Source organism: Dermacentor albipictus, chromosome 1 (assembly GCF_038994185.2).
Source record: "Dermacentor albipictus isolate Rhodes 1998 colony chromosome 1, USDA_Dalb.pri_finalv2, whole genome shotgun sequence".
Classification (NCBI taxonomy): Eukaryota; Metazoa; Arthropoda; class Arachnida; order Ixodida; family Ixodidae; genus Dermacentor; species Dermacentor albipictus.
Window position 1 is genome coordinate 400,595,896 of NC_091821.1, and position 287,137 is coordinate 400,883,032.

General features: G+C 45.8%; 3 protein-coding genes, 3 long non-coding RNA genes and 1 other non-coding gene across 14 annotated transcripts; 4 read left to right on the top strand and 3 right to left on the bottom strand.

Moving 5' to 3' along the window:
- The first annotated feature begins 1,476 nt into the window (after window positions 1-1,476).
- On the top strand, window positions 1,477-7,972 carry LOC139054686 (uncharacterized). The gene is made up of 2 exons (XR_011511431.1): window positions 1,477-4,528; window positions 7,753-7,972. It is a non-coding gene; the product is annotated as an uncharacterized lncRNA (long non-coding RNA).
- Window positions 7,973-10,842: 2,870 nt separating this feature from the next.
- On the bottom strand, window positions 10,843-185,830 carry ATP8B (ATPase phospholipid transporting 8B). Of its 7 annotated transcripts, none has more exons than XM_065452444.2 (23): window positions 185,528-185,830; window positions 96,286-96,388; window positions 59,726-59,784; window positions 59,256-59,369; window positions 58,980-59,078; window positions 57,324-57,458; window positions 55,111-55,181; window positions 54,083-54,165; window positions 52,624-52,871; window positions 45,945-46,159; window positions 36,533-36,788; window positions 35,228-35,390; window positions 34,710-34,789; window positions 34,517-34,618; window positions 34,197-34,316; window positions 33,539-33,636; window positions 30,760-30,938; window positions 29,680-29,945; window positions 28,949-29,132; window positions 25,833-26,056; window positions 21,193-21,276; window positions 19,957-20,202; window positions 10,843-14,762 (listed from the first exon to the last, which is right to left on the bottom strand). In XM_065452444.2, the coding sequence occupies exons 2-23, from the start codon at window positions 96,320-96,322 to the stop codon at window positions 14,238-14,240; spliced, it is 3,588 nt and encodes a 1,195-aa protein (XP_065308516.1). In that variant the 5' UTR covers window positions 96,323-96,388; window positions 185,528-185,830; the 3' UTR covers window positions 10,843-14,237. The 7 variants fall into 7 exon arrangements, with proteins under 7 accessions (XP_065308516.1, XP_065308517.1, XP_065308519.1 ...); XM_065452445.2 differs by lacking the exon at window positions 185,528-185,830 and adding an exon at window positions 184,849-185,428; XM_065452447.2 differs by lacking the exon at window positions 185,528-185,830 and adding an exon at window positions 179,893-179,965.
- LOC135918768 (uncharacterized) lies at window positions 111,224-177,827 on the top strand. The gene is made up of 2 exons (XR_010569766.1): window positions 111,224-111,577; window positions 177,409-177,827. It is a non-coding gene; the product is annotated as an uncharacterized lncRNA (long non-coding RNA).
- Window positions 141,360-144,676, top strand: LOC135918743 (uncharacterized). Of its 2 annotated transcripts, XR_010569758.2 has the most exons (4): window positions 141,360-141,691; window positions 142,745-142,892; window positions 142,995-143,210; window positions 143,722-144,676. It is a non-coding gene; the product is annotated as an uncharacterized lncRNA (long non-coding RNA). The 2 variants fall into 2 exon arrangements; XR_010569757.2 differs by having other exon boundaries at window positions 141,362-141,691; window positions 142,995-144,676.
- Window positions 185,831-186,082: 252 nt separating the features above from the next.
- On the top strand, window positions 186,083-199,913 carry LOC135918766 (proline-rich protein PRCC). The gene is made up of 5 exons (XM_065452452.2): window positions 186,083-186,686; window positions 192,752-192,808; window positions 192,921-193,412; window positions 196,445-196,642; window positions 199,785-199,913. The coding sequence occupies exons 1-5, from the start codon at window positions 186,291-186,293 to the stop codon at window positions 199,869-199,871; spliced, it is 1,230 nt and encodes a 409-aa protein (XP_065308524.1). The 5' UTR covers window positions 186,083-186,290; the 3' UTR covers window positions 199,872-199,913.
- Window positions 188,318-188,392, bottom strand: TRNAT-CGU (transfer RNA threonine (anticodon CGU)). The gene has a single exon. It is a non-coding gene; the product is annotated as a tRNA-Thr (tRNA).
- Window positions 199,914-208,607: 8,694 nt separating the features above from the next.
- cert (ceramide transfer protein) lies at window positions 208,608-274,345 on the bottom strand. The gene is made up of 12 exons (XM_065452470.2): window positions 273,951-274,345; window positions 268,502-268,618; window positions 266,006-266,195; window positions 264,838-264,939; window positions 253,913-254,094; window positions 250,269-250,367; window positions 245,967-246,056; window positions 243,996-244,070; window positions 233,710-233,935; window positions 217,499-217,701; window positions 216,605-216,731; window positions 208,608-211,400 (listed from the first exon to the last, which is right to left on the bottom strand). Exons 1-12 carry the CDS (start codon window positions 274,176-274,178, stop codon window positions 211,273-211,275), a joined length of 1,767 nt encoding a protein of 588 aa, XP_065308542.1. The 5' UTR covers window positions 274,179-274,345; the 3' UTR covers window positions 208,608-211,272.
- Window positions 274,346-287,137: the final 12,792 nt, after the last annotated feature.

A 287,137-nucleotide genomic window follows, 5' to 3' on the forward strand; every position in this document is an offset into this window, starting at 1 on the left:
TCATATTTGGTATACAATGTACAGATCGTACAGAGATATGAAGAGAACACTGCTCTTGGAGTAGCTTACACCAGGATAAAATATGCACACTTTCTCGAGGAAGTGTTCTATCTCTGTGTGTCCTTGCAGCTGTTGAAGGATTGAATGCCTTAAATGGAAAAGTGCCTGCTAATTTCTTGTGAAACCAAACATCGGGCTCATCCTTGTCAGATAATGGAGAGCTTTAGATTATGGTACTCAAGTGTGCAGCATTGGAGTCCCCTCGCTCTTGAATATGTCTGCAGTGATGTACTACCTAAGCAGAACAGCTTTATAGGTTTGCGATTCCATATGCAAATTGATGAGCTTGCAGTGCTATCAACATGTAGTCACAGTTGTGTTTGCATTTCGTAAAATATAAATCTAACCATGAAATAACAAATAAAAGTAATACATTTTCATGAAAGACAGGTAATTTACATGCCAAACATCTCTGTAGACGCGAAGCAAACAATGTATTGGTGTGTAGGTTGTGGTTAAAGGAGAGTCAAAGCAATCCAAAAGGCTAGAAAATTTGAGTCTGGTATAGCATGCTTGCTGCGCAGGTGCATCGTGACCGACTTCATTGTGATCTGCATTTCATTGCCTTCACTTTCTGGAGGAGGATGACATGCATTATGAAATGCTTCCGCGAGATGGGAGAGTGTGATGGCACGACCAGGTTCAACATCTATTGTTGTTTTGTGAAAGTATACCTTGGCTAGCCTTGTCTCGGCCACTTTCCTGTAGTTCTTGTTTATGGCCTGAGTAACAAGACTTCTTGGGTACAGCACGTGTGCGCTGCCATACATGCAAGCCACTTGTGTCCCCCAGTTTAAGGCTCTGGTGACTTGCACTAATTGAATATGGGTCACTGTTGCATTTCTTGCAATAAAAATTTTATTTTCATGAATTATTGCAATAACTGACTGCATCTTTTTTCCTCCTTAACAAAAGATTGTTTCCTGGGCAGCCTAGTCTGCCAGATTTAGGCATCACTCTGCTAGACTGAAATTACAAAGCAGTGGGCTAGATTGAGACAACTTACTTTGTGTGGTCACTTTCAATTTACCTAGTTTAGGTATGCAATGATTGCTGAATTGAAGTATTTTGTAAAGCCTTGGCAGCATATAAGACAATGACAGAGAAAGATACAAAAATGCCACGGTGTGTCTTCTGCGCACTCATCTTAGTATGTACTGAAATGTCTTCTATGTTGCGGTATCAAGTCCAACAATCGGCATCGTTGCAGGAAATTTTTCATGCATTACGAGGGTTGTTCAATAAAGGTTTTCCTTGATCCACTTCACCTAGGCATGCAACTTGATAGGCCAGATAGACTTTCAGCTTTTTCCTAATAGCTTTTTTTTTTATGTGCATACTGAGGAATGTCAGATAGTGGAACCAGTGGAGTACAGGGCAGTTGATAACTTTCTCAAAGGTAACAGACTGCAGCAATTTATTCAAGAAATAACGACAGTGTATGGGACAGATGCCTCGTAATGTGATGTCATCAAGTAGTGGCATCAATAGATTAAATTTTGGCAGAATTTGGTCGAAATGGCATTGACTCTGGTCGACTTCATTCAGCCATTGATTGGGACACTGTCTGAAAAGTTGAGGCCGTCATTTGAAAGATTGCTTCCTAACCATTCAAGAACTACCTTGTTGAAAATATCAAGGTCAGTGGAGGGTCCATAGAAAATATAATTCAGGAACATCTGCTCATGAAAGAGGTGGCAGCACGTTGGGTTCCTTGCTTGTCTTCAACAAGGAGGACCGTGTGACCTGCTGCCCTGAACTTTTGGCCACGTGCCTTAAAAACCAAGTTGACTTTTTTTTTAATATAGATCACACTGGATGAAACACAGGTTCGCCATAGTGACCAAGAAACTAAATATCAATTTAAGCAATAGAAGCACTGCGATTTGCTGCCCCCATGAAAAGGCAAGTGTGCAGCCCTCGGCTAGGAAGGTGACGCTGACAGTATTTTGGAACCAGCAAGAAGTGGCAGATTTGTCGAAAGGTGTCGCCGTGATGGAGACCTGCTGTGCTAACGTGCTGACAAAGTTGGGGGAAGCCATGAAAACAGGCAGCCATGACATGCTATCAAAAAAAGGCGTCCTGCTCTTGCAAGACAATGCTCCTGCTCATAACTCACACGTTGTGCAAATGGAAGCACACTCTAGGGGTGTGTGAATACTTGAAACTTCCAAATAACTAATTGAATAGTGTCTTATTCAATTCTGCCTTCGAATCGAATCATTGCTATTCGTAAATGCAAATGTTTTTCGAATACATTCAGAATATTCCTAAACATCAACTGCTCCCAATTGAACATAATATTGGAGAAAAAGTACAGTAAGTTTTCACTGTGTCACTAAGGTAGCCATACTTTACAGGCTGCAGCACGATTATTTGCACTCTGAAGAGCCCTGTGCATACAAAGGAACACGGTTGACTTTAATGCTCCATTTGTGCTTTTAATAAACAGTGCTTCATAACCTACTATGTAACAACAGAAACATGCTTTAACAATACTGGGATATGAGCATTGTTTTATAATAATTGTTATTATTTAAAAAGTATTCGATATTTGATTTGCTTCTGGCACTATTAAATTCATATTCGATTCACTCTCAACAGTCACTATTTGAAACAATGCTTCATAACGTACCATGTAATGACAGAAACTTGCTAAATTTAAGAATACTGGGATGTGACCATCATTTTTTATCAATTGTCGTAATGGCTGTTCATTATTCGAAAACTATTCAACTCATATTCAATTCAATCTCAACGATCACTATTTGCACACCCCTAGCATGCTCCCGCGAATATTAAGTTCTTCGTCATTCCTTGTACTTGCTGATCTTGCGCCCTCAGATTTTCACCTCTTTCCATCTATGAAGTTATTTTCGAAAGCAGGCAGTTCCCTAATGATGACATGCTCATCGCCCAAGTTAAACCATGGATCCTAGGCCAACGTGAGGAATTCAAGAGTGGTATTTGCATCTGCGTAAAATGATGGCACAATGGTGTCGCTCTCTGTGGCAGCTATTTCTGTTTTGTGGGAATCTGTTCTGTGGGAATTTGGAGACCAGCTATGGTATAGGACATGTCTTCAGAATATAGCGTGATTCCATTTAATAATGCACTTAACTGTGCATAATTTTCCCACTAAGTTTTCAGCTGTCAATGTTGTATTATTGCACTTTTTGGGCATATTTGGCCCAAAAAACTCTAAAATCGTCGCCATAAATGTTATATGAATGTTTGCAAGCCATCGGTGTATGTTGTGGTACTAGAGGCAAATATACTAAGCCGACTTGGAGTCCCAGCACTTGTTTCGTGCTAAAAAAGACTTAACAAGGAAATTGCGTCGGAAAGGTCCACATGCATTTGGTGCAATTCAAATCGCCTGCTTCCGAGCGAGAGTGGTGACGTTACACATGCCATCACCGCCCTTTACTATCATCGGTGAGTAAAAGGTGCCCGACAGACGGTGCTATGGTTTTCTGTGCAAAACGCAAACGCCCGGCCATGGGGAAACCGAGCTAAGACAGAGCGTTGGATTTGCCACTGCAGCTGCTCTTGGTCAAGTGACATCGACCGATCAGGAATTATGCGGCATCACATGGATGTCGTATTCTCTACCACTTGCAGTTTGTGTGAGTTTCGCGAGCCAGCAAAACCAGCGCAGCACTATGAGATAACGAATCTACTGAAGCGTGAAAGCGCAGGCGACGCAGAGTGGAGAAAATGAAACCTTTCAACCGCCCGCATTGTTGTCAAGAGTAATGTCAGTGAGTTCTTTGTATCTAAGAATCAAATAGAACTGAACAAGCAGCATTTTATTTTGTCTCATAATTTAATAAAGTTGTATTTTTATTACGACTGGGCGAGTTCTAGCGACAGAATTATAATGAGTGCTTTCGTCACTAGGCTAGTACTTGAAAGTCCCGAGGGTGTCTCTAATTGTGTCCTGCATTTACCTCAATTTCTCGATTACTAAAGCTCTGTTCATGATAATACTGACGCCTTAGACATTCTCGAGCATTAATCTATCACTTTAGTTTGACTTAATATTTGCATTTAGTGTCCCTTGAAGGATGCATATTGTGAAACTGGCGCCATTCACAAGATTCCTTCCGACTAGAGAGTCCTTGGGCACTCATTGGCTTCCAACTACATGTTCATGTTGTATGTGCCGAGTATTGATCAGAAAGTTAACATTATTATTTTTAATCACCACAAAATACTTGACATCGGCTGTGACAGTTAAGTAGGTAATGTGTTGCTAAATAAACAACCTAGCTTTGGGAAGTACTCAGAGCTTTTGCTTATAAACCTGGTCCATTTACTATCTTGCAGAGTGCCTAGTTTTTAAGCCAGTGCAAAACACTTTCCTCTTTCCTGCTGCAGGGAGACCTTGGAGCGAATGAAAGCAGACATTAAGCAACGCCTGTGTGAGACCACCAAGAGCTTGCCCGCAGAAGTGGTTGGAAAGGTGAGTGCACCTGACTGATTATTTGCAGAGCTTTCAGCAATTTTTCACCCTTGGTAGTGGGGGGTGCGAGCGTTTAATTGGAAAGTATGTTGGCAAGATCATGCAGTAGCGTTGGTGTGCTACTGGAAAATTTTTGGCTCTTATATGCCTTGCACCATTTCACTGGAAGTCTCTGCAGATGCCTGCAATAGCATCATAGTTATTCAAATGGTAAAATAATTTCTTTCACTTTGTTCGAAAACAAAGCTGCCCCCCCCTTTTTTTTCTTCTTTAACTGCTCCTTGACATTGCCACTGAGGGTGGAGCTGTCTTAAAGTGGGGACGGCAGTGAGATAGAACTGTGCCTGTGTAGGTGAAGATGGGATGAAAAAAATGTTTGGTTTTGTAAGTTGTGACCAACAGTCCTGCTCTGTCGTCCAAAGTGAAAGTAGTGGTGGTTGAGATCTTGAAAGCCTAGTATTCATCAACTAGGAAACATTCTTCTGGGTAAACTGCTGAATTGGCAACACTGCTGACGAGCTTGAGGTTGCTGATTTAATTCCTGGCCACGGTGTCTGTGTTACAGTGGGGTGGAATGCAAAAACATTGGTGTACTTCGATTTTCGTCTACATAAAAAAACCTCATGTGGGCAAATTTAATTTTGTGTGCCCTCGCTACGATGCGTCTCTCACAGCTTACGTGTTTCTTAGGGACATTTCCAATTCCAAAAATTTCCAATTTCTCTTTCCCTGCAGGCACCTGAAAATACCTCCACACATTCTTTTTTTTTTTGCCACTAGTTTACTTTAAGTTTTTACAGTCAGCACCACACTGTGCATATCTGCACAAGAGCGTCTGGTGCTTTGGATATTTTGTTGCATTTGTGTTTTGTTAACAGGCAGGTTTAGCACCATAGTTGCATTCTGTTGCCCATCTTTTTAAAAAGGCGATTAGCATCACCACTTGCCTGGTTAATCTAACAATAGCAATGAACCACTGTTGTGTTACCCGCACAAACCATTGGTAGTAAGAATTCTTCATCAGTGGATTGGTGTCACAGTGTGCCAGTAGAGCACACTGCAGCTGCTGTTTGTGCTGTTTGTATTTTTTTACCACGTGTGGCAAGTTACAGCACAGCTTACATTTACATTTACCACGAGTTCTTTACTGGGTCCCATAGGTAAATGTACAGTTAGGGGCTCGTTAATTTGCTGACAGTGCCAACAGGGTTTCCTTATCTTCCATTTAAGGCCATAAAGAGCCTAAATAGACTGCAATTTTTAGTTGTCCTCACTAGAGGTGATTTCTCTCGTTGTCACTACAATTTCTGAAAATTCTCTCTTGGTAAAATTTCAGCTCAATATTCCCACCTGTGAGAGGGGAATTCTCTGCTTGGAACCCCAGTGAAGAAGAGCTGCTGTGCTAAGAGTCTTGTGGTCGCTTTGTCACATTACTAGCCAGACTTGAGAATGACTAAAAGCAACTAAAAAAAACCTAAACTGAAATTTGTAAACGTTGGCTGAGCTGATGGTCTTATACAGTAGTAGCTTATTGTCTTGAGGTGTTGAGCAGCAACGCTGCTGGTAAATTGAGGAGCTTTGCTGGCTACAATAAAATGCCAAGTGGGGGATAAAAAAAAATTTTTTTAAAGGTGCCCTGTATCGTTCTTTTGAGAACCTTAATGAATGTGCGCTGCACCTAGTGCACACAGCCGTAATATATTTTTGAAGCCTGGCAGTGCACTGGTGCGTTGTGAGAATCCCACAAAGTTTGATACAGTAGACTTCCAATTAACTTCATTTCACTTCATTCAATTTGATTTGGGTTAACTAGATTTTTTCGGTTCGTTCAATCTCGGCTGGCGCCCATGCGTTTCTATGGGCCCAAACTTTTCTTATTTTGATCCTAAAATTGGCTTTTGCCAGATAATTTGCACTTGATTAGTCAGTGCGCACATGGCTGACCGGTATTGTGACTCCAATATTGACCTCTTTAGTGGTAGCATCTGACTCGGCGGAGTTAGGGGACAGCGAATGCATTGGACACGAGTCATCTCCCATCGAAAACGCCTATTTTCGTCCTGTCCTAGGAATATTTTCAAGTAATAACCGTATTTCACAGAGTCTGATTACAGTATTTACATAATTCTAACACGCGCATTCTTTTTCATGTAACATTGTGCTGAAGATTGCTTGCGCTATGCAATCGGACACGATACCAAAACCGCCTTTGCGGCGTTCACGTGCTCAACACTTATGTATTGCCGCAAAGCTGACTTAAGCAAACCAGGCACCATTATGCAACACACCTCACCCATTTTTCTTGCCAAGAAATCGTGTGTGCATTAGATTTCTACTTTGTTTAGAAGCTTTGATGTCATTTCTACTTTAGTACTTTGGGCACGTTGAAAGGAGGCGCGTGTTTGACTCGGGGGCGTGTCAGAATCTGGAAAATACTGCCAAATGAATAAGCATGTTCCAGCGTTTTTTGTGCATTTCGTTTAATTCGACCAGCCGGAGGATTCGATCAGTCTAGTTGGTATCGTCGATATAGTTAACAGAAGTCAACTGTACTGCATTCTCCCATCAACGCCCATTAACTAGCGACTGTTGCTGTTAAATTCATGACATCATGATGCAGTCAATTTTTTTTAAAACTCTAGCAAGGTTGACTATTTCTTAAACAAGGCTTGTTTTTAATCTTGCTGCTTTCACTTGCTACAGGAATGTGCCTGCAAGTTATTTGAAGGTCGCGATCATATCAAACAACAGAATATAAAGCCACAGAAAACATATAATTTAATTGATGTGTTTAATTGAAATGAAAGAGAATCAGGCAAAGGGAATTTAAAGCGAACGAAAGATAACTTGTCACAAGTGGGGACCAAAGCCACTTTATGCATGTAGTGCTTTGTCAGTTAAGCTACTCTGGTGCCATCTCTCCAATACTTTGTCATTTGATATGGTTGCGACTAAAAAGAAAAAAGTCAAGCCCTTCAGAGCCCTTGTTCTCGCTCATTAATTGTCACTGTTATTCAGGAGCATGTAATGTATAACGGGCAGCATGCAGTAGCGTGGCGTGCCTTTGTAAACAAGCATTATTTAGCTAATTTTTTAGCAGGACTAAAAAAAATGCTTATAATCATTTGAGAGATGTATCAGGATTACGTGGACTTATTATTATCGGGTTACTGCTGACTTTTGTTTTGTTTTTCAAAGCTGCTGCTATGGTGCATCCTTTTCAGGGTTTGAAGATAACCGGTTTCACGAAGCCGCGAGTCAACGAGGAAGACTTCGACAAACTTTGAGCTACTGACAGAAACTGCAGCAGCACGCATTACTAATCACATCTTTTGTTATTCTTACGAGTGGAGTATTTTTCTATGCCAAATGTCTAAGAAGTCCTGCACACTCAAGTGTTCGTGGCCGACGCAAAGAAAATAACAATACAGAAACTTGCTTTTCCTTGTGTTGTTTACTTGCAGAAATACCATGATGTGTTGTGCACAAGCCCAACAAAGCCATCAGTACAGATACATGTTTCACTTGACATGCCGCTTCTCAGTAGTCTGCACCGGGCAATGTGGTCACACAAGCGCAAGCCTTGGTACAATGAACATTTCCCACTAGCAGCACTCACTAAGGCACTCCATTGTTGCGAGACAGTACACAGGATGGAACTGTTAGTGGTAAAGAAGAAAATTCACTTCCAGTAATATATTGCAAAGCTTAGCCATCAACACGGCACATAACAAAGGCAAACTGCACCGCCCGGCACTGCACTCCTGAAGACAAGGGTCGATGCTTGAGTTGCCCATTGAAAGCAGGAAGAAAAGGTGTCTGCATATTTATCAACCTTGCTTGTAGTAATGTTTAAGCAAGCTGCAGCATAGATTAGTCTTACCCGGTATGTATGTTTTATCAGCATACCAGGACAACTCTGTTAATTCTGACCTTTAGCAGCTCTCTTCTAATCACGATGTCCTGGAAGGTTCTCAGTCTCTTGATTTTCCGTTCACAGTAATGCTAAAACATATGCATACTAGTTAAAACTCGGCCTTCTTCCAGTTTCTGTACTCTTTTACCCAACTTATCTATATTTCAGAGGACCACTATTTTTGGACAATCCTTGACAATGCAGACTTTGCAAACATGCTTAACAAACCAGCTGACTGTTACCTGTTTTAGAGAATGGCCAGGCTGAGGTTCTAAAATCTGTTACTATTGTACTGCATTCACTCTGTAGAGGGGCCTGCATCTACTGTCTGATATGTGGCCTTGAATCCATTATACCTCTCCTCCTGTCATACAATTGACCAAACTACAAAGTCCTTTGAAAGCAGTAGCCTTTGAGAAGCACAGGTTGGATGGAGAGGGTAGTTTATTTGCAAACAATGCTTCCACTGCTCATACAAGAACTGCTCGCATGATATGGTCAGTTAAGCCATGCAAAGCTCATTGAGGCAGCAAATGTAGGCATCCCTCTGGACTTCAATTGCATTGCATGTCGTTTGCAATGTTCTTACCACCCGAGACCAAAAATGTGCCTTCCTGGCGCTTTGTAAAAATGCTCCGTTTTTGTCTGGCCTTTCGTCTTGCAGAGTTATACATACAAACAGCAGACATTCTCCTCAGGAACTTGCTCGCTAATCGCCGACAAAACGAGGGCCTTGCTAGCTAGCTGCATGCAAATGGCAATTTGAAAAATTACTCCAAGAAAAATAGACTAATATCCCAGGGTTGAATGCAACAAGGTGCACCATTCAATGTTAAAAGGTGCCCTTGCTGGGTCTTATGTGCTATGCAACAGGATGCAAATTTTGAACAAGTTATGACAACAGTGTTTACGATCCTGGCTATATTGTCACCGCGAATAGCACTGGGTCAGTCGGGGCCATGACAACCACTAAATGGGCAACCACAATGGAAGAGACCAGATTAGAGCTGTGTGCGTTTCTTGTTAAAGAAGTACAGACACAACTTTTAATGCCCAAATCCACATCTCTTGGCCTGCAATGATTGGGATCAAAATAAGTGCCCCAAACTATTGTACTGTATATAGACTCTAGTGCCACTTCCAACATCATATAAAAATAACAGTGGTACCTGATGGCACTATGAAATGTTAGAAAACTTGTCCACATCCCACATTCAATTCCGAGAGACTGCATTTACAGACTTTGCAAACCATGCAAGTCTTCTAAACAATCCATACATGCATCCTGTCCATAATTATTCTTTTTGAACATACACAGAAGGCAGCAATTGCGATAACAAAATATTGCATTATTCACATTGAAAGCATATGACCTGAACTTACAACGTGATGTGTAAGAATGTTGCAAATACTATTGAATATTGCTTGTGAATGAGCAAACTTGTAAATGTTTCAGAGCAAAATGGAAAAAAAACAGTGTCTGTACTTCTTTAATGCACGGTCTGCATTCAACACAAGGCATTTAGTCTAACCTTGACAAAACATACATGGATATAACAAAGGAAGCCTACAACGTTTCGCACCTACATATATCTTCATGCAGTGAAGGTAGTTTCATCTTAGATGTGACTTCATTTGATAATTAAGATTCGACTATTTCATCACACACCATCAAGCTTGCTGCACTTAGAGTTAAGGGGAAAAGAATGTTGGCTTCATGTTGAAGCCATGGGGCAGTGTGACCTAGCGTGAGGTAAGCAAAATTTTCAGACAACTTTTCAGAAGAGCTTGCAGTCATTGCTGATATCTTAATGCAACACCAACACTACCAAAGATGACAATGGCATGTAATAAAAACGGGCGCAGCATAGAATGCTCGAGGGGCACCAAGCATGTGGTCATAATTCATTAGAGGCGTCCTGAAATTAACTGAAGCAAACAGAATGGATAAATCATACTTTCTTATTATTGCTCGACAAGTGGAATTTCTGCTACTACTGCTCATAAAGTCAGAATTGACCCTCAAGTCCTGGCATAACCACATTCCTGCACTATATTGAACAAGTAAAAAAAAAAAATAAAAGCTAACAAACCAACCCGTCATGTAAAACTGCCAAGAGCACATTTTGGCATGCTTGGGAAGGTGTGTATGGATGGTTTGCAAAACTTCCAAGACACTATCTCAGCACAGCGAAGATTCTTTCAAGGCAGCACGCCCCATTCTTGGATGACAGTCAGTTGCAGTACGCTATGTTTGAGTATGTCATTGCTTACTGCTAATAGCTATATTGTGCTAAAAGTCAAGCATGCAATTTCATCAGCACCCTTGAAACAGCATCCCTGTATCCCTAAATGAGCCTTGATTCTAAGCACTTCCATGATTTGACAAAGTGTAGGACACTAGGCCCAATGTCTGACGTAGACATTGCATTTCAACAGTGCTCCTTGGCAATTTTAGCGATAAGTTGCTTGAAAAATGTGTTCCCAGCCCACCGCCTTCAAGTAGAGTAGATGCTGAGAAAGCTTGGTAGTGAAAGTGTTTTAGTAACAAAATGTTTATGCAAGAATTGCCAAGGGGTATTATTGAAGCACAGTGGCCACTTCAGATGAATACAGCATTGTGTTCCACTTTCTCAAACTGGAGGAATGTATGAGAATACGTCATAAGTGCATTGGGACAATGCATGCATCCTCTGCACGTCAAAAGCAGCCAGTGCTGCATCAGAATTTTGGCTGAATTTCCTCGCTGTTGCTGCCACAGGTAGAATTTTTCACTGCTCAAGAAAGTTGACCAACATTTGCAAAGAGTTCACTGCCATGTTTGCACGATTTGGAGGCTGCATTCAGCAGTTTCCGGATCTTGCCAACAAACTAGTGTGCGGTTTTCAAGCCTCTGGGAAGTTCAAATCGGCGGGTCACAGTTGGCGTTTGTCAACGACACAGGCATGCGAAAAGCACAAGCTGTGCATCTTCCAGTTTATCGTGCTCATGTTTTCAAATTTTTCAGTGTGTAAACTAGCGTGGTAGTTACAAAGCGCTCAAGTGTAGTGGTAGAGACGCACAACTTCCAGGTTATCCATTCGGATAGATCAAACAATCTGCGTGACCAGTGCATGAGGAAGGCCCAATGACAAAATGTGACCCTCATTTTGTAATCTGTCAAGTGCTTCATGAAATGTCTCTTTCTATAACGCATGAAATCAGCATGTAGAATTAAGGCTGTGATGTGATAGCACATGCTGCTCTCTGCTGACTATACTGACTCACTGTGTGCCCTTACGTAAATGGACAGTCCCATCTGCAGCCCTAATTTGAGACACTAGTAGACCTTCAAACTGAGTAAATGCGCTCTAGTATTCACTGTCTGTGCAGCCATAACAATGTGCCCTTTTATTTCATCTCTTTCTTCTTTAAACAATTTCATCGCTCCACTTGCAATCTTTGATTTGCAATATTTCCCTACTTTCAATGTAATTTGCGGAACACACATTGGCATCACACTTTTGTACTTTGCTAACAATGTTCTTTGCAACATGAATATTCTTTAAATTTTTCCACGGTAGAGTTAATAAAAATTGTGGTGTTTTCCTCTAGTCTTTAAAGAGACCAGTAAATGCATTGCTGGTTTCCCCCGACTTATATCCTAAAAGGAGTCGCTTGGGACAGAATACAAAAATTACTGCGGATTTGTAATGTCATTCCTCAAACATAATTATCGTTGTCACTAGTACTGATGTCTATTGTCCTCCTAACGATTATGTTTCACACCAGAAGTGTTGGCAGGTACGATGCAGTTTCATTGGCCTGCTTTGCATCAGCTACCTATGCCAGCAGCTCTACAAGGACGTGCCAAGCCATTTTACAAAAGGCTGCATTGAAAAAAGAAGAAATAAAATCTAATTTCCAGCAGCGGTCACACTGGAAGCCTCACTCTTCTGTAACAACACAAGCCATACAAAGCTCTTTTCACCAGCACTCATTCAAAGTTAGCCGTTCAAAGTCACTTGGCCAAGTAAGCGCAGTCAGTCTCACAAACACTCCACACACATTTTCTAATGCTCATGTTGATTACACAATGTTGTTGTTACAAGAAGAAAATGGGAACAAAATTTGCACTATCAACACATCTTGACAGCACCAACCACCTGATCAGCCTAGACTTGCAAGTTGGTGTGACGTCACGGGTATAGTGGCATGGCAACATCGGCAAATGAATGTAAATGACGTATGTCACGACTCTGCGTCGTGTCCTCCTCATTCACATGTCACTTGTCACCATGAGTAATTGGTGATACACTGAGAAGACATACTTAACTGGTAATCTTGGAAACAAGAAATAGTTCCTTATCAGGTTTTAATATGATAACGAGTTCACTTTCTTTACACTCTTTCATACGAAATAATGGATGCAGCTCTTGACATTCACGATTAGGCAAATTCTTTGATCCTTCAAGCACAGTCATCATCATCATTCAGTACATTCATCACATGAGGTACCTTCAGAAGGCTTGCACCTGCAACCTGGCTGCTGGAATAATTAACATTATCACTCAAGACATTACAGCACAAAACAGAACTTTTCAGATGCGTGCACACAATCTGGTTGTTACAGTGACTGATAAGCAAGTGTAAAATCATCGGGGCAGGAAATAAGAAAAAACAACCTGTATATAACAGCTTAAAAAAAGAAATCCACATGGTATAATGTATAACAAAGAAATAAATAACATGGTAAGCTTTCCTTCCCACCTTTTTCAATGATGCATAGAAAAAAAAAGAAGACAGTCATTGCCAAGTGCAAAAATGCACAGAGTAAAAATCATCAAAGCATTGTGGCAGTAAAGCGTCACACATCAGTGCACATTACTAGTAGTAGTCTGCAGGATAACCCCATTAATCCCCAAGTTCCCTTATAAAAATGCTGGCAAGTTTGCTCTCTTCAAAAATATCCTCTTGATATTGCCATCTGAACCTGTACAAAATGATGCCTGAAAATGGAGAGCCAACATGTCAAGAAAAAAAGAAAAAGGGGTACAAACTAGAGCAAGAAACAAAAACATTTGATCAACCTCTGCAGTGGCAAAATATAACTTCAAATCAAAATTCCCATTTTCAAAACACTCGCGAGTATTTGATTTTCTGCATGCATTGCAACAGTACGCAACAAGCTCTATAGGCACAGAAAGGAAACAAAAGCACTTCTGTCAAATGTAGCTTACCGCTCACCTTGTAGTGGCCTGGTGCATTACATGACAAATTCAAGCTGTCTTGCTGGTTACAGTGAGTTAAGACTTAACAGCGATAGGCATATAACAGGCAGGGAGGTAGGTTTTTCTTACATTACAGCAATGGAAACAACAGTGACAAAGCAAGAAGACTCGTCACTTGCGCTAAAGCGGTACTGGTATGCAGTTGCGCAATATTTGAATGCGGAGTGGGCCAACACTGCCCACGTGTACCAAAGACGGCACCACCATCACCACGAGCTAGCAGAGTGCATGCTGCGGTAATTTCATCACAGTCACAACGGCAGCGAAGCCATCGCAATCACGACCGTACAACTGCAGCACCTGTGCCATGCAATGCCAGGAAGCACCACACACAGGGGGGCTTTCTGGGGCAATCGTATTAAGGCCCTGACCAGCACATATGCACTGATGTGCAAGGACAGATCAGGTTGCACCATGTCGACACCGTGTCAATGCGATGGCACGAGAAGTGCTTGCCGGTGCACTCCACTGTTCTTGCAAAGCACAAATGCAAGGGGGAAAACCACACCGCATCAGTCACTCCTCACACCAATGGTGGGGACCTTGTGTCGTCTGGCTGGTTGGGCAATGTGGGAGGGACATGGAGAGAGTTGCTCCAGTTGCCACCAGAGCGCGCACGCCGCATTATCTTGCCACTCATGATGAGTCTGCCAAAGCCTTCCTGGTGCGCGAAGGCGTAGCCCGAACGCACTGAACGACGCCGGCTTCCCTGCCGCACACTTGTGGCGCGACCCAGTCCGCTCTCTGGTGCACCTTCGCGGCGCAGTCGGCGCGCCCGCCGCTGCTTGAGCCGCACGCGGTCCGAGAGCGTGGGGAAGACGTCCGTGTAGAAGAAGCGGAATGCGATCACAGGCAGCAGCAGTACGGCAACCGTGAGGAATGCCACAAACCAGAACTGTGCCGAGCCAAGCGTCATGCGCAGAGAGCCGAGGAACTGGTTACCCACAAAGTCAGAGTTGATGAGCAATGTCATAGCCAGGTAGAATGCCACAGACCCCCAGATGACAATGTGGTTGAATACAGTCCAGTACGACGTGTCCAGAGCAATCTGCATGGGAAAAGACAGGTGAGGACAGTTAATATTTTTCGGCTGCACTTGACTTCCTGCTAAATATTTATTAAGGTACATGCATGTACACCCAAAATATTTCAATGTGACCTTGAAGCAAGTCAAATAGACATGCAGAGATGACAGGGTGCTTTTTGCTGTGCAGGAAACTCAAATTCCCACTGACTCTTGAAACACATTTAAGACTTGTGAACCAGAATCCTCACCTAACTTATGGCCTGCAGCCAACTGTCACGTTCAGTGTCACGTCTGCTTTTCAAATGTCATATCAAGATTCAATGTCATTTTATGAAACAAAACACAAAAGATAATTACTTGTACTTAAGGATTTGTATGACCCTGTGGTGCCTGAAATCAAATCGTAAACGAGAGTCTGTAATGTAGTCGATAGTTGGCAAAGAATGGCAGGATGAACACTAAATGCAGCATTGACACTGTCTATAATTAATAGCACAGTTAGGGCAACAAAAATGCTGCTACTAGTTGGTTTCATGCCTGCTTGCCTAATGCTAAAAAACTAAAGTGCAGCACAGTTTGGAAGCCATTTTAAGCCTGAGGATAAACCTGCAAAGGCGGCGCATCATTTTGTAGTGCGAAGGTTGCACCGCTTGGTGCATTGGTTTTACATCGTGCCAAGTGCACTGAAATTTGTCAGTGAGGAGGTTCAGGTGAAAAGCTGTGGAAAGCTTATTCACCTTACTGCGAGTGGTTACAGTGAGGGCATCCTGTGGAAAGCTATTAGGAACTGAGGAAAAGTTATTTCAAATCTGATGAAAATCCCATACCATGAAGTAACAGAAAAAATAAGAACAAAAGAGAACTCTGCTCCTTGGCACCAACGTGTTCGAAGCACGAGCCAAAATGCCCAGGTGGCTGGCTGTGCCAACGATGGGGCTATCACGCGAAGCAGCTATGTTGGTAGTTTGTTTCAGATATGGTACTACATGCATCATGGAGGCACTGAAGTAAATGTTGAATCAAATCAAATTCAAATTATGCCAAATGTGCCAAAGCAACACCTGAGCCTGTGAGGGGGACAGCATTGTAAGGGGCAGTGAATTAATATTGACCATGTGGGCCACTCTAAAGGAAGAATAAAGAAAAAGAAATGGGTTTAGCTGTATTAGCAACTTACATTTGTGCAATATCATAACTTTTGCCATGAGAGAGGAGGCTTTGTAAACGAGAAAGGACACAAACACGAAAGATGGGTGGCAACACCACCTAGAAGGTCACGTGCCAGCTCGCCGTGGCCATCATGGATTTTGACCGCGTCTACTCGGGCCTAGTTAATTTATCAGTGAAGATGGACTGCATTCTATACTAAAGGGGCAAAGGGAGAACTTGGCAAGTTTCTTTTTCTATCATTTTCACTGCGGCGCAATGATAAAAAAACAAGAAAATACTTTGAAATCTGTGATATTGCACCAATGTACTATGCTGTAGTTTTGGCACTAAAATTGAAAGTTGTAAGTTTGGCGTACCTTTTATTTTTTCTGAGTATTTATTGTTCTGAGCATTACTAGCTTTTACTTACATGAGGCAGGCTTATAGTAGCTACTCAAGGAAGCCTAGAATTGCACTCAGACTACTATGCAATATAACACAACTACATCTACAGTCACTGACCGATTTTTCGGTCACAGACAATGCTGCGAAAATGTGAATAATCGGGCAGCTTGAAAAAGCAAATAGAGACGGTAAAACCAATTTCGTTTCTAAGAGTGCCTACACATTAGAAAATTCGTTTATGGACTTTCACACAGTGTTGTGCTCCATTAAAATAAAGTACACTTTAAATTTTGTGATGGCCTGAGGCTGCAGGTGTGCTTTGTGTGCACCCATCATGCAGCCAAATGTGCGTTGCAGGTTGTCGCGAACTGCAGATACTACCGCACATGTGTGACCTTGATTCTTGCCACTGTCAGTATAGGCTATACTGCACAAAATCAGTGTGGAGCTTTATTCACTTTCTGCTCATATGACAAACCGATGTCATTCCGTCCAGTAAATGCATGCACAAACTTGGTTGATGTTCACAGAAGTGGGTAGCTGATTGCCCATGAGTCCAAACTCTGCTTTCCGCACATGGATATCGGTGCAGCCAATGCACGTGACCTCACACTCTATCGCCTAAGTGGTAATAATTTTTTTAAAGGCGAACATCTCGCAACGGCTTGCTGCCCGCCACACCTGCTGGCTGGGCCTAACCAGCGCCACCACGCCACTTCATAACAGTGAGCATCCAAAGTTGCAATTTGGTGCCGAGTGTAGAATATGGTGACCACACTGTCATTGCTGGCAGGACAGCTACTGCCATCTAATAGTGGCTTGGGGAAATTAAGCAGCACGCAGGCATATGCGTGATGCTTAGTGAAATGTTTCTTTCAAATTGTTGCACTTTGAAGTAGGAATGGGGGCCTAACATGAGTAAATATGGTAATCAACTTCTTACCGTGAAATTAACAAAGATAAGGTTTTGAAATCATACTTTATCAGTATAGAATAGACAAGGGCAAATATCAACTTTCTTGAGTACGGATTGAATATGAATAGTAACTATCGAATACTGAATTGAATTTCAGATAATCAAATGCAGATGCCTATATTTACAGCAGAAGTATTATGGAACTGCTAAGTGCGAGAAGGAAAGCTAAATATCAGATGAAAGGAGATCAGTCTTAAGCACAAGATCACTAACTGCCATTGCAAAAAACTGCATGAATAGCTTTTAAACATATTAGAGCCTGGCTTCAAACAAGGTTTCCAGGAATGAATGGCTACTGTATGACTAGCTATCTGAGAATGCTAAATAAGTGCTTAGCAAAAAACGATCAGAAGTTGTGGGGAAAAAAAAAGCTGCTAAAGGACTTGTATGCCATAGACACATGTAAAAAGGTGCAAAGGAAGATGTCTGGTTGTAGTGTAAAAGACAAGTCTCATGTATGACTATAGAGTACCAAAAAACACTAAATGACAGACTACAAGCAAAAATAACAGGTTGTAATATTGAGTACCACTACGAAACCAAAAATAAAGCTTGCATTACCCGTTGTGTTCCTGCAATGCTTCGAAACGTTTTGTCGTTGTTTCAATTCTGATAATTTCTGATACTTTGTTTAGCAGAGGGAGAACAGCAACCAGGCTATAATAGTTGGTTGCTGTGAAATATTTGGTATGTTTTGATTATTTGAAAATACCAAATAATTATTTTTCAAAAACGAATACAAATAGAGAGTCTAATACAGTCCACGCTCATCACAACGGACCTGTGTACAACAGACTTTCGGATACAACGGACCATACTTCAGCTTTAGTATGTTCTACCTCTTTCATTAATGCAACGAAGTTTACTTTCAATGGACCGCGCTACAACAAACTATTGGCTACAGTGAAAGAAATTGGCAACAATTTTTTTCAAAATTGGCCTTATAAAACATACTTTTGCCATATCGACACGGGCTGACAACTGAGTTGCGAGGGTCAGCTGACATTTGCAGCTCCACATCGCGCATGCGAGGGACGAAGGAGGGGTGGAAAAGCACCATCTTCTTTCGTGCATGCAAGGCACAGGAAGGGGGTAAAGGTGAGGTGAGAGAGAGGGAGTTCTCCAGTGGCTGCTGCTTACATTGCGGCCGCCTTATCTTGAGAGCAATCAGCGATGCGGACAAAGTAGCTTCGTATGCACTGTGCTTTCAAGGTTAAGTTCGCGTTGAAGCGAGAGAGAGCGCATGAAGGTCCGTTTGCTTGCCTCTGCTGCCGCGCTTATCTTGTTTCATTTGCTATCACAACTGATGCTTCCGCCTTTCGGGTGAAACTGCGCCATTTTTTGTTTGTTATTTTACTTTGGACGTTTGTCACTCGCTCTTTGCAATAAAGTTGTTGGACATCGCAACAAAAGTTTAGGAAGTGAAGCATTTCGCATATTATGGACTTGGATAAAACAGACATTTTTTGGCGGTTTATCAGGGTCTGCTGTAACGAGAGTCGACTGTACATTCGATTTGTATTCGGAACTTCGAATATTCACCCACCTCCAGTATAAAAATAATTTGGTGTTTCTCTTTAGTGTCCCTTTAACAATCTAAGTGCACAAGTGTTTCTGCATTCCACCAGCATCGGAATGTAGCTGCCAAAGCTGGGAATCCAATAATCGACCTTGTTCTCAGCAGCAAAATTCCACACTGAGCCACTGTGGCATGCAAAGTCAATGCCACGTGTGCGTGCGATTTGGAGGGAGGCAACAGCAAGGCCACTGAGAACATGACTGCAGTTCTTTGTGCTGTGCTCTAGGGGTACAGCAGATAAGACCTAAAGCTCTGGACCATGAGCATGACAAGAATCAGCTTAGTTTTAAGCACTCACTAGCCTAGCGCATCTGGAAAAAGACAACAATAGGTGTCGATGAAATCTGATGTCAGAAAGCCTCACTGTGGTCTACAACGGAAACCACAGAAACATGCATTAATTATTACCACTTGGGATTTCTTAAAACACACCTAAACCTAAAACAGCTATGTTTTTATTGCAACAGTAATAGTACGAACACTTGAGCTGCATATGCGCTGTCGGCGTTGTCGTGCTGTCCTGCTGTCCGCAGTGCATGCGTGGTCGACGCGTGGAGGATTATAAGGCCTCCAGAGACGCGAACTGTATTTGACTCCAAAAAGCGATAAAGCCAAGTGAACACACCTTCGCGCTCCACTCGATGGCTCTGCCGAACCCAGGGCAGCGTTCTGGCTTGTGCTGCTGGCACGAGCACAGTGTGCACACGCATTAGCGTCCCCGCTGAGATGCTGTGTGCATATAAAGCCATGGTGAATGCAAAGCTAAATTTGTGTTGTCCTTTCTGTGGATGCTGACCAACTGCGACTGCTTTCCTTCGATCTCACCTCGTGCGCCACCAAGGCGCAATACCTTAAACACTGTTGGCACACTCCTTGTCACACCAGTGTTCTGAAACATTTTCAGTGCAACGCTAAACTTGCCGATTGCTTTGCCTTCAAGCCAAACTTGCAATAATTTTTCAAAAATTTTTTCAAATAATTTTCTTCGGCTGGAATGTGGCAATGACGGTAACCAGGCTGGAATCGAATCAATGACCTCTGTTTTGTAAACAGGTGCCCGTGGATGGTTATGAGAAAAATGTAGTGGGTGCAGAGTGTGCTGTTACCTGGGCGTTCACAACAATGACAAGGATGGTGGAAACTGTGGTGCCTAGTAGCTGGTGCCCATCCAAGTTGACTCCGTCGGGTGCAATGCTGTTGCTGAAGGCACCGTATGGGATGAAGAAAAGCACGAAGGAGGAGATCACTCCATGTGCAACACTCTTCAAGAACTCCACCTTGTTGAAGAGTAGGTTCAGGTGGCCCGGCGTGAACAGCTTGGGATAGCGCATGGAGTTTACGTCATTGACATCCTGAGAGAAAAAAAATATGTACATATATTAATGATAAATAAAAAAATAAAGATAAGGCAAGCCATCTTGGAATTAGTGAAAGTTTGTAAAACGTTTCATCATTCCCTAGTCTTAGCAAATGAGCCTTTGCATTCACTGGCCACACCGAGCAGTTTCTTCAATTGCCGGTCATCTAGCCAAGCTCAGGAACATCTGACAATTCCAGACTTCTCCCACCAACTCCATGACGCACTGCTTTCCTTGTGTCCAAATGTTATGGCCAGTTCACTATCCACGACTTTGGCACACTTCATATTTCAAGGCCTACGGTATTTTCTGGGCTGCATGGATAATAATTTTATTCGCCGAATTTCATATTACAAACAGGAACATCGGAGAGTTTTGCACAGTGAAACATGGCAGTTAAATTCCGATAAACTTACTTTGTTCATCCAGGCATATATTACCATATTCATTGAGAGCATCGACAGCTGGCAGTTAGTACTGGGAAAGATGCATCTTTAAACTCAACGAAATTGATATACCACGAAAATTCAAACAGAATAATATTGAAAGCTCCTTTCCCAAGTTGGTAACCACACAAAGAAGGTTGCATTATATTAATATGAATCTATGCTTTCAAATTTACTACGACTAATACAGCGCCTGAAGTAAGCATCTCGTAAAAGGTGAGCACTGGAGCCTTAGCCATTCATTGGTCAGTCATGACAAGCTGCAACAAGTAAAAAGCGTGTCCGCCTGTTCATTTCAGCTGTGAGCTGTGCCATCAAGTACACATGTGTGCACTTGAATGCTTTTTCAAACAGCACGCTGACATGGTGAAGCTGCAACTAAAACTAGTGTGTACACCTTTATTCCTGCACTCTTAATTTATGCAAAGCGCCACAAGCATTTATTACAGCCTTATTGGTGCACAAATACCTTGCCCACAGCTGCACAAAATTTAACCACATATTTATTCTTCGAAAACAATTAAAACCTTCAATATACCTGGTCGAAGACACCCAGTGCTAGTACAGGCAGAGATGTATAGAAGACATTGTAGAAAGAGATGAACACTGGGTCATACAAGGTCTGCAAGAGAAAAAGCAAAAAGTTGGGCCTCATTTAGAACATAGCAAACTGCAGTGCTTATAAACACAAGAACAAACATAGAAAAGGTTAAATGAAGAATGACACCGCTTTGTGCAGAGTAATGCGAAGTGCTTGCTTGTTCGGCATTACAATTGCCGTAGAGAACACAAATGAATTAAAATTAAGTGATACTCACACATGCAAATGTTCCGGTTATGGGAGAGAGAGACATGCTATATCTAAAGGGTCAATGTTTTGGTGCCCACCTTCGGAGTAAATTTATTGGGCACTTACCAACACCTATTTCACGTAATAAAATTGTTTCTTTATAAAATTTTTGGTACATTGCATGCCTTTCAAGCATACTTAGTGTTCTTTGTCTTCAAGTCTTCAAATGTAACCATTTGTTGATATCGAGGTAAGAATTAACTTATTGGAAAATGAAAGCAATCATGGATTGTTACCGATGCACACCAGTGGGCTAAAGTATACAAACTAAAGGCTTGCCAAAAAAAAAATGGAGTAGACTAATAATTCATGCACACAAACAGAGGTTGATTGACACATGGGAAAAGTTTGAAATGGCAAGTCTGCACTGCAGTCCTCAATTCCAAGTTACGTTCATGGGCGAAGAAGAAAATCGGCTTTATTGCAAAGTCTCTGGTCTTTGCACTTCTTCTCATGGGAGCACACGCAGATATACTACTGGCGTGAAAAGTTATTAGCGTGCCAGATTTGCAAGAAGGCTGCACGTGGAATGTATGTGTGCCCAGGCTGCATGGAAATTCAGTCACTTTTACAACACTGGCATCCTGTAAACTTTTCGTGCCGGCAGCACACATCAAAGCTTGCCTGCTCAGCAAAAGTATATATCTTTTTTTTTTTTTCATATGTTACTGAACTGCTGGGAAAAGCAAAAACTATGCATCACTGTTTGCCACAAGGTGAAGCACCAGCTTTTGTGCCACATCAGAAATGCGTTATCAGCCGCGGCTTGTTGAGCTACTGACATGCAATATGACCAGGCGTGCGTATTCAACAAATCTATTTTAAAGGGACAGACAACCGCTTAGAACATGAATCGAGATAACCCCGGCGGTGATGGAATGATTCCCTATCGTACTGGCTAAAATGAGCCATGTTGTTCTCATTAAACGTAGATTTATATTTTTAATGAATCCCTAAAAGTCATGAAAAATGACCCTTTGGTGCCCCCACGGCAAAAACATGAAGCTGCATAAGAGGTCCACCACGTGACTTTCTACTAGTGTACGCGGTTCCTGGTCTTTTTATTAGTATTGAAATGCAGTATACCTTTTATTATCATAAGTTTTTCCTGACTTACAATGTGCAGATAAGCCTTTGTTTGTAGTGTGCAGAAAAGTGGCACTGCTTTCACCTTCATTTTCGAAGCGTTTGCTTGGCTCATCTATTGACAAAACGACGACGGGGGCCAGCTAGCCATGATGTAGGCATGTACTTAGGGAAAAACACGATGCAAATATAAGAAATGTCTGTACAACAACACAAACTTATTGCACCAGCTTTTTATTTCCAAAGTGGTTGGAAAGGTCAAAACGTAGGTGGTTAATTACAGTTACACTCACTCCTGTGAAAGCAGAATGATGGACGGCTTTCACAATTTGTGAGGCGGGCTATTGGCATTGCTCTCACTTCTCAGCGTTGCTGGAGGAGGGACTTTTACATTTTTAGACTGCCCAGAGTGAAAAATTCTGCTTACTAAATATCCACACACTTTCGGAAGTAACCGCTGCAGATGTCTATGCGCATTACGTTCAGCTCCACTTAGCACACGACTCCTCACTTATAAAACACTGGTTCGCCCAGTACTGGAGTATGTCTCTGTCGTATGGAACCCACACAAAATATCTAACATCAACAAAATTGAATCTGTCCAGAAGAAAGCTGTACGCTTCATTTATTGTCACTTTGACAGGTATTTTTCACTCAGTTCCCATCTGAGTCTTCAACTCACCAGTCTCACTTCATGTCGTCATATTGAATCTTTGAAGTTTCTTTATACTCTAATAAACTCGCCACGATTTTCCCTACCTAGCAATTACATCACACCCGCTAGCCCCACAACTACCAGACATCACCATGAGTTGAATATGTCAACTTTTCATTATCACGCCAATGTGTTTAAATAGTTTTTTTGTCTGTTCTATAGAATTGTGGATACGCACAGTCTTTACCACTCAATTAATTTCTGCTGTATATTACTAATCATTGATGTTCAGTGCTCCTTTTATGCTTTTCCATGTATTGTATTTCCCCACTCCTGCGATAGCCCTTCGAGGTTGCAGTATGTTGAAATAAATAAATAAGTGAATGTAAACACTCCCGAGGATGAGCTTTGCGTTGCGCCATAAAAAACTAGGTCCTTAATCAGTTTTCAGTTCCTTTAAACACAGTCAAATCTTGTTTAATCAGGGTTCTGTGTATTCAGTTCTTGTCTCCACAAAATTCAGCATATTTTTTTCTATTCTCATTTCTACCCTAGAACTTGGTGTTTACTGGTAAATATATTTTTCTAGCCAAACTTTCACTGTCCATTTTTCAGTGGCTATTTTCCATCAAGCTTATCTTCTCTTTCTTTCTTTTTTTAGTCAATAAACAGTTAATTAATTTTGTTACTGCTGAAATGAGCTGTATTATTGCAGATCCTGCTCTTCAACACTGTAGTTGTATCCGGCACAGATGAAAAGAAGAAAATTTTTGAGAAGCAGTCCAGTAAGGACATATCACCAAGCGGCGGTATGACTAGGAAAGAATTAGAAGTGAGTGCATTTGGCATTCGAACACAAATAGAACGAAACTTTATTTGTAACATTATGCAAATACAATGCTCCAACGAATAACATAGAAAAAACAAAATCACTAAGTAGGTATGACCCCGTGTTACCAGTGAACCTTGTTAAAAACAAATTACCGTAAAATATCGTGAAAGTGCCCAGTTTCACACAGGTGCCCAGTATTAACATTTCCAAAAAACTTTAGAACTCTGAAAACTATATGTTAAGCACCCACACCCTCCAAAGTGCCAGCATCAGCCAAAATATTCATCCCACTGCAGTCGCGACGAGACGGCTAGGAGCAATGATTGAGACATTTGTTTCCTTGCGGTGGAAAGGGAAAGACCAATGAGGATGCAGATAATGCAGAGTGATAGTGAACAGTGCTTGAAAGAAAACCCAGTGGTTGCAGGATCGCAGTATGTAAAAAAATTTTTCGTACTTTTTTTCTCTTTTGTTTGTGTGTGTGTTTAAAATGAAGATGTTGATTTGACCCCTAGTTATAATGATGTTGCTCTGACATAAAAATACCTTTGTCATATCCAATATTTATTATAAGCATATGCACTTGTATTCATTACATGTATATAATAGCGAGAAACATTTTATGTTTACTTCTTTATATTCTATAAATCGCTATATCTATGTTCATTATATCGAAGTTTGATTGTACTTAGCAACCCCTTATTAACCTAACAGAACAGTGAGCTGTAGTGCATAGTATAAAATTGTAAGACTTTGTGACGCTCTGCTGCCGAAATAGAAATCAACGGGAAAATGTGCCACCTTTGAGCAAATATTTTCTTTTAAAATATTTAGATGAGAATGAGCTTCATCATCATACTCCTAGTCAATGTGTATGCTTTGTGGAGTTATAATGTTCAGTGTGTGGCGCTATAGAGACTATAGAACATGTGCTCGTGGTGTGCCCTGAGTATGCGCGAGAAAGACTGACATTGGCAGATACATTGAGACATTTCCACAATGGACCACTGTCGGAGGACCTCTTGCTAGGCGCGTGGCCACAGAGTTGGCAGACGACAGAGACAATGCGTGCACTTTCACGTTTCCTAGGTGACACTGGCCTGGACTCACGCCTGTGATACCAGTTGTGTAATGTGTCATTCACCTCGTTCCTCCCATTATCATCCATCATTGTGACCCCTTTTCTTCCCCTCTTCCCCCTCCCTTACGTAGAGTAGCAGGCCAGATGCTCCATTATCCGGCCGACCTCTCTACATTTTCCAATCATTAAAATACTTCCTTGTGGAGTTATAATAGATACTTCAGCACCAAATTAAAAGCTGCCACCATACTACATATTCACCATCATTACATCTGGTGCACAGTCCGCTCAAAATATTGCTAAGTAATCTCATAATGGTGCAGTAATGATAAAGCATTTGGTGAGCAATGTGCAGTATATTGCTAGCATCACCTTGGTCTCAATGAAGCTCTACACCTCCGAGGAATAAACCGGAAACATGCGCATGCATGCAGGTTTGCATACAACTGACAGAATGATACTACTTTACCGCTGCGCAATCATTTTTGGCTACAGCATGCTACCACTCATACCACACTCTCTCATATAGCATGTTGAACTAACTCAAATCGATAACAGTGCAACGCAGATGAGAATGCATAAAGGATGCACAAGAAAACAGCAATGCATCCTGTCATTTGTCACACGTCAACCATGTGAAGCACAAGGGTTTGACTGTCACACCACACACTCACCTGTGCCGAGAATCCGCAGAAGAAGGCAAACCAGAAGTGGCAGAGAGTGAAGGCGAAGTTCTTGTAGAAGAAGTACCGGAGGAAGCGGCACATGCGCAGGTAGGACCAACGACCGTGCACCAGCAGTAGCCGCTCGAGGAAGCGGAACTGGGCAATGGAAAAGTCCGAGGCCAACACCGCCTGCATGCCCTCCTGGCCACTGATGCCCACTCCTATGTGCGCCACTGCGTGATTGTGCAGCATGGCAAATAAAAACGTAAGTGTTCTATTCGCTGTCATAAGAATGTCTTCCAACTACTAACAGCCCTCTGTTAAACAATAATGGTTATGTCATAGTTTTGTTTGTCCATTACATGTAGTCACCTAGTGGCATTGAAAGAAAAAAAAGGCATTGAGATGCTGTCCTTGTTTCTGGAGTGACACTGAATAATAAAAAGTGTACACACTTGCATCATGGGCTTCATGCAGTCAGAGCCATATTGCCTTTTCTTTATGCCAAACATGGGGGGCATCTGTCATAGCCATGCACACCTTGACACCCCTCTAATGTGCTCATTGAGATAAAGAGTAAAATAAAACAGAAGGAAAATATGAAACAAAATAAAAGACCCTTCCTCTACTTTTACTCATAACAGTGGAGATGAGGACAAAATGGCCTGAATTAGGTTTGCTCTCATTTTGAGTTTCCTTAGCTGTAAAAGGAGCCTTGAGTTTGTACTATTCATTCAAGCTCATCAGACATGAATTTCGCAACAGCAAAGCATTTGATTGGAGTCATGATGACTGGTGAAGTCATGATTATGTGAAGTTTCGATGCCTTCATCATGAATGCTGCCTCAGAAGAAAAGAAAGCTATCTTCCTTGGGTGTCACGGACGGAAGGCATATGCACTGCAGTGAGACACATTTGTTCAACCAGAAGGTCGACTCAAGAGAATTGAAATGCGTCTACAAAAAACTTCAAGTCCTCACATTTATCAACTTTTCAAAAAAATTAAAACCAGACCTAAAAGAAAACACCTTAAGGAGCACCACAGTATTTGACAGTACTGCTGGACTACACACAGTCCAACCCACTTATATTCGTAAGTCACAGCTACAAAAGCCAACATAGAATGACAACAAGAAAACCATAGGGGGAATTACAGTTAAGCCTCGATATAACGAAGTCGGTAAAAGGTAAAATCGGCAATTTGCTTCGTTATATTGAAATTTTATTTTATTGAACTTCAACCTTTTATGTAAAATAAGTACAGTCGCCGATCGATTTTTCTTACATGGAAAGGGGCCACAGAATTTTCCGAATTATAGGACAACTGAAAAAAGCAAATTTGAAGGAGAAAACAGCTCATTTTGATAAATTTGGGAGTCTGCGACGAATCATATGGTTTCATGTCAGGCACGTCGACAATATCTTCACATTGGCAGTACGAGTTTAGCGAAGCCAGCCGAGCTTTCGCATGCACTCCGCCCCCGCAGCTGGTAGCGCCGCACTGAGACAACGCTATCAGGAAGAGCCTGTCGCTCCAACGGGTCATTGAAACTCGAGATCACGCAACTTCCAATACTAAACGCGCAGCGCGGGAAAACATCTTGCATGGTGCCATGAAGTTTCCGCACGCCCACTCTTTGCACACCCCCTCGCGCGCTGGATCACGTTACCGCAAGCTCGCTCCCCTCCCCCTCTTTCCCTTTGCTTGCGCAGAAAGGCAGCACTCATGAAGCCACCATCTTTCTTGTCTCATTCTCGCACACTTTCACTCGCACCTAAAGAACACAGTGCACGGGGAGCCATAGGATCTTATCGCACTTCAACTTTATAAGGAATTTGATGCGGCTCCACTGCGTTTGCAAGCAGCCGCAGATGGTCAAATTCAATCATTTGACTATCTGCGATTGCGGAAGTTTCCATTTATTGTCCGGCATTCCCTTGCGGCGGCAGTGAAATTTCGTTATACTGAAATCGCATACAAACACACTTTGTTATATTGATGTTCGAAATACATGGTGTTGTATGGACAAGGGGTTATGAAAAGTTAAATACTTCGTTATATCGAGAATTGTGTAATACTGAAGTTCGTTATATAGAGGTTTAACTGCACTTGTTTATTTAATTGAGATGTAAAAGCTATAAATACTAAAGGGAAATGAAAATAGATAAAGAAACAACAGGCCGCAGGTGGGATATGAATCCATGTCTTGACATTACGCATGCGATGTTCTTACCAATTAAGCCACTTTCCCATCCACTATGTTGGGTATTATGCTCATATGATGAGCTTGTCATTCCATCCAGTAAGCGCATACACAAACTTGGTAGGCATTCACGGTAGTTGTTGACTGAGTACGCCTGTGGATCCAAACTTCGCTTCCCACTTGTGGACATTAGTCCAGTGTGTAACATGATCTCATGCTCGACTGCTATGAGGTACAAACATCTTAAAGGTGAACTTTCCGCAACGGCTTGTTGCCTGCCACACCCGCTGGCTAGGCCTAGCCAAAGCCGCCACGCCGCTTCGTCGGAGTAGGCGACCAAAGTTGCAGTTTGGTGCCGAGTGTGGGATATGGTGATGATACTACCATAAATGGCAGGACAGCTAGTTTCATCTAATACCGGCTTGCAGAAATAAACCAGCATGCATGTATGTATGTGATGCTTAGTGAAAATTTTTTAAATATTTTTGCACTCCGGAGTGAGGATGGGGGCTTTAAACGAGTAAATATGGTAACCAACTTCTTACGTGAAATTTACAAACATAAAGTTTTGAAGTGATACTTTATCAGTATAAAATAGAGGTGGGCAAATATCAACATTTTTGAATACGAACCGAATATATATAGTAAGCATAGAATATAGAATCTAATTTAGAATATTCAAATGCAGACGAATATATTTACAGCAGGGATATTACGTCTATATTGATTAGTGCGAAACGGACAGCTAAATATCAGGGACAAGGGATCAGTTTTCAACACTAGGTTGGAATTAATGTACACCACTGTCTATCAAGCCATTCTGGTAAACTGCAAATAGTATACAGTATTCAAATGACAACTGCAGGAACATACCACACAAGTTCAAAAAAAGAAAAACCTCTACAGAAAAAGATCACTCACTTTTGATCATACTGACATCATTGGCACCATCGCCAATGGCAAGAGTGACAGCACGTTTATGTTTCTTGACGAGGTCCACAACAAGGGCCTTCTGTAGAGGAGTGACACGGCAGCAGATGACTGCTTTGCACCGGCTGGCTACCTCCAGAAACAGCAGCTCCATATCCTCTTCCAGGGCATGCACCTACAGTGCACACACAGACACACCAGAAAACAATGTATTTGGAAAATACTATGTCACACACAATGGAAAAATTATATCGGTTGCAGCTTTTCATTTATACTTTAACATGTAGAGAAGAAACTAAAGGACGTACAGTGAGAAATCTTTAAAGCTTCTTGCAATGTACACCAGTTATGAAACATGCGTGGAAAGTTTTGAATCCCTATCTTATCCAGCTGTCCACAGAACTGTTAGATAGCTGTACATTCATTTAAAATGTTGAAACCTACTGTAAAATCTTCACTATTCAACTGCACCTCACAGCATTCTTGCAGTTTGCTGACAAGTCTTTTTTTTGTTTTTGTTTTCTGCAGGCATATCTTGAGTTACGAAGTTAGCTGAGCAAGAAGGTACAATGAAAAATTACTTTGGGCAAAAGTGCCCACAATGTATACGTTTAATACTTCAGACCGCTTTTTATGCAGCTGGTCACGTTTATGCAACAGGGTTACCAGGTTCGCTGTGCTCAAACCATAAGCAGGAATGTGTTGCAGTTGAAGCATCTCACCAAGCTGTGTCCATTGACGATGAGAGCGAAGCCGCCCAAGCTCTCTCCACCTGAGAGCTCCCAGGCATGGCCATCGTCATTGTCACTGAAGCGCACGACCGAGCAGTCTCCGGCACCTCGGCCGTGTGAAACAACGCCTGCAATGCTCTCACGGAATGTGCTCAGCTGCTTGTACACTTCGTCTCGTTCCATTCCATCCACAATGAAGATGTCCACCATGTCGTCTGTCAGCAGCTGACATGAGTAGCCAATGTTGATGGCCGTTTCTGTAGGTCCCCCACCAAAAAAAAAAAGCCAAGTGAGGAGATGGCCTGAAGCTAAGGCAAGCAGGAAAACATGTGTATTATATTATTGATAACTAAGAATACACCGTCCCAAATGTAAAGCTTACGAGGTGATAGAACAGGGGTGTTGCAAATGCAATTGCATAAAAGTAAGGTGAACCACTTGGCATCGAAACAGGTAGCTAGAAAATGCACTTAACATGGAAAGCCTCCCTCCCATGCAATTGTGGCATATTAAGCATTGTGTGAACTAGACAAGCACTTCCTGTACGTCAATAAAAAGTAACCGTTTAACTTTTTCATAAAAATCAAATGTCTTCAAATAATTTATTGCAGCTGTTATCAATGTGCCCATTCTACTTAAATTTATTGTTAACTGTCATGCATTAAAAGAATAACTGATGAATTACCTCGGAAGCACTGGTTTGTCACATTGCAGCGTGTATCAGGAGTACTGTTTTTTTTTCTTTTGCTTTTATAGTCATATACAAACCTTGAAAAAGGTTAACTACCACCGCTTTGGGCCAGCCAATTAGTTTGTAGATGTTGTTCAATAGGGTTAGACGAAACATGCAGTCAATGGCAGGCAATCTGATAGTCATTGACAAACAATTTTATCTTAGCATGTTTACTGTCTTAGCAATACAGTTTACACATTTCTAAAGCTAGACAAAATCGAAATGTAAACAGTAATCGGTCGACTGGTCCTTGGCTCAATGAGCATCCGAACTTCTACTCTGGTGGCAGCAGCACAATTTTTTTTTGCACTAGAAACAGACTTGTACGTCAAACTGACCCTGTTTGTCGCCTGTGAGGACCCAGATCTTGATGCCAGCCATGGCCAGGTTTGCAATGGCCTGTGGCACGCCGTCCTGTAGCTTGTCTTCAATGGCTGTGGCCCCCAGCAGTGTCAGGCCCTGTTCAATCTCGTCGTATACAGCATCCACCAGCTCCTCTCGGTCATGTAGAGAAGTCCTGAGCAAAGGTGCATGTCCGCTTTGCTCAACTTCCGTCTGACAAGTGGCACTCAAAGGTATACTCAAGCAGTTCTTGAAATTCGCAATGTCAGAAAAACTATTACTGCAACTTCTGCTCTGTGCCTATATCATTTGTAGCTGATTACTATACAGCCTTGTGGCATTTTGTCTCTAGACAAATAAATTCCAGAATTCTGTGCCAGATGCACACATACTGTGTCACGAATGCTCTCCAGAAGGGTTGAAATCTGGGCCAGTTGGTACATACTTGAACGAAAAAACCAGTCAAAAACACAAAGGACAACAGAAGAAGTTCACGACACAACGACTGGACTATCAACTGTGGTTTATTAGAATCCGTGTAGTCCCAGCAAGGGCAGCAGAGCATGCGCAACCGCATCATCACTTATCACAAAGCATGAAAAGACAGCACCGTTTCTATCGGGACCGACTTAGAAATCCAAATTCTTTTTCTTGTAAGCGCACCGAGGTTGCGCACCGAGGTTTCTAGAGCTCCTATCCTTTTATCTGTCATCCACTGTTGTTGAATTCAAAGGTTCCTTGTTCCTTCAGAAAAAAGGAATATGTATTGGCTCTAGTGTTGCCCCAGTGCTTTCCCAGATATTTTTAGCAAAATTTGACAGGAAACTTCAAGGCTTCCTTCTAAACAAGCGTGTGTGCAAAGTTTTTAGGTATGTGGACGATCTTTTAGTACTTTTAGAGCTTTTACCAAATGACACTCTGCCCGCAGCAGTAGACGATGTATTGACTGCTTTTAAAGCTTCTTCACGCACTCTTAATTTCACTCATGAACTTCCTAGCAATCATTCCATCAGGTTCCTAGAACTGCAACTAACTTTCTTTGACGACGGGCATTTGTGCTGGATGTTTTCACCTAGGGGCAAGAAAGCTCTTTTACCATTTGGATCTGCACATTCAAAGCTTGTAAAAAGAGGGATTACAATGAATTGTTTCCGCAATGCACTTGAAAGAAGCTGTCACCACGCCATTAAAAGTAGCTTTGACGCACAATCCCAACGTCTAGAAGCCGCAGGGTTCCCTCCGCCTCTTTTGAAAGCGGTGGCTGAATCGCTGCTTCAGAGGCTAAAGAAGGAACGTACGGAGCTGGTAGATGGTGGGGCTGTTGAACGTAAGAAACTTGAAGTTATGCCGTACGTACATAAAGTGAGCCACAGTATTAAGAAAGTTGCCGCCAAACAGGGAGTAAGTGTTGTTTTTTCTGCCCCTTGTAAGCTTTCGGGTCTGTGCTCGCGCATTTCTCGAGGCAGGGCAAGGAACCATGTTTGCACAACGCAGCATGAAAATCGTTTCACGGCATGTGCTGCAGGGGTTGTTTATAGGTTCCCTCTCACGTGCGAAAGATTTTACATAGGCCAAACCGGTCGATGTATTAATGACCGCCTGCGTGAGCACCACTCCTCCCTGGGGTCAGATAACGGTGCAAACTTGCCTCGCCATTGCAATGAGTGTCGTTGTTATCCATTGTTTAGCAATGTGATGATTCTTGGTAGGGGCAAGGGCAAAGAAGAGCGTGAAATCTTGGAAGCGTACTTCATCAGTTTATTAGGTGATGACTGCGTTAGCACAACCTCGGTGCGCTTACAAGAAAAAGAATTTGAATTTCTAAGTCGGTCCCGATAGAAACGGTGCTGTCTTTTCATGCTTTGTGATAAGTGATGATGCGGTTGCGCATGCTCTGCTGCCCTTGCTGGGACTACACGGATTCTAATAAACCACAGTTGATAGTCCAGTCGTTGTGTCGTGAACTTCTTCTCTTGTCCTTTGTGTTTTTGACTGGTTTTTTCGTTCACGAATGCTCTCCATCCACTTGTTTCTCCTCAGTCAATCGATGGTCTCAGATTTCGAGACATTGCTCTAATTTTTGCCAGTTAAAGACATAATTTAAAAAATACACAGTGCACTAGTTGACATACATCTGAAAACTGCTGTTAGCGTTCGGGATGTAATCTCTACATCACCTAGAAGGGCGCCGCACAGTGCAGTTTCGATTACCTTCTGTTGTTCTTAAAAATTTTAAGCCTATCATAACTTTAAAAATGAATGAGCATACTAAAGTGAAAAAGTTGCAAGAAATACAATAGTACAGCCAGTACCTAAAATACTATTGCACATAATGTGAGAACGAGACTAAAATTAGGGGAACACATGACACAGGTGCTGTGTTCCCTTGATCTTAGTCTCGTTCTCGCAGTGTTTGCAACAGTACATCAGCGTGCCAATAAGACCGGCTTACCACCATTTTGAATTACCTGACAATGTTTGGCAACCATCCAGAGTGGCACTTTAATGCACACAATGTTGTATTTTCAGCTACCCTGCAGAAGGTGTGGAAGGTTTCAAGTGACATTCCTTAGTGACATTCCTTAGTGACAGCTAGCTTAATCCATTTCGTTTCCAAAACCATCGATGCTTTCTGTTTGCTGCCCCTGGCGTCAGCATACCGTTTTCATGTATGTTCAGGCATAGTTTATTGGTGGCTGTAGATCTTTCACTAGAGTAACGCTGTACACAAGCACAATCATGAGGGTCCTAAATACTAGAAAAGAAAAATCTTACGCAGCCTCATGATGTCTTTCACTCCACTCCTGAAAATATGCTTCATCCAGGTCCTTATAGGCCAGGCACAGTGTCCGCAACCCTTCACCAGCATATTTCTGAAACCACACAGTGTTGTATCATATCAGCAGAAGTCATCAGATTACAATTACAGTTGTTACAGTTATCCTGAAACAATATTAAACTACACTGTTACACCAGTACACGAGAGATTTCACTATCATATGTAGAAGCTACAGGCAATGTGAGATGATCTTTACTGCAGAATTGCAATATGCGAAAACTAGTTCCATCTATGACGGCATAAACAGCTGTAAAGGTAAAAAATCTCACCACCAGATTAGTTTTGCTACCAGGATGTCTACACATATATATATGTATGCATGTATATGTATACAATACTTATGCATTTCATTTAGTTTATATTATTTTGCTCTCTCTTACTTTATTATAGCTTCTTTTCCATTGCATCTTATAATCCACATAATTTGTGTACATCCTCACTTTTCATACACTATCGACAGGGTGTCCTGGCAGTTTATAATGTGCAATAAAAACTATTCTTCAATATTTAGAACATGCTATGTATGATGTCACAGAGTGCAACAAAATTTAACATGAAACTGGAAAGCTTGTGACAAACATGAATGGTACTTACATTCAGATGCTCAGTAGTTTTGATTTTGAGAGGCTCACTGCTTGGATGAAGGCGCTCAAAAATGACTGAGTCAGCACCCTTGCAGTATAGCTTCAGAACACCATTTCTCTTAACTATCACCTGAAAGTTAAGGACAAAGTGTTCATGACTACGAAGGGCAGCATGGCACAAAATGCAATTAAAGAAAAAAGAATTGCCAGATATCCTTGACATGCCACACTGTGCTGTCTTTAAACTGTTGCAGCGGTGTGTGCCAATCAATGTTATTTCTTAACACTATAGCAGAGTGCATCTACATTGTATGGGAAAGTGGTACTTACCGACATTCTTTTTCTAACATTGTTGAAATCCAAGATACCAAAGAGCTCATAGACTTCTTCCTGACCCCAAACCTCAATGGTAATGCTTTTCGGTGTTCGATTCTGGACATGCACAAAAAGTTACGTAGTCAACTTGATGGAGGCTTTGAAGTACTTTTGGCCTTGCCCAACGTGTCAATATTTCAGTGCTTACCTTGAAGACAAATCCGAAGTTTCTAGCTGCTGATGTGAGTGCAGCCTCATCTGGAGACTGCGCCTGATATTCAAGGCGGCCTGCAAGACAGATGAAATTTGAGCTGCATTAAAATTACTGCAACGTGATCAAATCATGTTTACTTTTCCTTAAAGGGGCCCTGAAATGATTTTGATGATTTTCTACAAATGTACTGAGTCATTAGAGAAGGTCCTTCTGATCATTAATTGACGCATCTAAGTGTTCCGCGATTGACATAAAACGTTTACAGACACTGGGATTTTAGAAAAAGCTCAATACCTCTGCAGCCTGCACCCCAATGTGGCCTCATAAGTGGATTTTCAGTCTGTATTACTATATTCGAACAACATAATGTTGTCTGGTTTTCGTTTAGAACTGCTTGGAATTTCAACATTTTCTCAGGCCCCATGGTGTTTAGACCTTTGACGCTAACTGCACATGTAACACATTCCGAACTCAAGCACTGTTTCACAAAATCGGTTCCAAAGTCTGCTCACCATCCTTCTCCTCAGACATAACCGTGTGGCACAAAGCCAACAAGCGAAAATATTCCCGAGCATCAGTGTCTCCAGCCATCACATCCTTCAGCAGTGATGGGTCGTAAAACCGAAAGCCTGGCTCATGCTCTGCATTCTCTGAGAAATCCACAGTCTTCAGGTTCTATAATGGCAGCAACAGGGAATAATGACAATTATATGCTGGACAGTTGAAGGTGGACAAAGCAATGCGAACAATATCAGTTGAACAGCACAGAAACAGCACAGTCCCCCCCCCAAATCAATAATAGCAGCACAGTTTTGGTACTTAATTCCCCATTGGCTATTAGAAAATGTTTTTTTTTTTTTTGGTTTGAGAGTGTTTGAAAACCCCAAAAGGCACCTGTGCTTTACAAACACCACCTTTAATGCACATATATGAGGTAATTTAACTAATTTTGTACATACAATTGAGGGCTAAATTAAATAAAGTTGACTGTATGATATTTCAAGTAATTAACAATGTAGATATGTTTGTGAAAATAACCTCTAGCTCATATATCAACAGTGTTACATTCTGTAATGCAACATTTGCCATTTGTTTTCTCGGACAAGTTTCGTTGACAACTACAAATTCAACAGTACACAATCCTCAGCATAGAACAGTGTATAACCGGTGTCAATTTTTATTCTGGCATATTAAGGTGTAGACAACTAAGAAACATTAAATATCACAAGTGCAACAATGTTCAATGTTTACAGCAAATTGCTAAATGCTATGTGTAAGTGCACTGATCAGATCGGTGCTAACATGGTACAAGTGACCATCTGTGAGATTTTCCTTTAACAATATAGTTGATTAACTTTTTAAGCATTCATAGTAATCCAGTTAATCCAGTTATTTTTCTCTGCAATTGGTTAATAGCTTCCACAATGTCACAGTGCTTCCAACCATATTACTATAAAAGCTGTGCAACCTACCAGCAGGATAGGATGTGTTAAGAGTAAATGTGCAGCAAAAAAATCTGCCAATTCGAGACAATTTTAGAACATGTGATTGCTGCTAAACAACAAATCTAATCCACAAAGTTATTGCCAGCTTCATTTGCGTGTAGATGATAGTTAACTAGGGTGTCTACAAAGAAAGCAGAAGTGTTTGTTTTGTGTGTGCATCGGTTCTGATAATTATTTTGAAGTGGATCACCTTTATGAAATTTTCTATTAGTTCGACTAGTAATAATCCAAAATAAAGTGCACAGTCCGCTGAAGCTTGAATCAGTGTGTGTCAAACTATTGCACATACATAGTGCACAGGTACGCAGTTACCTCATTGATTTCCACAGCTTCTCCTGTAGCTGGGTCAAGGACGTCTCCATAGTGACGGCCATTGATGGATGCCTTTATGAATGCCATGATGTTTTGTGTCAGGGTGCCTGTCTTGTCTGAGAAAATGTACTCAATCTGTCCCAACTCCTCATTCAACGTTGTGGTGCGTGCTCGTGCTGGAGCATCCTTTGGTGCATAGTACATCTTTTCATCCCAGTTTATCCAGAGGCTGTGGCAGAAGCGAATCACTTCCACACTAGAATATAAACGTGAATAAATATTATAAGCAAATATAGCAACATTTCAGTATTTGAGAACAGCTAACACTGTAGGTTCAGCACTGCACAGATGAATTTCTTTTCTTAGAAAGTGGCCTGCAAACATTAGTCACAAGAGAGGCCAGTTGCCACCAGGGGCGTAGCCAGGGGGGGGGCTTATGGGGCTTCAGCCCCCCCCGAAATGTTTTCGTGCTGTCCATGCACCGCCGACCAAAGCGACCCCCGGCACCGAAAATCACTCTGGATTTTGTCTAGAATGTATTTTTGACGCTCGAAAAGACATTTAACCGCGACGATTGCAAACTCGGGCTGGATTTCGGGGCAACGCCTATACACCGGGAGTCACATAACGCCAAGCAGTCCCATCCGAGCACAAAGTTTCAAGGGTGCTTTGATGGTGAGCGGGCTCGCCGCGGCATCTCACTGAGGCCACGGAATCTATGGAGCGCATGGATATCAATTGCGAAACTTTATGGGTATAAATCTCATAAGCTCTTGATGTGAAAGTTGTATTGACATTTCCAAAGTTGTGCTTTAGATTTTCAATTGCCGAACTTTGTGGGTGTAATGTTGTTATAAACATTTGACGCCAAAGGTCTATTGACTTTTCTAAAATATTACATCGGAACATACAACGAGACAAACCAAATCAACACACTAGCAGACGAGTTGACAAAGCAGGCAGCGAGGTCCAATGAGACGAAGCGTTGGGGTGGTTCATTTGTGTCATCATGTCACATAAAAAAATATCAACATTTTTTTTAACCTACGCCAGAACATCCATGTCAAGACACTAAAGCCAGCCATAGTAACTACGTTCTTATTTATTTTTTCTACTTTGACTTTTATTCGCGAGGACACATTGAGCCTCTTCAATTTTTTTTTGTTCTCGCTACCCTACCCGCGGGCTGCCAGAGCCAGCCAGAGCGCATACGTTTTTCTCGTACGGCCCCGACCACCGTGCGGTGCACTTCGGTGCGCGTTCGGTTTGTTCTGGCCGAGTGGATTTTCACCGGACAGAGTTTTGGACGCTTTCTGGCTAGCAGACGAGAAAAAAAAAAAAACAATGGTCGTTCGCCACCATCACTGGGGACTCGAAGGATTGCGCCGCATTCCTTGAGTGGAACCTTTCCGGAAAGTCTTGTTTCGCCGCTGTAGGATACTGAGCAGTATGCGTATGGTTCTCAGTGGACCAAGCGTCTCATGTTTTCTTCGGTATTCCTTACGTAGCCCCATTAGGTGCCCGAAGTAGGCATTAGATTCTGGCCAACATACTTTCCTATGCGTTTTTTTTTTTTCATTTCGGTGTCTCCGCCTCACAGAAAAAAAAAAAATACATTAATGCGGCGCAGCGAATTGTCGCATGGTGAAAGTTCGATTTTGATACTTCTTTTGTGGAAAGTAATGGGCGACGGGATGCTTCAGTTGCCGGATACGTTTATCATATTATTGCGAAAGCAATTATATGGACACTCCAGGCGCATTCCTGCCATCGCCCTCATGTTTCGTGTAAAGTCCAAGGGTGATAACATCGTGACTACGCGCTGCATGCTGTATGTGCGAGTGAAAGCGTAGGAGGGGAGGTGGAATGGGTGAGCCGACGATGGTGGCTCAGTCTTGTGTGCGCAAAGGAGAAAAGCGGGGAGCAAGCGCGCCGCCTTCCGTCGCGCGCAATACATCGGGGGGAGTGGATGGAATGGGGGCGGAATCTAGGATTCTGTGAATCTATGATTGTGCAACATGTTTATTTGCCTTGTTTGACGCATTATATACAGTTACTTCTTCTTACATACATAGACTCATTGGAGACTTATACGTATACTTAAATATCTTGTTGCGAGGTTTTGTGTATACATGCAGTGAACTTTGTTTCCAGTGACACTTTTGTTTCCAGTGACACAAGCCGTATTTTCGCATTTGCATATCCCATTGTATCTTTGCATTTCTAATGTACGAGGGCGAGTCAAATGAAAGTGAGCCTACCTTAACCACGCAATAATGGTTCGGTTCATTATCTGCGAGGCATGCGCGTAGGAGAACGGCATGTCTCATTTACAAAAGTGACGCGCAGGTGTGAAGATAAATGTTCTTTAATGCTCTCATACACTGGGTTGAATATGGTTGCGTCACATAATGGACACTACAAAAGTTGAACAGCTCGGTGTCGCGAAGTTTTTGACAGCTGAAGGTGTTTCCAAAACAGAAATTAATCGCCATATGACTGCCGTGTACGTTGAACACTGCATTTCATTGACCACTGTGAAGCGTTGGAGCAAACTGTTCAAAGGACGTTGCAAAGACATTCCAAGACCGGGCCAAAACCATTGTGTAATCACCCCCCACACAATTTCAAATGTTCATGAGCTGCTGAAAGAAGAACGGAGGATAAGCATCGATGAACTGGCAGACCGTCTGAACATCAGTCACGGTTCGGTTCACGCCATATTTCATGAGCTTCTCGGTTATCGACTCTTTGGTGCGCAATGGATCCCCAAGATTTTTATCCATCGCGAGAAAACGGAGAAGTTTCGCGCTGCCTTGACTCATCTGATCGGGTATCACAATGAGCATGACGACTTCTTGTTTGCAACTGTGATCGGGGACGAACCTCGGTGCCACTACTACGAGCTTGAAACACGACGGCAAAGCTTACGGTAGAAACATTCGAATTTACCACGCCCAAAGAACGTAAAGGCCATCATTTCCGCTGGAGAGGTGTTGTTGACTTATTTTTTCGATCGACAGGGTCCATTACTGATAGATTTGCTAAATCTTGAGAGGCTATCAATTGTTGAGAGGCTATCAACGCCAGAACGGCAGCGTGTCGCAATCAAGAACGAAAAACGTGGAAAATTGACGAATGGGGTCATCTTGTTCCACGACAATGCCTGTCCCCACGTCGCTTATGTGGTTAATACAAAACTGGCAAAGTTCAAGTGGGAAACGCTGCAACATCCGCCATACAGCTCAGACCTGTCACCTTGCAACTGCTACATTTTGGGGCAACCGAAAAAACAGCTCAAGGGAACCAGATACAGACTTTTTGAAGCAGCAACCCAAGGAACGTTCTATAAGACGGGAATCACGCATCTCGTTAGTAAATAGGACAAATGTCTAAATTCTCATGAAGACTACTTTTAAATAAAGTACCCCGTTGTTGGCTCATTCATTTGACTTGCCCTCATATATCTTGCAGAACTCCTGCTTTTTATACGTGCTCTCTGTCGCGACTATAACTTCGTTGCAATTACTCACGATACACGACAAGGGACAGCTACTCCTGCGTAATACATTGGAACAAACGACAGCGTCATTGAGATTTTTCACTGGCCATTGCATATATACAAGAACGTAAGCACGGTTCTTGAATGACAAAGTTTCATTAACATATTTGTCCTCAACTTGTTCAGTTCATTGCCTTTTAATTTTTCATATCAGCGGCATGCACTGCTTTCCGGGTTTCGAACTGATATAGTTCTAAAGTTCGTGTGATATTTTCTTTACTTAATAAATAGACAAAACACATGGAAGCATTGACGTCAGTTATGTTGGGCACAATTTTTGGCACATACGAGTATAATATTTTATGAAAAAATACATATTTTACTTGTATTTACAGAGCGTAGCTTTCAAGAATTCGTTTGCAGCATCTTTGGCAATGACAATGCAGTTATTATTCATGTATTTGATCCCTCGATAAATTGTTTAAGAGGAAGCTTTAGGTCGGGCCCAATCCGACGCGGCCTATTCGAGTACTTGTAAAACGCAGAAACGCTTTTCTGATATTATCCTGCTAATCGCTTTTATTGAAATTGGTTGCATTTGAGAGATAAAGTTAAATCCTAGTGTCTGTTGGAAACAGAACTTGGATTTAGGGCCTAAATTTTGTTTAAAATATCTTGGAAAATTCGAAAGTTTGAAAAAATAGAAGCACGACGTTTACAAACTAATAGCTATGCATGAAGAACATATATTGTGGTTCTGTAAACGGCATTTATTATAACAGTCAAAGCGGACGAGTTTGCTGTGTCAATTTGTATTTTACGTGAATTGGTTACGTTGTGTAGAAGGGTTCTGCAAAAGCCGTATTTACACAATAGTAAATTTTTTTGAGATTCATGTGTAACATATCTATTTTGTCCGCTGTAGATGTAGTATTAGATGCAATTCACAGAATTGTGATATCATCTTTCATTGTTGAGTCACGGAGTTTTATACTTGATAGTTTCGTTTTCTGAAAATTTTCAATTTTGGCCAATTTTGATAAATAATAGACCACCTAAATGAAAAATTCGAAGCCAGTAGTCACTAGAATTAAACTTTTTCTTTTAAATGCAACAAACCTCCTCAAATTTGGTGAAGTGGTTGCATGGAAAAACGAATTCCCCTTCTACATGTACTTAAATAGGAGCACCCGAGCTAAAGCTTCCTTTTAAAGAGTAGGCTGAGCTGGAACGTGCAGCTATATATATATATATATATATATATATATATATATATATATATATATATATATATATATTGGGCCAGTGGCGTAGCCCCCCCCGAACAAAATTTCTGGCTACGCCACTGGTTGCCACAGATGAAGTTGATTGTGCTTGATCCAGCCCTTGCACCACTAAACACCACACATTCATTCATTTCATTGATAAAAGCCATGAGGCACGGTTCTTTCTTCAATAAATGCATATGCTAGGCCTCTTTTTCTTGTCTATGCCCAGCCAGGAAAGTGCAGTACACATTGGAAATGCTAAAAGGTGCTCGAATTGAAAAGTAGAGGCAAGTTCATGAATTCCATCTCTTTAGCGCTGCATTCAAATAATTCTTGACGATGTGACTGTAACCCACTGCCCAAATGAGTAAGTGACCTGCGGTGTGTGATCATAATAACAAGGCTATTATAACACTGCGTAACCCAGCTCTCGAAGAAAACAACAGTTGCTCCTACCAAGGAATGCTTTGTTCCATGATTGGGCAAAGAACCTACAAAAGTGCTATCTATTTTACTAAGAGCAACGTTTTTCCTGCTGTGATTGAAAACAAGAGTGTGGGTGACCTAGGCTACTATACACAGCTATTTATTTTATAATTTGTGGCTCGACTTGTAAACTGGGGTCATCTGAACATTGCCACATGAACACTAAAACACAAAAAAGGATAACGATTTAAAAGTGTTTCTCATGGAGAGACGGGGCTGTCAGGTGGCAACACTGTTTATAGGCATTTTAAATCTAGTGTTCAAACACAATTTCTGTGAAAGTGGCATCACTACATGCTAAACAAAGTCTTGCGCATGTGCTCTTCATCTGCACAAGGGTCATCTTCGCAACACCCAGCTGCTTATTGCAATTGCATCAAAAAAGTTCTGCATCAATTAACAAAAATGCAAGCTTCAATATGCATTTTCCACTCTTATGTACAATTGAATTTCTTGACTAACCTTTGCGTTTTTGTTATGTAGTATTTGAGTTATAGTCACACTGAAGCCCTAGAACCACAAAACAGACAATGACGAATCACATAGTGTAGGCTTCTACATTCCTGCACCGCCTCTTTTGTAGAACTGTAGGTGCACCATAATTTAATACTGCATTACTGACAAGTTCTAGCAACATTATGGCTTTATTTGGAGCATCAATTACTTTGTTTTATAACTTTTAACTGCCAAAAGCACATCCAGATGTAATAACCTTGAAGTCTAGCAAGCTCCTTTAACAATCAAGATATAAAAAATTTGGGAATCTGTTCATCGTAAATAAAGTGTAGTGCATCAAGTTTCTAAAACTTTTCTTTACAGGGAAATGCATTGCTAAAGTCCATCCAGATTTCTTCAGAAGTGCTTCAACTAGTAGATAAATAATGAAAAACATAAGCAGCCACTCTGTTTAACTCATGGTTTTGTGTATGATGCAACTACAGCTGCATAAGCGCTCCTTCGTAGGCAACAAAATGGTACAAAACATTGCTGAAACATTTTGTGTTGTTAGTTTCAGACGAATAGCATCAGTGTAATTGTGACACACACCATAAACCACCATGAACTTGCAAGACTGCAGGTTTTTCCTTGTACACTCTGATTGATTTTCTGCCTATTTAAAAATGCTGACTATTAATGGCAGTGGTACAACACCTGTACAAGGTTGTTGCATGGAAGAGCAGATAAAATTGCAAAAAATAAATAAAATAAAATGCAAAGCAGATAAAATGCAAAGCAACGCCAGCAGAAGAAAACAAACCCCGGAGTGTTGGGGAACTGAATGCATATTACAGCAAACAAGTCAATATCCCAATGCAAAGCTTACAATTGTAACGATTCCCATGCGAGTCTCAATAACTGCAAAATCAATTTTCCCCATTGTGTAATTTTGTGTGAACTATACAGTGAACTGCATCAGAGGGAAATTGAGTGAGATTCCCAGAGTGCTGGATATAAAGGAAATTCGTCTAAGGAAACACTAAAGGAAATATTAAGTTGAGCTAGATTGAAAGATTAGGCTTCTGTAATAACTAATTCATCATTTGTAGCGAGAATAAAGCTCTTGTAAGGGAGAAAATTATGACAACAGTCACGTCGAGACTACGTCTATTTGTCTGTTGTAGCACAGCTGATTAAATTAAGAAGAAGCAGCGGGAACTTCAGCAGCAATTTTCGACACAACGGAGGAACATATTGGTACACAGAAAACGATGATGGACATTTAGAAAAATGCAGTCAACATCCAATTTCTCAGACTCCCTAGGGACCGCAAAAACATCCAGAAAAATGAATAAAGGGCTAAAATCACCACAACCACATACAATATTGCTGTGAAGGCCTGCCAGTACACTTATTAGGCATCTTGGTGTTCTTAGTGCGACAGGGAACGGCGGGTATGCTCCACCGCAATACATTTTGTATGCTAGACTGTGGAACATTAGTGTATTGCAGCGAAGATGACTTTTAGCAACCAGCATTAAGCAACACTTTTTCGACTTCGAGGACTGTAGCAGCAGAAAATTGTGTAACACGGACACAGAAAGGAACAGACATACATACTGTAGTTACAAGATTGTAAGTCAACCACTCTTTTAAAATTTGAAAATCTGAAGTGGGGGGTCGACTTACAATCGAAACCGAAACATGGCACGGTCGAAAAAGCGAGACCAATGAGAGCTACAACGTAGTTACAATTTTATGTTTGCTCTATGGCCCCACCCGTAGCTTTTTGCTATCCCGCGTGTTTGTTCACTTTTCGGAAGAGTTTTTCAACATTTTTGAGAATGTTACAGTGCACACAACACTCATGAGAGGATGTCGATAGTTGATGGAAGCGCCGCTGCTCCATTCGTGGCACCCTTAGAACGGCGGCGCTTGCGGGGAGCATCGGTAGTTCATGGAAGAGCAGACACCGCTCACAGGTTTCTCTTTGCCTGTTGCGCTTAGCTTTTTTGATGAAAGGCATTGGTTTGACGCATTCTACTTGACTGCCGGCTACGTGCTACTTCGATGCTTCCTCAGTCGTCATGAGTGCTCCAGGCCCACTAATTATTTGGCACTCGTTCACAGCAGCGTTCAAGAGGGTTGCCATCCTTTATGCCGAAGAAACAAATTGCTGCGCAGCGGGCCGCAAGTTCCATGTTTCTGAACAAGTGGTGCGAGAGTGGCGACTGCAGCGAAGCGAAATTTTCACCTGTGACGGCAAGTGAGGAATTTCCGACGTGCCGAAGTCTGGATGCTTTCCGGAGCTGTAGGCTAAGCTTGCGGCGTACGTCGCTGAAATGCGCGATCGGTCCCTGCCAGTGAAGTGCGACATGGTCCTGAAACAAGCCCGGATCTTCGCCTTTTAAGGACCTGCTACGCCGTGAGTCAGGTGGCTGGTGGCAGAAGACCGCGAAATTACGCCAATCGGACCTGTCAAAAGAGCCTCCCTGACGGCTGCGTGTGGTTGGGTGCATTCGGCGTGGGCTGCTGTGCCACAAGATGTCGCGGTGCAGTCGTTTGCCAAATGTGAAATTTCGCGGGACGACGACGCGCTGTGGGACTGTAGCAACGATGACGATGGCAGCACTAGTGAAGATGAGTAGTTCAGTGACCATGTCAGCTATTAACAAATTTTCATTATCAAATGCTCCCTCGGGTATGCTCTCCTTTCTTTTTTTTTTCCTGTCACACGATATGGGGGGGTCGACTTGTATTCAAGTCGACTTACAATCGTGTAAATATGGTAGATGCAGCACCTACGTCCGCATATGTTTGTTCCTTTCTGTGTCCGTGTTCTACAGTTTTCCGCGGCTACAATCCTGAAAGAATAAACCAACTAGTTCAGTTAAAACCCTTTTGACTTTTTAAACCTTGCCGGACTGTCTGCTCTTTGAAGCCATTGACTAGAATGACAAAGGCGCAGTCAGGGCCATTGCTGACAGCAGTAAATCCTATAATTAAATAACATGGCACTGAACAGCAGGAAGTTTGGTAGCTAACGGCGAAGCAACTAGGCCTGATGACCAAGCACCTTCAGCATGCCACAGAAGGTGGCAAGCAAGCATGCTGTGTATGTGTGCCTACAACAACAAGATCAATGTGTGGGCGAATCTATATGGCTATGGTGACCGTTGTGGCTACAGCTGTCAATGGATACGCTGGTTCGAGGCTGCGAGGTAATCAAAATGGTGGCGCTGGCGGCTTTGATTAATGCCATTTCGGGTCTGTGATCACTGCAAAACAACTGAAAAATTGGACGGCGAAGGGTTCCAGCATTCGAAATTTCAGACGCCCTAATACATTGGCTCTATGAGGTATGTGGTGCCGCCATGAAGGTGCCTGAATCAACAGGAATGTGAAAAAAATTGGCTGTTGACTGCAATTTATTGTTCTAGCTTGACTTTATTCCTGAGTTAACAGGAATGTAAAAAAATTGGTTGACTGTAATCTACTGGTCTAGCTTGACTTTATTCCTTTTAAGTGAGCCAGTCTTAAAAAGAGAGCCTGTTAAAACTATGAAGCATGGTTGATGAGTGCAAAAGTAACCAACTTCAGATGCTGGCAGACCTTTGGAATAATGCACTTAGGCCACAAACTGAGCGGATAAAGTGTACCTCTCTGTGCACACATCTCGCAATCTGTTCTGGAATGCTCACGAGATTTCCAAGCTCACCTGACGTAGAGGGAGATGGGCACGACGGTGTTGAGTACAATGGCATAGGAGAAGAAAACAAGCACAGCAATGGCAGTGGCGCCGCCCACAGTGTTGTCGGAGCGGATGACCTTGTCCCAAGGAAGGTAGACGCGGAAGAACTGGCCCGTCACTGTCTCCCACACGCCACATGCTATGGTGCAGAACAGGCAGATGCTGAACAGGAAGAACACAATCTGGAAGAAAGAACAGACAGAAACTCTCTTGAGAATCGTTGTTCTTAGAATGATCTTTCAGCACAACCTCTGAACATTTCTTGCATGTTTTACAAATAAAGAGCTCGGCCTTTCACAATGCTTTCTATCTCTGACTGGCATAGAAATATCGCCTCAACTATGTGCCTTCTTTTTCAAAAAGCTAATAATTAAATGATATACAGTACACCTCGATATAACGAACTTCAATATAACAAAGTATTTAACATTTCATAACCTCTTGTCCATGGAACACCGTGTATTTAGAACCTCCATTTAACGAAGTGCGTTTCTATGATACTTCAATATTGTCACGTGGTAGTGACGGTGAAGAGAGAACACAGTAGCAGTACTGTGAAAGACAAAAGTAGCTTTTATTGGGCGAACCTGTGCCCACAAAACAGGCTACACTTAAAGCACAACGATAGCGGCGAACACAGTCGGCGATCGTCGAAAATCTGATCAGCGGCTAAAGCGCGTCGGCTTTTATAGATCAGTCGTCGAATGTTCCAGATTAACTGATGGGACCCGCGTGTCCCACAAAGTTCTACACCTTTCGTGTCACGCGATGAAATCTGATAACACAAGGTTCGGCGACAACAGACACGCGGATAGAAGCGTCGATAACTTTCCAGAAACGTCGGATACATGCAGGCGCGTCCCTCGCTGTGCGATTACAGTTGTTAAGCGGCGAAACGTGGTTGCGCGATAAAGATAAGTACACGTGTCATTACCCCCCTCTTAAAAAGCATCGACCCGATGCTGCAAACAAATGAAAGTAACAAAGAAAACAACAAACTAAGGTAGTTCATCAGCGTCCGTAAAATGGTTTCAGGCGCACCACGTGGACCACTTCAGATCGTGTGCGGCGCCGCTGTGAATGCGAAATGCCGTCTGGCACGACCTCATAGTCCAGAGCGCCAATACGTCGGATGACCTTGTAGGGTCCGAAATAGCGTCGGAGTAGTTTCTCACTGAGTCCTCGTCGGCGTATCGGTGTCCAAACCCAAACACGGTCGCCGGGCTGGTAATCAACAAAGCGTCGTCGGAGGTTGTAGTGTCGGCTGTCGGTCCTCTGTTGGTTCTTGATCCGTAGGCGGGCGAGCTGTCGGGCTTCTTCGGCGCGCTGGAGGTAGCTAGCGACGTCAACATTCTCTTCGTCAGTGACGTGGGGCAGCATGGCGTCGAGCGTCGTTGTCGGGTTCCTGCCGTAAACCAGCTTAAACGGCGTGATCTGTGTTGTTTCTTGCACCGCCGTGTTGTAAGCAAATGTCACGTACGGCAGGACGGCATCCCAGGTCTTGTGTTCGACGTCGACGTACATCGCTAGCATGTCAGCGAGGGTCTTATTCAGCCGCTCCGTAAGACCATTCGTCTGCGGGTGGTAGGCCGTGGTCCTCCTGTGCCTTGTCTGACTGTATTTCAGAATGGCTTGGGTGAGCTCCGCTGTAAAGGCCGTTCCTCTGTCGGTGATGAGGACTTCTGGGGCGCCATGTCGAAGCAGGATGTTTTCGACAAAAAATTTCGCCACTTCGGCTGCGCTACCTTTCGGCAGTGCTTTAGTTTCAGCGAAGCGGGTGAGGTAGTCTGTCGCCACGACGATCCACTTATTTCCGGTTGTTGACGTCGGAAAGGGTCCCAGCAAGTCCATCCCGATCTGCTGGAATGGTCGGCAAGGAGGCTCGATTGGCTGCAGTAATCCGGCTGGCCTTGTCGGCGGTGTCTTACGTCGCTGACAGTCTCGGCATGTTCTGACATAATGGGCGACGTCGGCGGTCAGGCGCGGCCAATAATACTTTTGTTGTATCCTCGAGAGTGTCCGGGAAAAACCGAGGTGTCCAGCGGTCGGATCGTCATGTAGGGCGTGCAATACTTCTGGACGAAGTCCTGACGGGACAACAAGAAGGTAGTTGGCGCGGACTGGTGAAAAGTTCTTCTTCACGAGGAGACTGTTTTGAAGCGTGAAGGAAGATAGTCCGCGCTTAAATGCCCTGGGGACAACGTCGGTGTGCCCTTCCAAATATTCCACCAGGCCTTTTAGCTCCGGGTCTGCCCGTTGCTGTTCAGCGAAGTCTTCCGCGCTTATCATGCCAAGGAAGGCATCGTCATCTTCGTCATCTTGCGGCGGCGGGTCAATGGGGGCGCGCGATAGGCAATCGGCATCGGAGTGTTTTCGTCCGGACTTGTAGGTTACAGTGATGTCGTATTCTTGTAGTCTGAGGCTCCACCGCGCCAGTCGTCCTGAAGGATCCTTTATACTCGCTAGCCAACACAAAGCGTGATGGTCACTGACGACTTTGAATGGCCTGCCATAAAGATAAGGGCGAAATTTAGCTGTAGCCCAAACGATGGCGAGGCATTCCTTTTCGGTCGTAGAATAGTTGCCTTCCGCTTTTGACAGCGACCGGCTAGCGTAAGATATCACCTGTTCGACTCCGTTTTTCCTCTGGACTAGAACGGCACCGAGGCCTAGGCTACTGGCGTCAGTATGGATTTCTGTATCGGCGTACTCGTCGAAGTGCGCAAGTACCGGCGGCGACTGCATGCGTCGTTTGAGTCCTTCAAATGCGTCGGCCTGCGGCGTTTCCCACTTGAACTCAACATCACATTTAGTTAGACGTGTCAACGGCTCGGCGATGCGTGAAAAGTCCTTGACAAAGCGCCTGTAGTAGGCACACATGCCAAGGAATCTACGCACTGCCTTCTTGTCGGTGGGCTGCGGGAACTTTGCGATGGCAGCTGTTTTCTGCGGGTCGGGGCGTACTCCGGATTTACTGATGACGTGGCCTAGGAACAGAAGCTCGTCGTAAGCGAAGCGGCATTTTTCTGGCTTCAGAGTGAGCCCTGATGCCTTGATGGCCTCTAGTACTGTGGCAAGCCGCCTAAGGTGATCGTCAAAATTTCCGGCGAAGACGACGACGTCATCCAAGTAAACGAGACAGGTCTGCCACTTCAGTCCTGCTAATACTGTGTCCATGACGCGCTGGAACGTTGCAGGCGCCGAACACAGTCCGAATGGCATAACCTTGAACTCGTAGAGGCCGTCTGGCGTGATGAAGGCGGTCTTTTCGCGATCCCTTTCGTCGACTTCTATTTGCCAGTAGCCAGACTTGAGGTCCATCGACGAGAAGTATTTAGCATTGCAGAGCCGATCCAATGCGTCGTCTATCCGTGGGAGGGGGTATACGTCTTTCTTCGTGATTTTGTTCAATCGACGATAATCGACGCAGAAACGCAGGGTTCCGTCCTTTTTCTTCACTAAAACAACTGGAGACGCCCACGGGCTTTTCGACGGCTGGATGATGTCGTCGCGCAGCATTTCGTCGACTTGGTGTCTTATAGCTTCGCGTTCTCGCGTCGAAACTCGGTAAGGGCTCTGGCGGAGTGGTCGAGCGCACTCTTCGGTTATTATGCGATGCTTTGCGACTGGGGTTTGTCGAATCCTCGATGACGTCGAAAAGCAGTCTTTGTAGCGTCGAAGCAGACTTCTGAGCTGCTGTTGCTTAATCACTGGGAGACTTGGATTAATGTCGTAGTCTGGTTCGGGAACCATGGTCGTCGGGGTAGATGCGACGGAATCCGAGAGGACAAACGCATTACCGGTTTCCAGAATTTCCTCGATGTACGCGATCTTCGTGCCCTTGTTGATGTGCTTGAACTCCGGGCTGAAGTTTGTTAGCAACACTTCAGTTTTCCCTCCATGCAGTCGAGCGATCCCTCTTGCGATGCAAATTTCACGGTCTAGCAGGAGACGTTGGTTGCCTTCGATGACACCTTCTACGTCAGCGGGTATTTCGGTGCCGACCGAAATAACAATGCTGGAGCGGGGCGGGATGCTCACTTGGTCTTCGAGCACACTCAAGGCGTGGTGACTACGAGGGCTCTCTGGCGGTATCGCTTTATCTTCCGACAGCGTTATTGACTTCGACTTCAGGTCGATGACTGCGCCGTGTTGGTTCAGGAAGTCCATACCGAGAATGACGTCTCGAGAACACTGTTGGAGGATAACGAAGGTGGCAGGGTAAGTCCGGTCATGAATGGTAATTCTTGCAGTGCAGACTCCAGACGGCGTGATGAGGTGCCCTCCAGCGGTTCGAATTTGAGGGCCTTCCCAAGTAGTCCTAACTTTCTTCAACTGGGCGGCGATGTGTCCACTCATGACGGAGTAATCAGCCCCTGTGTCGACTAAGGCAGTGACTGCGTGGCCGTCGAGAAGCACGTCGAGGTCGGTGGTTCTTTGTCTGGCGTTGCTGTTAGGTCGTGGCGTCGGATCACGGCTGCGTCGTGTTGAACTGAAGTTGGAACGTCGCGTCGTCAAGTCGTCGTTCGTCGGTGTAGTCTTGCCTTCCTGACTTCGTCGGGACGGCGGCGTGTCGTTGTTATGTCGTCGAGATCGTTTCGTCGTCGTCTTCGTCGGCGGCGGAGGATCTTCGTCAGTTCGACGAACAGCAACCGCACCTCCATCGGTTGCTGCTTTCAGTTTTCCGGATATGGGCTCGCTGACCGGCCCCGGGCTGGGCCAGTGTATGGTCGGCGCTGCGGCGACAGGTAGCAGCCTGGTGATGGCGAACGGGACGGCCGTCGAGGGCTCCACTGAGTAGCGGCGAGGTAATCGGCGATGTCACGTGGGCGCTCGCCAAGCTGTGGACGCGGCGCGTTGACGGCGAAACCTCGCAGTCCAGTCTCCCGGTACGGACATCGTCGGTAGACGTGACCCGCTTCTCCGCAGTGGTAGCAGAGCGGGCGGTGGTCAGGAGCACGCCAGATGTCCGTCTTCCTCGCGTAGGTGCGCTGGGCGACGGGTGGTCGTGCTGGCGGCGGCGGCGGCGGACGACGAAACTGTGGCGTGACAGGGCCCTGGCGCGGTCGCGGAGGGGGTCCTTGACGGCGTGCGACGGCGGCATAGGTCATCGCTTGCGGCTCACGCTGCGACGATTCAGGGGCTACTCCAAGTTGTTGTTGGAGTTCCTCACGCACGGCGTCGGCAATCGAAGCCACTTGAGGCTGTGATGATGGGAACAGCTTTTGTAGCTCCTCCCGCACGACAGCTCGGATAGTCTCGCGTAGGTCGTCGGCGGCCAGTGATTGAATTCCTCCATAGTGGGTAGAGCTTGTACGGCGGTTGAATTGCCGGTTCCGCATTTCGAGTGTCTTCTCGATGCTGGCGGCCTCGCGAAGGAACTCTTCTACGGTCTTCGGTGGGCTTCGTATCATTGCGCCGAAAAGTTCTTCCTTCACACCACGCATGAGAAGGCGGACTTTCTTCTCCTCGGGCATATCCGGGTCGGCATGGCGGAACAGACGTTTCATTTCTTCCGTGAAGATGGCAACATTCTCGTTAGGTAGCTGCACTCGGGCGTCGAGCATGGCTTCGGCCCTTTCCTTGCGCACGACGCTCGTAAAGGTGCGCAGGAAGCCGGTACGGAAGAGGTCCCATGTCGTCAAGGTCGACTCCCGGTTCTCAAACCACGTTCTGGCGGCATCTTCTAAGGCAAAGTACACATGCCGCAGCTTGTCGTCGGAGTCCCAGTTGTTAAAAGTCGCGATTCGTTCGTAGGTCTCCAGCCAGGATTCTGGGTCTTCAGTCGCTGTTCCATGGAAGGTCGGTGGGTCCCGAGGTTGTTGTAGGATAACGGGGGACGCTGGGGCAGCCATTGGAGTTGTTTTGACCACGATCTTCTTTGTCGACTCAGGTAGAAGTCCGTGCTCTGGGGGCAGTCCTTGCAGTCTGCGGCTAGCACGCTGGTCTTCGGCGATGTTAGTTTGGTCCTCGGGCTTCGGGCTTGGATCGCGGCTTTGCGGGGGCGTTCGGTACATGAACGCACTAGCACCTCCACCAGATGTCACGTGGTAGTGACGGTGAAGAGAGAACACAGTAGCAGTACTGTGAAAGACAAAAGTAGCTTTTATTGGGCGAACCTGTGCCCACAAAACAGGCTACACTCAAAGCACAGCACAACGATAGCGGCGAACACAGTCGGCGATCGTCGAAAATCTGATCAGCGGCTAAAGCGCGTCGGCTTTTATAGATCAGTCGTCGAATGTTCCAGATTAACTGATGGGACCCGCGTGTCTTCCACAAAGTTCTACACCTTTCGTGTCACGCGATGAAATCTGATAACACAAGGTTCGGCGACAACAGACACGCGGATAGAAGCGTCGATAACTTTCCAGAAACGTCGGATACATGCAGGCGCGTCCCTCGCTGTGCGATTACAGTTGTTAAGCGGCGAAACGTGGTTGCGCGATAAAGATAAGTACACGTGTCATTATAACGAAAGTTCGCTTCAGCCGTAAGGAAATGCCGAGGCAATAAGTGGAAACTTCTGTGGATGCAAATGGTCAAATAGTTGAATTACAAGTCGCTGCTTGCAAACGAGAAGAGAGGCGACATGTACGAACCAAGTTAAAATCTGCCTGAGAACAAGCAAAAAAGCATAGCTTACACCGAGGATGAGAACATTAAGGAGCCTGTCGAGGGAGGTGCGCTTGAAGATGGTCTTGCCACTGTTCTGCATGAGTTTGGTGTCCCGGCCTGCAAACACCACAACCCCGTAGCACCAGTGGGTGTTCCGCAGCACACACCCCCTCAGTAGCAGCTTGTCATTGTCCAGCGGGTACGTCTGACCCTGCCAGAACAGGGTGCCCTCAAAGCGGCTCAGGTTGTTGTTTGGTGCCTCACAGATAATCTCCCCTAGGAGAAAGAAAAAAAAAAGAAATATGGCACCCTTGTATAGCACTCAATAGAATAACTTTCATAGGAACAAAACCTAATGATCCTTGTAACGTTGCATTCAGGTTATTGCTTCTGTAGCCGCAATCTGACACAGTACGCTCAAGATACTCATGGGCAAGGGGCAATAGTGAACAGATGATGTAGGATAATTACGTGTGCAGTAATCTAACCTAACAACTATAAATTTTTACAAGAAACATGTGGATTACTTTCCTGCAGGCAGCAAATGTTATTTAAAGACAACAAGCTCTTTTGCTCAAGAGATTTCTCGAATGGCCAGTGAATGTGGCTTTAATATACCAGGTGTCCCACGTAACTTGAGCCAAACATTAAAAATATGAAAATGCCATGTAGCTGGACAGAACCAAGGTAATGCTATTTGCCGTCACTTGGAGATACTCAGATTATATTTTGCATTCCACCGAATTACATAATTAGTCTTAATTATTCAGCTTCTCAAATATTATATTTAGATGAAAAGTGTCCATGAGAAAATTGTAGAGCAACATGAAAAACTTCCGATACAGATTTCTGTTACTCAATATGTGCTACATAAAGGTGTTTTTCCAAGCATAAGGGAAGCCTGTAAATACACGCAAAGTGCCTCGAGCGCCCAGTTGCACGGCAATTTTTCACACATTCGTGGGCTGCTTTCATTTTTGAAAAAAAAAAACATCTTTATGTAGCACGTATTGAGCAACAGCAAGCTGTATCAGGAGTCCAACTACATGCCATTTGCATATTTTTAAAGCTTGGCTCAAGTTAACTTGGGACACATATATACCAACCAGGAAAATGGGGGTCAAAGTTATGCTTGGTAAATATTGTTAAAAAAATTTATGCTGACCTGTTTATAGTAAGGCATTATCTATGGGTACAACATGCCACAACAACACCTCGGCTATGAGAGATGCTATAATGGAAGGCTATGGATTACCTTGACCAGCCGGAATTCTCAAAAGAGAAACTAAATCTGACTGTGCAGGGTGTTCTTGATGTGCCTCGAATGGAATGCAGAATATATACAAATGCCGATCCATGACAGGCAAACAAATGCGACTCTGTATGCAAGGAGGCCCTGAAAAGTCCTTCTAATCTCTAAGCAAGGATTCTCTCAATGTTATTTTACTGCATGCTGACTCTAAGCAACAGCCATGAAAATTTCTCACCATCAAACCTCCCCAAGAGCTGGTTGTCATTGCTCATCTCAGCTGTGTCTGGAGTGGCCTGGCGACACTTGAGGTTAGTTTCACTGGACAAAAAGAAGGGGCACAAAAGAACACTGGTGTAAGGAGCACAAGTGAACAATCAGATTATGGCAGGGGGAAAACTTTTGCTTCTGCATGCAGCCTTAAATACTGTCACACCAGAATGAAGAGAAGCACCGTATGGGAAGAATTAAAAGTAGAGCATCTCTTTCGACACTGTTTTGAAATTGTGACAGGCAATCATGGCACAAACCAGGTGCTAATTTTGCCTGCGCACCACAGCTGTGTCATACAAACACAAGTGGAAAGAGAAATGTGCCTTCTAGCTCTGTCATGTTTATGGTTCATTATGACATGATACCTCATGCGTGCATGATAAAAGCATCTACAGATGACAAGTTATGCTGTAGTGACACAGATTTAAGCTACAGCACACAAATCATTAAAACATTTTCCCAATCCTACTCATTTTTATCATCTGTCATGTGGAGTAGCTGACCTGAGACAACAAATGGTATCTAGTACATTAGCAGATCTCGCGTTTTATATATTCAGCCACTTTTTACAGTGCTATGAGGCTAAAACCAGAAATAAAGTCTTTATTTATGACTTTCCTTTGTTTAATTTAGGATGTCTTACAATGCCAGATGCTTGTCTTTCTTTAATTGCAATTGGCTTTCCCACATTTGGTAGTGAACTGCTAAATATTTGAAACATTTCATTTCACCTATCATGATCTTTCATTAATTTCACAGTACGATGGTGTGGAGAAGCCAGCAACAAGCTGCACTTGTTGCCAACGTTTCCTATTCACAATCAATGAATTAACACACAAGAAATTCAATATTCTTTGCTGCTAAGTTGCAACTGTGCCGAGGAAGTACCATAATTGGCTTCCTCGTTTTCCTCGAAGCACTGCATTGTTTAGTTGAAATGCAGTGCATAAACACTGCATCTGACGGCAAATGGAAGGTGAGCAGCACTCTTACCCATCAAGTTCCGCCGTTTCGATGTAGCATAGGCCGTTTGGCTCACTGGTAGACAGCAGCAGCAAGTCGGCCTGGAAAGCAACCAGTGAGATGCCATGAGAACAAAGAGAGCCACTATTATATCCCAGTCTATTATTTTCAGAGGTCCTCACACGAGCTTTTAGACAGAATTCCTTGAGGCAATAATGTCCACCTTTGCGGAGGTTACTAAAGTGTAAAATGGCGTCCTTGAACCTTAGCATACGCCTAAAGCTTATGACGAACTAAGATTGAGCTGAGATGAATATTTGTAATGCTGCTGTGAACAGCCATACGATGTGGTCCAAAGTAGAATCTTGTTCACATCACCAGGTTTGCGTTTTATTATGATAGCAATTGTATGGACACTCCAAGCGCATTTATGCCGCCGGCATCACTATCGCCGCGAGGTTCCATATAGTCCAAGGGTGATAACCGTTGTGGCGTGCCCTGCGCTGTATGTGTGAGTGAAAGCATGCGAGGGGAGTCGACGATCACTGCTCAATCTCGCCTGTGCAAAAAAGACGAAAGCGGAAGAGGAAGCACACAGTCTTTCACCGCGCGCGAGGCACTCAACATTGCGAGGCACCGGGCGGAGGAGACGGAGGGGGGGTTCTGCTCCAGCTGCAACTGCGCATGTGGCGGCTGCGTGCGGCCGTGCGGCCATATTTTGAGAGCGATCTGCATTGGGGGCAGAGTCTAGGTGCATCGGTGGCTCGTAGCTTCATGCATGCTGTGTGTTCTCGGCGCTCACTTTGCGTTGAAGCGATAGACAGCATGAATGTCACTTCGCTCACTGCTGCTGCCGTGTTTCCTCACGCCAGCATTATGACAGCCAGTTTCCGTGGTGATCGAATGAGACGTGTCCATGTTTGCTTGTGCGTGCGTGACACCATGCTTGTTAATTTAGTTAGTATGCCTATGTTTGCAAGTTTATATGTCCAATGGATCTACTATCCTTACTTCGTATAGCTGTCCACTAATTTGCTATCGCAATCGATGTTTTGCTTTTCGGATGAAACTGCAACTTTTCTTATTTATATTATTTATGCATTTATTTATTTTTTTATTTTTGCTACTACACTACATATATTGAGGCACATGCAAACAAAGATTTTCTTCGCTATATAACCGATACCGTGTCGTATAAAGTTTTTACGAATATTATGGCAAACAAGAGAATAGTCCATTGAAGTAAAGCATGGTCAACTAAATCTTATATTTACTTCGTTATAGTAGACAATTCATTATATCTATGTTCATAATATTGATGTTTGACTCAATATTACTACCATCATGGGCAATGCACGTAACACAGAAGAAAAGTTGCAATTGTTTAAAATATGTTTACCCAATCAGCACAGCTTTTACACACACACAGCGGTCACACAACACAACGGTAAGTTGTTAAAGATTAAGTAAATTCTGCAGCTTTGCAAGCCAAAACCACTATCTGATTATGAGGCACGCCTTAGTGGGGACACTGGAATAATCTTGGCCACCTGTGCTTCTGTGACGTGCAGCCATTGCACGGTACACGAGCGTCCTTGCATTTTGCCCCCCTAGAAATGCGGCCACTGCTGCCGGGTGTCACACCCGTGACCTCTAAATAGCAGCGAAATGCCATATGGCCACACTAAGCCACCATGGTGGGCAGCAGCAACTTCCGACTTGCCAAAATGTTCACGAGAGAAAAAAAGAAAAAGAAGGAAAGAAACCATTTGAGTCATCAAGTGGACAGGTTTACAATAAATGCAAACAGAGGTGCCTCCAACTTGCAAGTAATTTGTGTGTGAACGGCAGACTGAATCGGCCATGAGAAGCAATGTACTATATAACGGCATAATCTTCTCGTATGGTGAAGCTCAATTCATAATAATTATACTACTTATAATACTTATAAAACTTTAGCTATACGATAATTTCACCGTAATTGTGGACAAAATAAGTTCCACACGCTCATCCATAAAAGCAGATATCTAATGGCGTGCATTTTGGCTTAAGGGTGCAGATATTGTGTGGTGTAAAATGGATGCATTGCTATAGGATAAGGTCACACACAAAATGTGTTGTAAACACATTTCATGTGGCCGCTGCTTAACTTACACACCGGTGCGCCGGTAGATATCTCATCATGAAATAGGCTTGTTACAAACTGAATCGGGTGTCGCACTATGCCGCAATGGGCAACTCACAGCCACGAAGTGGTCGTTCTCCATAAAAATGATGTCGCCCACTTGGACTTTGTGCCAACGTTCCTCCACGAGCTGGCCATTGCGAAGCACCTTTGACAGTCTGTTGTTGACCTGGTTGTCACTCTGGTGGCGTTGCTGCAAGTGTGCAGGCACGGAAGAGGACGTTAAATGTCAAGTTGGAGACGCAGGCACAGAGTGCTGGACAGGTGAAATGGAGCGGAAGCCAGCCATAGAACTATACTTAACAACAAATAATGAAATCAGTAAGAAAAGTTTTATGATCATTCAAAGGGCAGTGCCCTACTACTCAAAGTCAGAACAGTGTGTCCGAGAATGTGAAGTTATATAATAAAAGAAAATTTTAAGACGACGATTCATGCACATATAGTGCGTGGAAACTGTGCAGAAACTATACTGATAAATGTGGGTTTAGTTCGCCTGCCATGAGTTTTGAATTCAGCAGGGGAATGTGAATGAATCTGCAGTGAAGACTAGTAAGAGACAATGGAATACTGGCAGTGAAAAGTAAGAAAAACATGCAATGAAGCAAACTTTAAATCTTTAATAATGTTCCTTAATGTTGTGGGACCTGTTGTCTCCATACGACAATGCTAGCTGGCGTTGCTGTGTAGAAGTAGTAAAGTCTGGGTTTCCACTACGCTGCGTGCTGTGTCAGTTGTTAAAGCACTTAAGATGCAATGTGTGTAAACGTATTCAAGTATTTAGATAGACCAGAAAGACTATAAGAAGTGAGCTTGGTCGCATGTGCCACCAACCTGTTTCAAAAAGATCATATCATCAATAGCACAAAACGAATTTGAAAGGTTATTTGCCCTGTTGCTAACCAAGGAGTCTATGACTCCTGCCCACTACGGGGGATCGACTAAGAATCGAGTGGATTATTCAAAACGACAACGGTAATTCATATCCCAGCACTGATAAACAGTAAGCCATGTTTGTCAGCTAGATTATCAGTCTAATTATCTAATTATCATTTTTGTTTTAGAAAGTATGAACAACGCTTTGTTTAACTGTACCACATTGAATTTTTACTAAACGGTTTTGAAATGATACTTGGACATTCCATGTTTGAAATCTGTTTGGTTCCTGAAAAGAATAAATCATTGCCCAGTTTCAACAGGCTTTACTACTTTGGACTGCTTTAAGTTGCTTGCATTCATTTTCCTGTCGTTTCTTTTTGCTAGGTTTGAGGTGTATAAATAATAATAATAATATTAATAATACACTTTCTTGAGCTGACAGTGTTTCTGTCTTGAGCCATCGTGCACAGCCCTCACAACTGCTGTTACTTAGACCTTGAATCTACCATCCAAAGGACATCTCCAATGTCTGAAGTGTGCTGCTTTTGCGTTTGTGGCACATGAACGTGCCACAAACACAAAACACACATTATAACAGATCAATCTGAAAACCATGGGCAATTGCTAATGCACAACACATTTCATGGGTCACTCTTGCACAATCTGCATGAAACGACCAAGCATAATTTTATTAAATTTTCATCTGTTATAATGCCATGTAGCAAGTCATGTGAAATAAAGAAAAAAAAAGCAATGCCAAGACAGTAATGGTTCTAGAGCGATAAAGAACTTCCATCACTGGTACAAAACGCGACTACAAAGCAGCTTTGCTTACAATGTCATCGATGGCATCTTTCAGAGCTGTTAGTGACAGCACCACAACTAAAGGCACGGCGGTGGTCCATGGAGTTAGGGAAGAGATCTGCGGGATCATCTGTGCATGAGAAACAAGAAAAAAAGAAACCATGTGAGTTTTCCAAGTCTGCGGTGGAACTGCCACGATATTAACAAAAAAGCATAGTTTGTTGTCATTTATTAAACACAAACATTAGCAATGTGCAGCGTATACTGTATAAAGGGCAGAGCGCACTTGGGAGGGTGCGGCACTTACTTGCAAGACAAGGAGACATAGGAAATAGAAGTTGGCGAGCCGCTGAAACTGCTCAAACAGGTTTCGTGGCAGGAACGTCAGGAGGGAGTACTTGGATGTCTTGATGTAGTTGTTCTACAAAACAAAAAGACAAGTGTTTGATGGCCACACGAAAGAGCGAGGGGTTAGCTTCCTATTATGCCATGAAAAAATTGCGTTCCTGGTGAATTTACAGAAATTGCTCCAACTGAAAATGAATTTAGTGCTGTAGCATAGGAGATAGATGCTCATGTAAGGTGCATATAAGAAAGATGACACAAAGCAGAAGTACATTAATTCCCAAGCATCTTGCATTGGTTATATGCACTTCTCATGACCTCATCAGGCCAACATGTATATTTAGGTTTTTGTACATATGAAACATCCATAATCGTATGGTTGGGTATGGTACGGTATGGTAATCGTATAGTTGGGTAGGGTATGGTACTCACAGCATAATTAAACTGGCTGTTGTATTCGGGGTTGTTAGCCCGAATGCGCCTCTCCGTCTCTGAAAAATATGCACGCATGCAAGGTTAATGAGGATCAAGTGCACCGAACTGTTGATCAGGCTTGCCTGACAACTTCAAAACAGAAATAAAAATACAAAAAGTGCAACTTAGTATGTTGTAAAGTGTGTGGACAGAGTGTATAAATGCTGACTACAATCACCTCAGGCTTTTGTGCATCAACAGATCACAGGAAAATGTGGGTCAAGATGCTAAATCTCATTAGTGGTGTGATTTTATTATACTGAAGTGTCAACAGTGCTGTGTCGTAGCTTTGATAGCACTAGATATTCATTATTGATGTAACATAATAAACATCACTTGGTTTTCTTTTTGGAGGTACAAACAACTAACAAGTAAGAAAGGTGATTCACTAACTGCAGATATCAATTGGAACTGTGCAACAGTCATAAATATATTTGCAGTATTGGTGCCATTGAAACACAAACTTACTTTAAACTGGCATATAACAAGTTGCAGCGAGGTAAATGTTGCTGCTTTGTTTTGAAGCATCAAAACTAAAGATGAAGTACTAGTGTCATGCTTGATGCACCATCGCAAGCCCGTAAAGTACACGTTTTTCAGTTTATTTGCTCATGAAGACACAGCTGATCGCTAACATTTTAGCAGTGACTTTTGAAATATTGCAAGGTGCGAAAAAACAGTAAAAGGCAACATCGTGCACAACTTTAATGTCATAATAAGATGCACTGAAATTTTAGATTCAAGGTAGACACCTCAAAATAACTTCTAAACGGAATGTGAAGTCCCTTGATTAAAAACGAAAAGAAGCAGTCAAAAAGAAGGGCTTTAAAGCAATGATCGATGAATTTCATCAAACCTATCTCTAGTGAACAAAGTTTTTATACACTACATGCAAGCAGTTAGTTCACTGCACCAAGGGTCAGATGACACAAACAGGGGGTACTTGTTATGAGCAGTGAATTCATCTGTGGCATTGATTCTGAGCACATTTATTTGCTCTCAGTAATGTGACTGCAATTAAGCTTTCTGGAATGTACTAAAAAAATAACTACAATCTTTGTCACACTGGTTTCAAGACTAGGCACACCTATTTTAGCAGTTTCAAATTTAAGTTCAGAAATGCACAGTAAGCAACAACATCCAGCTCCGATGTGTTGAACATGGCAATCTATTTTTGCAAGCAAAAGGAATGAATGTAAAGTGTACTGGCATGTGTATTGGGCAGCATGAGCCTAGTAGGCAATAAATAAAACCAGGTGAGAATGACACAGGAAACAACATGCATACTATGCATACCAGGCACGTACCCAGGATTTTTTTTCGGGGGGGGCCCTCCATCATCATCATCATCATCATCATGTTTTATGTCCCCTGCAGGACGAAGGCCTCGCCCTGCGATCTCCAATTACCCCTGTGCTGCCGCCAACCGATTCCAACTAGCACCCGCGAATTTCCTAATTTCATCGCACCATCTATAGTTTTCTGCCGTCTTCTACTGCGCTTCCCTTCTCTTGGTACCCATTCTGTAACCCTAATGGTCCAACGGTTATCTAACCAGCGCATTACATGACCTGCCCAGCTACATTTTTTTCTCTTGATGTCAATTAGAATATCGTCTATACCCGTTCGCTCTCTGATCCAAACCGCTCTCTTTCTCTTAACGTTATGCCTGGCAATCTTTGTTCGATCGTTCTTTTCGCGGTTCTTAACTTGATCTCAAGCCTCTGCCCCATATGTCAGCACTGGCAAAATGCACTGAGTGCACACCTTACTTTCCAATAGTAATGGTAAGCTTCCAGTCAGGAGCTGGCAATGTCTGCCGTATGCGATCCAACCTATTTTTATTCCTCTGTGAATTTCCTTCGCATGATCAGGGTTCCCTGTGATTAATTGACCTAGGTAAACGAACTCCTTCACAGTCTCTAGTGGCCGATTGGCGATCCTAATGTCTTGTTCCTTTGCCCCACTATTTATCATTATCTTCACCTTCTGCATATTAATATTGAACCCCACTCTGACACTCTCTCAGTTAAGGTCTCCAATCATTTGTTGTAACTCGTCTGCACTGTTGTTGAATAGAACAATGTCATCGGCAAACCGAAAGTTGCTGAGATATTTGCCGTCGATCTTTACTCCTAAGCCTTTCCAGTTTAATAGCTTGAATTCTTCTAAGCACGCAGTGAACAGCTTTGGAGAAATTGTGTCTCCCTGTATGACCCCTTTCTCTATAGGTATCTCCCTGCTTTTCTTATGTAGAATTAAGGTAGCTGTAGAACCTCTGTAGATATTCTTACGCGAAGGAAAAGTCAGTAAGACAAGAAACTATTTGCAGATTATATTTACAACAACGGTTGCAGCGCGCTGACCGGTTAGATTCACAGCGCGAGCCCAGTTCGTTCCTCCTCTTTTCTGGAGTGATGGTGCCCACGCGCCTCATTAAAACAAACAAACACCACATGCGTAGCAATATTTTCCAAGCTTTTTACGTGAGCGTTCTGTACTCCTTCACTACGTAGTGCCTCTATGACTGCTGGTATCTCTACTGAATCAAATGCCTCTTCGTAATCTATATAAGCCACCTAGAGAGGCTTATTGTACTCTGCGGATTTCGCGATAACCTGAGTGATGATATGGATGTGATCCATTGTAAGGTATCTCTTCCTGAAGCCAGCCTGTTCCCTTGGTTGACAAATCCAGCCCTTGTTCTATTGGAGTTTATTTTGGTAAATATTTTATATAATACTGGGAGCAAGCTAATGGTCCTATAATTTTTCACTTCTTTAACGTCTCCTTTTTTGGATTAGTATAATGTCTGCATTCTTCCAGTTTTCTGGGACCCTTGCAGTCGATTGACACTTCGTATAAAAGCCGCCAGTTTTCCAAGCATTATGTCTCCTCCATCTTTGATTAAATCGACTGTTATTCCACCTTCTCCTCCCGCTCTTCATCGTTTCATTTCTTGCAGGGCCCTTGTGACCTCATCGCTAGTTATAGGACAGGTTCTGTATCCCGTTCATTACTGTTTCTAAGTGAGGTATCGTGACTCCTCTTAGTACTGTATACAGGTCAGCTTAGAATTCTTCCGCTGCTTTTACTATATCTTCGAGATTGCTGATGATATTATCTTTTAGTGTATACATCATGGTTTGTCCCAAGACAGGTTTCTTTTTTACTGATTTCAGGCTGCGTTCATTTTTTACGGCTTCTTCAGTGTTTCTCATGTTATAGTTTCGAATATCAGTTATTTTGGCCTTGTTGATCAGTTTTGACAGTTCCGCGAATTGTGTAACGCTGTTCGGCCGCCAGTCCCATACAACCGCGTAGAGCGCAAGACTCTGCGCTTCCAGATGTACTGCGCTCACCGCGAAAGGTTAGAAAAACACCCACATAAGCACAGCAGAGAAGTGGCTACGTGAGGTGGTTCGACCGATAACTGTAGAAGCGTCATTCAAAGCAAGTAATCGTTCTCCACTTCCGGCAGCATTTTCTCTACTTCCTTTTTAAATAAATAGACGTTGATCCATAAATATTCTCATAAACAACGGTTAACGTTTTTTATTATTCGCTTTTCCTTGCAGTTTGGTTGTTGCCTTGGCTCTCTCCCTTAGTAGATCGATTCATTTCTCAACTCCTTGCGATTTTTGTTTCCAGTTGCCAATTTTGCACGAAAAGTGTTATACAATTAGGGAAAAACAGACGAGGTGACGGGCGACATTCATCTTGCTTATGGTTTTAAGGGTTATTGCAGGGTATCATGATGGACGCACTTTCACATATTTTATTTCCCACCTTATCTAACCCATATCACGTGTATATAGTTGCGGGCATCTGACAGCCTCGCGGCGAGCCATAACTCAAGGATATAATGAAGCAAAGGAAAAAGTTAAACGAATTGGCGTTTTCTCCGGCCGCAACTCGTTCCACGAGAGTACAGACCAGCTCAGTAACAGCCGCATCCCTTTCCTGGTCCCACGATCAGCCTAAACAAAGAAGGTTGAACTAACAAAAGCAACAGCTATGCGCGTGACGGTTGAATAGATGGTGACAACTGAACGCATCTCGAGGTAATCGCACGGGTGCGGAATCTATGAGAAAACTTCCCTTCACATTACAAGAGATGCCGATAACTACGGCCATCTAAAAGGAGTGAAAAAGGCAGCATAATGCTGACCGATTAATAGCTGCCAAGTCTCAACATTGATCTGGCGGCGCTTTAGGAATGTGTGAGGAGTGGTGGCGTAGGTGGGGAGGGGGGGGGGGTATGCCACTTGATTTCGGGGGGGGCCCGGGCCCCCCCGGGCCCCCCCCTGGGTACGTGCCTGATGCATACATACATGCACAGATTCACTATGCCTATACGACTATGCATACAGACAAGCTCGTGAAACGGGCAAGGCATCCTTGCTCAAAGATAAGACAATCAAAGCTTATAGAATTACATAACTTTATTGTGAAGCATGTGCACGTCAAACACATCGTTGAGCAAAAGTGCTATGTATAGTTGTTAAACTGAAACGAAACAGAACGCAGCTCAGCAAACCACGCTTCGCGCAGCGCGTGCACGCACCCGATTCGCACAAAATTGCGAGATTGAAAAGTTAAAAAGAGCGCGGAAATTCCAATCAAGGGCGTGCATGATGAAGCCTTCGACCCAGCCATCGTGTGCGCTTTTAAGCCGCCTCGCGCGGACCGCACAACCCATTCAAATCGAGGCCAACGGAAGAACGAAAGAAAGCCGGGGGAATAATAGGGAAGGAAAAAAAATATAGGGAGGCCACGCAGTCAGCGTTGGGTCTACAGCGCTCTTCCCTCCTACGCGCTCATTCCCGCGTGGCCGCGTGGAACGCCCCCGTCCGATCGGCGGCACCATCACCACCACCACCGTTGGCTTTGCGTTGAAAGGAATTGGGGAGAGAAAGGGTGGTGGTTCGAAGTGGGCAGCGGTGTGCATTAGTCCAGTTTCCGCACTTGCAAGGCAAGGGGAGGAGAACAGGAAGGAAGGGGGTTGTCCCCACGGTCCGGAAGCAGCGGGAGACCGCGCTGGCTGGCAGGTGCGGTCCAAGGCCGCCGGCGGCGCCCGAGCAAGCCGTGCCTTACGGTGTCTCGTTCTTTTCTTTCTCCCGCCGCGTACACCTACACCTGCTCTTTTATTCACGCCCTCGCGGACACGAGGCCCGAAGGCTGTTCCCCCTCCCCCTTTCACCTCGCCGCCGGCGGCGACAACGACGCGGGGTCGCGTGAGGCGCCCAAATCTGGGTCAGGAAGCGACGTTCCTGTCGTGCTCGGACGCCATCAGCTCGGCGGCCGCGCGCTCCCTCCCTTCCTCCCGGAGACGCCAACGCGAGGAGGAGCAGCAGCAGTGGAGAGGGGAGCGGCAGGCACGCGTGCACACACAGCTGACGGCAAACACGGCCCGGCACGGCGATCGTGAAAACACGTTGGCGGGCGCGCGAGCGCATGCATACTGACGCCGACTTTTGCCGCTTGCCGCGGGGGCTCTCCCTATTCCTCCCCCTGGCAACGCGGCCCGGAGGATCGAAACGAGCAATAGACCAGCAGCCGCCCCCCGAGCAGGAGGTGGGCGTGGATCGCCGTCGTCCACGAGCGGTGTTTTTTTTTTCTTTCTTTCTTTCAATCGCCCGCGTCGCGTCACGGTTGCGCACGCGAGAGGTCGCAACTGTCAACAACCACGCGCGAACACCGCTGTTTGTTACCGGCCGCGAGCTCCGCACAGCGCGAGTATCACACGAGGGAAAAAAAAAGTAAGAACTGTTGTTCGTAGGCAGCTCCGATTTTGCAGACAGCGAAGGCGGGCGGTTTGTGGACTTGCAACTAATGGACCTGCATCTGTGAAACCGTCACGTCGGGCATGTCTATTTACTAGCCGAAAAGCGAAAAGTCAAATTTACTTGAGCAGTCTAATAAGGTGCTCCTCTTCCAATGGCGCATTCCATTGACAGAACAAGAGCAGAGGCAAAGAGCAGAGAGAGTGCCACCGCTTATTTCCCTAACACCCCCCATCCCCCCCCCCCCCCACATCCCATTTAAACGTTCATACGTTCCATGCGCATGACGCGTTTGCGTCACGTGACTTCCTTCCCATTCCGGTTTTCGTGCAGGAGCAGCTGGAGCTGCTCTGGACTGCTCTCGGCGTCGCCAAACTGCTCCTGTTCACTCATTGGGACACAGCTATACTGGTGAAGGAGCCCTTTGGGGACGCTTTTGAGTGCTCCTGTTCGCCCGATGGAATGCGCCAGTGTGACATACGCTTCTAGCACGCCTTCCAGAACCACAGTGAACGTCTAGTTGTCAACAAGAGCCGCGGTACAGTCTTTTCGTTGTACTTCGTATACATAGCTATGAGGCTTATTCTTCAATAAAAATATATATATATATATATATATATATATATATATATATATATATATATATATATATATACACATATATATATATATATATATATATACATATATATATATTTAGGAGACGTCTGCTGGTATACAGCTAAAACAAGCACCAACTCTGCAAGAAACACTGGCCGAATATGCTATAGCCGTACAGGCGTTCGCTGTCGCACTAACGGTGCGTGTTTTTAGGCGTTCCGTTCCGTGATATAATGCGGGGATCGCGCGGGAAAGGCACACGAAGTGCGCTACACTTGCCCAAGCAGATCTACCGCTTTTTTGTTTCTTTGCATCTGCAGCGCGCCCTCTGACACAGACGGATTGCCTAGCGCAATATGCATGGCCGCTGACACCGTGGCTAGTTTTCGAGAGTCACGCGCCAAGCGTGCACCTATTTTAAGTGGCTGAACACCTACTCCATCTAAAAGAGCGAGTGGGGCGTGTCCGACGCATCACAAAGGATCGGCCGGCGTTTGGCGGCAATTAAGGGAACCAGCCGGCTTTGCGGACCCATCCACTGAACTCTGAAGTCAGCAGCTATAGAGCTGCGCCTGCGACGCCCCCTTCGTGGAAAAATTAAACTTTCATTATCGAACACACCTTCCTTGTAAATAAATCCTCGCTGTCTCCACTCGCTGCAGTGGAGAAGGTCGCCGCATCGCAGGATGCAGAGTCGAACTTGCGAGGCGCGCCGAGGTGCACGATGCCAAACTGTGCCACTTCTACGGTTCCCGTCAACACGCAGTCACTAACATATTTAAGGGTATGCCTTTCTAGAACTACAGGCAGGTGTCAACGGAGCATGCCGGGTCCACACCTGATATTTCTGCCACCGGTGCGTTGTTGTGCCGTGATCGTTACTACAATAAATGTGAGTGAGGCTTCGTCAAAGCGATCGTCTATGCGCAGTATACACACCGTGTGCCGGAGCGCGTCGGTGGTGTGCGTGTGCTGTGTGCTTCTGCTGTTACCTGTGGGTCCACGGAAGAAACGCGTGACATTGCTCTTGATCCTGGAAGCCGTCGAAGACCGGCGCCGGTCGGCGTCCGGCAGCATTTCGGACAGGCTGCCGTCGACGGAGACGACGCCATCGCGCAGCTTGTCGTACTCGGACTTCAAACGAGGCGTGAAAAGAACAAACGAGGAATGGCTAGACACTCTGGAAAGCATCGCCGTTGCGTGAGCCCCCGCAGTTCGCGTCAGCAAACGAGGGTGTCACTCGCACCGGCGCTTACAAACAAAGCTGCGCTGTGGTGCTGTGCGCTATAGCCTCGGCGACGATTATCTTTCGAGTGATATTTTTTGCAGAAGGAATCGACTCACTGTCTTCCGTGCTGCGGGTGTTTTTTTGCAAGCATGCATCGCGAGGTACAGGCACGTGGCTGGACTCGAAGACGGCTTGGCAGGCAACAAACTGCGTATAAGCCACCGGTACTTGGTCGCAGCCTGCGCAACAAGCCGGCGGGGTGCAGCGGTGAACTCGACTTCTCGTGGAGCGGCGGCACCGTCTTCTTAGGTTGCACGTGGGACATGCACACACGACTGGTGACGCGAATTGCGCTGTGCAGCTGATTGCTCTTTCTTTCTTTCTTTTTCGCCTTCAGACGAGTGCGGACGCGTCAGGCCTTAAGTAGGTCTTCAGGAGCTTGGCATGCTTTAGTGCAACGTGACGGTCGCCGAATGGTTCACTGTTTCCTTCTACAATTTCTTTATTTTTCTCTCTCTCTCTCTTTCTCTCTTCGCGATGCATTCCAAGATAGCACAGTACGCGGAGATGACAAGTGATTCGCCGAGGCTGCGGTGCTTTCCGTGAAGGTGCCGTTGTGCACTACTTTGGTTGAAGCAAATAAACGACTATCACAAAAGTGCCGAAATCTGTCGTTCGAACTGGAGTTCCACCACGAAAACATCGGGCAGTTGCGTGCGATGCTAGCGGACCGCGTTTTCGGACATGCCCCGTCAAATGGCACTTTGCCGCCGAAATGGTAAGCTGTGCGAGAAAGCCAGCCCTCTGCAAAGAAAACCCGTGCTGCAAACGTACGCGGGCGAGTCGAGTATGCGTGCATTACGTTGCTATCCTCTAGTATGCTCGCAAGTAGTAATTATAATTTAGTTAGGGTTTCGTAAAATAATTTACAGGCTGAATAACAAGGACAGTGAGCATAGCATGAGTGCAAAGTAAAAAAAAAAGAAATCCCATGTTACGTCACAGCAAACCTTATTCAAACATGCATCAAAAAGGACCACCTTGTATATATAGTCTAGTGATGGCTACCCCCACTGGCGACCCAGTACACGAGAAGGCCCGACGACCCACTTTATTGCTCACGAAATTATTTTGCTTTGTCATATCGCTATTTCGCATAAAGAACCAGTACAAGAGATAACACCCACCACCTTGACGCTTAAACTTATTTCTTGAACGTCTGAGGTGGCAATAACGCACGCTCCGAAAACTCTTGAGGCGGGCGTTCTTGCGATACGCTCCGCCGAAAACGTGACGACACGACCGTGATACCGCAGCATTTATATTTTTCGTGAATTGTGAAGGCATGCAGGCTGAAATCAAGTAGTACAACCTACGCGCGCCCGTTCGATCAATGTAATGAATTCGGGCAAATCAACGCTGCACGGCTGCGCTAGAAGAAATTTCTTTCTTCTTCTTCTTTATTAATACTATTAACCCTCGCTTGAGGGTTGTTACAGGGAGGGAAAATAGTACAACACAAGCAAATTTGACATTTCATAGCATCAGGTTGGGTGTTCACGATACAAAATTCTTTATATTCAATTCAATATTCAATTTATATTCAATATTAAATTCTTTCGCCGATGGCGTACGTCTCTAGGCTTTTGCTTCCGACTGTATACAGGCGGCCATGAAAGGTAACAGGTACAGGGCGTTTTGCGATACTTAACACTTTTTGTTATGTGCATCAACGCTTCATTGTGAGCGGTGGTCGTTCCATCACGCTTAATTTCGTTGCCCGAAACATGCCGTCAGAATCAAACAAACAGATATCGACAGACTGTCATGCCTGCAAATGTATGATACCCTGTGCGCACCCGAAGTCACGCAAGAAGGTGAAGTAAGTCGGGGGAGCTTATATAAAAACAAGACAGCGCCAACACATGTATACAGCTGGATACAAACGACTAAAGCCCACGGGTTCCACGACAAAACTCGAATTACTGCTTTGCTGAGGCGTACATGGCGCCTGTAGATTAATGAAACGCTGTGTCCGAATCTATATGTCCACAGGCTTCGCGGAACACTGCGGATACCCTTTTTGTCTAAGCACACCCACCTAACGCTCTCTCTCTCTCTCTCTCTCTCTCACACACACACACACACACACACACACACACACACACACACACACACACACACACACGCACACACACACACACACGCACGCACACAAAAATTAGGATTGAGTATTGAGGCTAGTTAGAATTGAGCTCAAAAGATCAGACTGATGAGTTAGTTGGTATGTTGCATTTACGCGAAGTGTAGCGCAGACGGAGCACGGACGACGACAGGGAAGAGGACACGGCGCTTCGCGTCTTCGTCAGCGCCGTGTATACTGGTTCGATCACTGTCGTCTCGAGTGTCCCGTTTGCGCTACACGTCACGCAGCCAGTACCGAGCATAATGCCACAAGTTTTGAGCGGTCGATCTCAGCCACAAAGCATTACAAGAAAGGCTTTTCACTCGCGATGCGATACATAATCTTGCCAAGGCACACACGCGTCCGGCGAGAGAACATTGCGGATCAGGAGCGCAAAGAGAGGAGCACGGAGTAACCAGAAATGCGGGTCGATGAAATCACAATGTATCAGCAGTCCAGATATCCGTTACGAAGAAATATATATCCGTATAGTCGTAAACCGACCAGGGGCGTTTCGCGGAAAAGTCGTTTTGCTCTATCGAGCTTCCTTTTCCGCGGAAACACTCATCCCACTTCTCAGTCAGATGTCTCAACCGCACGTCGGCTGGGGGGGAACGCGAAAGGAGGAGGAGGAGGAGGAGGAGGAGGATGAGGAGGAGGAGGAGGCGACGACGGCGATTCGGTCGGCGCGACGGCGGGAACTGGAAATCAATCGGTCTCCCGCGCGCTGGAGACAGAAGATTGATGTCCCGCCAGCGACGGCAAAGCGAGAGTTTTGTACACACCACATGGGGTGAGGACATTTCCGCAACGGTTACCGCGCAACGGTAAACAAACCTGCGTCCATGCATGACAACGTGCATCGGAGGAGAAGAAGAAAAAAAAAAGAAATCGACTGTCAATATAAAATGTTTAAGCATACCGCCACAACTCTATATACCATTACCGCAAGCACCCTCGCCACCCGCCAGCTCTTCAAATGTTAGCTTAGCCGCGCCACACATATAACAACTTAACTATTCCGGAGCACACAGTATGAAAATGCGTGCCAAGGCAAAGTTTAAGCGATTGACGAGGTGATGAGGTAGTATTCACAACAAATCGTCATTAACAAGGAACAAAAAGAAATGCAAAACGAATGCAGACAGTATAAAAGATAACAAAGTAGTGCCAAGAATTGCGTTAATCGTACAACTGTGACGATATGCAATTATTCTCTTAACTCCATGCATGGAGACTAGCTAAAACTGCCAGATATGGAAGAACAAACTCGGAATCATCAAAATGAACATCAGCAATTGAAACGCATCAAAAATGGATTACGATAATCGTGAATGGAGAACCGCTGTCGTAATTTACTTAACGTGTAATGATCTGGGTCGGCTTGCTCATTAATATTAAAGGCAAATTGCGTTCTAACGTCTGCATGCAATTTATGGCTTGCACTGGATGCATCTGGCGCCCTCCGCAGCTTCTGCAAAGATCGAAGCCTCCCAGGTTCCGTTCCGTTTCGCTTTCTTCCTTTCTTTTTCATTCGTGTGTCGTCCGCAAAGTGGTCGCAAAATCCGCAAATATGTATGGCGGCTTTGCATAGGGCGCTGCGTATATCGCACTTCCTGCTGCGTACTTTATTCGGTCGCCTTTGTGAGAAGTGCTCCTGTTTTAGACAGCAGGACGGTTTCGCCACGAATGCACAGTCCTGGATACAGATGCTTCGAAAACTGCGCAGAAATGTTCCCATTCGACCCGCTCTGTCTAACCGAGCAAGATTTAAATGTTGCATATAAATGAACAGTTTTAATTCTGACGGTTGCTGCAAGTACATATTTGTTTCAAGGACTCATCCTCCTTAAAGAAAGTACGAATAATAATAAAATGAAGAAACGCATCACATTCATAATTCCGTAAGTCGGGACGTCCAAAGAGGACAATATCGGTATGTCATACATAGTTCTGAAATTTATCGCTTATTGTGAACAGAACTTATCAGAAACTCATATCAACACGAAGCAACCATTTTACACAAACTATATAAACTAACAGACTAAATTTGCCCGCGTTATACGCTCCAAAAGGTGCACGTTGTAGGTCGCTGCAATACCTGCTATTGGTGCGGATTTACATATTTGCAAACGTCGTGCTTCAAGGTATGTATGTATTTTTTTCCTTTTTCAATTTCATCAATTTATACAAACATTTACGACAAAAACAGAAAAAGAAATGCGGCCTTGTATCAAAATTCTGCATCTAACAATACGTGGAACTTAGCCGCCTCTCTTCTAAATGCAAGAAACTTAATCCAGATCGGTTTAGATATTTCCCAGAGAAAACTTTCCGGCGTTTTCCCTGTATCTGAGCAGGGAAATCGTCGCCAGCCTCAAGCTGACAGTCTTTTTAAGAAAGCACTACCTCTTCAACTTGGTCAAGAAATTTAGCGCTAAAACACAGCACGTAATGGAAGATACATATAAACAAGCGCTTACTTCAAAGGAGTGCTATAACACGTATAAGTTCGAGGTTCTACAAATTCTATAGACTATATATATATATATATATACGCGCTCCTCACACGAAAAAGCATCATACTTAACAAGTATGAGGGTTGGTAAACATAAGATATTTTAATTTGATGCTATAGTTATGACCTGTACGCTTCTACCTGACATGTAATTGATGCATTGTTGTGTTTTTATGGATATGGCAGCTTTCTTTGATCTTTTCCTGTATGCTTGCAACAACCAAATCCTACCGTGGTCCTGAATATATAGTTCTAATAGTATGTTAAATAAATAAATAAATAAATAAATAAATAAATAAATAAATAAATAAATAAATAATATGGTTGATCTAGGAAAGCCACACCTCGCGTCATCCATACGGTATATGTACTCGTTATCATGACGTCACGAAATGAGCAAATTTGCTAACGTTGCGTTACGGCAAGGCTGGGTACGATGTCGTTTGTCATTAAAATATGTGTCAGTTTTTTCTAAGGTTCGAACATATAAAAAATAATTTAAGATAGGAAGTGTAAGTAGGATATGTGTTGTGTGTAAAGCTTCAGTATTTCTTTTTTCTTTTTGCCTTCTGTTGGGTCCCGCGTTTTAGCACTACATTTTCACCATGTTCTCCACGCCAAGAGGCTGGCCATAGCAATCAACAATTCCATTCTACTCTTCAACGTGCATCGCAGATCAGGGGTCTGGACACTGCCAAATCCCGCCATGTTGGCGTTTTAAACCAATCGGAGAAGCCGTAGGAGCCTCGTAAACCAATCAGAGAGAGAGAGAGATTGTCGAGGAAGAGGTGCTATTTTCTGCAGCTCCTTTGGAAAACGCAGCTCAGATATCCTCCAATAAGAGCTGGCAACGTCCCGAATTCGACAAGGGAGAGAGAGAGAGAGAGAGAGAAATGAAAGGCAGCGAGCTTAGAACAGCTTGCAGTTGGTTTGCTACCCTACATATTAGCAGGAAGAATAGGCCACGAAAAGGGAGAACAAACAAGTTATGCGCGCGCGCACACACACACACACAACAGCGCTCAAAGCGCAATCAAATGCGGTTGCAGAGCTCGACAAGCGTGGCAGAACTTGACAATATCGAGAACATAGCCGCCCATGCAGGCAGGACATCCTCGCGCACGCGGGCACTCAGTCTACGGCGAGCAAGCCTCCCCCGCCTGTATATCTGTCCCCGGCAGCCGCAAAGTACGCTGTGCAAGAAAGGCCCGCCGCGCAAACACAGTTGCGGAGCACATCGCCGTCTTCGCGATGGCGGCAGGAACAGCTGCTTCCTTCCGCGGCGAAAGCATATATGGCAAAAGCCTGAGTCACGCGCGCGCTTCTCGATATCGCTGAAGCACGACCGGCAACGATGAAACGACGACGACGTGACGCACCCGGCGTCCTCTGCCTATGAATACGAGCATATGCGTACACTATATACTACTCAGCGAACGGAATGCTCGCTCAGGGGACACCTGCGCTTGGGACTGTCACACATACGAGAGGCCCCTCGCGTCCTCATCTTTATCTGCGAGACGATCACGACGCGCCGACGACGCACTATATAACCATGGTGACTAAGAAGTTAAGCATCTCAAAGCAGCAGCCATACCTGTAAGAAACGAGCATAATAATAATAATATTTGGGGTTTTACGTGCCAAAACCACTTTCTGATTATGAGGCACGCCGTAGTGGAGGACTCCGGAAATTTTGACCACCTGGGGTTCTTTAACGTGCACCTAAATTTAAGCACACGGGTGTTTTCGCATTTCGCCCCCATCGAAATGCGGCCGCCGTGGCCGGGATTCGATCCCGCGACCTCGTGCTCAGCAGCCCAACACCATAGCCACTGAGCAACCACGGCGGGTGAAACGAGCATCGGTTACAGGACATATATGAGAGAGACGTTGCGATCCTTATTACACATAAGCATGCGTAAGTCAACTGCCCCCGCTCGTCCTGCTTTTACGTGTCCCTCATCTGTCCGTGATACTGTTGCGCGCTGTTCTGAATAACTTATGAAATGAACCAACTAGTACAAAAAAAAAAGTTTTATTGTATGTTAACACTCCATCACAACATAACGCAAACACAAAGAAGAACCCCGGCGATCGAGCTAGACAAAGTGTTTCCAATCAGAAGAGGATTAGAACAGAGAAGTGTCATGATAACATTTGCCGACCAAGCTTCGCAGCAGTGGCAGTCACCAGTCATCATCATCATCATCATCATTATCATCATCATCAGCAGCAGCAGCAGCAGCACACACCAGTATTTACGTAATAACGGGTAACATGATGACTCACTATATTATTTCACTAATCGATTTTCATTAACGACACATGCGAGCATGTTAATGCAGGTTTGAAGTTAGCCACTGGGCCCGCTACACAAAGCGTAACTATGTATTCGCTAGATACTCAGCGGCTAGCGCTAGGTTCAAGTGAAATGCGGACTCAAAGTCTGACTCTCGATATTGTAACTGATGTACACTGTATAGTGTTACAAGTTGGCTTGATCAATATTTATTGCAATTTGCAATACCGCATTGCTTAGTGTTTTAAAACATCTTACACTGATAAACGCGTGTATGCCCTCACCTGCTAAGACCTAACTGTTGAATGAATGAATGAATGAATGAATGAATGAATGAATGAATGAATGAATGAATGAATGAATGAATGAATGAATGAATGAATGAATGAATTGTTCTTCCCGTTGACATACTTTCGTAATGTATTAACTATACACAAAAAGGCCCTACCTGTCCATGTTCGTGTGTGCGTCGGTGTGTACCGGCGAGCATGGTAAACGACTCGCAGCACTGTAACATCCCCTTTCCCACGACCGAGGAGGAAGCAGAATGACGCCGAGAGAGCAAACGACAACGCTATTATTCTGCTCTGGCGACACGAAGTTACAGACAGGAAGTGGGGGTGAGGCATCAAACAGGCAACGCTGATCATTTCGGCACTTGAGTACTGCCTGCTAAAAAATAGAAACGCATCACCCTTAGGCCTCAAGACTGCGAATTATTATGTTGGTTTTCAGACCTCAAGGCAACATCGGTTATGTGTAGGAGCTCCATTCGTGTTGTGCGTGATGTAACTCGAATACTGCACCACGTGTGTTCGGTCGAGTTCGATACCAAGTGCAGCCTTGTGCGTCGCGGATTAGAATGAATGAATGAATGAATGAATGAATGAATGAATGAATGAATGAATGAATGAATGAATGAATGAATGACTTGCACACCAGCCGATCAAATGAGCAGATCGGCAAAAACCTTCCCAGAGGCGCGCCACTTTCGTCCAAATGACCTCCTACTAAGCTGTGTACACCACTCGCGGGTCTCTTCTTTCTTTTTTTCACTTCTGTGGAACACGAGCTACGCAAACGTTAGCACAAACAGAACCCGTTTAGATGACGCTGGCGTACGCCGGTCCCTACCTCTGGACAATCCTCTGCGGCGCCCGTTGCGTTAGAAGAGGGCGCACACACGCACTTGACCGCCGGACAGAACACGATATCGGCCGTCCCGGATCGGTCGTCTCGCGCGAACCGACACGATAATGACTTCATCGCGTGCGTGCGCGCAGGCTCCCGTAACACGTTGACGGCCACGCAGCAGCACCGGGGCGCGGCCCCTACGGTCGTACTACGACCCCCCCCCCCCCCCCCCTTCAGGCGGCGACCGTCCACCCGTTGGCCTTGCCCGTGGGGAGTGGCGCGCGATCATATACATGCCATACGACAGGCGAGGCCCCTCGGCGAGTTTTGAGGCTCGATGCGTTCGGGGTCATCCTTGCAATACCGTTTTCTCAGGGACGTTCCGGAAGTGTGCATGTGCAATTACGATGACGCACCACTCGCTATTTTAGCCCAACTTTGTTAAGCACGCCGAGTGCGCCAAGATCGGTAGGTCTAAAAACTGTCGCGTGCAAACAAGCGCATCAAGGGGCACACCGGCAAGACGCTCTGTTTTACAGCGAAGCTGTTAGCCTCTAAGCAGTTGGTCAGGATTTTTCATGTACTTGTTGACGACATTTGCTTACACAAAAATGTGCGCCAATCCACGAGACCGTGCAAAGGAGTGGGAAGCGCACAGTGCGCTGCTTCTCCAAGAGGCATCACATGACGTCATCAGGTGATATAGTCACATGACACTGGCGTCATCACACGACGTCGCAGCAGATATCGTGACGTGATGATTCCGTTATCACGTAAGGAAACGTTTGGCGTGATGATGTCATCAAGCGACCTTTGGTGTGACGACGTCGTCGCACGACGTTTGAGGTGATGACCTAATCACGTTTCATCATCATGTCAAACGTGAGGTCACTACTTTGTCACACGGGTTTTGGTACCATCGGATGTTAACGCCAGATTCTTTAGCTTCGTGGGCAATATATTGATTTCGTATTTAGAAAGAATATACCCCCCTCAGCAGTTGTAGTGGTGGTTTTCCACAGCTTAGCTGGCCATTCACTTTTGCAGGGCCGGGATGGCGAGTCATTTTTTCTCTCCGTGGGCTTGGCGAATAATCCTGCTTACTGGCTGGCCGTGTTTAAAACGCAGACGAGCATTTCAATTTGTTCGGGCTCAAAGAGGGACGCCTGTGAGATTCTCTCACAGCAAACCACCATTTATGTAGACGTCGCGGAGATGAGTAGGATGCCGGTCGCGGAAACCGAGCCGACGCAGAGAATGACCGCCGCACCTGCTTTCGTCAACGCTTGAGCACTTCGTGCGTTCTCGCGAGCTGAAATTTAGAAGCCGCGGTTCAACGAGGAGGTATAGATAGCTGAGGGAATCGTCCAACTCGGAGCGTTTAAGAAACAAATGAACCGTTCTTCCTGGGCAGGAGACGCCTACGAAAGCAAGCTCATGAAAGCAAAATGACAAAACGAACAAACGCGGCCGCTCGTCTTCCACGTCCTTTTTCTGTGCAGGTTAGTCAGTTTGCACCTGTGTTCTGGTAACTATGTTGGAACAACCAGCCCGTGAAGATATAATTGTATGCTTGATAATGTTTTGTCTAAAGAAAAAGAAGGTATCGCATCTCGCCTTGTCACGAAGAGCGGGACTACCGCGTAATTTCGACGACAGTTCGAGCCGCATGAATAAGAAAAGACGAGCACTAAGTCCATAATACGAATACAAGGAAGCCTTAGTCCTTGTTCTTCCTGTCATCTTCCTTGTCTTCGTATCATTTCGCGCTCATCCTTTCATATTCATGCAGCAATATAGCAAATCCTATGTACAGGTTTAGATCGCCTTCATTTTGAATGTAACGCGTTGAGCTTCGTTTCACATGCAACTATAAGTTCCTTCCTTCTAGCATAACTGCTATTACACCTTTCCTCACATCGCCCCCCCCCCGGCCCGCCCCGCGTTTTCCCCTTTCTCCCCCATCTCTCTCTCTCTCTACTAGGGCATTTCAATCCCTCATCCCGTTCTCCGCGCAGAGTAGCACGCAGGCGACTATTTTTGTGAAAGAGCTTTCTTCCTCTCGTTTCGTATGCGCAAACTTGCTCCAAGACTTACGGACGTACGCGGACAGGCGCTTCTTCGAACGCGGGGCCCCCGCCATTGTGCCGGATCGTGCCGGGCTCGCCGGAGAGGAGACAGCCAGCGCGAATGATATATGTGTGGCCTCGGGCATCCGCGACGGCTGCAGGGCTGCCGCGAGCACTGGCTGCAGCATGCAGCAGCAGCAGCACGCCAGACACGCAACGACGCTAACATTTCGCAGAACGCCCGTGCCTCCTCTGAGCGACCGTGCGCGCACGCCTATTTGATTCGCAACGCGCGATCGCAGCTGGTATTGGGCAGAGCGCGCTTTTACGAGCCGGTATGTAGAGTAAACAAGTTCACGCGGGCTGACGTCACATTCGCGCGGCGGCGCGGTCGAAATTCGGGAGCGCGTGGTGTGTGCGTCTGCGCGCCACCGACCACATCGCACCCGATCGGCACGTTACGCACACCGCTCCTCACTTTGTCACGTGACAGCGTTTATTTTTAGCGCTACGGGAACACCGACGAGAGAGGCCGGTGCAGGGATTAGGGAGTATAGGAACATACCTCCCGCAGATTTATTTTTATTTATGTCTTGCTCGCTAAAGCAATGCCCGCGCTAGGAATTTTTAGGTGATATTTCAGTACATGTTTGCCAATAAGTATGCCTGCTTAACTACAACTCACATACGGATTTGTCGGCGCTCTCGATAGTTCATGAGTAGCAATAAAATGAATAGAGAGGTACATATTAGTGGAATCTGAATCTCTCCAATACAACACGAGTTTACAGACTGACCGAGATATCTTCTTAGCCACGACCCTGCCGAAAAACAAAGCAAACGTATACAAGGGACACGAGTATGTCTTCAACGATAACGCCCAACGCAGTTTCATAATAAATATAATTGGGTGAGAAAGATATGAAGAAGTGGTTTGGTGCTTGACAATATTGTTCACTGACATGCTGCATGGCTTCTACAAGATTCAACAGATGTTTCAACCGATAGTTCTTTCCTTTACAATAAACCATCTCGTTGCTGTTACGTGAACTCATTATAAACTTCAATAGGGTTATCCCTCTTTTGCGTAACAGACGACTTCCTTTCTACCTCTCAGCATACTTTTTAAACAGGCGCTCTTCCTCCGAGTCGTTGCTTTATAAGTTTGCAGCAAGCGCTCTCCTTTGCCTTCTCTTCGTAGACGTTCTATTTACAGTCGTCTCGAGTTTCTCTTAAAAGGATCTGTCAAGCCGCTCGACAGTGCACCGCATGCGCCAAGAAGCAGCAGCAGCAGAAGAAAAAGAAAGACCGAACAAAAAAAGAAAGAAGAGCGCGTCGAGGGGTTGCCGCTCCCGGCGCAATGCGCAGCCCTCGCGTCAATTAGCGAGCGGGAAGCACTTTGATTGACAATGGCGGCAGCTTGAGGCGCGATCTCGCGCAGCGACACAATGGAGAGGAGAGAACGACGACAACCTATTATTCCTCCTCGGAAGCGTGTGTGTATATATACGCTATCCTCCACCTTCCATACCCCCTCCGCCCCTCTTCCCCCATAGCAACCAACGCGGAACAATGGCGGGAACCGGACGGCAGCACACTTTTCCGCCTCCCGCGCCAAGCGCAAGCCAAGGTATACAAAGAGGAACAACAAGCGGCCGCGCAATCAATGCGGAGCCCCGGAAGTGTTGTTCCCTGCGGGGAAAACAAACGGCGCCGACACAACAGGCGCCTCCGTCTTATCGCGGCGATCTGGATGCGTCCCACCAACTCGGTATAAGCTACGTTTACATATGAACCACGGAAAGGCGGGTTCAGTCGACTCGACGGGACGAAAGCCTGTCGTCGAGTTCGTGTAAACGCTAGCAGGTCGGGCCGAGCGAGTGTCGATGCACTTTGGGCCAACCTGCAACAGGCGTTGACTCTCCCAACCCGCTTGGCAAGGCACGGGAACATGTAGCTTCGCATGCAAACGGTGTCGAGTCGGGCTGGGTCAGCTCGACTTCCGAGTCGACCTGCTCGAGTTGAGTAAAGGAGAGTTGCAACTGCGCGGTTTGCAGTCCCGCCAAACGAAGCTGCAAAAATCGCCGAATGAGAGAGAGAGAGAGAGAGAGAGAGAGAGAGAGATGTTATCGCACGCTGCAGAAACGGACTCTGCATCGTGCGGGCACATGAGTGACTCTTCCTGTATACAGGACGCTCCTCATCTACACCAGATAATCGCGGACACCACTCAAAATGGGAGGTCGTTGCACCTCTCATGCACCGTCGCGAGCCCCGACATCAAAGTACCACTGCTTCGACGGTTCATATTTGTCAGACAGGAGGGCACGAAAAAAAAAAAAAGGTCCTTTATGCAGCTACGACCGCGCGGGATCGTGTTCATGCTCGACAGCAGAATGTCAAAGCGTTTTGGCGGGAACGGCAAAACTACGCTCTCGAAGTCGTTGAATGTAACACAGAAAATGTCAATCGGTAATCACGTACATTTCGTTCGCGTGGCCGCCTCGGTGTATAACCAACGGATTTTCTCTCTTTTCTGAGCATGCGATGCGTTTATTTTGAGCAGCCCACACTGACACGACTTTTTCCAATATATGAAATTACTTGAAGAAAGCGCCGCCAAAGTGATATGTGCGCGTTTATAGCAGAATGCGTTAAAAAATAAAATATGCTTGCACGAATAAATGTTCCCGTTACGTCAACAGTCTGTGTTGTAAAACCGATACACCTGAGCTTTAAAAATAAAATCGCGGCAGATCATCGTTTTTTTTTCCCGTTTTTTTTTCCATGATGACAGCTCCCGCAATGCTTACAGCAGGCGTCTGTTTAGGACGGATGGAATAATTACTGTATCAGCAACGTGATATGGGATACTAAAATCGTCTGACAGGCAGAGGGCAATGCAGTTTGCAGCGTCTATCACTTTAAATGCAAATGGGCGAAGGCAATCGGAACAACGTAGTATATATACTGCAACTCAGGAGAACGAAGAGAACTAACTGCCAATAACGGTCAAAATTTCGCCTCCAGAGAAGCACTATTATACTGAGCTGTATTAATTCTTCAGACAGGAAATAAACAGGAAGCTTTTGGAATGGAGACAGCCAAGCCAGGTTATGCACACTCTAATGCTGCGCAATGAGTGTACGTCTCTGTAGCATCGAAATGAAACGGAAAGCCTCTCAAACAGCCAGTCTGCTGTCGTGAACGCGGTCAAAGCATCTTTCTCGTTCCATAGGGATAGCCGAGCGTTCCAAGCGAGCGCAGTGGCGCAGTCGACCAACCAGTGTATACGTGCGACGCTTCGACACGTGTTTAAGTGAAAGGCCCGCGAGCTGGAGAAACGAAACATGTGCAGCCGCCTTTCTCGCGGATGCATTGCACAACGCCTCCGAGACTCGCGCGCTGGCTGCACGAGAAGAACGAAGCCTGCGAAAGGCGGTGCACGCGTGCTCAAGCTATAGTGGAAAGCAAAACAAGCGCGAATGAATCGGCACGTAACTTTATGTCCCATTAATTTCTGGCGTTTCCCAGGCACCGCCTTTATTTCAATGACGATCGCACTTCACTGGACACGCCTAGCGGAAAAGAAAGATGTCAGTTATCGTTCTAACGAATTCACGCGGGTTTCGCGTTTATTAATGCGGCGGGGACGCGAGCCGTCACGATAAACATGCAGTAGGCTTGCTTTCGCCACTTCCTATAGACTCACGCTCTTTGTTCTTCCCGTTCGCGCGGCATCCGGCTACGATTTCAAACCAGCTTTAGCCCCACCGAATTATGCTAGCCCGTGGGAGAGGCTGGTCGCCACCGCAACAACAAAACCACGCGCTCTCGCAGCGACAGAGCCGCGAGAGAGACACACACAGAGAGAGAGAGAGGGCGGATGCATTCGGCGCAAACCAACTCACGCTTGGCGCTGCCACCGCCGGCGCGGTAATCCTGCGCCCGGTGTCCGCCGGCGGGCGACGCGAAGAAGTCCTCGGGCTGGTCCGACGGCGGCGCGTCCACGAACGACGCCCGGCGTCGCGCGGCCGCGCTCGACCGCCGGCGTTCGCTGAGCGTCGGCAGCGGAGGAGGCGGCGACTCGCGCTTCAGCGGCATCAGCATCGCGCCACGCGATGCCCGGCCGCGGCGGCACGGCGACGGCAACGACGCCGGCGCGCGCGCGCGCGCACCCCACACGCACGGCGAGAGCGCGACACGCACGCACGACCCCACACAACACGCGCGGCTGCTGCTCTCTCGGCGACCACGGCGGCGCGGCGGCCGTCGGCGGCGACCGCGACCCGTCTCCGACGCCGGGGCCACGGGGCTACGGGGCCGAGGAGCGGGCCTGGCCCCGCCCTGGGGCAAGGCAACGCCTTTCCGGACACGGAGCCAAGGGCGCGTCGCTCGCTGTCGGCGCGCACGCACGCAGCACCCTGATGGATGGCGCCGGTGCGGGGGCGAACGCACGCGCGTGTGATCAGCTGTGTGCGTGCAGCCGCCTCGCCCCCCACGAATATATATATACACAGTGTAGGCTGCATACTTTTCGGAGCTCCGGCCGCGAGTCGCCGGAGGCCCCCTATAGATTCCCCACGAGACCGCCGCTGCAAATATGCAACAACAGTACAGGAACGACGAGACTGACGAAGTGTTTGTTATATATGTTTGACAGTTCTCAGTCGCTTCAATATACTTTCCCGGAATTCAGCTTCTCCTTCCTTATCGTTGCTTGAGTAGTGAATGTGAGATTTTGGGATAGCCGGCTATACCGTAGCCTACCTTCACACGTTTCCGCATCGAAACAGAAGAGAGAGAGAAAGAGAGAGAGAGAGAGCTATTCTGACAATACTGAAGAAGACACATTGCTGACGTCAGCAATGGAAGCAATGAGTCGTCTTCGCAGAATAAAAGTCCGCTGAAATTCGGGAAAATGTTACATGTTATCGAGGCGATGTGTCCGATTATTATATTTAACGATCTGAGGATGGCAGCCGTAGAAAAACTTGAAGGACGCTTAATCTTCAAAGAGTGGAACGTGATAACGTTCAAAGATCCCAGCCTGCATCTCACGCTTCCTGGCAACTGCAGCGTATGTAACCGTATAATGTTTGCCCGGAAACGCTGGCGGCGAGCGCTTTGCACGAAGACGAGCTTTCTGTATAAACGCGGCCTCTTGCGTGTGCCGATGCCGGAGCTCACAGCCGCGCCAAAAACATTACGTCATTTTCAGGCTTATGTTATTGTTTCGCACTTTTAATATTTCAGTCTGAAAAAATTTAACATAAAAAGCATGCGCTGTCGGTGTTTTGTTTCGATGGCATTTGCTTGTTGGCTGTCATTCTCAAAATTCCGAGGAATAACTTTGTCAAGAACGTAAGGCACGGTGTGGGCAACTTGAGTGCCCACACCGAATATACCGCATGTCATACAGGAAGGCGTGACATATACATATACCTAACATATACGGGAATTTTCACTCACAGGACGCTTCTGCGACACGGACGCTTTTGTGACCTTGCGACACGGGGCCCTTAACGCTGTCGCGTTAAAATATTGACAATGAGATGAGAAGGCAAAAAAGAAAACGTTGCGCTTATGTTTCACTCTGATTACGTTATTCCGCTTATTATTAATAGATACCTTTAGCATGTCTGCTATTCCGGCAAACGGGGATGGTTTGGGCGGATTGCCGGATGGTCGAGGGCGTAAATGTGAGCGGCCGGAGCAGTGTAAGCGCCCGGTAGCGTAGAGCTCAACCAGACAAAAGAGACTTTTAGCGTGTCCGCTATTCCGGCAAACCGGGGCGGTTCGGGCGGATTACCGGATGGTTGGGGCCGTAATCGCGAGCGGTCAGATTGGTGGCGCCAGCTGGCGGTGCAAAACTCAACCACCTAAACACATAGCCAACTACTATATTCTTCTTAGCTGGGGTGTAAGTTTTCGACAGCGGCGTAATTGTGAACACAATTACGCCGCTGCCCTAAAATTTGCGCCAGCAGCGAAGCAGAATAAAGTAGGTTACTGCAATTTCAGTTCTGTATTTTTCTAATTGAGCTCTACAACACCAGGCGGCTGCACCGCTCCGGCCGCTCACGTCCCCGACCATCCGGTAATCCGCCCAAACCGCCCCGGTTTGCCGGAATAGCGGACACGCTAAAAGTATCTAAAAAACAGAGCTAAAATTGCAGTAACTTAATATATTCTGCTTCGCTACTGGTGCAAATTTTCGGCAGCAACGCAAATGTGAACACGATTACGCCGCTGTTGGAAATTTACACCAGCAGCTAGGAAGAATACAGTAATTGGATCCATGCTTATGCAACACAAGCTGAGCTTTGCCAATTTAGCTTTGCAACACCAGCTGGCGCCACGAAACTGGCCGCTCACGTTTACGCTCCCGCTCAACCGGCAAACCGCCCGCGCTTGCCGGAATACCGGACACGCTAAAGGTCTCTATTCTCTACTGTTGTTGTTTACGGTGCTGGGAGGGCGTATCGGTACTATACCGTCACTCTGGCCCTTCCTAAACAGCACGCTTCGAACGCAACGAGAACTGCGAGCTCTGTCACCCACCCCATGCTGACCTCGTAAATAGCTATAATTATAGTAACTCTCTTCAACATACCTCTCCCCCGAACCTTTAGTGCTGCATACAGAAGCAATGAGTGGCCTCGGACGATACGACACTAAATAGTTTTCTCGTCAATGGCCCGCCGGGCGTATCCTCGTATTTATGTACTCTATATGCATGGGGCGGGCCACGCCCACGCGGGTCTCCGAAACCGCCACAATGACCTCGTATACGGGTTTAAACAGTCCGGAACCGTTTGAGGAAGTTTCGCGCCCTTCGCGCGAGGCTATGACGTGTCATCAACGCGCCTGACCTATGACAAATGGTGCGCCTTCTAAATAGAAGGTGACGACCACGCGACAAGACGGGAATGTCGCTTTTCTATTTATCCGACGTCGGAGCGGTATGAGGGTCGTTTTAATAGCAGCGGAAACGTCTTGAAGCTTGCTCCTTCCTATTTTTCCCGTTATTTTCCCCCTTTTGAGTGGAGGCACAGTAAGACGCAACGGTCAATGGTTGCTTCCACGACAGTGAACAGACCGACATAGATAGATAGATAGATAGATAGATAGATAGATAGATAGATAGATAGATAGATAGATAGATAGATAGATAGATAGATAGATAGATAGATAGATAGATAGATAGATAGATAGATAGATAGATAGATAGATAGATAGATAAAAGGCGTATTGCATCAGTTGAAGTGCAACGTGTTCACAATGTGTCACTTTAGCTCTCAGCTACAGGCAACATTAACGGCAAACGCCCAAAAGTGGAAGAACACGTCGCCAAGAAAATTCATTGCGCGGCGCGAGGACATCGCGCGAGATAAACGCCACGACCAAGTACGGTGCGAAGGAGTGAGTATGTTACACACCTGGATGCAGTCGCAGCCGGAGATTTAAGATGCTTGCTGTGGGCACTTATCGTATGCGGCGCCGAGATATCGCGACACGTTGAGTGCGGCGCGGAGTGCGGATAACGTCGAAGCGGTGTGAGACTGTATAGTGCGTCCTATAGAGGACGGATCTCGACCCCTGCCGGGCACAACGGCTCACGAGTGTTCAGCGCCGGAAAAAAAAAATTCGCGCACGCAGGGTCAGGGAAAGCCGTGGGAGCTGCCGTTGCGGCACTCCATAGCCTCCGAGATCGGACCACGCGCTGCACTATATCTCAGAGTCAACGTGCGCTATAGCACCGAGGTGGCTAGCACGTAATGAAGACGTTGATTCAACGCCCGTCCCTTTAAGCGCAGTCTGAAACAGAGGAAATCAAAGACCTGCCCACGCGGACGTGTAGCCTCGCAGGCAACTTCCAGGTGACTGCAACGTCTGAGTGCTGCTTAATAGTTGCGTCAGTGAACTGCACTTATGAAAGTACAAAGCGGACATTCTCGACGTAAAAAAAATGGGATTCGTAATCTAGGCAAGGCGCCAAGACGAACGGAACGGCCTCCTACCAAGCTTCATAAGTGACACGACTCGTTCACAGACACGACGCGGAGTTCAAGAGTCCACGTAGCTTTCTACAGCGCAATAACCGAAACTGCAGTAATCTCAGACGATGCCTTAAGTTACCCTAGACACTTCAAACTTTAGCCACACATTACACTGCTGAAACGTTCAACATCCTCTCCAATACTGATTGCGCTATCTTTACACTTGGTCCTCTCGACAGTTTGAGAGAAATGAAATTTTCGCCACGTTATTTTTTTATTTTTTCATATACGCCTGAAGCGGAAGACTCGCAGAGCGTTTAGCCGCCAATGAACGCTTGGTCGTAAAAGTATAAGCTGAATAAACATTTGCTACAAAGGGAACGCATGAAAGCCATTTTGCGAAGACGGAAGGGTTATCTACGCTTTCCTACGTCCTCAGCAGACTTCTTTAAGCACTACATAACGCGTAATGCTAGGCTAGTCAGAACTTGGACATTTGAGATATTTTTATGGCTGTTGAGGGGGGACGGGTACGTTTTAAGAACAGAGAGAAGAAGAGAAATAGAAGAGAGGACAGACAGGGAGGTTAAGCAGACACGCGTCCAGTTCGCCACCCTGTACTGGGAGAAGGGGGTTCACAGGGATGAAAAGAAGAGGAGATAGAGCACAGTTTCGCGCACTTTGAAGGTTCGTACCGAGTCTACAAACGGTCGCCAAGACCTCTCAACTTGAGCTACTGCAATAACGTTTTCGCGGCTGCTTTCTGTGCCGTCGATGAGTGCGGCCACGGTCCAAGGACCTCCATTTCTGAATATGGTCTAGAGTCCAGCCTATTCAATGCTGTCCAGAGAACTGACAACAGGTAAGGAATTAGGGCGCCGGCAAGCACTTACTGCAGTACGATAAATGAGCTTCTATATATATACACACACACCTTGTCTTGGTGATTCCCACGCAGCTCGCATATCCTGCGTCGGAGTTCGTAATTCCGAGCGACGTATACGTGAACGTCCGCGCCACAACACGAAGTCCTTCCGAACGGTCTGCGGTTGTGGCTGAACCGAGTGCGTGGACTCGCGCGACACGCTCAGTTCAGCTCCAATTTTCACACTTCTGCATCACCTGTTCTAGTATGTCCTTTAGAGCGCCAATCCAGCATTGCACATTGCAGTCGAAAGTGAACCTTCCTCGCCAGTTACTGATGATATGCAGCTTTTAATGGCGCAAGGGCCAAGTGGTTCCTTGCCAGTTGCCGTCGTTCATAATCCATACGTCAAATCTCGAAAGGTGCACTCACTCTGCTGACCGCCCATCTCCAAGTTTCGTTATCGCTATGCAGGTAAATGTAGGCATTCCCCGCATTTGTCGATGATATCTAAAGAAGGCGGAGTTCCCTACTAGAGCGGCATGATTACGACCGAGATATGCACCAGAATACGACAAGCAGTGCGCTATGTTGAACAATGTGTTCGCAGCTATTGATAAGCAATTGATAAGGACAGAACTGATACGCAGCTTACCACGAGTACGCCCAGCCGCCGTGTCAACCGCTATTCTTCCACTGTTGCATATTATGCGACCAATTTTAGAAATTATAGTGGTTTGGCGAAATATATTTCCTTGTTTTACATTTTCCTACACGTGTGAATGTCAATCGTGACGAAAAAAAAAATTTTTGAAGAGGTCCGCACGCCAAAATCGTCAGCGTTGTCGTTAGCTGGAAGACCTACATGATTTTCTTGTGGTAAGTGACCTGACTAGTTAGGTGTGGACACACACACAAACACACACACACACACACACACACACACACACACGCACGCACGCACGCACGCACACACACTTACACACACACACGCACACACACGCACGCGCACACGCACGCACACACGCACGCACACGCGCACACGCACACACACACACACACACACACACACACACGCGCGCGCGCGCGCGCGCGCGGTACGTGAGTGTAGCACAGAAAAGTGCGCTAACGATTACGCAGAAAAAAAATATTATGGACGAATCTTTCTCCTAAGTATTTATTAACACCGGACTTTCCCAATGTGTACTGGTGACTCACGCACCAGACGTCTCAGGGTTTGCTAAAAGGCGACTGGCGCAATCATGAGCAATCGAGGCCCACCTCAGTGACGCTTGCTCAACTCCTCTGACGTGGCGGAAGCTTTTTAGCCAACGCCTAAGCACTTTTCACACTCCACATATATTTTTATCCCCATCTATATACCTTCTCTGGATTGTTCTTTCTTTTTTGTCAAACTTTTCACAAGCGATCGGTTTTTCGTGTTTGCCGCCCTGTCAAGAGGTCGGAAGGCATAACTACGCAAGTGATACGGATTAAAAGAAAAATAACGAAGTATAAAAGAAAAAGGTCAGCATAGCCAACACCGGCAAACCTTCGGAAAACCTGAGCGCAGGCGTTCGACCTCTCAGCAGAGTTCTTTCGGAAGAAGAAGTCGCGGACTGGGCGCCCTTCCGACCGGGACGCGGGCTTGACGCGCTGAAAACAACTAAATATGAAGAGAGAGGGGGGGGGGGCACATAAACGCGGCGAGCGCTGGACGCCTCCCGACACTCGCTATCACTCACTCACTCACTTACTGGAGCCCCCCCGGGGTCCCAGAAAACGGGTCGATATTACAAATAAGAAAAAAAAAGTGTACTCGGACAACAAAACGGTATCCGGACTCCAGGCCCATTGACAGGGAGAAATTCGGAGCGCATCTATCTATAAGATGCCCTCAAGAATATACCAAGAAAAAAGAAGAGTAAGCACCGAGAGAAATAAAACGAAAGACGAGAAAAGAAGCGAGTGGATGCGTTCTCTATTTTAGTGGAGGAGGCGACGGAGGTATAGGAGAAGAAGGAGAGGACACGGAGATGAGAAAGCACCGATCGAAGCGTTGCGGACAGGCGGACTTCCTCCTCTCAGGAAAAGGGGGGGGAAGGGGGGGAGGACGCGTTTCCGGCCGTCTAGGGAGCGACTCGGAGGAGGACGACAGTTTGATGGAAATGCGCCTCGCTATTGTCAGAAAAAAGGAAAAGAAAAGGAAGGAAGGAATGAAGGAAAAAATAAAGAAAGACCACAACAAATCCACTCGCGTGCCGAGAAGAGAGTTTTGCAGTAACGACCCACGTCAACGCTAACTGCGCTCGCAGACGTCCACGTTATCGGTTTGAGGAATACATAAACGGATATACACTACTACCACACTACATATAAGCAACTAGCCCGCAGGTATCTTTATCAAAAGTACTAATTCAACCCATAGCAATGTGGCGTTATTGTCATTTGATTCGACGCTGTCGAAGCGAGGCAACAATCACCGCGGTGAGCAGAACCGCGGATAACCGAAGAACGAATAATGGGAGGCAAGCGGCCGGAACGGTTCTGACGCCGAGTCTGAAACCCCATTAAGCCTTTCCCTGCGCGTGAAACCTCACCCTCCAAAACCCGGATAGCCGGTCGCGCATTCCCAGAGTGCCCGAGCGCCCAACAGAAGTGCCTGGGCACCGTCCAATAAAACTCCTGCGATGCTCGGCTCGTGAACGCGACGCTTTTTCTCCGTTCGGCGTCGGCCAGGGCCGGAGGATGTATTAACACACCATTTAGGGTAAAGTGCCAAGCTGGCTTTCCTGCAATGCACAACAAACGGTTTTCCCAATTCGAAAGTTGGCTTTTCCGCATTGCACACGTGCCCAACTATATAATGGCAGCACGAATCGTGGGTTCGAATGAACGCGAAGTGCTAGCTGCACGCGCCGAGGACTTGTCTCATGCGCGTAGTTTTCATCGCGAGAGCCACGTGTACGTTTTACGTCACCCAAGGCAAGCAAACTGTGCCCGCATGCGCCGAGTGCAAAAAATAACTACACCGCCATTTGAAAGTTTGAAAGTTTATTTAACATAATGAATGTATACAATTGCAAAGTACACACTTTTGGGACCCAACAAATTTGTTAAAGGGTCCCTACCGATTGTTATCAGAGAAAAAACACTTCTATGGCAGCTGTTTTTTTTTTATACTGCAAAATCACACAAAACCTAAAAGATGAATAAGTAAAACAAGAAAATACAGTAGTAGGGAACATTTCACAAATGAGATACATTTTTCTAACAATTTTCTTTGTTGCATCATCGAAAACATCGGCACAGGAAAATAAAGAAAAAAAAATAAAAGTGAGGGCATGTGCAAGCATCCGCAGTGTTACGCATTGTTAATAAGTGAGAGTTTTAATCGTTTAAGAAATGTATGCAATGTTCTTAGAGTGGTTAGCTCACTATCAAGCTTATTCCAAACTGAGGTACCTGTAAACTGTAGTGTAGAGCGACCGTAATTAGTATTTACCTTAGGCAATAAAAAACGACAGCGAGGTGTGTTTCCAACATTGCGAAGTGAGCGATGGAGCGAGACTGTTGTCAAGGCCAGTTTTTCATGAACTATTTGATGCATGACGGAGGCGATGTTGTATGTTGTCAAATCGTAAATGTTGAGAATGTTAAGCGTTTTAAATAAATCTTCACTCTTAATATGCATACTGTTGGGTGCTATAATGCGAAGAGCTCTTTTTTGAAGTGTAAACACTGGTGACAGATGAGTTTTGTATGTGCAACCCCAGCTCGCTAAGCAGTAAATAATGTGAGAGTGAACAAATGCGTAGTAAAGATTGATAAGTATGTGGGGAGGGAAATAGTTTCGACATTTCGACAGCACATGCAAGCCATATGAAGCCTTTTGAACTACGGAACGCACATGAAGGCGGAATTTTAAATGGTTATCAATAATAACACCGAGAAATTTTGTCTCATTAGATTGTTTTATCGGATGGTTATTGTAAACGACATCTAAATGAATAGCCGTTTTCCTTTTTTCAGAGTGAAATAAGATAAAAACTGTCTTAGTTGGGTTAAGGTGAAGGGCATTCATTGTACACCAACGGTGCAAAATTTGTAATTCAGAGTTAAGTTTATTAATTAGGTTGCATTCTTCATAATCTGCTATAATAAGGTTAGTATCGTCTGCATAGAGTACAGGGGTAGCACACACAAGCTGCGAAGGCAGGTCATTTATATAGAGTAAAAAAAATAAAGGTCCAAGTACGGATCCCTGGGGAACGCCAAGGTTAATAACGCTGCTGTTGGACTGAAAATCACCTAGTTGAACAATTTGTTGACGATTTTCTAAGTAACTGCGAATTAACGTCAAAGGTATTCCATTAATTCCGTAACGAAGCAATTTATCGCTGAATATAAAATGATAAAATATATAAATTTGCTTGGTAAACTGCCTCACGCGAAAGCTTGCTTTACAACTGCGAAAAAGGGAACACGGAAGTAATAAGCTTGTTGTTGAAATGATTAGCGGACAGCTGGCGAACCGTTACTACTTTGCTGCGTTAAATATTACGGGAAATACTACACGAAAGCAAGAATAACCACGCACTAAAGCTGCGCATCAACTCTTTCCGCACCATGGGGAAAATAGGTGCTTTTCTTGCAGATTACCCCAGATATTTTTTCTGAAGGAACTATTACACTGAATATGTTATGTAATATATAAACAAAATGAAGAATGAATGTACTTTTCACGCATAAAAGCTTTATTAACAAGATGTATGTCATAAAAGAGATATAAATTGCCAAAATCAAGATTTGTAAAAATTTGTAAAGGTACGCTTGCATCCACTAAGAAAAATAAACGTAACAAGAATTATGAAATATACAAAATGTATTGGCAGCCAGCAAAAACACAGAATGGGAGCAAAAACGCAGACATTTGCCGGTTGTTTCTGTTTAACAAAGTTCGGTGCTTTATTGCCGAACCGCGCAAGTGATATGTACGTTGTCTTCGAATGCGCAATATTCCGCTTGATCTGACATGCATTCATTGCTGTAACAATGCACGCAAGGTGTCTGCAACATTTGTTGCCGTCGACAAGTATCCGACCGCACCGGTTTGCGTCACAGAAAACCAACGCTTTAGTCACAATTTAACGGCTGTGCTATTCGTCGTGCTTGAGTCCTCGCCGGTTGTCCTCGGCAATTTCTCCAGCGCAGTTTCTGCGTTTATCTACTTTATTTCACGGACCAAACATTAAGTTTTTATTTATCGTTTGTTGGCATTTGTCTCGCTGACCTGTCTCTGTGCCTTTGAAACAAGAAAAAAAAAACATGAAAGGACAAGAGTGAGTGAAATACTGTTACCTGACTCAAGAAAGAAATAAAGGAAAGGAAAGAAAAGAAAGAAAGGAAAGAAAGAAAGAGAGAAAAAGAAAGAAAAGAAAGCAAGAAAGAAAGAATGAAGGGAAGGAAGGAAGGAAGGAAGGAAGGAAGGAAGGAATAAATAAAGTAAGTAAGAAAGGAAAACAAAAGAAAAGAAAGTAAGAAAGGAAAGAAAACTTTGATGGATCCATACTTCGTTCCCGCGTAGGGGTGTTCCAACGTCGGTGGAGACGGCCGATAACCGCGAACTTCAAGCTGCACGGCAGCTCGAACTTTTCAGACCTTGCGACCGTTATGGTGAAAGAAACAAAAAGCGCTGGAAATGCTAGACACGCGACAGCGGCGAAGGAGGCGTGGCTTTCCCGGCGGTCAGACGGCCACGAGAATTCGATACCTGCGTACGCGACTCCCGGCCGATCGAACCGGTGTCCGCTCCAGCGGACAACACGTGCTGCTCAGTGGTTTAACAGACACTAAAGAGAAACAATAAGCCGCCGATCATTTTAGAGTGCTCATGTTCTCATAATTCGACGTGATTATGCCTGGATCGTTCGCGCACGTCTAGCTAATGTATCTGTATAACTTATGTACCAACCCCTCATGTAATACCTCATGTATTAAAGGTCTTCCAGGTAATATAATGAAATGAAAATATCGCGTAAATAAAGGTTTAAGCAGAACGGGGCCGCTGCTTAGAATTATTTCGTTTAAAAAGAGAGAGCTTGTGAACTTCTATAAAATACGTTAAAATACGCTATCCATTCAGGCTATATAACGGTCGAAATTTTTCTGTAAGTATATCTCCTGTTTTTAACAATAAACGCCCGTTTGATTTATTGATTGATCGATCGATTGATTGATTGATTGACTGATTGATTGATTTATAGTAACCATGCATTCATTATTCATAAGCTCGAATCATCCACAAGCGCGTACCTCAGTGAGAAACGAAGAAGGAAAGCGCGAATTAAATGTCGCGAACAACACCGCGATTGGGCACGAATACGACAACGACGAGGCAGAAAGACGCAAAAGTGCAAATTGCCTCGAGAAGCGATAATATCAAACGACGCCAGTAATCCCTTGTGTTACTTGCTAATTTCCGTCCAGTCTATAATTATAGACTCTACGCACATTTAAAGGAATATGAAAGCGAAAATCGAGCTGTATCAATAAATTACTCTTCAAGATGGGCTATACGCTGTATTTCTACAATGGAGACAAAGAAAGAATTTCGCAAGTTCCGAGAACGTTTGCTGCACAATAAAAGCCAAAATAAAAAAAATAAAAAAACGGGAAAATAAATCACCGCTCAAGCACTCCGTAAAGATCGTTAACCAGCGAAGCAGAAACGTGCGGCCCCGGTGTTTATCACTGGGCTGATCCCTATAGTTCATTAAACGACGGCTTGGTAGGCTGCCGGATCTTCGGTACGCAGATGCTGCTTGCGCTCGGCTGCGCGAGCCAGTTCTTGTGCCCGGTCTGCAGCATCGGCACGGCGTAGACGAGCTCGTTCCCGGTTCTGCTCGCGGCGTTGCTAATCGAAAGCTGCCTGCTCCTCAGGAGCACGTATGACGCGTGGCCTATGCCTTTTGGAGCTAGAGAAAAACTGCTACACGCACGTTCGGCTGCTAGGGAGAGCAACATCAGTCGCGGGCCGGTAGGGATGGTGGGGGGTTCCGGAGCTTAGCGCACTTTGTCAATCTGGGCCGAGGACGAGCCAGTGCTACCGCACCCCGTGACAAGTTACGAAGACATCACCCAAATGTAAAGAAGCGGCAGATGTAGGCTTCCCCGTCCGCATCCGCAACTCAGTCGAAGGCAGCAAACGATCGTGCGACGCACGCAAGCGGGGTCGCTAGCGCATCCCGTGCTCTTGCACAACATGTTCCCAACAGTGCATGACACTTCATGCCCGTTTTGCAGACGATCAGAAGGCACTCTAGCACACATCCTAGAAGTACCCTAAGAACGATAACGCATTAAAGGACCTCGAAAAGAGTAAATGAAACGTTGCAGCAGGGCGTGTACTAATGAACGCGCTTTCATTGGAAGCGCCCCTTCAAAGAAACTGCACCAAGAAAGTGGGGAAGCGTCTCGTTCTACATGGGTCGCGGAAAGAACGGCAGCGTCTGTCCAACGAGTACAGTAACGACCGCGTCGTCAGTCTCCTGGCTAAGCAGCGTGCAATTGAAAGGGAAACCACATAAAAAAGACAACTCTTGATAGACGGCCAGCTTTAACAGCTCGGCCCAGGACGCAAGAAAGAACCGCAAGTGCAGAGAGCAACTCTGTCCAAGTTGTGGCAACCATGTGCTTAACTGGGCCACACTGAAAGAACCCGGGAAGCACGTATCTCAAGTAAATCGGTATAAAAGGGAACAGGTCTGATGGAAAACTTTCCTGTATCTGTAAAGGGGCCAGCTCCGAGGGCACAACATCTCGAAAGTGGACAGGGATCCAAAGGGAACAGCGTTAGAAGCTTGCCACGACAACCTCTACAAATGTGCATCCCCCATTTTCACGTTTCCTTAACGCCAACCCTTATAAACGGAAGTTGAAAATGGCACACTATACGGTTTTCATCACTTTCTCCTTCCTTTTGTTATTGCAGTCTTGAGCGAAGCGGGTTTCGAGCACGACATCGTAGGTAGGCAAATGCGCGAGGAGTGTGGACCTTAACTTAAGCAACACGATGTAGAGCATCTCATTATAAAGATATAGGTGTTTTAAACGTTACGTAAAAGGAAGAACCCTAAGAGGGAGGAAGACTCTAGAGGCGCCAGAGCAACAGCTCCTTTGATGTGAACCATTAGGAAGAACGGCGAATAGAGTGTCATTGAAACAAACAGGTCTAAAGGGGAGAGTGCGTTCCGGGAAACAAATACAAGTACCAAAAGACGTGTCTCGAAGTACAGTGGTCATTGTCCAGAATCAAATAGAGAATCCAGAACCATTCGTCCAGAACCATTCGAGAATAAAAAATAGCACCTTGAGTCACGAGTTACGACCGCCTTTCATTGGACTTTAATATCGGTGTCTCTTCCTGAAACGTTCTTCTTCATTTTTGTCTCGTAGCATGAACATTCAGGCCAGTTCTGGCCGCTCGTCATAATTATAAATACTACTACTACTACTACTACTACTACTACTACTACTAATATTAATACTAATACTAATAACAACAAATTTGCGACAGTGAGCTCTCAAATGATTCGGTGTTTAGTAAATCAAAATGAAATATTCGTTAGAAGAAGATGCGCTAGTTATTGTTAAAGAGCTTTGGAAACACCCACCCACCCACCCACCCACCCACCCACCCACACACACACACACACACACACCCACACACACACACACACACACACACACACACACACACACACACACACACACACACACACACACACACACACACACACACACACACACGCTCGCACACACACACACACACGCTTTCGCGTTTTCCTCCTCGATATCATTGCCGAAGAAAGAGGTTGCGTCTAGACTCACGCGGTGAATATCGTGACTGAAGGAGATAAGGCGTATTTGCGCACTTTTTCGAACCAAACACACGTAAGTGTAGATACGCTTCGCATCGCCAATTCCGTGCAGTGAGCCGAAAACTACCGCTCCTGTAAGCCAATCATTAAACGCAAAACGCCGGCTGCGCGTTCCAAGAAGGAAGGAGAAGGAGGACGTGCCCGTTGTGCGCTACTAATCCTTCCGCGAAGCTTCCGTTCAGCCGGGCGTCGCACGGAGGGATGGACAACGGAGGAGCCCCATCTGGTTCCCTTGGCACATGTATTATATGTGTTCTATCCAATGGCGGTATAGCACCTGTTTCCTCTTCACACTCGCTCTCTGTCACTCTGTTTTACTAAGGTTCACCGGAGTACAGATGTATATTGCGGTGGGGTTATTTAGCCTGCCAAAATAATATCGGCAAACGGGACCGTCAAGAGAAACTGAGATTATATTAAACCGGCCGGCGCAGGATCTCCAGAGAACCCAAAGAACTGCGGAGATATCTAAGCTGGAACCAGGGGGGTGTGTGGCTTCGGGCCGATCAGAGCGTGCCGAGGGGGTGTTCGCATACAAGATCAGCTGCCCGCTGTCGCGGACAGGCCGGCGAGCCTCCTACCTATGTACAGACCAGGTTCCAGCTTTAGCGCCACCATTGACCCTTTGGTGTCCTGAAGGCGCCGAAGAAAGTATACTAAACAATGACGCGTTGGTTACACTTAGCGCTAGCGCACATTCTCGCCTCCCATCACCGCCAACACACTACTTATGTTTCACCGCATTACACAAATGTACTGTGGTAAAGTCATTACGAAACGCAGGAAAGACGTTTGTTTTGGTCGGTGTTCTTGCTGCAGTACACGGAGTTAGTGAGGTGAAGCATAGATAACGGGGAACGAGAGAGAGAGTGGACACGGTGCTCACCTTGGCGGACCTCCCGAGCCCAGCACGCAAAGCCCATGACTGGCCGCTGTCCTCAGCCATGCAAGGGCACACCGGCGGCTGCTCGCATGCGCCGCCGCTCAACCTGCGACAAGAAACGACAACACAAGGCTTCGTTTACAGGGGCTTGACGAATGGGGGTCGAGTCAGAGGTCGAGCTGACTTCATGCCTCCTTGACCGCGTTTATATGCATCTCACCAAGCAACTACCCAAACCTTGCAGGTGGATTAGCCGAACTAGCCTCCCTGCTTACCCGAGCTGACCCGTTAGCGTTTACATGAACTCGAGGACCATATTTCGGACCGACAAGCAGACTCAACCAAACTTTATCGAGTTAATGTAACGTAGCTAGATAGGGCTTGTGAGCGGGCGGGGCTGGACGCGTTTATGCTAAAAGGCGTCACTAACACTAAATTATCTTGAAGCGGTATACTTTCAAAACCGCTTCATAACATACTTGGCGAGGTAAAAATAGTTGATTACTGCTACAGAAATTAAGGGTCAAACTTTACATTACATTACACACATTACACACATTACACAAATAACAAATGTTGCTTTGAATAATTCTCGAAGTCACGTGTCAGCACGAGCGACGTCACAGTGCAAACACGTGTACGTACACACTAGCACACGTAGTACGTCATCCTCTGGATTGGGAGAGAGTGAGAGTAAACGTTTATTGTAATAGAGACTGTTGGGTTATGGTGGATGGAGCCCCTCCTCCAGGGCCCCACTGGTTACAGCGGCTCGCCGGGCCTGGTCAAGGGTCGCCAGTTGGCTTCCCAATTCCACTTCCGCGAGTCGCGCCTCCCACGACCAGTTATGTAGGACCACGGCGGCCGCGAGAAGAAGGAAAATGGATTGATTAATTGATACTTTTATTAGAAGGGGTGGCCCGTGGCCTAAGACAGGGGTAAGGGATCAAGCGAAATGAAGGATGCCTGCCTCCTTAGCAAATCACAGCAAAGCGTTAATTCTTCTGGTGGCATCTGCTTGCGGTGCCACCCAGTCTTCGTACGATGCCACCTTTAGAGGCCGGGCGTGCTTGTCCCTGAGACTGGCTGTGGCAGGACAGTACCAGGTCAGATGTTTGAGATCGACGTTAATCGCAGGGCAGTTGGAGCATTCCACTTGTGTTCCTTTCCACTTGCTCAGAGCATCGATCCGGTGTAATAGATGCCTTAGCTTTTGCTTTGTGGATGAGAACCTCGGCTGTTCTGGGAAGGCGGCTGGGAATGAGAGGAAGGATGCTAGGAATGGACTCCCGTATAGAACCTTCCCCTCATGTCTCAGCCAGGCAATCTGGTGATCTGGTACAACGACGGATGACAGGGAGCTATAGGTGTGGTCCAGCAGTGACGGGCTCACTTCACAGCTGCGATGGCCAGTCTTCTCTCATTTTCTCGCCTGCAGCCTCATGGGTCACCCTGTTCCCCGCTCCCCTCATGTTGTGGCCTGGTGTCCAGTGTACTAAAATACGTGCATGTCTATTGTCCTGCAGGTGGCGGCAGGCTCGTTTTATGCGGTGCGCTACGTTAGCCGTGTAGGATCGGGAGTTCAGTTGCTTGAGGGCCTCTTGACTGTCAGTGTAGATGTGAACCGTGTCTTCTGAGCGCGCATCACAGAGTTGAATGGCTTCTTCGATGGCCAGTAGTTCAAGATCGGTGGCTGTCCAGTAAGCACAGGAAAACGGCGTTCGGTTTGAAATTTCAGGTCTTTCCGCGACGCGCAGCGATGTAATACTTTTCAGACACAATCGCTATCACGCAATGTATGCTCTGCGCTTGTAAGCTCAATATGGCCAGACCTGGTGAGGGGCCCTTTAAATGAACGCTCGTCGCGCCTTCGACGAGCGTGGGATGACGCAAGGCGTGCGTTTCAGTGGCGCTCGAAGGCTTTCACTTTAACCGCTTGCTTCTACAGTTTAAGCAGCGAGCACTGTTGTTCTTTTAATGAGAAAGTAATATTGCTTTCATGAAGCGGAAAATCCAGCGGCGTCTTCGGAGATGGTATAAAAAGTCACGTGGCCGCAGCCGATAAACGGGAGGCGGGCGCCGCGTGCGCGCTGGGTTCCTTGAAGCACCACCAGATAGCGCCCACTTCCGCGCATCCGTCACCAAGTAAAGAGTGGGAATATAGCGAGCTTCTAAGCGTAATAACGAAAAAAAAAACGGAAAGAGAAGCAACATGTTCATTGGAAAGAAAAAGAAACCGAAAATCTGGTGGAACAGGGAGATACGAGAAGCGATCGCCAAACGACAGAAAGCATCCCAAGAGCACAGGCAGGCAAAGAAGGCGCAGTTTCCGCAGGATGAAGTGGCAAGCAAACGGGAAATATACCGGGAAAAAAAGTCTATGGTTCAAATACTGGTGCAGGCAAAGATAAAAGGTGAAATTTAAGTGAACGTTAGTTGTCAGTAATACGTGAGAAAAAGAAGGCCACACTTAGAATATTTCGGAACCACATAAAATTATTAGGCAGGAAGTCAACAACAATGCAACAACATATCCTTGACGAAGATGGAAACAAACTGGAAGGGGAAGCGGCATTAAATTACATCCGAAAAATAACAGCCGAATCTTTCCAAGGCAACGGCGAGGTTGTATTTGAAGAAATAAAGAGCACAAAAGAGAACCAGATGGAAAAGGAGCTGGCGCTGACAAATTTCAACTGGAAGAAAGCCGAAGAGAAAATTCCTAAGCGTACAGCCACAGGGCTAGACGAGGTTCCGTTAGGCTGATTAATGAACTAGGACCAAAAAGTAAGGAAGCTGTGGTGAAAGCAGTGGAAAAAACGTTAAAGGATAGAAGAATGCCATACAGTTGGCGACAAAATAGAATGAATTTAATTTATAAAGGTAACGGGGAGAAGGAATTCACTCGCAAAGGCCGTTGACCATTGCATCGGTAATATACAAGTTAGCAATGCAGGCAATCAAAGCTGCAAGCATGTGCAGAGAATAAAGGCATTTTGGGAGAACTTCATAATGGCTTCAGAATAGGTAGGCGCTTGGATGATAACTTATTTGTTCTTACTCAATGTATTGGAATATCAAGAGTAGAAAGAAGACCGTTAAATGTGTCCTTTTTAGACATATAACAGGAGCGTATGACAACGTAAACTGCAGCATTTTGAGGGATATTCTAGAAGGGGAAGGCTTAGGCGACGATTGTCTACTTTTGAGAGAGATTTACCGAGAAAATACCGTTTGCATTGAATGGGAAGGGATGAGGAGCGAGGAGAAAGTTGATAACAAGGAACTGAGGCAGGGGTGCCCTTTATCCCCACTGCTGTTTATGATGTACATGTACATGGTGAGGACGGAGAGGGCGCTAGAAGGAAGTAATACCGGGTTTAATCTCTCATACAAACAGGCGGGTACAGTAGTAGAGCAGCATCTTCCAGGTTTATTCTATGCGGACGACATTGTGTTGCTAGCTAACAAGCAAAGTGATTTGCAACGTCTGGCTAATATCGGTGGACAGGAACCTAGGTAGGACATTGGGCAGTATAACAGCAAGAGCTTGGTGGTGCAACCCACCGCCCCTTTCCGAAGAGGACGCTCATAACATCCACCCATCCATCCGCGGCAGCGACGGCGCCGGCCGTGCGGGGGAGAGAAAAAAAGAACCAGAAAGCTCGCTTTCGCGCATAACGTTCGCCGCAAAAGTTTCCCGCCAATGATTACAGTTGCATAAGCTGCGTTGCCGGGAAGCGGCAAATGTGTGGCCGGTCTATATATATATATATACAGCGCCTCGCGTCGCGGTGATTGCGTCGAGTTCTTCGACTTCCAGTCAGTAGCTGCGCCCGGTTCACGCAAATATGCGAACGAGGCCGAGGAGTTATCGGAGAGACGTCGCAATGGTTTTGCATTCATCCATGTAGGCGGTAGTGCCCTTTAAGCTTTTTTTTTTTCAGGCGGTGCTGTCTATCAAGAGCCACACGTGTGCAGCGTACCCGCTCACAAACCGCACGGAGCTCGCTTCGTACATGTACATATATATATAAAAAGGAGAAACGCTTCGCGAAAGAAAAGCTTCACCTTTTTTCTTTCACGCGACGGGAATTTTCACGGTCGTAAAGATACACCAGTTAAAGACAAAACTGCCTTCGGGATCGAAGTTCGGGTGCAAAGAGCTATAAGTGCGAACCACTTTCTCGAAACGTGCGCAGCTCAAGTTTTCGACCGAGTAGATCGTGATCCGCTGCCATAAGCAAGTATTTTTTTTTTCTCCGACCGCTCGCTCCCCCCCCCCCTCCTCCCCCGCTCTTCCATTTCATCGCTCCCTCCTTGAGGCGGCTTTGCGAAGGAACCAGTGTGGCGGCCGCTAACGTAGGCCGTGCCTGACGGCTCGGCTCTTCTTGGGACGGGCTCCGTGCGATTCCGCAACGGATAGACGTTCTCGGCACAGACCGCGCCCGGCGAGCGGTGATACGCGCGCGCAGCGCCGTGCCGTGTACGTAATCTTGGCAGCTCACATGGGTCGACGCGTTGCTGACAACAGTGCAGTGAGCCGCGAACAGCGTGCGTCAGCACGTGTATCACAAAATGGCAGATGACGTCCCTCGAGAAAAAAAAAAAAAAAAGCGGTCTCGAGTCGCGAAGCAGGCGGCGCGTGTTCCTCGTCTCGTGCCGGCGATCTCGTCTGCAGATGCTGCGCGGAAACTATATCCATCCGTCCGTCCGTCCGTCCGTCCGTCCGTCCGTCCGTCCGTCCGTCCGTCCGTCCGTCCATCCATCCATCCATCCATCCATGAAGCAATGAATTTTCTTGGCGACGTGTTCTTCCGCTTTTGGGCGTTTGCCGTTAATGTTGCCTGTAGTTGAGAGCTAAAGTGGCACATTGTGAACACGTTGCACTTCAACTGATGCAATACGCCTCTTTATCTATCTATCTATCTATCTATCTATCTATCTATCTATCTATCTATCTATCTATCTATCTATCTATCTATCTATCTATCTATCTATCTATCTATCTATCTATCTATCTATCTATCTATCTATCTATCTATCTATCTATCTATCTATCTATCTATCTATCTATCTATCTAATCATATTTAATAGTCATATTATAGTAAAGTTGTTGTAGTATGCTGACTTAATTTTAATATGGGTTTATATTATATTTTGTTGATAGAGTGATAAGATTTAACGTTACAAAGCAACGCCTGGTCCACTAATCGCAGCGAAGGGCGCCGGATAAACGTTTTAGCCTCATGGAGTTCATTAACATACCCCGGCGGAATCTTAGTTGGCATAGAGTTTCTGACATTTGCCCCTCTCCCCAATGACGAGGAGGAGACTTGGGAGTCGTGCTAGAGACGCACGTGTGCTGTGTTGGTTCTTCTATGTTGGTTCCTTATTCAATGACGAGAACTTCGTGGACGGTGCTGTGGACGGTGGTGGTAGCATGTCGCGTTTCTCCGCCGCTTGGGTTGCGGCCGGAGCACGTTTACATGCTGCAGGAGTATGCTGCGTGTCTCTTGTCGAGGGGCGCCGTTTCGTGCTGCATGGCTTTAGAGCGAATGAATGGTAAGCGGAGGCCTCCTCCGTGGAGTAAACGAGCGGAGGAGGAAGCGCAGGCGCGCAGCCGTTGTCATGACGTTAGAGCTTTAGATTATAGAGTGCCCAAACGCTGGGAGACGCAAACCGCCAGGCCTACCTAAGAAAACCAAAGAGAGCGCGAAGGAGCGCGATAGGCCGCCAATGGAGTTTGCGTCCCTCCAACGCTTGGAGATGGCTTGGGTACCCTATTCTAGAGATATATATTGTCGTCACGCCACAGTCATCGTCACGGTGTCATGCCGTCTATCAAAACATGACAACAACAATGTTTGCCGCCATCATCCAACACCGTCATCGAGGTCAGCAGTCTATAGACTTGGGAAGTAATGCTACGGAGTCCGTATAGACTCGTGTAAGGGCCCCAACATTTTTTCACAATTTTGACAATGTGCGGCCTTTACACGGGACCGAACTTTTCGGTCAAAATGGTGCCGGCGACTACTGCACACCCCGGATCCCAGGATGTACCATTGCGTCAGAGGCCGACGCGCAGCCTTGACGTAGCGGCAAGCGGAAGGCGCGCCAAAATTTGCGTATGAGGGCGCACGGCATCGAACGCGATTGCTTCTCCGCCGGAAATCTTTTTTTTTTTATTTCAACTTTTGGGCTGCCAAGTTGGGGTGCGGCCCTTACACGAGTCTACACGGTAATTTCTGCGGCACGCAGAAGCTATTCGCTTACTTTAGCAATTATCTTCGGTGGTTTCACACCCGGCCGTGGTGGTGCAGCTGCTATGGCGTTGCGCTACTAAGCCCGTGGGCGCGGGATAGAATCGCAGCGGCGGCGGCGGCCGCATTTCAGTGAAGGTGAAATGCTAAAAACACCCGTGTACGGCGCATCGTGGTTTTGGCACGTAAGACTCCAGAATTTAATTTCATGTTTTGATGGTTTCCGCACCAATTTATTTCTTCGCTTTATGGCGAGGGTGATGCCGAGGATACAGGAGACGGCCTGACGACACGACAAACGATCGGCGGCCGCGTCCTAAGCGTAACGGAGAGGATGAACACAGCAACACCAGTCACGAGTTCTTAAAGGGGTGGGCAAGAAAGGGGTGGGCAAGAAAGGGGTGGGCAAGAAAGGGGTGGGCAAGTAAAGGAGTGGGCAAGAAAGGGGTGGGCAAGTAAAGGGGTGGGCAAAGAGGTAACTCGATCGCGCAATGGGGTTGACAAAACTGCTGCTTGCAATGGAGAAGACGGCAGGCGCTGCGAGCCAGCCCGAGCTCCATATAAAAGGGCGCGGACATGTAGCGCCCTGCAGATATATTGTTGTCGCTCAACGATTCGCGTCGCCCTCTTTGCACGACGGCCTCCTTTTGACGAACCGGGTCGCGCGTGCTTCGTGTCCCACGTGCTCCCTCAACATGCAGCGAGAGACAGTGTTACCCATCGACAGCTCCAGGGCGCGCTGCCGTTGTGTGTTGACACGCAGACAACAGGCGGTCGGAGTTCCGTCAACGCGGCGGGCTTCATTAGGGCGGACAGCGCACCGTTCGCGGCCGTCAATACAGCAATCGATACTAATGAGAGACGGCCGCGACAGTTGGCCGCATATACCACGGCGTCGATATATCTGCTGCGGCCAACTGCAGTGTCTCATCGTGCGCGGTGCAAACGGACGGCGCCCGCGGTTCGGTTGTCGCGGGCCGTGCGCAAAGACGGTGGAGAAAAACACGCGTGCGTCACGCATGTCGACGGGCGCCAAGGCGACTCGTACGACGCCAGCGGGGCTTCACTAATTTCACGGCATTTTTTTCTTTCGGCGTTCGATGGAACGACATTTTCAGTGTAGACATAGCTTCGCATCAATTCCACGCTCAAGTCAATTTCGCTGAAAGCACAGTAATAAGTGAACAGCAACCAAACTAAAAAGAAAGAAAGAAAACAGGAAAGCCCTTTGCCGGTGTCCGACTGCGGACAATACACTTCAGTAATCAGCCAAACATTATGCTGCTCGCAAACGCGATCTAAGATTTTTTTTTTAATAAGTGTGTGATGACGTTATGACGTGCTGTAAAGTGATACTGTCAAAACATCCAGCGACATATATATATATATATATATATATATATATATATATATATATATATATATATATATATATATACATATATATATATATATATATATATATATATATATATATATGCAGCTAAGCAGAGAGAGAGAGAGAGAGAGTAAACGTTTATTGTAACAGAGACTGTTTGGTTATGGTGGGTGGAGCCCCTCCTCCAGGGCCCCACTGGTTACAGCGGCTCGCCGGGCCTGGTCAAGGGTCGCCAGTTGGCTTCCCAATTCCACTTCCGCGAGTCGCGCCTCCCACGACCAGTTATGTAGAGTGTTGTCTAGCAGCGGCGAGGTGGCAGCCGCCGGACGTGACGCGCACTGGAATGTTATGTGTTCCAATGTCGGTGTTCCTTCGCACCACGGGCAAGTGTTGCTGTATTTGTCTGGGTACATTTTGTGTAGCCTGTATAAATGTGGGAAAGTGTTTGTTTGCAGGCGGCGCCAGTCCCGTGCTTGCCTCCTGTCTAGGCCTGGTTGATGCAGCTAAGCAAGAAAGTAGTAGTCGGTATCTTGATTGACATATGAATGCTACGCAGTAGTTTGAAGTGACAATTAAGATAGATTGGTAAATTAGTCCCTAAACTCAAATAGGCCAGTCCTACTCGCTAGTGGACGCTTAGTACTCCCCCACAGACACACACAAGAAAAAGAAAGGAGAAAAGAACACAAGATCAAAATACTAGTGGTGTCATACGTTACATTCGGAAGTAAGCGGAGAGTCAATTTTGATAGATTTAGCAACTCTCGCGGTTCAGAAATAAATGGCTGTAGGAGTACGCGCTGCGAATCCCGCGACTTCATTTCGACGTCATCGACGCGGCTGTTCGCGCGCGAAGTTCAATAATCAGCACGGCTTTCATTTTTTTTTTTTCTGCGGCAGAGAAATTCGGATAAGGCTTTCAGAGAAGAGTACACAAACTGATTCAGTGTTTCCAGTTACCGGCGGCCCTTCAAAGGAAAAGAAATCGGAACAAGTGGGCACTAAGCGCAGCGCAAGCCGCAACCGCAAGTCCGCCGGCCCAGCACCGCTGGCGCCCCACAGCGGTACCATCGCAACTTGAAGCGCGATGGTTTGTGGCCTCGGTGATCGAACACGCGGGCGCGCAAACTCGGAGGCCACGGCCGGGTGCCAGGCTCCGAGGGGGGGGGGGGGGGGATCGCACAATGCTCGGCGCAGCCGTTAGTAGGAGACGCACGCGTGCGTTCTTTCCCGCCACTGAAAAAGAGATAAGAAAAACAAGGCGGCGGCGGCGGCGGCGGCGCTCTCAAAACAAACAGCGCGCACGCTCTTCCACTCCACGCGATGGGAGCCGCCCCGACGCCGTGCACTCAAGTGGCCCACGCTACGGTACCCACGCATGTCCGCGCCACGCGCGCAAGCAGCGAGTGAGGGAGAGAGAAAGAGAGAGAGAAAGGGAGAGAGAGAGACCTCTTAGCGATTGAACGGCCGGGTGCGCAAAACACCGCGGGCGCCCGTTTCGCAGAAGTGGGTGGGAGGAGGGGGTGAACCCTTTCGCTCCTTTCCAACGGCGAAGCCAAGAAGGCATGGCTGGCACTGCGACTCTAGTGTCTCCGCCGCACGAAACCTTTATATCGAGCCGCAGGGGGAGTATCGAAAGCACGCCTGGCGGCGGCACCGTCTTCGGCAGCCTGTCGTTCTGGGCTCCGCAGTCCGCGCCCGTTGGCATTCGAATGCGACACAGATGACTGCGTGAGCAATACTATTGCTTAACAATGGGTGAAAAGTCCTGCACATTTCGTGTGTCGTCTTCCGATCGCGTTCTATATTACGAACGCGGTTTACGAACATGAACTTTTTATATGCTGTGCCAGTCACCAACGGCATAGTTCCGGTTTACAACTCTTGAATGATGTCGCAAACTGTTAAACTAACTTTGTTTCTTCGCCATTAGGAAAGAAAGAAAGAAGAAGAAGCCCGGAGTTAAGGGTATTTCATCCAGTTTTAGCGTCGTGAGTAACAGACATCTATATCATGGTTTCTCGGCAGAGGAAGCCGTCACAATGGAAAGCTTTGTTAGTCCCCGGCCAGCATTCGATCACGTTTTCGAAATGGCTCGGGCGAAGTGCCGTTGTCGTTAGCGCATCGTACAGCAGTCGAATATCGCCGTCGTTTACTTTTCGTACAACAGTACGACCAACATGAACGCCACAGGTCGGCCACTGCATAATTAGGGATCCATGCGCGATACTGGTAACGCCCATTATCGCACCCCTCAAAGCCAACAGCACAGCACTGGGGCATATCCCTCATAAAGAGAAATGACGTCACCTCCACTATTTCGTGGTCTCGCTGCGCTTGAATTCTTTCGCAACACGGCGCCGCCTTCCAGTTTCAACTTATGCAGAAAAATTATAACCGGTAGCCTGGCCCGGGGAGTTAAAATTCTTGCACGCAATGGCGGAGCAGCGTCTCACCACGGAAACGTATAATTTTACGCATCGCATCGTGCGTGAACCACGAGCATGTGCGGCACGCAAGTCCTGCTTTAGAAATGCGCTGCCTTGTCCTTCCACGTAGTGCGACACTCGTATCTAATGCTCATACTCAGTCCCACTTTACGTATTAGAGACAACTAAACAAAGATAAGTCCTTGCTCGAGTCTGTATCAAAATTCAAGGTGGCGAAGGTAAAAACCCCAAGATCTCACAGAAAGAAAGAAAGAAAGAAATGTCAGATAGTGCTTGTTAGTGATTTGACAATAAGTAGTTAAGCACTGCTCGGGAGGCAAACCACCAGTTATACGACTCGCGCTGTCTTATATTATACCCTATAGACTGCTAAAATTGCAAATATCAGTATACGCGAGTCTCCCGATGCAAAAAAAAAAAAAAGAAGCTTGTGAGCAAAGGCTCAATGGACGAATTGTTCGTTTCGCACAGCGGAGGACAGTCTCTCGCCTCTGCTGATATTGCGAAATCGTCGGAACCGTATTGCGGAACCCCCTCCCCATTCCCTCTTTTCTTTTTTCCGGCGAGTTATACCACGGTAGACTTGCATGCTCATTAGCGCCCAAATCTCGCGCACAGAGATTTACTACTGCCCTTCTTGTTTTCCGTCCTCTTTATGACTAACGTGATGTACGTTTAACTGTACGATCCATTCTACCCTGCTTCCCACGGAGGCAACGATTTAACGACCCGCTCTATCGAAGAAATGCAGCAGCTGGCGCACCGCAATGGGCCTATAACGCAATTCTACCGGCCGGGCCGACCCGCCCCGCCGAGCGCAACACTGCGAGCGCGCGTGCGTGCGTGCGTGCGTGCGTGTGCGTGTGCGTGCGTGTGCGTGCGTGTGTGTGTGTGTGTGTGTGTGTGTGTGTGTGTGTGTGTGTGTGTGTGTGTGTGTGTGTGTGTGTGTGTGTGTGTGTGTGTGTGTGTGTGTGTGTGTGGTCCATAGGCGGGGATGGAGATACTGCTGCTCCTTCGGGACGAGCGAAAGCAATAGAAGCGCGTAGAACGAGATAATACCGATGTCGAATGACGCAAGCCGCACTAAAACGCCTAGGGGAAGGCGGGATGGAGGTCACGGGGCTCGATTTCAATTTGTTAGCCCCCAGCCAGTGACATGTACGAACTAAACGTAGTATGGGTAAAATCGCTGAAGCCTAACTGAAGCGATTTTTCACTTGTCCAAGAGCGAAATGAAGAGCTCTTTCGAATGGGTCATGTGAAATGCTGCAGAACGTGTGGAATGTAAACAAGGAAAAAAAAAAAGGGAAAAGAAAGCCGTGAACACAAAGCATAGAAGCGTTGGAAAAAAGAAAGAACCCTCTTACACTTCTCTGTCTCTCTCTCTCCTTTTTAGTGATGCTTACACGAGGCACGCGTGAAGGATAAACCGATGCCACTGGCCATCACCCTGTAAAGCCGTGTATAGGAACACTTGAAGCTTAAAGAGATGGACATCTGCTTCCATTCGCTCAACCAACCACTGCTGCATAAACCAAAGCTGTGAGCCATCGCGGATATATATAGAAACGAAGAGAACCGATTACAAAGAACGTCACGTATTTCCGCAGTGTCGCCGCTGTTACGATCGGCCTGCCTGGGGTACTGAACTGCAAACCCTTCCGAGCCCGCTGCAGTTGTTTCAATCGACCTGCAGGGGTGGCGATCTTCGGAGAAGCGACCTTCGAACCCTTTCCGGCCCGCTGCGACGAGTCTCTTTGTAAAGCCGACAATACGCCTCCTCAGACAGCCCAACGGCGCCGGCAAGTCTAGCCACGTACGGCGGACCAAGTATTGTTAGTTGGTTCGCTGTCACCTTCACGGTCTACTTGGAGCAAGAGAACTCCTGAAAAAGGGTGTTTTGCGGTGCTTTCTCAAAGTACCCCGAAATCGTCGCAGTCAATGGACAGACGCGGCGTGTAACTGCGGGGTCAGCTCTGAAATTAAGAGGCGCCTGCTTGGGTCAAGCGTATCAACCCCTGTCTAAGAGAACTCTCTCACCTCGGCGTGTTCAGTGAAACCAAAGTGCGGAAGTGAGTGCGCGAAACCTGCCCCTCAAAGGCGGGTCGACTACGATGGCTTTGGACGCTCCCATTGGACGAAGGTTGAACAGCAGTTTCCCCTCACCTAGGGATCTAGGGAGGACAGAGTGTTTTTAAGCAGCCGTTTCCGGCTGTTCGGGGTGCTTTCTCTTTCAGTCATGCTAGACTGATGAACTGGAACGTTCTCCACCCTTCATGTAGATATTGTAAACAAATCACATCTTCCTCGTTCTCGATGAGAACAAGTCCGTCCCTTCTACAACGTCCCTAGCGTGGATGAGTCGGACGACGGCATGGGCCAGCTCCTACTTATTTCATGCCCGACCCCAACTATTACCCTGTCTATGAAATCAGGAGGTGCACGCATTTCGACAAAGTTAGAAAACGGAAAGATACCGGTACTCACAGCTCTTGACCAAGCAAGAAAAAAAATTAATAAACAACATAGAAGGAATTCACTGAGTGTGAAATCCATCCATCCATCCATCCATCCATCCATCCATCCATCCATCCATCCATCCATCCATCCATCCATCCATCCATCCATCCATCCATCCTATCATCAGATCCATCCATCCCTATCTATCTATCTATCTATCTATCTATCTATCTATCTATCTATCTATCTATCTATCTATCTATCTATCTATCTATCTATCTATCTATCTATCTATCTATCTATCTATCTATCTACCTATCTATCTATCTATCTATCTATCTATCTATCTATCTATCTATCTATCTATCTATCTATCTGAAACACACCTCTCGCGCCTTGAAACGAGATTTATAGCGGGCTTACGAGTTCACAATCCACTCATCAACACCTTGGCTGGCAGCTAATCCGCTCTCGCACGCACCGTTTGGTTTCGACCCCCACGAACCGCAGCGGCAAATCCCTGCGCGAACGCGCAACACATCGCGCTGAGAGCGCGCTATTTACCCGCGCGTTGTTGCGCCGCGCGCCGTCTAAAAGCGCGCGCCAGATAAACCACTGGAAACCGTCAACACTGCCTGCCACAACAAACACACACACGTATAGCGAGAGATACACCCGAGCACCATACAAGACAGCTCGCTGACCAAGAGCGCGCACGCACACACATATAGCACTCACGCACGCAGGCACGGGAGCGTGGCGGCTGGACCCGCACAGGGGACCGCAGAGCTGACCCGAATGAAAGATTAAAACCCCCGGGGTTTCACTCGTCTCGTCCTCTCCGCTACTGCGGTGAGCGCGTGCGTGTGTATGTGCTTCGGACGCGCTCGGGCGCGCGGTCATTAGCGCGGCGACTGCGGGCACTGGACGAAGATACGCACGCACGCACGCGCTTCGGCCACTCGCGGCTCCGACCCTACGCACAGGTCCTACAGACCATATACACCCGGCTGTCGGAGTGCGCCGAGAGGTGTTTGTGGTATTACATATAGATTGCTCTCCCTTCACGCTGGCAGCGCGTGAAACGGGGGCATGACCCGTCCGAGACCTCGTATACCGAGAATGAAGAGAAGCAAGCGCTCCCTCGGTGGGCGGACGAAACTGAGTGCGTCGTCGACGTTGCAACAGTAGCCTGTCCCTGGGCGAGCATGGTTGCGAGCTCTCTCCTTTTGTCTCTCTCTCTCTCTCTCTCTCCACTTGTCTCTCTCTCTATCTCTCCTTTTGTTTCGCGGCGTCCGCAAGCGGCGCATTTTAGCGCAACGGCGTGTTAGAGAACAATTACCATGGCGGTCCGTCGCTTGCACGAAAGTGCGTGGCGATGAGAGAGAGAGAGAGAGAGAGAGAGAGAGAGAGACGGTTTCCCGAACCGGCACGCTATTTTAGGAGCCGCTCTCGCCGAGCCGCGCGGCAATGTGAAATGGAACGCGTTCTTTTTCCGGCGCACACGGTGGCGGTGAATGAAACGGCGGCTCTGTACACTTTCCGTTGCGAGGAAGCTGCCGAAGCGATCCATTAAGCTCGAATCGCGGCCACCCGAAACTTCGTTAACCTTTCGTCGATGGCTGGCACGCGATGCCGGGGCCACATTGCCGAAGCGACGCGAAAGCTGGGAGCGCAGAGAAAGGGACAAGCGTGCGTGTCGGGGCTCAAAGGGACCCTCGGTATCAGTGGCGTAGCAACAGGGGGGACCGGGGGGCCGTGAACCCCGGGTGCAAGGGGCCAGTGGGGGGAGGGGGGGGGGGTGTCATATACGTCTGAAGACACCCGGAACTTGTTGATATCCTCGCCTTCCTCGACTACAGCCTAGTGGGGGGGGGGGGGGTGATAGAAGACCTATGGGACCTGGGTGCCAGACGACCTAGCTACGCCACTGCTCGGTATATCTCGCGCTTTAAACCGAATCGGTTATTGTGCTGTGTGATGTGCTCCGTTTAACGTTTCCCGATTTCCCCATTAACTGTGTACCCTAACTAACTACCTTAACTGAAGCTGTTCTGTAGGGGCGGGTGACCGAAGAATATATCAACGGCCGTCTTATCGTTCCTGTGCCTAGGAACGCCCAAGACATATGCTTTAACACTTTTTTTTTATTTACTCTCTGTAGTCGCACCCGTGAAACAGTTACAAGCTTCACCACATAACAGCAATGCGTAGAGGCAAAGCACCGAATTTTCCGAGAGACTCGAAGGACACATTCTGCTCGTCTTCGGCTAGGCGTATCATAAATATGACACTGGGCGAATAACCTGCCGTCAGGCACCGTCGCATGGGCACCAAGGAATAAAGAAAAGAAACGAAATTGCAGACGCCTCGAACGCGTGCAACCTGGTTAGTCACGCGACATCGTGACAGTTCTATATATGTGCGCGCACGCTCTGCACGTCACGGCAATACCGCGACGCCCTGTATCGCAGTATGCGAAGCGCTCCATCGCGTGGTTCGTCGGCCCTGCCAGCCTGGCGATGTGGGCCGGCCACCCCCCACCGCCGAGACGGCGCAGGAAGACTTCCGCCGGCGAACGCGTCTCCGGACCGGAAGTAAGGAAGCGGCGCACGAACGAACGCGTGCCTGGGGCGGTGAGACCCGCAGCCGACGTGGAGTCACTGTCGGTCTCGACAGAGAGACCCCCGAAAAAAAGCTCGGACAAACTTGGGCCGGCAACGCCCTCTACATTTATCAGGCAAGTTCCGCGGCCTGCCTGCCGCTTCTGCGCCTTTCCACCGTCGCGATAAGCGGCGTTTCGCTCCGGGCTGTAGAAAGGAAGAGACACGAAGACACTGACGTTCCTGAGCACGACATGCCCGAAGTAGCAGCAGCTAAGGCGTGAAATTCGCATTGTTCAAAATAACGGTCCTACACGGGCGCGTCACGGTTGACGCTAAAAACCCGTCTTCAAAGCAGGTAAGGTGGCTTTCCTGCGTTGCCTCGTAGTAAGGCCTATACGTGCCTCGTAGATATGCTAACCCAGATGGGTATAGTATATCCCGGATACCTTGATATGGTCGTACGGTGTCGTACTGGATGGAGAGCTGCGATAACGTCGCTGAACTCGCTAGCAAGTTCGGGAGATAGGGCCGAGAGTGCGTGCAGGTACTTGGCGTGCTACCGGGCGGTGATGCTTCGCATGCGTATATAGTATTAGCCCCGAGAAAGAGGAATGGCGCCCTCTCGCGAGTGACGTCACGGCCAGGACGCCGCTCGCTCCGGCTCGCTCGGCTGCCGCGCGCGCTCGTTCCCTTCGTGTATGCTTGGGGTATAGGTGGCTCGAGCCGTACGTATTGAAGAATAAGTCGGCTTCTTTCAGCTGCCACACCTTAACCACAGTTTCTTCTTCAAAAGCGTGTGAGTCAAGAAACTTTGCGGCTTGGATATCGCAAGCTAAGTAGCGTTAAAGGGGTCTACTAGGTCTTGCAATGCATATATGCGCCGTGTCTATCGGTAAATTTTGACAAAAAAAGAATATCTGCAAATTCAACGCGCGAAGTTGTGTATGATGCTTCGCTAAACACTTAACATTCCTTTAGCATTTAGCTATGAGAGGTATTGCATTTTACGTGGAAGAAAAATTTGGTAATTGGCGTCAACATGTTATCCGATGTTAGAAAGACACTGCCCAGCGAAGCTGTCATCATGATTCCTATTACTCTGGTGTGTTGTTCTATTCAAATATGGCCATTCATTAATGCGTAAAAAAATAGTTAGGCGCGCATTTCTTATGAAAATGTTTGCTGCTACTTTCATCCCCCTCTGAAACAGGCCTCCAAAAAACGAATTGCTCATGGCTGCTAACACGACGGCGTGTCATGTAGAGTAATTACATAGTTAATTCACAAACACCATAGTAGCAATCACCTGAGAGAAAAGTTTCGTTGTTTAGATCGACAGCCACTCAATTGAAAGTGATGAAATGTATCATAGTAGCCCTCAGTAGCCTTTATCGACAATATGGCACACCCCTGATCACGTAACGGTAGCAATCGACTGTCCGTATGGCGAGGCACGCTATGTTCGCGAAACCCATCAGTTCACTTCAACTTCGAATTAAAACCATAAAGCATTTTTTTACAGTGCCAACTGGAATGGCTAAAGTATTCTCGAGCTACTACTACGCAGCTTAGATTGCCTACAAAAGGAAAATTCAAGCACCTTTTGTCTCACCATGTCTCGATCCAGCGTTATTTAATTATACAAACGGATAACTATTCGCTTCGTCGGTACTTAAAAGAGAACCTTGCAGGCTAATTTAAGTTTGCTCCAATCCAATCGCAAACATTCATAAAGAAAGCACCACAAGCCTTGCATATACTTTCACTTGATTTCTGACCCTCCACAGGGGGAATTTCGATATCTTCAATATGTCGCATACTACTAGTCATTGACGCTTCGACTGCTTTCTGGCTGCAGCTATGTGGTCCAGCAGGCATACTTCACTAAAAAAATGGGGCCGAGCAGCCTGTGTCAGTTTGCCAAACAGATTCGTCATGTATATTCCTCAAGCAACAAGCACCAGTAAATTTCTCAAGTGAGTTTGATTTGATTTGATTTATTAATTTCCATTTACACACACACATGTACAGAGGAGTGGTAAATAGAGGTGGATGAGGGAAAAAAGCCGCACAGACGCGGCTTGAGGTAATCTCACACTCTTAGGTACAATATGGCTGCATGGGGTAACACATCAAGCGCCATATAAATTACATCTATATAGTGGCCATAAAACATTGCAGTTATACAATATATGAAAGCACAGTGAAATATTTCCACGATAACAATGCAAAACACACTGCGGCATTGAAATAAATAAATGATATACACTTGGTAACATAGACAAAAAAAGAGGAACATAATATGCATTATTAATCATTAAGAAACGCGCTCTAAAGAGGTGAGTTGAACGTGTAGCACGGAAAAGGGAATATATATTGGTACATTCCTATTTGTACTCTGTAAATAGCTGTAAGCCTTCATTAACTTTACTTCAAATTTCCGCCGCTTAAAAAAATAAACACGTGAAGAACCGCCTAATGTTGACAAGCAGTTAAAGAAGCAAGTGAGGCGTGTAGAATCTAAGCTCCAGTATTAGTTAAGTCACCGTGCTACTGCCGAGCGTTTCTGTGAGGAAATGCAAAAATTCGATATTTTACCATGAAGTACTCGTCGTGAGCAAACCTGTTTTAGCGGAATAAAATCAACGTAACTGCTGTAGAAGTCATATATAGCCAGCTTTGTGACATACTTGTTGCACCGTGGCAGGTATGGTATCATAACTGGATTCCTATATGCTATGCTTTTGCGATTGTCTATCCGCGTATGAAAAACCCGCAATGGGCTGGTCTGAGACTCACCCTGTCCCCACTGGCCTGAACCCGCCGTGGTCGCAACTCACTGCGAACCGCGGGTTAGGGGTCACAGCTCTGACTGCTAGGGCTGCTGCGAAAGTGCTAGGGAGCGACTGCCGCTCCGCCGGCGCTGTGCGATCCAGAGAAGGGTCAGGTGCGCACGCGCGAGCCTGCGTAATACCCCTATAATATATATATATATATATATATATATATATATATATATATATATATATATATAGTCATATAATGAGAAGCCAACAAACACTGACACCAAGTACAATATAGGGGAAATTGCATGTGCCTAATAAATGAAATAAAGTAATGATAAATTAATGGAAATTAAAGTGGATGAAAAAACAACTTGCCGCAGGTGGGAACCGAACCCACAACCTTCGCATGTCGCGTGCGATGCTCTACCAATTGAGCTACCGCGGCGGCGTTTCCCCATCCACTTTCTTGGGTATTTATGTGTACTAGTAGAACCCTGGGAGTGTTAGCCAGCGCCCCCACTCACAGACCTTGGCGGCGGACGTGGAACGTCTTTTTTGCCGCAGGCGTCACGAGAACGTGATCTTTTCGGGTGAAGGCAACTGGTCAATAAACCCACATATGCTAACTGAAGGCATCAATGTTGCCGGATTCGAGACCCTCGTTAAGTATAAACGAGAAGTTTATACTTAACCGGATTCGAGACTGGATTCGAGACCCTCGTTAAGTATAAACGAGAAGTTGGTAGAGAATTGGTAGAGCATCGCACGCGACATGCGAAGGTTGTGGGTTCGGTTCCCACCTGCGGCAAGTTGTTTTTTCATCCACTTTAATTTCCATTAATTTATCATTACTTTATTTCATTTATTAGGCACATGCAATTTCCCCTATGTTGTACTTGGTGTCAGTGTTTGTTGGCTTCTCATTATATGACTAATAATTATCGGGTCCCTCGGTTAACCCCCTTTCTTCTCGTTTATATATATATATATATATATATATATATATATATATATATATATATATATATATATATATATATATATATATATGGTGTTTCTTTAGCTGCACCATATTTTGAATTTAGAAAAGTATAAATCACGGTAACATTATGTTTACCATTCGAGTGTACGGATTGGGAGCTTCTAGATACAGAGAAACTTCCGCAGTTACGTGCGTAATTAGCGAAGTTACGGTAATTACCTTTCTAATTATCAACTATAGGTGGCCACAGCAAATGAGCACTTTGAAGCCCGTCCTCGACACAGATATATATAGAAACGAAGAGAACCGATTACAAAGAACGTCACGTATTTCCGCAGTGTCGCCGTTGTTACGATCGACCTGCAGGGGTACTGAATGGTCCTATTCCAACGATAACATATTGAGTAACACATTTCATGTGGGAGCTACGCGAACAATTAGTTATCCGTGGCAAGCTCCTTGAAAGCGAAACTGGCTGGATAAAGAGCGTCTATGTCGTCGATGTCGCCGCCCCCACCAACTTTCGTCACGTCTGCGAGGTCACCACCGGTCCCTCCCACGGGCAGCTTGTGTTATCTCATTGCTGTGTACGGCACTGGCCTAGCGCTTCAATGCCGGCGGTCCGCCAAATTTACTTCGCGATTCCCTTGGGCCCCTGAAACGGTATTTCGTCGGTGGAAGTGGACACGAGGCGCCGGATGGAATAGGAACGCCTCTAGGAAGCGTTCTGCCGCAAAAATTTTTCAAATCGGCTCATTAATAGCCGAGATAGAAATATTTCAGTGCCGCGAACCCATGATTTCAGGAGGCGAGCTTCACCGCAAACATAGACGCTCTCTCCACATGTCCCGCCTAGCCTCCGCAAGCGACATTTCTTCCCTGCGTTCTCCCATACCGGACCTCGAAGATCGCGTGACGCATGCGTCACGGGGCCCTCCATTTTTTTTTTTACTCCTTGCTTTCTTGCGGCGCGGCGCACTTCCGCTGACGGCGTCGCGCGCGAGCTGTTGTGATTGTCTCGTTGCACGAAGCGCAGGATTTTGCGCGCTGTGCACGAGGACACCTGACTGGCGGTATATTTCAGTGCTACACGAATACTGAGGCAGACACAAGCGGATCACAGAGCATGATCCCGCGCTGGAACACGGGAGAAAATGGCATAGTTGCGGTGTCTGCGCGCGCGACTGTACGACGTAGGAACAAGCAGACGAAACGGAAGTACATCTCTCTTGCTGCGCCGCAAAGTAAAAGAAAAACATGCAGACAATTGTTTTTATTGTTTTTCTAAGCTGAAATTCATCTATTCAAGCAACATATTACACAAATAATAAAATAATAGATGTTGCCTAGAATAATTTTCGTAGTCACGTGTCACCACGAGCGACGTCACAGTTCGAACACGTGTACGTAGGCGCACTAGCACGTGTACGTCATCTTCTGGCTTGGAGTGCGGCGGCCGCGAGAAGGGAAAACGGCGTTCGGTTTGAAATGTCAGGTCTTTTCGCGGCGCGTAGCGATGTAATACTTCGCAGACACGATGGTTATCGCTCACTGTAGGCTCTGCGCTTGTCAGCTCAATATCGTAAGACCTGGTGGAGGGCCCTTAAAGAACCCCGGGTTATCAAAATTAATTCAGGATCCCCCTTCGCCCCTTCCCTCACTACGGCATGCCTCACACTCAGATCGTATAGTATTGGCACGTAAAACGTTAGAATTAATTCTTTTGTTAAATAACTATATGTCGTTTCCTAATTGCGCACTCATTCTCTCTAATTTTTTTTTTCAAAACGCTTAACCGAACTGTATATCAAATACGCAAGTGTGGCTTTCCCCTTCTCCACTTACAATTTCACATTTGTTTGCCAAAGAAATTAATGAATGCGGTTTCGCGAGTAATCCACAGGCCCAACTGGCACACTGTTTCTTTTTTCAATGTTCCTTTAACAACGTCTAAAATTTTCGGCCACCAAAGCTACGACCCCTACTTGAGTGCTTGTACGTTGTTTCTCCAAACATGTATAAACGAACGCTCGATAGTACAAACCTGATGAAAAAGTGCGAGCGAATCGATTAGTTCAACACTCACAAACAGCAGACAAAAAAAAAAGGAAAAGGAGAGGAACGCAACAACTAAGCAAACGCATTCGACCATACGCACAAGGCCAGATCGCTTTCTTTTTTTTTTCCCGAACCATAAAAGCCGGTTTCCGTCCGATCGCCGGCAGTTATTTGCACAGGGACAGTGTTTGCCGAGGCGTGTAACTAGAAACGCAAGGGCGGCACCGCCACGTGCCCATGAAAAAAACAAAAAAACAAAAGGGCCTCAGGGCGATCTGCAAAACAAAGAGCGCCGTTCGTTTTCTAATCCCGCCCTCGTCAATACAACCATGCGCGCCCTTCTTTTACCCCAATAATCAAAGGAAAGCGTTTTTCTTTTCACGCCCTTTCATAACCGCTCCACGCGTTACGCAGACCTCGGCTCTGGTAAACAAGATCGTCGACGCGATTCGGGGGAAAAAAAAAAAGGGTGGGGGCAGGTAAATGCGGCTGGAAGTTCCAGCATTTCTTTCTTTTTCTTTCTTTCCCGGGTTATACGATATGTTCGATGCACCAATACGCGTGGGTGTGTACAACCACCCGCCCACCTGCTCATTCTATAACACACGCAGACACACACATACGACTTTACTATAGCGCGGACGTTCGCGACTCGATCGCCAACACACAAATTTCCGAGCGCAGACACAAAGGGAAGGAGAACGCATGAGTATGTGTGTGTTGTGTGCGCGTGAGTTTACGGGGCGGGACCGAGGGGGAGGGGAGGGGTCGCGAGTAAAATAGGGGCTGGGCGGTGTCGCGCGTGGCTTTCCCGTCGGAAGAGAACAACAGGTGCTTCACACGCGCTGCTGCTGTGTTGCATTTGTCGAGCTGCTGTGTTGCGTTTGTCGAGCGAATTCCCGCGCGATTTCAGCGGTCGGTCGGGTTTTCCCGACTACTCTGCCTAAGTAGATGGCAAAACATTCGAAGCGAGAGAGGCCAAGAAAACAACTGAGGCGGTACGTTACAGGGCGACGCCAGCCAGTAATGAGGATAAGAGAAAAAAAGAACGTATATGGGGGGACGGGGTGGGGGGGATGAAAGCGGGGCAAAAGTAGCATATAGCAGGCGCCGCGCACCCGAAACACCGGTTCTATAAGCGATCGTAATCGCGTGGTTTGCCGACGGACCATCAATGGTTGAATCTGCGGTCTAGAGTGGCGTTGTGATACGTATAGTGTGCTATTACTTCAACTGACTTTCTCAACTGCAGAAGCAATGCGCATGGAACTAGGAGGAACTAGGCAGCGGGCACCCCGCATCAATGAGGGACGCAACGGTAGAATAGCGGAGTTCACTGTCGTACCTAGCAACTGAAGTGCTACAGCGCTTTCTCGTGCACTGTTCTCGACCAATACAGTCTAGCTCCATATTTGAAAGCACGACGGTAAACTAATAAAGTCATCGGTTCATCGTTAGCGTTCAGTGTTCGCGATGCACTGTCTTCTTGTGCACGGGGACCCATAATTGACGTCACGATCTGCTGAGCGCCCGTGTCGAAATCGAGAAAGGACAAATTCGACTCCGTATGATGCGCCTTCATTCAGCAACAACGACGCTTACCACTGTCGCGGTAACATTGTAATTCAAGTGTGCGTATATATACACCCACACGCACGCTGTCGTCTGTAAAGAAAGAAAGGCAATCACAGAAAGCAGGCTTCACCCCACAGAGCCACTCATTGCAGAGCAGCCAGCTTTGACAAGCTGCTTTTATAGATGTACGCGCGTATTTGTGGAGACACGGGTGCACAGCAGGCTCATATGTCGACATGCGCCGCAAGTACCACAGAAACGCCATCCGATTGTGAAAAAAAAAGTAATTAGAAAGAATGGGGCAAACGACGGTCACTGCACGCGAAATAAGACACGCGATCCATTGCGCAAACCACCCGATTCCGAAGTTGTATCGCTCGATCGAAGAACAATAAGATGAGGAGGACGAGGATAACCTGCACTAGTATACCGAAGCCAACTCAGGAGATTACGGACGCCGTGCCGAGTTTCTGCATTTCCCTAGCACGTAAGTCGTGTTAGGCGCGCTGCAAGTTAAGGCGCGACTCGACTGACTGGCTTCAACGCCCAAAATATCGGAGGCAGGAAAAAAAAGCCACACTTGCGCGGACGTCTTCGCATTGACACTGGCTACCCAGAATCCTTTACGAAGCCCGCCAAAGCCTTGTTGCGCAGACAACTATTGCGGTCCGCACAGCAACACAACTCCGTCCAAAGCCGTTCGACCGCAGCAACGGGCGAACGTCACGGCTACTCGATAGCGGAGCATATATATATACACAGGCACGCGCTGAAACCGCATTTTACACACGCAGGCGCACCTAACGCATCGATACTCAATCCATACTTCGAGCTGCGAAGGCTTTGGAAAGCAAAACGTGCATTGCGAAAGGTCGGCAACACGACACTTCTCGCTCAAAGGCAGCGGCGCGCACGCAGCTGGCCGCGACCTCGCCCGCCCGCCGAATAAAAGAGACCGCGCGGCGCAGCTGCTGCGGCGACAAGCGCCAAAACGGTCCTCTTTCCGACGGTCATATATTAAAGGCTGCTTGGCCCTTACTGAGACTGAAAGGCTCCTCTACTCTCCTTAAGCGCAAAGCTATATAGTGTCGCCCCCCCCCCCCCTCCCAGTGGCGTAGCCAGAAATTTTGTTCGGGGGGGGCTACGCCAGTGGCCCCATATATATATATGTATATATACATATACATATATATATATACATATATATATATATATATATATATATATATATATATATATATATATATATATATATATATGGGGCCAGTGGCGTAGCCGGAAATTTTGTTCGGGAGGGGGGGGGGGGGCACGTTGCAGCTCGGCCTCTCCCGTAAGAGGAAGCTTTAGCTCGGGTGCTCCTATTTAAATACATGTAGAAGGGGAATTCGTTTTTCCCTGCAACCACTTCACCAAATTTGAGGAGGTTTGCTGCATTTAAAAGAAAAAGTTCAATTCTAGTGACTGCTGGTTTCGAATTTTTCATTTAGGTGGTCAACTATTTATTAAATATTGGCCAAAATCGAAAATTTTTCAGAAAACGAAACTATCAAGTCTAAAACTCCGTGACTCAACAATGAAAAATGATATCACAATTCTGTGAATTGCATCTAATAATACATCTACAGCGGACAAAATAGATATGTTACACATGAATCTCAATAAAATTTAGTATTGTGGAAATACGGCTTTTGCAGAACCCTTGTACACAGCGTAACCAATTCACGTAAGATACAAATTGACATAGCAAACTTGTCCGCTTTGACTGTTATAATAGATGCCGTTTACAGAACCACAATATCTCTTCTTCATGCACAGCTATTAGTTTGTAAACGTCATGCTTCTATTTTTTCAAACTTTCAAATTTTTCAAAATATTTTAAACAAAATTCAGGCCTTAAATCGAAGTTCTGTTTCCAACAGACACTAGGATTTAACTTTCTCTCTCAAATGCAACCAATTTCAATAAAAGCGATTAGAAGGATTATCTCAGAAAAACGTTTCTGCGTTTTACAAGTATTTGAATAGGCCGCGTCAAATTGGGCCCGAGCTAAACCTTCCTCTTAAACAATTTGTCGAGAGATCAAATACATGAATACTAACTGCATTGTTATTGCCAAAGATGCTGCAAACCAATTCTTGAACGCTACGCACTGTCAAAATAATAAAATATGTATTTTTTCATAAAAGAATATACTTGTATGTGCCAAAAATTTGGCCCAAAATAACTGATATCAATGCTTCCATATTTCTGTCTATTTATTAAGTAAAGAAAATATCACACGAACTTTAGAACTATATCAGTTCGAAACCAGGAAAGCAGTGCATGCCGCTGATATGAAAAATTTAAAAGCAATGAACTGAACAAGTTGAGGACAAATATGTTAATGAAACTTTGTCATTCAAGAACCGTGCTTACATTCTTGTACATATGCAATGGCCAGTGAAAAATATCAAGGACGCTGTCAAAGAGTACGCATTTGGGCTGGTTGGTTCATGATTCCGAGCAATAAAAACAGCGCTAAACGACAGGACGAGTGAAGGGACACAGACAACGGCGCTGTTGTCTGTGTCCCTTCACTCGTCCTGTCGTTTAGCGCTGTTTTTATTGCTCGGAAGGACGCTGTCGTTTGTTCCAATGTATTACGCAGGAGTAGCTGTCCCCTGTCGTGTATCGTGAGTAATGGCACCGAAGTTATAGTCGCGACAGAGAGCGCGTATAAAAAGCAGGAGTTCTGCAAGATATACGAGGGCAAGTCAAATAAATGTGAGCCAACAACGGGGTACTTTATTTAAAAGTAGTCTTCATTAGAATTTAGACATTTGTCTCATTGACTAACGAGTCGCGTGATTCCCGTCTTATAAAACTCCTTGGGTTGCTGCTTCAAAAAGTCTGTATCTGGTTCCATTGAGCTATTTTTTCGGTTGCCCCAAAATGTAGAAGTCGCAAGGTGACAGGTCTGAGCTGTATGGTGGATGTTGCAGCGTTTCCTACTTGAACTTTGCCAGTTTTGTATTAACCACATAAGCGACATGGGGACAGGCATTGTCGTGGAACAAGATGACCCCATTCGTCAATTTCCCGCGTTGTTCGTTCTTGATTGCGACACGCTGCCGTTCTGGCCTTTCACAATACCGGAAACAATTGATAGCCTCTCAAGATTTAGCAAATTCTATCAGTAAGGTAATTCTACCTTGACGACCGAAAGAAAAGTCAACAACGCCTTTCCAGCGGAAATGATGGCCTTTGCGTTCTTTGGGCGTGGTATATTCGAATGTTTCCACTGTAAGATTTGCCGTCGTGTTTCAGGCTCGTAGTAGTGGCACCAAGATTCGTCCTCGATCACAATTGCATTCAAGAAGTCGTCATCCTCATTGTGATACCCGATCAGATGAGTCAAGGCAGCGCGAAACTTCTCCGTCTTCTCGCGATGGATCAAAATCTTAAGGATCCATTGCGCACCAAAGAGCCGATAACCGAGAACTCATGAATTATGGCGTGAACTGAACCGTGACATGTTCAGACTGTCTGCCAGTTCATCGATGCTTATCCTCCGTTCTTGTTTCATCAGCTCATGAACCTTTGAAATTGTGTGGGGGGTGATTGCACGATGGTTTTGGCCCGGTCTTGGAATGTCTTTGCAACGTCCTTTGAACCGTTTGCTCCAACGCTTCACAGTGGTCAATGAAATGCAGTGTTCAACGTACACGGCAGCCATACGGCGATTAATTTCTGTTTTGGAAACACTTTCAGCTGTCAAAAACTTCGCGACACCGAGCTGTTCAACTTTTGAAGTGTCCATTATGTGACGCAACTATATTCAACCCAGTGTATGAGAGCATTAAAGAACATTTATCTTCACACCTGCGTGTCACTTTTGTAAATTAGACATGCCGTTCTTCTACGCGCATGCCTCGCAGATAATGAACCGAACCATTATTGCTCGGTTAGGGTAGGCTCACTTTCATTTGACTCGCCCTCGTACATTAGAAATGCAAAGATACAATGGGATATACAAATGCGAAAATACGGCTTGAGAAAGGACAAAAAAGTATCACTGGAAACAAAGTTCACTGCATGTATACACAAAACCTCGCAACAAGATATTTAAGTATACGTATAAGTATCCAATGAGTCTATGTATGTAAGAAAAAGTAACTGTATATAATGCATCAAACAAGGCAAATAAACATGTTGCACACTCATAGATTCACAGAATCCTAGATTCCGCCCCAATTCCATCCACTTCCCCCGATGTATTGCGCGCGACGGAAGGCGGCGCGCTTGCTCCCCGCTTTTCTCCTTTGCGCACACAAGACTGAGCCACCATCGCCGGCTCACCCATTCCACCTCCCCTCCTACGCTTTCACTCGCACATACAGCATGCAGCGCGTGGTCACGATGTTATCACCCTTGGACTTTATACGAAAAATGAGGGCGACGGCGACGGCAGGAATGCGCCTGCAGTGTCCATATAATTGCTTTCGGAATAATATAATAAGCGTATCCGGCATCTTAAGCGTCCCGTCGCCCATTACTTTCCGCAAAAGAAGTATGAAAATCGAACGTTCACCACGCGACAATTCACTGCGCCGCAACAATGTATTTGTATTCTGTGGGGCGGAAGCACCGAAATGAAAAAAAAAGAAACGCATAGGAAAGTATGTTGGCCAGAATCGAATGCCTACTTCGAGCACCTTATGGGGCTACGGAAGGAATACCGAAGAAAACATGAGACGCTTGGTCCACTGAGAACCATACGCATACTGCTCAGTATCCTGCACGGGCGAAATAAGACTTTCCGGAAAGGTTCCGCTCAAGGAACGCGGTGCAATACTTCGAGTCCCAACAGTGATGGCGGCGAGTGACCATTGTTTTTTTTTCTCGTCTGCTAGCCAGAAAGCGTCCAAAACTCTGCCAGGCGAAATTCCACTCGGCCAGAGCAAACCGAACGCGCACCGAAGTGCACCGCGCAGTGGTCGGGGCCATACGAGAAAAACGTATGCGCTCTGGCTGGCTCTGGCAGCTCGCGGGTAGGGTAGCGAGAACAAAAAAAAAATTGAAGAGGCTCAATGTGTCCTCGCGAATAAAAGTCAAAGTAGAACAAATAAATAAGAACGTAGTTACTTTGGCTGGCTTTAGTGTCTTGACATGGATGTTCTGGCGTAGGTTAAAGAAAATGTTGATATTTTTTTATGAGACATGACGGCACAAATGAACCACCCCAACGCTTCGTCTCATTGGACCTCGCTGCGTGCTTTGTCAACTCGTCTGCTAGTGTGTTGATTTGGCTTGTCTCGTTGTATGTTCCGTTCTAAGACTTTAGAAAAGTCAATGGAACTTTGGCGTCAAATGTTTATAACAACATTAAACCCACAAAGTTCCGCAATTGAAAATCTTAAGCCCAACTTTGGAAATGTCAATGCAGCTTTCACATCAAGAGCTTATGACATTTATACCCATAAAGTTTCGCGATTGATATCCATGCGCTCCATACATTCCGTGGCCTTATTGAGATGCCGCGGCGAGCCCGCTCACCATCAAAGCGCCCTTGAAACTTTGTGCTCGAATGGGACTGCTTGGCGTTATGTGACTCCCGGTGTATGAGCGTTGCCACGAAATCCAGCCCGAGTTCGCAATCTTCGCGGTTAAATGTCTTTTGGAGCGTGAAAAAGACATTCTAGACAAAATCCAGAGTGATTTCCTGCGCCGGGGGTCGCTTTGGTCGGTGGTGCATGGACAGCACGAAAAAATTTCGGGGGGGGCTGAAGCCCCATAAGCCCCCCCCCCCCTGGCTACGCCCCTGCCCCCTCCCGAAAGCAACACACGACAGCCGTGTATTGGAGGGTGCGCGGCTCCGGACTGATGTAAACCATGGGGTCCATTAAGGTATACGCCGAAATCATGCGGTGTATGGGTGTTTATTGTCTTACTATGCCCCAATCGAAACGCGGCCGCCGTGGCCCGGAGTCGTACCCTCAACCTTGTGCTTAGCAGCAGAACGTCACAGGCAGAAATGAAGCGCAGACTCAGCTTTTCTTTTTCTCGTACATTTCTTTTTCCTGTGCGCTGTGCGGACTTGAGATTCATAAGCATATACTCATAGTGCTAGTTTTTTTTTTTCTCCCCTTTCTTTTGCGTACTGGAGTTTAGTGGTCAATCCTTGACCACTGACAATTACACTGTAAAATGTCGTCACACTGCCCATTAACTGCTATGTTCACGTCGCCTCGATGTTGCTCATAAGACACGGGGCGGTCGCTGCTTTCGCAACCTTCGCGCAACCTTCCTCGTGCGGCTAAAAGCGCGCGCAGCGGAGAGGCAGGCAATCGGGCGGGGGTTTGCCGACATCCGGGGCTCCTGTTTACGGCTGGCGCCACGGTGACCATTACCGGCATAGGAAAAAAAAAACAAAAAAAAACGACTGACTAACCGTGGTGGCTCCACGTCGATCGATTAACAGTGCGTTCGATATATAAACATGCGCGCACAAAGCGCGAACGCGAGCTCTTTCTACGTACTGCCTGTTCGCCGCGACGGCGACGACTCTTAACGAAGCGTCCCATCCCCACGGTCACGTGGATGGGACGTTTCGAAACGTCCCACGGTCACGGAGCGTGTAGTCGTGCTGGAATTCAGTAAAAGCGGTGTAACTTCAAGATCGCCTTAGTGTAAGCGCAATGGCTTCCTCTAAATGCGTAGCTCACTGTCGTTTCCATGATGGCTACTGAAAAGCAAGAAAAAGGAAAAAGAAAACTGGATAAAAGAAAAAGCGGTGCGCGAGAACGGTAACTAAATGCACAGCACATTTGGAAAAGTGACTAAGAGGCGTTTTTTTCGTTATTTTTTTTTCTTTCGTAATGTGCGCACGTCAACCGGAAGATACCCCCCCCCGCCCCAGCGAGTAGCTGCAAATTAATATACCTTATTGACACACCATGCTTTACTGTATATATACTACCCTATAGACTTATAAACTCCTACACTAAACATGCACTACACTATACAGAGTGTCCCAACTATCATTCATTCATTCACAAAACTTTATTAGTGTCCTGAAGCCCGGTCTTTTCAGACCGAGGCGGGCCGCGTCCACGTCGGCACCGCCAGGCCGAGCCTTATGGCGTCATCGTGGACCCTCTGGACAGCCCGTAGCTGATCTTGATATGAAGAGCTTGTTATCAACTTGCGCCAGTAAAGCCATTTTTCTTCGGGGTCGGCGAGAGTCGCGGGACAGCCCGCCAGCATGTGTCTGATGTCAATGATGCCATCGCACACGTTACAATCTTTCCTAATTTCTCTTTCGGGGTGAATTTTATTTATGAAGTACGGAGTGGGGTACGTCCCGGTTTGCAGTAAACGTAGCGTCACTGCCTGAGCCCTGTTCAACTTTACGTGTGGCAGTGGAAATTGCCTACGCCCCAAGTAGTAATATTTAGTGATGTCGCTGTAAGTTAGTAACTGATCTTTATGCTCCCCGGAATGGTAGTGGGCGTCGGTTCGGTTCTGACCGGCACGGCAAGCAAGTCCTCGTGCCAGGTCGTTCGTCACCTCGTTGAGGTTGGGCCGAGTCTCGTCCACTTGTCCCATATGCGCAGGAAACCATCGGATTTCAGTTTTGATAGTTTCGACCTTGTCGATAATTTTAGCCGCAGTCCCAGCTACATAGCCTTTGTCAAAGCTCTTAATTGCTGCTTTGGAATCGCTATAGATGAAAGACCATTTGCGGTTCCTGATGGCTAGAGCAATCGCGGCTTGCTCCGCCACCGTGGAATCCTTAGTGAAGATGGTGATGGCGTCCCGTACCTCGCCCCGGCTGTCGACCACCACGGCGGTGTAGGCCTCTTTGCCTTTGACCCAGGCAGCGTCTACAAGGGCCGTCTGTTGTCCTAGCTGTTCAATTTCTTTCAACAAAGCTTTCGCTCTCGCTTTTCTCCTGCTAACATTGTGTTCCGGGTGCATATTTCTCGGGAGGGGGGTGGTTCTGATCGCGTCTCTAAGTTTCGCGCTCAATTCTACCTCGGATTCCTTCGGGTTCATTGATCTATTTGGGTCTGTCCCTATCGCTTTGAGTATAAGCCTGCCCGCTCGCGTTTTCGTCAGTCTATCCTGCTGCGCCATCTGTTGCGCTTCCGCCATCTCCTCTATCGTATTGTGCACGCCTAGGTTCATGAGCTTCACGTTCGAGGTGCTGATGGGTACACCTAGGGTAGCCTTCACTAACTTTCTGATCAGAGTGTTTAGCTTGTTCAGCTCGGCCTGCGACCATTTAAATAGACCTGCCACGTAGGTGAAGTGACATAGAGCGAAGGCGTGCACTAGCCTTAGAGCGCTGTCCTCACCCAGGCCTCTGTGTCTGTTGCTGATTCTCCTTAGTAATCTGATGACTTGGTCCGTCTTGTTTGAAATGTGCTGAATGGTATTCAGGTTGGTACCTCCCGCTGCTATGTGGAAGCCTAAAACTTTAATATTTTCCACCTGCCTGATCGCGGATCCGTCGTGACAGCGTAACATAATCTTGGGTTCCTCCCCGGGGACGTAGCCCCTGGGTCTTCGACCCCTGCGTCGATGTTTTAGGACCAAAAGCTCCGACTTTGCCGCCGAACAGTTGAGTCCCATCTCGCCTAGCGTGCTTTCCACGGCGTATATGCTCTCTTGCAGTCTGGTCTCCGTTTGGCCTACGTTACCGTTGGCGCTCCATATGGTTATATCATCGGCGTATATTGCAAAGTGTATACCTTCTATACTCTCCAGTTTCCTCGCGACTCTGGTCATTGCTAGATTAAATAGCATGGGCGAAAGTACGGCCCCTTGCGGGGTGCCCCTGTTTCCCAGGTTCATCACCTTCGATTTTAGTTCACCTAGCGTGAGGCTCGCTTGCCTACCGCCCAGAAATGCCTTGACTACACTGTATAGCCTCTCGCCCAACCCCAGCTCGGACAGGACCTCGAGGATGGCCTTGTGCTCTATGCGATCAAAAGCTTTTTCGACATCTAGTCCCAGAATCGCTCTCGCGTGCACCGGGCTAACGTGTATGAGCTGGTGTTTGATCAGGAGCATGGCGTCCTGAGTCGATAGTCCGGGGCGGAAACCGATCATGTTATACCGGACTATGTCATTTTGCTCGACGTATCTAGTGAGTCTGTTAAGAATAACGTGTTCCATAGCTTTACCTATGCACGATGTAAGCGATATTGGACGTAGGTTATCCAGATGGAGTGGTTTGCCCGGTTTTGGTATGAGGATGGTGTTAGCTATCTTCCATTCCTCCGGATAGTCTCCCTTTCTCCACAACTCGGTGAAATGATCCGTCAGGAAAGTGATCGACTCATCGTCTAGATTCATTAAGAGTTTATTGGTAATACCGTCGGGTCCGGCTGCCGATCTACTAGAGAGACCATGGAGGGCGGCCCGTACCTCACCCTCGGTGAAATCGCGGTCCATTTCCTCGCATGGTCCTCCCATGTACTCCACGCGTTCGTCGCGATCGCCCGGTTGTTCGAGCGGGAGATATTTGTCCGCGAGCTGTCTCATGACTACCTCCTGAGTCGTGCACTGGCTGACTTGATGTACCAGTTTTGTAATTGCTGTTCTCTTGTTTGACTTTGTGTCGCTCTCGTTCAATAGATGTTTGAGGATGTTCCAACTATCATGCACCAAGATTTTTTTAAAAATGTTCAAATGCCACGTAGCTGGACAGAGCCCAAGGTAATGTTGTTTGCCGTCCGTTGGAGATACTCAGACTATCTTTTTCATGCCGAAAAATTAGATCATTAGTCTCAAATAATTAACCAACTTCTCAAATATTATAATTAGACGAGAAGTGTCAATGAGAGAATTGTAGAGTGAGATGAAAAAGTCCCGACACAGCTTTTTGTTGCTCAATACATGCAACATAAATGTGTTTTTCCGAGCTTGAAAGAAGCACGCGAATACACGCAAAGTGCCTCAAGCGGCCAGTCGCGCGACAACGTTGCTCTACGTGGCGGTGCACCCAACGGTGCATGGCTTAAATTATTTTTGTAGTTGCCTAAACATAGCACGTGGTGTTAGGATCGGCCAGCGGGGGGGAAGTGACTTTCCAGCCTCTCCGGCGCAATTGTGACGAATCGTTTCCTGTAGCAGACCCGCGGCGGTACCAAGGCGAGACACGTTTGGCGAATAGAAGAGCGTTGATAGGGCGTTCTACGCCTTTGCTTCGACGATTTCTCTTGTGAGCTGATTACGACTGCGGCCTAGAATGACGCATTCCTCTAAGACAGGTTCGCAAGGATAATGCCCCAGCTGTAATACAAGAATTTGTATTAGAGCTGGGGGGTTTCTTGCGCAGCACTGCAAAACGTGTGGTTGCGAACCTGTCTTAAATGCGTCATTCTAGGACGTTCTACGCTGTTTCCTCACGGCCACTATACTAGCCGCCAAGGCCGTTTGACAGAAGCTCCAGATAACTGCTGGGTCGCCCCAGGAACCAAGACGCGCCAGTTCGAGTCAAGCGTAACAATCCCTGTCTACGAAACTACCCTCTTTTCTGTGTGTTCAGTGAACGAATGTGTCGGGGTGATTGTGCGCAGCCTCGCCCTCGACGCGGATCCTTCGGCGACTTTGGACGCTCCGATTGGACTAAGGTGTGGCGGCAGATTTCCCTAGCCCAGGGACCTAGGGAGTATACAGAGGGAGTTTACGCATACTTTTTTCGGCTCCTCAGTCATGATAAACTGTTGAGACGTAACGTTCCTCTAGTTCTCATGTAGATCTTGTACATAAACCCAGTAGTCTTCGCTCTCGATGAGAGCCTGTTCCTCCCTTCAACAACGTCCTTAGTGCGAATGAGTCGAACGACGGCATGGGTCAGCTGCCCCTTTCGACATGCCCGACCACAACTACCACAGCGTGCATTTGCACATGAGGTGCAGAATCGAAGGCGTCGTCGATTCATTGCGAAGCAACAAAAACGACATTGTTATTATTTATTTTTTATTTATTTTCTTTTTAATTTTTGCACTGCAAGGTTGCATGGTCTGATAAGACAACCGTGCTTATATTATATGCACAAAGCGAGCGCGTGGCTGAAACGTTTTAACTGTAGGCGGCAGCGGTACGCTAAAGCTGCATGCCTAATAACCGCAGACAGCAGTACATATAGCCACGCTGCGAAACCGAAGCCGTGTATTATTACGAACGCGATACCTCGACTTTCGCAGATGCTGTGGTACTGCCCTTTTGATGTGCAGCAAAACGATCGAGCACTCTAGACAAAAGTGCGCGCGCCTGGGCTTTGCCGGTGCTAAGCTCCTACATAACGGATTACTGAACCACGATCGGTTACGTCAACGCTTAACTGGATTTACAAGCGCAGTTCTCGTCGTTTTCCTGCAATAATGCATAACTGCGTCCGGTCATGATTTCAGCATGACTGTGATTATGGGAGAGAGAGAGAGAGAATAAGTGATAACATTGACACGGAGACATAATGCGAACAAATACATAACGTATATGTGCAACGTGCGTACCCACTACTTATGTAACACCCTTCGTATCGGGGATGCTTAAAGCAATGAAATAAAACAGAGGTCGGTCTTATGTATCTACAGATACATTCCTATAGCCAGCTGTATACTTTGCGTTGGGATAAGAAGAGGCAACAAGATGGATCACGATGGCGACAAAGGGAAGGTGCAATTAAAGCACGTGACATACGGATCATTTGTAGCCTAGAAATGATGAACCGTACCTAAAAAAAAAAAAACTCTAGTAAGGCCCTCGACGGCTCGTAAAGCGCGTGTAATCGAGTGTAAGATAGGCTATACGCGTTGCTCAGCTTAGCCGCGATCGCGCAAGAACCGTATGACACGCTGCTGTAATCTTTGTTCCACGCCCTCAAAACAGTCCACCGTCGCACATTCCCACCTCGCCCCTATGGCATTGCGAGGCCATTGCGAGAACGCGTTCCGACGCCCGTGCAACGCAAGCGCGATAGGAGCTGACAAATGCGTTCTCCCTCGGTGTACGCGTACTGGCCGGATAAACGCGCGGTCTCGCGTCACGTATGCAGATGTATGTAGAACTGTGTGTATAAAAAAAAACAACGCTTATGAATCAATGCAACGTTTTAAAGGCACGTAACAAAGCAAGGGCAAGTAAGTTTAGACTGTGCAGTAAAATTGCTTCATAACTCTTGCACTTGCGTTCACTTGACGACAAAACGTTGGTTATCATCGAAGAAAATGAAGACCAAAGTATTATTTTTTTTTAGACGTCGCGCGGAAACCAGGGCGCCGGCATCGACAGTGTGGGACGTCGTGGATTTCAAGTACATTCTCTCGTATTTCGGGGGCAAGAAAAGGCGATGGAAATTTTCCAGGCAGATGGTCTCATTCTTTTACACCGCAGTATAGTCCTTGTTCGACAATAAACAATTAACTTCGTAATGTCCAACGTATCATATGACGCTACGCTAAGTTTGATGCCTCAAGGCGAGAAACTTCACGGAAAGGTCACAGTTAAATTTTTGTTATGCTGAAGTTTTAGCTCTGAGTACTTCGGCAAACCAACTACTAATTAATTCCTCTACTAATTAAGTTTCACCTCTCACAATTGACGCTGTTTTTAATTATTCTACAAATGTAATCTCTATTGTCAGAAATAAATTCGAGCAATTAATGCCGATTCCGTGCTCTTTGACTTTTGATCCAGAGGCATACATGGGGACCTTGGTTCTTGTGCGTAATAGTGGTGCTTGAAAAAATGAAAAATCAGATTTGTAGCACAAAAAAAGATATATATTCTGGTGTTTTATGCGCCAAATACCAAGATCCAGTGGCGTATAGTCAGAAATTTTGCTCAGTAAGGGGAGGGGGCTCACGTTGCAGCTCGGCGCCCTCCTCATAGAATTTGTCGAGGGATCAAATGCATGAATAATAACTGCATTGCCATTGCCAAAGATACTGCAAACAAATTTTTGAACGTTACGCATTGTCACGACAAGTCGTATATATATTTTTTGATAAAAGAATACACTCGTTGTCTCAAAAGTTGTGCCAGAAATAACTGATATCAAGGCTTCCATGTTTTTGTCTATTTAATAAGTAAAGAAAATATCACACGAACTTTAGAACTATATCAGTTCGAAACCAGCAAAGTAGTGCATGCCGTTGATATGAAAAATATAAGACCGTGAAATGAACAAGTTGAGGCCAAATATTTTAATGAAACTTTCTCATTCAAGAACCTTGTTTACATTTTTTGTACATATGCAACGGCCAGGGAAGAACCTCAATGACGCTGTCCTTTGTTCCAATGTATGGCGCCGGAGCAGCTGTCAGTGGTCGTGTATTCTGAGTAATTGCACCGAAATTATAGTATCAACAGAGAGCACATACAAAAAGCAGGAGTTCGGCAAAATATACGAGGGCGAGTCAAATGAAAGTGAGCCAATGCGAATATATGACAAACGGGGTATTTTATTTTAAAATCTCCATGAGCATTTAGACATTTGTCCCGCTGACTAACGAGTCGCGTGATTCGTCTCATAAAACTCCTTGGGTTGCTGCTTCAAGAAATCGGTAACTGACTCTTTCATGGCGTCGTCCGACCCCCGAGTCTGGTTCACTTGAGCTGTTTTTTCAGTTGTCCCAAAATGTGGAAATCGCAAGGCGACAGGTCTGGCCTGTATGGCGGATGGTGCAGCGTTTCTCACTTCAATATTGCTAGTTTTGTTTTAACCACGTCAGCGACGTCGGGACGGGCAAGATGAGCAAGATGACTCCATTCGTCAATTTTTCACATCGTTTGTTCTTGCTTGCGACACGCAGCCGATCCGGCGTTTCACAATATCGGAAACGATTGATAGTCTCTCCTGGTTTAACAAATTCGATCATTAATGGCCCCGGACGATCGAAATAAAAAAAAAGGGTCAACACCTTTCTAGGCAAATGACGGCCTTTGCTTTCTTTGGGGGTGGTGAATTCGAACGTTTCAACTGTAAGCATTACCGTCAAGTTTCAGGCTCGTAATAGTGGCACCATGATACGTCCCTGGTGAGAACTGCAGACAAGAAGTCGTCAATCTCATTGTGATACCGGATCAGATGAGTCAAGGCAGCACCGAACCTCTCTCTGGCGGTGGTTCAAAACCTTGGGCATCCATTGCGCACACAAAAGCCGATAACCGAGATGTTCATAAATTACGGTGTGACCCGCCGTGGTTGCTCAGTGGCTATGGTGTTGGGCTGCTGAGCACGAGGTCGCGAGATCGAATCCGATGGGGGCGAATGCGAAAACACCCGTGTACTTAGATTTAGGTGCACGTTAAAGAATCCCAGGTGGTCGAAATTTCCGGAGTCCTCCACTACGGCGTGCCTCATAATCAGAAAGAGGTTTTGGCACGTAAAACCCCATAATTTAATTTTTTAAATTATGGGGTGTACCGAACCGTGACTGATGTTCACACGCTCTGCCAGTTCATCGATGCGTATTCTCCGTTCTTGTCTAATCAGCTCAACAACCTTTGCAATTGTGTTGGGGGTGATTGCACGGTGGCTTTGGCCCGGTCTCGGATCGTCTTAGCAACTTTAACGTCCTTCTTTGAAGCGTGTGAGCAGACGGTTTGACGTCCTTCTTTGAACCGTCTGCTCACACGCTTCACAGTGGCCAATGAAATTCAATGTTCAACGTACACGGCAGTCATACGGCGACTAATTCCTTCTTGGGAGACACCTTCAGCTGTCAAAAACCTCAGGGCACCACACTGTTAAACTTTTGGAGCGCCCATTATGTCACGCAACCATGTTCAACCCAGTGTATGAGAGCATTAAAGAACATTTATCCTCGCACCTTCATGTCACTTTTGTAAATGAGCGATGCCTCTGTGTTACTCGCATATAATGAACCGAAATATTATAGCGCGGGGTGGGTTGGCTCACTGCCATTTGATTCGCCCTCGTGCATTATAAATGCGGAGATACAATGAAATATACAAATACACAGATAGAGCTTGATAAACGGCAAAAAAGTGTCACCGGAAACAAAGTTGTATGCATGTATACACGAAACTTCGCAACAAGATATTTAAATACACGTATAAGTATGCAATCAATAAATCAGCACATCTAAGAAAGGCCACTGTATATTATTGCGTCAAAGAAGGCAAATAAACATGTTCGGCAATCACAGATTCACAAGCCACAGAATCCTATATACCAGTATATATATATATATATATATATATATATATATATATATATATATATATAAGGCCCGCCGCCCCTTCCTCCCCTCCCCCCGATGTATCGCGCGCGACGGAAGGCGGCGCGCTTCCTCCCCGCTTTTCTCCCTTGCGCACACAAGACTGAGCCACCAGCGTCGGCTCACCCATGTCATCCCCGCCCCCCCCCCCCCCACCTTTACATTTTCACTCGCACATGCAGGATGCGGCGCGCGGTGGAATTTATACGGAATTTATACGGAACATGAGGGCGACGGCGACAACATGAATGCGCCTCGAGTGTCTATATAATTGCTATCGCAACAATATAGTAAGAGTATCCGGCAAGAGAAGCATTCCGTGGCCCACTACTTTCCGCAAAAGAAGAAGTAACCAAGTCGAACTTTCGGCATGCGGTAATTCGCTGCGCCGCAACAGCGTCCTTTTTTTTTTCTTTTGTGGGGCTGGAGCACTGAAATAATAATAATAAAAAAAAACAGAGGAAAACACGTTGGCCACAATCGAATGCCCACTGTGGGCACCTAATGTGGCTAGCGAACGAATATCGAAGAAAACGTGACACTCTTGGTCCACGGAGAGCCACACGCATACTGCTAGGCATTCTACACCGGCGAGACAAAGCTTTCCGCGGAGAATGTTGCGCTCAAGCGAACGCGTTGAAATCCGTCGAGTCCCCACAGTGATGGCGGCGAGCGACCATTGTTTATCTTACTCGTCTGCTTCCCAGAAAGCGACGAAAACTCCGCCAGGCGAAAATCCGCTCGGCCAGACAAAAACAAACGGACACCGAAGGGCGCCGCGCGGTGGTCGGGGCAACACAAGACAAACGCGTGCGCTGTGGCTGGCTCTGGTAGCCCGCGGGTGTATCGAGAACAAGGAAATTGAAGAGGCTCAATGTGTCCTCGCGAATAATGGCCAAATTAGAAGATAAATAAGAACGTCGTTACCCTCGCTGGCTTCAATGTCTTGACAAGGATGCTTTGGTGGCGGTGAAATGTTGATGTTCTTTTCTGTGACATGACGGCACAAACGAACCACCATAACGCTTCGTCTCATCGAACTTGGCTGCATGCTTTGTCAATTTTTCTGATAGTGTGTTGATTTGGCTTGTCCCTTTGTGTGGTCCGATGTAATACCTTAGAAAAGTTGACGCAGCCTTTGGCGTCAAATGTTTAAACAACATTAAACCCACAAAGTTCCGGAATTAAAAATTTAAAGCACGACTGTGGGAATATCAAGGCACCTTTCACATCAGAAGCTTATGAGAAGTTTATACCCATAAAGTTTCGGGATTCAAATCCACGCGCTCCGTAGATGCCGCGGCCTCCGCGAGATGCGGCGACGAGCTCGCTCGCCATCAAAACGCCGTTGAAACTGTGCTCCTTGCGTTGTGCGACTCCCGGTGCATGGGCGTTGCCGCGAAATCCAGCCTGTGTTTGCCATGTTCGCGCTGAAATGTCTTTTCGAGCGTGAAAAACACATTCCAGAGAAAATCCAGAATGATTTCCAGCGCCGGGGGTTGTTTTGGTCGGCTGTGCATGACAGCACGAACAAATTTCTGGGAAGGGGGGGGGGGCTGAAGCCCCATAACACCCCCCACCCCCCCACCCCCACTGACTACGCCCCTGCCAACGTTTGGTTATGAAGTAGGCCATACTCCGCGTTATTTTGACTGTACCTGGGGTTCTCTGATGTGCACCTAATGCACAGTAAACGAGCGTTTAATTATTTCTTTCTTTTTTTAATTCTGCCCCCGTCGCAATGCGGCTGCAGCCGGGACCGGGATCGAACTCTCGACCTAGTGCTCAGGAGCGCAAGTATTTGTAACCCATCAGTCGGCAATAACAACTGACTTGAAGACTTGAAAAGCCACTGTACACCGCTATGTGGGCTTTCTTTAGGTCCAGACAGGGTGCAATTTGACCTTTCTTTCTGCATTATTCTATAACGTTTTGAGCATAAGCTATTTGTTCTTCATAATCGAGATGTACATCGACGTGTGAGGCAGCGCGAAAGGCACTTGTCAGCAAGATATATGGACACCAGGAGGTGCACTATAGGCGCTATAGGAGCGTACTATATATACCGCACTATCGGCGCTATCAACGCTATCGGCGTAAGAGGCGATAGGAATATTGGTTGAAGGAAAGTAGGAAAACGACAAAAAACGGAGAGGTACAAAAGCAAAGTTCGCAATAGGGGGTCGGAACATTTGGTTGTGGGAGTTCATAGTCGTTTTTTTTTTCTTCTTTTCTTGTCTTTTAATCTAGGCACAATAGGCAGTACAACAGCAAGAGCTTGGTGGCGTAACCCACCGCCCTGTTCCAAAGGGGACGCTCATAACATCCATCCATCCCATTCAGCCAGGACGATTGGAAGATTGGTGGAAGAAAAGTAGGGAAACGACAAACAACGGAGGCGTACAAAAACAAATTTCACAGTAAGGGTTCAGAAACATTGGTTATGGGTATTCATCGTGGGTTTCCTTCCTTTTCCTTTTTTTTATAATGTAGGTAGGTCATTAGGCAATATAATAACCCGAGCTTGGTGGCACAACCCACCGCCCCGTTCCAAAGGGGACGCTTCTAATATTGATCCATCCCTCCAGGACGAACGCCGAGTCACTTCAAAGACTTCATCAGACATGGCTTGATCCCGCGCGAAGGCCGACCTTCATCGAGGTCAGCCGTATGTTGAATTGAATAAGCCGGACCTATGTAATTTCTCCAAGTGAACGATCTTCTTCCAGGGCCTTAGAAAGGACAAAAGGACGAATCAAAGGTTTCACTAGTGTTTTTTTTTATTTCACACACACACACACACACACACACACACACACACACACACACACACACACACACACACACACACACACACACACACACACACACACACACACACACACACACACACACACACACACACACACACACACACACACACACACACACACACACACACACACACACACACACACACACACACACACACACACACACACACACACACACACACACACACACACACACACACACACACACACACACACACACACACACACACACACACACACACACACACGCACACAGTTTGAAGCAGCTCGCATAAAGCGCACTGAGGGAACACTTTCCGAGCAATATTTCACTTCACCTTTCTTGAAAAGAAAGAGTCGCTCCTAACGTTTAAGAAAAACTAAACAAATAAGTTATTTCCAGTGGGCATTCAGAATGAGTTTGTAAACTGTTTCGACAAAGAAAACAAAAGGTTGATGCAAAAAGCAAGAACGAAGAAACCTTGCCTGGCGGGATTCGTTCTTGCCAGCGAAATTTTACTGACTGCATCGTAAGGCGAGGAAACAAACAAACAAACAAACAAACAAACAAACAAACAAACAAACAAACCGAACAAATGAAGAAATTTGACTCGCAGGCAAAGCATGCGTGCAGCGAAGCGGTGAGTGAAGCGCTCGCTCCAACTGGTATATACGGGCGATATTTGCGCGAGAACCCGCTAACCTTTCAATTTCAGACATGCCGGCGTATACGCGGGGGAGCCAGAAAATTTAGTTTTCTTTCCGCGGCCCGAAAGCTTCCTCGTCGTCTATATATATACAATATACGAAGGCTCGACACCTACCGTGAGCAGCGGGTTAATTCCCTCGGGGCAGTGCAAAATTTCACGCCTCTTCTCGAAAAGTCACACCTCCTATAGGCAAGGTACACCCCACACGTCAGCGACGACACAATCCACGAGCGGTGCGAGCAGCACAGTACGTATCACCGAAAGGAGCTATTTCAAGCATTGGTCGCCACCGCGCGCAACAAAATACAAGACAGGAAATGAAAGACACAAAAAGGAAAAAGAAAGCTAACCGCGGGTCGGAACAATAGCACGGTGCGACGTTATCATTGTGGCCCGCTTTGCTGTGGCAGAGTGACGATTATCTCTTATTACAGAGAACTACTCGAAGCACTGCGTAAGCTTTTGCACAGCAGCATGTAAGTCAGTGAAAACCGTTCCCGTCCGTTCCAGTCCCAAGGGGCAAAAGCGTGCGGTGCTTGCGCCGCGCGGGTTCGTCATGCCGGTCTCACGTTGGCGAACAATTGAAGGGCACGCCACGGGTGGGCGTGCGTTATACAGGCTATACAGTTGGTTCTTCGTCGTGTATACGAAGCTGCACTGCATTGTTCTACAACAGGAAACGAACTGTTATGACTGGTGAGGGAGGGGTATACACACTTCTGCAGTGCAGAAATAGTTTGTTCGGTGCAATACACGGGTTTACGTACGGTATACAGTGCCGTTGCTTGTGAGCACTGCTTATATTAAGAGTGACGAACGGGTATCGACACACTATTAGAAAAGCAGTATCGCGCTTGGATTTAATCGGGCCCCGGAGCTCGGGGAGTGAAGAATTTCTTCTCCAGGGTGCGTTCCTGTAAGACATCGATCTTTCTCGCTCGTCTTCTGTGCACGAGGATGGGCTCCTCTAACGTGCATGTTTTTTGGTGAGCAGATGTGTGCCTGCGTTGATAGCTATCCCGCAAGGCTGCTAACATGGTGGCCTAGCTTACGTTTGAGCGAGTCGAACAAATGTTTCTCCAAGCTTTTCGTAAAGTTTTAAATACGCAGAACGCGATACTTAACTGAGCCCAGAAATTAGTAACGCGTCGCGTACTCACAGCACTCGTGACAGATTTCTTAAATCGAGTATAGCTGCGTATACGGCTCGTCACGCAGTCGACATTCCACGTACAAAAAAAAAAAGGGGGGGAGGGGGAGTTTCGGGATGGGACAATCGCACTGGTGAGGGCGTGTGTGTGAGTTAAGCGTTATAGGTGTGTGTGTAAGTAAACGTACCATGTTCGCGAGTCATGCGCTGTGCGACCCACGATTAACCATCGAAGATGGACTGGTCCGTTTTCTTTTCTTTTCAGACGTTCTTATCCCGCGCCTTCTCTTCGCCGTTACGACTGTTATGACTTACGGCAGCTGCGCATTGTTTCGTTGCGCCCCTAGTTGAGCGACTTTTATTTCTTGCTCTCACTCTTTGCACGTGTCGAACATGCCGGCCGTGAGGCCTGTGAATAGTACGCGAACGTATAGGCCAATAATTAACGTTTCAACCGGTTCAGCTGCGTTGTGTGCGCCCGTAGCGAGATGCACACAACGGCCTGCGAAATGATCATGGGAGGTAAAATAAAAAAAGAAGAAAGTAGAAGGAGAAGAGAGAGAGAGAAAGAAACGTTTATTGTACGAAACAGTGTCCCGAGCGAGGACGGGTATCACCCTAAGGTGGGAAGGCTCCTTAGTCCAGGAACCCTCTGGCTTCGACTGCCCTCTTGGCCCTGGCGACGAGTTGTCGTTGGTCTTCCAGGTCCCCGAGGGTTAGCTTGGCCTCCCACGTTTCGAATAGGTCGTTTGCTTCTATTGCTCGTTTTGCGTGCGTCTCTGGTGGCATTTCGCTGCCTTCCTGCCACGGGCATTCCAGGAGCAAGTGTGCCAGAGTGTCGGGTACGTTGCAGAGTGGGCAGAGGTATCCGTAGAGCGTCGGGTAGAGGCGATGCATTATCATTCCGTGCGTGTACGTACTACTTTGCAGGCGTCTGAGGATCAGGCTTTCTTCTCTGTCGAGTTTAGGGTGCGGTGGAGGGTACACTCGGCGCTCGAGCCTGTAATGTTGCAATATGGCCGAATAGTGGGTGGGTACGGCCTCCGTCTCTTCTGTGGACAAAAAATAAAGCGTCCAAGCGTGTCGCCGTAATTTGTCACAAGCGCATATATCGTATGTGTACGGGATAGACCTTTCGAAGAGTCCAGTTATCGACAAGGATTGCCGCACTGCAGCATATATCTCAATATAAAGCCGAGCAGCGGTGTAGAACCGGAGGCGAGTGCAGCGCATAGCGACTGAAACTCGATGCTCGGAGCGCGTGGCGGTCGGAGCTTCTTGCGAATCGCACACGACTAATACACACGCGGCTGGTCAGAAGAGCCGACAGGCTTACGGAAGCCAGCGGAGCTCTGAAATAGGGGCCTCGACCATCGATAAGCCTCGCATGAGGCCAGCTCAGTAAGCAATTACTCAATAAAGTTTATTCACTCATTCACTCCAAGTGGATACGCCTCGCAGACTCACTGGGTACAATTAATTAAGCGGCTAATTAGTGAATCTGTGTTAATTAGTTTAATATGCGTTTCAATTTCTAAAAAAATAATGTCAACGTCTTCGAATAATCGAGCCCAAATACTTATGTTGTCTGCAACGAGCGATTCTTGAATAGTCTAAAAATTAAAAATGAACACCCCGTAGAGCGTTAGAGCAGTATACGCTTCTGAGAGTGTTTAAGAAGCACAATTTAATCTTCTACCACTTAAAGAAAAGAAGAAAAATGATTTATTTTATAATTTTAAAATGCGCGTATTTAACAAGAATTGGCCGAATTCTGGTTACATAACTTTTTTAAAAGTCGATGGGCTCGTTCGATGTCCACAGATTGAATTAATTGTTGTGCTTAGTTCCTTATAGGGCAATGTTATCTTTTAAATGTTTTGACACTGCCCAAGGTATACGTTCGCGATCTGTGAAGCCTACTTGGCGCTACTTGCCGCAGACGTATATATCCATTCCTCTGATCGCTATGACCCCCCTACGACCTCCGAAATCCTTAACCGCGCGCGTTGAAGGCCTCGGAGGCCATGCTCCCACAAAAAGGAGCTGCCGTGGAGCACTGCGATTGTGGCTGCAAGCGGTTGCCGCCATTTGTCTTCAGGCTGGAGCGAACAATTTCGAAACCGGCCCGGTGCATGGTGGCGCACATAAAGTGGCTTTGGCGTTTGCGCTGCTAAGCGCGAGTACGCGGGATCGAATCCCTGTCGCTGCGCGGCCGCATTTCAATGGGGGAAGAAATACAAGAACGCCCGCCTGTATACCGTGTATTGGATGGGCGTTAACCTTGCAATGGCCAAGAACAGTTCCCCCTCAAGGAAAATTAGAACTTGCTTAGAACCCACAAGTCCGAGATAGCAGAACAGGTTGCCATCGCACTCGCGCTCACAGACCCGACCACCACCCACGTCTACAGCGATTCACGCTCAGCCGTCAAAGCCTTTCAGAAAGGAACAGTTGCAAGACAAGCCCTACAAATAATCAATCGATCCGCACCGCTGCAGCATCACACCATCTGCTGGTTCCCGGCACACCTCGGAGAGATCGAGGACGCCCCTTGCAATCTCAATGAGATGGCTCACAGGAGCGCGCGAGACCTAACCTTCCGCGACGCCACCTATTCGCAACTCCAGCAATTCATGCGACACCTAGCGGCAGTAGGGAGAAACGAAATACAGAGGTCCAGTCGCCGTGTGTGCCGTGGAGGCTGCTGTCGCGGACGGAAGAATGAAGCTGCTAGCAAAGAAAAAGCGAACGGCCAAGCAGTTCTGCTGTGTTCCTCGGTGCGTGCCAGCGAGATGGAAGGACCGCGATATTTCCGTTCACGCACTTCCCTCCGAGTGGAAAGGCTGAAGCCGCAGAACCAGGTGGATCGCTAACCTCCGCATCGGCAAGGCTGTGACGCTTACAGTGACTGTTTGCTCACGGCATTTTGCACGGGATAATTTCTCCTTACCAGGTGAGACACTATTGTGAACTCGACCCTAATGCATGACCATTGTGCGTGGCCATTATACATGTCACTGTGTCACCTTATGTAAACACGTTTCGCATTGCGGGCACTGGCGATTGGGATATGCATTATTTGCTGCATATGTTAGCCGCAACGCGAAATTCGAGCACAGGTTCGAGACCTGTCACAGCGGTTTCTCCGAGGAACGTCTCTTCTGCACTCGTTAACCACATTGGCTGTAATTAGAGCTCATGTTCGACGCTTCACAGCGGTTTCTGCGAGCAACGTCACCTCTGCGCTCGTTGGCTACACCCGGCTGTAACTCTGGAGGCTTTTGATGCCCAGCACGTCTCGCGCAACTTATACGGGCGTCGGAGATTCAAATGTTTACGAATGATGTACTAGCAAGTTCGGGAAGTGTTGAGTGTAAACGTGCCACGTATGTGGCATGCTAAAGCGGAATAAATATCATGCGTGGTGCGGATGAACTTGCAGCACAGGCGCACTGCACGCGGGCACTTCCCAGCGCGACTGATTACGAATTTGCCACTTGCACTTGAGAATCTCTGACGTGCTCAAGAGTGGCCATATGACACTGGTATTTCGCACCGACGGCGAGCCTATCGCGTTCATTGCAGAAGTTTGCCACTTACGCGACAGCCACATGTCAATTTTACACGCGTTTGCTAGTTTCGAGGAAAATTTACGGCGTCCGCCGTCTACTGACGTGTCGCATATGTATGTGCAGTATTAGTACCTAAGCTAACTTTATCTGTGTTATTAAATCATCCCCAACTCAGTGGCATAACTACTCCGGTCATGTGGTGGTGTTTGCACCTGTGTACTTTGTGTTATGAGCAGCTTTCAACTACGTTTTGCAGATGCTACATTCGGTGTACATCGTTGCATAGCCTTGCACACTCAAACCGTGCTTCATTTCCTTGCAAATGCTTTTTTATAAATATTGTGGCTTTGTTTCTGAGGTAAAAAGAAAAAAAATTCTGGGTGCAGCCCATATTGAGGCACAACAAAGCATAAACAATTCATTTATTTTTTCAGATGTAGCATGTCAAAGACAGCGGCTGAAAAAAATGCAATACCAACTGAAAACCTGCCAAGGACGTCATGTTATGATGAGAACAAGGATGCTCATATGAAAGAGCTTTCACTGGCAAGACTTCGCCGACGTGTGTATCGGTCAGCCAGAGTAAGTTAATTTGACTACATGGTGCAGCACTTATATGCTTATGGTACATACACCATGTCTACAAGCATGCAATAGATGTCAACACCTTTTAATGCATTACAGAATGAATCAAGCAAAGAAACTGTTGCCTCCCCATTAGAAGCAAAGGTGTTGCCCCATGCACCTGTCAGCACGACCACCATGGTAAATTGGCTGCCTGCAACTTGTGCACACATTGCTTCACCACTAATTCCTTGGGATTAAACTCTGACATTGCAGGACGATCTCCCATCCCCTGACCGCAACAGCATGGACCAAATAAGTGACAAAGGAAATATGGTAATTTCTTTTTGTATATGTATGTGTTGTGGTAGCTGTCTTTACCTAGACGGTGGCATGCTTTCTGGATTTACATCGTAAAAGCATTGTAGCACGTGGTGTGTGATGGGTGCACATTAATTGCAACTTGTGCACACATTGCTTAACCACTGGTTTCTTGAACTGAACTCTATCTGACATTGCAGGACGATTTCCCATCCCCTAACAGCATTGACCAAAGCCTTGCAAACACCATAAGGGACAAGGACATAGCAAATATGGCAATTTATTTTTTCTATATATTTGTGATGTGGTAGCTGTCTTTACCTAGCCGGCAGCATGTTTTCTGGATTAATTCGTGAAAGGATTGTGGTGTGTGATGGGTGCAAATTAACTGATGCAAAAAGCTTGGCTTTCCTACTTCCAACATTGAATTTAATACACTGACGTGCATTATTGGAATGACAAAAAGAAGCTGCATTTCGCGTCAGATATGTCAGACATTACAACTCTTGCTTTTGTTTTGTGACAGGAATGTGCTTGCCAACCTGGCCTCCAGACATTAATGGCAGAGTACTCAAGAGAAGAAAAAGACGTGGCAAATTTCCTACTAGAAATGGCTTCACGGACAAGGCTTACAGAAAGCAAGGCTGCCCAAGTGACATCGGGTACTTTTCCACAGAAGTTTGTGAACACGATAAATAGTAGCGACGTAAATACATTCACAGGCCTGCCATCATTCGATGTTCTGAATGCTCGTGTGACGTGCTACACAAAAATTCATCCACTTTCAGGACGGCACCAGTTATGTGTAAAAACAGTTGCATTGACATTGGTGAAATTGAAGCATATTTCCACTGCATTCTTGAGTCACCTTTTTAACTGTTCTCTAACTACATGTAGCAACATAATTGCAGAGACTGCTCAGTTGATGTGTGAAATTTTAAAAGTAACTGTGGCTGTGCCACCAAAAGATGAATTCCAGTGGCGCGTTTGCATATTCGGCATTAGGTGATTCACCTGAAGTCGTGCCATGGCTGGCGATATTGCAAGTAGCCTGTATTGCATAGAGGCATTTGTGCGTGTGACCTTGGCTCCATCAAAGCGTGGCGGCCTTGAGAGTAAGTGCAGTCTTCTGTTTGGAAATCCAGCATTTTTTATGCCACTCAGCCACTTCATACTTTTCAGACACGGTCGTTGCCATGTGATCTACATGCTGCACTTGTTTGCATTGGCCAAACCTGCAGACTTCAACTTCAACACACTTTTTGTAAATTAGCAATGCACATTCTTTTGCAACTTGTATTCTTCATTGAAGTGCTGATTTACACTACGCATTCTGATGCAAGTTTTCATCTTATGGTATTCCGAGATATTTGCAGTTCACTTATGATCTGTGTGCATAGAGTTGTGGTTATTCTTCAATGGCGGTTTGTTGTCCCTTTCCTTACTTGTATTTTTTCACAAAATAAACCACATGCACTCAATATTTTGTTCACTGTACTTGCCTCATACGTTTTACTCAAGCCCATTTTTGTTGCACTTTTTAGCATATGAGGGTATATCTGGCCAAACAGAACATGAGAAGTAACATGGAACAGTGTCAAACCTGCATACGATGAGTATTTAAAAAGTTTGGCCACCAGAGTTGAGTACTCTGAAAGAATGGTTTGATTCAAATGACCCCAGCTGGTATATGTACCATAATTTATGCTTCTTCCCAGTTTGTTGAATACAGTGCAAATGGCTGTCCTGGGAAGCATAACTAAACCACTGGTAATACAACATGGGGAGACACTTGTGCAGACTTAACATCAGTGAATGATAATTATTGACCTCCAGAGAGCATATAGAGCTGTCCTTACTATCAACATATCAATAAATGGAAAGTAAGTGACATAAAAGTTTAACATGCACTTAAAGCACTTAACAAACACTTAAAGGGGCACTGAAACGCTTCCGACTGATCATAGTTACCTCACTACAAAAGGACACCGCCTGCTGCAAAAATTTTTCGAATCATTGAACTGTAAGCGGAATTAGTAGTTATTGCACTGATGCATTGCTTTCTCCTTTCGCCTCAGCTAGTGTGCTGGAAGCTACACGGTGCATGGCAAGGTAGCAAGGTCCTGGTCAAGTTTTTTTTTTACACATTGCTACTTGTGGTTCAGGCATGTGTGGCACTCTCTAAACGCGAGATGGACGCCTGGAGCTACATCACTTACAGAGACCAATAAATACACACGGCTGTCTGATCGTCCTGCGAACAGAGCTTGTGGTGGTCGTGGTATGTATATCATGCGGCATGCCAGTTTCAGGGCCCCTTTAAGAAGGGCACTAACAAAGACAACAAAAGTTGGTTTCATGAGTTCTGCCTGAGTCGCCACTGATATCACGCAGTTGCTCGAGCACAAATTGTGAAACAATAGCGTATGAGCCATAGGAAACGAACAGTCATGTCGGCAAAAAAAAAGAAAAAAAGCAGGATATGTATTGTGATAGGTAACCCCAAGCGCCACAGCACAAGGTGAAGCTAAGTTGCAGTTCGGCACATAATAGGATCTCTTCTGCTTACAACGGTGCACGCACATGAACATTCCGCTTTACTACGATCTTTGCACTATGAACAGCATTGAAACGCAATGTAGAGACGAAACGTTAAAGGGACTGACAACTACACCAAATGTTCCAGGATAAGGTGCCAGGAGAAACAGCCGAGATGTGCTTGCACTTTTGCGACAATCCAGCAGTGCACGAACACTTTGCCTCCACGATCGATGGGTCCCGGAATGCGTCGGCGATTCTCACCACAATCTCGTGCGGGTCCGCTGTCACGCCGGAGGTTTGCACACACGCGCGACCACTTCTACTTAATTACTCTTTGTACCACTGGTGCCGACTAAAATGAGGTGCTCGACGTCCACTACCCGTTCTCCCCCCACAAAACAGCGCGAATTAAAATCGCAGTGCAACAAACTTAATGTTTTCACCAAGGAAAGCGTACGCGGGGACCTCCGTAAAGCCGCCATACTGCACAGTGTAGCCAGACCGGGTCAGGCTCCGCAGCGCCCCCTAATGTTGATTTGAGTTGCCAATTCTGGTCGTGACCATCCCAGCGAGAATCGGGACCCTCCCTCCACATATAACGAGATCATAAAGCACTTTTATCTAGACCGCAGAATATACAGCACACCTCACAATAAGCTCACCAGGCCTCAAGCCCTGACGTTCAGAATGCTTCAAACAAACACGTACCCCACGCAGAACAGACTACATCACTACATGCCTGACTTATACAAAACATCACATTGCGAAAATTGCCATAGCACACTAGGCGTACATCACTTGCTCTGGCCGTGTGGTCGGACCCACGCAAACAAGGATCAAGACTCCGCCAGGCTACAAGACGCATTACGCAGCACGGACCTGGCGGAGCAGCTCTGGGCCGTCCAGCGAGCCCACGATGCGGCCAGGGAGTTACAACTCCCGGTCCCAACGTGGGAGTAGCCCGCTCTATGGGACCTTGCGCCCCGTAGCTCGCAGGACCTTTCTATAAAGTTACTCCATCCATCCATCCATATTTATTTCTGGCCGTGGAGAGTGCATTTGTATAGAGAAACAACGACGTGTTGCTGGAGTTGAAACTTAATTAGTACAGCAATTAATTTATTAATAATTCGTTTGCTGAACTATCTACAGCTGAGAAGTCGATCCAGCCATGTTAAACACGCCACTATAGGTTAAGCGTTAGCTTGCCGTGCTTACATCAAAATTTTGAGGTACCAAAAGCAGTGTAGCGCATATGATACATTGGGTGATTATAGGGTTAAAATAACTCTAGGTGGTCAGAATCAATCCGGACACCACACGGCACGGCCCATAATCATATCGTGGGCAAGTAAAACCCCATAATAAAAATTTCTTAACAATCGTGCGTAATCTAATATGCATCGTAAGTCGCATTTGCTCCTCGGCAGATTTCCAGCGGCGAAGAATTCAGTTGGTCCAGAGGGAACTTGCGAAATTCCGTTGCTATCGTATTACGCCAAGGGGCGACGATGCGCTCGCAAGCGGGTGCCAGAAACAGCCTGGAAACTACTGGTGACGAAATGTCCGGTGCACATTACACACACCGCCCCTCTGGCCGGCGGTCGACAGCTGTGCAGAATTTCCACACACCTGCGTAGCTTCGCAGAGTCCCAGTATAGCGTGGAAAACGACCATGCCGCTCGCGTCGACCGCCATTAAAGGGCCCACAGGGTCTGGCCATTTTGGGCTGACAAGCGCCGCGCGTACAATGTGCGCTAAGGAGTGTGCCTGCAAAGTATTACACCCCTAAGCGCCGTGGAAAGCGCTTAAGTTCCAAACAGAACGCCGCTTGCCCTTCTCCTCGCGCGCGCCGCGCTCCTAGTCGAGGAGCCCTGGCCCTCGCCGAAGGCGTCGACCTCGCTGAACGCATCGAACGCCACCCCTATACCTACGCCTGCGGCGTTTCGGCTGCTGCTTCTCCCCTTTTCTTTCACTGCCCTTTCCAATCCTCGCCCCCCTTGTGCAGCGCGGTTGAGGTAGAGAGGCTAGAAAAGCATTTCCAGCCTCTATGGTTGAGGTGTCCTGGTCGCGCGGGGACCCTGGGACCTACGTGCCCGAACCCCTTGGTCAAATAAAAGTTGTTTCTCTCTCTCTCTCTCTCTCTACCGAGAGACTGTGCTGCGCCTACACCCAACCTTTCAGTACCTTCAAACGAAGAATCCCTCTCCGATGTCGTTCGCGCAAGTGCGCCTACGTATACACGGCCCTGCTGTGACGTCGCTCATCGTGAATTTGAGAATTATTCGAGGCAACGTCAGTTATTTGTTTAATCGGTTGCTTCAGTAGACGAATTAAAGTTTACAGAAAAAAAAATAACATTAACCATTCAACTCCGTGAAGGTGGTTGACCAGCGAAGCTGTTTAGCACACGACGCGGAGGTGACACATAATTTTGAACAAATTTTCAACAAAGGTTCAAACTCATTTATTGTCCTGATGGGTGGCCATCGTGTCGAAAGGTACGCACACTCGTTTATTGTCTTGATCAGTGGTCATTATTTCACTCGCAACTGCAATCACACTCTTTGATAATGTCTAATCGATGCTCCTACGACGCTGGCCGGGTGGTCGGTTGGGCCAGATCGGTGTGGCATCGCAAGCGATATGTCTGCAACACGAAACACGAAAACCGCCCCCTTTCCGGTACCGACACATCCACATTGAAATCATCGACAACGATAACAAGGGTAGTGTCATCGAAGCTAATTCACGTAAAGTAAGTAGTCATGAACCTTACGCGACTATGAGTCATTGCATTTTTTGCTTGCTTAGGGGGGTATGAGCCATTCATGATGACAGTTTTCGACATGCTGTTCTGTATGTTGTATGCGTCATTAAAAAGAATTTAAGCACTATTCTCTTCACTTTGCTGAGTGATTGTAGCCTCTGCCTTACGAGGCTATGAGCCATGGCATATTTTGCTTGCTTAGGGGAGCATAAATGCTTACGGGGGTATGAGCCATTGATGATGATAGTTTTTGTTCACGGAGAACAAAAATGCATGGAACCCTAGCCATACACAGCTTCGCTGTAAAAATCTGGAGGACGCTTAAGCTTCGCCTTTGAGAGTTATGTTTGAGAGTTGTAACAGAATTACGTTTTCTGGTACATTAAAATTAAACTCCGACGCTAACATTTCTGTAGGTTGTGTTTAGGTCGTACTTAACGATTTTTCTGACGTATTTTACTTTGAGGAATTCAATTATTTCAGTAACGCATCTGCGCCACGCGGAGGGCCTGCGTGGTTGTGGTTCGGAATTATTTTTCCCGAAGCGACCAGGGGTGCCACATTGGGCTATTGATAGCCAAATTGAGCTACTATTTATGCGGGTTGGCTTCGAAAGTTCGGGTTGTCTATTTTAGTCTTAAGGAGTCCCGAGGACCACGTCAACAGTGACAAAATTCAGGAACGCCAGTTTATGAAAAGATATGATACTACAAAGATATGTAGGCAACCTCGAAGGCTGTGTTATTAGGCAATACCAGCGCTTGGAGGATGGCGTTATGTCATAACTGCCATGTTTATACGTCATCCCAGCACTAAGCACTCGTCTTCTTGCTTTGGTTTCGGCGTCCACTGCTGCCGGTTCACGCGTGGTTCGGTAAGAAAAACAGTGGGGCTGACAGCTGTCGAGTACAATTTCCACGTCGGCTGCCACAACAAACTAATACGTGGACTTGCACTACAGCTCAAGCATACGTACGCACGTAGTGGCGCGAATTGTCGCCCGTGGTCCTTCAATGTTTATCATGGATTCCTCGAAGCCTATTGCTTGGTTTTCCAGCAAATCACCGCGTTATTTAATTACCGAGTAACTTCACGGAAAATTCCCCAAGTCGCTTCAAACGAGAAATGTTTCCCCTTCTGTCTGAGCTTGATTTGTCCCTACACTTGTGCTGTCTCTTTCGAACGAAGCCGCCGAACGCGTGTTCAGACAGGTTTCGTTGACAAAGAATGATTTGTGAAACCTCATGTTGAATGAGACACTACAAGTTCTCCTTCATGTTAAGTTTGGTCTGGTAGAGAGTGGTGACTGCTGCAAACATTTTGAGAAAGATGAACAGTTCCTGTCACGTTTGAACTCTGCAGTTCTATATGGTCCAAGTGGCAGTGGAAGTTAATTCAAATGGCACTAGATTGTAGATTTAATCAATTTACGTAAATCCCTGGAGTGAAAGGTATCAATTGGGACTCTACGCAATGTCTTTTTGTGGTTATTTGTTTTAGTGGAAGCTGCGATTGTTTCATGCAACTTCTTGAACGTTGCATATTATTACAATGATAGGCTCTGTAAATATATGAAAAACGATGTTTGTCCACAGTGGAGATGGCAAGACAATTGCTCACCAAAGGTCGCTGAGTGATTGGCTTGCTAATGTTTGGATGATAACTCGACGGTTGTCATACCGTACTCCTGCGACAATTTTTTTTCCTTTTAAACTACGTGCGTGCGAGTAATTGCGATTATGGATTACTTTTTATATGCACGTACTTTATGATCATTGTAATTCCTCTTTGTTCCTCTTAGCAGTCATCACATTTATTTGCTCACACGTATTTTCCAGCTGTGAAGAGAAAAAAAAAAGAACTGCGTTCGATATAGACATTAGGTGCTTGCGGTACTGTTAATACGTCCATATCTTATTATCTTTGCACACTGCAAGTCACACTGAAAGTGAGGTACGCATCCCCCCTCTGAAATTTGACGACACACGCATTCCTGTCTGCCTCCGCAGAAACTCGCGTACATGGTTTCATATTGCGCAGTTCAACTCTTTACGATACTAATATCACCTGTATTATTGCCAGAGCCGTAATACAGGTGTCAATTAAAACCATAAACGTTAATTCACCTCTTCTGTTATGGACCAGCAAGTCGTTCTGTTCGTTCCCACTCAAAGGCTAATTGCAGCCACAACTGCAGCTTTTTCGAACGAGCAAAATGCGAGAACGTTTCAAGTTTTCTCCAGAGTCCGGTGTGCCTCCAAGCGGCAGCATTTGCCAACTCAGCGTCGCGCTGCTTTCGAGTAAAGAATACGAAATTGACAAAAAAAGAGAGAAAGCGGGAGAAAAAGAACCTGTTTATTTTATGAATCCAGCTTAGGAAAGCCGTCCCTATTCCAAGATACATTGAGCTCGGGCCGCCTCTTGGGCACTCGCGATCGATCCTGACCAGGAGAAGCTGATCCTCGAGGTTGGAGCTGGCAATATTTGCCCGACTCTTATAGAAAAATGCCTCGGGTAAAGCGAGGCGTGAACTGAAGTTAGCTCAGAGCGTGGCTCAGCAAAAACCAATAACGTCGCGAGTAAATCGGAAAAGAAATCTTTCGGCTCACAGTAACAATAGTGGTGTCCAAATCTACGTCTGAGTAGCAGCTCTCACTAGAATTGTTTACGCAGATCTTGAGGCCAGTGTTGTGCCGGTTGCATGCAACGGAAGTAATTTTAGAGCCGAAAATACGCGGCTGAGATTTGGACACCATTTACAAAACACCCCGGGAACATCATCAAACGTTTTGGCAATTTTTTTAGTTTCTTTAGTGAATACCTTGTATTTGGACCTTTCACTAGCCGATCTGGCTATGGGTCCGATCATGTTTTGTTGCACTGGTTTCATCAAATAAAATGATGATGATGATGATGATGATGATGATGATGATGAGAAAAATGTTATTGCCTACTTTTCGCTCACAAAAAGTTTCGGTCTGGCTATTTTTGGGCTACATTTTGAGATGATTTGGCTATTTTTTGTTGTGGTCATCTGGCAACTCTGCAAGTGACGTCCGACGCCGACATCGGATTTTTTTTGCGACACGGAGGCGTTAACGCTATCGCGTTAACATATACACCCCGAACGTCTGCGTGTTTAATTGCTACAACAATCATATGGATATTCCAAGCGCACTTTTGCCGTCGCCGTCGCCGTGATGTTCTTGACAAAGTCCAAAGGCGATAACACGTACCGTCACCGCGCGTCGTATATGCTGTATGTGCGAGTGAAAGAATGCGAGGGATGACGACGATCACGGCTCAAGCTCGCGCGCCATATATGGAGGAAAGCGGGGAGGCAGCGCGGGAGGGAGATGGGGGCGGCTTCGACTTTGTCAAGTGTGTCATTTGTATTGTCGCGCGCGCCGTATCATGAAAATGATCTACAGACGGATCATATACGTTTGTGAGCGCTGTGTGCTCGTCGCGTTGAAGCAGTAGACTGCACCAAGGTCACTTCGCTCGTCGCTGCTGCCGCATTGCTCACACCAGCGTTTTGACAGCGAGTTTCCGTGCTCATCGAGTGTGATGTGCTCATGTTCGCTCGTGCGAGCTGACACCATATGCTTGTTAATTCAGTTAGCAAGCGAATGTTTCCAAGCGTACGCGGCCGATAAAACTACTACCTTTACTTCGTATGCTGTGCACTAATTTGCTAGCGCAATCGATGCTTCGCCTTGCGGCGCAACTGCGCCTTTGTTTGCTTTACTTCGTACCGTAGCAAGAGAGATGTACCTCCGTTTCGTCTGCTTGCACCCACGTCGCGCACGCTGAGAGCAACACTATGTCATTTTCTACCGCGTTCCTGCGCCGCGATCATGCTTTTTCATCCTCTCGTGCCTGCCACATTGCTCGTGGGTGCGGCACTGATCAGGTGCTGTCGTGCTGACGCACAACATCGTATACGCTGCGCGAAACGCGAGACAAATGCAATAACAGCTCGCGCGCGATAACGTCACCGGAAATGAGCCATCCAGAAAAAAAAAGAAGAAAAAGAAAAAGAAAACAAGACAGAAAGAAGGAATAAAAACAAAAAGGCGAAGCCCATGATGCAATCGTCACGCGATCCTCCGGCTCCTGTATTAGAGAACGCAGGGAAGAAATTTCGCTAGCACAGGCTAAAAGAGGCGAGGGCAGAGATTGTCTCGTGTGCATGGGCGGTGACGGTCGCCTCCTGAAATCATGGGTTCGCACCACTTAAATATTTCTATCTCTGCTGTTAATGAAGTAATCTGAAAAAAAAAAAACGAACGTTGCCTAGCACACTCCTTAGAGGACACGTAACAACTTCCAGCGTATAACCAAGATTTGCTATGTGGCCTGGTGAGGGGCCCTTTGAGTGATCGGTGCGGTTAGCGGACAGGGATACTACAGCTGTATAAGGGTCGGATCGTTCTATACATGACAGCGTCAGACGCAAGCACGAGCGCGTCCTGTACACTTATTGTGACGGCTGCCGCAGCGTTCTGTCTTGCGTGCTTCTTGCTGTCGTCCGTTGTCATTTTCACGCTAGTTAATGACGTCTCAAGTCTGTAATAAGCACCAACTAGCCCAACTGTCTTCTCTAACCACGCGACAAGAACGCGTTGGTGACGGGAAAAGATCCGCACCCGCTTTGAGGTGGCCTTGAGAGGCGTCCTATAAAAATGAACCGAGGCACAAGGCGCAAGGTAGAGTGGGAGCCGTGGCAGCTAAAGGCTTACATGGACCTGTTTCAACACACCCAAGGACTTCCGTCTCGACCACTTCCCCCAATGCCCACCCCCGTTATCTTTATTTCTTTCTGATATGCAATATGACACTACACGGACACTGAGGCGCACTCAATGCATCCGTCATAGGGTCCCTCGATGCCCTCCGCCCATGTACTCCTTCCCCGCGGGGGAGGAGGACATCGAGGCACCCTTAAACCCCTTAAACTTCGTACCGTATCGACACTCTACTCATCCGCCTTCACTTCTCCTCGTTTCTCCTCTCTTTCACGCTCCCTCCTCGACCGTGGCGCCGCCTACACTGCTCGAGCGTAGCAACGGCGCCGACATGCGCTCCTCGCCCAAGGAGGTTATATATAAATGTATTTATAACCTCCTTGTCTTCGCCATTCGGTAGACGCTTCTCGAACAAAAATGGCGCTGATGCACGGCGCGAGGGCTCACGTGATGCTATTAGGCCAATAGCGACGCGGCGTCGGCCAGAGCGCGCGAGGAAGAGGCGGTATTCTTCAAAGCGTGCCGCTACCTTACGAAGTTTTTAAGGCACCCTAGTCAGTCACCGCAACAGTGCCATCTACGGTGCGACGGCGCATGCGCGGCTCGTGCACCTAACGTGGGTGACGTCATCTGCTGCGAGTACAAGAGGGCGAGCGCGACATCGAACGGTTGGTCTCTTTAGGCGCGCTGCGTTTCGGAGACCTGCACAATGGAATGACAAAAGAGAGCGGCAGCATGGAACGTGCGCTCTGAGACAAGCACTCGCGCTACCCGCAACGTAACCGGAAGTGCTTCCAGTCATGTCAAGCGAACTCTGCTCAGTGTGTCTTAGGGCCTGTGACACAACGCGTGTTTAGTTAGTATGAGCGGATGTTTAGTGCAACTATATACTGCCCATAAAACTACGAGCGTTACTTCGTTCAATAATTATGCTTAATGTCTTGCTACCGCTGTGAACAGGGAAGGACGTCGGCGACAGACTTAGATATATAAACACATCTTGAACGTAGCGCAGTGAAGGCGACACTGCTGCACCAGTTCGCGGCTTCAACAACACAGAGATAAATACACTGGAGATGCGATCTGCATTAGCGCGGCACTTGTCGCCGTGCTGCATATTAAAATATCGCTCCAGCACAGTAACCGAGACGACGTCGGCGCAGCCTATTTACATAACCGAATGAACACAGGTTTGTTAGCACTGGCCTAGGGGTGTAAACAGCAGACCTGCCTATGTCAACATAGCTGCAGGTCCCGCGACAACAGTGGGAACAACTTCGTTTCTCGAATGGAAAGCAGGTCCGACACACATACACCGACCACTCGAGTTCTGCGCGTGTCACTCTTCGACTTTTTGAATGTGTTGGATTAATTGCCTTCTTCCTTATTTTCTTTTATAGTATATTATTCATTAATTATTCTTCATTTACTCGTCGTATAACGTCGATCACTTTTGTCCGAAGCAGCAAGCCCAGCTGCATGTAGCAGGGCTGACATCTTTATCTTTGCTTAATTTCTCTCTCTGTCTTCTAAACGAACAAGTGAAGCAGGTAGGATTAATCAACCAATATAAACTGCCCTCTTAATTGTGAGCGAGCTTTGAAATCAATGTGCACTTCTCTTTATCGGGAGATACCAGCGCTGCCTCACATATATAGGCGAGGTTTAGTCGAATCACGGACAGTATTTCCCGCGAAGTTACCGCATGAAAATTACCAGACAGCGCAGCAGTTTCGTTTGGCAACAATGAGCGCGAACTTCATGCAAAAAATAAACGCTAAATACGCTGAAAAATAAATATACAGCTTCAATAAATATAAAGTGCCTTCTCCTGCTCTTCCTCCGTTGTTTGCGTAGGAAAGACAGAGAATGCTCCGCAGTGAAAAGTTCTCGACGTCGACTCGTTTTACGAAACGTAATATGTTCTGTTTTCCAGTTGCCTTGCATCATTTCTCGCATCACATGACTCGGCTTCATTGGCGTACTTGCGTGGACGTCCAAAGGATCTGGGCGCAGCTATTGACTGAGAAGTCGGAGTCGAAGGTTCGTCCATCGGAGCGCACGACAGAACTCGCGGAAATTACTGCACCGACCCGCAGTGGGCCAGTGCCGTCAGCGCCTTCGCAGAGGGAGGGGCAGTATGGGAACGCTGACATGATGAGCGGCGTCGGAGCCAGCCGTGGAAGACGACGACCACCAACGTGCGAGCAGTAAGCGAGTGGTGAATTCTAGAAGAGTCGACTGTTGGGCTAGTTGGTCGTCCGTATTTGAAGTAGTAGCTTAGCGCGAATAAAACCACGGACACAAGTCCTTGTCCGCTTTTCTTGTGTTCGTGGTTTTATTCGCGCTAAGCTACTACTTCAAATAGTGAGAGAGTGGCACGAGCGCGTCTCTGTGGGCTCGTGACTTTTTTTTTACCACCTCCGGCCACGCCGCCGCATTTTCCGTTTCGTGAGCCACAAAATGCTTTCGCATTAATAAAGTCGAAGCCCTGCGTTCGGGATCTCGCTAGCGCTTATTATCCGGTGCCTCTCCCACGAATTCCGCCAGGTATAAACAAACCTGCTTCATACAGGCAGCTGCCAGAGTCAGCCTCTCAGCCGCGGATGTAAGAGAAGTGAACGAAGAGGGAAGCGGGTGCACGTGAAAGAGCAACGTATACGGTTGAATGCGCGTCCGACGCATCGGTCACGTTGCGGCAGAACTGAGCTGTCGCAGCCAGAACCGACGTGCCCGCTTCGGGGCTATCGAGTGGTGCAAACGTCTTGTCCAATCGCGCGACAAAGTGACAGTCTCGATATACCCGTGTCTGGAACTGTATATATACATCGCATGCCGTGGTTTTACCTTTACTTCTCGTAATATTCTGTTTTCTTCTAGATTGGTTTCGCTCTCCCACATAATGAAGACTACATAAGTGTGGATACATTTGCCATGTATATTGTATGTACCCGCTGACTAGAAAATGTGTTATTAGGCGACGGTATCGTTTGTACTTTTGAGACTTTCGACTACATAGGTGTGGAGACATTTGCCATGTATATTGTATGTACCATGTGTTCCTTACGTCATAGTCTTCATGTGGAAACGTTGCTTTATAAGTCCTGGTGCTTGTGTGGAAAGATTATTTGATATGTAACTGTGAACCCTGAATGATGTATGACGGAACCACCCAAGAGATGAGGAGTAGCCGGCGCCCTAAATTGCGCGCCAACATCTCCTTATATGATATATAAAAAAAAACAATTAAACAAACATACAAAAAAAAAACACACCACGGTGACGCTACGGCTACGCCTATATTACGTCATTGTGCTGCGTAGCCGGAGGTCGCAGGTTTAATTTCCGGCCGCTACGTGATGTACGTTTTTAAAATGCTTTCAAGACGGTATTTCTTTTCCCCTTCCTTGCACACGCTGAACAAAGGCCGGGCGAACGCATTCCTCTGCGTGTTAATGCCCAATCCTGCATGAATTATAAGGAAGGTCTACAAATACCTTATCGAAATCGCTTGCCTTCGCACACATTTTCCTACAGGAGCCCGGGAATAAGGGTCCCACCCCTCGCAGGAAATTGCTTCAATAAAGTTTATTCTGCCGACACAGTCTACACAGACAGCGTAAAGAGAAAAAATAGCTGCAAGTCCAAGACAGCAAAGTCACGAACTACACAAATACGCATGAATTCCTTAGGCGCTCCACGGTCGATAGACAGTATAGTACAGGCGTTCTGCCTAAAATGTTAATAGGGATTGCGCGTCAACGTCGTTAGACTATACACGCTAGTGAAATGTATGTTATTTCAACGCGCATTATTAGAAACACCCGTCAATACGCACAAGCGTCTCTTCCAATACAAACAAGTACCCTTGCAGCCATGTCTACAAATAATGCACCACGTGAGGGGGAAAAAATGTTATTCAGGGTATAACCTAACTGGATTCATTAAACGTATCCATTATTGTGACATTCCAGTAATCTTGTGCTAAAGTAACTTTTCAGTTCCTCCCCCTCCCCCGCCCTTTCTTTTCTTAAGTGACGCTTCATCTACTGCATTCTCAGCCAGCAACGTTCTATGGCACATAGAAATCTTGTGATCACTCATGCGAATTAATGTTAAGCAGAATCGAATCTCTTCTTCATCTCTTTGTCGTTTTCTTGATCAGTGTATTTGTTTTTTCTTTTTAATGGCAATTGAGTGGCGACAGAAAATCAAAACAACCGCTTCTTTCGACGACCTTCCTTCACATCGTCTTCGTATTTTCCTTTCCTCTTTTTTTTCCCTGTTCCCGCGTGACTTTGGAGCCGTCCAACGAAGCGGACGCAAACGCGACTTCGAATCCAAAAAACAAAACATCGTCGGTGAAGTAAATGTTCTCTCTTACTGCGCGAGACACGAAGTCTCGTAAACAGCTGGAATAACAACAAATAAAACAAAAAAGGGGGGGAGGGGGGAGGGACTGGCCGTTTTATGCTTCTATGCTGCAAGTAAACAGCGGCGTCGCGCAATACGCCCGCTGTCTCGCTATAGCGAACGCGATTTCGCGTCCTCTCGACGCCATCGCTCTCTTCGGCCAGTTTTTCCCAAATACACCCCTGCCGAGTTCCTTTCCTCGTTCTTGTTTATACTTCCTTTCGACTACTACTTCAGTGAGTCTACCGTATCGCGCAGGCACAACGAAAGCAACGACGTTTAAAACGTTGTCCGCACATCTTATGAACACATTCCTGCTTAGACTTATAATTGCGTTGGAAAAAAAAAAACTGCAGGCAATGTGCACGCGATAGGCCGCAGCTGAGACTCTATGTTATGGCGTTCTCCTGCCGAGCACGAGGTCGCGAGGGTTTGGTCACTAGCCGTGGCGACCACACGCTCCTATGAAGGGGGAATGCAAAAAGAGAAAAGAAAAGAAACGCCGCTGAAGCTTGGGTGCATGCACGTTAAAGAAATCAAACCCATTGAGGCGGTCAAAATTAAGGCGCAGCCCACCACTACGGCGTCTGTCGAGACTACTTTAGGTTGCCTTTGTACGTAAAAAAACCGACTGATCAGCTGAATACGTTGACCAGCTGAACGTACGCAGATAAACCGACGGTCTCGGACATGGGCCATGCACTCGACTCGTCGTTATAGAGCGCTGTGCAAGCGCTACTAACGTCGTGAAAGGTTGCTGCATTATCGAAACAATCTGGTCAAACAGCGTTAAAGTAGCGTTTCTCATAACCATTCGAGCTCCATGAGGCCCGTTCTAAAGGTTGCTGCTGACAGGTCTATTGCCGGAGTGTTCAGAAATGATCGGGAGAATACACATGACACTATGAATACACCATGACAGTCTCCTACTTCCAGCTTGCAAACGCCTGCGAACTGCTCGTGCGTATGGCGACAAACGTTGGAAGTGAAGTTCCGCAAATGCGAGGCGAAAACAACTGGTTTGATAAAAGCGGTGGTCGCAGTCTTACGATAGATGATGAGAATTTCGCCTGACGGAGGGTTCGGTGACAATAAACTGGAGTTGTTGTCTGCCACGGAATTACATGTCATCTCCAAATTCGTAGAAAATGCGTATGCCGCAGTGCTTCTATTAGAGACCGCAAGTATTGTGCGCGTGCGCGCACGCACGCACACGCACACACACACACACACACACACACACACACACACACACACACACACACACACACACACACACACACACACACACACACACACACACGCTACACGCTACACGCGCTTTCTCAGTTCCCTCTACTCCCTCAACTCCTTGCACACACACACACACAGCGCGCGCAAGCAGCACCTCCCTCTTCGATCGGGTCAGGCAAAGAAAGTACATCAGCCATGGCTCCGGGGTCCGCGATCCAGCCGGCGGCGGCGAGAAAAGCCGTCTTTCTTTCTCCTCTCCCTCGCTACGCGTCGTCCACTTCCCTCCCCCGTGGCCGTCCGTTCCTTTTCTTTTATTTCCCCCCCGCTCGCTCTTCCTCCTCCTCCTCCTTCGATCCCTCAAAGCGGCGGGCCCTGACTCCTCGTATCCCCAATAGATTCCACCCCCCCCCCCTCCCACTCTCTCAATGTTTTCGCTGTCCCCTGTCATTCTGTCTCGCTCCTCCTGCGCAGCAGCGCGGGTCTTCGGAGAGCCCCGGCTGTCACCGCTCTGCCCAACTTGTTCTCTCTCTCTCTTTCTTTTCTTTCTTTCATGCGCTCGCAGCATGCCGAAGGACGACGAAGATTAAGATGACGACGACGCGTGCGCGGGGTCGGGGGGCCGCTGTCGGTCGGTCGGTCGGTCGTCCGGTCGCTCGGGCCCGCGTGCATGATGATGGGCGCGGCGGTGGCACGCTCTCGCAATCAAGCCCCGGGTGTCCCTCTCACTTCCTTTCATCTTCGTGCGCTTTCCCGCATTTTCCTTTTCTTCCCCCTTCTTTTTTAACGATCAGCGAGAACAACTCGGGAGAACCGCGAGGAAGCAGAACAAAACATCGAAGAACAGAAACTTCGGGACGTCGGGTCAGCCTCCTTAACTATCCAACTCCAGAAGCAAAGCATACACACAGCGTGGTGAAAGACGTTGGCGGTGAACGAGGCGAGGTGGGGGAGGGGGGTTGGAGAGGAGGGGTAGAAAGGCCGCGTAATACAAGCGGCGGCGACCGCGTGGCGCAACCAATTAAGGTCAAGTGCGTGCAGGCACCGCGCAGAGGACGGGCGGCCGTCGTGCTAGAGCTATATAGGAGCACGCTCAGCGTGTCGAGACTGAACGCTCCGCTTTCGTCTTGCGCGCCATCCTACGGAATGCCGTTGTAGGGGATATATATATATATATATATATATATATATATATATATATATATATATATATATATATATATATATATATATATATATATATATATACGCGCATGTTCGGGAGACGTTTAAGCTTAATGACAGCTTAATGACAACGCCGCGGTTCTCGGCCGAGACTGCACGACCGCCTGTCGTTTCGTATGTGTGTGTGTGTGCGGGCGGAGCTAGACTTAACTGGCCCACGGCGGCTGCGTTGATTACGCGGAGCCGCGATCGTCGTATATAAGTCCGCGAGAAAAAAAAATTAATGAAAATCGTGCGGTCGTGGATCGAGATTCCACGATTTGGGTAATTAGCAGCGGCTAATTCTCCGATGCCATGCTCGGCTTCGCGACGAATCAATCACGGTTATTGATGAGCGTTTCGTGGCATGCAAAATGCTCATTATACAATGGGTATAGAGCGCCAACACTGTAAAATAATGTGAGCCCTTGAAAGCGAATGAGGGTGCAAATCGGTCTACGACTCACGCCCACACTAGGGGTGGCAATGGCCAAAGTAATTTTTGTAGCACTCTTTGGAGCAGACGAAGTTTCATTCTGGAGCAGATTGGAGCACGCAAATTTTTATTTAGAGCGATATTATAAAAAGTGGATAACAGTCAGAACCCCTTGCATTGTGCAGCACTAAAGAAGTGCTGAAGAGCAACCTAAAGGCATTTTTTTTTACTACCGCTGTGTTAAGTGCTGGTGAAGTGATTGATGGTATTTTCTAACAGATGTTGTGCGCTTAGTGAACACTACAGTGGTTCGTTCAAAAAAACATTCCTATGTAACCTGACAGCGCCACTTAGCTCAAACCAAGATTCTGCAAGTGAAACCTACGCTTTGCCACTCATTAGAAATCACTAGACACCTGGAGTTTACACTGAGTGATTGGTTGTATAAGACCCCTCACATAAGCTAAAGGGAGCGACATTCACCCTCTCTTGCCCTTTCCTTTTCCGAGTCGGCCTCTCCACGCGCGCCTTCCCTCGCCGTTTCATTTTTCACATTTAGATCACGGCGATCGCACTGCGAAGTAACGCGACCTACGCGATATCAGGACTGGCGATCGTGCTGCTACTCACGGCGAACGAGAGAAACTGTCATGGCGCCGGTGCGAGAGAGAAGAAAAAAAGAAAGAGAAGACTCCGTTCCACAAACAGTGAGGCGCGGATAAGTCCCAGACCTCCTCGATTATTGCCAGCTCGGGCAGCAAGATCAGAGAATGTCGCTACTTTTATTTATTTGTTTATATTTTTATTTAGAGGCTTAATTTAATTGCTGTTCGCGCATACTGACGGCCAAAATACGAAATTCGTATTCGTATTTTCGAGACTAACGACACAACGTCCAGCACCGCGCCGGCGATCTTTTGCTGATCCCTGCCAAAGCTGCCAAAGCTGTTCTGGCGCAATGTGGGGCGCAGCAATTTGCTTGAGTATCAAAATGGTGCAATTGGCGCGGCGTTTGCACTCCTGCCTCTCACACACACAAAAACATAATGGTGTAAGGGTGTTAGTTACAGACAGATTTCCACCCTTATTCACGCTTAAGGGTGCAAATTCTTTTACAGTGGAGGCAAGGCAATAGACTCATTTTCTTAGGGGATTTGAAAACCTCTTACACGTTGTATATTCAAATTTTTATGGTTTAAAATGGGAACCAGCTGAAGCCTGTCAAACGGTGAGCACGGCAGAAACTTCCTATACAGGGTACAGCTATGTGCAGAACTCGAGAAGCGTCGTCTAGCTAAAGCGCCCTGCGCTACATGGAGGATCGAGCTTGATGCACCAAACTATAAAGCACGTGAAAAATCCCTCAACAAACTGCTGGGCACCGCGACATACTGCGAAACAGCGCCCAGTTTCCTACGTCCGCGTCCATGACGTACTTATAAAAACATACAGTACTCGCGGGCACAAACGTACACAGAAACGCAGCACCCAGCGCAAAATCACTCTCTAGAAACCGACATGCAACCACCAAAATGAAAGCTCCGCAGACGTTGCGCGCTATTAATTCTAGCCTATCATCTAACTAAGCCAGTAACACGCAGAGTCTTCTTTCCATCAGCCATGCGCTTCAACGAGATGGCCTGCGTTCATCTCCTCAACCTTCCATTCCCGATTGGGAAGAATGCGAGGAACGCGCACCTAGAGCCAAGGAATAATCGTACATACTGCAGCAACAACGGGCTGTGGACAACGTCAGCGCAAGTGTTTCCACAACAACAACAACATGTTTTAATGTTTAAAAGACCGCGATGCGCAATGTTACAAGCTCACGTTTAAACTGCGCCGGTTTTTCGCGCGTTCAGACATCTCCCTCCCTCTGTCTCTACAGTCTCACTCTTGCGACAGTAACCCTTCTCACTACAACCGCATTTCCCACAACGTTCAAGACCTCAAACTCGTGCTGAAACTCAAACTTCCTTTTAGTCTATAGCTTTCTCACGAAGAAGCATGAGAAGGAAGAAAAATGCACAAGGATGAGGGGAGGCCCATACGGAGGTGCCCAGCAGTCCCTGCTGCAGCTTATACAGCCTCCAAACGCACACGTCAAGCCACACGACCGCCGTGGACGGAAACGTCGTCCGCTTCATACGCCAATGGTTCCTCTGCCCTCGGCCGTATTCTGATGCGCGCCACCTATATAAGCGATCCTTCCCTTCCTCCTTCTTCGTCTGCAACAATAACTCCGGAGTCAGGCGAGCGCCATGAAGTTGTCCTTCCGAGCACCAGCCCCATAGTCCCTCACTTATTAACCTCCCTCCCGAGCTCTCCATGTACAGGCGTCCACGGGCGAAACAGCGCGCCGCTTGACACCAACAGTGTCGCCTCTTGAGCGCAGCAGGAATGAAGGCAGACATGAAGCGGCGACATAATGAACGATCGCGGCACACAACCCGATGACAGCTGCGAGAACAGAAGGCGCAAACGACGCCGCAACGCATCTCGGGAGCGCTAGAAATCAAACATTAGGAAGAAGCGAAAAAAAAAAAAGCAAGGGCAACAGCCGACACCCTTCGCCAGACAGTTAGGCAACGGGACTTATATATAAGCAGGTGGACCAGATTCCGCAGAGTGTTCGTTTCTTCTACCTTTCTATTTCACATCTTTTGCCTTGTCGCAGACCTGCAGTATAGCATATACGCTATTCTAAGGCATCGCCCCGGGACCGTTGCACGCGCCGTCACCGTGCACGTTCCAGAAATTCGCTCAGCATGCGTACCGCACGGTGACGACGCCGGGTGTGCTCGCTTGCGCGAGCGGGCCGATGTTGTCTGCAGACAAAACCTTCAAGCCCGATGATATGGAAAGCTATCTTTTACGAAATTAGACCACAGCTCGACAGGAAGGGCGCACGCTTTTCCACGTAACAATGGGAAAAAGGAAAATAAAGAAAGACCTCGCGTACTTCGATCTACCTGCGCATGTAGAAACCGAGGTGCCTTGAAAACCGGTCCGGTACCCTGCCCTGTGACGACCCTCACAGCCAAGCTATTTCACCAGAACGCAAACTATTTGATTGATTGTTGTTGTCAAGCGAATCTGGATTTCTATGGCGCAGCAACCGATACGACTATGATGCACCGTTGTTATTAATGGCGATTCTATGCAGCCGGATTCATTGTCAAAGCACACTGCTCCCATGGTCTGCCGGTTCCGGTGCAGTGCAAGAGCCGGCGTCGAACGGAAGCCCTCCTTCCCTTAGCTTCGGCGCATGCGCATAGAGCTTCTGAGTGACACCGACGGAAGGTCGTACCATAGCTAAAGATACGCATCGTATAACGCAGCAGACCTGGCTCAACTGCGTCGAATTCGTCAGTGTGTGATGGCATTCGTTTCTTCCCTCTCGCAAGCCGAGCTGAACGCGTATACGAAAGGCCACCGCTGCAGATTACACGCCCTTGGGAACGTCGTATGCATTCGCAGCGTCTCCTGGCTTACGTGCTGCATCTCGTATCGGACCGCCACGTAACTGAACCACCCACGATAGCTTCTTTAGGATGAGATGCAATACGCAGCAGCGGCCCTGAAAGCCATTCACGCACGCTGCGTATATAAGGCGGATCAACGCTATACACAGGAACGGAGTCGGAAGCGAAGCTGCTGTCCGCGAAAGGTAAACAAACGCGCGTAAACAAACACACCTTCGGCCTGAAGCCGCGCGCGCGCACCGCGGTCATAGGGAAATTCGAGGCCGCCCGGAGCGCTGTACATATACCTCCCAAGCATGTACGCGCATACATACATAACGAGAGTTAAACGTGTGTGTATATATACATGCGCGATGCCGGCTGCTTAATAATGTAGGAAACTACCGCAAGGGGCCGCGCGACGCGGGAATCACTGGTTTGCCCGGTCCAGCCGCTGTCTTTTTTTTTTTCTTTTTCTTGCTTCAAGCACGGCGAACCGCGCCGAGGTATGATCAAAAAGGGGCCCGACAGACAACGGTGACACATGACGTCGACGTACCGGTACTGGACCTCATTTTCCTTAAAATCGCGGTTCTCATCTCGCTTGCTCAACCCTCCTCCCCTTTCGTTCTTGTTATTTTCATCAAGCTTGGTTTCCACACATCACCGAAATAGAGACCCCCGGCCGAGTTCACTTTATCATTGCATAACGCCGTAATTTCGAAAGACGGCTTGCGAATACGTGCCTGCGTTCACGGGCATGCGCGGGCCTACGACCTAGATGCTTGAATATAATACTGAACAAAAAGGGAGAGAAAAGGGAGGAGGGGAAGTTAGGATGAAGAGGGTGAAGACGACGAGAGTTATGAAGAAAATCGAGCACAATACCGATTAGCTGTGCGTTGGCAAGACGGCTGCGTTTCTCTTCCTTTCCGAAATCACAGGGATAATGCACGACTGGAGCGCCTTGTCGTTAACAGTTGAAGAACTCGCACATTTATCGGATGGGTCTGCTGGAAATCTCGAAGGAGTGATGCCATTTCAACACCTCCCCGCACCGCACACACACACACAGGTTGGCAGGCACGCGCTGATGAAAATAAAAAGTAAAAAAAAAAGTGTTCCATTAGTTCTGATCTGTTCAAGTTTCAATGTAAGCCCACAACACCCGCATGCGATTAATCGCCAGGGTGACAAGTTAAAAGGGGGACAATGAAAAACGAGACACGTCAAGACGACATCGTCGCTACGGAGGAAGAACTTCCGATAAAAAACGCGGTGCGCTCTACGATACGACGCTGCGCAAATGCTCTAACACTTAACACGCAAGTACTACGAACTTTCAAAAAAAAAAAAAGCTTCGTTATGGCGAAGATGTTTCGCGCTGAGTCCACTTCCGACTGCCGCGGACGTATTCCGAGGCACATAAAAAAAAAAGAAAAAGAAAGAGCAGCCAAGGAACACCGCGGTCTAACAAACAATATAAAAGCGAGAAGCTGCCTACTATAGGGCGAGGAACGACAGCGTTTCCGACGTGTGTCACGCTGGCCTCGCCTGACCGGCGGCGTGTCCTCTGCAGCCATCGCGACCCGAAAAGGGCACGGGGCGACGCGGCACAGGTATCGAGCGGTCAAGCAAGAATGAAAGAGGAAACGACGGCAGTGCGCAAACAGCACGTGCGGGTGTTTCGAACGCACGCACCCTGCTTATTCCGTCCAGGGTCAGCGAGGGGCCAACACGTGCGATTCCGGAGCTAGACAACGAACGAGCTTCCCTGCGAGGCAAAGTCGCAATACTTGAACAGCGCGCGGGGCACAGGCCGTACACGGTATGACTGCAACATGCCTCAAAATGTGTTTCTACATGCGTCTACATTTGCACGGCGCGTCAAGGGGAAAAAGAACCAAAATAAAATAAAACAAAATAAAGAAAGACGCGTTCGGTAAAGCTGTCTTCTTCGCAATAGCAGTCATTGTGAGGAGAAGCCCACTTTGCCCATTTTCTGCCTCTACTGGCGGTAGTCTGTGTATGAGAAGCACTCAAGCGCGTGACCCCCAGAAAGCTCCAACGACGATGGTCCTTTCTTGCGGTATTTTTTGGTCTCACTGGAGTTATTGACTGCGGCTTATCTGTACCACTTGAGGTTCCTTTAACGACTGCCAAAATACCACTACATGGGCGTTCTTGCATGCCGCTGCGCGATCGGATTCAGTAACGATGTGGTGGTTTTGCTACTAACACAGTGAAATGGCAGCGGTTAAAGCACAGTTTCGTACTGTCCTTACGTGCAAGAAATATGGCACTGTGGTCGTGGGAAGCGGTGGGTCGCGCGTGGACCGTTCTATTCGGAGCAGCTCCGTCGTGCGCAATGCGGCTTTATTTATTACTATTTCTGGTTCCGCTGCGGCGCGTGCAAGCCTCGCAGAAGTTTAGGTAATTTAATTTCACGGCTTGATCGAGCAATTTCCAACGCGTAAATAAACTGTTTGGTAACAACTTTATTTATACTCCAGCAGATCTCGACAATTTTTACAATGCGCGTCGCGAAATCTGGATGACGTGCAGGCAGTTATATACCCACAGTAACTACTGTTGAAATTCTAAACATTTTAACGCGAAAGTGTTAAGAAGCCTGTGTCGCAGAAAACCCGGCGTCCCGCATCGGACGTCGCATAGGCCAACATATTTTCGAACCACGTATACCTAGGCCTTCCATATGATGCAAGCAATTAACTGAACTAATTGCATTTCTCAAGCTAAAATACATAGAATAATCGTAAACTACGACTTGCACACAACCTACAGACATGATAGCTCTCGGATTGTAATTTGAATCTACGAGAAAACATAATTCTGTTAAGCGAAAATTCGATGAAACCCCTTCACACTCATAGACCGGCCGCTGCGTCCGCCATTTTGCGCGCGCCGGCGCGACGGGTGTCTTGGGGGCCACGGAGCCCGGTTCCTTGCATTGACTCCAGCTGGCACTCGGCTACGCCGCATCGCGGCCCACGCAAGAGGCCGTGGCTTCACCACAAAGCTCGCCTTCGTGCATAGCGTTCGCGGCAAGCGTTTCCAGGTAAACATTACGGTTACATACGCTCAAGTTGCCGGGAAGCGTAAGAAGCAGTCAGAGATCTTTGAATGCTATCGGGTTCCACTCTTAAAGGCGAAGCTTAAGCGTCCTCCAAATTTTTTACTTGTCGCGACTCCTCGACCAAAGGTTTGACCCTGGCACAAACGCTATATACTCGCGGACAACTTACTGTCGAATTGAAGGGAAGGCTATACGGGGCCAAGCCGCACACAAGCGAGAGCGCTTCTGAAAAGAGTCCCACATTTTCTATACGCGTTATAGTTTAAGCTGGGGAAGAAAGAAAAACCTAAGCACTCTATTTACAACAGCTGAACGAAACAAAACACACAAGTGAGTGTTGAGGTCGATTTATCTTGCGGGTTCTCTTTTTTTTTTTTTTCGTCCGAGTCCGAGCCAACGAGAAACCGTCCCATGTGGGAACTGCGTCCGTTCAGCGTCTGTTCTGAGAAAGGAAAAGCGCGGCAAAAAAAAAAAAAAAAGGAAGAAAGAAACGATGCCGGACTACTTGGCGCACTAACACCCGTGCAGAAGTTCCGCCCCCGGAGCTTTCCATTCAAAGTGCCACAGAAAACTGCGCGCGAATATAGTTACGGACGCACCGCTGAAAAGCTAAGAGACTTCGATAATCCTTTTGACTCCCTGCCATGGGCGTACTTCGAGCAAAAAATAGGCACCCCGCCTTGCAACTAAGAGTTCCTTTCTTCATACAGGCGGGACTGACTGACAACTGATGGCGTTCAGCATTTCACATCAGATAAGCGATTTGACAGACGCCGTGCGTATGGGGGGGTCCCGGGTTAATTTTGGCCACCACGGGGTTCTTGAACGTGGACCTAACTAAATACAAGTACCAGAGCTTTTTTTATTTTATTACTGCTGTATCGTCCTATTTTTATTTTTTATTTACTGGTCTTTCTTTCCTCCTGGCGCTGTTGGAAGCAAACAGGGTGCAGTCCTGTTTATATTTTCCCCCTCACTCAACTCTCATTTTAAGGTTTGACATTGTTATGCCAGCTGCCGGGGCGAGGAATCGATCTCACGACCTCGAGCCCGACAACCGTATATACGTAGGCGCCCAAGAAAATCGGCGTCTTTGTTTCACAAAAACATAAGGGGCTATCAACATGCACCTGTAGAGGCCTCGGACGACGACGCAGAGGTCTTTTCGATCAACCTTATACAGTGCGCAGTTCCAGACGCGCAGCTGCCGCAATTGGCATTCCTCGCGCAGCTGTTATCAAAGGATACATGCGCAGCCCGCTTCGCCCGCTCTCTCACCTGTTTTCGTCGAACGCACACGAAGGTCTCCTAGCTGAACGGACAATGTGCTAGCATCTCGCGAAGTCACGCGGTCTCTTTCCGCGAACTCGACCGTCCTCCTGCGAAACCTCCTATGTTGTAACTCTGGCACGGATGCGTGCAGGCCCCTTCTAGTTTTTTACCGCGACGACAGTCCCAAGTTCTTCACGTGACAGGAAGACTTTGGCGTCGCGACCGCAGCTTATCCAGTTGAGTCGCCATATAACAAATTTTCGTTTATAACAAAGTATGGCTAAAATGTGTCTTCCCAATATCAGCGAGTGACAAATATATGTCTATATACATATAAAGAACCGCCTGATATAACAAAAGTGTTTTAGCGTCTGATGAATGCGACTTTGTTATAATTAAATTCGACAGTAATATCGCCGACTCCCGAAGGCAATACTTGGTTCCGAAAACACATACAGAAAAGCCGCATGACCTACGCACCAATCTGAAGGATTCACATAGCGCTGTACAACCTGGTCTTTCGACTATCTTCAGCCATCGCCAAGTCATGGCAGGGCCAAGAACTTCAGTTTTCTCTCTGTCTCTTCCTTTCACGCGTGAAATTTTTAGGCGTCTTCCCATTTCTCGCAGAGGTCTTGCACTTTTTGCATAATGTGCGAACGTCGATTCTTCACGTGTCGGTAAAGCTGAGCACGCGCAGAAAAGTATCGGCCCGGATGTGGTCGAACCGGGAGTCAAACGTTTATTCGCCACCAGTCGTCCGATGATAGAATAAAAAAAGAAGAAAAGAAAATGAAACTATCCAGCGTCAAACAACAGTAACATTGACCTACGCAACCTGGTTGACGCGTTATAGTTTAAGCTGGTGAAGAAAAAACCTAAACACACTATTTACAACAGCTGAACGAAACAAAACACCGTTAAAAGTTGTCACTGTAAAAGATAACGCCCTGTACGCCTGGAAATCGCATCTGACACACACACACACACACACACACACACACACACACACACACACACACACACACACACACACAAACACACACACACACAAAGGGAACTGCGACACAGGTGGCGTCATGGGCCTCAGCAAAGCTACCGATTTGCGGGTAGCACGCAGTACACTTAGGAGGGTACTCCGAAGAAGAGGAAGAGGACGACTAGAGAATGAACGGCAGAAAAGTGGCCTCGACAGACGTAGCGAAAAATATGGTGGGCGATGACAACTTAGTACATACCGCATTCTTCTGTAATCGCGCGGTCTTCCCTTTTCCCCGTACTTTCAGAACAGAAAAGTCCGAAAGAAAAGAAACAAATAAACATAAGATCTGGTACTAAATTTGCAGCCGCACTAACGTGGGGTACGGAATGTAAAAGTCCCCGAGCAAACAGATTTAGACAACCGGTTATAGACAGACTCGCGTGATCGAGATTAATTCGAAGCTATTCACAGTACGCCGTCCCTCGCGGAGGTCAAATGCTTTCCCAGTACGTTAAGCATTCGTCTATCCTATCCGTATCCGCTCCTATCCTTACATCTTGAGAAAACAACTACATAACCTTATGTTGCAGCAGGGAACGCAACTGTCATGTGAAACCAGGTCCAGCGCCGTATTAGAGCCTGAGAAAAAGGACAGACAGATTTTTCTAATACCTACGAGTAGACGGTGCAGTTACACTACGCCACCAATAATAATAATAAATACATAATAAAATAAAATTTGAAATAAAGTAAAGCTACATCACACGATAAACATTTTTACACACTACATCACAAAGCAAATGCTCACGTTTTAGGGTTGCTAAGAACTGTACGAACAATCAAAATTACAAAACTATTGTGTTTTAAAAGTGCAGAAAACCGTTGGCGGGACGCTAAAAGTGACTATACAGAGGCACACCTCTATACTATAGGCCAGGGGAGCCTCAGCGTAGTGGCACGCAGAAAGGTCTCTCATTACACGCGGTGCAACCGCAGCGACTGTCAATCCCCGGCCGGGCTCATTAGTCAAAGAGCATGGGGCTCTCGACACAAGCGTCCGGGCCACCGACAAGGGCCCGACAGAGACGCTTGACGGGCGCTGTGACGAAGAGAGACTACGGACACCGCATCTCGCTGAACCCGTGCACTGTTTTGGAAGCTAAGCTATAAAAGCAACGCCATAAAATCAGCGAACGAGAGAGAGAGGATGGGAAGGGGGAAATAAAACAAAACAAGGTATAGATGTGACGCGCGCGTGCACACAGCAGCATTCAATGCGCGTTCAAAGACAGTAGCAGGGCCCAGTCGTACTTTGAGCAGAACGGTCGAGTTCAGGGTCCCACTGTTTTAGCTTTATGCGAGCACTCTGTCGTCCAATCTTATAGGCTAGCGCGCAGTACATTTTTGTTCTTAAAGATAAGCGCGGACGGCGAGTTCAGAAGAAAGGAAAGCGATGTGTGCCTGAGTTCCTATAAGCGTGCTACTTAGCACTATAGGGAAATGAAACAAAGAAAAAAATACGAAATGCAATTTGACCGAAAGCGCGAAGCAGTGACGACGTTCTGAGACGTCACCTTCATAAGCGTCCGTTGATCCAAGCTGTACTGGAATTAGATCGTGACCGGGACGAACGCCTTACATGTGACCAGCGTTATTTTCACGCTGCACGTTATTTTCACCGCAGTAAAAGGAACCTTCGCTCCAGTGAGGCACGGCCGTGGGCATTATGAGTCACGCAGAAGCAAAAGCGGAACTAGGTCGGCATATCTCCTCTATAGCGATCCGCCTAGAATGTATACACTACCGTCCAAGGCACTAAGCGCAGTATGAACTTGCAGCGTTTGGCGCAATGCATGCTATCAGTTGCAGCAAACACGGGAAGCGGCGAGGGTACAGCGCAATGAGCGCAACACTACCCGTCTGAACGTTGCAGACGACGGTCCTTTGTTCCAGTACCGACCAGAACCAGAAAGGGGGTTTCGGGTATATGTGCGTTTCGGAATCACAGTCAAGAGTCCGTGAAGAGGTGCGCAATATACAGAGGACACAAAACTATAGAATCGCACCGTGTTTTTAAAAAAGCAAATATCTTCCTTCGGCTCTTTCGCCCGTTTTCGTGGTTGATTGGCGGTGCTCGGTCGTCGGACTTGCGATACAAAGGCGCCGAGGAAAAAGGCGCTTGCCTTCCCGCAACCGAATTTCGGAGAGGAGGAGGGGGTCGTGCTTTGCTTGCGCAGGGTGCTGGATGTTTCGGGTCGCGGTGCCTAGAATGAACGAATAAATTAATTTTGTCACTTCTGAAAGAGAAACAGTGGGTTGCGGAGTATAAAAAGCTGCACGTCGCAGATTTTGACAAATGGAGGCAAGTGCGAGCAACCTCGCATCCCGACGTCATAGCCTGAAGCGTCTCCCTTGGAGAGCATTCGATGTTCGCTCCTTATACGACACGCGTTTGTTAAATGTTATGACGTCACAGACGGGTCTTCGTCGTTATCGTCAAGCCCGAAAGCGGCTCTACGTTTCACCGTCGTTTCCGGACGCTCTGTTCTGCAGGCCTCAAAGATATATCCTCGATCAGTTTCGCAAAACGGTACTCCCGAGGCCCAGAGGACAAGCGCAGGCAACTCCTCTCTCAACATTATTTCCGTGCCGACATCGGCAACCCACGGCCTTTCCAATGGGTTTGTCGCTGCAGCTATGGCGTCCACCATGCTGCACACTATTAGAGCACTCGCGCCGCTGCTGTTCTGCTAGAGACAGCGCACGCTTGTAACATTCCGCAATAGTATATGCAGGGTGTTTCAGCAAACACTTTCAATGTTTTCTTAAAGGCTGCCTCTGGCAGATAACGCAATTCTAGTTCCTGAGCTGGTCTACTCGAAGAGGCGGACATTACTTGAATAAAAAATTGAAATGCATAATCGAGAAATAAAAAAATGACTAATTATATTTTTAACTAATTACCTTATGGACCATATTGCAATTCATAAATTATAGCCGTGCAGTTCGCAAGGCGGATACACGTGTAACTAATTCAATGGATGACACCAGTTTCGAGATATTCATTCCCGTACTTTGCGGAGAAATGCGCTGGCGCTCCAGCCACTTGCTTAAAAAAGCGTCGTTTTATGCATTGAAGCACAAAAGTAACTGGAACGCCAATGCATTTCTCCGCAAAGTTCTGGAATTAGTATATCGAAACTGGTGTCATGCTGAGAATTACTTCCAAGTGGATCCACCATGCGAACTCCATGGCTAGAATTTGTAAGCTGCAATAAATGTCACAATGTAATTAGTTATAACCTTAATTAGTTAAATTTTGTTAATTAGTCGATTGTGCTTTTCAGTTTTTAGTGCAAGTATAATGTCCGCCTCTTCGAGTAGACCAGCTCATGAACATAAAATTGTGCTGTCTGCCACAGGCAACCTTTAATTTTTTTGAAAGTGTTCGCTGAAACACCCGATATAAAAAAGGCGCCGACTGCGGCCGCTTTGCGTGTGTGTGTTTGCGCAAAGCTCCCCAATCTGTCGGCCACCTTGTCACGACGAGGATATACATACGTACATCTCGCTGCATCGACGTGTCGCCCTGCAATGTGGAAGCATCACAGCACGCCGTAAAATAGAAGTTGGCTACAGTCTCGCGCAGTGTCGTCGCCGAGTTGGGGTCACGTGTCACTTTACATACAGGGATCTAATTATCCACACCGACACCGGACCATTATACAGAGAACGTAAAGATCGCCTCGGGCCACAAAGAGACATGTCTGAGGGCGGCATCATAGAGTTGTGAACAGTATGCGTTATTGAAAGATGAGGGTGGATCCCTAAAGACACATAATGGAGCGTCGGAGGCCACAACGTGGCCCATGCGTTTTAAAGGGCTCGGACAAATATCGTAGGGCACCATCGCGATACGAGAGAGAGAGAGAGAGAGAGAGATTCATTTGACCAAGGAGTTCGGGCACGTAGATCATCGTTCGCGTGTATTCCGCTGTTCAAATGATGCGCACCGAACTGTATACGCGGAACCTCACGGATCGATTATGCGAACGCGTGTCGTCCGTGCTTTCAATTTTCTCTCCGTATAGCTTTCAAGAAACGGGCCCGAATGCAACTTCTATTTATTCCTCCTTCTGAGACTGTGCTTCCAACTCGCATTATTCTCGACTGACTCCGTGAGAATTCGCTTTTTTTTTTATTTGCACAGTAACCAATGACTGGTAAATGCCGCCTGATGCCGGGCCACGGGTTCCTTGAAATGTCCTCACGCCGAGCACCAACCAACCGCGCGGGAATTTCCCCGAGCGGGGCCGAGAGGGAAGAAGAGAAATTTCCCGCAACTTCTACACGCTGCAATCTTGTATGCTCATTTGAAAATCTCGAACAGGTTTTCATAAAACCGTATAGTATTTCCCTATACACGTATATATACTTTCTGGCACGCGGCACCACTTCGTAAACCAGCACAAAACCCGGATAAACGAGTATGCGGGTCTATTTATAAACCCGCGTAAAGAACCGTGTATACCTTCGAGCAAATATATACCGGAAACCACTGCGCAGCAGAGTTCTTGGCATACTGCTAATCCTCAGGGAATCCGCCACCACGTATAAATATAGCTCGGCGTTGTTCACACCTGCTTGCGCGGCGAGAAGCGACTACCGAGTGGCGCGAACCTGACCCGCCTGCAATCTGCACCAGCAGACGTCTAATCCTGCGGCCCTTCGCGAGAACTTATATGCGTACACACATTCTCGAACAACGTATAACGACCGTTACTCTTCAAAGCCCTCCACTTACAATTAGGCTGCTACACTGTTGCCTCATTAGTACCGTGCAGTAAGTGCAGCGAAGGGCCCGTGACAGCCAAGCAAGTTGCGCACTACTATAAACCTTCCGCGAAGCTTTCTTCCGTTCAGTCGTCGTCATCCCCGCGCGGAGGGCGATTGGCAGCGGCGTTTACACGAACGGCGACAAGTTGCAAGTCGCATCGCGTTTCTATAGCGCATCGCAGTCGTGTAAACGGCCGTAAAGCGCTATAGGAAGACGAATCGCAATATAGTGCGGCAGGAGGGGGTATAGTGATTCGAGACGGGGTAAAAAGAAAGTCGTTTCGCGCGGTGCGCAAGTATAAACGCTGGCGTATCGCACTATAACAGAGAGCTTTAGTTTAGGGAACGCAAGCGGCTTGCGCACGCAAGAACTAGGGGCGACGGTACTGCGCATGCGCATACCCTTTCGTCGGCGTCTGCGCATGCGCAGTACCATCGCCCCTAGTTCTTGCGTGCGCAAGCCGCTTGCGTCCCCTATACTAAAACTCTCTTTAATATCGCACTGTGCCCCCGCCGTGTGCTCCCTCGGTCTGCACTCGCCGGCGGAGTGCAAGTCGCCGGAAACAGGCTACGCAGCTCGTCTCGGACGAGGGCGGACGTGGAGCACGTAAACGCCGTCGCATAGTACTTACCGTGTTGAGCTAAAAAAAAAAAATTACGAAATGCTACTGTTGCATTCGCGTAAACGCGGTCGGACAAACGCAGGAGCTCTTTTTCTTTAGTGCTCTTTTCTGGCTGGCCGAACACGCGCCCCACAGCGTTCGACGCACAGTGCGCGGAGTCGGTGAAGACGGCCGACCTTATACGCGAACGAAAGCGAAAGTCGTGCGGCTACACGTATACGCGCGCACCACGGGACGAAAGACGACGCAGCAGCGAACTCACTCGCACAGAGAACACGGCCGCTTTCGGCGCTCCGACCTGTCTGACCACTCAGCGGCGCGGTCTCTCGAGCACCTTGCGCGGGGCCCGAGTGGTACAAGCACGCACGCAGAGTACTCCCGCCTTATCGCCCCGGCTCACGCGGCGCCGACTCGGAGGGGAGCAGGATTCCGGGGATCCCTCTCTTCCTAAGTGCGCGCGCACGCAGCACTTGTTCGGCAGAGTGTGCTGACCCCGCGCGAGGTGGAGAAAGCGGAGCCGCTGCAGGCGCGTATATATCATGTACCCTTTAAATGTTTTTTTTTTTGGTGGGGTGGGTGTGTGGGTGGGGGGTTTAGACAAACGTAAACAAACAAACGTAAACATACATACATACATACATACATACATACATGCATGCATACATACATACATACATACATACATACATACATACATACATACATACATACATACATGCAAACAAACAAACAAACAAACCTTACAGATGGGTAATAATACGATAAACTCGCACATCAAAGACACCGCAGCTGTATAAGGAAGTTCTCGCACCATTTGGAAATCCGAGGATATTCGGATTAGGAAATTTCGGACATTCGGATTAGGATATATGCGCATTAGAATGAGGAAATCCTCGTCATTTCTCTCCCTCTCTCTCATATACTCTCGGTGTGCGTGTGCCTCAGCACCAGTTACACGGAGGAAATAGTTCCTCGTACCTTGTGGCGAAATGCGCTGACGGTCGAGTGAGAATGGCGTCCCAAAAGCCGCCCTCTATAGCAGTTTGCGGCAATATGAACTGTAACGCAAGCGCTATTTTTTATTCCGATTCTTTTCTTTAGTTGGGCTTTACGCGCGCAAACCACGATATGATCACGAGGCACGCGGTATAGTATAGGTAACTCCGGCTTAATATTTACCACCCTGACGTTCTTCGCCGTGAACTTAAATTCAATTACACGAGGTTATTTTTATTATTTTATTTATTTATTTCATTTTGCCGCCCATCGGAATGTGGCCTCCGCGTCCGTGATCCAACTCGCGGCCTCGAGCTCACTATGGCGCAATGAATTGTAGCCACTATAAGCTACCGGCGGCGCATGCATACTTTTTTTAGAAGGAAATTATCAGCAAGGATATTCTGTGAAAGCATTTCGTATATTGCCGTGATGTCTGCCCAGTAGATGAGACTTGATTATCACGTGACTTCATTTCCGCAGTTTCGAAAGGTGCCCTAAAAAGTGGATGTCTAAAAAACCTTTTTATAGCGAATATCTTTAGTTAACTACCTGAGCATCCAGATTCATCGTGCCGGTAATTCCTGTGGAACGGCGCTACCAGTTGCAGACGATTTTTTAGAAAGCTGTAAGGAAAGAAGGGGGCGGGTAAAAGAAGAGAAAAATAAGATAGGTGGTATGTCGTAAGAGTGCGCTTAACTTTGTAGCCTGCTGTCACGTCGTGGAGTCATACAGAGAGATAGAAATAAAAGGAAAAGGCATTAGCTACAAATTTATAACTTCAGCAGTTTAGAAAAGCAGCCAACCAGGGGTCGCATGTACAAGTCAACTACAGGGGCGTGTACTCGATAGATGGGACTCGGATGTGGGGATGCACGTATTACTAAACACCGAGCACTCCAACAATAATTGCAGCACCGTATTTTAACAGCACCGGTTACTGTAACACGCAACGCAGCTGAGCGAGCGTGATTTCCATGGCAAAAAAAAGCTTTTTTTTTTCTTTTTAATTCGATATTACTGACAGTTATGTGGCGTTATACGTACGCTGCTATTTGCTGCAAAAACTAGCCAAAGGCTTACAGCGTTTCTGGCAATGCGAAAAGGCCGCTATCATCGCACAGTGCCAGGTACGTTGTCCGTCGTGTATATCGACGCGTCAGGGGCCGAGTCATGCGAAATATCGCCGAAGTGATCGTGGATGCTACTGTGGACACGGTCAGACTCCGAGCCAATCAGACAGGCGGCCCTAGAAGCCACGTGGGCCAATCAGAGCTGACAACATGGCGCATCTAATAATGAACACGATGCAAAAAGAAAAAGAAAAAAAATCAATTTTTACAATTTTTGAGAACACGGCGTTATTCCTGACCCCAACACGCAGCGCAGCGAAATATTTGACGCAAGAGAGTTTGATCGGTGGTAGGAAATTTTCATTTCGTGCACTCTTCGAGTCGTCTGTTTTCGTGTTGTCTTGTTTACTTACCCCAAAAGGTCGTCCCCATCAACGATTCGATGTTACGTTTCTTGTTACGATTCTTGTTACGTCTCAACACGAGAAAGGCGTTAATTGGACGTTTGCCAACCCCTCCTACGCAGACGTCAACGCAGCGCGGACACCGACTGTTGAAGTGTCCCACGAAAGGCGCTCACCCCACCATTGCATGGAAGCCTGAGCAACGGATGAAAAGGAGGGGGACAACGCCGACGAACCGGGTGTCGCAGATTGCTTTCTTGCCACAGACTCCAAACCAGTCTCTTCGGAGGCGTAGTTACGGCGGGTTATTGTGAGCACGGATGTGGTACCGCCACGAAGTCGAGGGGTGTGATTTTCTGATGGACAGTCTTCAGATTGCCTAGTCGCCTCGCCTGGGGAAAACGACAGGATTTTTCGAGAGTGAGGACAGAGGGTCCTGATATGAACTTAGACGTTTAACTTGCTCCTGCATGGAGTGGGCTCCCGTAACTGGAGCCGTGTAACTAAGCTAAATAAACCCATTTTCCTTCATTTTATACAACCTGCCGTAGTAGTCGATGGGCTAAGTGGATTCCATGCCCTGAACGCCACCCCAGCAGCAACACTCTTAAGGGTGGCGGTTTCAGCCATTGGGTATATCAACACTTCTAAGGGTGCTCCTTTTTTGTTTTTTTGCTGTGTTGGTAGCGCACGTGGTTTGGATTTTGGAAGCGCACCAGCTTCACGGTTGACGGTGGAACCAACGCCGATGCAGGAGCAAACGCGCTCACTGCAAAGCATGCCCCCACGTCGACTGCTGCATGTACGGTACACTGGGAACTTCGACAGTTGCCATGGAGAGGGAGGACACGACGGAGCTTGCGAGTACAAATACGGATGTCAACACAGAGCACGAAATACCCTAGTGATACCTCGAAAGAGAAAGTAAGAAGCTCCGGAACACTAAATAGAGATGAAAATATATGAGTTGAGCCGTGTTAGTAAATTATTCGTGTTAGTAAATTAAACACACACACACTCTATAGCCACGAGAGAACGCTTGACGAGCGAGAAAAGACGCAACAACGAAAGGCGGATGGCTATGGCGGCTTCAGTTTCTTGCTCGCTATGACGGCTTGGATTTTGAGGGCGTCAGATCGGGCCTGATAATTCTCGACCGGTAAAAAAAAAGAAAAAGAAAAAGAATTATACGTGGTGACAGGCATACAGGCTTCGTATACAATATGGTACGTGCGGAACTCAAATCATCGAATTCAGCGCAGAGTTTTTTTTGCACACAATCTCAACGCAGAGTAGTTGGAATAAACGAGCTAAATAATGAAATTGTCAAGCTTCAAGAACTGCGCCGCAACGGTAAAAAAACATGAGCAAGTTGAAAGCCACGTACGACGTACCGCTGGCGCACGGGGGCAGGGGTTTCAGCACGAAATTCGAATAGTTTTGTAAGTTTGGCCTTCATTTGCACTTAACAGTATAATCAACCTCTGAACGCGAAATTAACGAAAGAGTTTTGAAAAAGTAATTTATCGATGTAAAGTGATTTAATAGACTTCGTGTTTATATTTAGTGTCCCTTTACAGGTCTACATAACCAGATAAATAATATTTTAAATAGATCCTAATTCCAAGGGAGGCGCTTTAATATTTGAGGTTACACGCCTGAGGTGCTTAAAGACCGAACTCTACAAGCAAAAGTTGACAGCGTAGATGACATTTGCCGACACTGTATGCGTGCAAGCCAGAGACACGACGGAAGATGTTTTAATAAAGTGCAGTTTCCTTCCGTCCCAAGTGGTCGAGCCAAGCGTAGAACAAGCGTAGCGATAAGCAAGGACTTGTGGAGAAGGGTTGAGAAACATATCTCTCAGGACGCGAATGTATAGCTCAAGTGAACTTACATTACCGGCAAAGTGACCGACGCTTGTCACAAGACCGCTGCAAAGCGGAAGATAAATTTGCTGGTGTCGCGGATTTGCGTGATCCCCTCTAACAATCGACCGCCAGTGTAAGCATACGTCTTGACCGTGATACACGCCCACACAGTGCGGTACGAGAGGTGTGTAGAGTATAGGCTGTAGAGGTTGGGCTACAAGTGCAGCGCGACTCCTTAATCACAGAAACATTTGGAAGCTCCCGCCTCATCTCTGCTGTGCACGACGCCTGGCGCGATGCCTGTGTGTCCGTGTTCCCTTCTGTGCCTTCGTATCCCTCGCCCTGCGCTTAGTGCTCCACGACCTCTGAATTACAGTAGCGATGTGGTCGACCATCAGGCCAACGGAGGACAGTAAGGCCTAATGTTTGGCAGGAAAGTCCAGACTGTACAACGAGCGGGGGCAGCGACTTGCACAACACTCGACTACATGCACAAAACACTGGAACGTGCAGGCGCGCAACTGCATACTAACACAGTGCGCGCGTGTGTGTGTGTGTGCACATGGGACAATAAAGTGTCAAGCGAAGCCTGAACAAACGATCGCGATGTTGCGAAATGTAGTACATATGTACCAGCTATAGGACGAATACAATATGGTGCGGAACTCAGGTCGTTGAATTCAGCGCAGAGATTGCTACACACAATGTCAACGCAGAGTAGTTGGAATAACCTACCTGACATGTGGGCGAAGAAGTCAGCTGCTATAGATGTGATTCCTACTTTGCAAAGAGGGCGGAGGTCCGGCTCTGCATGCCGTTTAACGAAGACGCTAACGCTAAATCGAAAAAAAGAAGAAAAAGATTAACTTTTTTTTCTTTCGTATATGAAAGGCGCGTGTTGCACTAAATAAGAAGGTGGAGCTGTTCGTCGTTATGCTGCTGTCTGCCCGAAGGGCGAGTATGGGAAACAAAGAAAACGCGACGCCGACGCAAGAATCAAGTTTGTCGACCGGATGCGCCTGGCCTGATACATCCTGCGGCGAAGCACGCGATGTGGTCGTCTGCATTACATTACAGTCCGGTACGCGCTGCTATGGCGGTTGCGCTAACGAGGGCGGCGATGTAGCAATATCGGGCCAGCGGTGTATGACGCATAGGAATTTTCAATCAACAGCTGGAAGGAATATCGATGCAGCAAAAGGGGAAGCGTTAATTGGTTGACACCCATGTATTATGCATGTATACCATATTGAGGATAACAAATAAGCTTGAAGAGCAACGAAGGACTACGCAGCGAGCGATGGAATGGAAATTGACATGCGTTACATTAGAGGGTGACAAGCCGAGGAGCGTCACCTCAGTCGAGTGCGACTTCCTCGTAATCTCATCTAGAATATCAGCTGATATTGTGAGGAAGTCGCACTAGGAGGACATTCAATGTATATAGTATCGATAAGCACCGGTCCATCAACAGGGTGAGTGCAAAGGGATGGTAAACGACGGCGGTAGAAAGTTAGATGGAGTCACTGCTGCGATGAGGGGAATTTGCAGGCGGCTGACGAGGAACAGGTGGCAATTGAGGATCGCTGGAAGAGGCGCCTTCGCTCTACACCAGATTCAAGATAAGATAATAAACTTCATATTCGTACGCGTTAGAGCTGCGCTGATTAACTCGCCTGACACTTTGGGGACAAATATAGGAAAGTGACGGTTATACCCCGATGGTGTGACAAATGAAACCTCCTAGCACGGTGATCTTGACAAGAGCATTTGAAGGAAAGAAAAAGAAGTATTAAGAAGTGACTTTCTCATCGAAAATCACCACCCGGAGAAAAAAAAGAATATTCCGGCAGAACCCATCTCGCGATGAACGTCTATACGGTAATGCGATGAGCACTGGAGCAGTGTAGCGAAGCACCGTATGACCATCGCCGAAAAGCGTCACGCATGAGGCGTGCACTACAGCCAGGCTCCTCACTCGCGCTTCCCTCTGGACACGCTGCGCCGCCTAGCGGCGCCGCCGCGAAGTCCGCGCGTATATGAATATACATTCAGACAAGATTGCCCGAATATGCATTACACGGGATCGACTCCGCCCATCACCGGATAAAATTTAAAGGATTTTTTGCCGTCGATGAGCGGCACATACCTGCAGTGACCCAAGCTGGCGTGAAGGACGTTCGTTGAAGATTTCACCTTATTCGATTGTACATACTATATCGCACATTTACTCGTGCATTAGCTGGCTAGCATGATTGACTGCACATGTAAACGCAAACCACCCAAGGAAACACGGACAGGACGAGCCCTCGTACATGTTGACTTGAGTGGCGTGTGCTTATGCGCAGTGAATCAATGCTAACGGGAAAACGCACCAACTACCTCACCAAGATGTCCTAGTCGGCTGGCTAAATTATGACCAGCGTTCAATATCTATGCAGGACCCGTAGATTTCGTGTGCAACATCAAACCGCATAACACACGTTTAAATGACGCCAGGAAAAGAAATACAGCTTGTGCGTTCCCTGAAATCGCTTTACTCCGGTTTTACTCCTATGGTTTTACTCCTATGGTCACATGCGGCAGAGCATACGAAAAAATATACGTTACGGTCATACAGTAGCTCTGATACAGAAAGAAAACAACGAATCGGTACTCAAACGATTAGTGCATATGTACGAGTAGGAAACGTAATTCTTGAGCTAAACAAAAATAATTTCACGTCGGAACCTTCATTGGAACACAAGAGTTCTTGCCGGGATGCACATGCCCGCTGACATGCTTTACAGTGAAAGCCCGTTAATTCGAACTTCAATAATTCGAATTTATGGATAATTCGAACTGTACGATTTGGTCCGGCCAAGCTCCACAGAAGTCTATGTATAAAAAAGTCCGTTAATTCGAACGCGAGAAGGTTCCCTCACGGATAATTCGAACTACGCTCGCCTGGCACACGGCCAGAGAAACGCGCTTACTGCCTACACACAAGGCTGTATTGCCTCCGAAACGGAGAGAATGGCGAGAGAAGGCAAAATCGGAAAAAAATCTAACCGACGCGGGGTCAGCCAGAAGGCAGCGGCGGCTGCCGCCTCTCCGTTCTACGTAACCTACGAGACTTCTTGCCCGTTTCGAATCTCGGAGGCTTTGGAAATCTTGTACAGCTGCTAATGATGTGTGGAGATGGCACGGCAAGCGCCAAAACACAGCTACTCAAGTACGTCGCAGCTGCGCTTGCAATCAAGAACCAACGAATCAGGGCCTTCGCCACCTTCACATGTTCAGCGTCTTTGCCTCGGCAGTCTTCATCAGTTGTGCACCTCTGTTTTCAGCTTAGGAGGTATCGGCCTTCGTGATTCATTGTGATGGTGTTAGGCCTCGGCTAACGTTCGTTTCGGTGGAGATCGGTGGTGTGTCACAGTCGGAACCAGAGTTTCGACTTGAAGGTGGCGTGTGCCCGCGGCACACGCCATCACTTTCTGACACGCCAAGTTTCTGACATGCCCTACTGCTTCCAAATCGCAGTCTACTGTTGCTCTGCTTCACTTTCGTTAGTTCGAACTTTCGTTAATTCGAACTGAAGCGGCTTCCCCTCGCGGTTCGAATTAACGAGCTTTTACTGTATATACTCTGCTGGTATTCTCTTAATACTGGTTTAATGTGTACAAAATTCCAGCGAGGGCCACTGCTTTCAACAGCCACAACTTGTCCTGCGGCGGGGCCACGAGGTCACGGTTTCGATTCCCGTGAACCGAGATCTCAGTCCCAGACATCCACCACGGCTATGTACCGAAGCAGCTTTACTGAGACGCCTATTCGACATCTACAACAGGCATAAATTAAGAAGCTTTGAGACATCTCTATGACATTCACCACAAATATATACCGAATTAGCACGTAAACATATCGATCCACAAAAGCAAGTGCCCGTGTGCTCCTCGAATTCGTGACGGTAAATTCACTGCCGAGGATAGTTTGCATACGCAGTGCCTGACAAATCGACTCTTATCCAACGCTCATTGAGAATACAGTATTGTGCCACTTGTGTAAGCCACATACGTTCCAGTGATAACGCAAGCTCGAACCATCCTAGCTTTTGCGATAGGCGCACACGTCATTTCTGAAAAGAACGTATCGACCAAGACGCTGCTCGATTCCTAGTCACTCGATAGAGCCAACGGTCGGTGCCTGACGAAGCCATCGGTCAGTGGACGTGTTGCTTGCTTCGCTCACTCCCGGCTCTGTCGCAAAAGCGATCGACTGTTTGCCAGCCGCGATGGTTTCGCAAAACCTTTTCGCTACCCTGCAGACGCCCGCAGCTAACCGCTCGAATTCGCGCATTCGATTGATCGCCGCTGTCGAGCCCGATTTCGGCACCCGTTCCCGGAAATCTGTTCGCTCGTTAATCATGTTTAAAAGAGAAACTGACTGTGAGGCATGACCCCTTCACGACGGTGTTTCCATTTTGCGCAGTTACTATAGATAAATAACATATACGTCGGATTGTATTAGCCAGCGTTTCATCTAGCCAGCGTGTCTAGAATTCAAGAAGCTTTAGAAATGTAAACGTAGACGTCTCAAGAACAGGGTGGAAGTATCCTACTGACAACAGAACCCCGAAGGCAGCATATCGCGACTGGTGGACGGTTTTGCATGCCCTGATGGCGCCGGATACTTGAATTAGCAACGTCCACCCCGGCTACTTTCGACCGAGATCAAATTTGTCGATCGCGATCGAGATCTTCTGCAGTTGGCGCAAAGAAGCGAATTGTGATCGTGACTTTCGATTCCGATAGAATTCGACCGCGATCGAAAGTGCCCAAGTGACTGACGTATTTTATGTCATCGTCTTTGGCCATCAGGCTGAAGACACGAAATTACTCATGTCTCATAACCTAAAATTCGAAGCAAATAGCACGCTTGTAAACCTAATCTGTGGATATAACCTATCTAAAGGCACAAAACAAATGGCGCGGTAAAGGACGCACGCGTGTTGAACACGTAAGCGGCCGGTGATATAGCTGCGAGTGACTCCGTGCTCTTGCTCGGGAGATGACGCCGAGAAAAACCGCGTTGCGCAACTCAAAACCGCGACGGTTTGTAGTCGAGGCATAGGGATGCTGGTGTCACGGCAATTACAAAATCTCGCACACAGATACATCCTAACGACAAGAAGACACGTAATTATCTAAGTAGTGTTACTCCTCGCCGACAATCAAGTAGTTGTGACGCGTCGCAGTCGAGAAGTGCTAGTACGCCACGAGTCGATAGTTCCTGGTGCACACATTTTACTACGGCACAGCGTCGCTTCCTTGAGCCGAACACGCCCATTTATATCTCGGCCGCACGAGGTGCGGATAGCGGTGCAAGACGCACTCTCGGGCACGCGCCGGAAAGTGCAAGGTGCAGCAAACAAACAAGCGGACATCTGCCTCAGCGTGGGAGAGCGTGGGATATAAAAGTCAAGAGGAAAAAAAACAGCCACTGCGTCGAAGGCGAGCCCATGAGCGGCTGCCGGCGCCTCACGGCCACGGCGGAAGTTTTCGTCGAGCACCCTTTCATTAACGGCACAGTATGAAACTATCGAGTACAATGCGTGCAGGGTGTGTTTCTTGAGGCCATGCACGTTATCTGTTGAGAGAACCAGGGGCGCTCGCGCAACGGGTGTTTGAAAACGCAGTGTCTGCTACTCACGAAGGTGTATCCGGATAGGAGAGATCCGCTTAGTCCCACGCACGGTCGACGACAGCAGCAGCGGCCCGCGAATGGGGACTGCTGCTGCAGCACTGCTCGGGAAGCGCGGTTCTTCTGATTTGGGTCACGTCGGACATTTCATTAAACAATGCGACCGCCTAAAAATCAATTCATTCGTTCATACGAATGGGCGGGGCGGGCTCGTATTATACATCCGAGCAAATGCCGGTGCGATCTGGCGCGCTTCCAGGGCACGCATTGCTTTCTGCCGCCCGGATGGTCGCGCAGAATACACACATATATGCGTATACGTCAGGCCGCGGTTTTTCCTGCGTAGGGCGAGCTTCGATGCGATCGATGTGAAGGGAGACCCGTGTCTGTTTACATGGCCATAGAACACGGGCCCGTTCGACCCGTCCGTGAGTTGCGTGTGGGAGGAGGAGGCCCCAACAAGTGTCAGCACCGCTCTAGGAATCGCCCGTACCCACCCCGGCAGCTACACGAATGCCGGCACGCCGATCGCTGCCGCCACTTGATGTGGCCGGAGCGGCACGCGCCAGCGCAGCTCAGTGCCGGCACCCAGCTCAGCGATCCGTGACAGTGCTTGCGGGCGGCTAACCCCGTGGCCCGTAAAGATTTACCACGCGCCGAACGAGCTGCGGTAGCAGTGCAATCCTACCTGTTGTGAGCGTAGCGAGTGCTGGCGGAGAGTTGCCAAGGAAACACGGTGCGGTCGCTTTGATGAGAATAATCAGGCGAAAGGGAAAACGCCAGCCGTCGCCGAACCTGATGAACGTCGCCTTCAGGTGACACCACTCGCCGCTGCGGGTCGTGGATCCAGCTCGCGCACACGTCGCTATAAAAACGGCCAGCGCGAGTAAATCAACCACTCGGCAAGAGAAAAGCCCACACAGTTCGACATGGCGGTTAGTGCGGCACGGGCCGAGGCAACTGTTTTGCCCGAATTTTCATCCGATTTTGGCTACTTTTCCTAGAGACCGGCAGGTGGCAGCACACGTTGCAAGAAAAAAATAAGAAAAGAAAAATGAAACCGAAACGAGGTCGTAAAATCTACTTCACAAAAAAACTTGAATTATTGCTTTGCCTGAATTACCATTCAAAAACCTTACAGTAGCAAAATTGTGTCAGTCCCTACAAGAACTTTCAAGACAATTTCGCAAACTTGTTCTATGCATGAAACGTGGACAGATGAAGTGAGTCATACGAATAGTTTCTCCATGGTAACTAGCAACATTTATTATGGCGCCGTTCACAGGTAGCCATCGGTGGCGGTCTGTTTTTTTCGTGTGACACGTCAAGCGACTGTTTTTCTTATCGCTTAAGCACCAGTACTTGTTAACGACGTATGTGAACGCCATGCCTTGACAGAGTTACTTTCATTGTTTGGTAGTAAAACACGCTAGAGACGAAAAGTCGTAGCAATGTCTCTTGTTGCGTATGCTGACAGCGATGACTCTGAAGACGATAGCAGTCAGGACGCCGTCTCCGACAAAATCATTGAGAACGTGCCCGATCCCGTTAGAGAAGTGAGCAGGGAGCTCGATGAAAGGATCGCCGAGAACGTGCGCGATCCTGTGACAGAAGCAGATGAAGAACTTGGTGAATATGGTGAAACCGCAGCACCTCAACAGCAACTTCCTGCTGTCACAAACGTTGAAGAACCTACAGCTTCACAGAAGCTGTTTTCTAGGTTACCGCCTCCTAAACAGAGCGCGTCAACACTGCACGATCCGTCGTTGCAAGACGTAGTCGTGAAACAAGCAAATAAGGCCACAAAATCGAAGCGAGCACAGATCCTCATACCTTCCTTGAACCAGGTACTTTCACCGTTTACGTTGTATAGAGTAGGAGTGTGCACTTTTCCGGCGCCCAAAGATGCAGACACCTCCTAAAAATTGAATTTGGAAGTGCTCCCTATGTGTGTCACCTTCGGCAAAGTTCTTACTGGTTTTTTTAGAAGTCGCGGGGCGCTGTTTTCGTTGCTGGGTGTACGTCGGACAGACTTTCTCGCGCCTGCAGCGCTCGTGCTGAGTCAGTCATGCCTGATTATACCGTTCTCGCGCCTTACGGCGCTCTACCTTCAAAATAACATCGCTGATTTTCCCGGGGGAGCAGTAGGGGCCGTCGTAAAGACTGGGCTTGCTCTCCTGGAGCGGCATGTTCGCTCCTACCAAGCTTTTCATATGTGCTCTTCGTGATTATTCAAAAGCATTTTTTAATAGTCCCATTTGAGTTACATAGGTGCCCTTCTGCAAAAACATGCGCAAACATCGGTACGCGGGAGCCGCGGAGCTAGCGAAACGGAAGCAAAGCAGGTACGTCCGACGTTTGGACACAAGGTTATTGTAACCTCAAGTGCTCTCCTGAGGCTTCACTACCTGCCCTCCTGGAGCATGTACTCGTAAAAACTTTATCTACGCGACGCGAAAAGCACCCAGCAACGAAAAAAGCACCCTGCGACATCTACAGCACTGGTCAGAACCTTGCCGCACCTCCTGTGTAACTTAGGTACATCTGTTATTTAACTACTACTCCATGGCTGTGCTTTTTTGAGGTTCTGTGGCAGTCGCAGAAGACACGACACTCTAGGCCTGTTAGACCTAGAAATGTGAGAATAGCTGTTGGTAGTTTCCAGTGGCGTAGCCAGAAATTTATTTCAGGGGTGTTCCTACACTGATAATTAACATTATATATATATATATATATATATATATATATATATATATATAATGTTAATTATCAGTGTACCAACGTAGCTGGTAATCCACCTTCTTGTGGCAAAAGCTTGTGGTAACGACTTTATTGGATCACTAATTGTCACTTAATAATGACAATCACAATGGCTTTGTTGTAGCTTTGGTATACACTGATCGGCATGCTTGCTAGTGCAGACACATTCTCTGCAAACACAGATAATTGCTAATTGCAGTGGTTCAGCCTGCCTGTTGAGGTGGCCAAATCAAGATGTGCCAAGCATCTCAACGTGTTGACTTGCCCGTGAGAAATTCATAAGGGTGTTCTGTGCCGCTTGTCGATGCGTGCATCTGTAGTGTAATAGTTTCAGTATTGGGCTTCTACACTTAGAGGTCCTGCGTTTGAATGCTGCCATCTGACAGTTTTCATAATGTTTATTTAATTATTTATTACACAGTACTTCACTGAAAATGGTGAGTTTACAAAGTCACAAAGCTGTTTGAAGCCAGAAGGACAAAGTTTAGGAAAATCCATGTACTTCCCATAATTCCCATGCTGGCTCAAGTGCCCTGATTGCAGCTCCTGTAGACACTAGCACCAGCGTTTCCTCTAGTAATTATTGTATGAAACTCTTTGGTATTGGTGATATAAGGAGCCAACAAACACTGACACCAAGGACAACATAGGGGAAATTACTTGTGCTTAATATATGAAATAAATGATAAATTAAGGGAAAGTGGATGAAAAAACAACTTGCTGCAGGTGGGGAACGATCCCACAACCTTCACATTACGCGTGTGATGCTCTACCAATTGAGCTACCACGCAGCCGTTTCCCCATCCGCTTTCTTGGGTATTTACGTTTCCTAGTAGAATCCTGGCAGTGTTAGCCAGCGCCACCACTCGCAAACCTTGGTGGGAGATGTGGAACATCCTTTCTTCCACAGGCGTCACAAGAACAGGATCTTTTTGGGTAGCGACAACCGGTCAATAAACCCACACATGCTACCTGATTGGGCCTTGGGTCATTTCTTAGCTTTCCCCTTGATACATCAGGCGTCAACACATGCCTTACTGGTTTGCTTTGCCTTCTCATAGAGGGCGTTGGAGTTTCGAGGAACAGACATTGAAAAATTTACGGGAGGGTAGACATATACAGCTTCGCTGTAAAGAACTAAAATTTCGATTATGAATTGATGCGTTGATATATGTTGATCACCTATTTCGTACTTGGGAAAACGAACAGCAGTAAAAGCTGGGTCAAACAAAAACAAGACAGCATACTTCATGCATCTTCTTGTTTTGCAGCCCAAACTTGTTGCACCCTAGGTAACAGTGGAGATGAGTGTTGTTTTCCAGCCGGATCTTCCAGTGAGTGGTTCAGCCACGGCTACATATGGAGACGGGCGGGCACTATTTTACAAGTCGCCTATCACTCAATCATGCTTTTGGCATTGTGGGCATGCTATTTTATTCTACATTTAAAAATATAGGAACGAATCTTCGCGCTAGAACTTCAATAGTATCATATGATGCAAACTTCACTCACTTTCGGTGACCTGCTGTCTGTCTCGTTTGAAGAGATGTTTGGAAGTAACTTGTAATCATGGTATTGTAGTCATCATGGGATGCGTATTGCTGTTTTATCACCCTCAAGAATTGATGAGGCAGACAGTCCAAAGCAGGGCTGCTTCCTGTTTAGAAGCCTTTGTGAAAATTATGGCATCTGTAGTTCACAGTAAAATAAAGGCTAGTAGCTCTGAGAAATTCGAAAGTGTCGTGTCTTCTGATACCCGGTTATTCTGAAAATTGCCGAGATGTTTACTTGGGATGGGCTCTTCGCAGCAAGCAGCATGTGTCGCGACAGGGTAGATGAGCGTCAGCTAGGTAGTTGACCATGGCAGTCTGGTGTAAAGCGATCAGGCAGTGCCGACATGCTCTCCCTATGTCCATAATTATCTACGAACTTCGTTCTTGATACCTTTTATGCACGTCCCCCACCCTTCCTCGTATTCATCACCCCAGTTCCCTTGTTAAAACTCTTTTCTGTCAGTCTTTGTCACACTCTTTAACGTTCACCACATTGGTAAATGGCACGGCGGCTCCTAACACTCCTATATTTCTGTTTCTATGTGTACTTTGAGGCCATTTACCTACCTGCCCTCCCACCTGTTTGTTGTGGACGTTTCTTTGCTTCCCTGGCCCAGCACCCCCATCCTTGATATACTTTGCTGTGAGCAGGTCAGCTTTCTGTAGGTCTTTATTTCTTGTCCCATTTTTTGCACTGTTTTCATTCTTATCAGCATGTACAAACTAGCCAAACAGCAAGATCTTCTTAAGTTTATTAACGCAATGTAAGTCAGAGACATGGAAAAGAAAAAAAATAAGGAAAGAAAAGGGTGGGGGAGGCTTGTTACGTGTTTCCCAGATAAGTAAGTCACAATATTTTCAGAATGCTTTCTTCTTCGCAGCGTTGTCAATGATTTGGTCATTTAGCAGAAATGAGAAGCTCTTTCACGACACAAGAGCCTGGTGAGGAGCAACAGTGCCCCCAAGTGTTATGCATGCGCTCGTCCCACCATTCTCTGTGCATGGCATTTTAGTGCTGATCCCTCCTTGACAGCAATAGCTAACACTATCCGGAATCAGGTATAGGTGTGCCATGAGTTGGGCTGCAATGTTCTGCTCTCTACAGGTGCTGAGTTGTGAGGATTGGTAGGTCAATCCCACCATTCGTAACCAGTTGTCAAGATTGGAGTCGGGCATGAATTAGATGGTAGCTGGCCCATGCCGTCGTCCAACTTATCCAAGCTGAGGACGTTGTTGAAGGGAAGGACTGCTTCTCGTCGAGAACGAGGAATATGGGTTTATTTACAGTATCTACATAAGGACGTTGCAGTTCATCAGTCTAGCATGACTGCGTAAGAAAGTACATCGAGCAGCTGCACAACAGCCGTTTATAAACACTCGGTCCTCCCTCGATCCCAAGGTGAGGGAAACGTTTGACCAGGCACCGTAGACAAGCTGCCTCTCTGCGGGAGGGACACACACACACTTCTGCACAGGTTCACGGTCCCCACCGACGTCAAACGGTCTTCGGAGAATTGTTAGCTTACGTCACAGTAGACACAGTAGACTTAGTGACGCCGTGTGGCTAGAGAGTTGTGGTGCTGTTCCAGGAAAAGTTGATGCCGCTGTCGCAACTGGCTGGCAAAACTTGTACGTCAGCGGGCCGTTCTTAACAGCAACACCTTTCTCCTACTTTTCTCTCCAAAAATGGCCCACTCCTTGTGCCTATTGGCACAGTGAGTGTGTTCCTAAACATAGCAGCCTTAAACATTGGATTCAAGGGAGGGGGATTCTACTGCTGAATCTTTTTTCATCGCCTTTATTTTCATGCCTCAAATATGCTTGCAAGCAGCAAGGCCACGATGCACATCTCCATCTATGGAGGATCGCATCACTGGTGTACTCTGTGTGCGCAACCGGTAACAGACATAATGCAGGGGCTGCTCGTTCTCCAGAGAATGGCAAGGTCATCATTCTTTCAACAAAGAAAAATGTGCAGCTTGAGACAGCGTTTTGCACGCTTGTTGATTTTCCCATCAATAGTGTTCCTCACTCTCCACTCCCGTAATTGCTGTGTGCCTGTCAAAGGCAGAAATGCCTGGGGAGAGCAGCGATGTGGATGAACTTGTGTATTTACTTCAAAAATGCCTCGACACCGTCCATGAATGGAGCTAGTGCCCCCGAAAATTTCTGGAAAGATACAATACTTGTCAGCTTGCACCTCTTTTTTTCCTCTTTGCCTGGGCTGCATCAGTGTGAATGCAACTGTTAGCAAACAAACCTGTTTCAGATACTGCAATAGTGATCAACTTATAAAAATAGTTGTACATAATCTATTGTTCATAGTCTTCAGCTAGATCACTGCTCAATTTCACACCTTTAAATGCTTTTGTGACTCACGAAATGGGCTCCCTTAACTGCCTCCTAGCCAGTCTGTCCCCTGCATGGGAGGCAAAATATCTGAATTCCCCTAATATTCACTATTGTAGATGCTGTAATTATTGTAAACAGGCCCTCTGTACTTTTTGTTTCCCCTCTGTGCTTTCTCTAATTCTGTTTCCTCATCATTGCACTATCTTGCCCCCTCCCATCCCAATTCTCGCCAATGTTCAGGTCTTGGCCATTGCCAGTGCAGCCAGGAAAATTCTTTCTTCCAATAAGTACAAATGTAGTCGCTTTTTCTCCATTCGGATGTGAGTTGATGTAGACACACCTTTCGGCAATTTGTTCATGGCACGACGGCGAAGTCGTTATTTTCATGTGAATGGGAGGGGGAATCACCCCCATGATGGCCCCTCACCATTTGGACTGCCACGAGCCCTCAACTTTCTTTCACATTCAAGCGTGCCCTTTTATACATGTAGCTCTTTCTGAGCCCACCTCCTGAAACTTTCTGTCCCCTGGGAAAGAAGGGGAAGGGTTCGTCAGAAAACTCGGGAGGGGGGATCATCAGGATCAGGAGGGTGTCATCTTCCTGTCTTGACGTTCTTTTACTCCTCTCAAGGAACACTAGGGAGTGTGTGCATAGGCATTTCTAAGTGATAAAAAAAATAATTCTGACATTAGCGAGCAGCTGTGCAAATTGTGGGTTATTGCACAATGCGGTCTAAGCTACAAAAGGTTGCCACCAAGTGGTTGAGTGGCCTTACCAGAGCTACTTGCCTCATAAAACTGATGTGAAAAAGAGCACATGGTCGCATCTGTGCTTCGCCAAGTGGTTTGATGTTGATTTCTCATTTTGCATGTTGTACTCTGTAGAACCCAATACCATTCTGCTTTGAATAATCTGGTTGAAATGTTGTGCAGTGTAGTTGGAACCATGAGAAGCTTTAAATAAAGTAATTTTGTTATACTGAGGGTTTTTGTGTAGACTATTTATGGTAGCATGCACCATGATCTTTCTTTTATTTTCCACGGCAGTGCGCAAAATTCAAAATATAGCAACTTCATTGCAACCAAAATTTACTGTGTGCACTGCTTCCATTTCTTTTTCTAACTGCTTTAGAGTTGACAAAATTTGCCATTAGTAACGTTTAAATGTGAGCTCGTAAACTTCCTTTCTTTACTTGTACTTTTTTGCAATGTGGGCTTGGTATATCAGTCACTGTATGTGTTTACAGTTTGACGATGAAGAAGAAGAAGAGGAAAACAAGAAAAAGAAGTTCCGACCTGCTCAGGTGATCCCTCATTTACTGCTGCATGCTTATTTTGCTGAAATGTGCATGGCAAGAAAACTTTGCATGGAAGTCTTGTGATGGAGTATGCCGGCTAATTTTACTGTTTTCACAGATTGGTTCTGGCCTCATAGGCATGCTGCCAGCACCAAAGCACGGTTCCATAACAACGAAGCAGCTTACGCCACAGGTGCTGGCAAGGCCACCTCCTCCGAAACCAGCGCCAAAACAGCCACTACCAAAGCCTCGGGCACCAGCAGTACCGCAGCCAACTACGTTATACCCGTGGGAGCAAGATGATGGCGATGACATAGATACCACTGAAGAAGCACCAAACTTCTTCACGTTCAGTGAACCGCCATTGCTGAAAGTGAACCTTGACTCTGATCTGCATGCCGCTGCCAGCGTGCCACCTGCTGCCTCGGCTGGGCCCGTGACTGCTTCTCCACAAAGCAAATCGTCTGAGCCAGAGCCACAGCCAAGCTTCAATGTTGAGCCTGGCCCTGAAGTGCAGCCACCTTTACCAAGCCGCAAGGGAAAGATTGTCTACGCAGAACCTGAAGAGCCAGGGACATCTGTCTATGACGTTGAGCTCGACGATGGAGCTGTGAGTTTTAGGCTTTCCTTTTTTCTTAATGAGTTGGAATGCATGTGCACAGTAATTTGCACTGTACTCCTGTGATAGTGGCTCAGTGGCTATGGCGTTCTGCTGCTGAGCTTGAGGTTGCAGTTTCGAATTCTGGCTGCAGCGGCTGCATTACCAAAGTGAGCGGAATGCAGTGCTTATGTACCATGTGCTGAGCACCTTTATGTTGAATTCCAATGGCGGAGTCGAAGCAGCCGACGAACTCCGCGAGCGAGCACTTGACTCTGGCGCAGAGCAACACCTCCAGATCCACAAGTGGAACACAACCTGCGCCGCTGGAGCAAGGTGAAAGCGGAAGTTCTATCATCGAGCTACCCAGGATACCTTGCGTGTTGTCATTTCCTTCTGCTGTTTGCTCCCAGCACCGCCGCACCGGTCACTTGTCTCTTCAGCACTGTTCACGTGTTGTTTTTTTAAAAGTGCGTAATGGATATCTTGCCAAGCATGCAGCAGCTTTTGCTTCCTCGCGAGTCGTGACCGGTGGCGCCTCCCAGCAGACAGATGTGGTAAAGAAAATACGTCACGCAGAGTTCCGGTCCACTCCGCCGATTTTGGCGGAGCACCTTTTTCTGCTCCACGGAATGATTCCCGCTCTGAATCCACTCCGACTCTCTCATTGGAACACCTTACTCCCGCCCTCACTCTGCCATTGGAACAAACTTGCTCCGAAACGAGCAGAACAACTTGTTCCGACTCCGCCATTGGAATTCAACATTAAATAAGCTCCATGTCTTCAAACTGGCTCCAGAGCGCTCCACTAAAGCATCTCTCACTACCCAGTGTGCAGTTTTAGTAATAATGATAATAATTATTATTAAATAGCGAGTCTGTGCAGGAAGGTGATAGCCCGCACACAAGGGAGCCTGCCAGCTCGCCTCCACAGTAAGAGATGAAAATGTGTACAAAGATGAATGCACAAACACGTGGCACAGATAAATCAAGGAAGCACGAGTGACCACCCTGAAGAAGGGGGGTCCACCTATTAGGGAGGGGCTGTAGGTTTAAGCCCATAATTTAATTAATTTGTGCCAGAGTGTCAAAATGAAAAATACACTAGTTCGGGTTTGGGTTCAGCTCACAATTTCATCCTGGATCAGTTCCAGTTGGGAGAATTACAATTTTACAATGGCTCGTGAACCGGTTTTCAACGTTGAGCCGGTTCACAAACCAGTTCAGCACACGAAACCGTGTCTTGTCTTATGGCAACAAATGCACAGCGCTATCGACTTGTCCGCATGGTGCATGCACAAGAGTTGTCAGGAGGTGGAAGAAATGAGCTCTGTGGCATATGGGATACAGAAATTAATGCTTTTACATATATATCAATGGAGTTTAATGTTGTTCCGTTACAGCAGCCATACACATAAAAACGGTCATCCTATGCAGTGTCGTCGCACGAGTATATGGCGCGTCAACGTGTCCATCCCTGCGCTTCCTCTATTTCACGATTCCTTTTATTGTCATCCATATTTAGTACAGGCAAAACAGTAGAAATTTACTGGGATGTTTGAACCGTAAAATTTATAGATGCAGTAGCTTAGATCTAGGCATTGAGATACCAACAATGCGAATAGCAGTTGCGCAGTTCAGTGCTGGGTCCTTTTTCCACTTGTTCAGAGCACGATGCGCACGGTTTAAATAAACTTTTGGTGTTACTGCCATCGCTGTGATTTCAGTGATGGCTTTTTTGCAACACATGTTGATGATTGTATTGTTAGGATACGGAGAAATTTTAATGTAACTTATCAAACACAGCTAAATAGTGAGCTTGCCCATGTCTGCATATGGTAGGGCTTAGCTTCCATGTCTTGGCAGCAGCAAAGTCATTAATTTTTGTTTTGCTTCAAGTAATTACTACTGGACTGCAGTTAAGCAAACTGTGGCATATGATACAGTGGCAGGATCACATTGGTTTACATAAATTTCAACTCCAAACTTTTAGTCTGTAAGCAAGGGAAGGAGTCAGCAAGTGTTACTTTGCTCAATTTTCTACTCTTACATTAAAAGATAAACGCAGGGGAGAAAATTGATGCTTCTGAATCATGAGCAAGAACAGTTTGTACTAACAAACACTGCAACAATATTTCTTGCACAATTGCATATGACACCGTGTGTGTGTTGCACTGACTATGCTGCTAAAGTTGTCCAAATCAAGCACATTGTGCCTCTGGATTGATTTATAAAAATTGAAGAGTGCTGTACTCTGCTTGGAGGGGCTAAATGTGAATTGAACCACAAAACACAAGAAAATCACATTTCCTGTTGCATTTGCAGCTGACACCGAGAAGGTGACGGCATTGATTAGCGACTTATTGTTACAAGAAGCCATGCTGATTAACGTGTTTGTTTCCCTATTTTCCCTTCTTGAGGACACCATCTTTCTTGCTTTCCATGTGCCCTGGCGTGTGCATTTTATGGTTTACTTAGTATAGTAGCGAGCTGGTTTAATGACCGAATTAAGAGTTTCAACAGAAACAGTGATTCTGTGGTACCCTTGAAAGAATGTTTCGGCAGTGAAACTTAACTGGCATGGCCAAGCTCAGAAGTGCAAGCGTCTCTGCCTAGGTGGCTGTGCAGCTACCGGCAAGCACCTTTACACACACACCTTACTGGCGCAAACACCCATTCTCACACATAATGCAACTTGTGAGTCATAATGACTTGCTCATAGGGTGCGCTGAATGAAAAAGTCATCATTTCGAATAATTACTTATCTATTGAGCACCAGCTTGCACACTATATGCTTCAATCATCTCATGTCGAACCATTTACCATTAATATCTTTTTCGGTTCAGGTTCAGTTTGGGTTCAGGCATGTTCTAAGAATATTGGTTTGGATTTGGGTCAGGCTAAAATTATGGAAAAAGGCGTAGGGTATATGAGCTAACAGTTTTTAAGCAGGATTCCTAATTCTTGTGCCTGATGGCACAATGGCAAGCGTTTGTCGTTTTCTTAACTGATTGAGTGCCAACACTCTCCTTACCCTGCTGCAGTTGGTGAGACTGCGTGGCAAGCGTCAAGAGGAGATCAACATCATTGACGTGTGTGCGGACAGCCAAGTTGACAAGACCCAGATCCTCCTTCGTGGCCTCACCGAACAGTCCACATACTCGAGTCATAGCAACACTAGCGACTTCAACACAAGCCAACAGCATCGTCGCAAGCACCAGATCACCTACTTGGCACAGCAAGTGAGTACTCCTCTTGCAGGAAGCTGTCAGCAACTCAAGTCTGTGATGCAATGCGATAGCTAAGCACGTGCGGTGCTCAAAAAGTATATGCAGTGGAAACTTCAAGCAAGCAGTTGATGTATGCAGTGTAGCTCCCATTACTGCCAATTTCAGGTGGACGTGCACCATTGTTTATAAACGAAGTAAGCTGTGGGCTTCTGACAGTGTGTTAGGTTGTATGCTAAAGCTATTTTTTTTGTGTGTGTGTCATTGAGAGCAGTGGTCATGGCTCAGGCTATGCTTTGTGCAATTGTGGCCATAGCACGCAGTGAAATTGTCCACATGCCGATTGTTGGATCGGAAGCCTATCCACGATTCCTCTACACAAAATTCTAATTGTTCAGGCTCATGTTTCACAGTGGTAGCATCTGGCAGTGTGTTTTGTCTTTTATACAGTGACTGAGCCTTGTTTCATCCATGATTAATCCAGTTGAGTGCCATCTGTGGTAGTGGCAAAGCAAAGGATGTATATTTACTAGCTGGAAGGAATGGCGGCATCATCTGCCAGAATGAGAAACGGTTAAGCTCTCTATGGGAAGGTAGTGTCACCATTTTTTTTTCTGAGACAATTATGTTTTTCTTTAATTTGTTGTTGCTGCTGCAGAAGAATTATGCTTTTAATTCAATCTGGATGAAACAAGGAATTGTGACTACCAACAATGGTATTAGGCTATTAACCCCCTTCCCTGTCTTACTTCTTCTACAATTCTGACAAAAAACAAATGTTTTCTTTTGGAATTTTAAACGGCCATAAAGCAGTAGAAATATAATTTACTGAGGAGTATTGTAGCCAAACTCTGATGCGTGCATGTCGTCCATACATGTATGTTTTACCAATACAAACAGCTTCTACCATGATGCTTGCTGCAGTATGGCGAAACTGCATGTCATTACCACTGGAACTGTAATGGAACAAACCCATAGCTTTATGTTTTTCCATTCTTCCACAATGTATGTGCTTCACACCCATTCGCTTCATCAGCGAGGAGCAACGCAACACAGCCACGCTTAACATTTCTCGGCTGTGTTCAGATAAGGACAGGGGTCCCGAATATTTTTAGTTTTCAGCGAAAGTTTTATATGATGTGGAAAAATGTCTTTGTATAAAGGAATCGACATTTGTTTTGTGAAAAATAGCACAGATTTCCTGAAAAAAATTCGTATTTTACTAAAGGTGGAAAAGAGCGTTTTAATGACGCATATTTTACAAATTCGATGCCTATCACCCAATTATCAATTATCACCCTATTAACACAATGTACCCTGGCAAATTTTTTTACGTACATCTACACCACTAGTACTATTGACCCATGGTAAATAAAATTTGACACGCACAGTATGTTATTGAAAAATTTCAAAACTTTGGTTTTTCAACGACTGCCTCTGACTGACCCCAAACAATGTTTTTTTTTTGGCCACTATAGCTAAGGTGATGAAGCTGAAAATATTTATTACAGACTTTCACAAAGTTTCTCGCAAGCTAATAAAGAAAGTATGCCACTACAACACGTATTTATTTCGTTATAAAATCTGAAAATGCCCAAATTGCAAAAATAACAAAAATTGCTACGTTTTAGAGATGTATTAAATGAAGTAATAATCATCGCTGATTTTTATGAAAGTTTTATAGAATACCCACCTAGGACTGGTAAATCTAGTACTGCAAAAACATGTTGCATTATTTTGTTCTAGATGAGAAAATTGAGCCTATTTTAAGACCCATGTATGGTCATCCCAAGGATGTGTATCGTTCTAATAACAAAATGAAAATCACACTCATATTGAATTCTGAATTCATTCTTTTTGTTGTAGTAAAAAAAAAAGTGGCTCAGATTGTGTCCTTCTTGCCTCATTTTAGCTATGAAATGAGTTGAGCTTGAGTTTTCAGGGCTCCCACATTCGTATTCCTACTAAGGTATGTTGAGGTAGCAAGCATGCAAGAGCGCATACGGCAAGTTTTTAAAGACTAGTCGGGAGAACCTACTTCTGGTATTGACCTCTAATTATATCTGCTATCAGAAATGCTCCCCGTGTACATGAACGACCCACCAGCATAGTGGGAGAGCGAGATGACGCCACTGCAGCAGATGAGCCAGCTGGGTATGTTCAGATGAGGACAGTCACAAGACGAGTCCCAAATGTATTTCATTCTCACTTAAATTTTTATATTAGGCATAGCAATCCTTTCACGCTGCGGAACTGCGACTACATTTCCAGCATACCTTTTTTTTTTTCACGCAGAGGAAATTGCAACTGAGACAAGGTTCAGTAATATTGTTATCGAATTGCAAAATGTTGCAAGCTTTAAAAGGATGTGGTATAGAGAACACAGTTTCCTACCCTGCGCCTCAGAAATGCTGTGGCCAGCATCTTGTGAAACCTAGCTTGGGCTGAATTATGCATTATCTTTATCCTTTGTTCATGTGCCATTGTTTCAGCATAGCACATTGTGTTTGACAGAGGGGAGAGAGATAGGAATGTAGGAAGGCAGGGATGTTAACCAGTCAAGGGTCTGGTTGGCTACCCTATGCAGAGGGAAGGGAGAAGGGGAAGAGAGAGAAGGTGTAGAGACGTGTACGGAGAGTACTTGAGTTAAAGCCACTTGCGCAAACCAGAAGTTCTGAGAAAGCACAAAAGTGCCTTCACTGCCTTCTGAGCTGATGATTGTTGCGGACGGTGCTCTAGTACTGTCTGTTCACTCAGAGAAAATTGACAGAGGAACACTGTGTATGGTAAATGATAACCTCTATTCTGCATTCTCTTTCACTGTGAAAATCAGGCAGCAGGTGGCTGGGACACCATATTTATATACTTAATATCTATCTGTATATGTGTATACATGCATACACATAGACACACACACGCCCGGGACAAGCTGCCAATGCTGCAAGCGTGACTGGATTGTACGTATAATGGCTGTTACAGTAAGATTAGTCCATGTGGGAATGTGGGGTCTATCGAGTTGAAGTGCAGTACTCTCACCTACCCACACTCATCTGCGTGAGTGACCAAACAGCAGTACCACCTGTAACAATAATTTCGTGTACCATGTATCATGATGGATGTTTCATGAAGCTCATTTTCTTCTTTCATATTCCCTCAGGCCAAGGCACGAGAACAGGAGTTGAAAAACACTTGGGCACAAAACCGTATGACTAAGCGCCAGACTCAAGCAAAGTACGGATTTTGATGTTTCGCATCTGTGCTTTAATAAATGCTGTGTTGCATTTTCTTCGGTCTTGTTTTTAAGTGCTTATGCTCGTAGTTTCCACGTTTCAGTTTCAGAGATTTTCGTCTGGATGTTGTACTACGTCAACACTGAATTGAGTGCCATCTGAAATTCCACCGCGCACTGAAATGTACAAAAAGGCCCTTGACATGACTTTCATCAGAGTTGAAGTAACTTCCTTCGAGGCCTTCTGTTTCGTCGTTGAATTCTGAGCATGGAGGAATAGGGGCAGGCGTAGGGGCAAACAAAATGGCTTAGGGGCAGGCCTGGGATGACACATGGATTGGCCACTATACACAGCCGATCATTTTTGTTGCTTCCTTGCATAACTATGCTACCTTATTCATCTTCTTTGTAAACATGCTCTTTGGCATGCCTTGATTTTTCAGTACTAGAAGAATGGCCAATGACAGCATTTCATCTCCCTTGATTCACCAAAACATACCCTGACGAGTGTTAGGCGACAAAAAATGCCCCAAAAGACGAAAAAACAAGAACTGAAGCATATGAAAAGGTGGGCAATAGCTCCAGACTGTTTACAGAGGAACCTTGTTGATACGATCCCGTTATGCGAAATTTCCCAGAGAATCCAAAAAACAACCTAATACAGATATGCTTCTTCTTTACTGATGCATACTTTCCTGAAAAACACAATCTTTTGGCACCAAAATTCAGTACATCACCAAAATGCAATCGTATGATATGCTTTCTGGTCGCTAGATACTGTGTAAACAAGAAATGGCACGAAGCACGGATGATTGAGAACAGTAGCCACCTGCCAAAGCAGCTTCCCCACAATACTCACCTGCCCACCTCACGTGATAATTCTGGCGGGCACTCAGTTTCCTATTCTGGTATCAGCAAATCTCCTCCCGAGTTGTCACACACCGCATCTACAGCTAACGTCTGTCAATTTTTTTCACTTCAGATCGTATGTTTTCCGGTTAGTAGGTTTTTTTCTCACACTTTTTTACAATACGTACGAACAAGGTTGAACAATGCTTATTCATTATGCGTTTTAGCGTGAAATAATTGCTATTACATTAGAATGCCCGGAAATTGAAACAGTGGCATGGATGTATGTTTTCCAATAAATCAAATAATACAAATTTGATTCGTGAATCAAATTATTTGAAGGTTCACTATTTGATACAATTCACTGATATACGAGTATTGGCACACCCCTAGTGAAGATACATCATTTACGCGGTGCAGAAGCTCTGAACTGCGCCGACAATCTCGGAAATCATGCTCACTTGGGTGATATTGCCCTTGGGGAGTCAGAAGGCAACTTCCTTCAAGTACTACCAAGAGAGCAATAAGACAACTTGAAGTACTGCCTAGAGAGCAATGAGAAAAGGCTGCAGCGTCCGAGAGCTGTGAGGTGGGAAAATCTAATTGGCCTAACTGCATCTTCTCAGTACATCCAAATGCAATGCAATCCACCTTTTTCATGTTCCTGCGCTGCCCTCTGCCGCACACCACTGGAAACGTTTTGGAAGGGTGCCGGGGCTTTCACCAGTTGATATGTGTACATGTGCCTATGTTGAGTGTGTGTGAGTAATGGCTTCTCAGGGCTGCATGTCATTTCTGGAAGTCAAGTAGCACTCACTGACTACTGGGTAAGCAGGCCTCAGTGCGCTCTTGTGCTAGCGGTGCGGCCAATAAAGGCACGTCCACCTATGTGGCTGCTCACAGTCTGCTCTTGCATCTCACTTTTTGTCAGATTTGCCAAAGCGGTGCATTTGTTTACATCGACATCTACAGCCACAAGTTGTTGTTAGCTTCGGATATTGTGGAAACGATGCATTGCTGATATAAAATAATGTCAAAATGTAGCAAAACATACATATCTGTGCATATGAGCTGCATTGTTCCACCCTGAAATGAGTCAATATGAGCAGCCGAGCCACTTAAACAATGGCAGCTGTGATTCAGACACATATGTTACAGGCTGTTATTACCGATTCTTGCTTTTATTTAACTTATCACACAGTTTGCACGTGCCGTAAGGTCTTATTAGAGAAATCTGTGCTCAGCATGAGCGCTTGAGAAATGCGAATGCCATCGCCGGCGCTATTGGCAGCTGAGCAAGGCGGTTGTTTATGCTGCTGTACTGAATGCACCGTCTTTTGTTTCCAGTTTGACACAGAGGTAAACAATGCTTCTATGGAATTAAAACATGTCAGCATAACAACACGTACAGACCCACCCACCTACGTAGCGAATGCGAGTGGCAACCTTTGGGAACTGTGACATAGAGATGTTGCCATAGCGCTGTGTCGCCGCTTGCTGCTTATTGTGTACACACTGTGCGAAGCGACGAGTAGCTGATAGTAAATCGCTATAGGGCCACAACTTAACTATAAGAGCAGTTTCCTTCATCGTAAATTAAGTTCAGGTTCACCAGTAGTGGGTGCACGAATTCAACAGGGCTAGGCCTAACCCAACCATCGCTAGACAGGATCAACATTAGAGAGTTTTAGCTTGCCCGGTATTCGAGTAAATGCAGGCAGACTGGGCGTTTTACCAGAGGGGCAGAGGCGTAAACGGGAGTGGCCTGCACAGTGCAGCCACGTGGGGGAGGAGAGCTCAACCAGACGAGCACAGGTAATATTGCAATGACCTAGTGTATTTTACTTTGCGGCTGGTGCAAATTTCAACAGCAACATTATTACGCCGCTGCAGAAATTTACACCAGCACCAAAGTAAAATACACTAGGTTACTGCAATATTAGCTCTGCTTTTCTGTATGAGCTCTGCTCCCCCAGGTGGCTGCACTGTGCAAGCCACTCACGTTTACGTCTCCGCCCCTCCAATAAAACGCCCAGTTCGCCTGTGTTTACCCGAATACCGGACACATTAAAACTCTCTATTGGCTCAAACATCATGTATGTGGCTTGAGAGGAGTGAAGCTCGTTTGTTTCAACTTCGAAGGCATGTTTCTATGCGTTTTGAGCGCAATTAATTATATATACAAGTGAGAACCTCGTGGCTACTGCATTGTTGGTTCAACAGCCGATCGCGTAGGGTTCAGTCGAGCGATCATAGGTGGCATGCTGATTTTGCTGGTGCTGTCAGTAAGAAAGCCCATTGCACTACAAATCATGCCCGTAGGTAGCGTCTTCGTTGGCCTGTTATGATAAAATGGTCTCGGCAACACACTGTGCTGAAATGTCAGCATCTTGTCAGCCTTGTATCAAGCTAGTGTTACCATGCCTTAAGTGAGTGTGTGTAGCCAGGCACACGCCGCACCACCAGCAAGAGAAGGCTGACACTGCAAGAAGACTTCATCGGCAAAGTGATGCTCTAACGCCATAGCGATAAGGGCCCCCATGTCGCAGAAAATTTAGTGTCGGTGTCGGCGGAGTTGTCTGCGAGTGAAAATTGCCGGATAATATTAGGTAATATATGTATATGCGATGCCTTTTTATGACATACGGTATATGCGGGTTATATAGAAACACCATTCTATCACTAAAGTTGCTCATACCTTGTCTTACATTGTTAACAATGTTATTCCTTGGAATTTCTAGAATGACAGCCCATAAATGTGGGCTGTGACTCACACTTAATACTAAGTGATTTTAATATTAAATTCTCACACTTAAATATTAAGTGTGAGAATTCTAAGCACTTCTAAGCACTGCATGCTTAGAAGTATTCAATTTATTAAACTGGTAAGGCTTAGGAGTAAAGATCAACGGTGAATACCTCAACAACCTTCGGTTTGCTGATGACATTGTTCTATTCAGCGACAATGCAGACGAGTTGCAATAAATGATTGAGGACCTTAACAGGGAGAGTGTAAGAGTGGGACTGAAGGTTAATATGCAGAAGACAAAGATAATGATAAATAACCTGGCAAGGGAACAAGAGTTCAAGATCGCAAGTCAGCCCCTAGAGTCTGTGGAGGAGTATGTTTACCTAGGTCAACTAATCAGAGGGAACCTAGACCGCGAGAAGGAAATTCATGGAAGAATAAAAATGAGTTGGATTGCATACGGCAGACATCGGGAGCTCCTGAATGGGAGCTTACCATTATCATTGAAAAGGAAAGTATACAATCAGTGCATTTTACCGGTGCTGACATACAGTGCAGAGACTTGGAGGCTGACAAAGAAGCGTGAGAACAAGTTAAGGACTGCGCAAAGCACGATGGAACGAAGAATGCTAGGCATAACTTTAAGAGACAGAAAGAGAGCAGTTTGGATCAGAGAGCAAACGGGCATAAACAATACTCTAATAGACATTAAGAGAAAAAAATTGTGCTGGGCAGGTCATGTAATGCGCAGACTAGATAACCGTTGGACCATTAGGGTAACAGAATGGGTACCAAGAGAAGGGAAGCGCAGTAGAGGACGGCAGAAGACTAGATGGAGTGGCGAAATTAGGAAATTTGCGGGTGCTATTTGGAATCAGTTGGCGCAGGACAGCGGTAATTGGAGATCGCAGGGAGAGGCCTTCGTCCTGCAGTGGGCATGAGTAGGCTGCTGCTGCGGCTGATGATGATGATGAAATATTAAAAGTGCGAAACAATAACAGAAACCTGGAAATTATGTAGCAATTTTTTTTGGTGCAGCTGTGCATACCACTTAGGACAGGCCCAAGCAAGAGGCTGCGTTTCCACCAGAACGCTCGCCTTAAGGCCCATATAGCAATTGCCGCCAGCGTTTTCCAGTAAACATTATGGTTACGTAAGCTTCAGTTGCAGGGAACCGTGGGAAGCGGTTGGGAATCTTTTAATGCTATCGCATTCCACTCTTAAAGGCGAAGCCTAAGCGTCCTCAAGTTTTTCAAGTGTCGCCCAAGCATAATGCAGGGGTTTACCAATAAATTAGCTAGCCTTCAATGCAAGGTGACAACTACGTGGCTCACAGTGCAGTCCGGACGAAGCACTGGCCACTTTCTGTTCAGAAGTGGAGTTGCAGTCTTACGCTAAGCACGTTTTCGGCACCACACCGACATAGAACTAAATACCAGTGGAGTTCCAATGCAGCACATGGCATGAGTCAGTGCATGTCCATGTGCTTTTGTTTGACCATTTTGTACAAACATACTGAGTCGTTAGAGTAGGTCCTTATGATCATTAATTGATGCACCTAAGTGCTTTGCATAAAGCGTGTAAGTTATTATAAAGTTTTAAATACGTACATCGCTGCCGACCACAGCACACCGCTCAACTGAATTTTCAGCCACCCCTAACCATTTGACATAAATTGCCCTAATGATGCTAGAAGGTGAGCTGATTGGCTGCCCAGGGCATGTCATCAGTAATTTTTCCAACTTTATGGTGAACAAATGTTGTTCATAATAGTTGAAATGTTAGTTCATTTGTTTCCATAAAAAGAAAGTAACAGAAAGACAGTGCACAAGGACAATTTCTCACCACGCTTAAGCACTTTTGGCACAAAGCAAGTGTCTCCTTCTGCAGAGCGATCAGGTCGCTCACATATGCCTAGCTTGAGTTTATGCCTCCACCTATCCGTTGAAAGGCTCATTTTGTCTGTGGTTACTGGAATACCAGACACGCTCGACGCTGTGACAGAATGCTCGCAACGCTTCGCTGCTTCAATAGCTCTCGCTGGGGGTCGACTGCCAAAGTGCTGGCAAAGAGCTTTGAGAGGCTTCGCACATTTGCTTCTAGACAACCGGAAGTAGACGACACAATGTGCCATCATGAAGCAGAGGCAGCAAAGAGCTTAGCCCTGATCACTTGGCGAACGAGTTGAGGAGAAAATGGAGGAGGGTGAAATGGAGGAGGGTAACTTGTAATCGTCCGTAGCTATCTTAATATGAGACGCTTCACACAAATTGTGGTGCAAATGATTAACTGTAGCTGTACCCTACGCGTACACAAAATTTGTTCAAACCGTTTCAGGGGTCCTTTAAGGGGGACTTTCCCCCGACATCAGGCCGCACGGTCGCACGCGCGTCCATCACAAAACGTTTTGCGACTAATCCACTAGGGCAGGGTGCATGCGCCGTTGCACTGTGAAAGAGGTGGGTTGTCTTTTTATTACCAGTTGTTGATTGTTGTTTATAAACCTTAGACAGTAACTAAAACATATTTACGCAATGGTGGCAGCATTCCTATTTCACATTTTTCACAGCTGGAGTTTTTGTTTGCCATATCTCCTTTCAAAAGAAGGTAGCCTTTTTAGAAACACACTGTGGCTGCTGAAGTTATAATCGTACCTAGTGTTGCTTGTGTTCACGTTCGCTTCCAGCTGCACTACATGCAGCAGTCTCGTTATGGATAAAGTAATTGGGACAGGAAACGGACTTGGTGTTAAAAGCAGAAGTGCCCTAAAAAAAACCACAACACAGAAGGCGCACTCAAGCAGTGTTGGAATTTGCATAAAATGCATATTTATGCGAAGCCACGCCTAATAGTGGTGACATGACTATGACAAAAGAGCAAGAAATCTCCATCTATGCTGCACGAAGCAGTGGTGCAAGAATTTATCACTTTTTGCTTTGTGCTAAATGAAGCTCGGTGCCACTGCGATTTGAATGATTTGTTCCAAAATACACGCAGTGCAGTCAGTACCACAAGAAACTCCGAATAAAGGGATTTCACTGCAGCAAAGTTTATCATATGTGCACCATGTGAAAATCAAGTATTGAAATTGAGCAGTGTCATATGCACATCTTAAGTCAGCTGATCATATTTTGTGCAACAATCAGTGAAGCAGTGTGAAAGACATTGGTCAAAAGTGGATGTTTTGCGAGACACTGCCTTAGGAATTCAAGACAAAGCTAGCACAAGTGTTGCGCATCTTCACACAGAAATTGCAGAGGTGTATTGTTTGCACACTTGCATGCACGTACATATGGAGTTTTAGTAGCATCTCAGGGGATAGTGGGACAAGTAGCAAAACAAGTCATTTTTAATTTTCTGTATAAGTTTTATAACCCTACCAAGAAGCTGAAGATTTTATCACAATGTACAATTTTCATTAGGTAATAGGGCTGAATGTAATGGAATGGCATATTGGCAAGTGTTCTTATATTTTCTCTGCTTTTACATGAAATAAATATGTGAAGAGCAGCGAGAGGCTTAGAGCAACACACATCAACAAGGAGGGGGGCGGGGTCCTTTCTCTAAAACATGTTTGTTGCTGATGAGTGTCCAATCGTTAGACTACATAACCTTACTTTAACCAATTCCTGATACCTTTTAGATTACAGGTGTCCAAGAAACAATTCTCAAAATGGAGAAAAAGTTTTTCATCTCTCTCTGCATTTCCACTGGAAAAGATGTATATAGAAAAACACACTATGCACAAATAAAGCATGCAAGCCTGTAAAGGATGTTGACAAACGGCATGGAGGCTGAGAGGTAATTTCGCCCCAGAAATGTGGGAGATCGCCGTTTTCGGGCTTCGCTAAGAGTGAAACCAGCCGGGCACTAGGGTAGCGAGTCAGGAGGCGCTCTTTGGCGGCAGATAGCCCGCGTCGCCACCTTGGGACATCTTAAGCTGTTGCACGTGCGGTCTGGAAACGTAGGAAAGGGTGTGACGTTGGGGGCTCTTTGGCCCGGAAGCGCCCTGCCTGGGACGGACCACAGGCAAAGTGTCATTAGGGCATGCCTGGGGTACAAAGGGGCAACTTAAAGCCAGAGGGATTGGTGACCCGATGCGCGGTCTCTTGAAAGACAGGCTGGCACCCAAGACACAATCCATCTCTGCACTTAGCTTTATGGGCCCGCCGGAGGAGACGAACTATGCACAAGACGGCACGGTGAACCGGTGGGTGCGCTTCGGCAGGGGTGCCCTTTGCGGCACGCAGTGCGCGATGGTTTTAATTAAGGTGCAAGGACAGGGCGACGCAGGTAGTCGTTCGCAGTAAGTGTTCTTCAAAGTGTCGGGAGACTTTCCCATACATGTCGCAGAGCAGGACGGTTGGGATATTCTTTGTTTATTTGTTGTTTGGTGGTTCCTTTCTCTCCCTCTATCTCAGTGAATGTTCGGAGGAACACAAGGAGAGGGTGAGAGAGAGTGTCCAGTGAGTGACAGCCCAGTTGACCTAATCAGGTCACTGGGGTGTCATGATTTGCCGTGAGGGGATTCAGGAGGAGCAACTGAAGTGTTAAAACCTGGCTCCCGGCCTCTCACGGGGGTTCCGGGCGCAGGAAAGGTGCACTGCACTTTCAGCTCTGCCGAGTGAAGGCGCCGGTTCCAGTGTAACCGAGGGGTCTTGACGTATGAACGATGTTATGCACTATCGGCTATGTCGAGTTGATACGCCAGACTCACTGTAAATAGCTGTCGATGTAAATATTGTGTACATAAAGTCTTTTCTCTAAGTGCAAACGTCTATGGCGTCCCATATCTGATGGAAGAGGAGAAGCGACGACGACGGCAGCTGAAGGAAAGCTTCTCTACCAAGTAAGCTGGTTACACCAGCTTGGAGCACTCTGTGCTACGAGAGTAGGAAGCAAGAAAATTTAGTAGGCCCTTATGTGCTAAATCCAGCAGAAGCATCGATCTTTTTTTTGTTCAGGTTCCACTCAATGTACCTGCCATTTTATCTGATGGCAACTACAGCAGCTTCATTTCCTCTTGAGCAATACTGCAGTTTTTCCTGCAACTGACTGAAGCGAACTCTATGGCTCTATGACCCCATCCCTGGGACAGTAATGTAAGGGTGGCAGCAGACCAAAAGAAAAGAGAAAGGAGACCACACGTTGGCGAAAGTGACATCAAAACACATTTTAATGGCTGTGCATGTAATACAAACCCGCATACATATATATATATATTTATTTATATATATTTATATATATTATGTACAAAAAAGCGTTGCACTCTCATGCACAAGCAAGACAACAGGAAGAGACGCAGTGGCAGGAGAACCAATAGGCAGGCAGGCAGCGGACACTGGCACATACGCGACGGCCCTCTCGGAAAGCGGCAACAAGGAGAGCCACACGCTGTGTCCCGTCAAAAGTTTCACCAGTGGCGACAATATACAACCGCTCAAACTGCCAACAAAGCACAACACACTGTGCCGACCGTGGCACGGCAAACACTTCGAAGCACAGTTTCTCCTCGCTCCAATTACAAAAATTACGTTAAACTCTGCAGACGAAGAAAGATGTATAAAAAGGACTCCCATATTCCCCCTTGCATTTTTGTGCATTGCGGTTTCCATCAAGTACAATCTTTTCGACGTGCCTTGTAAAGGAGACGTCACATGTATGCAACAAACTCGGTAGCCGAGCTTTTCGATATAAAAAGGAAGGCTGTGCATTACTGCAACACAGACTGAACAGAACAGTTCATGCGAAAATGCATGCAATTAGCTTGTTTTCCAGACGTAAGCAGCAGCTTGGAAAAGAAGGAAGGGAAGGAAAGAAAGAAGGCATTGGCGCACTGCTTGTGCAACGAGGTAAAAAAAGGTCCAAGCAAGAACAGAGAGCCAGCGGCTGCTGCGAGGCCATGACTGGAAAAAGACTAACTGGATTAGAAAAAAAGCTACAATAAAACGTGTAGACCACTTTGATTGGTTTTGAGTACATTACCTAAAATCAAGCTCGGGATGAAATAGTGGTGACTAGATGCTGCAGTTTAAAAACGGGCCATAAAAATTGAAAACCACGAAAGCGAAAGGAACACCGCTTCTGTGCCAGCACACATGCAATACAAAAAGGTGTAAATGACATACGAGAAAATAACACAGACTTGGTTTAGAAAAAAAAAATGAAGGCGAGGCATTACATAAGTTAACTATCTTTCACTGCACCACAGACCGGCTGCAAGTGTGCTGTCTAGCACCAATCGTTATCTTAAAAAATCTATGCAGAAGAAAAAAAGAATGGGCCACTGCACCAAGCGCCTCCAAGCTTAGTTGCAATGCCTGCAGTTCTTGTGGCTAAGTTTAAATAACTGGTTTGGAATACTTCAGGTAAGATAGTCCCACGAACAGCATATGACGGAAGGCCAAAGTGATCTCCCATTTCATCATTTATAACTCTAAATCTCTTGGCTCTGATGACAGTTGTCGCGTAAGTGTGCATCTAAATGTTGCATTCTTTTGCGCAGCTGTCGCATCCTTGTGCGAGGAAAAGACTTGCTATGCTCTTTCCTTAGGAAAGACAGCATGACGAATCTGCTCCATACAGGAATATGCTATACATTTAAGCAAAAGCCAAAGAGTGACAACACTCTCTTGCTTAACCTGGTCGTCTGCCAAAAAGTGGTGCAAAGATATACAAAGATGGACATTACACGTGCCGATGTGAAAGTTGGCACCATTGAACTTTGCATGAGCCATTTATTCTTTGCTTGATTTGCACACTAACAATTCTGCTTATGCACGAGCCTTGCTTAGAGGCATATGAAAGCCTTTCACAACTAATAATCGTCTGCTCTCTCTCTCATTCATATTTACTAACAAGGGAACGGCAGTGTTATCATAATGCAGCTGTAAACGACCATGCTTTGAAATGCCTTCTCCTGTTTATAGTACAATAACTGCTGACCTCATGAATCTCATTAGGAGGGGACAAACGCAGCAAAAACGAAATAAAGTGCCTAGCACTTTGCGTGGTATAGAACAAGTGCACACTTCAATGTGGGTCGTTGTAAAACTTCAGAGGGACACTCCCTCAATTCTCTCATTTTTCGTTTGCCCCACTTGGTGTTCTTTAACAACACGGTACTACATACATAGTGCCACGACACGCTGGATTTTTTCAAATAAAATCTGCATAGGGGAAGAAACGAAGTGGAGGAGGAGGAAGCTAAATCTTTATGCACTGTGCTTTCACGGCGCTCTTATATAAAATGGAGTCGTATAGCTTTGCCACTATAGATTGAAACCCTGCTTTCTTTAAAATACAGTTTTTGCCCTTCTCATCGTACCCAAATCTAGCTTAGCCACAGAATAAAGTCTGCCTAAGCACGACCACGAGCACCCGTAACAAATGCAGTTTGTCACTTCCGACGCGTTTTACAACGCCCGCCACGCTGCTCTGCAGCGTTCGTGATCGTTACTTGCAACTTTTAAGAGAGGTGTGGCTGACATCACACCGTGTCCTGAATATTTAACACTTCAGAGGTTGTCTTTTCTTTTTTTTTCTTTAGTTCTTTCTTAGGTTTTTCTATCTTTTTGTCCATTCCATTTTCTTTTATAAAGGTTCACCTTGCTTGTGTATTTTCCACATGTTCTTGAGTCTGCTGTTGTGGACACATCTATGTACTGTCACTGTATGCTTGTTGTGTCTTTCTGTCCACCACCCAGTGTCTCACATTTGTGAACACAGACAGCTTTGGTCGTCTGCACTCCCTTCGAAGAACCTTGCTTTGTGCAGACCGAGGGATGCATGCTCTGGCCAAAGGCGAGAAAGGCAGTCTCAGAACATGATCTCCTTGGGCTCTGTCTGGTCCTTGACGTACTGTGTGAACCGCTTGAGGAACTTGGGGTACTCCCGCTTGTAAACAGCACGCAGCACTGATGCGGGGGCCCAGCCACCAGGATTGACTGTGCAGAAAACATAGAGAGTGCTCTCATTTAAGTATCACTGCAATGCTGTCAAAGTTAAAAAAAGAATTGCAATTTTTTTTACTATGTGAAACCGTTATGGAGCTACCACGTCATGTGCACTAGCAGTGCTTCACACAGTACACTACAGGTTGCAGAAAATGCCCACAGCAGCATGTGAACCATCTGCATTGCAGAGTTGTGGATTTTCCTGTCCTGTGTCTTTCAGTGTATGTTGCTGGCTTTGCTTCGTTACTTTCAGAGCATGTCTATTATTGTCTCGTGTACAGTAGCATGCACTGCTATTGCTGTAATGCAAGGTACTGTGTGTGTTACTGTGCATGTTAACAAGGCAATGCTACCTTTAGCGCCCACACTTTATTGGTGCCTTGTTGTCGCAGTTGGTTGGAGTGTCACTTTTTTATAATGGAGAGTGCTAATATGAGATCGAAATAGATTACTTTTTTTTTTAAAGGGTCCTCCTGAACCACCTCTCGACTCGGTAAAAAAACATAGTCCATGGATAGCATACACTGCAGTGAACATCTCGGCTAGGTTTTGCAGTTGTGCATGATGCGTACAGCTCACTCGTGCGTGATGCATACAGCCCACAAGGAGAGCATGAAGTCCCCTTTTTCTTAAACCCTCTCTTTACAACAGAAGCCTACTCCTCACTCTTTTCCGGACGCTTCATTTCATAATATAGCAGATTCCCATACGCGACTGCTGTTGGCAAATAGCCGATATCAATCAAGATGGGTGTTTGGACAGTGAGCTTCTTTCTACTGTTACTGTGTATACTTATTGACGCAGTTTAACAAAAGAAAACTGAACTCAAAATCTGCTTTCGAAGGTGGGTAAAAAACATGCACAGCTTGCACTATTTGCGCAAGGCTGGAGTCAACAGTGGAACTTGTAGTCACCTGCTTTTACATGGCTTGTCTAAGTTGTTTGCAGGTTTTGCGAGGTTATGCTAGGCTTTGCTAAGTTGTTGGTAGGCTTAGCCAAGTCGTTTCTAGGTTTTGTGAGGTTATGGTAGGTTTTGCTAAGTTGTTGTCTCGGCGTGCTTGATGCTGGAAGTTTTCGAGCAGTCACAGGCCGGGATCGCCTTCTCGGCGTCGTCGAGCATTCAGGCGCCAACTCTCGCCAAGACTTAAGCGTTCCCTCGACTCGGTGTTGCCTCTTCTCAGCCGCAGCTTTGGCGCTGTGTTCCGGATCACCTCCACGGTGATGCATCGCTTTTTGCTTGGCAGTATGGCACGCTTCCCTGTAAGCCGCCGCTTCTTCAGGTGTCCGAACTTTCTTCAGTCTTCCCATGGCAGCAGCACTTACACACGGAGTAGAGGCAAGAGGTGTGTTGCCGCACCGGCTGTTCCGAGCTTTTACTCACCTGTGACATCACGACTCCGCCCTAAGCGTTTGGGGTGCGAAGAGGTTACCTGATTAGGTGCTCTCGCAGGTGGTTGCTAGGAAATGCAAGGCGGCACACAGCTGGGCTGAGTTTTCTAGTAATGCTCCATGGCGAAACTAAAGCTTAAACAGCTCTGCTGTTAATAATGAGATACTTCCAGAAAAAGCTGAGTATCGTATGCTCACGCTTAGCTGCGGCCGCCTGCATAGGAAATAAATTTTGGCCACTCTGCTTATCAGTGGCGTAGCCGTCAGGTCTCGCTAATTTCAACTATTTTGAATGCTTAACCAGCCTTGAACTATGCAAAACTTAAGGTCAGACCACACACATACACGCACACACTTGCCAGCAGACTCTCACTCCTGGCCGCTCCTGGTTAAATGCCTTGGCAGACTTCGCTCCATATTAAGCTTAAAATGCGCAAGTTGGATGTGGCTACTATATGTCAGTCAAACCGGCTCAGGACAAAGCCAGTCTACACCACACAGCATGATCAGACTGGAGCATGCGAGTACGAACATGTACTCAAGCCCTGTCATGCACAAAGCAAACATTGCACATACACACTATAGTTACATGTAGCTGCTGTCTGCTACATAGCGTAGATAGTATGGCTGCCATGGGGTGCCACAACAAGTACCCTGGGTGAGTGCACAGCAGCTCACTGAGGAAAACCTTGTTCGGCATGTTGTAGGTGCCAAAAATGGTAGTGGCACCTAGAAAGTGAACATCTAGAATCAAATTTGAAATGCACACCACAGTGACGTTCAGTAGGCGGAGTGCTGGTGGCACGTCCTGCTTTGCCATAGCCTTTGCAGTGCAAGGCATTGGAGAAGGAGTGGAAGCACTGTGAATGGGATGTTTGAATGCCAATAAACTCCGCTTCTACTGAATGCAATGAGTACTCTTTGTGGGAAGGTATTTCTGAAATAGCCTATTTTAACTTCAAATGCATTTCTCGACCTCTATAAAAAGTGGTTCAGGGCCCTTTAACTCCAATGTGTATGCGTTTTCTTCACAACATGTTTGCAATTATTATCAAGGAACTACAAGCACAATATCATATATGGAGCTCTGCAGGTCTCTACAACACCTAGAGCTGCCTGAGACCAGCAGGCCCATATACAAGAGAAAAAAACATCCATGCTGATACACTAAAATAATGGTATGTGTTCTTCACACTGTAAACAATTAAAATCTGTTCCTTCATCCGATTTCACTAAGGCAGACATATACATACCCCTGTCAAGTAGCCAAGTGCACTTAGGGGGGCGCACTTTAGGACCTTGAGTGACACTTTAGGCTGCGCGGTTCTAAATGGGAAAACACAGCGCACTCACAGCAAAAAAAAAAAAATATGGCGACAAACTAAGAGCGCATTTTTTGAATATGTAGATTCAAAAGAAAAAACTTCTAAAAAGTGATTGTTTTACACTATATCATAAATAAGATAAGCTTAGCCTATTTTTTACCAACAAAAGTACAAAAAGATTCTTTATTATAAGAGTGCTGCAAGTCAATGCCGGTAAAGACGAATGCCTAGCCAATCCAGAACAACATGGTGTTTTGCGACGAGACGGCATTTGACTCTGATAAGACAGAGTATGAGCAAGTTCTGTTCTGAATATTTTGTTAAAAGCTGTTCAACAACTAAAATGAACTTCTGTGTCCTCTTTTAATGCATTACATTTTGTACCATTGAAATCGCTGGCAGCGAGGCTACGCCCTCAGCCAGCAAAGTGCGTTCCGTGAATGCACTCTAACTGGAGTGCACTCTTCTGCAAGTACACTCTACTTGCGATGTTTCGATTTGGGGAAGTGCACTTAAACCGAGTGACAATCTCTGTAAGTGCACTTAATTTGCCCACTTGACAGGGGTAATAATCAGTTCTTTGATGCCATGAGTTACATCAGGTTAACCATTGTGCTGCTTCCTGTCAACATGTTATCAAGAATCATTATTTTGTAATCTTACTACCATTAAGCTCATCTGCAGCAGCAAGACATTAATGCCCTGACAGTTCACTGTACGGTGAAGCCCAAGTGGTGTTAACAGAAGAGAGAAAAGAACTGTGGTAATAAGAACAAACAAAAACACGCAGTTCATTGCAACACGACAAACAAAGTCATACGAGCTCATCTGCAGCAGCAAGACATTGATGCCCTGACAGTTCACTGTACAGTGAAGCCCAAGTGGTGTAAACAGAAGAGAGAAAATAACTGTGGTAATAAGAACAAACAAAAGCCTGGAGTTCATTGCAACACGCCAAACTAAGTCATAGGAGTCAGGTTACACGTTTCGCTTGCATTATTCTCACTATTCAAGTCTGGTTTCTAAATGTTTACATACATGAGCCTTAACGTGCACTTAATAAGCTTTCAGACATTAAATAAAACTCGTCTGGATACTGCAAGTCATCTTAAATTATGCCTCAATGTAAACCTGCCAAAGTGCTATAAGGGCAATTAAACCACTATTTGTATATAATTATCATTTTTTTAGTATGTGAGCAATAATTAAAGTATAGTATAGTTTAAAACACTACCATTTAGCTTCATTAATGGCCGTCTGATGTATCAATTAACTAAGTGCACCCCTTCCCAGCCTCCAACTTTTGCCAGTGTACCTTTGCACCTTGCATACGGCAAGATGCAAAGATTTCCTGCGAGTAAGGAGGTCCACAAATGAGATTTTCCATAAGGCCTGAGGATGAGTTTGTTTCATTGCTCCAATGCTTAAGAGGAAGCTTTAGCTCGGGTGCTCCTATCTAAATACATGTAAAAGGAGAATTCGTTTTTCTTGGCAACCATTGCACCAAATTTGATGAGGTTTGTTGCATTTAAAAGAACAACTTAAAGTCTAGTGACTGTTCATTTCGAATTTTTGAGTTAGGCCATGAATTTCTTGTAAAAAATTGGCAAAAATCGAAAATCTTCAATATACGTAACTATCAAGTTTACAACTCTGTAACTCAACAACGAACAATGATAATACAATTCTGTGAAACGCATCTAATAGTACATCTAAAGCAGACAACATTGATATGTTACATAAGAATATAAAAAAATTTAGTAATAGGGAAATACAACTTTTGCAAAACCTTTGTAACCAACGTAACAAATTCAGGTAATATGCAAAATGACATAATGAATTTGTCCGCTTTGAATGATCTAATGGATGCCGTTTACAGAATCGCTATATCAGTTCTCGATGCAGAGCTATGAATTTGTAAACTTCGTGCTTCTATTTTTTTCAAATGGTCAAATATTTGAAAATCGTTTAAAGAAAATTCAAGCCCTAAATCGAAATTTCGCTTCCAACAGTCAATAAAATTTAATAATCTCTTTCAAATGCAACAAATTTCATTAAAATCGGTCCAGGGGTTATCACAGAAAAACGTTTTTGCATTTTACATGTATTTGAATAGGCCGCGTCGGAGTTGGGCCCGAGCTAAAGCTTCCTCAATGCTCAATGCATAGGGTAGAACACCTTTCAAATAAATTTGTAGCAATGTTACAAGTATAGCCTAAAAGTATTTTTAGAATAGAAATTACAGGAAAATATTTGCATTACATTTGTGAACATATGGCAACTAGCTCAAATCAAGCATCTTACGATAGCTCACCTGGTCGAAGTGAATACTTTTCATTGACGTGATACTCACTAAAACAGTCTCACCTCTTCTTTTTTTTTAACCTTTTGACAATGCTAACTTGTTACACCATTGTCTTATAACTTGGTTAAATGGAACCTGAAAGCCATTACTCACAGGCACCACAAATGCATACTTACTGGTTGAGCAATATGTGATTTTGCATGAGAGGTTGTCCCGAGTGATGTTGCTGTTTGGCTGTGGTGGGTCCACAAAGGTCTGGCACATCAGGCACACAGTCAACCGCACACGTACACACTTGCCAAGCTGCAAAAGAAATGACGTGCCAAAGTACTCATTAGGAGAAATCTAGTCAGGCACCATGGCTTCATGAATTGTCAGAACTTCCAATTAGCATAATGTGGACACAGTTTGTGTAATCATGGGCACTAAGAAGATTGTATTTTAACATTTACCGGCTCAGCAGTGCAGTCAACAAGTGCAATTGTGAGCGCTAAGCACTGAGCTTTATAAAAAACTAGTGGACAATACAAATGACAATGCACATTCTCCGAGCAAGTCAGAAAAAATTTAATTCTGGGGTTTTACGTGCCAAAACCACTTTCTGATATGAGGCACGCCGTAGTGGAGGACTCCGGAAATTTCGACCACCTCGGGTTCTTTAACGTGCACCTAAATCTAAGTACACGGGTGTTTTCACATTTCGCCCCCATCGAAATGCGGCTGCCGTGGCCGGGATTCGATCCCGCGACCTCGTGCTCAGCAGCCTAACACCATAGCCACTGAGCAACCACGGCGGGTTCCGAGCAAGTCAGTTCGGTCAACTTGAGGCGTTGTGCAATTCAATAACACACGCTTATTCATTAGGTCCAACATGATCGAATCAAATTTATGAACGAGTGTATCATCGCTGCTGGTGCTACTGTGTTGCACTATATGAAGCATTGTTATAAGCAATTTTTTTCATCGCTTTTTAATCTCATGGCGAACAAGGCTCCTAGACGGGAGCCCGAACGTTAGCCTTACTAAATCTTTTCAGGTTGGGATGTGTCTTTATCTTTCATCAAACTTACAGGTACGTGAGGTGTGTCGCAAGAGTTGTTGCAGACGATCCAGACATCGTGAGCATCGGGGTCCTCCTCGTTGGGTGCCCGTGCCATGTGCGACCAGAAGAGGGCATCCCGCTGGGTGGCTGGCCACACCCTTTTGTGTATCTGGTGCACTATCACTGTCATGGGCTCCAGCACCTCAAGCACTTCCATGTTCTCTAAGGTTGCTGCAGGTAGAAAAGAGTAAAACAAGATTAAAAGCCAAATATATGAGCAACTACAGAATGCAAAGATTAAAAATGTGCAGAAAACTAAGGTAATGTTCGATAGCCTAGCAAGAGAATGAGTATTCGTAATTGGTAGTCAGCATATGGAATCTGTGCAAGGGTATGTTTATCTTCATGACCCATGTAAAGGTTAGTATGCAAGAACAATTCATAAGTGGCAGTTAGTTGCCAGAATCTGCAAGTACCGTAGTTGACCGCATATAACCCGCCCTCTCCCACTTAAGAAAAGAAGAAAAAGAAGAAAACAATCCATACATATAATATGCAAAGGTACCTGCACACAACAATGCTCAAATCAGCGTAAAAAGTAGTCTCACGAATGCATGACTCTACAACATCGTATCTTCGATCAGCAGCTCTGTTCCCCACTTCTTCTGCAACACTGAACCTTTTGCTGCGCTGTAAAAGCCTGCCATCCAGCGCAGCTTTCATAATCTGTGCTTTGGTTCACCGAAACCATGTGCACTCTTTGTAAACTGCTTACACAACCCAAAAACCTGCCAACACAGCCACATTTCAAGGCAAAATTTGCATCTAATTCACACCGTAACTTTACTCTTAAATTTAAATAATCTTTGGTGCGGGCTACATGTGCAAGAATACCATATGCTTCTCCAGGCCAACTGCTTGCAGGGAACCTGCATGGCTGGAAGCACACTGCCACCTTGGCTTGGCCGTCAAGTGGTGCTTAGATTAACAAGCCAAGAAGAAGCTGAAATACTAGACATACACATAGGCGTGTGCCCACTTATGAACACAGCAGCATATGTGGCAGTCATTCTCCCAAATTTTTTGCGTAGATTACTTGGCTTGTTGACCCCAGCATCACCTGACATCTGAGCCAAGGTGCACACTACAGTGTCTTTGCCAATGAAGCAAGCACAACCACACGAAGTTTTTGCAAAGATTTTTAACGAATTACATGTACACCAAATCACCCGTAGCAATATTTTAAACTTCAAACCAATGCACTAACTCATCCTGGCAGTTACACCTGTTTCTTTCAGTGGCCTATGTAACTCTGGTTGTGACTGTAGCTTCATTTGTCACCCCTGTTCTTTTGTCTGTGTTACGCTCAAGACATATAAATGTATGCTGAGGACACAGGCAGAGACTGGAAAATTAGATATACACTAGTAGTACTAGTAATGAATCAATGCAAACAAACACACACACTAAAAAAAAGAAAGAGAAAGCCTGAAGAGAAAAACTGCAAGTAGGTTGAATTTAAGACGAAAAAAAAAAAACTGCACAGCTGGAACACAAGACAACATGAAAATGCTTAAACACTGTAAATTGCAGCACAGAACAAGACAGTAGAGCAATGAAAACAATGTTACAATGAGGCCATCAGGATCTAGTTCACATGATGGAAGGAAAGCACTGGCTTATGCATATCAGCATGGATTGCTGCACACATTGGATGCATAGTTATGAAAAGCAACCCAATAAAGTTGATTTCCTTTAGAGGGCACCTCACTAGGACTTTTAATTTGGTTATACACTGGAAGTCGCTGTGTGTCCTCTAGGGAGTGTTCTGCGGCGCAAGCCGTCTCTGCTTCCTATGGCAAGAACGAAGAGGTGGTTATCCCAAGGTTAAGACGAGCCATTAAGATCGTGTCAGAGATAAGTCACTGTGTCGTGCAATCTTGTACTGCACTGGCAGTAATGCAGCAGCGAGGCTAACCATTGCCCTTTGTCCCCACGTGTAGGTTTACTTCGGAGACCGCAGACGATGCGCTGATGCCTATTCCCGTGCCTCTGATGCATATGTAGATTCGTGTTGGTGCATTCCAGATTGTGTTACGAGCATATGTGTGCCTAATGTTGTGGGGATCGCACGCGCATCCCGATATCTCCGGAGCGGCCACGCGGTTATCACGCGATAATCACGTGCTCGCTCGCGGAGGGTAGCGGGGAGAGGGCACCTTCGCCACTCCCGCTGCTCTTCGCGCCTGGCCGCGACGCTGCAGCCAAGGCACCCCGTTCCCTCCTTTCCCTCTCTTGGAACCGGGGAGACTTCCCTCTCCGCCGCTCGGGGAGCAGCGCTGTTCCCCCGAAGCATCTTTGTCTCACAGTGGAAGAGCTTGCGAAAGGCCGCATCTCAAATCCGCCGCTGAGACCGCCGCACGCCGTCCCCCTGTGGCGCCCGGCCGTTGTGTGCGACTCACCGCCCCAGGGCCCGAGCGCGGATCCACTTGGGTGAGCTGAACTCTTATCAGCCTCTTTTGTGGTTCCCACATTGTGCGGTTTGTTTCACCCCAGACGTGCGGAATTCTCCGCCGCTGTGGTTGTGTTTTGTGTTGTGTTTGTGTGTGTTGTGGCTGTTGTTGTCTGTTGGAATCATTGTACACCAAGGTGAATAAACACCTTAGGTCGAGACTCACCCTGTCCCCACTGGCCTGAACCCGCCGTGGTCGCAACTCACTGCGAACCGCAGGTTAGGGGTCACAGCTCTGACTGCTAGGGCTGCTGCGAAAGTGCTAGGGAGCGACTGCCGCTCCGTCGGCGCTGTGCGACCCAGAGAAGGGTCAGGTGCGCACGCGCGAGCCTGAGTAATACCCCTATATTTGGCGCCCAACGTGGGGCCAGAGGCGTGACAGGTTGAGTCTGTTTGTGTGAGTGACTGCCACTGCACGAACGAACCATGGCAGCATACGGGGCTGATTTACAGCCGTTGTATACGCTGTCGCAGGTTGCTACCAACAGGCAACAATTCGAAGCGGCGGTAACTGCTACCGCTCAGTCATGCCCTGCGGCGAACACTAGCCCTGGGAATTTGATAAGCTTCGAAGAGGGTAGCGCGACACATGAGGCGCTCTCTCCGGCAGGATGTACCCTTGAAGGCGTGAGGCACATTACGCCGAACCCTTCGCAAGTGTTGGCGGAGAGCATGGAGCCACTGCGGCATACTTGCTCGACGCGTTCTGCTCCTGTGCCAGGCATTACTGGCCAGAGCGAGCCTCAACAGGCGCTGTTGCAGGATGCGATGCGCTTGATTGAGAGGTTGACAGGTGCCGTGCAGGACACTCTGCTGACATCTGCCGCCGCTGCTAGACCGAGAGGGAGGGTGGACTTACCCACCTACAGCGGGTATCATGATTCAGTTAGCGTCAACGAATACCTCGATCGCGTGCTGACTTACCAGCGCGCAACGGGGCTGTCCGATGACGAGATGCTGGAACGCGTCGTACCAGTGTCGTTAACTGATCACGCTGCCCGCTGGTTCCGGCTTACTGGCTACCGGTCTAGCACGCTGGCTGAGTTCCGAGCGGGATTACGCGAGGAATTCCTGCCCGCAGATTACGAGCGTCGTCTGCGGCGCGAGTTGGAGCTACGTACTCAGCATCCGGACGAATCCTTGCTCGAGTACGTCAGGGCGATGGACGAACTTTATCGTACCGCTGACCCTAACGCTCCGAACTGCGATAAGGTGGAGAGAGTCACACGACAAGCTCATCCCACCTTCGCAGCGTACCTAAGAGGCAGCAAGTTCAGGGATTTGGATGAGCTGGCCTCGGAGGCAAAGCGCATACAGGCGGACATACTCGCCTTGCGCTCATACCGACCTCCACCCCCAGCGTCGAGGGCACTTGAGCCGCGATGCGCGTGGAACGGGGACACTTTTCGCACTCGTTCCGGTGGAGATGGTGTGGGGGAACTGCTCCCCTACCGCAAAGCCCATAACCCCCGCTGCGGTGGCAGACTGTGCCGCAGTGAGGGGCGAACGATACCACCCGCTGCTGGACGACTCAAGCAGTTTGTCGGGGGAAGAAAAGGCTCGCCTCTCAGCGCTTCTGACTGAATATGATGCCGTATTCACAGAGCGGCCTGGTTGCACTACGCTATACAGGCACAAAATTGAGACTGGCGACGCCTCTCCGTGGAAGTGTAATCCTCGGCCGGTGAGTTTGGCTAAGAGGAAAGCACTAGACAGCGCTCTGGACGAACTGCTCGATACAGGCGTTGTTGAAAGATCGGACAGCCCATGGGGTTTTCCTGTGGTGTTGGTTCCTAAAAAGGATGGGACGCCCCGCCTTTGTGTTGACTATCGCCGCCTGAACGAGGTGACACGCAAGGACGCATATCCGCTTCCTAGCATTCCCTCGATCGTATCCAACGTTGGCGGAGCGAAGTACTTCACTACGCTCGATGCAAGCAGAGGATACTTTCAGGTGGAGGTAGATCCCAGTGACCGAGAGAAGACTGCCTTCACGTGTCACAGGGGACTTTTCCAGTTTACCCGTATGCCATTCGGACTTGTCGGTGCGCCTGCGACTTACCAGCGCCTGATGGACCGTGTCTTGGGTGACGCAAGGTGGCACCACGCTCTTGCTTACCTGGACGATGTTGTGGTATACTCGCGTACCTTTGATGGGCACTTACGCCATCTCAGGGACGTGTTGGAGCGTCTGAGGTCTGCGGGGATAACGCTAAACCCGACCAAGACCCAGATTGCAGCAACCCGAGTAATGCTACTGGGGTTTAAACTGGATAACGGACGCCTTCTACCGTGTGATGACAAGGTTCAGGCATTATTGAACTACCCGTCACCGGAAGACATAGGCGGACTGAGACGCTTTTTGGGGCTGGCGAATTTCTATCGACAGTTCATCCCAAACTGCGCTGCACTGCAAGCCCCCTTGACAATGCTGTTGAGGAAAGGTGAGCAGTGGAGGTGGGGTCCCGAGCAAGAGGAGGCACTGCGCAACCTCGTAAACGCGCTCGTGGAAACCACCGAGTTAAGGCTACCAGATTTGAACAAAGAATTTGTCATTCATACGGACGCCAGCGACCTTGGCCTAGGAGCGGTTTTGCTCCAACAGCACGAAGGTAGCTTGCGCCCGGTAGCTTTTGCCAGCCGCTCTTTGACTCCCGCAGAGAAAAATTACTCTGTGACCGAAAAGGAATGTCTAGCGATCATTTTCGCTCTCAAAAAGTTTGACTACTATATTGATGGAGTCCCATTCATAATTGAGACCGATCATATGGCATTAACTTGGCTTAGGCGCTTAGGAGAGCCGAGCGGCCGGCTCGCGCGATGGGCACTTCTCCTGCAGCGATACGATTTTACCGTTCGCTACAGGAGAGGAAAGAACAACGTTGTGGCGGACGCACTTTCGCGCGCGCCCGTTGACTGTGAGAAGAGTGATATTACTACTCAACTCACCTCGCCCGAAACTGAGCTTGAGAGCGGACTAACCGCTGCGACGATTGAGGTTGTCAGGAGGGGTAATATTAATACCCATCGTGACCCCTCAGTGACTCAGCCGAAGAGCAGAGTAACTGCTACAATGCTCGACGGCCACGGTCCCGAAGGAAGGGCGGATGAACCCCCTTCTCAGGACGAAAGCGTGAACCACTTGGACTGCGTCAGTTCAGTGGGGAGCGTGTTCGGCAGAAAGGAGCTGTTAGAGGCACAGCGGGAGGATCCATTTTGTAAGAAAGTGTTTGAGGGGCTCCGGGAGCCCGGCGGCGCGGCCGCGGCGCACACGGACGCAGCTGGTATTGCTGTGGGTGCGCGGCGCTCCGAAACAGCTGGTAATGCTGTGAGCGCGTTGGATTCCTACCTGCTAGACTCTGATGGCGTCCTGCTGAGATACATTCCCGCGGAGAAGGATACACACGAGTCCTTCAAAGCGGTGATTCCACGCACGCTGAGAGGAGCACTTTTACGCTACTTTCACGATACGTGCATCGCCGGGCATGCGAGTGGCCCTAAGACTTATCTAAAGTTGTGCCGCTTTGCTACCTGGCCTGGAATGAAGCAGGAGGTGATGCGCTACGCCCGCTCTTGCAACGTGTGCCAACGCGTGAAGCCGCGTGGTGGACGCCCACCCGGGCTCATGCAGCCGATCAATAGCCGAACACCATGGCAAATTGCGGCATGTGACGTCATGGGGCCTTACCCCAGGACACCGAGCGGGAACCGATTCCTTCTCGTAGTCACAGACCATTTCAGAAAGTGGGTGGAACTGTTCCCCCTACGGAAGCTGACGGCAGGCGTAATCATGGGAAAGCTGATCGAGGTGTTTACACGATTCGGCTATCCTGAGCAGCTGATAACGGACAAGCGTCCCACTCATTGTGCGTCCCCGCAAATGCAACTAGCATGTGCTTGATGTTGCGGTTCACACGCTCAGTGGGATTCGCCTGGGCATGGTACGTGGTTGTTCTCCTGTGCTTAATGCCGAGAGCTGCACAAGAGTCCACGAAGAGTTTGGCAGTGAAGTAGGACGCATTGTCCGTTATCAGCTGCTCAGGATAGCCGAATCGTGTAAACACCTCGATCAGCTTTCCCATGATTACGCGTGCCGTCAGCTTCCGTAGGGGGAACAGTTCCACGCCGCCGAGACGCAAGGTGACCTGGACCCAGCGCCCTTCTTGCCTCCCACTGCATCCCGCTGCTGTCAAGCTGCTCCGTACCATCCTTCAACGTTCCGGCCTGGCTCGCGACCACCTACACGGCGACAACGACGGTCTGCAGCTAGAGCTGCTCCCTCACCAACATGGACTCAAACCGTGTTGCTGTCGGAGTAGCATGTCCCTCTCGCAGGAAAGCCTCAGGTGACGGCGGCCTCTTAGCGGCTAAAGGGTTATTTTAAGGAGGGGGGGATGTGGGGATCGCACGCGCATCCCGATATCTCCGGAGCGGCCACGCGGTTATCACGCGATAATCACGTGCTCGCTCGCGGAGGGTAGCGGGGAGAGGGCACCTTCGCCACTCCCGCTGCTCTTCGCGCCTGGCCGCGACGCTGCAGCCAAGGCACCCCGTTCCCTCCTTTCCCTCTCTTGGAACCGGGGAGACTTCCCTCTCCGCCGCTCGGGGAGCAGCGCTGTTCCCCCGAAGCATCTTTGTCTCACAGTGGAAGAGCTTGCGAAAGGCCGCATCTCAAATCCGCCGCACGCCGTCCCCCTGTGGCGCCCGGCCGTTGTGTGCGACTCACCGCCCCAGGGCCCGAGCGCGGATCCACTTGGGTGAGCTGAACTCTTATCAGCCTCTTTTGTGGTTCCCACATTGTGCGGTTTGTTTCACCCCAGACGTGCGGAATTCTCCGCCGCTGTGGTTGTGTTTTGTGTTGTGTTTGTGTGTGTTGTGGCTGTTGTTGTCTGTTGGAATCATTGTACACCAAGGTGAATAAACACCTTAGGTCGAGACTCACCCTGTCCCCACTGGCCTGAACCCGCCGTGGTCGCAACTCACTGCGAACCGCGGGTTAGGGGTCACAGCTCTGACTGCTAGGGCTGCTGCGAAAGTGCTAGGGAGCGACTGCCGCTCCGTCGGCGCTGTGCGACCCAGAGAAGGGTCAGGTGCGCACGCGCGAGCCTGAGTAATACCCCTATAATGTCTACATCAGCAGAATAATTTTGCTTTTTTAATTATATTGTAATTACTATTTCCCAGTTTTGAAGCTTGAAATTTATATTTTCCCAGTTATTTTTGGTTGTGTCTTAGTGTCTTACAGTGTCTTAGGACACAGAAATCTTTTGAAATCCTAAAATCCAATGAGAATTCACATTTGTAAAGCTGCAACTTTAGAATTTCATAACTTTCGCTGAAGTATAGATACAAACATCCAAGCGCTAACTTGCAGTATTTGAACAACCAGGAACGTACCTGCTTAATTTTACCTATGCTGTTGCAGCACATTTTTTGCAAATCACTTCCCAAATGTTTAACAGAAGAATTGTAACGACTTTTTTTTTCTATTGACCTCACAAAAAATATAATTGCATATTTATGAGCAGCACACAAGATTGGATGTGTCCTGAAAGTTTCATGTCTAGAGCGAGTATCTGCTTTATTTATTGAAATGAAAATAAAAGAAAGAGACGTAGTCATCTTATAATGGTGACGGCTACTCCTTTTTGCATAACGGAAACAATATAAAAAAATATATGTAAGGAAATTAAAAGAAACCACGTCATACAGCGAGTATCAAAAATGGTTCTTCTGAATGCCATGTCCCCTCATATTTAATGCTGTTTCTTTTTTGTACTTTCCTCAAAACACAAACTTTAGGCTCCATGTAATATTCAGGCCTTGATATCTCAAAACCAAGAGAAGATAGAACTAAAATTTTTGCAGGACAGAGTCTAATGTATACTCTATGAAGTATAACAAGCAAAATTTTTGTTTTCACTTTAGAAATTATTTATTTTGCTACAATTTCTGCCACATGGTTGCCATATTTGGGGGCTTATATTCAATGGGCTGTAAAATATCTATTAAGGGTAAAATAAAAAATGTGCCTGCTATCTTTCATTCCTTACTCTTTATGCTATCTAAACATGCTTTATAAATAATGTTTTATTGTGCCATTTATTTTCCATTGTGGCCTTAAACAATGGAAGTGAAATGTTAATTATTGTAGAAACTAATTGACCAACAACAAAACTAGTTACATATTTGAAATCACCACAAAAATTTTAAGACTGGAAAGTTTCATTAATATTGATGAAAAAGATGATGAACAACATTTAAATAGCAGTGTCCCCCCTTAAGTCATGCACACTGATAGGCTACACATTTACAAGATAACTGCATGATTCAGTGATCTATTTGGCTGAATTGTAAGAGACCACCAAGCTTCCTTGATGCTTGTCCTGCACGTTTGCTTCAAACCATCACAATGGCCAAGAGTGCACAAGAATGAAGTGCAGAATTACACAAGCAAGAAAAAATGCTATGTAGACATCCTCTACATAGCACAGCCCACAGGCCTTTTCTTTTTATAAACATGCATCAATATGGGTGCCTATCCTTGTCTTTCATCTTCAGCTAAACAGAAGATCACTGAATCATGGGAAACTAAGCAAAGGTCTCATTAACTATCTTGTCTGTCCTCCATTATGAGTTCCTACTTTAAACATTTTTCTTCCTTATATTTTCTGTTAGTTACTCATTCTTTCTTCAACAATCATCCTAGGCTGTGTACACAGGCTCATGTGAGAACAAATAAGACAAAGCAAAAGTATGAGCTGCAAAACAGTCTTTTTAAACAAATGCTAATTCAATGAAAGCCGTAAGTGCACCAACATATACATATAGTGTAACTAGCCGTCTACACATCATCTGCAGAACATATGGAAGTTTGAGGACCGATATATTCCTGTAATAATATGCAATATCCATACAGCTTGCTTTGCTGAATTGCTTGACCGCATTTTTTGGGGAGAAGAGCTGGGAATGCATTGCATTCTATTCATTCTTTGCAATCTACCAATGACAAGGGAGTGTAAATGTGGAATGCCCACTGCTCTATTTTACGCCACTTGTTATTGACTGTTCACGGCCAGCTGGTCCTACTGATAGTGTAGGTGGAGCATTGCTCTGACCACTGACAAATTGTGACAAGTGTGAAAAATAATAGCACTGGAAAAGGCATCACTATAGTATCACAGCCCTGGACAGGCAACATTAAGCACTTTTGCAAAATGAGGAAACATCAGTTTCAGCAACTGGACTTCACCTAATTAAATGTCAGCTAAGTGAAGGGCTGATGCTTTGAATGCAATGAAAAGTGTCATTGTTAATTTATGATGATGGTGGCTAATAAAGAAAAAAGGCAGGAGGAGTCATGAACACAATTTTGAAATTTTGCCAGAGGAATTACTCTGCTGTAATTAAACATATTTATATGAAGGCCCCTTGTGGAAACTGCATTGCAACCTAACTGGCATGATCAGACACCTTGACTGACGATTACTTGAAGGTGCTCAACACCCTAAAACAACATACTTTCATAAATATTAGTGGAATAATTAAATGTCAGCTAAGTGAGGGGCTGATGCTTTGAATGCAATGAAAAGTGTCATTGTTAATTTATGATGATGGTGGCTAATAAAGAAAAAAGGCAGGAGGAGTCATGAACACAATTTTGAAATTTTGCCAGAGGAATTACTCTGCCGTAGTTAAACATATTTATAGGAAGGACCCTTGTGAAAACTGCATTGCAACCTAACTGGCATGATCAGACACCTTGACTGACGATTACTTGAAGGTGCTTAACACCCTAAAACAACACACTTTTATAAATCTGAGTGGAAAGTCCTGAACTAATGTTTAGTGCTGTGTGAATATTCTAAACTTATAATATTCTATGCGAATAGGTTAGTATTCGATTGTATTCTAAGGACACTTTTCTATTCGAAATTTCAAACCCTTAAATATTGTTAGTTTGTTAAGTCAGTTTCGCTGCAGCACAGTTGCGTTATGCGGTTAAGCATACAGCTGGATTGCGGTGAAGCATATTTGCCGTGCAGTGAAGCACATCAAAGGTAAGAAGCGGGCACTGCTACGCGGCCCCTTGTTGGTACTAAATTTACCCAACACCATCAGCTCAAGTACCCATACTGTGCTGCTGCCTCATGCATCGGGACAACACCAGACTCCAGGTGGAAACCCCTGCATCTGCTGCTAATCTAGCTAAGTGCCTAAAAAGTTTCCCAACTACGTATTTGACCAAGTAGAAAGCTTGGCAATGTTTTTGTAGCAACGCCCTTTGCTCTATTTTATGCCACTCTTGTTATCCACCGTTCATAGCCAGGCGATACCAATGATAGTATGGCCGCTCTAGACTGCTAACCCTCATTCTATTCTCAAGTAGTTGAGTACCACCACCAGGACGCTTCAATAGCAAAGATGATTGAAAACCTGGCTTTAGAAGAATCAAGGAAAATTTCAACACCAAAGAACCCTGATATGTCCTCTAAAACGGAAGCTTCTGAAGCTCCTTCCACATCAGCACCATGAAAAGACTTTGATAAGCTCAGCAACTAGCAGAAATTTTCACAGCTACAAGCACAGGTTGCCCCCCTTCTTAGTGGAGACTCTCATGATTAATCTGAGAATCGCAACATGCTTGCATTTTTGCATGGCCACCTCAATAACTCAAGAAACCGCATCACTTTCTCGTAACTAAAATAGCATCCTCATTATGCATAAAATTTCGGGCCAATAAGAAGATCGATGTGAGTGGTGGTGGTGTAAGCATGGTGCCCACTGTTGGCTTGGCTCGCAAAGAGGTGCCTGCCAATAGCAGACTTAAGAATCATTCTTTTGCAGTCATACTACCGGTAAGCTCATCTGCAGCAGCAAGACATTGTCACCCTGACACTTCACTGTACAGTGAAGCCAAAGTGGTGTAAACAGAAAAAAATTGTGGTAATAAGAATGAACAAAAGCATGCAGTTCATTGCAACATGACAAACAAAAAGTCAAGAGAGTCAGGTTATATGTTTCACTTGTCCAGTGAGCAGCTCTTTTCGGTGTCTGAAGGAACTGCGACATGCAAGAGGGTGTTGCTGCTTCCTGAACATGCTGAGCAGCTACCCTTGCATCATGAAAACAAATAACCGAAGTTATAATACTGTCAAGCAAAAGTATTGTACTACTAGATAATTTTGTTGGCAACAGAGCACAATTTCCCCGTATATTATTTGTTGTGAAATAAACTTGATTTCTTTTTCCATACCTCTGGTTAGTGAAAGAAACTTATTTTTGCAAAACCAATAGTATTCACATTAAAAAAATATTTGAAAAGTATTCAATTCAATTTAACCTTGATTTTCATCATGTGAATTTGCTTCAAAACTGAAAATTTGATATTTTAATGCACCTACTAATTTTGACTGCCTTGGAGTTCTTCACATGCATCCAAAATGCACATTATCAAACACAACAAGCAACACTCGTCTTACCTTTAAGGAGGCAGGGTGATGAAATATGTTATAGCCTTTACATGAATGACAAAGCAATTCCAATAGATCTAAAGAGCTCTAACAAGGGTACATAAAAGTGAAACCATCATTTTCAAACATGCTTTCCTTTAACCTTGAACAACAGCTGTCAAGGCTACAACAAACACACAGGAATCAAATGAAGAGACTTCAACGAAGAGTGCACTCACTGCGCAGTGCAACCTACAGCTCAGTACTGGAAGTTGCAATCTGAAGTTCATGAATGACACCGAATGACATTTGGCCTTCGCGTGACGTTAAACCTGCCTTTGTGACAGGCGCATTCCATTTGATAATTATAGCAGTGATGTGCCTACTTTCTTTAAATCGTGCACCTTACCTTAATGCATTTGCTTGAAATTGGCAGAATTTCTTTGGCTGACACTTTGTTTTTATTGGTTACTTTCGCTTTTCATCCATTAAATAGAGCAAACAGCTTTATTTGTGAGCTTCATATCTTGTGTTCTCAGACTGATTTTAAGTTTCTGAATGATTCAGTGGCATTCATTTTGAAAATGCAATGTATATATACACAGCGCATGAATGCGCATGTGCATGAATATTATGCTTTTCAAGACAGTAGCAGCACATGTGCGAAGGGGTGGTACGCTGTGCTGCTAAGTAAGCTAATATACATCACGTGTAAAAATAAAGATAACTTGCAAAACATGGGAGGAAAACGAATATTACTGTAAAATACTGCGAAAGTGCCTAGCATCAACATTTCCAGAACTTAGGAATTCTGAAAATATTTTATGTGCCCACCCCCTCCAAAGCACCAGCAGCAGCCAGCAAGCGCAATCAGCTTCTTCAATGAAGAGTTCGACAACACCCTCCTTGCTTTCATTACTTTCATTACCCTCATTACTTTTAAACAGAACAAGATGCTGGCCGCGCCATCAGCAACCGGCTTCTAACAGAGGAAGCACTGAGAATTGCTAGAAACCTGAACCTTCGCAACTGCAAGGCCTCAAAAGCATGTATATCAACTGGCGGATGAAGCTATTCGGAGTGACAATGCTTGTCACTCCCTCCGCACGTCATGCGCCGAGTTCATGAGGAAGGGAGGGAAGACTACTAAGGAAACCTTCAGAAACCTTTGCGCAAACATATGTTGAACTTTGTATCAACGGCTTGGACTGCTGTGTCTAAAGACATGGTCACGTGGTCCTTCAGGGGGTGTGGAATCAGTGTCACGTTGGACGACAGTGAGCACGGGCACTTGCATTATCGACTTGCAGGCACCGAAGAGCTTGTGGTGAGTTCAAGTTGTGCGAGTGTCAGCGATGAATGCATTGACCTCCTGTTCTGCACTGCCTCGGAAGAGTTGTTCGCTGGGTTCAGTGACAATGAGTAGGTACTAGTGTACCACATTTATCATTTGAAAGCAAACATGTTTTTTTCGATTCCGTGTAGCCACTGTAGCCCTGCCTCGAAGTTTTTCATTGGCTGCCATCTTAGTTTTTTACTGCTTTGACCAGACAAGCACCCGTATCTAGATTAACCCAATTTTCAGTGAAAGTGGGATGGGAGCTTCTGCGGTATTTCAGCGTAAACAAATACACAAGATGATGCTCTGACTCAGTGTGAAATGGACAGTCTCAATCATCATCACAGCTAACCAGATTGGTAGATGATCCTTACAAAGCAACATTTTCACTTTCTGGCAAACAAGAGTGCAATGATTATTAGTGGTGCAAAGCTCCACTGTCAATGTCATCAAGTTGGCCGAAGTCAAGTGATTTCATTACTGACATTCAGTGAGCCAGCTCAGTGTTTTTCTTTGTTCAAAAGGGCATGCTATTGCCAACCAAATTGAATACAATACAGGATGAATTCCTACCTCAAACCTTCCCAGCTGTGTGTTCTGTGCCTATCATGTCTATGCTACCTACAGTGAATCTAATGCAACTACTTCGTTTGATCTTCTGTTGCCCCCAGTTCGGTTCCTCTGCTCTCTGAGCCCCAAATGCGCTGTTTAAACTCTTAATTCCAGCCAGATCATTATCAACCAACACATTTTCTCTAATCCCTTTGAAATCAAATGATCTAAGGTTCAATGTTATGCCTTCCCCATAATTTGTACATAGTGCTCATTAGTGATCTTACATAGTGTTTGCTTACACGGCACTCCTTTTGGGTTTGTCATTAGCCAACAAACTGCCAGCTTGTAGGGAACCAGAGCTGGCACGAGTTTGAGTGTGCCACTAAAATATGCTGACACCATCCAGTAGGGAGGTCACGAAAGTGGTATGACATCTTGAACCATGAAAGGTGCCTGTATCAATGCCTCATGTGTCCAGCCAAAGTTTGTCCACAAGTGTATGCATTCCAACACTCTAGCATGTAGGTGCCATCAGGTCAAATTCCGGGCACATCTGGGCACATGCGCCTCAAGATGCGTGGTGAATTCACTGACATGTAACTGCAGCATGTCCTATTAGAAACTTTTCACCCCACCGGCTAGGCTGCATTTCAGCACCGGGTGCCCATAAAAAAGTTCTGAGGTACAGTCGACTTCCATTAATTTGATCTCGATGAAAGTGGTCAAATTATCTGGTGGGCCAAATCAAACAAGTGGCTGGAAAAAACGCCGAAACGTGCTGTTTACTCACTTGGCAGTACAGTCGCCGACCGATTTTCCGGACTCCGAAAATTCGGACATGCCCGATTATTCGGTCAGCTTCGCGGCACCGCCATTCTCCCCATAGACCATAATGTATAACAACTGCCGAAAGTTCGGACACCTTGCAACCTCTCGTCTGATTTTTCGGACACTCCTTGAGCCAACTCGGTCGAGAGCACCATGCACCGACTCTTACCGGTGCATGGTTCGACTTGCTGAACGCCATTTTTGTTTTGAACGGAGCTTCCTTGCTGCCCCACGAAGTGGCGCTACTGGAAATCCCCGCTCATCATCATCGTTTCTGCCTGGTTGGAGTGGCTCTGCAGCAGTTCCGGTTTCAGCTTAGTAAGCTATGTCAAGACAATCCAGCAGCTGATTTGTTTCTTCGCGCACGACGCTGCGAGCAGGCCGCGTTTTTCGTTTGTGCGACCGGTGTCGGCACGGTGGTGTTTGTGTGCTGTGTCGAGGTTTCGGTGATTCAACGCGCCATACATAAACATCGCGTCAAGGGTCTAATGGCGCCGACAGTGCCCGCGCAGACTGCGCTGGGGAATGCCGGCAAGCGGGTGCCGGGAGGCCAAAGACTTGTCGCCTTCTGATGCGCTCCCTACTGACGCGGAAAATGTTCTGCCGAGACCTGCACAGTGGTTACATTGCGATTCCGGACACCGTCTCATTTGACAGTTTCATAGGTGCTGACACTGCTGTATTGACATGCGCAGAACTCGACGACGGCAAGATCATTCGTCAGGTTTCTGCTGCACTGCCGGACGATGACTCCGAGTCGGAAGATGACGCACCATGTGCTATGCTGCCGTCGCATGCGGAGCGTGTTCAAGCTGTGACTGTGCTTTCAGCCGCTAATAGTGACCGTACGACCCTCTCCGAGATTCAGGCTTATCTGATTGCGCGTAAACGGAACAGCGTGCAACGGCGCATTCACGATTTCTTCCAAGCCTACTGCCGAGCCCGAATAAGTGCGTGGAAATAAAGGATTTTATTTTTTTTTCTTAATCTGCTTTTTCGGACACCTGTTTATTCGGACATTTTCGCAGTCCCCGTGAGGTCCGAATAAACGGTCGGCGACTGTATATACCTTTAAAGTGAGCTTTGCCTCAATGCATCATGTTATGCGGTGAAGCATACCAGGTGGCAAACAGTGCCACTGTTACCGGATATATACGTGCTCCTTAATTTACATGCATATATGTGCAGTCTCCGATCACAGTACGAGCATTGAGACACTGTATAATTAAGGAACACGTACTGCCCTGTTAACGGTCTCATACACGAGGCACGCACGGAGGACGCAATGAGGGATCCAATTTCCACAGCAACATCAGAAATAGCTCTGAATTGCTGCCAGTATGTTTATTTGGCGTCTAGATGCTCGTAATGTGACCTGAGACTAAAGCCCCTCAATCTCCAGAAGTTGTGCCAACTACTTCCCTCCTCCGCTTGGGGCGGCCTCGATGGTGGCGCCACCCGTGCTGGCCCTGCTGTAGCAGACGGTTAACACGCTACTGGAGGAAATGTAAAAGCGCACACAGATGTACAGCCACACAAAAGTGCACACTCACTCTCCCAGTCGAAGCGCACTTCGGGGTTGAAGAAGTAGTGGCAAACCTCGCGGCCCGTGACACCACGCACAATGTGCACTGCCTTGAGGGGGTCACACACGATGCCACCCTCTTCCACTTCTCTTCGGTACATCTTCATCTCACCGTCTTCAGCAAACAACTGCCAACCGCCCTCGCCGACGCCCATCTTGGCATAGCGCAGCTGTTCCATTGTAACCTCCTCCACCTGCATCAAAAATACAGGGAGTTACAAACTGAAAGGCAGTCAACATTTGAAACACAGCCAATACAGAGTCAAATATGACAAAGCCATAACAGTGCATGTATTTTTTATTTAGGTGACTAATGTCACCGAAACCTGCAGCGATGCATTTATAAAAACATACCACCCGTGAAAAAGCTGTTTCGAGAGCTTCAACAGTTCATTATTTATTATCAGTATTAAATTACAGTACTGCTGACTCCTGTGGGAGTTGTTGCAGAGTGGGTAGCAAATGATGATCACATCATGACAAGTGCCTCAAACAGAGAGCAATAAAAAAGAAAAAGCACATCATGATTACATATATATAAATTGGTATACACACATAAAAAGAAGAACATACAACGGATCAATTAGCTGGTAATAAATTTTCGAGAATTTCCGATGTTTCCTGCTTCAACTGCAATGAGTCTAGGTCATTCCAGTCTATTATCATTCGGAGGAGGAAAGAATAGTGAAACCTTATTTTTTGGCTGAAATGGAACTATTGAAAGACTATGGTGCCTTCTAGTAGAATGGCCTGTTGAAAAATGCACATAGTTAGCGGTCTCATTCTCCAAGTGCCCTTTAATGATTTTAAACATAAAGCATAATCATGCAATCTTATTCCTCTACGAGGTGTGTTTGAGACCAACTTTTGCCACCAACCACAAAACAGATACACTGCCATAGCAATTAAAATAAATCTTGCGACTTTATTTTGAATGCTTTCTAATTTGTTGATATTAACCTGAGTAAATGGTCAAATGGTCCCAAATAATGTAAGCCTGCTCAAGAATAGGTAAAATAAGAGTCTTGTATGCTGAAAGCTTTGTTTCCTATGAAGAACTCCGAAGGGAACGTTTCGTTCAATGTAGTTTTGACATTACATGGTTAGTGATTTGGGTTATGTGATTCTTCCAACGCAGCTTATTGCAAATATGAAGATCTAGATATTTGTAATGCTCGACGCATGATAGTATGTTTCTATCCAGGATGTAGTAAAACAGGACACACGCTTTTTGTTACAGACATGACAACACTTCTCTGAAAGTTTACGGACATTTGCCACGTATTGCAACACTGAACCAGCTGATGAAGTTCTGTGTTTAGTTGAATCACATCCTCAGTTGAGTTAATAACAAAATATAATACACAGTCATCCACGTAATGTCAAATTTTAACATTATGTCCATCAACAATGTCATGTATGTATAGAAGGAACAACAATAGTCCTAACACGGAACCTTGGGGAACACCTGAGACAACTGGAAGCAAATCTGAAGAGACTTAGTTAAACATTACATGTTGATATCTAGATGTTAAGTAAGACTGGCTCCAATTATAGATCATACTGTTTTTTAGAATCTATGATAGTTTAAGAAGTCGTTTTGGGTATGATACTTTATGAAACACCTTAGATAAATCCATAAATATAGCGTCAAATAGATAACAATTACTTATAGCTAAAGCAAAATCATGAATTACCTCAACAAGTTGTGTAACCGAGGAAATACCCCACCTGAACCAATGCTGCGTTGGTGATAAGGCCGTGTTAACGTCCAAGAATTCACTTACATTGTTGTATATGATGTGTTCCAGTACTTTGCACCATGTACAAGTCAGAGTTATCGGCCTATATAGTTAAGTTATCTAATTTTTGTCACCTTATGTAGAGGCTTTACTTTTGACGCTAGCCAGTCATATGCTAGACCACTAGACAGAGATTCATTAAAAATCATTACAGGATATTTAGAACATTCTGTATACCATTTAAAAAATATGTATTTCATGCGGACTAGGAGATTTCTTGTCACACAAATCCAAGAGTAAGTTAAGTAACCCAGCTTCTGATAATTCCAAGTTTTCAATAGGAGGCAGATATTTAAGCTTCCATTGTTGGTTATAAACACTGATCTAAAATGTTCATTGAATGCACTGGCAATTACAATAGCATCAGAAGTAGAAGCGGCGTTTGCACTAAATGTATTAGTATAGGTTTCATTTATCTTCATAAGTTTGCTGGAAGCTCTCTAATCATCCGGCTAAGGTGGACATTATAAAAAATATTTTTGTTCTCACATGTTATTCTTAACTTCATGAGACGTGCTTGCAAACTGATTGTGTGATTGTGCTACGGTGGCATGCTTTTGACAGCTTTTTAAAGGTTTGACTTTTCTTTTTAGGTGAATTATATTTATTGAACTCCATGAATTAGACATCTTATTTTTTTTAGTTCTAAGTCGTACAAATAGCTGTGTACAAGCATGAACTGCATTCTTAAGCCTAAACCACAGAGAATTGACATCACACATACCAACACTGCGAAATAGCCTAATCTGTCCTATAGTATAGAGACATTATCAGCTTTTGAGAAGTCACGAAAATTTGTAACCTTTACAAGGTTTTTTGCGTTAAAGGAAAGGAACTGCACATATACCACTCTGTGATCAGATATCCTATCAACCACATCACACTAAATGGTTCCTGGGATGCTACTTCCAACAAAAAGATTAAGAATATGTTTAGCCTCACCATGTACATGCATGTATGCATGAACTAGTTGCCGTAGGTCAAAACAAAATGCAATTTCAATAAGTTTATTATTGACAACTTCATTATTACCAGCAATGAAAGTACTCAGTCAATGCCCAGCAAACTAGAAATGGAAGCCATAAATGTTGCAAGTTCTTCCAAAACTTCCACACCTTCACCCAGTGATGTGTAAACCATTCCTATAACTATAATCTGGCTTTTGAAGAACAACTTACAAAACATTTACAAAACATGGCCTCGACTTCAGGCAGCTTAGCAATGCATAGAACTTTAAATAAGGCTCTTTCTAAAAAGCAAGGCTACACCCCCACCCCGAGAATTCCTATCGTGCCTATGTACACCAAACTGGGGAGGCATAAACTCGTCAAAAACACCATCATAGAGTCACATTTTGGTAAGTGCTATAACGTCAGGCTCGTGGATTGAAGTGCTCCAAATGAAGTTACTTACACACGGTGCTCCTACAGTTTACATTAAAACACAGTGCAGTGCAACTTGTGCAGAGGCACCAGTTCCTCAGCAAACACATAGAGAAGTTGACATTTTTTATTCACCAAGAATACCTCGCTTTTTAGTTAAAAAGCATTTGAATTTGTTACCTTGATCTAGGGAAACTTATGACATAGTTTTTAAATTGGAGACCCAAGTGGTAGTAGGTTACCAGTGTGGATGTGCAAAACCCAAGGCAACTTTTGTGTGTTGTGTTTGTATCAAACCATGACCTCAATATTAAAAAAAAAGCTTGGGATCCCAAATGTTTAGAGGTAGCAAACATGGCAGAATCCACTGTCGCCATGGCCTTCACCTAGTACTAAATCTGACCCAACTTCTGAGTAAATGGCAACACTTGTAAACAAATACTAACTTAGGCTAATGCTTTCGCTCACTTCACACATGACAAATACTGAACAACAAATCGCCAACATTTTCGAGATTAGTTGCCAATCCGGGAGCTAGTCCTAAAGTGGCATGCTTTTGGCTGGCATACCAAAATTTGGATTGCATTGGCTAATGATGGCAAATAACTTAATTGCCCAGAACTAAGTGCAATAAATTGTTATAACTGCTAAAAATAGTGCGGGTACATCCGACCATGTTTGAATCTCTCTAAAGGGGAGCTGAAGCAATTTAAAAAAGAAGTGAGCTTTCAGCAAATTATATGTTTTCAGCCACTGAATGTGAAAATCAGTTTACTAGACCACAAGTTACAGCAAGTCGCCTTAATTTAGCAAAACCTAGCAGGAGCACCACCTGTGTGAGATGCCGTGGGTCGGTTAACAGGCTCTGTTGGAAAAAATGATTCTGACATCACCTTCGGTATTCTAGAGAGGCGCACGATTCAACAGAGCACTCACGTTAACTTCTCTTTTGATGTCACCCTCACACTAGTTCTTTTGCTGCTACGCTTTGTATGCGAGGAGCATGGATCTCTGACGAAAATTTAGACGATTGCGGCGCCGCGGCGCACATAATTGAGAAAATACCTGCAGGAGTTGAATTATACTGTGCAATGTTCCATTTCTAAAATCTCTTCAGTTTCCCTTTAATTAAGATGATGTGCAGTGTTGTGGTATTACATTCACTTACTTTAACAAACACAACACTACGTGCATCTGCTGACTTGCTCTTACGTTGTTTCATTACTGCCACTGCTGTGGTGCACCACATATGATAACTTTTCAATTCCCCTTTTACAAGCCCCTAAAGCTGAACGAATATACAGTGGTGAAGGCGGATTGTAGCAATAGGTGGGTTTAGACTGGAGGTCGAGATGGGCAATTACTTTGCCTAAGCCTCTCCTACAGTGTCAGCATGGCATTTACCACATGTTTAGCCCATAGTATTGAGGGCAAGCTTCACCACTGGAAAAGCTGGCGCCACCGTTGCCGTGATGTGGTATGAGAGATCACGTGGACACAGCGGCTGGATCGGCTGCTTTGGAAGTGCCAAAGCGAGCTGAAAACGAAGGCTTAAAGTCCCACCGGCACTGCTGTTCTGATTAAGTGGGGAGGTTTCTGCCGCTTCAGGTATTTGCTTGACAATACTTGAAAGCCCTATAATAGGTAGTGGCTGCCTTTGAAGGCGTCCAACATGGCAGGCTATTGCTCGGTGCTGCAGTGCTGGACATACGCAACGGAGCCCGATGTCAGCCTTCACACGTAACTGGAGGATAAGAATCTGCATGAAGCTTGAATCACGAGATTTAGAACCGGCAAGCAGCCATCGGCTACTACTTGGGTGTGCAGCAAGCACTTCCGCGAGGAATATTTCTGATACGGAGTCGGGGCTATGATGCTCGGTGAGTAGCAGAAAGCGCACACTGAGACACTAGCCCTCACGTGCTGCCTGGCTAATGTCGCGAAGCATTAGTCTACGAACTTGTTGGTGCTAGATACTGGCAAGTTCACTGTAATGGAAAGGGTATGGTAGAAAGCACACTAAAAAAGTCATGGCATATGCTCACGCTTGTGTAGCACCAAACAATAAAATGTACTGGATTAAGAAAAAGAAGCAGCTGGTAATTGCTCGCTTAGAGCGATAAACATACAGTGCGACACAACTTGAGAAATAGCGATGTTGAAACGTCCAATACTTTACAAGAAAAGAAAAGAAAAGAAAAAGATTGAATCATGATGGGACATCGCAAGTCACTGCCGTAGGCGTCGAAGTCTCTAGTTATAACAAAATTATTTTTGAACAGCTCTGATAGTGTCGAAGCGGCAATGGTTGCTTTTGTACTGTCAAATGCTCATATGCTGTGACCTAAAGCTCACGGCCCGGCGTGAAAACATGCTTGCAGAAAAAGCGAAACATTGTGTGCACAGACCCTTTATTAATTACTCCTCTCCACCTTGCGGGTTTCCACAGAACTATTATGCCAAACTCTTGCCTTTGCTTCGAGTTGTTGATGAATTCGAATTTGCCCTGCCATTTGCTAGCTGCCTGGTTAGCTCAAACGGTAGAGCGGCTGCCCCAGAAAGGTGGTGGTCCTAGGTTCGAGTCCCGGACCAGCACAAATTTTTCTTCAACTGCAAGGCTTTTCTTTTGAGGAACTCTTACGGGTTTCTTTAGTAGCAAGTGCTACGACTGGGTGGATGTCTCATTTTACCTTCATTAAGTAAAAAAAACTTCTTCCGTTTTGAGAGTACTTACAGAAATGCCCAGGAGGGCTCCTGCGTGATTTTTTTATAGAGCGCCGACAGCCAAACCTATGAGGAGCATGCCGCATTATCCCTCATACTATGCAGATGAGGCACTTCCGACAGATGGCAACTTCGTAAACCCTCGCCCCCAATTTACCACATATAAAGCAATAAGCATTAAACAAAACAATCATTCCCATATTTTTCTTTGTTTAGAAATAGGGAACTATAATATTCGGAGGTAATTTCTCTCAAATATCCGTACTCTAGCGATTAGAAAACATTTTTTATTTAAACACCCCAACACAAAAATATCAATGCGAAGATTAGAAAACATTTTTTATTTAAACACCCCAACACAAAAATATCAATGCGAAGTTCCAGAAACTCCCGACTATCAGCACTTATAAAAGCATGTGTGGCAGAAAGAAAGGCAACAAGCGCTGTGCAGATTTCATCCCAATGCATCACAATGTGTATGGCGTCGATATAGCATATTTCGGGCCAATGCGTATAGCAAGAAGATTTTTAAAAAATACCTATTATTACCGTATTTACTCGCGTAATGATCGCACCCCTAAATTTTGTCGTCAAAATTCGATTTTTTTTTATTTCCCGCGTAATGATCGCGCCCCGAACTTGTCGCAGCGATATGTCGTGTGCTAAGTCTAGCGAATAATGATCGTGCTTACCACCTGTCGAATGCTACGCGAACGACTCTTTAAGACAAGCCAAGCGGCCTGCACGCACTAAACATTCTTAAGTAGATGCCTCATTTCATTACTTTCATCACTTTCCGCACTTCTATGACAAAATGAGGTACAACCAAACTTGCCTTTATTATGGGTTGGCTTTATAATAGCTGATGTCAACAAAAACAATAAAGGCCCATTTCGATTCTTTTCATCTGCTTTTGCACTTGTGAGCACGCAACAAATCGCGCGCGGCAATGATATTAGCCACGTTTACTCTGATACGTTAAATGTGTACCCTATTCATACGCCGACGCTTGTAACACAGCTAAGATATTCGCCCACACTTAGCGGAAACGTGCCGTATTAGCATAGTAGTGAAGACAGATGCCGCAGTTTCCGCAGCATGCCCGTCATGTGTTTATATGTCACTGGCTGCTAAGCGCGCCCACCTGTTTCTGTCCCCTCAAAATGGACATGGCTACGTTATTGCCGCAAACTTGCCGATATTAACGATATTATTCATCACTGATACGGAAGAAAGTGTTTCAATGCACGTAATGTACTCACGAGAAGAAAAAAACATCGCGTTCGGCGCGTTCGGCTTGCTCCGCCAGCCGCCATTTTTGTTTTGGTGTCCCGCACCCGCAATCTCACATCTCGCAGCAAACGCAGTACGAAAAAAAAAAATTTTTTTTTTCGCGGGAAATTTAACCCGCGTAATGATCGCACCCCTGAATTTCCGTCAATTTTTCTGACAAAAAAAGTGCGATCATTATGCGAGTAAATACGGCATTTAGTGGAAGCAGTTAAATGTATAAAGGCTGGGACGGGGCCGGCAACCACAAAGTTACTTTAGCATGCAGTTACTTAAAAAAAGGAACCTGCACTTCAAATTTTTTAAAAAATTTTTGGGTAGATATTGATGAAACTTGCCAAGTTTATGTATTATCAATGTACTAACTTATAATATATATTCAGTATTATTGTGCAGTAGCAACTTTCTAGAAATTCAAGAAATTATTTTTTTTTATATATATAACTTGCTAGCCATTTATTAATATATATGGTGTAATAAAGATCAACATACAAAATTGATACTGAATGGTCAGAGTTTGCAGTGCTACAAGAATAAACAGGCTAATTTGAACCAAAATTATAGCATCTCCAACTTTTTAAATTTAGAAGTTAAAGAACCCATAGTACAGTCAAACCTCATTAATATGTACCCACTTATTGTGTAATTGCAGTTTAAACGTAGCCGCGAAGATTCCCCCACCCAGCCCCCTTTGAACCCCATGTATTGGCTGACCGCTTAAGCCGTAGTCGCTCAGTGCCCATCAAACGGTTAATGTGTACTATTCTCTCGCTTGTTCTACATGCACAGACACAAAATAAGCAAAATCTCATGTGCGTAGACGTTCGATTGTCGAGATGCGACACCCGGACGACAGCTGCAGCGATAGTGATGTTTAAACAAGGCTACCATGACGCAGTTCCTGCCCAGCTGTTGTAGACTGCAGCACACAAAAGCATGGCCTTCGAGATTCTGTTCCAGTAATGCGAAGACACTGCCAGTAGGGGTGTGAATTTACTGTCAACGTCGAACTTAATCCAATCCAAGTAGTAACCACACAGAAGTAAATTTTTTTTTAAATGCTTGCCCAACGATACAAATGTCCGTCCCTCCGTCCCGCAAGACGGCAGCTTTCAAGATAAAGCCTGCAGCAGCGAGTGACTGTACCTGCACGCTGCCTGTCGTTTCAACATGAACGCGGCAACGAGCACCACGGTGGCAAGAACACAGCACTCACGAAGCTCTCGGCACAAGCCTCACTTTGCCCCTTTCGCAGATCACTTTCAAAATGTGGACCCGCACATCTCTCTTCAGCACGCAGTGGTTGAAAGGCAGCGCGCAAAGCTATTAGCAGTCATCACTCTCTGTCTGCATCGCAGATCGTTTTCAAGATACAGTCCCCGTGGCCGTGCCATATACGCAGGCGCCGCCGGTGTAAGTTTGATCACGGTTCATAATTGTTCGACGTGGATGGATAAGGTGCTAATGAGCAATAACAGCTTATAATGATCCGAATGTCATCAGCACACAGGGCGCCACCACCTGCAGTACTTTGCTTGCGTTATCAATGCACCGCTGTGCGCGCCAGTTCACATCGCTGCATCAGTGTCGTTTGTACCGGCTGGATCAAGTTAATGATAATTAACTTGATCCATTGATAATGACACCGAGCTACGTGGATATGCGCAAGTGGCACAATGCTTACGCATACTTACACAACTCCCCTAGAAGTTCCTGCGTGCCAGTGTGTTTGCATTTGTGGTGTTGTCGTGTTTATATTATTGAGAAGTTGACATTACATCCGCGGAGTCCTCGGTTAGCGACATTGTTGCCGCCGTCGCACCTCACCGATCTTCAAATGAACGTGATGACTACAACGATGATGTGGAAGTGGATGACAGCCCTTCATCATCTGATGTGGCGTACGCTTTGAGCATCCTGCGAGCTTTTGCAGAGAAGCGGGACAAACTCGTGGACAAACTCGGTCACCACAGCAGCAAGTGATGATTGCCGATTTTTTGCTGCTTAACCACAAATAAAGTCTGTCTGAATGCACGTGTTTGAGAGCATCGTGACGTAGTTCTTTTCTGGCCAGTAAGCAGCTTCTAAATTGGCGCTGACGGTTAATTTGTACATCGTTTAGTGCATACCTAAACATTGCTCCCGGCCGACTATGCATTTACGAGGTTTGACTAACAGCCAGGACAGATTATTACATTTAAAATTTCTTTAACAATATTTGTTTATATTATAGGCCTACTGTGCTCTCTAATTGTCTACCTTTCTGACAAAATAAAAAGTAATTATTGCAATAGGATAAGTAGAACAAGAGATATCATCACTCCAAAATTGTGACACCATCAGAAATGCTGCTTTGAGAAAACAAGGAAAAAAAACCTTTCCCGACATTTTCATGGTCGTTATGACAAACACTCAATGAATCAAGGATGATAGAGGGGTCCAATAAAGTAAAGAATAAGTGTTCTACACCACCCTGGAGTAAAGGAACATGAAAAGATATTTGCAATTTTCGATTCCAAAGAGCAGCCTCCCCCCTTAACTCGGCACTTAATCTAGAAATGTATACAAATGGCACTCAGTATACAGTATGCAGAGAAGCTAGTAGCGCGGCAGTTCTTACCAATGCTGGTGTTGCATACCTAATGGTCTTCTTCGACTTCTTCGTCATTATAATTGCTATAGCAGCAACAGTCTAATCGTTACAACTGATCTTCCCAGTGGTTGTCTACAGAGCGTGCACGCAGCCAAAAGTTCCCAATCTAACTGAAGACAGTACGGAAAAAAAAAAAACAAAGAGTACCTGTCATGCTGTTTACACTGTTGGGCACTGTCATATGTGGGACAAAGCTTCCCTACTCTAGAAATAAGGTCAAGTACAAATGTTTGGCAGAAATTGAGGCTGTGAACAAGAGGTAAACAAAGAAATACGAGAAAAGAAAAATGATCCAGTCTATTCAAGGTGAACGACAGTGGTTGGCACAATGTAAACAAAAAAAGAAAGCCTTCTTTTGACAAGCGAGGCCTTTGGTGGGAATGAAATGACAAAGTGCACGAACCTCATTCCAGAGTGGATGTTGAGATGCTGCTGAGGCTGGTCGCAGCATCTCGCGTACCCTGTTCTTTATTTGACGCTGGAGGAGAGAAAAAAAGAAAGTCACATTATTTGAGCAACTTTCCAAGCAAAGATAATAAAAGTATTCATGGCAGCAAGAGAGAAAGAAAGAAAAACATTTGTGTAAGAACGACACTTATAGGATAGATGAAAAAAGCAACAAAAGAGCAAAGGTGGTTGCAATCATAGTGCACAACACAAAAGAAACCAGTGCAACAGGAAATTGCTACAATACGAGCATTCTTTTGTGACCTGAATCCCAATGTCACGCCTGATGAATTCTACGTCAAGGATGACAGCTGTTGCTCCAACAAGGTTTTAGTGCTCGTCAATGAAATTAAGTGGGGGGGGGGGGGGGTGGCGCTGCCTGCTGCTAGGACAAATTTCGACAAGCCATGTGAGTACTACAACAAACGTAACTTACAAAAGAAAAAAGAATCAGGAAGACACGCAGTGTTACACTGTGAAATGTCAAACATTCATCAGGTGTCCCATGAAGGTGAAATGTGCTGTGCCATAGTAGTAGAGGTGGCCCAGACTTATATGCTAGAAGTTGTTATAGCGTTGCATGACAACTAGGAGTGTGTGAATGCCGAATAGTAGATTTTGAATAGAATTTTAAAATGAATCGAGAACAAAAGCCGAATATCGAACTGAATATCAAATTAGAAAATTTTTCGAGAAATCTAATGCTTACAAATTTTAGGCAAGAAAATACAATGCTGCACAGGCTCAAAAGTTTCCTAGCACTGCATAACAAGAATATAGCACGCTATCAGTAATTTAGGTACATAGAAATGAAGATGTACAGTATGGTCTACCCTTAATAAAGGGAACACCAAATTAGTATGCTCGGTTATAGTATATGAAAGTCTGAAAAATATCTTTTTACCAATGGAACTTCTGTTGAAAAGAATCAAGTGCTTTTTTCCCACTGAAACTAATGAATTAGTGACCTTCTGTTGTACTGAATACCAATGAGGTTCTCAGTTTTAACAGGTGACCTCTGTATTGCGGCAATCTTCTATTTGTTGCATAGAAAGCTTTGCTTTCCATTTTTCAAAAAAAAGAAAAAAACAGAAGGGCTACCCCAATTCTACAGCAGATGGTTTGTCGTAAGATCAATTTGTGAAATAGACAAAAGGAAAACGTAACACGTTACTCTATCACAGTTCAGAGTGTAGACAACAATGACAGTTAGGAGCAGGTGCTGTCCACACCGTTTCACTGTCAGGTTCGGCATGATTTGCCACTGGTCAAAGATTCTGAAATGTGGAGGGTCATGCCAAGCTCGCGTGATGCTTGCTGTGAACTCGCTGCCAAAAACAGTAAATTAATGATACCAACTGGCCCCATGTCACTGTAGAATGTCTGCAGTAACAAGCGAGTGATAATGTTAAAGTGCACTTTTTTTTTTTCTTGACCATTTCCCTCTGCAACACCTTCGGGCATTGAAGGCATTAAAATGAAAAAAAAAAAAATCTTAACATATTTCAGTAGTCAGCAATGTAAGTTTATGGGACATTGGGTTAGCAAAAAAGCTGAATGCTTGTGAAGCCACACGTTGGCACAGAGCCTCATATAGAAAGTTTCAATCTGTAGTAGTTTTTGTGGCTTACACAGGACCCATTAAATTATAAATGCCATGCCTTAACTGAGCAGAAATTCACATCTGTTGCGAAATCTGTGTCTCGTAAACTCTTGCAGCCGACTGTAGGCTTAAGCCCGTTCAACCCAAATATATATTGTCATTTTAATCACGGATTACAGTACAACAAACGTTCAAATAAATCATATGACAAATTTATACAATATCATCACCAAGACTTGCAACGATGCAGAAAAGCACAACCAAGGTTTACTGAGGCATCATGTCCAAACAGCAACGAGGAAGTGCTCAACTAAGTCGTCTTACCCGTTCCTCCTCCTGCTGCTCATTCCTGTCCAGTGCAGCATCAATGGCGTCAAAGAACTCGTCTTCATTGATCATGCTGTGTGGTCCCTCCTGCACAACAAACGGGGGGGGGGGTATCCCAAGAGCGCAGGTTTGTAAAAAAAGCATCAATTAAATAACACAATTTCTGTTTGGAACTTGCTCTAAATAATTAATCAGGTCAAGTGCCAATAAGCATATCTTAATTCAATACAGTTGTAAGAACCTCAACTCAACAGGTTGTCCTTTGTGTGGATAGCCAGCACGTGAAATAACGCTGATGTAAGTTCTTTGTTAGCCCTTCATTGCAAAAGATAAACAGACTAATGAACCCTGATAAGGTGCACAGCAAGGAAAGATAAATTCCCATGACACAAGTGAGATTCTAGAGGCGTAGCAGGAGGCACTGATAAAAGCTGCTTCCTGTCCCTGCTTTGCATACGGCGTGGAAGTTCTCGTGGTGTTGGGTTGCCCATGCGTGGGAACATCACATGATGTGGCGTGGGCATCATCCGCATAGTCTCAAGTAGCCAGCCTTTGTTTCTGCTGCCACAGCCTCCGGTTCATTGTTTTCTTACGGATATTTTTGGGGCCAGCATAGTATATTGCGCATGTCCTCCTTATACATAAGCAAACCATGGATATACCTTTCAGGCATCAGTTAACCTTGTCTTTCGAAAATCTCTTTTTTAATTTAGTCACACTTTTATTACAACTTCAGTGTTGTCAAAAACCAGACACCAGAAGTACAAAGCAAGAAATTTAATTTTTTTCAAGTTTAATGCGCCTGACATGCGGTCTCCAGGCGTCATCTTCATACTTCAGGTATGAAAAAGGAACCAAATATTTCAAACCTGCTGTACCTAAAGGGTGTCGCTAGCCACATTCAGAAACTTGTACAATGCAGTTCATTACTGAAAAACCCTAATAGAATAAGGGATCCTATCGTGCAACCTTGTAAGGGTCGTGCCAGCAGGCATCCAGACATTCATCCCTTTTTCTTGACAGAACTCGTACACAATAACTTATAACCTCTGGCCAAAAGTGTTTTAAGCTGTAAGCAACAGGGTTTGATTCTTTCATGACCGTGCCTATGCAGATCTATCACCAGTGATCCGTGATTTAAATAGCAGATTGACATATTGGAGCCATTTTTTATGCACTTAATGTCACTCAGTGGTTAGTCCAGGCACTGAATGTTTAGAATCACTTTAAATTTTCCCACTCTGTCAACGTGATTTTTGAGACCTTTTTGTGAACTAATGGGCATGTGTTGTAGCAAAAAGGGGCATGGCTGTCAACCTCTGCTGCGCTTTAGAAGAAAGCATGCTGTTCATGATAACGTTGCACCAACATCAAATTTCTGTCATCAAAAGACTCCCAGCAAGTCAATAATTATATGATGCCGCCGGCTTTGCCATTTGACAGTACTGAGCAGGGATACATTACTCGAAAGTGATGCCAGCTGTTTACTAGTGTGCTTTAGTTTGGGGTCTAAGTAATTTTATTTCACCAAAATGCAGTTCTGAAGGTCTGCCACAAGTCCAACCTGTCAATCAGGCATTACCAGCCAGTTTATAAAGGTTTCAGTTTCGCTTCTCTTGTAAAATCCTGGAAAGGGTGTTGGTGTTGCTACTCATCAAAAGTCGCTCAAATGGCCTCAGCCCGCATGAATGTGGCATGAGGAAAGTATCCCGCTCGAAAATATGCTGTGCTCGCACTTGAACTTAGTGATGAGGACTCAGGCTACGAGTCTGAAGATGACAGCAGACCATACTCAAGCTCTGATGGTAACAATGTTTTAAGTTAGCCTGGAACATTTGTGAGTTTCACTGGCAATTTTTGTTTACAGCCTTGAGCCATCTCCTTCCTCGTGCGCGCTTATCTGCCAATCTTTTTGCGTGACCTTGGAGCTCTATTGACAATCTTCAGGGTGCATGCTTTGCCTGGTTATAAAGCGCTGCCATCGGCAGCAAAGAAACTTCTGTTCATGCCAAGAAGGCCACCCAGAGCACATCTCGGCCCACTACAGAGCAGAACAAGATAGTTTACAAAGGCACAGGATTTCTTTCTGCTTTTCTTCACTGCGGAGATAATAAAGACCATCTGAAGAAATGCAAGCAAATAAGCTTGGATGCATAATTCTGGAGTTGCTTAGCTAAGCTGAGAGAGATCAGTCCTGGAAAGAGGACTCCAGATGAACTGGTAAGTCCATTGGACTTCTCATTGGACCATCCTCAGAAGATGCCGAGAAGGCAAAACTGCAGATTGTCTTACAAGAACCGCAAATTTTAGCAAAAAAGGGATGTTTAGTGCGAAAAGTGTAGAGTGCACCTGTGCTTCACAAAGAACCAGGCATTGCGTCATTGCATGGCACGAGCGAAGAAGCAGTTCCTGGTCTTAGTATATTTTTTTAATCTGAAGAATGGCGGTGTACTGGGCATTAATTTTTTCAGACACTATTTCTGGAATGTATATTCTGAATTTCCTTTGATAGTACTGTTTTTGTAGATATGTTCTTTTAAATTGTTTCTATCAACTGGCCAGAAAAATGGCATTTTCTAGAATTATGTGTTGCCTAATGTTTTGTTTTGCAGTGTATGCTTTCTGGAAAAAGCATTACATTATGTGCAACTTGCTATGCTGCAATGTGTGCTGGAGTATTACTTGTAGTGGCAAATTTTTCTTCTGAGACATATAAGAAATGACCATTTTTTTATGGTAATGGAAGAGTTAAGCATGATTATTTTCTTTACTTACAATTTTGCCACTTATTGTTGCTGTGTGCTGTTATAGAGATAGTGCCTGAAGAGGATCAAGTACCCCCTCAAAAAATATGAACACCCACATTGCTTTCAAGAGGTGGTAACAGCTACACACACATGCCCCACATAAATGTGTTCAATGAGGCTAAATGTTCCAACAGGAAAGCTACTTGTTACATGTCAACAAGTCAGAATCTAATTCATGGATCACAAGTAATCTCCACAGACCTGCCAACTTTACAATTTTAAGAACACTACAGTCAAAGCCCAAAAATACTACAATTTGGTGAAATATACTAAAGTTCTTTTATTACTCAAGCTGCTGACTGGGGAAAAAAATTCAAAGGCACCATTTCGCAGGAATGCACGCTTTGTGCTGTGGTGGCAGCAAGAATGTTCTGTGCCACACACCAATGTAATTGTTCCAGAAGTTTATTCACAAAATATTCACGTAACAGCCGTCACATATTTGGTTGCCGCTGCACATTTTGCTCTATCAGCTGGTGGCACTCCTAGATACAAGTTCGAAGTATAGTGCAGGTCTGAAAAATTAGGTTCTGGGCAACCGATAGGCGAGCTGTATTTATATTCCTTTAAAATCAGTTTTACTCTAAACTAGATGCAAACGAAGAATCCTAGAACTATTGGTAGCAGTGACAATTGCAAACAAGTTCAAATGTCAGGAATTTACTACAAATTGTATATGTAAATTGTTGGATGGCATGTCATTGCACATAAATGAATTTGATGATCTCTCTCATACTTGCCGATGACTATACAAACTCCTGCCTGCAGGTCGGCACAATGAGTAGATAGTCACTCATACTCACTAATATTTCAGCACAATACATTGGCGGGCATTGGCAGGCAATCCATAATTACTTTGTTTAGCGCAAAACAGCGCTTTGTCCTGTTGTTTTTCTTGTGTCCGTTGTTTTGCGCTACACAAAGTAATCACCAATATTTTTTCAGGCTATAAACTCACTCACGTCTTCCCATACTCGTCGACACTCACTCATGCCCATACATGCTCACCGTCGCTCACTTGCACCGTGTTTATATACTCACTTTCACTCACACTGGTTACCTGCTAATGCTGAACACTTGTGCCAATCCACACCCACCAGCACTTATCACGTTCCTACTTGCGTCAGCTCACGCCTGCTGGCAGTGACTCGCACAGACTCAAACCTACTGTCATCAACTTACGTTCATACTCACGCTGGCCGGCACTTCCTCCTGTCAATTTCTGCGTTCACTCAAACTCCCCCGGCACTAGTTCTCGTTGATACCCACCTCCAGTCATGCCTTTTGTCACTTACCTGCACTCTCTCCCATGCATGTGAAATCAGTGTAGAGCAAATGCGAGTTGGTGTGCTGAGTGAGTGAGTGTGCTGACCTATGCTTCTACCCACCAAGATTTCTACAGACTCCTAATGGCACTACAGCCAAAGTCTGGACTACAAGGGTGCTTCGTATTGAGATGAACCAGTATATGAATGACTGAAGTGCTGCTCACCTCATAATCCGGGCCTCCAAGGACAGCTGGAGGCTGTGACCTGGCCTCGGACATGGCTTGTTTGTAGGCCTCCTCCATCTTCTTGCGCTTATCCACCTCCTGCGTTCACAGCACAGTCCACAGTTCCTTAGATGACGCCTTAACTCCTTTTGAAGTCTCCCCACGTCACTCTAAGATGCAGCGCTTCGCTGCAACTTTGGCACAGCTCCCAGAACAGGAAAGCCCAACACTGTGTCCTATTATGACCAACTCAACAAGCTAAACACCTGCAAGACAGATTCTTTTTCTTTTTAACAAAACAACTTATGCTGGATTATGTACCCCAGTAACTACTGACACAGAGTTGCAACTTGTGCGGTTCACATTATAATAAATGCATCAACTGGCCGGTCTGAAAGCAACGAGTAGGAGTGAGGCACACCAATAAAATTTGATGCCTCCTTCTGCTAGTATGCACCATGCACAGACTGCTCTACTGTTCAGCCAACCTGGATGTGCCAAAATGTGACACAAACAAATTTCAGCACATGTCTGTTATATAGATGACTGTACAACTCTTGTATATCCATGCCATGAAAACATAGAATGAAAGTTGTAAAAATAATTTTCTTGAGCTTTTACCAAACGAATGTTCACAAGCCTTAAAAAGATGCCTGCAGCTGTAATGAACATTAGTAGGGCACTTCACTGTTGCATGTATGAAACCTCAAACGAGCAGCTGTTTATGTGCAGAAACATTGAGCCTTGTTTAAGTTATTCACTTTACTAATGCCAGCCTAAATTTCAAACAAGCTATGCAGACTGAAGATGTGCAGCCACATGTCCTAGAATTACCAATGACTTTCATCTTATCTGTGCAACTACATACCATGTACTATGAACTAAATTTTATAGACACAAAAATTGTTAGAGCTCCTTCAAGAAAAGAACCCTTGCAGCAGCCCTGTCAATGGCTGGATATTCTTCTCTTCACCAAATTTCAGAAACGAGAGAGGTATACTTGAAGGTCCCCGATTTTTACACTTGATCCAAACAAACAAAAATTATGTAAGGAAGCACATTTTTTTTTTCATTGATCTCCAAAGCCAATGTCCCACACAACAAACAACCACATGCATGTGGCTTAAAGTCCACGCAAATGCCCAATCACTACTACATACAGTACTCATTAAAAAAAGTACAACCGTACCACTTTCAATAGTAAGGAATCAGTCACTACTCGATAATGAGAGGCAAAACAAAAGAAAATGCATGCAGGCAGAGATAGCCTCTCTGCCTGAACAGATGCCATTTGGAAAAAAAAATGATAAAGAATGTACATTATGTTATCTGTCCAGCTAAATAAGATACCACTTAGCACACACGATGAGAACACAAGCAACAAAAAACAGTAATCACACCAAAGAGAGCGAGAAAATGAGAAAAGAAAAGATGAACAACACAAGCATCGCAGCAAACCTCTTCATCTTGCGGGTAGCAGCCAATCTGGCAAATGCACAAGCAGGAACAGAATTTTGTCAGCTTGGCGGAGAAGCGGGCGCGGCAGCACCGCGGCACCATCTGCCACCAACCGGCAAAGATCAGATCGCCTGCTCGACTGGACTGCCAGACAAGGTTGCATATCAGGCAGAGAGGACAGGGCACGCTGCCCCCCTCCACAAGCCATGAAACCCGAGAGGTCAACTAAGATAACAGAGTGAGCCTGCCCCTTGGGACATGTTGACAGCTCAGAACAAAGTGAAAGAAGACCTCCAAACTGTTGCAAACAGGAAGCTACAGTGGAATTTTGAGCTACTACGTGGCAGGGCAACAGTGGCAATGCACATTATGCAGAATGCCAAGGCAATGCTCTTATGAATAAAGAGAGCACAACACATGCATGCACGCACGAACACGCTGCTTAGTTTTAAAGCTGTACACATGCAATTTTCTTTCATATCGTTAATGTATGGTGCAGGGAGGCTGTGTACTGTAATGTAAACTACCAGAACATGCACTGCAACAAGTGCCAACAATTTCAACAATTCTGTGGTGATGCTAGGAAGACATAACGCTAAGCTGCTAATGTAGATAAGACCTAACGAAGCTGCCAAAGACTGTACTTACATAAATCAATAGCAACAAAATACACCAAAATGGTAACCTACATGCTTCTGGCTCATCACGAGGGGAATTTAAGCCTCTGACATTTCTTTATAAGGCAGTGCCCATTCATTAGTATTAAAACGTTGGAAAGACAACAGAATAGCAAGGACTAATGTTTCAAAATGCGCACAAAGCCATATCAAACCATAGTGTGAATGCAAGAAAACAATGAGGCACATTTTCCTCCCCTTAGATGCCAGTGCATGTGTAATTCATCAACAAACACATAGTTCTGGTGCTAAGGAGAACTTAGACCACACATAACAATTTCAAGTTATCAGGTGGTAGGAGTTCTGCTCTGTTTCCTCTCACTCGTATTTCATTCCAGCATTGCAGTACACAACTCGAGCCACAACAAGCTGAACAGTGTTGGCGACGTTTGTGGACAAAGTCACCAAGTCGCCGGAAAGAACACTGTGCTTTAGACAAAAGCATTTTGTGATAAGATGGCGGTGACTTGTTTCGGGTTCTGTTTTTTATGTTTTAATTGTTCCTGGACGACTTTCTCACTCTTCTTTAAAGGGACACTAAAGGAAAATATTAACTCGAGCCAGATAAGAAGATTAGGCTTCTGTAAAAAATAATTTGTCAGTCCTAGCGAGAACAGATTTTGTAAGCGAAAAAAAGATGAAAATTGGAAATCGGAGTGGCCCACCAGTTGCAGACAATGTTATCTCTCTTGTGACGTCAGCACTGGCTGGTTCAGAGAGAGCAGCATAGAGGGTGGCCATATGGAGATCAACGTCAACTAGTCCGTTTCATCCAGTAGTTCAAATTGAGGAGCAGCAGTAGGACCTTTGGCAGCAATTTCTAACACAATTAACTGATCTACTGGCACACGAAAGACAATGATAGACGTTTAGACGAATAATCTATCAATCTAGCTTGACTTACTATTTTCCTTTAATGTCCCTTTAGTAGGTTTCAGTGCCTCATTTTCCAAAATGGTATAAGAACATAACATTATGCTTTGACTAGGAAAGCAGATGCAACCAGATGGCTCCCTAATAAGCTCCTCCGTACATATATAGAAGTAGCAACAAATGGAGGTGCATGTCTCTGGATGAAATCGGGGAAGGGGGGGGGGCGCACTGAACTTAGCCAAAGTACCTTGACGAATTTCACCAGGACAATTTACTGGCGAATGTTGCCAAGACTCCAAAGATGGCAAGTTGTCACCAAGGCAACTTTCCTGCTAAGTTACCAAAACAGACATTGAGTGCCTGAAAAGTGTGTAGCCGTTCGCAAAAGTTTTTAAAGCAGAGAATTCACGAAAAGCTAAATTGCCTCAGAACTTCACCCACTTTCTGAAATCCAGGTGAACAAAGTAGCAGTGTACTGAGAAGTACCTACTGCACCCTTAAATTTGAAAACGGCTGCCATCACTGCAAAAGATAATTTGTTTCTTATCAGATCTCTAGCTCTGAAAACTCTCACAGTTTGGAATACACGCTGTACTATAGCACGCTAGAGAGATGAGTGGGTTGAACAGTGCTCACCCGCTCCAGTTTGCGTCTCCAGGCCTCTTCACGTTGTGCCATCAGGTCAATGCAGTGTGACAGAGTAGCTAGGATACCTGCAGTGGTGGCCTTGAATGTGATGGCTTCACCGCGGAAGTCAACAGGCGGCAGCATTCCCGGGGCCGCAGGTGATCGTCGCTCGCGACACCGGTCGCCGCTCTCTGGATACAAACATCACCGTGCGGCACCATTTCAATCATGAGTGATGTTGGAGAGATTTCACTGCGTGGAAATACTTCCCTACGTCAAATAAACCAGCTTTAGCAAGCTCTTAGGCAAACATAATGAGACAAGTGCTCAAACTCTTAACTCATCGTCATTTCACATATGTGCACAAATTATAGGCAAATTAGTGAGGTGTATCACAGGTTGATCTCAACTAGAACCAGATACCACTGGAATACTTTCAAAACTGCCATCTCGTTGAATTCTGCTGCTTGCTGTGAGACCAAAGTTCTCACAAAAATATGCTTGCTGAACAAGTAAAAATACTGTTCAGTATGAACCTTGCATACTAATAAGCTTCTTTAGTTAACATCAAACTATACTCACCAATAAGCCGTAAGAAAAAAAAAAAGTGCAGCATGACTGCAGTACTTTTGATACGCTATTAAGAAGCACCAAATTTTGCTATTTGCCCTCTGAAAAAAATTTTAATTTTCCTTTTTGTTTCAGTTGGACCAAAAGTAGATTGCATGGTCCTAAATTATAGATAACTGCATTCTTTCTAGTAATGTAACAACTGTTACTGGCTGTCTTAGGTATTACTATGTGACAATAACATGGCACACATGAAAAAAGCAAAATGGGCAACAAAAATACTGATAAGTTGAATTCCTGATGTGTCTTCAGCTGCAAATTGCATACTGAGGTGGCACATGCAGAAGAGAGATGAACATATCTGACAGTACGATAAAGTGACAGTCAAAGTTTTTGATCAGAACGATTTGTTATGACAAGAGAAAAAATTTTCAGAGTTCTGAATAAGTAAGATTTCTGTCTAAAGCTCAGAAAAAAGCTTTTTAGAAAGATGGTTTGCGTTTGACAGCAGAATGTATTGATATGTCTTTATACTCTCTTTTTCTTTTTAGTGTGGTTCTCATATTTAACATAGACGTAAACATAAAGCATTTCTCGGTATATCACCATTGCACGACACAGTGTAAAGGGTTGAATGGCAATAGGCACAACTACCTACTGTTCTAATACCTGCTTCATTTTAACATCCTTACTGATCATCTTATGTATACGTTATGCCCTCTGCCATAAGCTACAAAAATGACAAGGAGGTCAGAATGCCATGCAAATATTTGTCAAGTCTCGCATAAATTCATGAAGAAAAATGAAATGCTCTGCCTTGTGCTGGCTAGAAGATAACATATCATAAAGTTATCTTCATTCAAAACAATAAACTGTCAAGAAATAGCACTGACAAGGCTCCCGCCCCCTGCTTGCTGTGCCAACAATACACTATCATTTGGACTTTGATTCACCGCATGATAATATACAGCCCCCTTGCAACAGCCTTGCAGGGAAAATAAGGGGATGCTAAACTGATCTGCAGTCCTGGCTGATGACTTTCAGCTATCAAGATTTTATAGCCAAAACTGCACATAATAACAGAACAGTTCATAATAAGTTAAGACCATTTCAAAGTCTATAATATATATCTTTTCTTTCTTTTATCATTCTTTGTTGCATGACAGAATTATGCAAAACACTGTTTGGACCCATAGCCAGCAGCTAGTAAACGGTCCAATGGAGAAAGATCCAATGTGAATTGCAGGCAACCATTTGTCAAAATTAGAAATGTCAATACTGTCAGGATTGGGGGCTCAATCCCATCGTCCGTGGTCCTTTGCCAAGATTGGAGTACGGCATGAATTCGGAAGTAGCTGGCCCATGCCGTCGTCCAACTTATTTACGCTGAGATCGTTGATGAAGTGAAGAACTGCTTCTCATCGAGAACGAGGAAAAGGGGTTTATTTACAGAAATTAACTCAGTCTAACATGACTGCTTGAGAAAAAGAGTATCAGTCCAACATGACTGCATGAGAGAAGTAACTCAGTCTAACATGACTGCTCAAGAGAAGTGTCCTCAGCATTCGCACAACCACAGTTTTTATACACTCGATCCGCCGGTCATACGACGCGACGACTGTTCGTTTACTCATCACCAACTCGCCGCTGCTCTGCAGATCAGTTTATGTACACAAAGGCAACCGCGCTCTGAGGCCCGACGACGGCGTTGGCGGGGTGCCGTTCCGGGAACTATCGGTGCCGATCGAGGGTCGCTCGTTGTTCCGTGCCACGCCGAAGCGTGAGACGCACCAAAATACGTCGTCCCCACGGCAGCTTGTCCATGCGTGTCAAATCAGCTCCGCGTTGGGGAACTCCGGAATCATTGTTCACACACGCCGAACTAGTTCCGTCACAATGTCGATGGGGCGGGTGGAAGGCGGCGGATTCCAGCGCAAAGGCCGCTTCTTTGAACGCCTCCCAGCTGCAGCGACGGAGAGGGAGAGGTGCGCGTCGTGTCGCCCTGTCGTAACTGTGTGGCAATCTTGTTTCGCAGCTCGCCATTCTTGACAATAAGCACAGGTTCACAGGAAACGTATAAAAAAGTTAATAGTCACTCTAAACACTCGTTAGAGTACCAATTACCAGAATAAAATTGTATAAACTAAAAGTGAACAAATCTAACAGGAGCATGTAGGACTTTACATATTTCTTATGACTTCTACAGATAGAGATAGATAAGAACAAAAGACTAAACCATGAGATATACCTAAATTACTGAAATTCCACGGAAGTATGTTATGACAGCTGAAAGAGTGAAATAAGAAATTATGTGCTTTCACAGCTAAACTGGCAGCAAAGAACTGCCACAAAATATCTACCATAGCATGTAAGTGCACGGCTAAGTGTTACAAAGTAATTAAAGACCTGGAAAATTGGTGCAGGTCGGTAGTACTGACATATCGATGTGCAATGCAAGACTCAGTGCTGAATGCAGGCTTTGATTAAAAGCAGAAGTGCAAGACCACAAAATGTATACTACATTTTATGCACTGCTCCAAGTGTGAATCTTATGCACTTACAGAGCCAACAGCGGTGTACCTTTAGCCATAAATACAGAATCCATTATGAAAGTAATGCGCATGATTTTATTATGACGTGACTATCCATGACAGTGCGATAAACCCGGTCGGGAAATGTGGCGAGGGTTCTGCCCCATCAATGCAGCTGGTCACCAGTTTACTCCTAGCAGTGTGAGCGAAAATCACAGCGGGATGGAGCATTCGCTTGAACAACGATACGCTATGAACTTTCACAAAAGCTTGGAAAGAATGCAACCGAAACATTCCAGATGCTTCAAGAGGCCTTCAAAGACGACTGCATTTCAAGGTCACAGTCCAGGAGATGGCACATGGCGTTCGAGGAGGGCCGGGAGGAGGTTGCCAACGAACCCCATTCTGGATGCCCAACAACGACCAGAACCGACGAAAACGTGGATTGTGCGCACGAAGTTTTGTGTTACAACCGTCGATTGAGCATCCAGCAAATTGCTGACACCCTACACATGTCCACATTTGCAGTACAAAGGATAGTGACCGAGGATCTGCAAATGCACAAGGTCTGCACGAAGCTTGCGCCAAAAGTGTTGACGGAAGATCAGAAAGAACTTAGAGTTCTGCACTGTCAAGAAATGTTGGATTTGATTCAAAATGAGCCGGACTTGCTTAACTCTCTCGTAACCGGAGACGAATCCTGGATGTTCGAGTACGACCCAGAATCGAAAAGGCAGAGCAGTGAGTGGCACACAAAATCATACCCCCACCCAGGAAAGCGCGAATGAGCAAGTCTCGCATAGAGGCACGCAAAAAATTTCGTTGTTGCGGAAATTCGTTGTTGTGATTAATCAAACACATACGTGATACATGACTTGCTGCAGCAAAAAGCAAGCTTTAATTTAAAAAATCGGTTAGCTTAGCTTGTTTGCGCTTCTTGCCAAGCGATGGCACAACACCGCTCTCGTATGCTGCCAGCAGAGTAATTGCCTCATTGCCGTCTTGGGAATCGATGCAACGGCGAAGATTGTATCGAATGCATGCATGACCTTTGATTTACACATTTACTCGAATCTAATGCGCACTTTTTTTCCGATAAAATGGGTAAAAAAACTGTGTGCGTGTTAGAATTGAGTATGACCCTCAATCTGCGTTACCATATCGCCATCGGCATTTCAAAATGGCTGATTTGTACATGCTTCAAGCCTAGCTGCCGTAGCTTCCCCCATGTGCTGTAGTACTTGTGCTTAGGTTAGTACACCGCCCGTATTCCCGTTTTCTGCGTTTGCTTTGTCGGCATGGAAGTGTCGACTGCGAAGACATGCGATGTCGCAATTAAAAGAAAAGTGATCATGTGTGCGGAGATGGACGGAAATCGGGCCGCATCGCGGGCATTCGGAATTCCAAAACTTGCGTGCGGGACTGGTGCAAAGGGAAGAGACGTTCTACTCCGGTAGCTGCAGCGTGTGGCACGGCCATGCAGCCCCCATCTTGAAATCAATCTGTGATGGAGACAGAATCTACACATCTAGGCATACTGCGCTGCATTCTCATCACTTAGTTCGCGTTGAAGCGACAGGTCGCACAAAGGTCAATTCACTTGCTCCAGCTACAGCACTTGCTCACTCCAGCGTTTTGATAAGAATTTCCGTGGTCGCTGAGTGAGACGTGTTCGTGTTTGCTTGTGTGCACATGACGCCATGCTTGTTAATTTAGCTATTAAGCTAATGTTTAAACGTTTATACGGCCGATAAAGCTACTATCCTTACTTTGGACATAGCTGTCTACTAATTTGCTATCGCAATCGATGCTTCACCTTTCGGACAAAACTGCGACTTTTTCTCTTTATCGCAACTTATTGAGAGTATTGGGAGTAAACCTTAGTTTTTCAAAATGAGAGAAAGTTGTATTTCTGATGAAAGAATGAGGTGCGCAGTACTGTTAGGGACTTTTCTTTTCTGCAGGTTGCGGCAAACGGGTACGTGCAATTATCGAGGACGTTTCTTTCTTCTTCTTTTTTGGGGCGGGGGGCATGGAAAACGGAGACACATTACAATCGCAGGCGCATTAGAATGAAGTAAATATAGTAGTCAGTGGCCCGGGCTCACATTGCATGGCTGTTTCACCTTCACCCAACGAAACACGCTCTTCCCAGACACTCTTCAGAATTTCTTCGTCTGTCAATTCTTCGCGCTACACCATGCACGAATTGGCTTGGATGTACTCGTTGGGATGTACATCGGCGAGCACATCTCCCCTTTCCTGCAGGGGTGCCCACGCAGCTGAGACTTCATCAGACGATGACCCGTTTCTATCGCTACCTTCGTTCTCAGAGTGCGAAGTCTCGGCAGCCACCGCACCCCAAAGCGCACCATAAAGCGGCAATCATTTGGAGCGCCGTAAGGATGCCCACTTTTGTTTGTGGCCCAACTGCGTATTCAGAAGCAGCCTTTGAACAAGGCGCTCACGGTAGGACCGCTTGATGCTCTGGATGATCCCTTGGTCGAGGGGTTGAATCGTAGAGGTGCAGTTCGATGGGAAAAACTTTTAACTGCACATTTTCCAGCTCGGCGTCCTCTATGATGTGGGCGGAACAATTGCCTAAAAGTAGACAAACCTTTCAGCCTTGCCTGCCCATGTCCTGGTCGAAGGCTTCGACCCACTCTCCGAAAATAGACCGGGTCATCCATGCCTGAGTGTTAGCCACGTACTTCATGGGAAGGCTCCGATTTCTTTTGAAGCAGCATGGTTTGGCACTTCCAAAATTGGCCGCTTGTCCAAACCGTCCATATAAGCACACAGGAGCACGGTTATTCTCTTCTTACTGGGCTTGCCTCCGTGGCAGCGTAGCCTCTTGAAATCCAGGGTCCTGGTGGGCAGCATCTAGAAGAGCCCGGTCTCATTGGCATTATAAATATCCAATGGTGCGTAGTCTTTCAAGATGCCTGCGAGGCTGGCTGACCTCCACGCAGTGACCTCGTAACTACTGCCGAAGTGGCTTCACCACACAGAACTTTGCCAATGATGCTGTGGCGTGACTTGAATCTGTTCAGCAAACCTACGATTTCCTTAAAGTCATCTATTCCTAGCATGCAGGCATAATCCAGCGTCTTTTGCCGCACAATATCACTGCTAAGGGCGATTTTCTTGGCCCGCGTCTCCACGAACCAGGTGTACACTGCCTTGTCCAAGGTCTCGTGCACCAGCTGAGTCACTTTCTTGTCCTTCGCGGAGGTCCCTGAAGCTAGCGCTTTGGCTATGACATCCTCGCTCTTCAATACTGTCAAAAGAGAGCTCGCCGGAATTCCAAATTTTTCTGCGATGATCGATTTTTTTCTTTCCAGCTTCAGCCTGGGCGATAACTCGAGCCTTCTCTTCTAGCAACAAAAACTTACGTTTCTTTGTCGGCTGCGACATGCTACAGCTGCCGATCCAAAAGCGTGTGTCACCCGAACGCCTCATCGCACCCTACTGGGATTTGACCTCACAGCTGCTACTTTGTTTTGTAACTAGTGTTGTACACCGGAGCCATTTTCACAAAACATGGTAGAAAGTGAATAATTAGAAATACTGTACAAATAAAATTATTGCGTGTATGTTATTTGTATGCATACCATTTTCCTAACCAATATGACTCATGACGTTTCCTCGAAGCTTGGATGCTCCTCCATAAGAAGCACGTTGCATCACCATCACCAATGTGGCACGGTGGCTTTCTGTTGTTTACATTGCGTCCTGGTCAGAGCAGCTCTAGTTTGTGTATCTTTAATGCAAAGCTTTCTATGTCTCACTGATTCAACCATTAAGTGCCGAAAGTGCACTGCAGGAAAGCCAACTTACACATCTGTGCAGAACACTGCAGTTTACCTTCGCAGTACCGCGCCCGCGTCAATTGGCCAGCCGGTCAGTGTCTGATAGCAGTGCGAAGCGACGAGCTCAGCAAGAGTAGCGCATGCGCACAAAGTTCACTGGAAGAGCAAGTTGCACCAGCTAGGCACGACACCACCTTAGTTGCGATTAACTGAGCTTCCCTGCTCATCGGAGACAACAAGTGTGCGTGAACACTGGCTCGTCTTAAAGTATGGAAAAAAAAATCAAAGCCCCTTTCTCAAAGAAAGATGGTTGAACACCACGCTACCCAGATGAACTGTATATATCTGCATTGCATTATGCGTGTCACGCAAGACATTTCCGGCCATCACCATGGGTAGGCCGTGGGTGCAGCGCATGGTAGAAGAAGCAGCTGCCATACGCGAACGTAAGCATGAGCGTGATTGTGCCGTAAGACCGATCCCCTGTATCGGCAATGGCCATGCGGGAAACACTTGTGCAATCGAGATGCTTACTGGTATTGTGATCATCAGCGTGTACATCAGATCGAACACATCTCGTTGTGATATGGAAACGTTTCTAGCAGAAACGATGAAGACCTTGAAGGGCCCCTCATCAGGCCCCATAGCAAATTTTGGTTATACGCTGGAAGTTGTTATGTGTCTTTTAGGGAGCGTTCTGCTGCAAGAATTTTTCAAATCGGCTCATTAATAGCCAAGATAGAAATATTTCAGTGCCGCGAACCCATAATTTCAGCACACAAGCTCCACTACCATGCGCGACTCTTCCACTCGCCCCATCTAACCTCCGCAAGCAAAATTCCTTCCCTGCTTTCTCCCATACCAGACTTCGAGGATCGCATGACGCATACATCACAGGCCCCGCCTTCCATTTTTTTTCCCCGTTGTTGTGCACTTCCGCTGATGGCGTCGAGCGCGAGCTGTTGTGATTGTCTCGTAATGTGCAGCGCATGATTTTGCGCACTGTGCACGAGGACAAATGACTAGCGCTATTATTCAGCGCTACACGAATACTGAGGCAGACACATGATCATGCGCTGGAACACGGTAGAAAATGGCCTAGTTTCAGTCCCTGCGCAGGGGATTGCAAAACCTTGGGAACAAGCAGACGAAGCGGAAGTACATCTCTCTTGCTTCGGTGCGAAGTAAAACAAAAAGAAAAACATGCAGACATTCCATTTGTGTGTCTTATTATTTCTCTAAACTTCAATTCGTCAATTCAAGGAACAGACCACACAAATAACAGGTGTTGCCTTGAATAATTCTCAAAGTCGCATGTCTCTATGATTGACGTCACACTGCAAACACGTGTACGTAGGCGCGCAGGGACACGTGTACATCATTGTCCGGTTTGGAGCGCGGTCGCCGCGAGGGAAAGAGAAAACGGCATTCAGATTGAAATTTCAGACCTTTCTGTGGCGCATAGTGATGTAATATTTCACAAACACGATCGTTAGCATGCATTGTATGCTCTGCGCCTGTCAGCTCAAAATGGCCAGACCTGGTGAGGGGCCCTTTAAAGCCACATAGTATGCTGATCCTCGTGTGCGGTGAATAAAACCAATGTGGCGAAAGAGCATGGCATATGAATTGAGAATTTCATGCTAGATCGCTACTCACTGAAACTGAAGACGCTACAGACCCATGACGCAACAGCATTCCTGCACTGACCTCGCGTTTGCAAGCAGGCTGTGTCACGTTACGATGGCAGAGCCTCTGGCCGTCTACCACAGCGATCACAAGGCAATACCGTGCAAGTGTAGAGTCATCCGTGAAAGTGTGGATGTGTGCACATAATCAACGGGTACATGATCTAAAATAAAGGCTACGCAACTTAACGAGATGTGTCTTCATTCAACTTCAACGTTCAAAAAATACAAGCCTAACAGAAAAGGCTACATTTCAACATGCAAAACGAATTTTCCTACAGGAGGAACTTACTGGTACTACTGCGTCTCCTCACTTCATTACACATTTTACAAGCTCATTTTGTTATATTTTCCCTTAGAAGGCAGACCTGTGCATAAGCTTGGTATACTGAGGTTCAGTGCTATGTAGGAATGCCCCTTAATGCATGTTTAAAGCATTAATCCAGGTACCAGGTTAGTGGAGGGAACAGGTTAAAAGGTGCCACAATACTCCTCCACGCCTTTCTTTTTTTGACACTACTACAATAAGACACAGATCATGCTGATTGGCTGTGCACATAAACACTCGCACCTTAAAAACAGTATTTGCTGAAATGCAAGTGCAGAAAATGTGCTACACAGTTATGTGACACAGAAAAAGCAGTGTATTTTTACACCAAAAGATGGCATGCTACTGCTCTGTGCTCGAAGAGGAAAACAGCATTTTTATCAGCTGTCCTGTAGTTAACAATGCATATTTGCTCTTAATTCGTTATAACACTCAAATACTGCCAGCAAACAAATTTTACACCAAATATCTTCTCAGGGGTAATATCTGTGCTAAATTCCAACATGAAGGAAGCACTTTATATCAGGGTGATACATTTATGTTTGTGGACCCAATAGCAACACAACACATAAGCAATTGTAATTTAGCGCAGCAGTGCTCAAAATGGCACCGCAAACACAAAGACAAATTTGTTGCAGCATAGGTGAACCTGCTGTATGCTGTAAGAAAGGCTTCTCTGCTCAAGGTTGCAGTTCCATATACACGTACATGATGGCTCGTGATGTTACTTAGAAAACAGCCACACTACTCTACTCTTGTGGGAGCATACTACAGGAACTCCAGTTCTTATGATAATGTGGCATGCCTCTTATGTAGGCCTCTTTGGATGGGCAATAGCAACCAAACAGCATGCCTATCCAGCCTATCCCGCCTATCCACCCGATTGGTGATGCAGCTAGCCTGTTGGTCTGTTCACAAGCAGTGAACAAAAGAATACCATAGGCAATTAGGTTAGCCTTTCCAACCATATAATCTCTTGTCGCCAGAAAATCGCCCAGAATTAAGAGGTGTGGAGACGGGTAACCTAACAATCTAGATTCAGTATCAGCTTTAGTATCTCTCTTAAGTGGTCCCTTGCGGCGGACAAAGCAAGCTTCTCTCTATCAGGTATGCTCACAAAGTATTAAATATGCAAAGCAAAATCACGTAAACTGCATGCAAAGGTGCACTGCTATATTTGAGACAAATTATTACATGGGTGAAGTGCACCACTAAACAGAAGAAATTATGAAACAGCAAAGAGGCTAAATGTTAACTTAGTAAAATGCAGCTTCAGTGTCAAGACATCAATGTTCAATCTTGAAATCTCTCTTCACATTTGCACAAAAATTGAGAATACATTTCAGGCAGTGGAAAGCTGGTCGTGCCACATAATCTTCCTAAACCTTTTGCAAACTGTCTTCATTTTTCTTCGAAAGTTTCACAAACTGCTGAAAAGCTCCTTTGCAAGCCTAAACCATCCAAAAAGATTTATGCAACACACACAAGATACGTGTACTATAGCAGTAACATATAGCAAATGCAGCATGACTTGCAAGCGCAAGCTTAAGCCTCCTATATGTTTGGCGCGCAGCAACATGCCACGCTAAACATTTCAGAGACGATGTTGCAGCTAACCATGTCAACATTTAATACCATGGGAGTTGCAGGGTTAGCCTTCATGGTAGAATGCTCGTCTCTTACGTTGTAGACCCAGATTTTTGTCCTGGCTGGGGCAATGGTTCTTTACAGCTTGCAACAAATGTTGTACACATTGCTGTATTTTCATATTCCCAAAAGAAGAGAGAAAAAAAGAGAAGAAATGCAGTATAATGAGCTATTTCCGTAAAATTGCACATCCGACAGTTCATTGAACCTGCGACTCTCCAAGCATGGCAACCTCCACCTATAATACATTTCTGGCAGCCCCAGCACTAGAAAACAGTGCAGAAGCTGATCATTTCTTTACTTGCATATTAAGTCAATACAGCACACTTCATTCCATGGAAATACCAAAGAAGCTTACCTTTGAACCGAGATGCCAAGATCTCCAGAGTTTTTGATGCTGTGTCTTCACCTATTCCATCCTTCAGTGTCGGACTACCATCATGGCCATTCTGTTCTTCGGCTGCACCGAAAGCATTTGAGAGGACTTCAGTGTTCCAGACGTATTTGCTCTCCTCGCACTACAGCATCTCTCACAGGCATGTTCCTTCGGCAACTAATGACAGAGTAATACTACACAATTCCACCACTAAGAAGGAGTTTCCTTAGACTTTATGTCAGTCAATAACACAAATGGCATTATACGCTTAAACCAGCTCAGCAGTGTGCATATTCCTGCCCCAACTGGCATCGCTTTTCTAGTTACACATAACATTCAACAAAAGTGACAAGATGCAGGCAGCCACTATCACCAAAGGCTAATAACCCCTGGTCACTCTTTTGCAACGCTAGGAAATAGCTCGAAGTCAAAAAATACTGTAGTAGCTGGTGTCAAATGCCTCAAATTTTTTTGCCAACCAGTGAAAGTGAAAATTACTACACATCATTTTATGCTCAACTTGGAAATGTGGTGAATAGGGGTATGCAAAAAATGACGGTAATTGGGTGAGTTGCTCTTTGTTCAATATAACGAATTCTTACTCTCAATGCAAGCATTAGGAGTTGAGACATCAGGCCCTGAGCTCTTTAGTGCTCTTTATTGAGATAGCAATTGTACGGACACTTGGGGCACGTGAGTGCCGTTGTGCTATTTAAGTATCAATGGAGCATGCGCATCCCCCCACATGGAGCTTTAGAAGGCCTCCGAAGATGCACAGTGCGTTTGGATGCAAAAACAATGAAGCTTAGCGGCTTCTCAATGGGCTCTGCCAGAGCCAGGCCAAGCATTCCATCTTCCACTGCTGGCACGAGCGTTACGTGCACACACATCAGCTCCCCTGCTGAGGAGCTGTACGCGTACACTTGTCTGAGCAGAATGGGTAGCAAGGGTCAAGCTATCTAATCCTTTCACTGGGTGCCGACATAATATGCCCATGGTTTCACATACTTCAAGTAAATATGAGCTGCTTCAGCAGTCCCCCTTGATTCAGTGGGTGGAACTGCTTCTGCATGAGGTCTGCATGTGGAAGTACCAGCAAACATTTGGGCAAAATAGCGAGAGAAGGCGAGAATGATGCGGTGTAATTTACCTGCACAGGCATCAAAGTATGCCTGAAGTGTATCAACTTGACGGCACAGAATGTCTCGAAATGTCTCCATCTCAAGCAGCTTCTCTCGAAGACCCCGGCCTTTCTTCAATGAAGACACACTCGTTGAGCCAAGGGAGAGTGCCGAGCCATGGCGTCGTAGGCTGTTCTCGCTCCCATATGCAGAATCAACCTGGATGTGCAGAAAGAGGAAAATGTATAAATTCCCTGCAAGTAGCCTATGAGCGCTGTCTAGCCCAAATATATAACGAAGCAGGATGATGTGACTTATTTTCTATTGGGGTTGAGCAACACCAGTGATCATGTGGGCAGTGTTGCCACGTCTGAAGTAGGGGAGAGGGGGCTGAGAACAAAAGCTTTAGTAATGCAACAAAAGCCTTAGCTGCACTGTGGTTTACTGCTCACCTATAACAACTAATAAGACATATAAAAGAACTCGGAAAAGAATACTGAATTGTTGCTGAGGGCTATCATGTCCCTGCAGGTGACTAAGCCTCTAGTTGCATTGTAAAAGCATTTTAAAACATGTCCGGAAGCGTTAACACAACAATGTTTGCTTTTGTCCAGTTAAGTGCCCATATGCTGCGACCTACAGACCATGGCAAGGTGCAAATATCTGTTTTTGTATAGGCTGGTTCTTGAAGAAAAGAAAATAATATGCGAGAAATGAGACAAGAGCAGGCAGAGCACCTAGTCTTGTCTGTGCTTTATTGTCCCACCTTCCTGATTGTTTTTCTGGCATGAAGCCGTAAACAAAGCTGAAATTCAGGCATAGGCCACAGTGTTTCGTTTATTTTTTCAGTTAGTGATATTTTTTAAGTTGATTTGAAAGCACAATTCGGTCTGTTTAATGAGATATCTGAAGATGTTGATTTTACTTGCATGGTAAATTGTAATATCCAGGTAGCTATAATTGAATGTATTCACAAATGAACTTTTTAATTGTTCCCTTTAAGTTACAGGTTGAAATTGTGAAATCAGTTTTGAAGCCACGCCTGCTTACTAGAAGTCCTACAACTATCATCAATTTCGGCTTCAGCATCTGGAGCAGTGGCACGAGCGAATGCGCTCGTGCCACTGCTCGCGCATTTTTCGTTGGCCTTCTTCCACAGCTGGCTCCGATGGCACTCATCATGCTAGTGTTCCCATACTGCCCCTCCCTCTGCGAAGGCACTGTCGGCACTGGCCCACTGCCAGTCGGTGTGGTGATTTCGGTCTCAAATTCTGTGCCTCAGTATATCATGTAATGAAAACACGAATGTACATAACTAATGTGTATAATGAATGTGTAACATCACATGAATGAATGCAAATGTACAAAAATAAATGTGCATGTGTACCTTTCGTCAAGATGACCGCCGATCAGAACCATAAATGTGTTTGTAGCTTTGTTGAAAATTCTGTGCCACCTCTTTGTCATGCGCTACACAGCTTCGCTGGTCAATGGCTCATAATTCTTTAGTAGATTTTTTTGTGTATGCTTTCTGCAACGTATGTGCTGTGCCGGTACAGTGTGAACACTGAGGGAAGCAGACTGGAGCAGGTATACAAAATATTATGCATTGAGAATGTCATTCCTAGCGACACTGAGAAACAATTCAAAACACAGGAAAAAGTTAGGGCCTATTAAATAGTTTTATTATAAATACTATATGGATTGCCTCCTTGCTTCATTTCTCCCCTGAAGATAAGAAATCTGCATACAACGAATGCATCACAAGAGTCTGTTTAATGTTGTTATAGGCAAATGAAGGTATATAGCAAAGAACTTAAAGTGTATAAGCCTGTTCATTATAACCAGGATCAAATGACCACCATGATCATTACAACAAAAGCCTTTGTCAAAGATCTCCAATTATTCATGTCCTGCATATGTACTGATGTATTGTGATCTATTTGCATGGGCAAATGAAGCTAAAATGGGGAAGTGTGTGTGTGTGTGTGCGTGTGTGTGTGTGTGTATAAAGTAGAACATTTCTTACGAGCAGTAACTTGAGAGCACGATTCTGCACAGCAACACATATGGGCCCCATAGTGAGTGCACAAGCCGGAGTCGTGGTTACATCATACGAGGTTCAAAAAGCAGAAACAAAAAAACACATGCTGGTTAGCCCCGATTTGATTGACTTTGACACATGCATGACGTGATATACATCAGCTTTGAAACAAGCAGCTTCTTAGGGGGTCTTTCAGAAGGCAACAATTTAAGTTCGCAGATTAAAAGTTGTGACCTCGGGACATGAAATGTCAGCACAATAAGAATGTTTTCATGAACTCATGAAACATTAAATGAAGGAAAAAACTGAGTACCAGATTTCGCTGAAGTACTAATGCAGGAAAAACTGGTGATTGCACGAAACCAAGGCCTTATCTAATCAGTAGAAGCAAATGACAATCACCAACACAACATTTTGGTTTGTTAACAGGACTGCAAGTCAATCATGTGGCTAAAAACGGTTATAATGTACGTTGACCTACCTTATATGCATCCAAAGCTTCGACCCATCGATTCCTCTCCTCTGGTCCCTCAGCTCGCAGATACCACACGCAGTCATTAACGCTGACGTCAAAGCGGCACTCGTCAAACTCGTGTGGCTGCATGAAATAAATCCACAAAGCTCTGTGAGGCACAAACATTTACTGATAAAAAGTGTTCTTTTAAACTACAATATGTTTTTTACTGGTGCAGTTAGTAAATATACATTTAATCTATGAAAGCTGCTTACAAGGTATTATTATTTCAGCTATTTTTCAGCCTCAAGGAATCACAGCACTTCATACATGCAAAGCAGTGCCAAATACAAATGCAACTTTATGCATTTTGGGTACTCAGTATAGCTAAATCATTCCATCCTTTTAATGATCAGACATTTGTTTAAATATCCTTTATGAAGGGTGCACATGCTGCCCAAAGAAGTCATGGTGCAGTTTCAGTGCAAGTGATAACCCATTTGACAAGTGTTAGCCTTTATAACCACCCTTCCTCTATGAATGTACATGCTCATGTTGATGAAACTTCTACATTAACTCGCTTAACTACACAAAGAAAGGGAGAGGTAATGTCCAACGCACAGTGATGCCCAAAGGACATCACTGGTGCCTTGCACATCACTTGCACATTAACAGTTATGCCCCAGGTAGGTGTCCGAACTGCATGGTGAATGTGGCAATCACTTGAGGCACTACGAGAATACGGTAATAGTCAAGAAGGTTTCTTGACTACCTCTGTCATGTGACACAGTCCACAACATGGCTTGCATGGCTAACCCTTTGCAATACGTGCCAGACACAAACCCGGACTGCACATTTCCATGCTGTGCCATGTGCTGCTGCTCAGCGCTGAGAATGAAGCTGCACCAAAGTGCATGCCCGGAGTACTGAGTGAAAATATTTGGCACATACAGCAGCTGCCAGGTGTCCAAAGGCTGAGCTTAGCCAAAAAACCTAAGAGCAGAATTTCCAAAGTAAACAGTGTGAACATGACATTGGAGGACATTTATACTGTAGTAATTACCATGCACCAACACATGACAAAGGTTTCTAAGCAGTGCTGCGTGTAGTATTTGTGACTGCTTGCCATTTGATCCACACGTGCGCTCTCTGTGCAGTCAACAGCTGAGTGACAACAAAAGTGACGTGCCTTTGAAGAAACAAATCTCCCCCCTCTCTGCTCCCTCACATATGCTCCCTACATCTGCCTAGCCCCCACAGGCTCCCATAGAAATGCGACAGCCCATCAAAGCTCTACGTCATAGCAATACTCTTTCGTTCTTTGTTCCTGCTGTACAACCCATCAACATTCTAAGTTCAAAATCAAGGTGCCCTGGCATGCCAGATCATACGTAGTTTCTCACTCAATAGTGTCTGCCACTATGCGTACATCACAGCAGAACACTTGCATTAGCAGGTGGTGGGAATGAAGGTTTGATGATGCCCTGGAGAGAAAGTGCATGGAGGAAATTCGAAATGTTAAGCCTTCACTAAGCCCTCTTTGGGTTGCAGAGTTTCTGCCTTTCAGTAGGCACTCCAAATAAATTGGTTAGCGCTTGAGCAATCTCTACCTTGGACATGTCCTGCATGTCTACAGTTATTACCAAGCAGCAGAAAGAAGCTTTCCAGGCATTACAGGAATGGAAACCTTCATTGCTAGAGTTTCAAAACCAATCAACTAGATTATTTTGCCCATGACTTCAATACGTGCCCACAGTAACAAGTGCAGGTCTTTGTCTGCTACTGTTACTACGAGGCAGTGTGTTAAATGTTGTACCTAATGCATATATTTCAAAAATGCCTTGCAATAATGAGAATTGTACACCAGTGGTATTCGGCAATGACCAAGGTTGTACATTTTCATCACTACCAAGACTGATCTCCAAGAATTTCAAGGCTATTAACTTCTCTGCTGGGTTTGAAAAAGTCTGCCACAATAATACCACATATGATTAAATCACCCTTATCCATGTTTTATGAGTTTAGTGAAGAACTTGTTCAATAATGGCGATTTCAGTATGGACCCAACTTACTTTTATTCTTTTCTGTATCAAGAGCAATGTTCAAGATTGCACTTATTTATGTTCCTAGAAAACCTGCTCTACTGGATGCATAATTCAGGGCACATAATTCAATTTAAATGTTTAATGATGGCATATATAAATATATGAAAAAAGAAATGTTCGTTTTCTATGTAAATGTGCAAAACACATAAAACATAAGCATAATCAATGAAATAAGTATTTTGTGGAAACTTGTTCAGCAATGGGGGGAAACCCCCAGCCAGAAAACTGGAAATGGTCACCCAAGCCACATATGGCTTCATTTGAAATTTTTAAGGATAGCTCTCATCATGTGAACCATAAGTGTACATTTCATTTGCTTTACATAACATGTTTGGCACCACTGCTGATGGAGATCTTGCATTAGTCTGTCTCCTCTGACCATGCTTCCAAAAGAAAGTGAGTTGCGTGGCAAACTTCTACCTGGTCCAGACATGCTTGCTGCATGTCATTCAGTGTTGGCCAAAGACATTAAGCCAGAAATTTTGCATTCTGTAAAAAAACTCGGCAAGAAAAAATGTTTTTCTTGTATGCTACCTGTGGGCAACATTCATCAACAAAGGGTTAAAAAGAGTTCTGCTAAGCACGTAATGCGAGAATGCGGATGCATACTTCTGATTTTTAAGGGTATCTGCAGTGGCCTCAATGGCAACATGTTCACTTTGAAATTTGCAGCTGAATTTGAAATGTTGCCATTTTATTAATTTTGTAGCTAGAGTTATCCAAAAATTTTCAATTTAGTGAACGGCAATCTTTTTTTAGCAATGTGACAGAACAATCAGCAACATTTTCGAGTCCATGAAGTTAGGAAACTTGCTTACAAAATAGTTTTCTATGATGTACTTTATTATTCAAAAGTTACATTTGAGAGGGCCGTAATTGGCTGTATGACGCATAGGCTCTGTGACCATGATGGCTGCCTTTACAGGATTCACAGTGTGCTCACAAAATGCATGTTTTATTTTTAACAAAACCAATTTAAATGAATCGTAACACTCTGGGTTTTGCACTTGCACCAAATATGTTTGATTGGTGGACATTCAAAAATTTTATGGCAAGATTTAGAATGCAGCGGGTGAATGGTAAGAAAAATCAACTGTAGAAAGGTGTATGCATAGGAGCGGCTAGGCTAGTTCACGTGAGCCTGAACACACTACGTCCTTCCTTATCACATTGGTTGGAACAAATCAGAATTGCAAAGAGCGGTAGACAAAGTGGAAGCACAATATTTTACCAGCATAAAGGTAACACAATTGCCACCACCATGTTAGCATGTGACCTTGTCCATCATGCAGAATTTGCTATCCTTTCAGGAGTGCCAAGAACTAAAAAATTTTCTGGGATAATGTGGACCAAGTGCCTTTGCATGTTAGGAAAATGAGATTGCTGGTGTACTTTTGAATCGTGCTGCATTTAGAACCTTACAATCTGAGGGTAAACACCCTGTTTCAGCTATCATCATTGTGCATTGTTATGCCAGTAGAATAGTAAAAGCCCACTACAGACTGCTGGTACACTGACAGTTTATTTCCCGCTCACTTGAACCCTAGACAAACACAAGGCATTTCAGTAAATAGTTCACGTCATGCTAGCATATGTTATAGTTTTCCAATATGCCTATGTTACCTAAAATGCACTCAACAGCTTTGGCGACAATTTCAGCGACCTTGCAGCAAAATTTAGTAGAAATGTAGCTACCTCTATGTCTCAATTTAGCGACACGCTTACAAAATTATGGCAAAACCGCTCAATGTTTCTTATGTGTAATATGAGTTGCATGCTAAGGTGCTGACATGCAACCAAAAGGGTAGTCTGTTGACGGTCCTTAAGCGTCTAGCTCATTCTGAACTATGCTGATGCACCATTGACACTTCACATCCACACTTATCAAAAACCTTATGAACACTTTTGCAGTGCCTTTGACATCACGCTGATGCTTCTTAAGAGGCAAGGAGATGCACTCTGCTATACAATGCACACTTCATTGGCACACTTCAAGGTTCACACCTCCTGCTCAATTATCCACACAAGAAGCCACAGAAAGGGAGCTCGCAAATTGGCATGAATTGACATATTCGAATAAAGGCTGTACACAAAAAACAGTGGCCTTCCTTCAGCCACACTGAGTTAACAGGCAACATTTTGAAAATGTGATTAGCGAAGAAGTTTAGATACTGCACTAGGAGCCATGACAATCAACAATCACGTAGTTATCATTAAGTGAAAACTGTGGGTGGCCATCTGATGAAAGTTAAACTGAGAAAAAAATATATATAGAAAGAATGTTCACACATGACGTTTTCTTTCTCCTGAAGAGGAGAAAAAAAAATGACGCACCTAAGTTTTGTTTGTGTCATCTTTACTGAGGCGCGACTCAGTGTCTGTATTAATAAAAAAAACAAGCCGTGTGCAAGGACGGTCTTGCACACGGCTTGTTGTGCGATTACCCCTGCTCAGAAAAAAAAGCATAAACAAGAAGAAAAAAAAAACGCCTGTCGCGGTCAGCATACACGGAACCTTTCTAGTTTCGCAGTGCCGTCAGATGTCACATACGCGGGTGGGATATAAAGCTACTGCTGCTTCCCTTTATTTTCGTTTTTCCTGCTGGCGAATTTCTGACGCGATGACGTCCTCTGCAGTTATTCGTCGCGGCTTCTAGCCTGAGCCTTCTTTCCTCTAAGAAGGGCGCCGATCCCGGCAAAGAAAGGAAAACAGAAGACGTACGACGTCCGCCCACTGGGTTTCCTCCGCTGCAGCTTGTCAAGCGACGCAGCAGCGATGAGAGGGGGGCGTTGCCAGGCAAAATGACGCTTACCGCGCAACACTCACGCGCCTCGGAAGCTCGTTGCCCACGATGCGCCTTTCGAGACGCGCAAACGCACGACAAAGCTTAGCGTGCCTGTCCACGAGACATGCCCGTCACGAGAATTGTGCCTGTTGCACTTGCTGAGCCGATAATGTAAACACGTCAACGCGCCGACGTTGCAGGCGACGCCTCCGCCAGCGTTTGGCCTCAACGACGCAGTGATTCACCGCGCATCCCGATTTCCACGCTACCGGCGAAACACGCTCCGAAGGCGCGGAAAGCGCATCAGAGAAGCGTCTTGAAGGTGTTAAAATTAGATTAGGTGTAAACGCCAGCGGCACCTTCCCGAGAACGGGCTGCTTGCTTTGAAAACAAGCGGCTGAAGCGCGAAAGGGCGTCGCCAACCGTACGGAACAGAATCCGATAACCACATCCGCAGCGGCGTTAACTTCCGCGCCGCGGCATTTCTGCCCACAAAATGAGAACGAATGAAGACCTATCCGTACTGCAGCAGCGACGAAGCGGAAGGAAATCAGGGGCAATTAGGCCTAAACTAGCTGCAACTCACCTTTACCGTAGCCTTGTAAATGCTGATCGCGCCACGACACCCAAAAGCCGTGTCATTCTCCGACTTGTAGTAGGACAGGGTGCCATCCTTGAGCACGATGAATCTGTCCTGCCAGCCGTGGATGTAATTAGTCCATTTGCACAAAGTTCCTTGCAGTTCGTGGGGACTGGTCGGGTGCTCAAAATCCTCCTCGTCATCGCTTAAATTAATGCTGTGGTCGTCCATCATGTTGAATGTTTGATGAGGTCAGTCCCGCGGTGGCAGCGAGGGCGACGGCGTTGAAAGCCAATCCAAACAGGGTCTCCGCAGCGAGACGTCTGTCTCTGTCTTGCCTTACATGCCTCGCACACTCAAAACGCCTGTATCTGTCGCCATCTTAGATTTTGAGTAAAGCAAAACGCAACAAGCAAAATTGGCTTCCGTGGTTGCTAGACTGTCTTGCGATTCAAGGCTGTGGACGACGAGAAATAGGGCCGTTTTGGCGGCAAATTTTGAAGCGTCACACGGTGGTCAGACCGCTACAGACTGTAGCATATGTTCAGACAGATCACCGCTTTAGTGTTTTCACTTGCGGAAGAAAAGAGAAGTTACACTTTCAGATTTGTGGATTCCTTCGGAATTGAGAGTTGTAAAAGTAATAACAGTATTAAGAAAGCAAGGCACCGGTTATGTCTTAGATAATTACATTAGCCCAATATCTCTTACATCTAACCTAGTAAAAGTCATCGGAAGAATCTTACACGATCGCATAGAAAATTGGTTGATAGAAAACGTGATTTTGAGCCGGCGCCAAATTGGCTTCAGGCGGGGGTGCTCGATATGGTGTGCCCATGTCGACCTGGAAAGTCGTATTTAATTAGCTTGATGTCAGAAAATATATGCAGCCTTAGTCACTTTGGAAGTATGGCAGTGCAGGACATGTATTAAACACGCCTCAGAATTCAGGTCTGCGAAATTATTTTGTCGCGTGGGTTTATGAATTTTTCAACGTCAGGGAATTTTACTGCTGTCAACGTGGATTGCCTTCATTAACGTATCAACAGTCAAGAGGTCTACCACAAGGATCAGTCCTATGGCCATATCTGTTTAATGTTTCACCGAGTGCTATACCTTTGCAACAGGATGTGCATGCGTATACGTATATGCCGGCGACATTGCATTTTTTGCTGCATCAGTAGATTTACATGCTTTGTATCAAACTCTACAGTCTTATATGAACCGCCTAGAAGTGTGGCTTGATGGAATTAACCCCTCTCTTAATATCAGAAAAGGTGCCATGCTAACTTTCCCTCAGAGTGTAACAGTGCAAATTTCGATTATTTATCGACAATAGAGTATCCCACAGGTGAATTCACTTAAACATTTGAGTATAATGTACACCGAAAAGCTTAAATGGATTCCCCATATAGGGAATATTACCTCAAAGCGATCACGCGCAGTAGGTATGCTGCATAGAGTCAGCAGCAATCGATTAGGGTTGCGTCGGCATGCCCTCATTATGATATATTGCGTGTATGTTCGCCTGATAATAGAGTTTGGCTGCGCCTTGTTCTCTGGCGGACCTGCATACAAAATTCGGCCTCCGGTTCTCATAGAATGGGAAGCATTTCGTTTATGCATTGGGCTTCCTAAATTTGTCGCTAATGGTATCTTATATCAAGAAGTGCGCCTGACTTCTCATGCGATATCATATCCTAACAGTACAAACTTTTCTAAAGATATATGCATCACCAGAGAGGATGTCACAATATGTTTTCATTGATGAATCGCCCGCACTTTTTAACTGTCAATGGTGTCGCTCACGTTGTCTGTCCTCAAGTTGTTTTCGCGCAAAAGCTATTGGACCCATTAAATGTTCACCTATCCGAGGTGTGGTCTTACTAAATTCCCCCGTTCCAGTCGCTAAAATTAAATTTGATTATATTTTTCCAAACAATATACGCTAAACATTTGCCTATCAATATCTGAATAGTATTTTGGAAGACCACTTTGCGCACCAGGATACAAAGACCGTTATAACAACTGATGATTTCGTCTGTGAAGAGAAGGCAGGTATGTGCATCGTATCACCACATCTAAATTGGTCTTTTTGGATTCGGTTACCTGACTTCACACCTTTCTTTCAGGCAGAATTATTGGCAATTGCCTTAGCTTTACGCAAATTACTATAATCTCTGTCATTCGAATTAATCTTAACTGATTGCCTGTATGCCTGTTCTTCACTAACCACATTCAAATTGTCAGATTCATTAGAAACTGTCTATTCTCTTCTCCCAAGACATTGAGGTCTCGTTCGTTTAGTGTGGGTGCCAGGCCACAAAGGTCTAGCCTTGAACGAATATGCAGATGCACTTGCAGTATCATCCCACCATGGTCCTATAATCTCCATTTTACCTACGCCGGTTTTCATCACTGCGGCGCGATTCAGAAAATATGCTACTGCAAATAACTTCGCGCAATCATTGTTGCCAACATCAGATTTTCCGCATCTCAATTGTTCTTGGAACAACAAATGGTGCTTCACTAGAAAAACTGAAGTAACGATTACGAGGCTACGGTGCCGAGTACCCTCACTGAACTTTTACCATTAAAGGTCTGGTCCGGCTATATGACCTTTGTGTCCTTTATGCAATGACAGTGAATCTCTGCAACATTTTTTTATGCGAAGCATAATAACGTAGGTTTCGGGCCTTCGCGCGACGCCCGGCGGTGGCCACCATTGACCCTAAAGTGGGGTCACGTGACATGACGTCACGTGATGACGTCACACAGGCTGCAGATGGGGCCTCATATCGCGCCGTCGGTTGGCTCCCGGCGGTGGCCACCATTGACCCTGAAGTGAGATCACATGATGTGACGTCACGTGATGACGTCACACCGGCTGCAGATGGGGCCTCATATCGCGCCGTCGGACGTCGCCCGGCGGAGGCCTCCACGCTTCAGTTCGCGCCGTCGCGCGCGACGCGGTGGCGGCGCCACCATCGCTGCATCACGTGATATGTGACGTCACGCCAGGGATGAAGCGGCGCGCGCCCGCCGTCGCGTCAGTCTCTGTGCCCGCAACCGCGCCAGCGTCTTTGCGCCGGGCGTGTATGCGGTCAAGATGCCTCCAAACGCTAAGGATACGCTAAGGTTAAGCCCAGTGGATGCGAAGCATCCTCTGGGCTTAACCTTGATAAGCCTCCAATTTTTTTTGAAATGCCGCCATTTCATTATTCATAAGAAATATTTTTGAAGAACACTTCCAAAAGCTCGGCTTGAATGTGACTCTTCCTGTAATTCTCTCCTTTGGGACTACCATACTGAGTTACAGCCACAGGAACGTTTGTGAAGCCCTCTGTATCTTTCTGCGTGAGACAAAAAGAATCGCATGCTAGAATTTTTGTGGAATACTTAGATAATTGATGATTCATATCTGTAATAGGAGACACCTTAAAATCAATTTGCAAGATACATATTTCATTTCACCTTAATTTATTTTTAAAAAATGGCAACAGTTTTTTCACCGCCCGATTCATGGCCGATCCCCCACAGTGGATTGGGCCATTTCAAGTGAGAACAAGAACAAGATCGCACGTGCTGGCCTAAATTGTATTTGCCTCCTTGATTTCTGATGCATGCAAAGCGTTAATTTAGGCTGATGTCTGCAACGTAGCACAAATGATGTAGCTGCATGGCGCATTGCGGTCTCAAACAAGGCGTATACCCGTTAAATTATGGCATCATGCTCTTTCTCTCATATCTGCACCTCGGTCACCTCGGTGAACGTGGTCGGCGTTGTTGTGGATGGTCGTGGAGTCGGTGAAGTCGTCGTCGTCGTCGTCATCATCATCATCTTTTATGTCCACTGCAGGACGAAGGCCTCTCCCTGCGATCTCCAATTACCCCTGTCCTGCGCCAGCCGATTCCAACTACCACCCGAAAATTTCCTGATTTCGTCGCACCACCTAGTCTTCTGTCGTCCTCTACTGCGCTTCCCCTCTCTTGGTACCCATTCTATCTCCCCATTGGTCCAACGGTTATCTAATCTGCGCATTACATGACCTGCCCAGTGCCATTTTTTCGTCTTAATGTCTATTAGAAGATCATCTATACCCGTTTGCTCTCTGATTCAAACCGCTCTCTTTCTGTCTCTTAAAGTTATACCTATAGCATTTTTCGTTCCATCGCTCTTTGCGCAGTCTTCGATTTGTCCTCAAGTTTCTTTGTCAGTCTCCAAGTCTCTGCTCCATATGTCAGCATCGGTAAAATGCACTGATTGTATACCTCCCTTTTCAATGATAACGGTAAGCTTCCAGTCATGAGCTCACGATGTCTGCCGTAAGTAATCCAACCCGTTTTTATTCTTCTGTGAATTTCCTTTTCACGGTCAGGGTTCCCTGTGATTAGTTGACCTAGGTAAACGTACTCCGTCACAGACTCTAGAGGCTGACTGGCGATCCTGAATTCTTGTTCCCTTGCATGGTTGTTCATCATCATCTTTGTCTTCTGCATATTGATCTTCAACCCCACTCTTACACTCTCTCTGTTAAGGCCCTCAATCATTTGTTGTAACTCATTTGCAGTGTTGCTAAATAGAACAATGGCATCGGCAAACCGAAGGTTGCTGAGGTATTCACCGTCGATCCTTACTCCCAAACCTTCCCAGTTTAATAGTTTGAATATTTATTCCATGCACGCAGTGAATAGCCTTGGAGAGATTGTGTCTCCTTGTCTGACTCCTTTCTTTATAGGCATCTTCCTACTTTTCTTGTGTACAATTAAGGCGGCTGTGGAATGTCTGTAAATATTTTCCAAGATACTTATGTAAGCGGTATCTGTACTCCTTGATTACGCAATGCCTCTATGACTGCTGGTATCTCTACTGAATCAGATACTTTTTTCGTAATCTATGAAAGCCATATAAAGAGGCTTCTTGTACTCTACCGATTTTTCGATAACCTGATTAATCACATGGATGTGATCCATTGTAGAGAATCCTTTCCTGAAGCCCGCCTGTTCCCTTGGTTGATTAAAATCCAGTGTTGCCCTTATCCCATTGGAGATTGGTAAATATTTTGTATAATACTGAGAGTAAGCTAATAGGCCTATAATTTTTCAGTTCTTTAATGTCTCCCTTTTTGTGGTTTAGTATAATGTTTGCATTCTTACAGTTTTCTGGGACCCTTGTAGTTGGTAGACATTTCGTATCGAGAGCCGCCAGTTTTTCAAGCATTATGTCTCCTCCATCTTTGATTAAATCGACTGTTATTCCACCTTCTCCTGCCGCTCTTCCTCGTTTCATGTCTTGCAAGGCCCTTCTGACCTCATATCTAGTTATAGGAGGAGTTTAGTGTCCTGTTCACTATCGTTCCGAATGGAGTTATCCTGAGTCCTCTGGGTACTGTATAGGTCAGTATAGAATGAAGTGGTATGCGTCTATTGCGCAGGCAGGCGCGCGTATTATTGGTTGACGATACCACGTGCTTCATGACGTTGAACCTGACATCGAAATTACGGAGTCCACAACTAAGGCGTCCTCTCCTTCTTTCAGTGGAGGAGGCGGGGGGCACTCATAGAGGTATAGTAGGGGTAGGGGGATGGAGGACCGATTTATATCTAGGTCGTCCAATATCCACCGTGACAGCTGCGCCGCTTATCTCATTCTTGACGCTGTGCCAACTTTTATCGCCGAGCTTCATGCATCTGCATCGTGAATCTTCAAAGGACATACATGCTCAAGCGTAAAATACCAGGATATTACTGGTATTTCGGCCGGGGACTGACCTTCACTCCGACGGAAGCTGGTCCCCGGCTGAAACGTCAGTAACAGGTCAACTCAAAGCAAATGAGCCTAGCTGAAACACTATAGAACATTAAGCGGCTTGCTTTATTGACAACGTCAGACACTACAACAATATATTTTATGGTTTCACACCTATACTTACCAACAAAAGTGGACAAAATGCATGCGTATTTGGTATAACACAACACTCATTACGCACAGTTAAACGAATGCAAATTAGCTGGTAACCTAAGGAAGCTCAGGTGAATCCTCACTAATTCACGAGCAGGTTGCTTCACGCCCAGGCGGCCCATGAAACAGTATGCCGTGCCAAGAATCTTAGTCGAACAAGGGTGGTGAACGCCATGTGCAGTGACTCGGGGAAATGCATGCAGCACTACGACGATACCTGCTCTCATGTTTTTGCTCGTGCCACATCAACCGATTAATGGCGATTAAATCATTAATCGAAAAATTTTAGTGTGGTAATATTTATATACTAATATATAATTAGTGTGGTAATAAGGCACTAGTGGTAATAATATGACCCCCAGCGCTTCTCAAATGACTGCTGGAGTGCTACAGTTGAAATGCCAAGGGACAAGGGGGTCCGGGCCTCTCCTTAAAGAATGTAGGAGGCCTCCCGGGCCTCCTGACTTTAAGCACTGCCCACAACTAAATAATAATAATAATAATAATAATAATAATAATAATAATAATAATAATAATAATAATAATAATAATAATAATAATAATAATAATAATAATGATGATGCTGATGATGATGATGATGATGAAGAAGAAGAAGAAGAAGAAGAAGAAAGAGGGCCAAGGGAGCCAGATATCAAAGTTTTTGTGTCCGTACTTTAAACGACGAAGGTCGATCACTATTGAAGGGAAGTGTGTAATGGATGTTCGGAGTTTAATGATAAGGAAGTGGCATGGATTCAACTGGCAAGCAGTACAGACAATAGAAGTTCGTGCATCTGCGTTTTTTTATGATCGTGAGCTTGCTGCGAAGTGAATAAAAATAAAACGAGACGAAATATTTGCTGTCGGCGCATATTTGTACTTCCTCGACTCTTTTCTATGGCATCTTTCATACGTCTGATACGCAGTGTCACAGGGCTGACAAACATTTCTGACGCTGTGGTGAACTCGCCGCTAATTTGCAAATGCTTGTCGCCACGTATTCGGGTATTCATTCGCTTTGTTGTATCGTATACGTATACATATATATGTATACTGGTTGTCGTGACTCACGTCACTGCATCATCCAGATATTCTGTGCAATATTTTAAAAGCGTTAGATTTCTCTAGCTCTTTCCTCAATTTCGTGTAGGCGCCTTCAGTAGGGAAAGAGAGCAACGCAGACCTTGACAATGTGCCAGAAAGTGCTGCCATTGGCGGAAGCACAAGTGGTGCTTCCTTCAATGAGATAGAAGCGTTCGGTCACGTGACACCGAGCTCGGTTTCCTCCAAGAAACACCATCACATGATGTTGCCCTCCGTGCATAACTAGTCACTGTAATTTTTTTTTCTTCTATGCATAACTGTAGCGTCCCTCTATATTAAGGAAAAAGGAAAGCGCAGGAGAGGCCCCGTCTAGCTCGGATCAGTTGAAGTGTGTATGGCGGAAGTCACGTGTTGTTTTTCGCAAACGAGCACTGGGAGTGGCGTGCCAAACATAAACGTTGCCATAGCAACCGCGCTCTTGACGCTCGCGCTGGTGCTCTCGACCTCTGAAAAGCGAGATAAGATTTTCCGGCCCGTGTATATCTCTCGCAGCACATTCTGTTCGCGAGACAATTAAGCTGACGTTGGAGTGTGGTGCGTAAGCTTGAACGTTGCGTTTTGGGTCTGCAAGTGGGAGTGTCAGCCGCGAACAGAGATGTTCTTTCTTTCTTTCTTTCTTTCTTTCTTTCTTTCTTTCTTTCTTTCTTTCTTTCTTTCTTTTCCGAACACTGGCGCATGCCCACTGTGGGGCATTGGCCAAGGAGCAGGCGGTTTCCAGTGCGTTTAGAATTAGAACAAAACTGAATTTGAATAGTAGAGTGGGGGAGTAAAGAAATGAGATTTAGAAATAAGAAAAATATTGTTAACAATTTTGAGATAAAATAATTTAACATAAATAAGCGAAATCATAGAAATAATTTATATTTTCAGAGATTCAGCAAGGTACACTTTTTTGCATATCTAATAAAATTGTAAACTGAGAAAAGCGTCCCTGTGACATAGTGCCATCTCTGGAAACAACGCCATCGACTTACTTTCCAGACAGCCTACAAATCGAACAGGCCCGGCCACATCCCCGTGTACTACTAACCCCGCACGCTTCTTTGCCCGCAGAAATCACCCCCGTATTCAGACACACGCCCTAATTCCTCCGTGCTCTCTTGCGATCTCTCTTGAGGTGACCAGAAAAGATGGGGTGATGATACGCAGGCTTCCTTTGGGTGTCACCTCACCTCACGGAATAGCGGAAGCGGAAGGGTGCCGATGAACCCAGCAAATTGACCATTAGACTTTGGACTCGTGGTGAGCCCGTGAACATACCTCGTTTGCTGTGGACTTGCCCAGCTATACAACAAGTATCAGGCGTCGCCTGATACGTTCAACACAAACGCGTGCAACCCAACACGTCTAACACAACACGTGCAACACAAACACGGCCTATACAAACATGGCCGAACGGCAACTCGTATCACACAAGCTCCTGCCTTACATTTGGGAAGCCGGTTTGGACTCCCTGCTGTGAATGGATGAGGGTATTTTCACCTCATCCTATCGCACGCCTTGATGGGCCATCCCATCAATGAAACAGTTTTTTTTTTTACTATTACAACCTAATAGTCTGGGGGGAACCGCCTCATACACGTGGACCAGCTAACAATGAGGAAAACGAAGACTAACTGTATATTGTTAGCAGCCACATGAAGGAGCCTCCAGCATTTGTCATGCTGTCCTCAATTGCCAATTACCAGTGATTAGCTGATGAAATACTAAACGGTTAACATTGTGGCCAGTATCTTAATGTGGTCGTTTGGAGCCCATCTGAAAACACTTTTCAGTTGTAACCGGCACGCTATCTTCAGAATAGCTTTTCCCCGCTTTTCATAAAAATCCAGCGAAAAGAAAAAAAATGAAGACGCGGCCTTTTCCTCTTACGTCATAGCAGTGCCACGGTTTCAATTACACAGTTTCATGCAGCTGTATGAAACATCTGAACCTGTGCATCTGCTTAAAACGCTTCGCTTTACATAAAAAAGAAGAAAAAAAAACGCGCGTGTTACTTGAGGATACATGTGCCCCTTTCCCATCATATTTCTCCTTTCTCCTTCTCTTGTAAAGTAGCCAACCAAACGTTCGTCAGCTTAACCATGCCTGCCTTCCTGTGCTTATTTTTCCACAACTCCATTCCTCTCCGTTTCTGTACAGGCCACGGCGGCCGCATTTCGATGGGGGCGAAATGCGAAAACACCCGTGTGCTTAGATTTAGGTGCACGTTAAAGAACCCCAGGTGGTCGAAATTTCCGGAGTCCTCCACTACGGCGTGCCTCATAATCAGAAAGTGGTTTTGGCACGTAAAACCCCAAATATTATTATTATTATCCGTTTCTGTATACTGATGCGTAAGAGTCCATTTAGCGGAAGCTACTGGCTCGTATGTGTAGTACAAACTACGTAAAATTAAACGGAGCAACGTTTGGGTGCGTCCGTTTCCGCACGATACCTGAGTGCAGCTGTATGATGTCCTTGAGTGCATAGAGCGATTTTTCCTCGATCAGCGATATTGACTTAGTTGTCCCCTTCCCGCCGCCGTTTTCTCGGCCAAGTGGCAGCCGGTTCAAGTCCGCACACGCGCATACGTTCTGTCCTTGGAGCCACTGCAAGGTCTTTTACGACCGGCGTTCTGCGATATCATCACGCGCAGGGCATGCAGTATCATGATTGCAAAAACACAGCAGACTTGTGCGACCTTGATTTGAAGAATCACCGCCCGATTTCCAGCGCTGTCTCTTTCGAACATTTGAGTTACACATTTACAATCCCTTGTAAATAAACCACAGAGTTTAAAACGTCGCCCGCATGTGACTCATGAGACGCGGACTCAATTTCGTGCAAATTTAAACTCGGTGTCACACTTCGTTCTCTCAGGAGACCGGGGAAACATACGTGTAATGCCGCAATCTATTCATATATAGCTACTGACATCAAACCTGAACGTGTCCCTCGTTTTCACCCACTATGAACTCAATGCCACTTTCGCTTATCCGAGGACAACCGGCAAACACTCAACGCGCTTCGTAAGCCTTCAGACAGGAAGGAAACGAGTACTCAGTAATTATTGGCTAAGCTAGCGTAATTAAGCCAGAAATGTTAAAATTTCGCCAGACATTACTCTTCACATTCTTCCCCCCTTTATACCACCAAATGTATTCACATGTACGGTGTCACGTATACATTTCTCTCAGGAGTGTGACAACGGCTACTTTCTTCAATAACATTTCTCTCGACCGTGCGGATAACTACCGTGTAATGCCCTCGGACACTTAAGCAAGTGTTCGAGGGCATTCACCTACAGATATGCTTGCACGCACATGAGGAATTATTTTCCCCGGCGTTTTCGGCAAATTTGAAATCGGTGGCGGTTATTGTTTTCCTGGGACAGCTGCGGGTAATTAGATATACGCGGCTCGTAAAACACATTTGTAGCAAAATGGAGTGTTTGCGTTCGTAATTTGCTTCCAAGATCGTAATTAACCTACACAATATTAACTTCAGCGACACAAAACCTACATAACACGCCCCCCTAAAAGTACTACTACCAAACTGACATAAGTAAGATGCATCGATTCGTGCAAGGAGGACACCGCAGAAACTTAGTATATGCAGGGGGCCCCAGCTGACGTTAGCCAAGGTCTTAAAAATGAAATATCGAATATATGAGGTCGCGACCAATGGTATTTTGTCAGCAATGACGTACCGCAACAGGAGGATATTTTTTCGTAATTAAACTATCGATAATTTGATGAGCATATTAATATGCTTTTTAATTACTCAATTGAGGATGCGAATTTTTTATAGAAAAGTAATAATTCTGTTTACGAACACCCGATTCAGTTGTCTTCAGTGTTCTATGGTATGAAGAACTTTATTTAGGTCCTGAGGGATCAGTCTGGGACTGATGCGGGCCGCTCCCACGCCGGGACAGAGAGGCCGAGCCCCTCTGCTGTCACACGGGCCCTCTGGACAACCCTGAGTTGGTCCGCTAGCACTTCACTGTGCAGCATCCGCTGCCCCAACTGTTCACCTGGAGAACCATCACTGGCCAACGCCAAGAAACGCCAAAGCATGTGTTCTAAATCGAGCAAACCCCCACACTTACTACAATAGACTGAAGCCCTGCAGTCCAGATTAATTTTATTCATGACGACCGGGTTAGGGTACGTTCGTGTCTGTAGAAGCCTTAATGTGACCGCCTGGGGCCTATTTAATTTAGGATGTGGCAGGGGAAATGCCTTGCACCCTAAGTAATAGTGCTTGGTGATCTCGTTGTAGGTTAACAGTTGGTCCCTGAACACATGAGGGGGAGATCCAGCCCCTTCAGGGAGTACACGGCACACTAATACTCGTGCCTCCCTGTGCGCCACCTCGTTGAGGTTACGCGGGGCTCCCTCCACTGTCCCCATGTGCGCCGGGAATCAAGTAACTGTATGCGAAGTGATATCACTACCCTGCAGCAGTTTGTTAGTCGGTTCTGCTACAATTTCTCTCGAGCAGGCTTTAATCCCAGATCGCGAGTCACTAAACACCAAAACTCATCTTGAATCAATTAGTGCTAGAGCAATAGCCACCTTCTTGGCAACCCCCGGATCTTTGGTATAAATGGAATCGGCATTTCTAACGCTCCCTTTGCCATCTACCAACACTACCGAATAAGCTTCTTTCCCATTAATTCATGCGGCGTCAACAAACGCAGACTCCTCCTCCTGATCGTTTGCCTCTCGCAACAAAGCCCTAGCTCTCGCGACCCTCCTCCCTACATTGTGCACGGGGTGCACATTCCGCGGAAACGGACGAACCATGTATTGGCCCTAAGGTTTACGTTCAACTCGTGTATAGGGGCACCCCATCGTGCGACACAGCCACCGATTCTTCAATTGACAAGCAAGATGGCGCGCAGAAGCCAGTGGGGCCCTTGTCAAGGACCTCCATCCATTGAGAGTTTTATTCTTCAATAAAGTTGTTCTTCTTCTTCTGGTATATTCTATACTTTATTTTTAAGAGCTTCGTGGCGCTCCCACGCCGCGCGACAGAACTCCCTGGCGGCAGCTGCTTCGTTGACGCGGCCGAGCAAGTGGTCATTGCCTTTGCCATCCGCACCTTCAGCGTTGGCGCCGTGTGCAAGGAAGCCTGTCGCATCCTCGACGGCAAAAGCATCGCCACCCACAATCTCACGTGGTTCCCCGCTCACATGGGATCCATCACGGGAGGCCCCACAAACCTCAACGAGCTGGCCCACACCAAGGCGCAAGGTCTCGCTTTCCGCGACCTCGGAGAACTCCCCCGCCGGCTCGCAGTAGTGGAGAATCGCGAGATCAACCGACCACATACAATGAAATTAAGCAGCGCATTTATGTCGGCAGAAGAGACTTACCCCTTCCTCATAAGAAGTTAAATAGAGCGCAGGCATTGACCCTCAGATTATTGCAAACAGGCTCGTATCCCAGCCCGGCTTTATTCCACAAGCTTTATCCCGACTCTTATGGCAGTTGTTCTTGCAGGCACTGCAATGACTTCGCTATAGCCTAGACCATACGCCCTGGCGTTGCCCCTCATATCGAGGCATGGAACAAATCAATGAGGACAAGTGGCTCTCCGCTATCAAGAGCCCCGATGCCGGGGCGCAACTATGGGCTGTCCAGAGGGCCCACGATGCGACGGTCGGGCATGGCCTGACTTGTCCCAACGTGGGAGCGGCCTACAGGGCGCTGAGTCGCGTACCTCAGTACTTTCATCAAAGTTTTGCATCCATATATCCAAGGGCTTGGTTAACGTTAGCTGGGAGACCCTGTATATACGCGCCTCGTGTATAACGCATCAGAATAGGGGAAAACGAGTATTCAGTGGTTATTCACAAAGCTCGTCATAAAACCAGAAATATTAATCCCGGGAAGCCGACGTACAGCCGTTTTCAGAACATTTCGGAGCACGGAAAAAATGAGAACCAGATAAATTTTCTCGCGACTTCTTCAGAGATTGTGAAATGTACGTCAGGAATGTGATGATTGTATGAAGAAGTATCAACTATACCTTTGCGTTGAAGCACCTGTGCCTAGGCTGCGATGAAATATAGATTTTACTCGAATATGCCGTGTTCCGAAAACCGTGTTCCGAGGTACCATTGCACGTTAAGGAA

What these genes read in the sequence shown, in the direction of transcription:
- ATP8B (XM_065452442.2), bottom strand. Translation starts at nt 81,699, where the DNA reads ATGCTGATGCCGCTGAAGCGCGAGTCGCCGCCTCCTCCGCTGCCGACG. An exon ending in TATGTCTCCTTGTCTTGCAA is followed by an intron (nt 59,079 to 59,255) that starts GTAAGTGCCGCA and finishes TCTCATGCACAG; the next exon opens with ATGATCCCGCAGATCTCTTC. An exon ending in TCGTCAATGGACACAGCTTG is followed by an intron (nt 29,133 to 29,679) that starts GTGAGATGCTTC and finishes TGTGCACTGTAG; the next exon opens with GTGCATGCCCTGGAAGAGGA.
- LOC135918766 (XM_065452452.2), top strand. Translation starts at nt 186,291, where the DNA reads ATGTCTCTTGTTGCGTATGCTGACAGCGATGACTCTGAAGACGATAGC. An exon ending in TCATACCTTCCTTGAACCAG is followed by an intron (nt 186,687 to 192,751) that starts GTACTTTCACCG and finishes ATGTGTTTACAG; the next exon opens with TTTGACGATGAAGAAGAAGA. An exon ending in TCACCTACTTGGCACAGCAA is followed by an intron (nt 196,643 to 199,784) that starts GTGAGTACTCCT and finishes ATATTCCCTCAG; the next exon opens with GCCAAGGCACGAGAACAGGA.
- cert (XM_065452470.2), bottom strand. Translation starts at nt 274,178, where the DNA reads ATGATGGACGACCACAGCATTAATTTAAGCGATGACGAGGAGGATTTT. An exon ending in ATACTTTGATGCCTGTGCAG is followed by an intron (nt 264,940 to 266,005) that starts GTAAATTACACC and finishes CTTTCGGTGCAG; the next exon opens with CCGAAGAACAGAATGGCCAT. An exon ending in AATCACATATTGCTCAACCA is followed by an intron (nt 211,401 to 216,604) that starts GTAAGTATGCAT and finishes TTTTCTGCACAG; the next exon opens with TCAATCCTGGTGGCTGGGCC.